Source organism: Copadichromis virginalis, linkage group LG18 (genome assembly GCF_057382275.1).
Source record: "Copadichromis virginalis isolate Kocher_CV1m ecotype Utaka linkage group LG18, C_Virginalis_male_GT1.1, whole genome shotgun sequence".
NCBI lineage: Eukaryota > Metazoa > Chordata > Actinopteri > Cichliformes > Cichlidae > Copadichromis > Copadichromis virginalis.
In genome coordinates this window covers 8,429,444-8,677,500 of record NC_140635.1, presented here as the reverse complement: position 1 = coordinate 8,677,500, position 248,057 = coordinate 8,429,444, and the positions used below count along the sequence as shown (strand labels likewise).

The following is a 248,057-nucleotide window of genomic DNA, read 5'->3' as shown; positions in this document are numbered from 1 at the left end:
TTTATCAGCGTTAACATCTAAAAAGGCAAGTTCAAAATGCAGTTTTGATCCAAATTTCCAATAAAACCAGAGGTTCATTGCCTTTTAAACCTGCAATCTTTCAGCTTAACCCCACATGCTTCTTTTAACCAGCTGACATACCGGGGGTTTTGAAGCAATATCATCTCTCACCTAGCATAAATCATTAAATCAAGCTCTGGTGGGTTTTTTCAGGCGCATAATTTATTTGAGACTTCTTGACACCACAATAAAAAAAAAAAAAAAAAGGGACAGAGTCTGTATGTGAGGACCCCATGTTATCAGTAGAGCTGACTATCATTCCTGATATGGAACTTTATTTTGATTTGCTGGTCAAAACCATATGCCGTTCAATAAACCATAAAAGCTGAATTTCATCACTGAGTGGGAAAACTGTAACAGCCACACAAAGTGGATGGACATTTGGCTTATCTTTATATTCTCTTGTGGCTTTGTCTTATAGTTTTTCTTTATGGGTTTTTATTAAAAACGTTTTCTGCACAAATGAACCACCCTGTGCAGTTTCATTTCTAATAAAGACCCCAGAAGAGTAACAGGTTTTCGAGCAGGGAACAGTGTTGGTAGTTGTTCGTGTGCGATGGCAGATGCCTGCAGAGCTCTGTCTTGCTGAATGACTTTGTTCCCGGCCATAAAAGCAACCAAGCAAGGAGAATCTGTGTCTGCCACGAGCCCCTTTGCAGCTGCACTGTGTCTAGCTTTTTCCCAGCTTGCTTTCTCTCCAATTGAATCTCTCTGTGCTGCAGACACCACCTCTACTTTTAACTGTAGGTGTCTAATCGATGCCCACGCACTAAGCAACACACTCAGGTGGGACGGTACAATAGAAGATCTTAAATCTTGAAAGCAACAAGCAGACAACGGTGCATGGAGAGCAAACAACAAATAGAAAAATATTATTCTCCATTCTGCAAGAACACAGGGTCAGAGGAAGACTTTGTGGTTTCTGTCTACAGTACAAACAAAATGTACTTCTCAGCAAGATTATAAGCATAAAAAATGTAGAGACTTACAATAAATGTTCCATAAGATTCATGAAAGTTTGTGACCACAGGTACTTCAGGTTGATTAAAAATAGCTGAGGAAGACTGGATTCATTCAAAACTGTACCACAAATCTGAAGTACAAGTACTCACAGAGCTGATATGGGAGACTAGGATCAGTAATCTTCACGGGCGAATGGTTCTAGAAATTGTTGTTGTTGTTGTTTTTTAACAATATCAATGTTTACAATTTGTGGGGAAAAACATGAGAAATATCAAAACTTATTTTGGTTTTTATAAAGTTTAATAATTAAAATGATTGAATTTCAATTCCATATCAATTGAAGACCTTATCACGAGGAATGACTCTGCATGGTGTTGTCAAGGGCTGTAGCTGATAATATCACAGGGTAAAATTGTCCCCAAATTAATGCTATGAGTGCCAGAGATGAAGAAATGCAACACAGGCAGGTCATTTCAGGTATTATTCCATATGAGACTCCAAAACATTGCACAGAGCTTTGGAAAATATGAAATTCTAATGTTCTTCTGTTCAAATATGTCGCTCATGAAAATAATCTGACAGGGTGTACCCCACCTCTCGCCCTATGACAGCTGGGATAGGCTCCAGCGCCCCCTGCAACCCTAAGGATAAGCAGAAGCAAATGGATGGAGAGATATATGTATGTATGTATATAGAAATATATCCTTTCTCTGAGCATCACAGCTCTTCAGGCATTTCTTTTACACTCTATATGGATCATAGACAGATTCGTCTACTTTAAATGTGTTTATTCCAGCCAGCTCTCTGAATAATCTCAGCTTCAGACGTGGATATCGGCTTTTCTTTGGTACATTTTTAAATGAATAAGATTAGATGTTAAAGTCAGTCTACTGAGGTATAAGGAAACCATAAATTTGCAACTAGATTGCATTTTGCCTCTTTTAGTTCACCATGTTGGTTTCGCATCATATTCTTTAATGGTCTGCTCTGTATTTAGTGTCTCCTCTGTCCCCATGTTTCTTTTTAGTATCTTTGTTCTAGCTAATGTCTTGTGTTTGTTGTAGTCACACTTGTTTTAATTGGTAATCATTTTTCCTTATATGCAGTTTGTGTCATTGTATTTTGTCTTTGGGCATTTTTGAATTATCCCTTTTTCCAGGGACTCATTAATCCACTGTATAGTGTTTGTTACTGTGCCAAGACATAATTTGTGAACAGTCCCTTCATAATTTGTCTGTGTGTAGAACACAATAAATATTACATTATGGTTCAAACATGAAAGCCTTTCTTGAAATGTGAGGGTCTGGCAACAGATGTTAATTGATTGAGGATTAAAACAACCATGAGCTAATACTACAAATGAATGCTAATTGAAAGATGCACTGTCAAGAATTTAATGTTCTGCATGAAATTCTAGGTCACAAAAAAAAGTTAAGTCAGGAATCTGTCCATATGTAGTTGAAACAGGAAAGAACGATGAGGGGACGAACAGACTTGGCAGATATTTACTGTGACTTTGAGTGTCATCCTGTGTGTGATCCTTTGAAAGCAAATCGCTGCTTTTAGCACCAAGAGGAAAGTGAGCCACCAAAAGTCCAGTATCTGATAACGGCACACTTGTCAGCGATCAGAATAGGATTATTGATCCCGTAACATTTGACAACTTTACTTCTGTCAGAGAGAGACAGAAATACATGCTGATAAAGACTCAGCGGCTTCAACTAAGATACATTTAGCCAAATAAAAGGCAGGAGAATGAGACAGATATCCACATACACCTGAAAGTCAGCTGGATGACCTCCTCAACCTTTTATTTAATGTGCATTATGCACACAGAGTACAACCAAGAACAGAAAAATATAACCACTAAGAGAGACAAGTGTAGAAATCCAATTAAAGACTGTATTTTTCACATAGGCTTTTGTCCAGCTGAAACAGGACTGGGGCAGTTTAACATCTCAGGTCATTACACACAGTTACAGCATGTCCTCGGGGAAGAAGGTGCACACCGCCCTATTTCAGCTTCCTCTCATTCCACGATGGACATAGAACTCAGAGTTTACATTAAATTAAGACAAGCCGAGAACAGGTAATAAACATTGCTTTACGTCTAAAGTATACACAAATTTAAGTGTATAAAGACTATTAAAAAACATCCTGCACATAGGGATTCTATTCAGGTACAAAAACCAATTGCAATAAAGCATCTTGTCCTGTCCCTGTTGCTAATTAGCATAGGCTAATCATGGTTCATTTCCAAAAATAGTTTTTTAAAATAGTTGTCTTACTGCATTGTGTTTTATTAGCGCTCTCAACACTTAATCAGACACTTCTGAAATTTTATTTTTAATATGCAGTATATGCATGTTCATGTTCAAAGCAAAGTAATACCTCTATCATCAGTTATGACACTGTGCAGCCCCATGCAGCTCCACAGCCAATAACAATATGCAGAGTGTGAGGGCAGGGCTCCATGAAAACCTATCTGCCAGACTGCTTTATTGTCTTCATCTCTTTTCTCTGCTCTGTGTCATGAATGTATGAACAGCTGCAGATTTCTCTTCCTCAAACAAACACACACAGTAAACAATATCTCCATTTGCACAAAATCCAGTGATGTGGCAACAATCTTTAAGATTCTGGAGGTGAGAGTCTGGGCATGTTTGTAATTTCTGCAAGTAACTGCGTTGAAACAGTCAGAAACAGTGTTTTGCATCTTTATTTTTTTGAATTTGTTCATGCTGAAGCTGATCCTTGTGAACATTAACTGCCTGGTTCATTCAAACATTACTGCTCTGGGGAAAAGGGGAAAAAAAAAAAAAAAAGGAGGTCCAGTTTTGTGTTTAGTAACCCCAGTAATTAAAGAGATTTTAATTTTAATTGCTAATGAAAACTGTTTTTAAAAAAAAAAAAAAAAAAAAATCTATTCACCAACCACTTCCCTAGGTTTATATTTTCAGTTGCTCAGATATCTAATGAGCCGACCACATGGCAGCAAATGCTGAAGTTCAAACGGAGCGTCAGAATGAGGAATAAAGGTGATTTGAGTGATTTTGAACATTGCATGGTTGCTGGTGCCAGGCTGGTCTGAGTATTTCAGAAATTGCTGATCAACTTGGGCCCACACAACCATTTCCGGTTTACAGAGAATGGTCCAAAAAAGAGAAAGTATCCAGTGAAAATGCTTTGTTGATGCCAGAGGCCATAGGAGAATGACCAAAATGCTTCAAGCTGATATGAGGCAACGGTAACTGAGGCTAAAATTCATATAATTGGGCAATAAAATGTTGGAAAAGCCTTGCCTGCTCTGATGAGTCTGCTGTGACATTTAGATGGTCGGGTCAGAATTTGGTGTAAACAACACGAAAACGTGTATCCATCTCACCTTTTGTCATAGTCCTGGACGGGTCAGGTTTTTACTGTTTAGTTCTTTTCTACTGACCTGTTGATTCCTGAAGTGATGGGTAGGTCCTGTTGGGCCCCACACATTAGTCCATTCATCTGTTACTCAATTGCATGTCAGCCTGACAGTGTTTCAGGAGCAGCTCGAGCCATTTCTCTACACTAGATTGTCATCACTGGTTGCAGAGCCAGTCTAGGTTATCTGAAGCTGTTGGTCCCTCCCTGTGGCAAATTTCCTTGTTGTCTCCAAGCTGGTCTGCATTTCTTCTGTTAAATTTACTTTCTTGTCAACTGTGATGGAATCAGCCACACATGAGTAAAATCAGTCTATTCATTCACTTCATTAGTTTGGTTTGCAGTTATTTCAGTAATGTAATTCATTAACGACTTTACTTAAACCTAACAGTGATGTTATGAATCTCACACACATAGTAGCATTGTGTGGTTTTCAAAAAAATGTTTTCTGTTATACTATTTATGTTTCTCTTTCTTTGAGTTACCTGGTTTTGGGAGGTGGATGTTTCCTGTCTGGGCAAAAGACGTGCCCAAGAGCTGAGGACTTTGCAAACACAGCAGGACCAACCAAGTGTGTTTTATGTTTACTTATGTTATGTTGTGCTTAGTTAGTATTGGTGTTTGTTTTTGTTCCCTCCTTTTGTGTGTAAATGGTTTGGCCAAACCACTATAAAGGTTACCCTCCTATGTCTTTGTTTTTAGGTCAGTTTGTGAGTTAATTTGTGTCTGCTTTGTTTGGTTAAGTTTCTGGAAGTTACTGTTTGAGTAGAGTTATATTTAGTTGACCTCTTTTATGGGCCCGCTATCTAGAACAATTAAAATATATTTTTAACTTTGTCCTTTTGAACTTTTTAGGGGATTAAAATAAAAAAAAATAAAAAAGCTAATTTTTGAAGACATTTTTCCTGTGTCCTCTATGCCTTTGCTGCTTGGTCCCTCACATTCACCCCCCAGTTCAGTTTTATGTATATAGTGCCAGATCACACCAACAGTTCCCTCAAGGCACTTTATATTGTAAGGTACAACCTGATTGGTCTCCCTCCCATTCTACTTTTAAATATGGGAAGCACAAGTATGCCTGCAGTGTGACAGTAAAATGCTTTGTTGGATATGATACAATGAGGTCTTCAAGATAACATGGGTCCTTATTATGCAACACCTTTTGAGGAGAAGAATTTTTAATGTGATTCTGAATTTAAAAGGGTGCCACTAAAGAGAAGCCAGTACAGGAGAAATATGCTCTCTTTTTAGTCCCTGTCAGTATTCTTGTGGCAGGATTTTGGATCAATTGAAGGCTTTTCACTGAGTTTTTAGGACATCCTGATAATAATGAATTACAAAAGTCCAACCTAGCAGTATTAAATACATGAACTAATTTTTGCAGCATCACTCTGACACATGATGTTTCTCATTTTAAATATATTGCACGAATACAAGAAAGAAATATTTTATTATTATGTGCACTCAAGGCCTTAAATGACTCCAAGATTCCTCACAGTGTTATTGCAGTCCAAGGTGGTGCCATGCAGACTAAGCATCTGGTTAAATACCATATTTCTAAGATTTTGGGGGCCAAGCACAATAACCTCAGTTTTATCTAAATTTAGAGCTCTCTGCCCAAGGAGCCTTATTGGATCTCAACTGTCTGTCTCAAAGTGGTTTCTTGAACATGACAGTGAGTTCACTGTTCTCAAATGGCCTGCACAGTCATCAGATCTCAGTCCAGTAGAGCACCTTTGGAACGTGGTGGAATGTGGGATTGCCATCATGGATGTGCAGATGACAAATCTGCAGAAGCTGTGTGAGACTATCATACGAATAAGGAACAAAATCTCTGAGGAATCTTTGAATCTATGCCACAAATAAAGTTCAACCTTGTACTAGCAAGTTTTATCTAAAAGTGTCCAGTGAGTGTATATATCAGAGCTAAACAGCACTTTGCAGTTCTTTCAAACAATCATTAATATGTGTGTGAGTCATTAATGGAAACCTTTTTGGAAGTTGTAGTCTTTAAAACATTTTAGTCTTTAAGTCATTAGAGTAGAATGTACAGGTCTTTTCCTGCTGACGCACCACCTCATTAGTCCTCACTTTTCTCCTTCAGTTCTTTCCTTTAATATTTTCATTTGACCACCAACTCTTTGCTTTAACCTGCATCCTCTGATCTCTTGTTTACTTCTTGTTGACTTAATGTCCAGTGTTATCTCCAAATTTTCTTCCACATCTGTAGTCGTCAGGTAGTCATAGTGGAAAGCAACTGGGCATCACAGTATAATCTCTGCTGACAGTGCTCGCTGTCACAGTTCATCTGATACTCAGAGGGAAAGTCCAGTCCTTGGAGGAAGGTGGAGTTAAGTGTTTTGTGTCTCAATCTGTCCTGTAAATGGAGTTAAGGTCAGGACAGGAAGTAATAAATTTCAGTTGTGAAAGTTGACAGAAATGCTGTCACTCGGGAAAAGTTTGAAATTAAACTGAAATCAATCCATAAACTAGTAATGGAGTGAAATGCATTTAAGTGAATAAATGCTTATGTCTGAAAGTCATTAAATAAATTTAACCTTGTGTGATAATTGTTTTTGAGCAGTTTTATCCATTTTTTAAGCACAGATTTGGTTTAGATTTTTCTCCTAAACAGAATTACAAACTGTATTAATAAGTATACTTAATGTTTCCAGCACCCTTTGCACAGTGAGCAACTTATGGATTGGATAAAAAACAAAAAAAAAAAAAAACGGATAAGAGAAGCAGAAAAGTATGACTGAAATTTACAAAATAGATTCATCTTTTACTTTTTTTTTTTTCCCCTGTAGGACCCAGAACGAGTGAATGACAACATAAAATCACGAAAGCCTTCTTCCTGTAGACTTTTACAAAACCTTTTTGCAGCCACAGCGATTGTCATCATACAACCTTCTGATAGAATGCAGGTTTAACCTTTTAAAACCTGAACCATGAAATAACTGGCAGAAATCTTTAATATTTTGATAATTCAGTGTTTGTTGAACCTTTAGACAAAATATTTAAAAATATATCAAATTTTAATCTGCATATATGAGTTTGAGTCATTAAAAATGTGTCATGCAATTTATATCATTTTTTGAAGGGTAAAACAGTCCCACTGATGATGTAGAAGTCTCAAAAACTCACCAAATACATGTACGAAATACGATACGCTTATTTTTAAAGGGTTAAAGCACCTTCGCATTATTTCATTTTTCCAACCAAGAGAAGCTACGTCCATCTTTTATACCGATTTATTAATCTCACTGAAACACTACAGTCTTCAGAGGAGTGGACCACAGCACTAATTTCCCATTCAGTCTACTACCAATACCTTGACTGTGGGTTTGTGCTGATAATGCTGATACCAGCTTTAAATTAATAAGCTTTAATCCTCACTAAGAAGAAAATTTTCATTATTTTCTGTGCAAGAAAACATCAGGCTCACTTTAAACAGCTTTTAGATCCACGATAAATCCAATAAAAATCTCAGTCATTTATGTAATTTATTTGCACTAGTCTCATTTTGGTTAAAAGTAATAAACAGTTACTTTAGTTTTATTGCTTTACAATTTTTCTTCCTCACACACTTAAATGTTTGGAGGTGTTTGTAATTATGTTACTAAAAGTATAATAAAATCTTCCCAACATTCCTCTAACTTCTGCCTTATGTAACACCTCTGAGTGAGGGAGAAGGCGTCTTTTCACTTCTGTCAGTTCACTCTGTCCTTAGTTAAGTTAAAAAAAATGTGAAAAAAAAACTTTTGCAAAACTCTGCACAGAAGCTGATGTTGTAACAGACATGAAATATCTCTAAACTATCGCTGCTTTGCTTAGGCTAGCTTCCTTCGTGCTATCTAGGTCTGCTGTTGGCTGCTGCTGTCGCATGGCAAAGTAAACACAGCACAACAGAACTGAATGTATCGGACCGAGGTTCGATTCATATTCCTCGAGGTCCAGCGAACCTCTTTGGGTTCATATCAGGGCGTTATCGAATCCAAACATCGATCTCTAATCCACAGACATCTGCATTTACACACACACACACACACACACACACACACACACACACACACACACACACACACACACACACACACACACACACACACACACACACACACGATGAAAATAAAGCTTCTTTGTCGCAGCTGCTAATAAGCCACTTCTGATGTAAAGTAATGGGGCTTGTGTGTCTGACTCCCTCTGTACATGTTATCAGCATGTCTGAATCCACCATGCTGCCTTTCTGAGATGCATAAACCCTTAAACCAGTGAGAAGAAATGAGCGAAGCCGCTGAAGCATGAAGTGCCCGCAGAGCTGACAGCACTGCAGACTCCTCTACATTTTAAACAGGAAGATGACAAAGTCCTTACGCAGGCTAAACATGCTGGAAAAGGTAAAGTTCTCATACCAGCTGAAAGTCATTCTAATATCTTATTGAGAGTCCCATCAAGTGGAGAGTGTTTCTTAAGGCTCTATCAAACAGCTCTCAACCTTGGGCTATATTTGTCTTCTGACCTTTCTGCCCAGCTCCAGGCTAGATTCTGTGTCCAGTCCCTCTTCACTGAATGTCATCATCCCAACTTCAGAGAGCAGCTCTCAGTGGGACAGAAAAAATCTAGTGGAAAATGACCTTGAAGTTTTAGGATATTCAAAATATCTCAAATTATGAACATGACGTGGCCGTCTCTTTTCAGAGACTTCTCTTCTTTCTCTAAGAGCTCTTGTGTGTGATTTATGAGAGCCTGTGACAGAGACAATATTTTCTTTGCAATATAGGCATGAAAAATGGGAGACTGAGGTTTGTTGCTGCTTTAGGCTGCACATATATCTGTTCCCAAGCTGCACAGCTGCACTGGGTCAATACACACACACACACACACACACACACACACACACACACACCAAGCAAACTAGCTGCGGTTTTGTCACAGTGTGATGTTTTGCTCACACATCTTTCTTTAGTCGGGACTTTTTTAAAAAGTGATTTTTTTTTTTCCCATTCATCCCCAGTAGTACTTGCTCAGCTGGAGTCTTTAGTCTTTAGTCATGTGTTGACAATAATGAGTAATATATTAGTATTCAACTTAAATATATGCCAAGACACATTGATTCATTTGTTTAGCTACGGGAAGATCTAAAGACGGAGTGGGTCAGTCAGTTTATGACTGACCCACGGAGGGGAGACGAGGGGGTAAAAGTCACAAGGCCTAAATAAAGATGCTGGGCCAACATGGCCCAGGATCATGACAACAAGAGAACGAACAAAAAAAAGAAAAAAAAGTGGCCAGATGAAAAAGATAGCAGAACAAAAAGATAAATGCAGACACAAACTTCTGAAGAAATCCTTGGGTATAAAACAAAAGTTCACCAATTGAAGAAAAATTAAAGAAGAGACATAGCTGGAGAGAAGAGGGGAAAAAAAAAAAAAGATTATTTCACCTTGAGTGCCTTTCAAAGGCTTTCTCAGCACATAATGCTTTCTTCTCCTCATCCAGAAATTTTTCACCCATGTTTTCACTTTACTTTTGTCACTGTAGAAGGGCCATTAAATGGATGAGATTGCTTCTTGATTTATTGTCTCCATTGCTTACAAAATGACAGCGTTTCAAATTCTTCACTGTAACACTGCCATTTGGAGCACACTTTTGACAAAGCATATTTATTAAACAACAGTAAATTAATATATTGCCTATGCTTTTCAGGGTTAAAATAAATACTCATTGATCTCATGCATTTATTCACACCATCTTTGTCAGGCTAATTACTTTTATTGTAAAAACATAATGGCTTTATAAATGTCAAGGTTTGGCACAAGCAGGACACAAATGCAGTACTTTATGGACAAGACCGTGCATTTATTTACAGCAAGAATAACAACAAAGATGACAATAACCCATAGTTCCCTCTTTGGTGTCTATGTACATTTCTGCCCAGCTCTCTCCACATGTTTCCACAATACTCCTGGAAACAAGAGACACTACAGTAAGTACATTCCTAAGACAATCGGCCGACAGAAACCCTTTCACTTCAGGAGCAGGGGAACCGAGTGTGTTCATCATACAATGTTCTCACACCAACAACCGCTCAGCTACTCTCTTAAGTAGTGCTTGTTTGATGAGGCTCACTTGATGAGGCTGATCAGCATCAGGTGACTGTGATTACTCCAGGTGTGGCTGGCTCCAAGGTGGGAAAATCTCCAGGCCTGGTGTAGCAGCCTCCCCGCCCACACACACACACACACCAACATGTACAACCTGTACACAGGGAAACGAGGGACCAGGAGCAGACAACACCAAACAATCAACGCCAGAAAATCCCAAGAATCTAATTGAACTGAGAATATCCTCTAAACCGAAAACACATTCTAAAACCTAAACACCCAGGGCCCTGACAATAAATTAATCTAAGGACGGTTTCCTCATTGTTCAGATATGAGGTTTCTGAGTTTGTCTGTTAATAATAAATAAATAAATATATCACATGCCTGCTTCGGAGCTCCTTTGACAACATAACATTTGCAGACTGAAATGAAGACTGAACACACGTGTGTGTAGAGAACAGAAAAGCAGACTAACACTTAAATGCAGCCAGATGAGTGATTAGAGATCTTGGTTACTGAACTTACACATAAGCTTTGTTTTAATAATAAAAAAAAGATGTAGGCTTGTTTTCCCATAAAAAACACAACTGTGTTTTAATCTGATCCATTTCTTCTTGGAGGGACTGCCTGCACTTGCCTGTTTGTAACAATCACTGCACAGCCCTGCTGAAAAATTAGTCTGCAGTAGATTAAATAAGGAGGATAAAGTATGGTATGTTTTCAGGGCAGGCCTACCTCCATCCACGGGAGCATAAGCATTTTTCATGTTTGAATATCAATTTTTAATATCTGTAATAGCTGTTATCTTTATTGTGTACGCTGCAGTCTGGACAGTGTGAAACTTTATATTGACATGTGTTTTAAATGAGTTGATATTGGGAAACCAAAACAGGGTGTAGACCCCCTCCCCTCCAGTAGGAAAGACACTTTGTCTAACGATCGTGAACCAGCCTCTTCACATACCAGTGACATAGTAGGGATTGTTTTTTTTTTAAGCACATAATGCAAAGTCATGTGGCGCGTTGTTTGATGGGAGGATATCCCAGCTTAGGGACACTGCTGCACTGTTAATTATGTTGTCTTATTTGTATGTTAACAGTAGCTGCTCTTACTTTGGCTTCATCAGGGGAGTGGGCTACAGAGCTTTATTTTCTGATGTTACCATAAAGAACCAAAGCAGGAATATTAGCGTTTACTCTTTATAGAGCATGCTTCATCTTAATTTCCAGGAAGGGAAGGAAATTTGATTTGGCTCAAGAAAAAGGGCTCAAGATGGCTGAGGTCATGTGGTTCTTTGACTGAATGACATCATATTTGTTTGTTTTTGTTTGTTTTTAAAATGTGCTATATAAATTAATTGAATTAGGATTTGCTTTATACATGCGCATATTCTTGAAAGACAACCAACAGGCCTCAGGCTACCCGTTACATATCAGAGACTACAAGACTAACAAGTGATTTGATTAGACCCTCAAAAGATTAAATTACAAAGTTGCCAAGCTTTGTTTAAATAGTTTTTTGGGGAAGTTTGATCAGAGAAATAAACACAAAGCAAACTAGTCTGTGAGCCTGATGAAATTTGCAAGTTAATGTTTTCTGAGAAATATGAAGTCAAATATTTATCCTTATCAGATTTGGATGTGGTATGCAGAGCACCTCTGAATGAGAGCAGCTTGATCACTGACAGAGTGCGTTCATAGCTGCATTTACTGCATATGGCCATCTCAAATTATTAAGCAATCTAGATTAGGGTCAGGGTAGTGTTCTATATCTAGGGGACGTTACAAATGAGTTCACCATGACAGTATAATCGTGGATCCCACTCCAGAATCAGGCCTTCCCGGACCACAAGCCCCTGTTTATCCCAGACCCATAATGCCCAGTCAGCACAACTCTGATTGTTCTGAAGATAACAGCTGGCTCATGAGGGTGCCACAGGAACACTGATGGTATGGGGAGATGCTTGGGATCCAGCAGTTCAATATTTCATGCACTTCTCTGCGGACATAAGGCTGAGATAACAACGCTACCACATGGTTGGGCCCGTATGCTGAGAAAGAGGAGAAAATTATAAAACCCAATGCCAACGTGCCCGCAGGAGCCATGCAAATGAGCAGCGTGCCAACCACATCTTGAGGCAGAGTACCGCGTGGGAGCATGGCAAGAGAATTGGGCAAAATGAAAGCCCTGAATCCCCGTCACTCAGAAATGCTGCTCTACTTTGTGAATTGGCTCAATTGCAAGACCAGGTGAAGGAGATTGACAGCAACAGAGATTTTGTTAGCCGCAAGGTTGCTGAAAACATGTCAACTAAGGGGACAAAAAGCTCAACTAAACGAGGTTCAGAGGCTCACTGCAGAGAATGTCAGGCTTAAAGTCAACGATGAGAATACAGGATTGGTTGAGAAAGTGGAAGCTGCTGCTGAGTGGCACCTGGACAAGCTGTAGTAACATGGTCTGCCTTACACCATTTTTAATTCACTTATATACTGTGTGGTTTTTACACACACGCACGCACACACACACTCTCATTTTTGATAACTATGAATAATGGAGGTCATGCTAGTGTGTGATTAAAAGGGCTAGTTTTGATGCTCATGAAATTTATGGTTGGTCTAAAATTGCATCTTGCACAGCAACTCCTTGTGAGCTTTATAGGCCATTAACTGGTGTACAGAGCTTGTTGAGCATATGTTTGTGAAAAAAAACAGCCTACAGATCAACTGAGGTTTTCACCATTTTTATCTATGGTAATTCTATTAATTAGATTTTCTATAACTAGTAAAAAAAATTGCTAAGAATATTCAAAACTACAACACAAAACTCAAAAACCTGTGATCAAGACTGACGATATTAGAAATGACATGTAATCTGTATTTAGTTTGTGGCTAAAAGCATCAAATCTCAATAAATCACTTTAAGGGGAGAGAGGAGAGCTGTTCAAACTGAAGTGATAGTGAGACCATCAATATAGAGCCTGGCAACTGATGTCACCGTGGCCTCACCATGCAATTTGGAGTGGAGGCCTCAAGCTAAAATGTCATTCTTTGCCACTTCATTTGATCGTGTGTGCTACTTGTGTCAGAATTATACTTGTAACTTTGATAATGGCCTGCACAATGATGGACTGCAGGCTGCAGCATCTATCGATATGCATTTCACACAGAAAAACACATTTACTTTAGGAGTGAAAACATTCATTTACCAGTTATCACTGCCTCCAATTTAAAGTTCATTAAGTCTCAGTGGAAGTAATTTGGGAACAAGGTTGTATCCAACGATAGATTAAGGAACATGTTTTAGACTGGTTCAGGGTTTATACCTGGGATGGACTCCTGTCCCCCTTGACCATGAAGTGAAGTGATGTTTATTTGAATACTGAGTGACAAATTATTTGAGCTCCTGGGGCCAGGCCAAGGCACGCAGACAGCTGTGGGTGGTCACTGAGTGGACACGGTAACAAGCTGTAAGTCAATGGTTTTCTGGGAAGAGGCAGCGATGACCTAACAGCTGAATGCGAAACCAATTGCTTGAACATTTAAAGTCATGATTAATAGCTGCACTAAAAACACCAGTAATCAGGAAATGGTTCTCTATTTCTTATGCTGCCTTCTTGATTCTGATGAATCAAAGACTGTTATACAATAGAAAAACAGAACTATATAAATAAGAGGTACAAAACCATGTGTTGATCCATGTTTTGATATTGGGGCTGCAGACTAATGAGAAGGTCTGGGATTTGGAACAGAAATATACCAACAAACAGCAAACTTGATGTAAGGTTCCCGGGAAATGAGCAAATTATCACCTGAAAACAAACTACTGGCAAAGGTGGAGCAGATGGGAAAAAAGAAGTGGAAAAACAGAAGTGCCAGTGGTGTTGCAGTCTAAACTACATTTGGCCATATGTTGGGTGACGCAAAAAGCACAGTGAAGAGAGCAAACTTACAAGTAACATTCAGTGGAGCATGTAAGGGTCTGGCCATACACCGTCAGCAGCACACCGGCTGATCGAGCAACAAATTGTGCATGCAGTAATATTTAAGGATAAAAAAGTGTTTTAATAGTTGTTTTAAACACAAAAATCAGCTTCCAAAGAAAATAAAGTATTGATACTCAAACATTAGCCATTAACCAAAAGCAAAAGACTGAGTCACATGTTTACTTATTCCCAGGATCCTTTAATGATAACTGTATCTGCATTTGATGTGCGTTTTTGTAATGCTGGAGACTGAGATATTTTGGTTTTTTAAATTCAGTTACTCTAACATGGCAGTTAGTGGTCACATGAAGCTAGTTAAATGTGGTTACTTGGTAAATCAGGGTTTCACCAAACCCGCAGCCAAATGAAAGAGGGGGCAATGGTAGAATCTGACCAGTCAGACATGGGTAAAGGTCAGCACTGTGTTAAATCACTGCAAACTGCAAAAAATGCTTTAAAAAGCATTGTAGCTACAATCTGTATCTGTATTAGCCATATATGGAAGGAACAAGCGGTGCCTCATTTATTGATTGCTAATTGGAACCCACACCTGTAGTTGGTGTTCTGGTCTACAAAGTGTGTCATTTATGTGCCTTTCCAAAGTTAGTTGAAGCTTTAGTGCGGGTTGGCAAACTCATGTAATGAGTAGGTTGTGACAAATCACCGTGTTCAGACTGTTTAGCTGCCTGTACACAAAAAGGCTTGTGCAACAAGTTGTTTCTGTGAACGTATCAAACATTTGCTATTAAAGCACAACAGATACAGGCAGTGAACATTTTATTTTAAGTAAATAATGCAAAGAGGGGCATACAAAGTGTATGCACTGTTTTACAACTGCTGACCTCATCTAATTGTATCACATGTCTGCAGGGGTGTGCAAATCCAAATATCAGTGATAATGATGCAAAGTAATTATCAAAACCATTATGGCTAACAAAGCTTTTATTTTCCGGTAACCTAGTACTCCAATAGTCTGTCAGTCCATTGCATTGTAAATACTCTTCAAAAGCCTCCACCCTGCTGCTTATTGCTTCTGCACTTGTTTACCATGGAAACATTGCACAAAGAATCTATGCTAAAATCTTTTTCTTTTTTGGGGGGGGGGAATGCAAGACACCTGATCTGACATGTCATTCACTTAGCTCAACATTTTAATGCATGCAATACTATCCTGCAGATATGGGTGTGTTTTCTAAAAACTAATTTCAACAGTTCCCAGTGGGGAAATTAAACTGTAGCCGTCAGCTCATTCTTACCTATGCGGCTTCCTATGTGAGCACACAAATGAGCAGGGAGGGGAGCCCTCAGTTTAAATGGTTCGGTTTGCAAATACATTATTCATGTTCATCCAGCAAACACTAATATATTTTACCTGTCGCTATTTTTTTTTTTTTTTTTTTTTTTTTTTTAAATTCATTATATTGAGACTTTTTTCCCCCACTTGCCTTAAACTTGGTGAACGAATTCTGGGATATGTTGTGATATTTCTTAGAGGCAGTTGTCTCCTCACACTACAAGCCCTGAATGGCACTAATGATTCCTCAAGAAATAAAATCACCCTCACTTTAGCAGAGAATATTCCCCGAGGGGTTACCAAACAGGGGAAAATTGCAAATGTCAGTTTGTGGCAAAACTGTTTGACAGGTGAAAAGGCATTCACAGTAATGAGCAGCTTACATCACCCACAGCGCACTCCGCCCCCCCCCCATTCAATTTCTGATGGCCAGTATGGTTGCTCTTATAAAATTTTAAGATGACTGAATTTTATAATTCAAAATGTTACTTGTTCTGAAAGGATTACTGAAGTCTCCAAACTTGAAGAGCTTCTTAACGATGTCTTGGCTGCCAACAAATTGGTGCTGTAACACTCATGAACTGGCATGTGAATTCTATCACTTCAACCAAATAGGTGAGGTGTCAAGATCAGTATCCAGCTTATTGGAAGTGATTAAGAACAACTAAAAATTTGTAAATGGGATGCTGCCAGAAAGCGTAAATTGCTGATGGAAAAGCAGAGGGAATGGGAGGGAGCCTGCTAAGCTGTGAATGGCCTTCTCATAGTGAGGTAACAACAAATTAGGATGTCAGGATGTAGGTGTAAACATCCAACACCTTCTGACATTGGTCCCAACACTTTGTGTCTAAAAAAAAAAAAAGTGTTTTTAAACACTCTTAAAACAGTCTTCATTGTGTATTCTAAGTTGTTGGAGCATCAGATGTTGTTGTGTTTTCGTTTGGTTTTTTTTTTGGGGGGTCGTCTTGTCTCCAAGTAAGAGAAAGTGATTCACAGTGGATCATTTAAAGGGAGACAAATGTCACTAATGCAAATGATGTGACTCAGCGGGCAAAAAAAAAAAAAAAAAGAATAGTAAAAGCAACAAGCCCTTATTTTAATGTTTGAAACGTAGATTACGAACAAGGTATTTTACAGGTGTGATGGGGTTAAAAATTATGGCCCATGGGAACTGGGAGAGCTGGCTCCATGGCTGATCATTAAGTGGGAAGCTAGGGTGAACGCTAATACTGTTAATTCTCTACAGCCTGTCAGCACACATATTTACTTTAAACTATAAATAGCCTCTTTGATACTATTGAAAGTTTGAGACTGGGGGATCCATGACAGGGATGGACAAATATCTCTCACACGTTGAAAGGGATTGTTCAATGAAAATTTGTCCAAAGCTTAAATACATGAGCAACATGTTTTTAAAAAAAGAAAAAGGAAAAAAAATCAAATCAGTAATAACACTAGCTATTTGGCCAGATGGTCACATGCTAGCTTTGTTTTGCTCTTGCGATGAAATTTTTAACAGACAAGTGCAAATACATTCAGAGCACTGAGTTAGTATAGATGATTAACTAGCTAGCTAATTGACAAACAGGAAGAAAAAAAGCTTTGCTTTCAAAACATCCCTCAAAGTTCAAAGTGAGCTTTCTGCCAATTAGGAAAGTAACAGAAAGACGCCTGAAATCATAAAATACTCATTCTATCAGGGTTTCTAACAATTGGGACACAGACTTGAGGCCACGCCCTCCCTGCTGATATCCGGGGAGGGCGTGGCCAGAGAATGCTTCAAATAAATGGCGCCCATTTCTATGAATCACTCTCAATCCTTCCTGTTTGACCCACTCCTGCCGCTTGCCAGAATTTTATTTCTTTTTTTTTTTTGGGTAGGTACTAGTATCAAATTATGTCTTACACCTCACTTTGTAAACTGTCATTCTTTTATTATAATAAACATGCTACCTATGGCTTACCATTGGACCTCTAATGGTTGTGTGAAGTGAATGTAAAATTTCCAGGGGTGAAATGTAACAAATAATCTGGGGATCTGGGTACCACAGAATACAACAATCAGCCTTCTGAGCCTGCCTGGAACTAACAACTGATATGTCCACTCAGTAGAATATAAACATTGAAACTGGGTATCCCAAAGCTGCTTTTTTCGACTAGGACCCAGGAAATAAAGTACTCATTTAAATGCACATACACTAAATTGTCTAAATGATATAGAGCTATTCACACGAGGGTCCAAATTTTACAGATGCTAACAAGGAGGTGTTTGAATGAAATAAAGTTTCCCTTATTTGTTGGGTATGAGAAATCAGAGTGATGCTGCTTCATGCTCTGGGTGGGCTGATAATGAGAAGGACAAACTCTGCCATCTAATTGCTCACCTGATTGAATTCAAACTCCAGAGTGAGGAACTTTCACACAGAGTCTCAGATTATAAACTGTAGGTGGGCTGGATAATTAACTGTAGAGAGGAGCTCCTTTTCCTCCAGCAGAGCATTATGACAAAACACTAGGGGCTCTACTACTTCTGACTACTGTTTAATGAGACAGCCTCCTCTAAGGTAATGGTCCTGAAGTTTCTAGGGGGAAACATTTAACCAAATAACTAACTAGAGCTCCGCATACTATCTTTTTATGGAGTTTAAGTGGCTCTTACAGCTTTCATGCGTGGCTATAGTTTGCTCTGAGAAGACTCTGTAAAAATCAGCTAAGTGGATCATCATTGGATCCTCTTTCTTTCTGTCTGAACACAAAGAACTAAACTGTCCCAGGCCATCAAAAGGACTAAGTGTGCAAAGAAACTCCACAGACTGAAACCTAAAGCACATGTGGCAAGAAATGCAATGTATTACAGAGTACAAACCAGTACTCCAAGACTGCAGCAGTGATGCCTCATTAGAAGATGTGCTAACCAGCTTCTGCAACTGACAGCGGTGATATTAAGAACATTTTGAAGTTAGCTTAAGAAAACAGCTAGACCAGACAACATGCCTGGCCAGGTGCTCAGATGTTAACTGGCACATGTTTTGACATTTTCAAAACATCCCTGAGCACAATGGCTCGTGTTTGCCTCAGGATCATCCCAGTGTCCAAGAAACCAACTATGTCCTGTCTCAACAACATTGCCACCTGCCCAGGGCTGTGTGCTTGACCCATTGTTCACATCCTTAAGGCGATGAAAATGATTAACTTCAGGAAGAACTCTGCCACCCTACTTTACTCCATATCAACTGTTCTGCCGTCGAGATCGTCAGCAGTGCAAAATTTCTCGGAGTACACCTGATAGTGACACAGGGGGACATTACATTACATTACAATACATATGTGCACATAAAATTGAGGCCGTAAAGGGGTGTATGAGGCCACTTCACCAACCCCTACCCTCCAACCTCTGGATAACCCACATGCCCCATGGCCCTATGTGTATAGTGATGTATCATGAGCCATTAGGATTGTAGTGATAATAAAAAGGAAGGGTGGGTCACTGCACAGCAAGCAACAACCCTACCCACTGTTGCCTATGTGACCACCTGCTTGGCATACAGAGAGTCGAGAATACAGCCGACCACCTCCACTAAATAATTGAATTGATCACTGGGGAGCAGTGATACACTGATTGTACTAAGATAAATCTGAGTGCCTGTAATATCAATCATAATGGAGCTGCTAACTAAAAAGTAGTCTAATGTGAGTGGTGTACTGTTGAATAGGTGTGATCCCTGAGAGTAGAGTGATATGAACACCAATTATCACTGAGACAAACAATACAGCAGTACTTTTGAAGAATGTCTAGACTCACTGCTCACTGAGCCTGTCAATTTCTGGATTAAATAACAGGTTAAAGTCACCTGTTAGTGTTAGAGTGATCCCAAAATGAGGTAGTGAAAGCATGAAAGGAGGGAGGGTCATTTATATATACAAGCAATATATAATTTATCTATTCAAAATATGAATTTAAGTATCATAAATCTTCTGTATCTGTTACATTGTTGCTACAGTGAAGTTTCTATTTCTGTGAATGTGGCTGCACCTGCTTTGTTTTGAGTTGTAGCAGGCTGAGTAAGAGGGACGTGTGGGGAGTTGAGTGTGCGTGCAAATGTTTTGGACAAACTAAGTTTCCTGTAGAAAGAAAATGTGCCTGTAAGTCATTTAACCCACTAACAAGTGTTAGCCTATTTTCTTGGAAAATGCCCCTCGTACATTCCGTGTGGCAAACCTCAATGCGTTCACTTTTCCTAAATTAACTTGAGTGTGAATGTTCACTAAAGGTGTGTGTGTGTGTGTGTGTGTGTGTGTGTGTGTGTGTGTGTGTGTGTGTGTGTGTGTGTGTGTCTTGTATAGCTGCGTATGTGTCTGTAAATCACAGCACTGAAGGCAAAGCAAACATAACGCTGAGTGCTGAAAGGTGAAAAGAGATGACAAGTGAAATGAAACCTAGGAACCATTCCAGAGTGACCTAAAATAAAACAAGAAGAGGAAAAAAAACAACAAACTATACTATTTAAACGGGACTAATTCATCCATGAGAAAATCAGGAAAAAAGGTACTAGTGTGGATACAGATCACCTGACTTGGGACAGCCATATTGTGTTGATGTAAAGCTTACTGATCGGGGTTACAGCTCAGGAGGCTCCTTGTGGGACAGTTTTGCAGATCAGGAACAGGATCTAGCATCTCTAAGGTTTCATTGGGAAACTGGTAGTTGGCATTAAAGTCTGTTTCTCTCAGCTTTTTTTTTTTTTTTTTTTTTTTTTTTTTTACCAGGTTTTTGTGGCCAAATTTTTAAACAATCGGTCTGGATCTGTCTTTGCCAGGTCAGTTTCCTACCAGACCATGGAAGGTGATGGTTTTTATAAACTGTCTCACTGTTGTTTCCAGGTCTTATGCATTTTCAGCAGTTCCTGAAAACACTCATGTTGCACCCCTCATTCCATTGTCTTAGCAGCTCCTCACACCTGGAATCTCTCCTGCTAGACAGCAGCAAAATGCAAAGAGTGCAGATGGAAAGAAATATGAAAAATAATGGTAATATCTGAGTCCTTAATCTTGCAGGGTTTAGATTTCCATTTGTACTATATTGTTGTCAGAATATGGATCATTTTACAATAAATAATACTTAGACAACAATTTTCAGTTCATATTCAGACTAAGAGGGTTTGGGGTTGTTTTTTTTTTTTTTAATAAAATGTTTAAGCTGTAGCCAGATGTTCCGTCTAGTCATGACTGACAATTTAAATTCATCTTATGGAAAGGGGAAAAATGTAACTGTAAGACTTGCAAGACATTTGATAGTTAAAACAATATTACGAAGAGTTATCTGGCCTGCTGTCTCAACTCCCCTTTCAACCTAGCAAGGAGGTTCTGTTCCTCAGCTTGCATTTCTGGGCCATTATCACAGGTGTGGATTTCAGCATGTGAAACTTGTCACAATCATCTAAATCCACCTCAGCCTTACAGTTGCCTTCTAGCGTTTGAATACATTTATGTGAAGTATAAAAAGATTATTTTCAGTTTCCTTGTGGCAGACTCCTGCTCCTAAACAAACCCTGCTCCGGGCCATGTTCAGTTATAGTCTAGTAAATGTCTTTACTATTCAATTCATCAGACATCTTTTTGGTGTCTGGTTTAGGTTCATTTCCCCCCGTTTCCACCATTGGTAACTCCCCAGCTACTTGTCAACTCAGCTCACTTGCCAACCACCAATAATACTTACAAGAAGAAAAGGAGAAGAAGAACTCAGCCCACTGGATCCTAGTCTTGCACGGTGATTTAGAGGCTTGTATATTAGCTGGCGCTTGTAGAAAGTTATCTGACTTTTGTTTAAGATCCTTGTGTTTGCAACATTCCTGGTTTCTTGTGTTCTGCATCTGTATCTTGTTCAGTTGTGATTTTAGGTTTAGCTTTCCTTAAAGGTACAACTCAACCTGTGTCAAAATGTGGCCATTATATATACTGCACCACTAAAGATGAGAGAATATTTATCATTTAAATTCCAATTAGGTTTTTTTTATATACCTGTTGAATTTTATTTTCCTTCACTATATCTTTGATGTCAAAACTAGTGCTAAATATTTCAGTTATTAGCTTCACATCTGGTCTCTTATTACAACCACTGATGGTAGATAGAGATTACTGATCTGAGGCAGCAGAATCATCATGTAACTCCAGATGTCTGAGACCTTTAAACAGGCAGAAAGAAGATATGGCTCCTCACAGAGAATCACTTTGGCATGCTCTGCTCCTCGATGCTTCACAGCTTTACATATTTCCCTAAACTCTGGGCTCTAAAATTGCTCATGTTAACAGGAATCAGCCATCAGAGGGATTCTCAAACTACTGAAAGCTAGCCAATGGTTAAAGATTAAGTGCAGTTTAAATGTATTCAGTGCTAAAGAATAAAATAATCTCTGGAAACCGTCAAGGACTGTTTTTACAATGTAATTTTTAATTAACCTTATTAAATATATGTTAAATAAATTCTAATATCACACTCCTGCAATACTACATAAAATAAGATTTTGTTTTCAGGACTTACTTTGTATTTACCGTATTCCATATATTGCCTAATATAATTTTGGGAAATGCATGCAAAATAAATTTGTAATTCTAATTTACATGCTACATCCTAGGAAAACTAGTGAAAATAATTTTTTTGCATTCTCATTGTAGCCTCTTCACCCTCTGTAAACTGCCTAAGTGCTTGGAGGGCACTGCAGGACCCATATTATCTGCAAAAAGCAGAGATGTGATCCTGAGGCCACACTCCAGTACGCCACAATTTACCATGAACTACAGCACATAAATGTATTTCCTTGTTACACCGAATTCAATAAATCTTAAATTAACATTGTAACACCTTGTGCAACTTTAGGTATAATTAATGATAATAGTAATCATACCTATTGTCCAGAATAGTGCAAGAAAAAACAGTTTAAACTCAGAGGAAGTGTTAACCATACGATATTTTTTTGGCCAATATTTTGTTTTCGTTGAACCAAAGTCCTTCTTTTGTTCTGTGAATTTTTCTTTTAGACTTTGAAAAATTAAAAAATGTAATTCTCATAATATTAAATTTTCCTTTCTGTGTGCAGTTTGCATGTTCTGCCCGTTCTTCGTAGGTTATCTGCGGAAACTCCATCTTCCTCCCAGAGTTTAAAGACATGCAATTGGTGCAGTTAGGTTAATTGATGTTTCTAAATTGCCCATAGGTGTGAATGTGAGCGTGAATTGTTGTATGTCTCCCAGTGTTGGCTCTGCAACAGATTGGCAACCTTTCCAAAGTGATATTGATACATCTCCTGTGTAACCCTGATAAAATTTACAGCACTCAGAAAGACACGTTTCTTTGAATGCATTGTAGTTTCTCGTCTAATTTCCAGGCTTGGCCTGGAGGCATCACCTGCAGCTCGGTGCGCGTGAAGGTGTGGCGCAGAGGAAAATGACGGCAAGGAAAAACTCCATGCTGCCTGGAAGCACGGTTTTCCAGTTAAAAGGGGAAAAAGAATTCCATTAACATTTGTGAGAGAGCACATGTGTGTCGAGTGAGGAACTGGTATCGTGGATCTAAGACGCTGTCGCTGCTGTGGAGGCCTTCTGTGTGTCAGGAGGACGCAGGCCTCAGTGCAGGCCTGTGGTCTCCACTCCCTATAGTTTTTCGAACTGGAGGTAAACACAATGGTGTCTTTGATGCGTTCCATCAACCCAAAGTGTTCGGTTTTTGCTGTGTGTTTACTTGTGTAAACATTTGGTTTACTTTTATCAGCTTACACACCAGTTGATTGGAAATGGTCATTTAAGCTGCATCTGCATTAAAATGAAGCTTAGGAGTCACACATCTGTCTGCCTTCCAGGTGTTGGGGATAATCTAAGCTTGACATCACTTCCACTTTCCCACGCTGTCAAGCTTATTGTGACATCACTGGTGTAGTCCAATTATCTTCTGCCGGCCCTCCTCTGGCCAACCAGCCTTCGCTCCTCTGACTTTAGATCTTACTGCATATCTGTCATTCTTTCTCCACCGTCAGCGTCTAGACTCAAGGATTTGTGCAGGACACCCCAATCACTGCTGGGATGGGCTATCGGAGTCTAACCACTTTACTAGGCTTTGTTGGCCTGAACACATCTCACTTGTACTCCTAAGTGTTAAAAGTGAGTGCAGCAGAAATGATCTGCAGCATGGGGACCACTTATCGACTCCAGCATAAAGTTCATAGTGAGAAGACTGCAATACAGGAGAACGCAGTGTCTGTCATTAGTGTTGACAAAAGTACATTTTAAGACAAAATACACAAGGAGAGTGAGTTTAAAGTTTGAGCAACTTCTCTCATTAAAATCTCATCTGAGGTTTTGGATCTCACAGAGACTGTGGTGTGTATTTGGGAAGCAGCTGCTGTTGAGCTTCCCTCTGTTTCTCATCCTTCTATCAGCAGTCCTCTTTCCACATGAGCTGGATTAACACATGGAAGGATTGGCTTCATTTTCAAGTGTTAATATCAGAAATTGTTTTCATTATAGCCATGAATGCTTGGCAGTGTCTCCCAGATTATCTTTGTCTGATTCTTTTCATCTCCCTCTGCTTTATATCGAATCACAATCCACCTGTCAGCTCAAAGCAGATTAGCATTTCCAAAACACATTAACTGCCTCTGCGTGTACGGAGCGAGGTGACAGACAGACACACTGTTAGAGAGTCGGTGTCGCTGTCGGTGTTAAAAGCTTCACTGTTCAAAGACATTAAGGGAGCTGAGTGAGGAAGCTCCCAGCAGGCAGTATGCAGCAGGGAGGAGAAAACTTTTAAGTGGAGGCAGCAAAGTGAGGAGGATGCAAAGACTTTTTAAGTAAACTGCACATGTGATAGGAGTCTAGCAATGATCAAGGTTTTTATTTGTGTTTCCTCTTAGTGCTGTCTTTTTATGATTAAAGGGGCCCTATTATACAAATTTGCAGCTCCTTTTTTAAAATTCTTGGACCTACTAAAGCTTTGCATGATTAACAGTTTGAAATAATTTACCTTTATAAAGACATCCTGTCTGAAATGAGGTGTTTTAACTATTTTAAACCGACTTTCTTTTGATTTCCTCAATCCATCTTATACTACTCCTCCAATTCAAGATCCCAGAGCCTATTTCAGCTGCCATAGTGACCTCACCTCATGACTGTGGGAGGAAGCCAGAGTACCTGAAAAGAATATAAAAGCCTCACACAGAAAAGCCCCAGTCGGGACTCAAACCCAGAGCTTGTGAGGACACAGTGCTAACCACTACACCACCATGCTGCCCACATTTTTGGATTCCTGTTGCTCATAAACAAAAAATTTGATGAGCAGGGCATCTATGCTCATCACTACTGTATGTGATGACCATATAAGGGATTCCCCCCATCTTTGTTGTCACACAGAGCCCAGAGTAGGAAACTGACTCAAAGCGACTCTTTGCAGAAGTCTTAACTGTGAGTTTTTGTCTCTCAGAGACAGAGGTTTCAATCTTTGGCAGCCGTGTTTAATATGAGAATCCATCAAAATAACACCATGTATATGATCATATATGTGAAAATAACTATAAGCCTAAAAATGTTCTTTAAAGAATAAGCTGAAAGTCTAATTGTGGCTTACATCTGTCACACCTTTACTATAACAGATACAAACATATATAAAGGTTTGTATAAATCAATCCAGAAAATTTACAGGGATGAAGTCATAGTATCATGAAGTATCCAGTGAAGTTAGTAAGGCTTCTATTAATGATTTTTCTTTTTTTCATGAGGAATTTCTTGAGCTACACTGAACAAAAGAACTGATTTCCATCCCGTCGTAGAAGGTTAGCTGACTCAGCACATCCGTTTTAAAATTTCTGAATTAAAGTGTCAGACTGAAATTATATAAAAAAAATCATCTGACTTTGATAACTGTTCACATGACATGAACTTACATATCAATTAGAGAATGTATTTTTAGGGTCATAATATTAAGACTTGAAAAAAAAACAACACATTTTGGATACCATTGTGCACAGCCTTTCCCAGAGAAAAATGTACTACTGTACTTTAGCTACTGTATTGAGAGTTCGTCATTCCAGCTCTGGTTATATAACCAACCACATCCCAGGACTGCAGCCCTGACACACGGCTGCTCCCCTATCTGTCTCTCTCTTTCGGTGAACAGCCTTATAAATAAACAAACGAGACAGCCAATAGATGACAGCCATACAAACCATGACTGTTTTGCTGAACAAAAGATTTAAAAAATATAATAAAATAAAAAGAGTGGCTGTGTTTTGGACCTTCATATTTCTCAGAATTAATTAGAACCATATTCTGTACCAAGATGTGAATACTGGAGTGGAAAAAATCAAAGCTACTGATCGTACAGTTGGAAAAACTCAGCAAACTACTCAGACACACTGCCATGTATAACATAGCAAATAGTCAGTGTCACAATGTAATTAAAGAAATCTTTAGACTAGCAAACTAGTCAATTTTTATCTCTTGCTTAAATGATAATTGCAAATTGGTGACCAGGCACGTCTGTAGTACACATCCTGTACCGACGGTGTAACAAGTTGGGAAATCTTTTTAGTTCTGGTTTGGTCTGATAAAAAGATATCTGGCTCTTTTGCTGCTCAATGCTCCATTACATTACACACGGAGCCTGATGTTTGAGCCGGTGTCCTGGCAAAACACCCTACCTATCAAGCTGTCCTACTTGTTGTTACTGCGCATGCGCACAACTCAAAACGGCCATATTTTAGGTGTTAATACTACACGCCTATTCTTTGATCCTACCCTTTCGTGCATGCGAAAAAAGGTTATTATTATATATTTTACTTCTTTATTACAGTGGATACTTGTTTTCCTTAAGCTGTTGTCAGTTTGTTAACTTTTCAAGCTAACATGCGTTTTGTTTCTTTGTGCAAAAATACTCCAATTTGGAGTCTCAATTAAAGTCATATTTCAAGTCTTGATTCAGTACTTCTAAACTTCTGTAAACTGGCGTACAGCTTAAACCTTGTCCTGCCTAAATAAATAACAGCAGTGTGATTTGGCCATCAGAACGTCCTACCGTCCTATGTACGATGGAGGTATAAACCACGTAAGATAGCATATTCTGATAAGGTAGCACAGACTGATAGACATGACTATAATTTACGTTACAGTAGGATGTCTTGACAAAGTAGGACGTTTTGTCAGAACACCGGTACCACAGTGGGCCTTTTTTGTGAATACAGCTGTCTACTGACACCAAAGATGATGCTTTGAGTGGTGAGCTTGAACACAAAGCTTTGGGCCTAATGGCTGAACAGCGAGTGAAAAAACCTACAACGGACCATCACCTGAATCACTAAGACAATAACAACCTTTGTGGTAACATTGCTTTCTTATTGTCAGGATACACATTTTCCGTCAACAGTGATCAAACTCATAACTTTGGAATGTGTTTGTGTGATGAGGAATAATTTCTACGGATGTAATTCGCATATACTGTATATTTAGACCACTGACCTCACAAACGTTAATGAAAACTCGAGAAGGGGTTAAAAACAGCCAGTTACTGGGAAGAATAGCTGGAAACATGAAAAAGGTAAATATAAAATATCCATGGATGGCTTTTGTTGGATCATTTGAAATGCAGGCAAATGTCTCGCAGGCAGTTTGGAGTTTATCCCCATCTTTCTCCAGGTGAAATCCAAACAGAAGACAGCTTCACACTCTCCCTGCCCATGCACAATAAAAATACTGTTACCTCCATTATTTCCAACATTTCAACATTAGCCAGATTGTTACAAAGACATTATTCAGTGTTTCACATTGCTGAATATTTACAGTTGCTTGAACAAGTATATCAACACCCTTAAAGTCCAACGCTGTTGCATCAGTGTATTCACATTTTACATTAAGCAACAGAAAGACAACACTGTGAAAATTGTTCTTCTTTGTTTTTCACATGCTGCAGAGCCACTTCTGTCATAGAAGTGTCTGAGTGGCTCTCGAGTGCACTGCAAAGTCCCAAGGCGTGTCAAGATGCGTCTGTCTGCAGCTTCGGGTCCAAAAGCCCAGCAGTGCATCAGGTCATCGGGCCTCCAGTTAAATGAAATACTCCTTTGGGTTTTCAGTGGAGAGATTCTGGGAGTCAGCCTGGTTGTTAAAAGGAAAGTCTTGGCTGTCCTCCTGGTTGACTCCCTTCACTTCCTTGTTACGATATGTATCCTTCCTCCGGTAGAGGAATCTGGCCGTTATCGCCAGTGCAGTCACAATCACAAAGATGACTACTGCAATGACACCTGTAAGGTAAAAGGATTTTGTAGCATATCAGATATCACCTTTCAGAGTTCAATGTGGTTGAATGTTCTGACGTTATTGTAGCTGATGTATGGATTGGAAGAAAACTCTTCCCCTCGTAGTACCATCTCTAAATGTTTTGATTATCTTGCTAATCGCACTTTAGAGAACATTAAACACCAGTTTAAATCTTTTGAAGCCATCACGCTCTTCTGCTCTGTTGAGCACATTTGGGAATACGAGAGCAGGTTCCATTTAATTGGCATTCCAGAATCCATCTGAAATCAATTTCATACTACGTTACATTATAAAGTGACCAGAGGTTTTAAGATAAGAGCAGAAAAAGTTTTCCCATCAGCAAATCATCCCTACATTGGTTTAATTAGATGGGCTGCCCTTTGTGTACTGGATGGTTTAATGGACAGTTTTAAATGACTTTTCTCTGAGTCTCACCTTTTCTATCTGCACAATTATAGATTGAACCTTTTCAGTCTTCACTTTGAATCAATCCGTGCTGGCAGAGCAGCAAAGTTTTAAATGAGTTTTAAATGGACTCCTGCCTGGTAGACCACTTTACTCTTTCTTGGAGTTCAACCTCTCTCCACAACCTGATTCGCTTGAACTCATCACTTTTTTAAATAAAAAGGTACCAGAAAAGCACATGAAATTTCATTATTTTTAGTCAAGGGCAATACGATTGACATGATAAAACAACTATTTTCCACTGAAGCAGTGCTGGTGTCCAATTTTCCACCACAAATAACACTGACACCGATGTCAGGAGTTCTATCTTTAAGCCAAGCAATTTTGTTGTTGCTTAAAAAAAATCGCCAACAAATCACAGATGCAGGCCAGTTTCTGTTTGCTGTCATTCTCCTCACACAAAAATAACCAAACCTCTGCTGAAAATGTTGCACAAATCTCTTGAAATGTAGGTAACGAGGTGTAACTGCCTGCACACCAGCACTGCACGGGTGGAAAATGGCTATAAGTAAAGTCCAGTGAAGAAGATACAAAGGTAAAGCAGTTTAGTACCTCCAATTAGGGCCGAGTCAATCCTGATGGAATTGACTAAGGGTACACCTGAACCCACTGAACCAGACTGGTCTACAGGAGAGAGAGAGGGAAAGAAAAAGGTGGAGAAAGCTAAGGACAAGAATGTGAAAAACCAAAGGACTCCAAGAATAAAAACAAGGAAGAACAGCCAAAATCATTCACACCAGAAGAAAGAAGCACAACAAGAGGCAAAATTAGAATAAAGAAAGAAATGAGATCAAATCAGAGTCAGAAAATGAAAAGCAGAGACTCAAAAAGAAAAAAAAAAAGCCCAACCCATCAGATCAGGGAAGATTACTTGAGCTCTACAAGTGACTGCTGTAAAGCATTGCAAACTGGATTAGAAAGAACCCAAAGGATGGAAATCCCAAACGAATCTCCTGTGTCTCAAACTCATTAAATCATCAGTCATACTGTCGTTAGACTCCCAAAACAAGGAGCATACTTCACGTAATTAACAAGCCGTTTCTGAGCTGCAGCTTTCATTCAGTTTCAGTGCAAAAATGAAAGACAGCAGGAGATATATGCCACCCTAATCACAGAATCAACTCCAAACCCCATTGGCCAGATTGTTTTTTGCATTACGTGGCATCATAGTTTTTGTAATAAATTTGCCTGTGTACTGTTGTAGTGCAATCAATTACACTGGCCTTCAACATTTGTCCTGAGAAATAAATATTTTGATATTATGATGATGAAATGCATTGTTGACGTAGCTCCTGTGGAGTTGAAGTGCTAGTATAAGCAAAAAAGATGGTAAGTTTTCATTTAAAGGCTTTATATTTGTACATGTAGATGTTCAGCCAAAACTTTTAATAAATGTTACATATTTATATTTTCAAAGATTATAACATAATAACAAGTCAGATGTCTCCTCCTTTTCTCACCTGACAGGTGGTGTGTGTTCTCAGCTGAATAGGAATTGGCAGAAGCTGCGGAGCCGCAGTTGGACTGAGCTAAAGGTCCAGTGATGATGACGGGGCTGGAGTTGGGGCGGAGCAGAGCTTCTTTCAGAGGGCTGATGGTGTTAAAGTGGACAACTGACAGGCAGCCTGTATAACCGAGGGAAGCCAACCTGGATAGGTCTGCATCCAGGTCATCAGACTCTGGAGAGAGAAAATGAGCAAGATAGAAAATGTGTAGTGAGCAGTGAGGATCCAAAGGCAGGGCACAGGAGTTGGCCTCAAAGAGCAAATAACAAAATGGATAAAGTTAAAAAAAGTAAGTAAATAACCCCCTATTTGTGAAGGAAGAAACACTGTCAATATACACAGTGACTGAACAGAGGTTTGTAGATGGGTATGAAAACAGACTAATGACTTGCATGGGAGAAACAGGATGTAAATAAAACATAAACATAATAAATTACTGACAAGACACAAGAGGAGAAAAAAGGGAGGGGTAAAGAGTTCAGATGTAAAACAAAAGAAGAAAAACCGGAAGAAACTGAGACACAATAAAAATGAAGAGAAGGAAATAAGGAAGAAACAATACAACTTATCGAAGGCAAACAAAACATTATGTACAACAAAACACTGCATATATCAAAACGAACACCAACATTCATGCAAAAACTACAGTAGCTGAGTGGGCCATTAGTAATAATTATATTTATAAAGAAAAAGTAACATTCAGGATGCAGATTTTATAATGAAGTACATTATTTGCTGTATAATCTTCCAATTAAATATTATGAATGCATATACCATTGTTCATTAGTAATAGCGAAGCCAGTTTTCTGAGGGTTAACAGGGACACATTTATTAGTTAAATCCGTGTCTATGGAAACTGCCACACGCTGAATAATTTCAGCATGCAGAAGTGCAGATGCAATGTGATCTGATTATACGTCCAGGCTTGGCTTTTCCAGTCTGGGCAATCACGAGGTGACAGGCGGTGTACAACCTGGACAGGTTGCTAGTGTGTTGCTACGATCATCTGATTATCATCCACACACCATTTTAAAAGGTACAGAAATCTTCTATTTATATACTGGCAGCATGCAGACAGAAGGGCAGATTGCACTTTTCTCCCTGGTTCATTTTAGCAATATGTTAACTTGAACTCTGTTAAGCGAATCAGTTTTGTTGATTGCATTACTGATTATCTGTTGGTGAATTGTATGCTCACTTGGGTGATGGCACCAGCAAGACACAAATTGCTGCTCAATCCTGAAAGTCCCAATTTCCAGGGCTCAACATAAAGTTCCATTCATGTTATAGTGACCGCCTTGTAAAAATGCTCATATTTACATTAACATCTATTTAAAAGGCATGTCTACAACAACAATTTTGGTTGTTACAGCTAGTTGCTCCCTTAGTCAAACCATAGGATGGATCTTTTTGTTGCACTTTTGACAGGTGGATAAGTGGTTGCCTCCTGCATCACTTCCACTAATTAGGGTCACAAAACTGGACTTTTAAAAAACAAAACAAAAACCTTTTAGAGCATTTTTAATGCAAGTATCTGATGAATAATATGCTTTGCAATGTGGTTAGCTTAGCTATGGCCTATTTGCAAGTTCAACCTCTCCCAGTCTGTTGTGGCTCTGACAAAGATGGGGATAGTGTGACATGATCCATTGGATTGATCATGTTTTTAGGTCGGAATTCTTACTTTCCGTTATTCAGGTTTTTATGGTTTAGATTTTTGTATTAGTGTCTTCTTCTTGTGTTCCCTTTTGTATCAAGTTTCTAGTGAGTTTCCTTGTCGGTGTTAATTTGTGTTCTTTTGTCATTTCCTGTCTTATTTGGATAATTTTCTTGCATCTTGTTTTGTGTTTCACTATCTCCTCTGACTCGCTGTCTTGACTGTCTTCACCTGTTGCTCGTTACCCTCCTGTATCAAATCCTTAGAATTAATCACAGGAAACTGACTATCTTTGTCGTTGTATTTATTGTGCCATTCTGCTTAGTGTAACTTTCTCTGTTAAAGTCCTGTCTAATCATTATGGCTTAATGGTTTGCTATCCCTTCCATCTTGCCCTGTTTGATTGGATATTTATTGTGGACCTGATCATCAGTATTAAAAGCCTGCTTTTTTTTGTTGTGTACGATGTACACAAACTGCAGTTTATGATGCTGTGAATCTGAAGTTAAAGCACCAAAACTGATTGCGACAAATCAATGGGTGGCATGTCCATCTTTCATATACAATCATATGATCATCAGCATACACCCAGTCACCTCTGTTATAGCAGTCAGTTATTCTGCTTTCAGTCTGCAACCATCACATTATGAGAGACTCTCCAGCATTATCTCTTGATTTTATTGACTTAGATCCCTCCATCATTCACCTCTGCTCCTTCACAGCAGTGTAAACAGCAGCTGTGGAAGCCCACATTAATGCTGGAAGCAGCTGCACCACTATCTGTTCAGATGACTGAGAGGTGACTGTGGTTTTTACCAGCATACATCTGCATGTTGATGAGAGCAGCAGGAGACACTGCCGCAGCCTGTAAGCTCCTCTCAGCTGATACACCCCCCCCCCTCTACTTCCAGGTCCATTAGTTAGGCTGATGGATGACAGGGTTGAAGGCGAGTGACAGAGAATCTACTTTCCTGATGTTTTCCTGATCTGACTTTCTGCCTCCTCTAGTTCGACTGCAGGGTAACATTCTGACATGACAGTTTGAAAACTTGGTGTGCTGTACTAAGGTCTATTGCAATATACAGTAGTGGTGCTTTACCTCTTGTTCTTAAATGTAGTTGCTGTAATTGACCGAGATTTTCCTATACACCAACATTAGCTAGATAAATGAAGAAATGAAGTTCACACTCACTACTTACATCCTACTAAAGTGGTTCCTTTGAAAACCAGTTTATTTATATTTTTAAAATTCCTTTTCTTTCATGACATATCTTAAGAGTACTTATGGAAATCTCTGATACATGGAAGGAAAATGTGTATTTTTCTATTTTTGTTCCACTGTTAGTTGTTCTTTTTATGAAAGAGCTGTGACTGCAGCCTGTGGTCTCCCAGACTCTTATTCACAGTTCATATCTTAGTCCATCTTTCATGGAGGCACCGAGGGAAAAAATTACTGGCTTTTTAAAAATTGTAAAAACTGTAATCACACCAACACTGTTTCAAGTCTCTGCCCATGACTGGAGTGGAAGTGGAAAAAGCAACACACTACAGAAATAGTTGATTCCCATTTAAAAGTTTAAAACTTATGTGGAAGAAGCACATTCAAGTAGTCAGAATGAGACCTCCAGGGATGAGCAGTGCTGGAGCAGTCCAAAGGTACACAAGATCTGCACTAGATAGAGATGATATAATTATTATAGTATATAATAATAACTATTATTTTTCTTTTTTTAGTTTATCTAGAAAAAACAGCTGGCTCATTTGGGAGGGACTCAGAGTAGAGCTGCTACTCCTCCACATTGAAAGAGGCCAGCTGTGGTGGTTCAGACATTTGATTAGGAGTCCTCTTGGGGGTGAGGTGTTCCGCTTATGTCCTACAGGAAGGAGGACATGCCAGAGGGATAACTTCTCTCAGCCTGGGAACACTTACGTAGGTCATTTTTATGCTCACTGCATCGCTTGTGTCGCGTGATGCGTATATGTAAGAGACATAAAGACACACAGAGGAAGATGTTGCATCTGTTTGAAAATGTGAGTTTGTGTAAAGAAATTTGCAAAAAAAATGCTGATGCCCCGGCAACATAGCCCCAGATACACAGCAGAAAACGGATGGATGGATGGATGGATTTATCAACACTAGGAACTTAAATCTTAAATTAAGGCAGAAATGTGCCGGTTCCATTTATGATACAGTTCAGATCAATCCAGCTCGATTAAATCCAGTCCTAATCACAGGAAGCTAAAAGCAAAAACTTGCAATTATTTCTTTGTTTCTGCTCTATACATCTGGAAAGACTGTTCCTCTTAGATGATAGCACAGTTTTAAGGAAAATGCATTTATGGGTTGAGCAGCTGAGTTGAGTACATGGTGATGGCACGATAAACTTGCCTTTACTGTTGTGAACAGCAAAGAAAGATTTTCATTGCACAGGCAAACGTCTCTTGCAGGGAAACATGTACTGTGTATAATACAACTTTGAAACTTGAAATGTATTGTGCCAAGCTTGTTTTTTTGTATATACAGCAGTATATTTGCAGATAAGTTTCTTTCTTCCTGTTAAAAATGAACTTTAAGGGTTCTACAGGTGGGGTGTCAAACGTATTTCATATTTTTCGATTATTAATGGCTCGTCAGTATGTGGGAGCCGAATCCTCAACCTGGCTGAGAATCCACACAGGCAGGGGTGGGGCTTTATTTTGATGGGCACACCATGCAGCCACTAACACGCAAAGATAGACTGGAACCATAGCATGGGGGGAAAGGAAGGGGGGCAGACGTTCCAAAGACAGCCAGTGTACAGGTCGGATTTAAACACGAGCATGTTGGGAAAAGTGAAGAAATGAGCGGAAACTTAAAATAAGAAGCATCTGGCTGCATTTCAATGATATTGAGTATCTGAGTGTCTAAATGAGTGTCACAGGCCTGAATGGGTGCTTGAAGCCATTTATAATTCTTGTATAATTCTAATTCTAGAAACACAACAAAAAAGAAATTTTGGACGTTTAACTGTATTTTCAGTTTTAAATTTTTTCAGTTTTTCCCAGTGATAAAAAACTCCCTTTTTCATACTACATAAAGTAATTAAGCAATAAACAATTAACTTGTTGAAACCCAATGCTCACGGTATTGGGGGACAAGAGGGAGAACATCTGGTTTAATGGGATGTACTGCCAGATCTGTTATTTAAATATAGACATGTGTGGGATCCACAGAAACATCAGAATCTCAGCTAAAAGCTCATGTATAGGAATTTCTTTTATTTATGTATTAATCACATTATTTTATTGTATAATGCCTTGGTGACACTGGATTTTAACAAGTCTCACACTCATACATTAAGACAAATGGTGGGGGTGTAGTAAGGAAGTTGGGGGAAGCAGACAGCTCCACAGGAAGAATCTTTTGTCTCTTCGAGGACTCTGGGAGGTAGCAAGGGAGTGTGAACCTTAAGGTGTGAAACAGCTGTGTACTGCCTTTTGTTCCTGGAGAAGGTATTTAACTGAGAGCCATGCTAGGCTCAGAGAGACTTTGCTGACCGTCTGCCCCGCAGTCATGCAGGCTCTCCACAAGCTTGGTTTTCTGTTCTTTGTGTGTTTGGATTAAAGAATGTTAGCTACCGCTCGTCTGCAGGCTTTATTTAAATGGAAAAACTTCCACAACATTCACAAAATGATTTGAGCGACCACCAAACAGCTAAAATAGCAAATGATTAAAAAGCAGGTAAACAGATTCCCCCCCAGCAAGCAAGCAAACAAACAAACAAACACAAACAAAAAAAACCTGGACAATCCGGGCAATGAGTTACCAGAACATTTTCTGCCATTTTACACTTTTCTTTTTCAATTTAAGTCCAAAGAGTCATGCTAACAAGTTTCTTTCTTTGTCACAGCAGCGTTTTCTTTATCATGCACACTTCAGACGCAGACTACACCTTTCTTGGCTGCTGCCTCCAAGCACATTGTGCGCTGTCTATCTTGCGTGCTGCACAATAGCGTTTAATATTTAGTATCTACTGTTATCTACTGCTAGCTAGTTTATTGTGATGGTGCTGTATTTATTATGTTGCTTTTTTTTTTGTTTGCTTTCTCTTCTGTTTTTTTTCTCCATACAGGTGATTCAGGTGTTTTGTTTGTTTTTCTTTCTTTCTTCCCCCTTTCTCACCATCTCTTCTCCCCTCTGTTTTTCTTTCTCTCCCTGTCTTTCTTTCATTCTTTCTCCCTGTCCTATCTCCCAGTCATGTCTGTCCCGTTTGCAACCGAAAATAAAATAAATACATAATTATAATAAAGGTCAATCAAATGGACCAATATGGCAAGGCCATGATGCCGCTTGGCATCTTTCTTGGCCTTAAGACAACAATTCTGATGGCTAAAGATCCAAACGAGACAAAAAAAAAAAAAAAGAAAGGGGAGCTTCACTGGCCTGCTTAAGATCAAAGTGGGCTATATGTGGCCTGTGGTGTAAAATGAGTTTGACACCCCTGCTCTACAGTAATCGGCAACTCCGTCCGAATATCAGAAAAAAGTTGTTGCTGCGGTCCAAGATTGTAGAGTGCATCCCCAAAACCCAGAAACTACTTAAAATATCTTTTGTTTACTTCTTGACTCAACATTTCTGAGCACTCAGTACTAAGATGAAAATATCCCTTTGTCCAGCTAACAGCTCTGGCTCCATGTATTACAGTCAGTTTTTCTAAGAAAGCTCACGCTGAGAGTCAGGCACCAAACTTCTCAGAGCTGTTATCAAATAAATGTGAGTCTGAGTGCTCCCTAACTAAAAAGACATTCTGTCTTCTTTTACTGTGTCCTCACTCACCGTGCACTCTGCCCAACACCAGCGACTTGATTCCATTAAATTCCCCGTCAGATGTCAGGTTGAAGTCTTCTCTGGCATTTTGGTCAATCTGAAATAAATAAATAAATAAATTGGCTTTTGTTCAACCTTTAATTTTTAAAGTAGAATCCAATACAGGATAATTTAAGACAAATAAAAGCACAGAAAATTAAAAGATCTGAATACAAATTAATGATTAAAAAAACAAAAGGAAAGTTTTTGAAATATTAGAACAATTAAGAAAAATGAAAACTGAAAGTTGAAAGTGCATCAACTAGGACATGAACAGCTGGAAGTGGAATAATATCAAATTAAAATTTTAAAATGCCCTAGGTATAAAAACGAGCAAAGTATTACATTGTTCTGTGAGCTATTCTAGTTATTAGATGCAGTGAGTATTACTTTCGTGCCAGTCATTACTTTTCAGTCAGCGGTGACGTGAATCTGGCGCTCCATCCTTTTTAAATTTGATTTTATTTTTTTTTTAATGTTCAGCTTTCCCTTTATCTCAACAGCTCAAAGGGAGGAATGAGCAACAGAGTCCAAACTTGCAGTTAAAAACATTCAGTCATCCAGAATGAAATTCACCACTGGAGATTATTTTAATTAGAGCAGCTCCACAGAGAGTATCTCACCATGTGGCCGTGAAGAAGAAAACCTAGTCAAAATCATAACTCAAGTTTCCATCAAAGGGGGAAAAAAAAGAAAAACTTTTGTAAGTCATTATAAATGCTGATTACTTCAACAAGACATCTACTGTTTGAAGTAACATTTACTTGAGGTCATAGCTACACTTCTTTATCGTAAAGCTGCAGAATGGTGTATTTACAAGACCTATTAGGAGAAATGGAAAAAGCATTCATAATGATCTTTGGTTCAGGCCCAGAACAGCTTCATGAGTGAGGGGAGGATTAACAGATGGCTGTTATTATGGTGAGGAGAGGTGAACGTGAAGCAAATCTGTAAGATTTACCGGTTGATCTACGTTGCTACCCAGACCACGGCCACAAGTTGTCACCAAAAGAATGAGGTCATGGATACAAGTGGTGGAAATGAGCTTTTTCTCATGGGTGACAAGGTTCTTCCTTAGAATGAGCTAAAGAGCTCAGTTATTGAGAAAGGGCTTAGATTAGAGCTGCTACTCCTGCACATCGACAAAGGAGCCAGCTGAGGTGGACCAGGGATTTCTTACTGGGAGGAGGCTCGAGGACAGACCCAAGACACCTACCCAGATGTTCCCACAGAGAATGGGACGACAGGGCATCTTTGCTTAAACTGCAGACGACCCAGATGCAGACGTGGATAAGCGACTGAAAATAGAGCGCTGAACAGACCAAAAACAAATAAAATACTAGCTCTGACCTTTCACATTTTTATATTGAACTTAGGGCACATACAAGGCTAAAGAAGAGGGGTGATTTATTGCAATGAATCACATATCTTATGCATTTACACCATTCTGCTTGCTTCTTTCTGCTGCTCTCTTATCTGTAAGAGGTCACCACAGCAGGATATTATTTATTTATTTACTTTTACACTCAATGCCCTTCCTAATGCAACCCTCCAAGGGATTTGTGTTTTTTAAAGGTGTGTGAAAATATGATGAGCTGTAGGTGAAACTGTAATTGGGTACTTATGTTAAAGTGTACATAGAAGTTTTTGCCAATCCATTACACACATTGTATAAAAAAAACAAGTTGGTGTGAATGAAAGTGAGTGTACTAGGAATCCAAAATTGCCATTAAAAGATTAACTAGAAAAATAAGAACTGCATTTAACCTTGATATGAGGATAATTTACAAGGTCTAAAATACAACAGATGTGCAGTTCCCTCAAACCACATTTTTAATTCAGTAGATAGACATTCACACAGAATAAAGAAACATACTACGTCCCTGTAGTCGAACTTTAGTGAAAAATAGACACAAATAAACTTTACACTGACTCAAACACTGTCTCTCCAACCCAACCTGAAAATTGCTTGCAATAATTGCTTACATTAAATTGTGGAGGCAAGTGAAAAAAATGGCTGAAGTTGCTATTAAACATGCTTAGAATTAAATAATGAAAACTCAAAGACAAGCAGGAAGTCAGAGTTTGTCCACTTTAACTACCTGCTTTGGATACCTATGCAGGGAGAGGCTGATAAAACAATTACTGGTTAAGAAAGGTCCCCCAATTGGGTTTGCAGTTTGCAGTTCTACTGATATGAAATAAGCTCTAGATACATTTTTATAGCCTTAAGCTGATATGATATCACTGAAATTACAGTAGGTTTCCACATATTATAACCTAGATTGGTTCTATTGAACAGGAAGTACCTTTTGCAGTTAGGTCCCTTGTGTTTACACACGGCACCCAAGTCCAGAACTTTATCTTGCTGTCTCTGACAAACTTTGATGTACTATTTTAAGGATCTAATGGAGTGTGTCAGTAAACCTAAAGGAAACGAAACACTGGGCCATCTGATAAGAGTGCAGAAAGAGAGGGCATGATGTATTAGCAGCCCAGGGTGATTTAGTTTTTCATTTTTCATTCGCTCAGGGGGAGAGGATATGACGGTGTCCAATTGTGAGACCACTTTAGAGAGTCTATGCTGCTGGCCATCAAGATGCAGCTGGGTGACAATCGATGAAGGTCACCTGATGTTCCCGAAGCATGTTGTAACAATATAATGACTCAAGGTGATGGAAACCGGTAAGATGAGATGCAACTCATATTTCACTGGAGTCTTGACAAACTGCATCAAGACGAGGTCACCTTATATTTCATCTCAGGGTGTTGATAATTATAGAGACGTCCAGGCTGCTGGCTCCCAGTGAGATTAAGTTTACCTCATATATCATCTGAGGCTGTTGTTAACAAGATGTTAACGCTGTTCATGAGATTTAGATATTTTGAAGTTGATCCATATTTCACCCAGAGCTGTTTTAATGTGTAGTTTATCCCTGCTATCCTTCCATAGCTCTGCAGTAATAACTGGAGCTTCCTCGAACTAAATTAACACAGGGATTATTGAGCCTTCCTGAAGCGACATGATGCGACTGGATCAAATGGAAAATAATTTCGGTTAAAAAGTAAAAAACTTTTTAACAAATGGCAACTCGTTTCAGACAAATCATTTTTAAACTGCCAAATCTGCCACATGTTTGTGGGAAACACCTGTGCTATACATTTTATGTCAGTGGTTTCAGGATTATTTTCCATGTTATGACTGATGGTGAAGGAAGTAAAGAAGGAGCCTATGCACAGCTGTGACGTTATCGTATCTGTGACAAATAGAATCTGTGTGCGTGGCATGTTTGAACAATAACATACAGATAGAAAATATTAAATACAGAAGATGACATTTACGTATTTATATTTTTTTATTTTGGGGTCTTTATCTTGAAACTGAACGGAAATGACTTAATTACAGGGGCTGGAAAAGGGAGCACATTAACTTTTCTGTGGAAGTCTATGGACCATAAACGAAACAACATCCAATGCTCTTTAGTGTATAAGTGTCGGGGTTAATAGACTCAGGTTAATAAAAGCAAAAATAAGTCAGGGTTGCCCGATACTGACGGGTAAGTTGTAATAGGACCTATTCACACTGGGCTAATGGAGTTTGTTTTAAAACAGTGAGAGCACAGTGGCATATCTGGGAATAAATGCTCAAGCAGGAACTGCAAAACATTCAATCATTCTTTAAAATAATTTGATTGATCAGAGCATAGTGCTTTTTGTCCCCATCTGGTGGTGAAAAAAACATTGTAACCTTTTATTTTAAAGTGGAAGTCAGTTGAAACGGCAGAAATTACACTCTTCTGTCACTTCAAAGCTGTTAAAATTGAACAGTGTTGTTATTTTGTGTGTAAGGTGAGATGCTCCTCCCTATTTTCTACTCACTCGTGCAGTCCCTGCTTTTGTAGTCTCTTGAAGATTTAAGGAAGCACATATCACCTTGTCGTATACTGTATGCATGTATAGTATAGTGTATATTGCACACAACCTAAGTAAAACCATAAATGTAGTTATACAGTATTTGTGTTCTTTTCCTCACCTGTACAGACACAGAGTCTGTCAGCCTCCTGATGGAGACGGTGTGCAGCTGTCCGTTGGCGAGGCTCCTCACTTTGCTCCTCAGCACTTCGGTGTCTCTGCTGCTGTCCAGCTTGTATCTCACCTCCAGCTTATCTTAATCACACAAACACAAAGTTTTTCCACGTTAAACTTCTTTCTTTCTCTTGACGAAAACATCCGTGTGTTCTATAACCTTTACGAAAAAAACATCCTTAAGAAAAATAACCTTAGATTCGCATCTTTCGGATTCATCACTGAGTTAATAAAGCTTTCCATTTTAAGAGGATTAAGAGGTAATTCCCTATCAATAACAAAACTCTAAATCTAATTAATTTTCCTAATATACAGAGCATTAGGAGCGGATTAATATAAAGCAACGTTATTTCTTTGGGGCTTTTAAGATTAAAATCAAGGATATGAAATTATACATTGTCCTTCAAACGCATCCATGTTATCAGGATAATATTTTTCAATTATAAATAATCCCATAAGAAACACTTCATAATCATGATTCACTGTGTTCATCTTTTAATTAGGTGTATTTACCAAAAGGGAATAATTACTTGATGTATTAAAGCTCATTCCCGTAGCTGCCATCTCTGATAACGTGGTTTATGCATAAGTTCTTGAAAGCAAGACTTAAGTGATTAACAATGAATATCTCTCATTTTGGCTGAAGAATGTTCAAGTGCAGCAAAGGAAATAAGCAGAACAAGAGAGAGCTCTTAAGGATTTCACTGGATACGTTTAAGCACATTTACCTGTCAACTCCCCGGTCAGCATGAGGCCTTAATAACTCAGAGAAAGCCGACAGACAACAGGGCATTAACAGCAGAAAAAAAACAAACATTTATAGCTAACCAAGCAGCATAGTGCCAATTTTATTGCTGGATGCTGAAAATGCCATTCATCATCCAAACTCTTATTCCTGCAGCACTTTTTCAAAGACAAAACAGCTGGACGTGTTAAAAGGCAGGAGAGTAGACAGTAGTAGAGTAGACAGGGATCCAGAGAGAGGATAGATCTGACAGATTCTTATAGATCTTCTGAAGCTGCTAAGTAGAAGAGGAGGAGAAGACTGAGAGAAGCAGGAGAGGGCAGAGCCTGATATGTGGAAAAGATGACGGGAAAGGGGAAAGACTGAGAGGTGAGGAGAACTTTGATAAAAAAACACCCAGCACGCCCCTGCGGGCGGTTTATCCTTCAAGCTCGGGTCCTCTACCAGAGGCCTGGGAGCTTGAGGGTCCTGCGCAGTATCTTAGCTGTTCCCAGGACTGCGCTCTTCTGGACAGAGATCTCCGATGTTATTCCCGGGATCTGCTGGAGCCACTCGCCTAGCTTGGGAGTCACCGCACCTAGTGCTCCGATTACCACGGGGACCACCTTTACCTTCACCCTCCACATCCTCTCGAGCTCTTCTCTGAGCCCTTGGTATTTCTCCAGCTTCTCGTGTTCCTTCTTCCTGATATTGCTGTCATTCGGAAGCGCTACATCGATCACTACGGCCGTCTTCTTCTGTTTGTCTACCACCACTATGTCCGGTTGGTTAGCCACCACCATTTTGTCCGTCTGTATCTGGAAGTCCCACAGGATCTTAGCTCGGTCATTCTCCACCACCCTTGGGGGCATCTCCCATTTTGACCTCGGAACTTCCAGGTTATACTCGGCACAGATGTTCCTGTACACTATGCCGGCCACTTGGTTATGGCGTTCCATGTATGCCTTGCCTGCTAGCATCTTGCACCCTGCTGTTATGTGCTGGATTGTCTCTGGGGCATCTTTACACAGCCTGCACCTGGGGTCTTGCCTGGTGTGATAGACCCCAGCCTCTATGGATCTTGTACTCAGAGCTTGTTCTTGTGCTGCCATGATTAGTGCCTCTGTGCTGTCTTTCAGTCCAGCTTTGTCCAGCCACTGGTAGGATTTCTGGATATCAGCCACCTCCTCTATCTGCCGGTGGTACATACCGTGCAGGGGCCTGTCCTTCCATGATGGTTCCTCGTCTCCCTCCTCTTTCTTGGGTTTCTGCTGCCTGAGGTATTCACTGAGCACTCGGTCAGTTGGGGCCATCTTCCCAATGTATTCTTGGATGTTTGTTGTCTCATCCTGGACTGTGGTGCTGACACTCACCAGTCCCCGGCCCCCTTCCTTCCGCTTAGCGTACAGCCTCAGGGTGCTGGACTTGGGGTGAAACCCTCCATGCATGGTAAGGAGCTTTCTTGTCTTTATGTCAGTGGCTTCTATCTCCTCCTTTGGCCAGCCTATTACCCCAGCAGGGTACCTGATCACGGGCAGGGCGTACGTGTTGATGGCCCGGATCTTGTTCTTACCATTCAGCTGACTCCTCAGGACTTGCCTGACCCTCTGCAGGTACTTGGTGGTTGCAGCCTTTCTAGCGGCCTCTTCATGGTTCCCATTTGCCTGCGGGATCCCCAGGTACTTGTAACTGTCCTCTATGTCTGCAATGTTGCCTTCTGGTAGTTCAATCCCCTCAGTTCTGACTACCTTCCCTCTCTTTGATACCATCCGACTACACTTCTCCAGTCCGAACGACATTCCAATGTCATTGCTGTATAGCCTGGTAGTGTGGATCAGTGAATCGATGTCTCGTTCACTCTTGGCATACAGCTTGATGTCATCCATGTACAGGAGGTGGCTGACAACTGCTCCGTTCCGTAGTCGGTATCCGTAGCCAGTCTTGTTAATGATCTCACTGAGGGGGTTCAGGCCTATGCAGAACAGCAGTGGGGACAGAGCATCTCCTTGGTAGATCCCGCACTTGATGGTGACTTGTGCTATGGGCTTGGAGTTGGCCTCTAGTGTTGTACGCCACATCCCCATTGAGTTCCTGATGAAGGCTCTTAGGGTCCCATTGATCTTGTACAATTCTAGGCATTCCAGTATCCAGCTGTGGGGCATTGAGTCATAGGCCTTCTTGTAATCGATCCAGGCAGTGCACAGGTTGGTCAGTCTGGTCTTGCAGTCTCGGCTGATTGTTCTGTCTACCAGTAGCTGGTGTTTTGCGCCTCTGGTATTCTTGCCAATTCCTTTCTGTGTCCCGCTCATGTATTGACCCATGTGCCTGTTCATCTTAACCGATATGATGCCTGACAGGAGCTTCCATGTAGTACTGAGGCAGGTTATTGGTTGGTAGTTGGAGGGGACCGGTCCCTTCTTGGGGTCCTTGGGGATCAGGACCGTCCGACCTTCGGTTAGCCATTCCGGGTGTCTCTCGTTAACTAGCAGCTGGTTCATTTGTGCTGCCAGACGCTCGTGGAGTGCAGTCAGCTTCTTCAGCCAGTAGGCGTGAACCATGTCGGGCCCTGGTGCTGTCCAACTCTTCATACTGGAGACCCTTTCTTGGATATCTGCCACTGTGATGGTTACTGGACCCTGTTCAGGGAGGTCGCTGTGGTCTGCCCTCAGATCCTCTAGCCACTGAGCATTGCCGTTATGGGTTGCGTCCTTCTCCCATATGCTCTTCCAGTATTGCTCCGTCTCCAGCCTTGGTGGTGCTGTTCTCTTATTGTTCCCTTGCCACTGAGAGTACACCTTTGCTGGTTCTGTGGAGAACAGCTGGTTTATTCTCCTGCCTTCTATCTCTCTGGTGTACCTCCTCAAGCGGCTGGCCAAGGCTGTGAGTCTTTGCTTGGCAGTTTCCAAGGCCTCAGGTATGGACAGCTTGCTGTATTTCTTAGGCACCTTATTTGTCGCACCTTGCTGCAACTCCGTTATATATATATATATATATATATATATATATGTATATGTATGTATGTATATATATATATATATATATATATATATATATATATATGTGTATATATAATGTCCGATACCGATATCATAAATTTGGATATCTGCCGATGCCGATATGAATCCGATATAGTGTTTTTTAATCAACAAAACTGTTTTTTAAATATCTTGCTGCATTTTGTATAAGTTCATACTCAAGTTTAAAACAACAACTACACTAAAGCTATTCTGTTATACCTATATGCAAAAAAAAATATTTCATAGTTCAGCAATACTGATCAATCTAATAAACTTAAACCTACACCATCCTCACTATTCTGGTATTTTAAAGAGTACTTAGCGTAAATATTAAGCAACCTAACTAATAGGGTTCCAACTCCCAGCAACAACAAAAATAAATAAATAAAAAATAGGGAACCACCCCTCACGCTCCACCTCATGATGCTTAATCGACGTAATCAACCTTAATTTGATGCAGTGTGAAAAAAAAATGCACAGAAATCAATTATTTTTCAAGAAATATTAAATAGATTCAACATCTTTCTTCAACAAAATTGCAGACTGCACAGATGGTACCTTCCCAAAGGAAAAAGTACTATAGCTTACTAGGGTATATATATTAGACTTAATAGTCACTATATACAGTAATTGACTTCTATTCATTTTACATCAGATTAAAACTTTGGGTGTAAGATTCGGATAATTATTTATTAAAAGCTAGACATTTTAAATGAGAATAAGAAAGAAAAGTATGTCTTTGTGCCCCCTTTTCCTTGTTAATGCCCTATCGGCCCCCCTGGCTAAACTTTGCTAGATCCGCCCCTGCACAGTTACCAGCGTCAGCTACGTAGAAAAAGATCCTGGTGTAGAAAGTAATAATAAATAAATTCTAACAACAGCTGATCAAGCTTAAACGTGCTGCTGTTGTTCAGCCGATGGTTTCCTCTTTCTGGTGCAAAGTGGGCCAAAAACAAACCAGAGAGACGGACTCGCGACAGAAAAGCCGATCAGCTGATCGTTAAGCAGTTTCATGATTGAAGTAGCAGCAAGAAGAGGCAGTCGCTCCATATATCGTTTGGTAAGCTTAACGCAGGAATGCTTTACAAACATTCAGAGATGGACTTACACACTTGCTTTACTTCTCTCGGGGATAACTTTGTCGGAGATGAAATGCCGGGTTGCTAGCGAAGCTCCACATGCTATCCAGACCACCGACAGGTCCCGCATGCCACAGCCGCTCTATCACGTGATGCATACTGCTCCGACGTGCTAACGTTTTGAGGTGAGTTACGGCGTGTTGCAAGTTTTGTGAGGTGCTTTCGTGATATTTAATGGATCGGATTACATTTTTTATTTTTCTCCGATATCCGATCCAGTAATTTAGGTCAGTATCGGACCGATACCGATACGTAATATCGGATCGGTCCATCTCTAATCCATACTGAAGGAAAAGATGGATCATTAACAGGAAAGAATTACAGAAAGATATTTAGAGGGTGAAACAGTTGGTTCATAAATAACAGAAGACATTCAACCTCAAGTCTGAAGGACGAAGAGGAGAGAGACCAAACTGAACATGGAGAAGAAGAAATGCAAACAGAAGCCCTCTTAAATTTGTCATCAGGTATAAAAACTTTTGAAAAATTAAAAGTTTTGTCTTACTGTAAGACAGGTGTTCTCCTCACCATGTTTATTGATGAGCACAGCCAGGTATTCTCTGTAGTAGGAGCTGACGTAGAGCAGCAGAGCTGGACTCTGGTTCGTCCTGAAGCTCAGGGAGACGTTTTCTCCTCTGAGCGTCATGTCAGAGTAGATGGAGGATGGCAGAGCGCTGCTGTTCCTGCTCATCTCGTAGGGCTCCTTGAAGGTGTAGCTGACAGATGTTCCTGACTTGAAGCTGGCTGACACCTCTGGAAGAAAGCGGCCACAGAAAGGTTATAGCACCTACCTACCTCTATTATTATTATTGTTATTATCTTTTTTTTAGCCATGTTATCGCTGACATTTTTCATAGATTCAACTAAAAAAGTGGGAACAAATTATACAAGATACAATTTAAAATAGGTTCTCTGCTAAGCTGCTATGTTTAGACACAGCACTGATTAAGCTCTTGAGCTAGCTGCCTTTTATTTATGCCTGTATGATTCGTAGGTTAGTGTGAAGTACCAAAAGAAACAAACAAACAAAAAATTATATATATAAGGACTGGACTAAAAAAAAGTTAAAAAGCAGCCAATGTCCAAAGAAGAACTTTGAAAGATTTTTAGAAAGTCTGGAGAACCTCTGATCATGAACACTTAAAAAAAAACTACAAAAATGTCTGGCTCATTGCAAGCGAGAAGTGAGGGATGGCTCAAGACGTTTGCACACATTTGCATGTACATGAGCAGATCATTGGATTAAATAGATCCTGTGTTGTTTTTCCTCTGATAGAAATGACAAAATGTACAATTCACATATCTAAGGTTGCCTCTCAGTTTCAATATTCAGTTGCTACTGGTTATTCAAAAACTCTTTAAGTTAACAATTTCACATAGCCTAAATAGTTTTTAACACCACAAGAATGTTCTGAAAAAATACTGGAGCAGGAAGAAAAACAAATACTAATCACCTAAAGTTTGGCTTCAACTTTAAATACAGTTGTATCTGTTCTCTATTCAACTAATGAATCAAAGCAATTAAACACACTTGTGGGACATCAGCAGGCTGAAGAGAGTAGGTGCCAGCAGCGGGAATGAAAGAGGGGTGGAGAGTCCTCTTAACCAGCTGAACTCAGTGAAATGTTTGTGCCCAGACATAGAGTTCAATGTGAAGATGCATCATTAATGCAATGAATTTACATCAAACCAAAATACTTTGAGTACTTTTTAACGAGTGTCAACTGCAGAAAAACGATTCTGTGAAACAATATAGATGAATACCTTAACCTTAACATCCACTCTGAATATTCGTATTTATTTTTATTACCATATCCATTTATTTTGAGTTTCATTATTATGATAATTCGTCCTATTATAGTTCACTTTACAAAAATAGAAAACTTTGAATGTCAGTATGTTCTACCTGACTTCACAGGGATGTAAACACAGAGTTGATTCTCGGGCTCGAGGACTCCTCCAGCAGCAACCACAAGCTGACACATAACCACAGCTTTAACCTTGGCTTGTAGGATATAAGAGCTTATGAAATTAAATGTAAAGCCGAGGAAAGATGTCAGACACATTAAGTGGCTCTGTGCAGCATGTGTTTATAACAGGTCTCCTATAGCGACGTCAAGACAGGTGGAACCATTAATGTTGCTTAGTTCAGAAGAAAACACGACCTTTTAATGGCTTCAGCTTTTGAGAATTTTGTCAACAGAATGTAAACGCTTCCTGTCACTTCCTGTTGTCTGACTTGTTGATGTTACTTTTATTTATTTATTTATTTTGAAAACTTCCCTGTTGATGAACTTTTTAACAGAACTTCTGTAAAAAATTCCAAGATGTGCCAGTTTTCTAGTTTACACCATGTAACTCAGCAACCAATCGTTGGCAGATCTCCCTACAGTACTGCTTCTTTTGTATTTTTGCATCATCTGTGAGACATACTCGCTCTCTTCCACTCCACTACACTAAGAACTTCAAGGATTTCTACCACGTACTTCTTTATAGGTATTTGACAACGTTGCAAGTGAAATAATTTGAGGATATTTGTTGGCGCCTGTGACAATGAGCTCCTTCAGCTAAACGACATCTTTACAGCATCCAGACATTTTTAAAGTATGACTCTCGCTACACTGTGTGTGTACCTGTTTGGCAGAAGACTCCGGTGTACGCTGACAGGTTACAGTCACAGTGGAAGCCATTAGCTCTCTCCACACAGCGGCCATGGTTCTGGCAGAGCGAGCCGTAGCTGCTGCAGTGACCCGGGCAGCCGGGTTGAACGCCTGGTGTTATCTTCGCCCTCTCCTCCAGGTCCAGAGTGACGCCGTTCAGCTGCAGAGAGCGGATACAGCCGCGGAAGCCCTTCTGCCTGGATGCTGTGCCTCCTGAAATCACAAAAGTTAAGCGCCATTATCTTTACTTTCCACCCTTCTGTGTAGAGATCTTCCCGAGGGGTTGAAATGGTTATATTGCTGATATCACAAGCAATCAAGGCCAAAGCGTGCTCCCCAAGAACAATGATGCAACATCGATTTCTGTTTTCTTTCAGGCTCAGGCTTTGTTTTATTCTAAGTGTGCTGACAAGCCTGTATGTTTTTTATTTCTCCTCCTCCTGTCATCTGTAGCAGATCCACATGTCGCCTCTGCTTCCCCAGAGGCTTCAAACTGTCAACACTATTTCTATGAAATGACACAATGATGAAAACACAATGAGGCAACAAGCTGTAGGTGGAAGGCTGATTTAAAGGTATAACTTTCATCAGTCTGTCTCTATAACATCCTTCCAGCTGCTGACTGTGTGTTTGGCAGCCTTGATGAATTACTGTCTGAACCAGTGTCTGGTTGTATGTCTGAATTTGTAGGGGGGGAGCAGGAAGGCAGATTTTCTTCCCTATACTAGACTTTGCGTTGCTCATTCTTTCCACACTTACCTTACTTGCACACAAACAGTGGAGAAAAATCAAAAATGCATGTCCACTTTTGCAAACACGCATCCCATCCTTTCAAATATGATGGCACAGCCAGAGTTCAAACCCGACAACCTCCCACTTCTGCAAAGATCGGGGCTCAATCGTTATTGTCCTCAGAGCACAGACGAGGCAAAGCTTTGCTCTGCGTGTTCAAAGCTGACAGCTTCCTATTGTTTAGCAGCAGGAGCTTTTCACACCAATAAATCAGAGCTCTGCTAGACTCCTCTCTCTCCTCTGATGTAAGCCAACAAACTGTATATGGTTGAAACAGGCAGTTTAGCCAAAGCAACACGAGTGCAGAGGTAAATATTCCCTGAAAGCTTTTCAAAATGACAGTTACTCTAAATGATTTACTAAAATACTTAATCTCTGTGTTGACAGTGATACATTATACTGATACTAGTATAAAGGGCTGAATATATTTCCTGGCGAACATCAGAGATAAAGCAATGATTTGGAGAGAAAATTTTACAGAATGAGAAACATATTTTTTTAATGAGAAATGTAAGAGCATGTAATTAAAATTATGAATGTTGTTTCAAGCATGTTTTGGGTAATTCAAAGGTAACAAGAAACTACACATGATAATGAAAACACGTGTCTGAAAAGCAAAACCATCAGAATTTGGACCCTAACAGAAACTGAAGGCGATGCTTGGTGAGATCATTCCTCAATGAATGATTAGTGAATGACTTGTGGAGCTAAAAAAGACAGATGGAGATAAACGCAAGCATCATCAGTAAGAATATAAAATAACGATTGTGCTCTTTTCACAAGATCATAGTGGCGAGTACATGCTGCAGCTGAAGCAAACAGTATGTGACCACTGGGGAGTAAGTGGGAAAGAATTAGTGGGATCAAAGCAATCATCAAAGGTTGTGTAGGTGGCTCAAACTACAAAGATCCCTCAAGCTGCTGGCTCAGGAATTGTAGTGAGGATGAATTCAAACGCTGTAGCACAGTAAGCTTTATGTGAATGATGTCAGGCTTATAAAATAAATACACTGATGCAATACAGACAAGGCCAGAGACACGCCATACATTTGCAAGGCTCTAAATATTTATTACAGTGCATTTTTTTTTTACTTAATCATTGGACTTTGGCTTCATATCACATTAGCAGTGATGCTAAATGAATGTCAGTCTTCTACGCAGTTCAAACCCTTAACAAAGCTTTCATTTCTGCATCATATCAACTGGATCCATATAGAATGCATGACTTTTTTTGATTAATGTAATAACTGGATCTTTATTCCAACCCATATCAGCTGATACGATCCTTCATATTGTACTGGCAAATCTCATACTGTATGAAGCATCTTATTGAAGCTGCTTCAACTTGTATACACGTGTTGCTTTTCCACTGTTTTTGCTTCTGCACAAATTTGTGTTTAAGGGCAGGAAGGTCCCAAATTCATACTGTCAGGTTAACAAATATAAAGACGATTTAATTGTGGGGTAATATTTCAGCAAATCAAACTGAGATACACTAAATTTTCTATTAAGCAAAACAGATATACAGATCCTGGTCACGGCACCACTCGCAGCAAGCAAAACACAAATTTACGGACACAGCGCACCAATAAACTATAGCTTATCTATTCAAAGCAGGCAATACAACAAGTGATGTGAAATGTTCCTTGGAATGAATGGAAAAATCTTTCACTTGAAACTGCTGTGCGCAACTATTTTACACCAACAAACGGCAATAAAGAAAAATGGAAAAGCAATCCTATGGCTGACAGGAGGCAATAACATGGGCTATTAATCGAAACAATGTAATTTGCTGCCTTATAAAGCAGTGCAAGGAATAATTAAGGCTCATAAATACACTGTTCATGGAATTATGGGTATGAATTTAAAGAAGACAACTCTGTGTCTTATTAAATCATAGCTAAGTAGATGGGCTAATACATCTGTGCGGTGCACCTGATGAGACTTGATTTATTCAAAAGGCACAAAAGCATTATAAATCCAAACTATAGGGACCTGGCAGGATTATGATTTATTAAAAAGCTGTACACAGGAGTGAGTACAGCATCGTTGTGGCTAATGCTTACACAATTTCTGAGCTGATACGAATAGTTATTATACAGTCGTTTACAGATTTTGAAGAATATGGGTGGAAATTCTTCATGCCTGTTCATCAAATATAAAAAATAAATAAATAAAATCACCTTGTGAAATGACACCAACACGTTTTCATTCAAACACTCCTTCATACTTAGTGCAGTGTACTTTCCTGATAATTTGGAGGTAAACATACACGGCTTTAGGCTGCCGGTGGCGACCCGCTGGCTATTCAGAGTGGATTATCGGCTAAGCACACTGAGCAAATCAATATTCACCTCAATCTCCCTGCTGCTGCAGCTGCTGCCTTCATCCAATCTCATCAGTGTTTGGTAGTTTGTTTTCCTTCCAGTGCGCGTTTACTGATATGAAGTGACATGCATAATATTTACACAATGATAAAACCCGATAATACACAATGGATTTTCAGTTTTTTGTTGGATTTTTTGTCCCTGCAGAGCTACAAACAGACTCTGAGGTCAAACAAATAATTTCAATGGAATGAAGCGATGAAGTTGAGATAACGAGGGCTGAAGTATTGATAAAGTTTGAAGTTAAAGAATTTTAGTGAGCTGGTTGTTGATTTGCACAAACTTCTCACAAATAACTTCAGATTCATTTGTTTATTAAGAATTTGTGCACCACACTCTTTATTATGCCACTGCTCCCTGATGAATGCATATTCAGTGGTCAAAACCATCGCCTCAGCAGACTGATACTCGATAGAGCTGGCATTTAGTCAATAACAGTTTAGCACTTACATAGCTATAGAATATTTCTCTTCCTTTTCCAGCACGTTTCAGGAGACAGGACCTCCTAATTGTATTGTCTTTTAGATGTCACTAGTTTATGCTGTAGCACTGTGAGTGACGATGTAGTAGAAGACCCAAAGAATAAATGTGCAGATGCTGCACCTTTTATATCCAATACAGCTGAACAAACACAGGGTTCAGCAGCAACAGCAGCAGATTAAGTTACTGCTGCACAATGTTTGACATCCTACATAAAACCACTTTAAGAAAACTGCTTTATACCATCTATAACATCTACACACAAATCAGACTCATGCATTGTGTCTGCAGATGCTGAAAATAAGCACCTGGATTGATTGCTGAGAAAATATTGTTTTGTTTATTTTTTATTCTGAGACGATACAGCAGTATGACTCCAATCTTTCCAGCAAGATTATCAGTGTCAAATCTAACACTACTCATGTTTCCCGACTTCTGTTAAGACACATGACTTCTCTTTCATAGTCAGATTTTTGTTGGTGTTGCTGAACAACTTCCTTCCCACATTTATGGGTTTCTAGACAAATAATATTTAAAGCATACTGTCCGGCATATTGATTTTGTTTAATATTGGTTGCTCTGCTCCTTTTTTTTTGTTTACCCTTCTCCCAGTTTCTGATCACTAGCAATATGAAGCTTTTTTTTAAGGATGGATCCAGCCCAAGCATTATGCGTCTTTAATAAAGACTTTTGCAGTAATGTGCTATGGCAGTGAAGTATAAAACTGCAAGGAAACAATGTTGACTTCAAGTTTTCACAAAAATGTAACACTTTTTGTAATTTCATTCAACATATTCAGGGTTTTCTGTGCATTTGAGTGAGAAATCACTGCAAACGTAGCAGTTTTCACCTTTTAATTAAGGTGCTCTTTAATTAATTTTCTTTTTCTTTTCTTTGACTCATCTGTGATACGTGGTAAATAAACATGACCTGAGACATCTGATAGCAGTCTACTCCCAAATGACTGAATCCAGATGGCTCCTGAATTTATTAACTGTTCAGTTCCAAAAGCCTCAATAAACAAGCACTGAACTTGTCAATGTTTCATAGAATCCTGTCTAATGGGAACCTTTTTCTTTAACCCCTGAAAGGCACAAAAAAGACTAATTTGACTAAAATTTCTATAATTATAAAGCTGACAGTTACAGAGAACACTGAGATCCTGGAAGAAATGGCCTTGAATCATCCAGAACTAAGACTAATGAGGTGAAAATTTACACAAAGAAAGAGTCATGTTTATACTTCAGACATAAATCTACAAGTTACATGAAATATTCTTACTTCTTGAGGATCTGAATATTGGATCGCTACTCACCTATGAACAGCTGGCTGTTGAGCTGCAGGTGGAAGTGTCCGTCAGCTGGCGCCTCCTGTGTGGCGACAGGAAGTTCATCCAGTCGAAGCGACGCTTCCTTGACGTTCCGCTCGGCTCGGACTCGATGCCACCGGTTGTCATTCAGTGGGAAGCTCGACTCGACACGAACCTCCAACGGGCCGTTACCAACATCAAAGGAGAAAACCACCTGAGTGGAGGCTTGACAAAGGAGAATGGATAGCATGTGGAGGAAATGGTTTAATTAGACAACATATTAAGTTATTCTGCTCTCTGGCTAAGCACTGTCAATAAATTGATAATAATCATGACCAAAGTAATCATTAAGATCATGCAGTTTCTTAGCTGTAGCAGTGAAGCAATTTCTTATGCTTAAAATAACCCATTTCTAGTTTATAATCTTAAAAAAAAAAAAAAAAAGTCTGAAAATAATGAGTTCAACTTTTGTTTCAGGCAATGTCTCTTCACTGCTGTTGAAACCTCTATTTATTTTGACAACACAGGTGTTCCCTTGCCAAGTGCAGCTATAATCAATCCTTACACGTAGCTGCATGTTTCCACAGAGCTCCAACAGTCAGTCTAAAACCTGCCAATGGCAAGAGTGGGAATAGAGATGGGAGTTTTAACAAGCAGGTTTGACTCGAGTGTCTGAAGACAAAACAAGAAGACATCAGGGAAGCAGAGCTCTACGGAATGAAGTTTAATTACTCCCCCACAACAAAAACAACAAACACCAAAGCCAACAAAGCTCCTAAAGAAGCAAACTGGGAACAGTTCTCACAGGATAACAAACAAGAGAAAGCTAATTCAGGTTGTGTACTGAATACCTGGAAGAAATAGATCACCATCTGATTGTTGAGAGCACCATGAAAAGAAAACAGAGTTAAACAACAGGATTGTTAGGGCAAGTCAGGCTCTTTCAGATTTCCTGCTGTGCTTCTTAGACTTAAGTTCAGCCAGTGATACTTTTAAATAATGATCTGAACAGGTGTCAAATACCAGGACATGGTGTCCCAGCAGGATGTCGTATTAATCACGCTGATCAGAAGTAATTCACTTCACCTGTCAATGGTTTGTGGCTGATTATGCAAGTAAGCTTTAAAACGTCTTTTATGTATTACGATTTATAGTCCTGCTGTATTTTCCACATCAGGCTCCTCATTATGTGTTACTGCTTTTTTTTGTTTTGTTTTAGGACTGACCAGAGGTGGGTGTCTTGCTGCAGCACACTCTGGAGTGCTTGTTACGGCAAAAGCACTGAAGCAAAGGACATTTTGGGGGGCAGAAACCTGAGGCATGCTGCAAGAAACTTGAGCTGTATAGCAAGACAACAACAATATTCACTTTGGGATTTAGGAGCTGCCATGAATAATGAATGAAGCCGTTTAAGGTGTTAAGACCTCCGTGATTATTGCAAATTACCAAAGTAAAAAAAAAAAAAAATCCTTCTATAAAATAAGTCCAGTAAATCAGTAAATCAGATTCATTGCATTCTACTGTGAATTACAAAATCCCAAACATAACACAGCACTTACAGCATGCAGAGAGATATTGTTCATTTTATACCAGAATTAAATGTAGAAAAATGAAACCTTCAAGTGCAAACGTTGTAGCATTTTGCAGGTGTTTTTTGTGATACTGCTGCTTTTAAGGAGGATCTGAGTTTTCCTCAGGGATCCGGAGTCATGACTCAGGACCAGAGCCAGCACCAGCACCAGCACCATGAGGTGCAGCCCTTCTTCAGCACCACAGACAGCGACTCTGTGCTCAACTGGCTGAATACAATTCTGCAGATACTCTGCTCTGTTCTTTTTGTCCTCTCTAACAAAGGGTAATGATTTAGGAGACCACAGATGAAGCAAGCTACCATTCTTCATGTTTTACTGGTGGAAGGTGAGGATGTATCACTATGGGAGCACAAGAGCAAGATGAAGCAGTGTCCCAGCATCCTGCAGTAACCTCATTTAGAAATTGTTCTCTATCTCCAGCTACAGTGTAACCAGGCGATCTGAGGCAGCTGGAAACAGAGCAGCAGTATTCAGAGCTGGAACAACCATGCTGACTATGATTTCCCCGAGGAGAGATGCTGTTGGTTAGCTACCCCGTATTAGATTTCTACGTGTGTCTCTTAAATCCCATTTCTTATACAACTTCCTTTAAAATGCATACACAACATGAGGTCGGCAACAAGCTCTACACGTGAGGTTAAAGAAACCCCAAAAGTACCTACAGATTAGTCTAACAGCTGATTCAAGCCTGTCCAAATGACACACGCATTGAAAGCCATAATCGTATAAAGAAAAGGAGACCTTGTTGAGTAATACAGCTATTCTAAACTGCACAATCTGTGGTAGGCAGTAAGCATACATCCAACACTAAGGAACAATTCCATGGCACCCATAAACTAAATCATACTGTGCTGGTTATTACTGTCATAATATAAATGGCCAACAGTGGTGACCATAAATGTGTGCATTGCATAAGAGACAAGAATTAATGGAGGGTGAGGGTGAAAATGCCCCCGAGAGTTCATAAAACAACTGTAAAATTAAAAGCAATGGTGCACAAAAAAAACAAAAAAGAATTGCAGGGGTAATTATGAGTTCCCTTTTACGGGTTTAGTCTTATTCACATTTATGTTGTGTGGTGAATGCAGTGCCGTGGGTTGGCATTTATCATCGGTGTAGGTGTACGACTGTGAAATGCATTCAACTGCGGCCTGTGGGGGAAGAAAATTTGATCATAAAATAACAAATAATGCAGCTTAAAGCATAATAAAATACTGGAAACACAAAAGCAGCACCGAAAGAAAATGCTAAAGAAATCAGTCTTTTGATGAAAAAACTAAACGAGAATGAAGAGTTCAATGTTGTCACCCTCTTCTGTAGGACCCACAGACTATTTCAAACACTTTGCTCCTAACACAGAAAAATAACGAGGACACGAGCATTTGGTAAGATCCACAAATAGAAATAAAAGATTTAGAACTATGGCACGCAAATATTTTGATACATAAAAATAAAAACTTGTGCTTTCATACTGTAAAAAAAAAAAGAAAACTCCACTCCTTTTATCTGTTGATTTGGACTCTGTGTTTAGCCTCCAGCTCTTACTCACAGCTCAGTTCAATCCGGATGAAGTCTTTGATGCCCAAGTTTTCCAGAAATACACCGGAGGAGGCCATGGTTTTAAACAGGAAGGAGATATCTGCGCTCAGCTCTCCGTGGAAAGTAGGAAAGTGGAGGTACGATGTCTCCTTGTCGAAAAACGCAGCATTCCAAAAATTCCCTAAAACAATATATAAATAAACAAAAGTCACCTTCAGCATTCAGAAGTCACATCAAAAGAAACAAACCAACCTGTTAAACTATCTTAAGCTAATTGTAAATCTCACATTTGAACTGGAACATGTAATTTAAGAACACCAGAGAACATTTTAATAGTGCAAAGAGAGAATGATGTTCAATTTCACTGCACTGTTATTGAAACAATACTTAAACTGAGTTTGACATCATATAAAGGTAAAAGAATGTGAGTTAACACAGTTATCACTAAGCTTTTCTGTAACATGCTCCAGCTTAATCCTAAACCATGGACAGTATCTCCCATCTAGACTAGCTTTGCATGATCCATGATTAAAAATAAGCTCTGTAGAATGCAGCCCCTCAGTACATCCTCCTTATTTACCCGAAACAACCTGATTAGCTCCCTACCTTTAAGCCATCTTTCTTCAGACTGGCTGGCCCTCATAAAAAGACCTTATCTTTTGAAATGTTGGCCATGTTTAATTTAGTATCCGCCAAGTAAGCGGTGCTTAACAAATTTATCAGATCACCTGATAAGGTTTATGGCACAGCTGCCCTAAATTAAACAATCTCTTCAATCGAAATGATTGATGATAAAATGAGAGAATAAAGACAAAGTAATATAAGTTTTCATAAATTAAATGTAGGTAAATGGGTAACCAAAACCCATAGGGGGTCTTACGATCGCCGTGACACTGCAGTGGTCCCACCCTGTACACAGCCTCTGATCCTGGCCTCTGTATGTCACCCAACACCAGAGACCTGACAGGTAGGCTCTCCTTATGGGTGAGCAGGCCTGAGTCTTCAGTCCTGGAGAAAAAAAATGCATATGAACAAAACATGAGGGGCAAAGTAGAAAAATCAGGATTAATGTAATAGAAAAGGTGTGAAGACAATAAACAAATACAGGATGACAAACCGTAATCTACATTCACTTAGTATTTATTTATAGATTTATTGGTTTGTGTGTTTTAATGTTACATCTCTCTTGCAATAAGATTACATGATGTGACGGTCTGACGCAAACATTGCAGAGTGTAGGTGCAATCTCTTGGGGACCTATTTATTTCAAAACCAATTTATAGCCCTCCTGCCAGTCAAAACTTTATCCTTGGCAGTTATCCTAACAGCTAGCCCCAAATGAAGAAATCCCCTGTCCATTTATGCTCACATCTTGCTTCCTGCACTTTGGATAATCTGCTGGTTATCCTGCTTCCTCTAGAAATTTGAGTAAAGAAATACATCTGGGACTCAGAGTGGAAAAGCAAAGACAGCACTTTGGGAATCTGATGAAATATTGAGGGGCAGAAGTAACAGCTCCGGTCGGTAAAAATAGAGTTAGATTTGCACAAACAGCTTGGACTGGGAAATGATGGAAGGAAGTGAAGCATGGCAGGATTGGTTACAACAGGAGGAAAGGTTAGAGCCGTTTTTGTTTCTTCCTCTGCTCCATTTATCCCAGCTGATTTAGTGTTTGCTAAACCACCAAAGTTACAAGTCAGGCGGGGCAAGTCAATCATGTTTCATATCCTGAATAAGAGGTTAAAGTTGGAGACATGCACTGTGTGTATTTCCTGTAATTACTTACTTCAGCCAAGCTGTCTTTGACTTTTTTCATTTTCACCACTCATCTTGCAGACAGAATGCTTTATGGCTGCTTTTCAGTTGTCAATGGACCTTTTTTTCCTCCACTAATTTTTAACCACATATATTCACCAGGAGCAGAAACAGATGTTTCTTTTTGGCGAATAAAGAGTTGTTACTTTTTTAAATCAGTTTTCTATTTTCTAATAAAATAATTTCTGTAAAATTTTTACTGTCATTTAAAATAAATGAACAATTTTTGTTGCATTTGACAGATCTAAGCACACTCAACTGCTTTGTCCATTAAAAAGGAAGTAGACTGATATGAGCTATTGTCTGACGTAGAAGGGCACTCTAAGAGAAGAGGGTGGCCTCTGTATTTTTTGTAAACAAATGCATATACAGTATCATGGTCTTTTGTTATTCTCTTGGATTTATTTGTGTTTTTCATTTTTCCTGTGTAATTATTACACAGTGCTTACTGGACCGTGGAATAAGGCCTGGCATCACTGATATTCACTTCTTCTTTTTTCTTTTTTTTTTTGATGATATTCACTTCACATTAGCTAAAAATGACGGCTCATAGTAGATGCATATGTAGAGAAAAATGTGTGTATTCATTAAGGTCAGTACCACTCCATGCGGTCAGCATCACAGTTGCAGTAGTGTTGTAGATCGACACAGTCGCCCTGCAGACCGCAGGCACACTGCTGGCTGCCCGGTTGAGCTCCACCCCAATAAGTCTGAACTCGACCTGCACCCGGTCCACCGAACCACCAGCTGAGTGGAGAGCCCTCTGAAACACAAATGTACACCAAAACCAACGTGAACAACTTCTGATAAGTCATCTTCATAAATCCGAGTTTTATCTTGAGGGGATATTGTGCTATGAAAAGCTGAAGCTGCAAATATTTAAATTTCCTAAATGTGTGCAACCTAAATTACAGTCAGACATGCAGTAACCTATACATTAGTAGTAGAAACCTGCCAAGTAAAGTCTAAAATGAGAAAAAAATACAGCAAAAGTGAAATCACCTAATCTAAATTGTGTGTTTTCTGTGTGCTTGAGGTCATTAAACTTGTCTAATATGCGTGTAATACAAAAAAACTGTATTCATTTCTTTTTAAAAAAATACATCTTATTAAGACTTCTCTCCACTATACCGTGTACATAAATACTACCTAGATAAGCTTGCTCACTGTCGCTCTCACATCACGTACTGCTCTTATCTTGCGATGCTGATGTAGAGAGTGACCTTTTTATTGTAAGTCACTTACAACAAAACTTTTAACTAAATGCCAGAGGGACATAACACAACACCACCACTCACTTAATTCTTGCAGTTCTCTTTCCTCATTTCATGCCCCGTTTTCCCTGAACAGTGTTTTCTAACTAGATGTCTTCCCTGCCCCCAGACAGGCGATGGACAGAGGATTATAAATGCATAATGAGTACCAAAGGAGCTAATACTAAGCACGCAGGATTAAAGATAAATGTTGGCTGACAAACATGAATGGTTTCCAGTTAGATATAAAGGGTGTTCTTTGTAGTTTAGCTCAGTCTAAATGGCTGTGTTTGGGTCAATTAAAGAGTTGCAGGACCGTGAAAAAACATCGAAAAGAAAAACGCAGACAAAATAATTGGGCTTAATTCTCGAATCTAAAAGAAGGAGACATGTAAACACAATCCATTAGTCTGACTCACTGGTAAACAGGAAGAAAATCCTGATGCTGATTAAGTTTGCAGCAATGAGCATAGCAATCATTTTGTTTTCTCTAGTGGAGCGGGGAAGACGTGTGGAGCCGCGGGTGTTTGATTGCTTTCTTGAGAGCTTTGTTTTTGTACAAAATGATATATGCCTCTTATAACTTAAAAAAATTTATTCAGTGAGTCACTGCTTGAATATTTTACTATCCTAAAGATGATTATTTGCTTTGCTGTCATTTTCTGTGAGTAAATCATTTTTTGCTCTTGGTGGTAAACAAATCTAAAAAGGCAAAGTCAGCACACGTTCACATTTTTGTACTTCTTCTCGTTTCATCAGCTGAGCAGTTGCATTGCTTTTGGGTTTGTTTTCTTTTAAACAGGGGTCTCACCTGGGGTGTTGAGGAGACGGGACATTTTGCAGTGATAAGACAGTTCCTGTTCACAGTGCTCCGACTGCTTAATAACGGCCAACAGCTGCTCTTCCTCAGACGAGTAGTCAAAGTGGATTGAATACTGGTTTACGCCTGTAAATGGTCGGAGTCTGGTCAGTTCTGTGTTGTTGTGCTGGATCACCATCCATGTGTTCTCCTCTGCAGACAGAGATATGCAGGCATGATTGATGCCAATTACACCACAAGGTGAAAGAGAATTAAAATAAAGGAAACTTTTTCCTCCATTTCTTCTCCTCTTTTAGGTTCAAAGAGTGGCTTTTTTAAAACAAGCTTTATTTAACCAAGGTAATCCAAAAGACATAAACAACAGGGACACAGTATGAATCAAAAAAGAACAAGCTGAGGTCGGGCACAGTAGAAACACCAGGTTAACAAGGCGTAGCTTAAAATAATTAAGTTGATAACAAATAAGAAAAAATAAGGAAGTAACTAAATGGAGAATCACAGAGACGAGATGAAAAAAGGCACTAGACTAAAGCACAAATAAACTTTCTCACAAAGAAAGTAACAAAAGTCTAGAAACAGTACAAAAACCAAAACCATCCTTCATCCGCTTTATCCGGGGCCGGGTCGCGGGGGCAGCAGCCTAAGCAGAGAAGCCCAGACCTCCCTCTCCCCAGCCACCTCCTCCAGCTTATCCGGGGGAACACCAAGGCGTTCCCAGGCCAGCCGAGAGATATAATCTCTCCAGCGTGTCCTGGGTCTGCCCCGGGGCCTCCTCCCAGTGGGACATGCCCGGAACACCTCACCCAATAGGTGCCCAGGAGGCATCCTTGTCAGATGCCCGAACCACCTCAGCTGGCTCCTTCTGATGTGGAGGAGCAGCGGCTCTACTCTGAGCCCCTCCCGGATGGCTAAACTTCTCACCCTATCTCTAAGGGAGAGGCCAGTCACCCTTCGGAGGAAGCTCATTTCCGCCGCTTGTATCCGCAATCTCGCTCTTTCAGTCACTACCCACAGCTCGTGGCCATAGGTGAGGGTAGGGACGTAGATCGACCGGTAAATTAAGAGCTTTGCTTTTACACTCAGCTCCCTCTTCACCATATATCTACAGGGAGTGCAGAATTATTAGGCAAATGAGTATTTTGTCCACATCATCCTCTTCATGCATGTTGTCTTACTCCAAGCTGTATAGGCTCGAAAGCCTACTACCAATTAAGCATATTAGGTGATGTGCATCTCTGTAATGAGAAGGGCTGTGGTCTAATGACATCAACACCCTATATCAGGTGTGCATAATTATTAGGCAACGTCCTTTCCTTTGGCAAAATGGGTCAAAAGAAGGACTTGACAGGCTCAGAAAAGTCAAAAATAGTGAGATATCTTGCAGAGGGATGCAGCAGTCTCAAAATTGCAAAGCTTCTGAAGCGTGATCATCGAACAATCAAGCGTTTCATTCAAAATAGTCAACAGGGTCGCAAGAAGCGTGTGGAAAAACCAAGGCGCAAAATAACTGCCCATGAACTGAGAAAAGTCAAGCGTGCAGCTGCCAAGATGCCACTTGCCACCAGTTTGGCCATATTTCAGAGCTGCAACATCACTGGAGTGCCCAAAAGCACAAGGTGTGCAATACTCAGAGACATGGCCAAGGTAAGAAAGGCTGAAAGACGACCACCACTGAACAAGACACACAAGCTGAAATGTCAAGACTGGGCCAAGAAATATCTCAAGACTGATTTTTCTAAGGTTTTATGGACTGATGAAATGAGAGGGAGTCTTGATGGGCCAGATGGATGGGCCCGTGGCTGGATTGGTAAAGGGCAGAGAGCTCCAGTCCGACTCAGACGCCAGCAAGGTGGAGGTGGAGTACTGGTTTGGGCTGGTATCATCAAAGATGAGCTTGTGGGGCCTTTTCGGGTTGAGGATGGAGTCAAGCTCAACTCCCAGTCCTACTGCCAGTTTCTGGAAGACACCTTCTTCAAGCAGTGGTACAGGAAGAAGTCTGCATCCTTCAAGAAAAACATGATTTTCATGCAGGACAATGCTCCATCACACGCGTCCACAGCGTGGCTGGCAAGAAAGGGTATAAAAGAAGAAAAACTAATGACATGGCCACCTTGTTCACCTGATCTGAACCCCATTGAGAACCTGTGGTCCATCATCAAATGTGAGATTTACAAGGAGGGAAAACAGTACACCTCTCTGAACAGTGTCTGGGAGGCTGTGGTTGCTGCTGCACGCAATGTTGATGGTGAACAGATCAAAACACTGACAGAATCCATGGATGGCAGGCTTTTGAGTGTCCTTGCAAAGAAAGGTGGCTATATTGGTCGCTGATTTGTTTTTGTTTTGTTTTTGAATGTCAGAGATGTATATTTGTGAATGTGGAGATGTTATATTGGTTTCACTGGTAAAAATAAATAATTGAAATGGGTATATATTTGTTTTTTGTTAACCTCTGGGGGGTCCTAGAAAAATGCATACACTATTGGGCTTAGAGCCACAAATCGACCACGCCATGAAAAGTGCCATAAAATATCTATATATTAATATTTTTTTCCACTTTAAATTAGCCAATCTTTTAGACCTACTTCTCCTTGAAATATTCATATCAAGTTTTAATTACATTTCGCGGATTTTAACCCTTTATATCCCGGTTTCGTCACATGGCCGCACTGTTTTTTTAGCCCCAAAAAACAAAGAAATCAAATATTTCCCAAAAGATACAATTCCAAGGCCCGGACTCCCGAGTACCACCAACATTCGGAAGATGGCCCATTATTTGGTTGTAATGACCGTGGAATGGGAAATAGCGTTTATAATGGGTTTCAATGGGGCACAAATCGACCACTAGGACCAATAGTGTAAGTTTATCTGTAGCTCAGCCACTGAAGCTAATTTAAGGGAGTCAGACTGGAATTTTGAAATATATGTAACCAGACTTTTTTTTGGAAAAGTTGGCTATATTCCGTTCAACACAGTGCAAATGGCGTGTATACGAACAATGAAAAATGGCACAAATCGACCCAAGACCACCCAGAGGTTAAGTTGCCTAATAATTATGCACAGTAATAGTCACCTGCACACACAGATATCCCCCTAAAATAGCTAAAACTAAAAACAAACTAAAAACTACTTCCAAACACATTCAGCTTTGATATTAATGCGTTTTTTGGGTTCATTGAGAACATGGTTGTTGTTCAATAATAAAATTATTCCTCAAAAATACAACTTGCCTAATAATTCTGCACTCCCTGGGAACTGCAGTCAGTGTCTGTTACGAGGAATCCCAGCCCCACTGAAAGCCAAAACCCCACTCACGGCACTTGAGTCTGACTTCTCAAATGCTAATATAGATGAATGTGAACATCTATTCTAGCTTGGCTGTTTGCCGTATATGTTTGTAATGTTCAGTTTCCACCTTCTTCTACACTAAAAATCACTAAATAAGTTTTTCTGTAAAATAAAAAGCATGGAATTAAATTAAAGTTATTTAAACCATATCAATAGATGGATAGAGAAGAGTCTAGGAGTCTAGACAGAAAAAGTGCTGATAGAGACTGACTGGAATATCTATATAATAATGAACAAGAAAAAGTTCTGTAGTATCATAACAGAAATAATACAAACATCAGAAAAAAGGCAAGGGGGTGCATAAGGTGCATTAAAAACAGTTGAGTGTCATTATTTATGTGCAATTATGTAAATGTTAATACAAGCAAATGTTGACTGTTGATGGTAGTAAGTGTGGTTGTGTCACCTGTCATGTTGCAGTAGACCAGCTGCGGTTTGATTGGTCCGCTGCCGTCCACGTCGATATAAAAATGTCCCGATGTGTTGCCATTGTGTTTGTATGCCTCACAGGACTGTTCATACACAGCTGGAAGGAAAATAATGAGATCAACAACGTCAACATGCTGGCCCATGGGAGCTGCCAGGGGATGGAGATCAAAACTATGGAGGATTTGTTCTGGGGTTCTGCTTCATACGTACGTATTGCCACTGAATCAATGTCATATGATCAGAGTGAAGAAAATAATCAGAGGTTCTCATGAACTAAAGTTATATCCAGCCGGAGACGATGGTAATGACTAGTGGGAATACACAGTGAATAAATAAACTTCTGCTCCGTCTCCTTCTTTTTATGCTTGAGCCCATAAAGCAACACCCATATCTAAACACTTCACCTGTTTATCTCTTTTCCTCAACTCAAAGAAAATACTTTTATTTATCAGGATTAAAAAAGGCTTTCACAAAAATCTCTTTACAAGTCTTGAGGCTCTAACTTGAGATAACTGACACAGAACTAGAAGCAGGGACCACCTTATGTACATAAATGTATGTATTGATTCAGTATTTGGCAGTGTAGCATCATCGCCCTCTTTCCTTTTAATCATGCACCATCAAAAAGTGAGAAGTTTCCTGGACAGGCATCCCAGGAAGCTCTTAAATCTAAAACGCCGCTTAGTTGTCCAAAGAAAAACTCTTTGTTCTGTCACAAGTACCAATTTGCATCACCACCACCAACAAAGGGAAAAATCCATGTCACTGTAATTGTAGCACCCTCAGAATCACGAGTTTTGTAAACACTGGAGCTGGAGCTACCAGCTCGACAGGTCATTCGATGCTGCTTTAAAACCCCTCACGTGAACGATGGGGAGCAAGATGAGACTATTATGTAGATGAAAGCAGCACAACACACTATTAAGGGTGATCTGTCTTTCAATAAATAATACTGTCATAAAACAATAAAAAGGGAAGAAAAATGAACTGCCTGCAAGTTTTCAGTTATTATACTGTAAGTCATCCCGTTACATTATGTACAAGGTAATTAATTATCGGAATTAAAGTTCTTTTTCTCTTACAATTTTTCTTCCAGCTTAATTTAATTAAAGCAAAGTTTCATCTGTCAAAACTATCGCACTGTCTTTTCATTAATATGAAAAATGCTTTTGGTTTTGACGAAATGGGAGTTTAATTATGCCACGTCAAGGCGGCGTTAACGGGGTTGTCACATTTGTGATTTGTGACAACTTGATTTTTTTTACTTTGTCTTCTGTTTGTTGTTTTTTTGTTTTATTTCAAACATGTAAATATATAATAATAAATCACCTGCCATATTTTACACAATCAAAGAGTCCAAAACATTAGGACATTTTGCTTAATAACTAGTTTAACACTAGCCTAAAAGGATGTGCTTCACGTCTCAGACTGAAAGTTTGGACCTTGTTTTTCACCTTTGGCCAAGACTCCCACAAATTGTATTACATGATAAGGTATAGGTAATGCAACAAGATGAAAGGAAACTAAAACAGTGTCGGATTAGGAACAGGTAAAAAAAAAAAGTGGTTATGATGGATAAAAGCATTAATCACATTTGTTCAGTCTCAAGGATGCACACACTCACGTCTTCTGATGAGTAACATGTATTTTTGAATAACTTTATTTAGAAAAGCAAAAGACTCATTTTAGAAGGTGAAAACTATGCATCAAGTCAGAAGTTCACAGTGCGATTAAAAACTAAAAGGATATGTACAGTAGTGAAGCATAAATATGATGACTAAATCCTGAAGCCATGTTTACTTTTAATAGGTTTATTGGTTTCTTATGGTTATTATCTGTTGAGGTGAATTAAACACAAAGAAAGCAGGGAAGCTAGTTAAATTCCTCAGCAGGGGAGTACTGGATGGCACCGGGTAGAGTGGTTACTATTGCCAAAGGTCCCACGTGTCCTTTTTCTTGTGTGTCCATGTTCTCCTTGTGCCTGTGAGTTCTCTGATTGTATTCCTTCCACAGCATACAAAACATGCTCATTAGGTTAACTGGTGATTCTAAGTTGACTGCAGGCATGAATGTATGCATTTTTATGTATTTTATTCATGCAACAGACTAGCAGCCTGTTGCTGGGACAGGATCCTGGATAGGTTTTCCCTATCCATCTATACATGGATGGCATACTGGAGTATGGTTTTCAGGACAAGCTATAAGTGAGACCTTTGTCTCATACATAGATTTACCCGAGATACAGTTTTGAATCAAAAATGAATGCTGTAAAATAAAGATTTATACAGCTATTCTTTTAAATTTTACAAATTCTATTTGTGGCTGTTATGACTTAAATCTGCTTGAAAGGTGACTCACAGCTGTGGCAGGTCGCTCCACTGTAGCCACTGTCAGAGCAGTTGCAGTGAAAGACAGTCCAGGACTGACTGCAGGGACCGCCGTGTTCACAAGGACTGGGAGAACACCTGAAACACACCGAGGGAGAGAAAAGTCGAGAAGATTATGAAATGGCACCCTGCTGGATGTTTGTGTGGGAGACAGTTGAACGTCTCTAAGGTCACAAAGCAAAAAAAAAAAAAATGTATACATTGTTATATATACATACATACTGTGACAGCAGATTTGAAAACATCCATTTGTTTTTTGGCAGCTTGAACACTAGGAACCAATTTTAACTGCTAAAAACCTTTCAAATGGGACAAAAGCAGTTGATGCCAAAACATACCTTTCATCTGTTATTGTCAAGCGCATCCAACTTTGTTTTGTTTGAAACAGCTGCTGAAGCATCTTTTATGTTTTAGCCGAGTCACTTATCGTACAATGAGCGAGCAGACTCGAGCTATTTATGAACACTTTGACGGGAAAACCGACTGCCAGGATCAACTCTTTGACCTTTTGGAATTACTTAATGGTGCAGATGATACTAGATAATTATGATTGGCCAAAATGCTTTCAAACTCTCAGTATACTCAGTGTACTCTCAAAGCACTTGAAATTATTTTCACAATGACTCTGTTATATAAAGCTCTTTTGTTAAATGGACAGAAAGCATTTCAAATGTTTACTCATACATGTCACTCACTTCATGGTCAAATGTGTGTAGGAGGGTCAGGAAAAAAATGCAGAAAATATTTCACTTCGAATATTTGCAGGAGGTTCTATTTTCAATTTGGGTAACTTATTGTGGGAGGCTGATGAAGTGGGGGAAAAATAATCCGGTGTACAACATCTTTTGTAACATTGCGAAACAATTCAGCTGAAAGCTCATTTAGTAAAAGACAAAATATAATTTCTTTGCTTTTCACATACTTTCCTTCTGAGAGAAAGCATGCGCAACTGAGTTTAATATTTCTTTCCATAGGTTACAACTGGTTTTATAGGAACTGACAGTTATATAGACCTTTTCTAGTAACATATAACATTCAAAGCACTTTACCCTTCAAGCTATATTCACCAATTAACACACCCTTGTATGCATCAGTGCAATTTGGGGTGCAGTGTTTTGACTGAGGATAGTATGCATGCAGGATGGATGAGCCAGGAGTCAACTCTCTCTCTGACCTTCCAATTAGAAGAAAACAAGCTCTATCTCTTGAGCCATAACTGCCAAAAATCCTTTAATTCAATCTGCATCCTGAATTTTGCAAAAATAAGTCAAGGCTGGGAAAACATTTCCTCCCAAAAAGTCAAAAAGCAGATACTTTTCTTTCAGACAGATTTTTGTGATTTGGTTACTAAACATGTGTTGACAAGACTATAGTAAGTCCAGCGATGCAGACACTATACTGCTATACTGTGGTAAAGAGGTAATCATTAAGGCATAGCTGGCCCATACACATTCCTTCCCTTACCTACAGTATGGCCACAACTTTGGGTGGAACAAATAAGCTCACAGTGTCAGGGGTTCATGTAGTCTGATCCTTAGGATCCGAATACATGCTGCATTACATTAAATGGAGCCAAATGAGGTGGTTTGAGCATTTAACTAGGATCCCTTTTGGATGCATCTTTGCTGAAGAGTTTCACAGCTGGCTTGAGAAACACCTTAGTGTTCTTCTGGAGGAAATGTAGGTGGTAGCTGGAGAGAGGTGAGTGCTGCCCACAGAAATGACTTTGGACAGAGGGTGATTGTACAAGTGTGTGCATACATACATGCATACACTTGCTATTTTTTTTTTTTTATAATAAAAGAAACCCCAAAATAAATATTGTAACTACATAAAATCTCAATTGTCCCAAGGGATTCAACTCCACCATCTTGAACTGCAGCTGTTAATGTGCATATGTGAGCTCAGCACCATCTGAGGCAGCTTCTGGTTGGAGGGGCCCTCCAGGTTGCAGCAGATCTACAGAGCAGAGCAAGCAAGCATACCTGTGTGAGGTGGGTGTGAGAAATGCTAACAAATTTTGTTTAAAAAAAATTTAAGCATAAAAACAACAAAATGAAAAAGAAAAAAAGTGTTCAGCCTTTAAAAGAAAGATAAATAACCAAGCCTGGTCAGGTCTTTAATGTTTTGCTTTATCGTGCTTTTGCTGTGGCTGCTCCAAAGTTGTGGAAAGATCTGCGCTTGCACGTTAGACAGGCCTCTTCTCTTTCTGAGTTTAAAACTCTTCTTAAAACATATTTATTCGCTGAAGCCTTTGTTTAAGGGGGTTGACTCAATTTTGTTTTAACATGTTTTATTTTAGTTTAGTTATTTATTTTTTATTTTATTTTTATTTTTACTTTGCTTATTCTATTTCCATATGTACAGCACTTGTGAACTCTGGTTTTATGTTAAAGTGCTTTATAAATAACGATGGTATGGTATGGTATGTGGATTTGCACAATTATAATAATTGCACAAATCACTCAAAAGGAAAAATATTCTCTCAGTTGTGTTAGTTTTTTCTTTTTTTTCTAATAAACACTCAGCTCCACTCTGACTGGGATAATATATAAAGACATCACGTACACAACTTTGAGTAGAACAAATAAGCTCTCAGGGGTCCATGTATGCAACAATATAGATAGAATGACAGAAATGTTGGAACAAGGGGCGGGTTTTTCATATAACTAAAGACATGTAGATGCAGATTTCTGCATACTGCCATTTTGTCTTGGAAATTTTTGTTAATGAAGTTTATTTTTGAAGATGTGGGATTAAACATGATGATCATGAAGGTGGTGACAGAGATGAAGACTTAGATGAAATGGAAAAAGTACAGGAAGAAAGAAAGCACAATTTAACTTCTACCCTTCCTAACTGAAATATCCCAAGCATCATTTGGCACTCTTCAAAGAACAGAAAAAGAATGCAGACACAAAACATCCTCTACTCCCCCAGTGCACACAGGCACATGCCTGCCCTGCACATATATTATGACATAACAGCCTCTGGCAAACACTTTCTACACTGAAATGCACTGTCACAGACAGATAATTGCAGATAGATGACCAACAAAGTTGTCTACAGACTGCAAACAACCTTATATAAAACACTTCCATCCTCTGCATTCATACTTAGCCCTAAGGCATTCAGGGATTGTCTTTACTCAGTAAATCAGGGTCCAGGAGCCCACTACCTCACAGAGCCTCGTGAGCCACATGACCATTTTAACATACCAAAACCAAACTCCACAGAGATTCCCATCTTTTCTCAGACTGTGTTTTTATTGGCGGTCAATAAAAACTTTAAAATGTGTTTCAACCAATTCTTGTTTTTAGTCTGGCCCAAAATATGTTTTGCCAGTACTCAGTAAAATGCCTATTTACTAAAGACAGGGATTATTTTTCACTCAATCCAAGTATTTTCACTTATAATGAGGAAAAGAAGAATTTACTGAAAACCCTTTGTCTTTTGTGGCCTCAGAATCTCATCTCTGCTTTTTGTGGATGATGTGATTCTGTTGGCTTCATCAGCTGGTGACCTCTAGTATGCACTGAAGCAGTTCACAGCTGAGTGTGAAGCGGCAGGTATAAGAGGTATCTCCAAGTATCTCTGAGTCTGAGGCCTTGGTTCTCAGCCTGAAAAGGGTGGAGTGCCCACTCTGGGACAGGGATGAGTTGCCCTCATTGAAGAAAGATATTGGGAGCAGGGCATTTACAGACAGATTGGGCTGCATATCCAGTGATGCCAATGCTGTACTGGTCTGTTGTGATGAACAGAAAGCTGAGCATAAAAGCAAAGCTGTCATTTTACCAGTCCATGTCCTTACCCTCACCTCACCTGGTCATGACGTCTGTGTAGTGACTGAAAAAATAAGACTGTGGAAACAAGAAATTAACTTTCTCTAAAGGCCTCTCCCTTAGAGATTGGGTGAGAACTTCAGTCACACATGAGGGACTTGGAGTAAAGCCACTACTCCTCCACATTCAAACGGAGCCAGCTGAGCTGATTCTGGCACCTGGCTAGAATGCCTCCTGGATGCCTCCTGGGTGAGGTGCTCCAGGCATGTCCCACCGGGAGGAGGCCCCAGGGTGGACCCAGGACACATGGCAGAGATTGCTTCTTCTGGCTGGCCTGAGAACGCTTTGGTGGAGAGGGAGGTTTGGGCTTCTCTGTTCAGGCTGCTGCCCCCATGACCATGTAAGAAAACGATTAATGTATACACAGCAAATCGCTCTAATATACAATATTTTCCACAATATTAAAAATACTTAGAGGAGAAGTTTACAGTATATTGATCATTTCATTGCAAAGCTAACACTCCCTGGTTTCACTATAACTATCATCACTATGATAATGAAACACACAAGTGCCCTGAAGAAGCACACCATATCTCCTTTCTTATGTGTTAAGCTGAAATTAGCTGGCAGCTCTGGTTTAAAAAAGGTCTTCAGTTGATGTTGAGCTCTTTATGGGCTTTCGTTCCTTTGTACTATTAATAAAGCACTTCCTCACACCTTCCTTAAAATAGTATTATTAGCCACAGCAAACAGCTTTGCTGCTGGCAGAGCTGTTTGCTTTTGACACCAAAACGCACACACATACAATAACACAAAGAGTATACAGTAATAACCTGCTCTGAAGTATGACCACCACATTAAAGCCGTGTTGCCAAGTCCATTTTCCACCTGACTTTACAGTACGATATATCCCACGAGGCCAAAATTCAATCAGCAGGATTACAGTGAGGGAACATATGGTTGATTATTTTCTCCTGTCTTTATTGGAAAACAGATTTTGTTTATAGTTTTGTTCCAGTGAGCAGTCAGATCTGTGGAAGAACTGTATTCTACTGAATAATAATGATAATAATAATAACAATAATACAGGACAGCACAACATTTAATTAAAATCATCCAAGCAGACGCTCCTTATCTGGCAAGGGTGTGTGGTTTGTACAATATTTGTGGGTAAGCTTTACATTCAGTTCACTGTATTTGCAGGAGGAGTGTTTGTGCTTCTGTGTGTGTGAGCGTGTGTGTGTTTGTTCCTGTTCCCTAGAGGCTTTTATAATTGTTGTAATTGTCTCATTAATTGTACTGCTATTTGGTGTGCCAACAAAACAATAAATGAGTGGTTCTGCTTTCCCTCCTTCCCTCCCTCATCTGAGTCTCTCCTCCTCCGAGGCCCCAACTCTGAATCTAAACTGTCACTGATGACATAAAGCACATGCTTGCACGTAATTGTATCATCTTTCCATCAATTATTGAAAATATGTATCATGAGGTGCAAAATAGCTCTCGGTTCAGTTCTTTTCAGTTTAACTCAAAGTTGCATTAGCCTCGTAATAGGTAATAAATATTCTGATTCTGGTAGTTCATCTCAGCGCTGCAGAAATTTATGGCATCTTTTAGCTCATTATTCTTCCTTAATGTTAGTTCATTCTCAGTGTTCTCATCAGCATTGTTTTAATTACAAGCAGCTTAAACTGAATGGAAATTATCTGTTTTTATTGCTCCCATTCATATTGAACTCAAAGGAAAATTTCAACATATCTTAGGAAATCAAAGGATATCTTATTGTTGTGTACCCACAATAAGATATCCTAGATAGCATGTGAAACTGGTTAACAGGTAATGTTAACATGCAAATTATTTGCTAATTTCAATTTTGGGGCCATTTTCTTGGAGTCAGTGTCAGAAGCTTTTACATCTTCCCTGAGATGATGCAAATGACATGTAGTTCATGTAACTCGACATTTTTACCCGCACTGCATTAATTGCATGGCTCAAGCAAGGATCAATAAACTAAAAGTGGGAAGAAAGCCAGAAACAACCTATTCTGGACAGAAGAACAATAATGCATTCCATAACCGATGGCGTTAACAGCATGCTAATTTCAAATGTAAAAATTCACTTATAGGTACACTACTGAATTTTAATCTCTAAACAGTTTTATATGTAATATAGTTCACTAAAAACAGCTTTAGGCGTGACCTTGATTAAAAAAGAACTTTTTCACATGAGGAGTTTCTGTAAAGTAGATATTATCGCTGGGGTGTCATAATTGACTGGTTAGATGGATCTAATAATGGATGTGTACTGGATGTGCTATCAGCAAGCTGTTGGTCATATATTGAACTTGATTGGTCCACTGCCTAAATTAGTTTAAAGCTCAAGAAAAAAAATTATATTGGCAAGGAAAAAAAATGTCACAGCACCTATTTTACATCACTGGTTTCCACCGATCATTTCCTCTTAATAACTGTGTGAGTGTGAGTGCTTGCTTGGGTTTGCTTGTATGACTTCTGAATGGAGAAATGTCTCTTTCTAAGCAATAAAAAACAATAAAAATATTAAAAATATATCTAAAAAACAGTCTTCCACACCATTGTGTTTCTTATTTGACACAACATGACTGGAAACTTTTTTTTTTTTAGCTTTCCGTCTACGTAATCTATAATTATAATATAAATATTAGGGGTGCAACGATATTCGTATCGATATTGAACCGTTCGATACAGTGCTTTCGGTTCGGTACGCATATGTATCGAACAATACAACATTTGTAATTTATTTTATCAACTTTCCTTCTGACTATGCTGTCTGTGTTGAGCGCTCAGTGAATCTGCGTTTGACTACTCCGCCTAGGGTCGACAGTGCAGCCTAGGCGGAGTAGTCGAACGCAGATTCACTGAGCGCTCAACACAGACAGCATCGTCAGAAGGAAGAGCGCAGGGCAAGCTAGCGAGACAGAAGTTAAGCTCTCCTTACAACATGGACCTCCCCCACCCTCATTCAGATCAGGCGCTTGGAATTATTTTGGTTTCCATGTGACGTATGACCCTGAAGGTAAGCAGTCATGGACTAAAGTAAAACAGTATGTTGGATGTGCCATGCAATGCTTAATTACATGGGTGGGAACTAGTGTGTTAGCGCAGTTAGCTCGTTAACGTGTTGGCCGTCTAGCCCCATGCACGGGCGATCGGCGGTAGCTCGTTAATGGAGATTTGCCGTGTTGTGGCGTTAAGGTCATTTCTTTTTTTTTTGTTATTCTCTTTTTATTAAACAACCTATATAAACACAAATAATCCAAAATAAACATATAATCAAGAACAGACGTAAATAATAAAATAAATAAAATAAATAAAAATAAGAAAAACAGACGGGTGTACCCTCTAGTGCAGGGGTGCTCAATACGTCGATCGCGATCGACCAGTCGATCGCAAAGGTAGTATTGGTAGATCGCATGGCATTAAAAAAATAGATGCCAGCCTATCATCCATCCCGTCACTTGATTGATACAGGGAAGCCAGTCAGATGACATCAGATTTTTTTCTGACGCTTAGGTCGCTGCGCATGCGCAAACAGCGGCGCGAAGTGTAGTAAAACTGACAAGCTAGTCAGCGAGTTAACTCCAATTTTTAGCTCTCGGTTTTTTCTCTTAAACCTGGCCGTCAGCAGCTACTGTCCGGACTATGCATCCCTGGCTGATTCAATTCAGTGCAAGTCATCAGAGTAAACTCAGGTAATGACAAAAAATTTACATAGTTAATTGTGTTGTGAAATATTGGATATTGCGGTTATGCATGTATATACATTGTAGATATAAAGAATCCTCAATATATTTATAAATAAGTATATGTTTTGGATTTTTGTAGTGGGTAGATCATTTTGACTTGGTCATTTTATAAGTAGCTCACATGCGGAAAAAGTGTGAGCACCCCTGCTCTAGTGTGTATGTACTCGCACACACATATTCACTCACACACCCATATTCTTAAGCATACATACACATACCTACTTACATATGTGTTCACTTGTAGTCTCATACATACTAACATATACATATAAACACATAACGATTCAGAAATGTGGCATATATAGTTACAGAGATTCAAACAAGATCGGGTCTCCTTAACCGGATGTAGTGTTTCCATTTACCCCAAATTTCACTAAATATATCAAACTGGAGTCTTTTAATGAAGGTAATTCTTTCCATTTTAAACATCCCATGTACAGTCTCATGCCAATCACCCAGTGATGGAATTTTCACACTAAGCCATTTCTTGGTAATAATTTTACGGGCAGCCAAACTCAGGATACCATACAACTGCTTAGACATTTTATCTACATTTACTGAGTATAAATATCCAAACAAAAGTTCGTCCCAATTAAAGGGAAGCTGCATACCAACTCAGAGTGGATCAATACCCAAAAAATGTTGATCCTTGGGCAAGACCAGAACAGATGAAAATGTTTTACTCCTTGGGCCCCACAATTTCTCCAGCAATTAGAGTGATTAAAATAATGTTTACTTTGTGCAGGGGTAATAAAAAACCTACAGATACTCTTCCAACCGTAACATCTCCATGTATTAGAACTAGAAATTCTCCACTGAAAAGCGCACTGCTCATACCAAATGTTATCTGATATTGCTATATTTGTTTCATTTTCCCATTTTTTTTTTTGATGTAGGTAGTATTCCACTTCTTAACCTCTTGTATACCCTTGTACAATCTTGAAATCACCTTAAGGCCTGTGTCAGCCTGATAAGCCTTGACAAATATACTCAGAACAGGTAAAGAAAAAAGATCTGTTCTCTTAGGTATAAAATTATATAGATGATGCCTAATTTGTAAGAACCTAAAAAAGTCCGTTTTACTTAACTGGTATTGATCTTTTATTGATTGGAAGTCCCTAAGAATTCCCTTATCGTAAAACATACAATATGCCGTTAAACCTTGTCCAGACCATTTTTTATATCTTACGTCTAATTCATTAGGTAAAAAATCACTGTCAAAAGCGCACCATCTTAAAATCCTAACCTCTTCAATCCAATCATTCTTATTAAGAAATTGTAACCAGAGTTTTAAAGGTAGGTTAATCCATTGGTTTCCTTGATGAATTTGTTTTTTAATAAGTGTCACATCCCCTAGAATTGCCTGAATTGGAGAATCTTTTAAGGTCACTGTTTCTAGTTCTTTCCATCTCGCTTGATAATCTACATTACACCAACACACTAATGTCCTCAATTGAGCAGAAATATAATAGTCTTTCAAACATGGGAACCCCAACCCTCCTTTGTCTTTAGCCAACTGAATAGTTTGGTACTTAATCCGTGGTTTTTTCCCCTGCCATATAAACCTAGAGATTATTTTGTCCCATTCCCGAAATTGTTTGTCAGTTATTTCTACAGGGAGTGTTTGGAGTAGGTAGAGCATCCTGGGCAAGATATTCATTTTAACTGTATCTATACGTGATTCAAAATTTAAAAATGGTAATAAATTCCATCTTTTAATATCCTCATTTATTTTATAACTTAAAGGATTAAAGTTTGCATTGTATATCTTAGACAGATCTTTAGTAATATTTACTCCAAGATACTTCATCTGCTCCGTTTCCCATTTCAAATTGGCTTTAGCCTTAATTTCATAATTGGGCTCATAGTTAAAAGTTAATATCTGAGTCTTCGATATATTTAGTTTATAACCTGATATTGAACTAAAGATCTCCAGAAGTGACAATAGCTTGGGGAAAGTAGTGTTTGGATTTGTCAAATAAATCAAAATATCGTCAGCAAACAAGGAAATCTTATGCTCTCGACCCCTAATCTTGACTCCAGTAATAGTATTGCTTTGTATTACACTTTGACTCAGGGCCTCTATGAAGAGAGCAAAGAGTGAGGGGCTTAGAGGACAACCCTGACGTGTCCCTCTCTGTAGGTTAAAAACATTTGAAAGCGCCCCGTTAACTTTGATTCTTGCCTTTGGTGATTTATATAATGCTTGTATAATCCTGATAAACGATTGATGGAATCCGAATTTATCCATGACTTTGTATAAAAATTCCCAATTAACCCGATCGAAGGCCTTTTCTGCATCTAAGCTCATAAGGACCATCTGAATTTTATTTTTCCTAACATAATCAATAACGTGTAGTGTTCGGCGAACATTATCTTGCGTTTGTCTCTGCTTAATAAAACCAGTCTGATCCAAACTAATTATCTGAACAAGAATATTTTCAATTCTTTTGGCAAGAATGTATGTAAATATCTTAAAGTCCTGGTTAAGAACACTAATGGGGCGGTAATTTCCACAGTCAAGCCTGTCCTTTCCTTCTTTAGCTATTATAGAGATAGAAGCCTCATTCCAAGATGGGGGAATTACTCCCGTCTTTAAAATATAGTTGAATGATGTTCTCATCAAAGGAATCAGTACCTCTTTCATTTCTTTATACCAGTCTGATGGGAATCCATCTGGGCCTGGGCATTTATTCGGTTTCAATTTTGTAATAGCTTTTTTAATTTCAAATTCAGATATGTCCTTGATTAGGGTTATATTCTGTTTTTCATTCAACTTTGGTAAGTCGAATGAATCTAAAAAAGATATCATACCTTTAATATCCACTCTAGGTTGTGTATATAGTTCTTTGTAGAATTTTAGGAAGGCTGACTGTATATCTTCAAGTTTATACACAATGTTATTTGTTTGAGGGTCCTTTATTTTATATATTGTATTTTCTAAGGTCATTTCAACGAGATTAACCTGAAAGCACTAGTGGGAACACAACGAATATGACTGCACATTTACGCCGACATCATCCTAGTGCAAAGACAAGTGGAAGCAGAAAAAAAACAAGCAAGCATGCTACTAACTTTAGCCGAGTCATTTAGACAGCTGTTTAATATGCTGCTGAGAATATAGCCCAGAAGAAGCGGATAGTATAGCTTTTATTTTGGAAAGAGACATTTCTCTGTAATAAACTCTCTTTTCCAAAGATGAGTGATTCCTCAATCAGATACAGGGCTTGCAATATCGCTAGCCCAACGTCCTGGAGCTAGCGATTTTTTTCAGTCGGGGTACCAAAATCTATCTCTGCCCTGCCCGTCGGGCTATTGTAGGAAGGAAAAATATATGTCAATGCTTTTGCATTCTTTCAGAAATGTAGCTGGGTAATTATGTCATTGGCATCGGTGAGCCACTGTCAATATGTGACATATTGAAATCGCGTTTGAATTTGCGCTTGTTTTTTTGCTTTCACTTTGCAATCGTGCGAACTGTGTATAGAGAGCGACAGCACTGATCTGTGAGTGATGATAATTTGTGCACCAATTCCTCTGACATCGTCTTATTAATCGTTAGCTTACTATGCAAACATGACAAGTGAAATCTCCCGCAGCTTAAACATGTGAGAGGTTGAACGCGCAGAGAATCGCTGAGCTTATGTGAGTACGTGTGTAAAAGCAGCAGGATTTATATTTGACTACGATGACCTGGATGACTGAGAACCTTCACAGACAGATATATATTTTAGTTCTGCTGAGCCAAATAAGACAGGTCAGGGTGAAGAAGTGACAGCCAAAGAAAAGCTTACCACAAAACGGAGAAGTTATGACAAATCAGACTATAAGGCAAAAAGAAAGTGCAGCTTTATGGTTTCATGGACAAAAGAATTTCTGTGGCTGCAATATGACGAGCTAAATAACCAGGGCTGCACATAAGTGGTCCGCAGGTGCGCATTCGCTGTCAAAATAAAAAACACGCACAAGGGTTAGGGTTAAATTTAAAAACTGTACTTTTGAGTTAAAATATATATTTATAATTTTAATAAATGACAAATTAAAAAGGCATGAACATTTTTTTTTTGTATCGAAAAAATATCGAACCGTGACACCAAAGTATCGAACCGAACCGAACCGTGAATTTTGTGTATCGTTGCACCCCTAATAAATATATGATTTTAGCAAGCCCCCTTTTTTTAATAAGAAATTGCTTATTATGTTTCGTGACAACAGCTGCAACCCTGCTAAATGCCATCACATTCTTATTATGCTGTATGAAGTAAATGCCTTAAATTGTTTGCCTTTTATATATTGCATTACTTGCACTAAACTATTATAACTGTTTGCGTTTTCAGCAGATGACACCTGTTGTCACTAGGATGGCCAAGTGATTTAGGTATCGCACTGTTATGAACGTTTCTTCTTGTGGCTCTCGGTCTCACGCCTGGTACAGTAAAGGCCATAAACTAAAGTTCCACTTGATAAATGGTCCTGTCACGTTACTGTAATAGAGAGTTCTGCTTGACAAAGCATGTATGAAGTTCAGTGGGGGCTTTTTTTCAATTAAATTATAAAGAGATGAAACAAGTGGTCTTACAACCTCTGGCAAAATTACAGAATCACCACATGTGGAAGATGTTCATTTAGATTTTTTACTTTGAAGGAAATAAACTAATGACATAGCTGATCATCTATGTATGCCTATATATATATATATATATATATATGCATTAAATGCTATATTGGTATAGATGCTTTTTGGGGGCAGATATAAATCAAATCAACATGCAATCAATTAGGCCTTGTTTACATAGCACTTCTCAGACAAATCAGATGCTATTGAAAGAGCTTTTCAAGTGATTAGGATGCCCTCCTACAACAGTCATGTTTCTGATTCATGTTTTAGATTACATCAGGCTTATAACTGTCCACTTTTCTTCTTAGAGAAGTGAACATATCATGCATTAACAAAACACACAATTCTTTGTGCAATCTGTCTTGGCATTTATTTAATCTCAGTGTTGCTCAGTTGCTCCTACATTCCAACCAAACACTGGCCCAGTCCCATCTCCACCTAAAGTCTAATCACTAAGGCCTAATCACTTAATCCTCACAGACTTAACTGACTCAAGAAGCAATTGACATAAGACCTTGAGGGTTCAAATCACACCTCTGGTATAAGTACAAAATCTCATGCTCATACTTATATGTGGTATAGAAAACATAATGTGTTCCTAAGATTTAAATAGGCCAGTGGTACCCATATTATAGTAATACAGATTCCAATTCTTTGAGCCTATCTCAGCTAAACAAACTGCTAAGGAAAAGGTTTGAGTCAGTCTTAGTATTTTTTCTTCTAATCATGCAAGTATGTAAGTACATAATACTTTGAAGTGGAATTTAAAAGAACAATGTGTCATGCCACATTGGTTGTAAAAAAAAAAAAAAAAAAAAGGGGAGACAGTATTATGTTTTTAAAATACATTTTTACCAAACTACTAAAACTTTCCATGGTTGGCTTTTACCTGATATTCTTGCCAGGAAAGTGGTTATGAAGGCAACACAGTTAAGATGCAATGGACAACAATCTTTGTGGGGTAAAATCAGACAGAATTATTTTGAAATAGAACATTTTGGTCCCTATTCCTACCAGAAAATGTCACTGTCAGCACTGCAATTTTGGACAGCTTGCAATTTGTACACCAAAGCTTCACGATGATTTATTCTATGAATAACTGCTGTACTTGTAACAGACTGCACTCTGACATAAATATTTCCAGATTATCATTTTTCATATCTCTGCTAAATATCAGAGGGCTGCGTCAGAGCTAAGAGAAAACACTAATGTGCCTTAACAAAAGCAGAGTTTTTGAAAACTGACCTGTCAATGATTCCACAAATGTCAATCTGCAGGTTGCTGTAGTTTCCAAGTTGCTTTTCCTGCACCTTAATCAGGTCCAGGTTTTGATTGTCCACAGTAAACAAACGCATGCAGCCCTGGAAGACACTAAACAGGTTTCTGCACTTCTGACTGCCATCTTCAACAGGACAACCTGAACAGAAGAGAATCACAGCAGATGGCAAGAGTTAATAAAATAAAAGTGCACCAAAAAACAAATACAACAGATTTGTAGAGATGAACTGAGATGTGTATTGTATGTGGAAAACCCCCCTAAAACATTGCTGTATTGTGATGCAAACTGTGACTGTAACTGACTAACTAATGCACTGTGGACAGAGAATTCTATATATTTTTTGGTTTATTACAAAGTTTCTACATTTTATGCTCACTGATGCTTGAGTGGGTATAATTGCATGGAATGACACAGCTGAACTGTGTCTTACCGCCGAAGAAGAGGTGACTTTCTACAGTGACAGGAAACGATGGGCTGGCTTGAGAGCTGTCTCTTTCCTCTTTATCCACTGTGATGGTTAGACGACCTTGTCTGGAATTCAGCTGCACTGAATGCCACTGACCGTCATTCAGAGAAGCACCTGGAAAGCAAACATCCATTAACACACCGCTGAAAATAAAATCTTTCCCGTGTGCCATGGTTGCACATCGAGCCATTAAAACCTTCGACAGATGTTGGGAACACTTTTTTCCCCCACATGGAAACCAAGCGTGGGTAGCAATGACCAAATTATATATCCTATCATACACCGTCTACTACACAAATACACCTAATTTAGATATATACCACTTTTCTTCTTGGAAACAGCTTGTAAATCATTTCTTTTTATAAAACATAATGTTATAAACTGATTGTTTCCTTGCTCATCACTTCACATGTGCCACAGAGGGGAAGGGCCGTATCTAACACATTGATTGCAGCAAGTGAGCTTCCCACTTCCTACATCCTCTGAGTGATCGACTTGTATCAAGTACAGACGGCACTGTGCCAGCCCTGTGGATCTGTATGTTATTAGGAGTTAAGGGAATAAATCAATATCTCATTATCTCCACTGTTTTCCTTACTTGCACTTCTTTGCTCAAGAAGACATCCTAATCATCCTACAATGCCATTTGCTGTTTGTAACATTGCTGAGTGACCAGAGGTTTAAAAATTAGGACAATGCAGAGCATAAATATTACATCTAAACATTTCAAAGCATGAAATGCAAAAATATTTGTCAGAAAAAGATTGGCTTATGTTTCTACATGAACTGAGATGATCTTTTTTCTCCATGTGCCATTAATAGGTCAGGCTGTTGAAGGATACTTTTGTCTGTCTTAATTGCTTTTCCAAAACCTAAATTAAAACAGCAAACATTTGTATATCAACACTGACGTCTGATCAATGCGACTCACCTTCTGTTCACATTGTTTCCTTTTTCCCTGTAACTTGTTTTGTGTGACTAGTAATGAACAAGATAAATACAGCTAAGCAGTGTCTGGAGACGTTCTGCTACAGTTGTGTCCTTGTGTTGATCACACTGCACATTTGTCACTGTAACCCTAGAAACTACATGCCAGCCATGCATCGCCCACTGATCACAATTACCTACCATTGTTACAGGATATAACAAAATAAATAAATAAATCAGTGTGAAAAACAATGATTGTTATATTTATTGTGCTAGAACTGGGTAGGGATTATTATTCTTCAAGGTATCTGGTCATTTCATGTCTTTTTACTGATATGAAGTTTAAGTCTAAATACTTGAAATTAGATGGACAGAAGTCATAGCTCACTGCTCTTCAAAGTGCAGTGAGTGTGGAAAAATAATGATTTGACATTCGTGTGATCGGTTCTAGCAACTTTACAGTTGATCTGTGGATCTGAAGGTGCTTGGGATTTGCTTTAGACTGACCTGCACTGAGCTCCAGCAGCGCCCTGCCGCTTTTATGGATCTGTAGTTGGAGTCTGGCCTCACTCAGGTACAACCAGGCCACGCCTCCTTGTTGAGGGAGTTCAAAACTAAGCAGAAGCCCCTTCTTATTCCAAGTCCTGAACTGAAAGCCTATAGATACGCCCCCTGATGAAGACATTGTAGTCCCCGGTAACTGAAGGAAGCTCTCAGGCCCAGTGAACGTCACCGCAACAGAAACTGGCTCAGCACACGAAAAGGTGACATTGCCCTGAGAGGGAAACACGCAGAGTGGAGAGAAAGAGGAGGTGTGACAGAAAAAAAGATACTATAGAGATAAAACAACATAAAACATGAATATTAATCAGCTACAGAGGGCGTGCTGATCTGACCTCATGTCTCCGTGATCTCATCAGCAAGTCTCCTTAAAGAGGACATTGGTATTACCATAATGATAACAGCAGAGCTTAGGATAAGATTAGAAAAGCAAACTCTAAAATGCCAAAGTCACCTAGTGTGGAGGTAAAAGAGATTTTAAAAAAAATGGAAATAAAATGAAGAGAGCATAGAGCATGGCCAGTACTGCAATATCTGACATCTCTGTTACAGTCCATTGTTTTGAGTAGTGGTAATGACGCGGGGTTCACCGCTAAAGCTGCGGCAGTAATTTATTATAGTCCTGACTCTCTGCTGGGAATTTCAGTCTGCTATCTTTACAATGCTCTGGAAACACAGATGACATCTAAAAGCCATTTGTGGTGCAGTTAAAGTGATGTACAATTATTCATGTTGGAGTGGGCTTTGCTGCTGCACAACACAAAGTAAAGTTACCTTAAAAACCCTCAAAAGCCTTCAGCATCGGCACACCATTCTTCCTCCATTTACACTCTTATTTTCTTCTTATTATTGTCTCCTCAAAGAGCTGTAAGAAGACCCATTTAGTGCCTGTAGCAGATTAGACCACAGCTTTGCAGTTAGTACCTTAAGAGCTGCAGGACCACTCAAATCTTCAGCCATGCGTGTAAATCTTTGAACCTGTTTACCAAGAATTCATGTTTCTTTCTGCTGTTTGGCCCTATACTGTAATGAGAGAGCACATATTACTTCATCACAAGCGCTTCACAGCTCCCAGATGAGCTTGATCCACTCATTGCAAATGCAAAAAACTCTAAAGGCCATAACTCCCACAATGACGAGGCATAAGTGAGTCTAACCACACAACACTGCTTTGTCTTGGCTTCATTAACCAGCTTAGTAGGTCCTTAAGAGCAGCACAAGCATATAGTTCAACCAGCACAGCTTACAAAGCTTGAAAATTTAAGGATAACCTAAATTTACAGTTATGGAAAAAAAAAATTCAAATTCAAATTCAAATTCAATTCAAAAAGAAAGTAAACCCTTTTTAATTTTAAAGGTTTACATATCAGGACATAATTTTAAAAATCTGCTAAACTACTAATCCTTTGTAAGTCTCAAAATCACGTGAAGACAACCTCAGATGAAGAGTGCCCCGCATATTGCAACATGACAGTATTTATTTAACAAAAATGCAAAATGCAGGAATATGTCGTTAGAAGTTCCATAACCATAGATTGCAGCCTAATCAAATTAATGAATTAATTAATCATCATCGAAGGGGACCAAAGGGGAGATGTGTGGCCATAATGCACATTTTGCAAAGACACAACAAAGCATATTAGCACAAACACCTCATACCACCTGTCAAGCATGTTGGTGGAGGTGATGATTTGGGCTTGTTGGATCATAAAGTCAACCATGAACTCTGCTTTCTGGTCATGCACCAAGAAAATGAACCTGAGAACACAATGACCTCAACCTGACTAAAATGTTGTGGTACGACCTTAAGAGAGCTGTGTATAAAGCCTTTCATCATTTTAACAGCAGAAATGAATCTGCTGAACACACTTTGAAAATAAACAGTAAAATGGTATTTGGATGGTCATAATGACATGATAGCAGACACATCGCATAACTGACACTTTTCACCTTAGTTTCAATGAAATGTGATTATATCAATGTATTAAAAAGATAATAAAACGATTCTATTTCTTTAAACATTTCAGCAGGTTTAAATTATTCATAGTTTAAAGAAAGACAAAATTAGGTCAAAGGTAGCTTTTTTTCAGGTGTGCTCTAATTCTTACTTGGCTGGCAGAAGCAACACTAGTGGGCTGAACCTGTGAAAGCCACAGCTGCTGGGAAGGGAGCTGTCATGCAGGGTCCATAGTTCTATGCATAGCTCACTGTTAAAGACTTGGACTAATGTCAGCTGGTTATGGTGCAGACTGATGCAAATGCTCTTAACACTCTAAGTCTTCAGTTTGGTTGGTAGAACTGTTGACGTAATGTCCTTACTTTTATCTTTGATATTTGTCTCTACAGTTGAATAAAGCCACTAAAATGGCCTCAAAAACAGAAACCTGGTGTTCACTACATGATGTATAAACACAAACACTGCAGTGCCTTAAAGGATCATTTAACATACATGCAAATCTTGCAGGCCCCAGTCTGCAGTGTGCCTGTATGAAATTGGTGAAAAACAAGAGCCCGAAATGTTTTTTGGGGGACAACATTTTTTACATTTCCTTTTCTTTCATTACAGTTTTTCTGCAGGTGAGCACCTTTTTTGATTTACTACACAATGCACACTCTACCATGGGCTCTTCAAATGTTTTTATTATAAAAACCTATTCCTTGCTTTTATGGGGAGAAGCCAACATGCATGTTTTCAGTTTTTTCCCCCTTTCTTAAAGTCCTTTTCTTAAAAACAAAATACAGTTTTCACTGAACCATCTGATGAAGGAGAAAAAACCCCCCAAATCATTAAAAAAGTCAGGTTGTGTTTAAATTGTGTTACACGGGTTAAAATTACTTACCGAAATAGTAACTTGTTGTTTTTTGTTTTTAGCTAGTTCTATCAGGTTGTGGCCATTATACAGCAGATTTTCCAGGCACCCGTTGAAGTTCTTCTTGGAGGTTACTGGTTTCTGAGAGACTTCACTCTGAACTGCCCCCAAACTCAGCTGTATGAAAACAATGATACACAAATAAACTGATTATTTTAAAAGAAGGAAACATAATATCTGCAACTCATCTTCTGCACTTTTGTTTGCACAAAAGGTAGAAGCTAAATTTAACCCTTTCTGTATTTGAAAATACCTGTTCAATGCTCCAGTGGCTGAATTCTGCAGGGATTTGAACCCTCTCTGTGTGTTTATCCACAGTGAGGTTTAGGTGAGAGCCACGCCGCTCCACTGCTACATGATGCCAGTGCTGATCATCCAACAGGCTGCCAAGGGAAACAAGGCGCTGGGGTTCAGTGGATGAAGTCCTGCCTGTAAAAGGGGTCAAGGAAAACAAAACAGCACTTAGGAGGACAAGGATTATTTCTGATTTGACCGTTTTACTCAGGATCCCACTGAGAGGTTCATACAAAGGTCTGTATGAACCTCTATTCTCCATGATGTCTCCTGAATATATCTGCATACTAGCGTCTAATGCCAAACTCATAATAATGCCTAATCTAAAAAACCACAGTGGAAACATGGTGAGAAATAAATTAATCATAGAAGAGCACCACCAGGTCTTAATTAGTGGATAGATTTTTTGCATCCCCCAAAGAACTGCGAGAGAAACTTTCTGCTGAGAGGAGAAACATTAGAAAGAGCTGAACACGGTCAGTCATTAAAAATGTATAAGAAACAGTTTAGAGACAGACAATTCCAACTTCAGAGAGAGAAACACAAAGTTTGGAGAAAAAAAGAAGACAAGCTCTGATGCTTTGTCTGTCCTGTTAATGCAACTATTGGAATGAGTCTTTTTATTACAGTCTGGACAAATAGAAAGAGACAGCTCAATCAATATAAGAGGAAGGATGGCACGGCTTAAAGACAAATAGGTTCTCTTTATAGGCATTGATTAATGCAGCCCTTATTATGTTGTGAGCAGCAAGAAGGAGAGGAAGAGGACCTTATGATAGAGTGTGACAGATGATTTGATTGAAGCTTGAATAACAAGAGAAAACTGGCATCACTATGAAAGACGAAAGGGCAAACAAAGAGAAAATAAAGGAATTTTAATAAATACAGTCTTGCCCTCTCTTCCATTATTTGTTACTTTTTCTTCCCTTTTCACTGTGACTCCCATCCCATCCTTATCTCCTCTCCCTTTTTTAGCAGTACAGAGCTCATGAGGGGGAACAAAATAAGATATATTTTTTCTAAAGCAGCAAAAAGAATGCACAAGTAGATGATGACTACCAATGCGTTGAATTTTTGAAGAAAGTAAGAAAAATCATGCTGCAAAATTCTATGCTATTCTTAAATGTTTTGAGCTCCATTTTTATTTAAACTGTGATGCAGGGGTCATCAGAAATCAATAGGTTACTTCCTGATGGGAGCAAGAATGCACACAGCAAATATTAACAAGGACCAGGTCACCAGATATAAAAAATTCAAAGGGTAGGGTGATGGAGGCAAAGAAGAAAGGTCATGGAGTCTTAAAAAAAAAGTAAACGTCACTATACGCATTATGTTTCATTGTGTGACATATCAACATGAAGCCCAGAAAATCAGGCTGTGGTGATGAATAAGAGCAAGGAAAATCTTTGGATAAATAACTGAAAAAAATGACTATGGCATATTTTATTAATGACTAAGAGGGTCAGACAGGATGTGTTTACCTCTTTTTCACAGCATTTGCTGAACACTTGCTGCAGACTAAGTCTATATGATGTGTTGTTGACTGTACCTTATTATGCAGGAAGATGTTTTTCTTCAGGAGCAGCTGTCAATGTATTTGACTCGAAACATATTTTGCAAACTTTGGGATACCAAATAGTTATCAGCCTGGTAAGGTATTAGGAAACTCTCATGGGGTTTAAAAGTGAGTCGAGAGGACTTGGCCAGTCATTACAGGGTGCAAATGGTCCATACATATTCTAACGTCATCTGCTGGCAGTATTTTGGAGTTTCTGTGAATCTGTCCTTCTGCGTTAAAGGGATTAACAAGTATCCAAACATGTTAAAAAGATGTCTTACAGCTCACATCATGTACTGGAGCTTGAAAAAAGAACAATCACTATGTTTGTTTTCCTAAACTGACAAAAGTAAGAGACAAAGACTGAACTGAGTTCAGTCAAAGCCACATCTTTATATGGTATTTACAGGTTTATAGTAGATAAATATAAAGCAGCAGTAATAATAAATCGTGAACAGCAGTCACAAATGTTAAAATAATCTTTCAAATGCCTGTAAACGGACTCCTAGACTGTATTTATAACTAGAGGCTGAAAACATCTCCGTATATCGGTATGGTATTTATAGATGAAAATTAAAACTGTGAAGAAGAGACAAGGGAAACACCGTTCAACCTTGTTATCAGTGTTGCAGTTGCATCGCTGGCCTGCCAGAGAGTACTTCCCATTTGGCAAATGTTTGGACTGTCACAAACACAACAACAAGCTGATCTGAGTAAAGTGGGAGAGAATCTGGGGAAATCTGTTTCTTTAGTATTTTTTAGGTAAATATGGCCTAATATCTAGAATATTAGTAGTATTTTGATTAAATGTTTTTAAGTCTGTTTAAGAGATAAAAAGTCTGTTTTTAAAAAACAGACTTTTTGATTAATTCAATTTTATCATCATATCATATCATTTTAAATCATGAAATATGCAGAAAAAATAGGATGGGGTGAAGGATCTATTGCTTTATTAAGTATTCAGGTTGTGTATCATGTTTTTAAAAAGTAACTAAGTCATAAAGTAATTACTTTTGAAAATAAGTAATCAGTAAAGTAACAGGATTACTTTCTTGGAGAAGTAATCAGTAATTAGTAACTAATTACTATTTTCAAGTAACTGACCAACACTGGTTATGACAGAAATTTCAATTCTGTTTTCCAGAACAGTGTTGCTGTTTCCTGTGTCGGCTGTTACTTAAGTATGCTGACAGCATACTTGGCTGTGATCTCAAGTAATGATGAATCTGCCTAGTGGGATGAGATCAACCACCTGCCTTTCTGGTGTAAGAAGAACAATCTTGAGCTGAACACCTGTAGGCCGAGGTGATCATTGTGAGAAATATCAGGAAACAGGAGAAACGCTTCCATCGTCATAGCAAAAATGGAGCCCAGGTGGAGGGGCTGGATAACTTTATATAGCTTGGTGTTCTCCCAGGACCTGTCATTAACACCCCAGTGAGGAAAGTCCATCACACGTCTACTTTATTACCTTAGATAATTAAAGGACTGCAAACACCCACCAGGCAGCATGGTGGTGCAGTGGTTAAAACTCTTGTCTCACAGCAAGTTTGAATCCACCTGGCTGGGGTGTTTCTCTCTGTGTTTGTGTGGTTTCTCTCTGAGTACTCTTGTTTGTTTTTAACTCATAGTCCAAAGACATGCACTTAGTAGGGTTAGGTTAACTGATGATTCTAAATTGCCAATAGGTGAGAGTGAGAATTACTGTCCTATCACAATGGATTACACTTGTGTATGCAAGAAATTTGAGTACACGGTTTTGAAATTATGCTAGTTTTTAATTTAATTGGCTGCAAGGTTATTCCTTTTGTCTGTTAAAAAAAGCGCTGACATATTTAAGGATAAGCTCATGGACACAAAGGTGTATTTAGCTGCTAATGGAAAAGGGAAAGATGTTCAGAGGTTCGTGAAATGGAGCAAGAGACAGAAGACTGATAGATGGATAACGTACTTCAGCAACCAGATGGGCTTCCCGATGAGAGATGTGCCATATGGTGATGATTCAGCATGGCAGCCAGACAAACTCTGCTTTAACCCCATTTACACACACACACACACACACACACACACACACACACACACACACACACACACACACACACACGCACAGTCCAGCCCTAACACATGCTACACTGAACGGGAGCCATCCATCATGGCTGTAACTAGACAGAGACGCAAAAGCAGAATTTGGAGCCAAGATTTAAACCAATCAGGTGCCAGTATACATGCCATCGATCTGATCCACCGAAAGCCAATCTTAGTAATTTTAGTGGTTTTTATATTGTCCTCAACCTTTAAACAGATGTTCTGCACTAACACAAACAAGTGACTTACAAATATAAAAATACTTTCTATCTTATTAAATCGTTGTTTAGACATAAGCTGTCAGATTGGAACATATTTTAAATTTAAAGAAATTTAAATGTGAAACATAACAATATAAGGCAGTAAACTTTTCATATAATAAAGGTGTTCTTGGTTTTGATACTTCCAATTCAGTTATATTTCTGTAGCTCTGGTTAACAACTTATCTCAACGTGCTTCTTATTTTAAAGACTTTACAGTATTATTTTCTATCAACTTTTCAGCTGATGAAAATAGCATTCATACTGAAATCTCAGCCATACCCAAGTATATTATTAACGGATGTAAATGTTCTTGATATCAGATAATAGATCTGTGTGTTTACCTTGTCTCAGCAGCAGTAGTAGCTTTCCTCTCTCTAACTCCAGACTGAGGCTGAGTCCTTCCTGTCCCTCTGCCTGCAGCAGTGTCCCAGAATTCCTCAGGGCTTTAAACTTCAGAGTGACAACATCTCTGGATGTCCGCTTAAGCCCAGAAGTCAACCAGTACAACAGACCGCTGCTGCCACCATCAAAGCTAACCACATCAGAGGCTGAAAATGAACGAAAACATCAGTAGAGAACTCAGGACTTTATGTTCAGAAGTCAGTGCTGTAAAGGAAGGGAGCAATCAGATCGAGACATAAGCTCAACTATAATCATGCACCTGACTTGACCAGCTCAAACTGTGATTGTTCTTTCACTGTTAAGGAATATAGCCCTCACATTTTACTAGCCAATAAGAAATGATGTGTTTTAAATGTATGCATTACACACAATCTTACGAGGGTAACACAAAAATGCAAGTGTATCACTTGCTGACATGTAAAAAAGGCTGAATGCAACTACTTTGTAACAAGATAACTTACAAGAAAATTCACCACCTTGTATTTTTTTTTTAAAAACAGATGTATAAAACAGCCTTTTCCCCAAAAGGTTTGTATACTCTACACATTTAACTGTCAGCATGACTAAAGTAGTTAAGCTGTGAAAGCAGAAGTGACATGTGGTAATTTTTGTTTTCAATGCAAACAGCGGATATATCCACTAAAGAAACTGTGAGATACTTGACGTTTATTCAGAGAAAAAATCTGTGTTTTGAAATGTGAAGCTGCAAAAGTTACACCCATGGCTGAAAACTAAGTTGTGTGATGTGGGCTTGCTATCACTTTAATTCATTCAGTTAATCTGTGAAATCTGCAAAGCGAAAAGTAGAGCCAACTAAATTGTTATCACAGTATGTTTTCTGGCTTGAGGAACGCGTGAAATGGATGATTGTCGAGGTTGATTACAGAGGTGAAAATTAAAAACATGAGCGAGGGAAACAATAGCTGGCAGGCTTTAGGCGCCATGGTGTATTTAAAAAACACACACACACAACAAAATGTTACAATATCAAGAAGGGTGATAATTGATGTGCTAACATCTTGGTTGTAAAAATAATAAAAACCAAGAACACGACGCGACATAATGAAGCGTGAAACTTAGAAAACAAGAAAAGTTGAAGTATTCAGAGGATACAGAACAACACATACTTAGAGTAATGGTGAAAAAACTTTTTGAAGCCAAATTTTTTTTATTGAAGATACATTATTAAAAATGCCACAATATTTCTTGTTGATTAGAGGCTAGAAAAAACTTTGCATTTCATTTCTTTTGAAAACCTTCTTTTCAGTCATTCCACTAATTTATCTTTGTTACTTTTACTTAAGTTTCTTTTAATAACTGTGATAAATTTATAGCCCTTGGATATGATTAAACATAGCTTTAACACACAGTGAATAAATAACTTAGAATATATCAATAATCTAATAATGCTAAGTGGCTCTGCTAGTGTTTTATAAATGATCCCTATTCTTACAATTCTAATTACATTAGTTTTATATTTCTGCTTTGTACACTTACTCATTTCACTTACTTGGTTATTTGAGTTAAAAACTTTGGACCTGTGTAGTTTTGTTATGTCGTCTTAGAAAGCTTCAATTCTTTAATACAATTAAGAGAGAAAGTATTAAAATGAATGAATAAAGTTATTTGATCTGAATCTGATTTGATCTCCTTACAAATCTGTAAAGATTTTCATTTGTCTAGTAAAGAATATACGACTTACTGTAAGGACATCCATAGGTCTCCAGCCGGAGTCCAATCCGACCGTTTGGATTCCAGTCCAGAGGAATGAGACGGATAAAGCGGGCGATCGCCGGCTGCTGCAGCTTGTAGTGGACCACACTGTCTGCGTTACTGTTACCTGGAAAAGACTAAAATCACAGACAAAAGATCATGTGCTGCACTATTCTTACATGAAAAAGCTGTAATTTACTTTTCAGCATATAGATTGATTGGTCTCTGTGGTTTCTGTTTACATCCCCTTCAGTTTGGCTTATCCTTTTTGTTCATTTTCACGGCAGATTTTTGTAGCATTAACTATTTACTTTCTGCACATATATATATATATATATATATATATATAAAACTGACCGAGTGCTCAGTGAATACCTCAGGCAGCAGAAACCCAAGAAAGAGGAGGGAGACGAGGAACCATCATGGAAGGACAGGCCCCTGCACGGTATGTACCACCGGCAGATAGAGGAGGTGGCTGATATCCAGAAATCCTACCAGTGGCTGGACAAAGCTGGACTGAAAGACAGCACAGAGGCTCAGAGACAATCCAGCACATAACAGCAGGGTGCAAGATGCTAGCAGGCAAGGCATACATGGAATACATAAACCACCCGCAGGGGCGTGCTGGGTGTTTTTTTTTTTTTTTTTATATATATATATATATATATATATATATATATATATAAAAAACACCCAGCACGCCCCTGCGGGCGGTTTATCCTTCAAGCTCGGGTCCTCTACCAGAGGCCTGGGAGCTTGAGGGTCCTGCGCAGTATCTTAGCTGTTCCCAGGACTGCGCTCTTCTGGACAGAGATCTCCGATGTTTTTCCCGGGATCTGCTGGAGCCACTCGCCTAGCTTGGGAGTCACCGCACCTAGTGCTCCGATTACCACGGGGACCACCGTTACCTTCACCCTCCACATCCTCTCGAGCTCTTCTCTGAGCCCTTGGTATTTCTCCAGCTTCTCGTGTTCCTTCTTCCTGATATTGCTGTCATTCGGAACCGCTACATCGATCACTACGGCCGTCTTCTTCTGTTTGTCTACCACCACTATGTCCGGTTGGTTAGCCACCACCATTTTGTCTGTCTGTATCTGGAAGTCCCACAGGATCTTAGCTCGGTCATTCTCCACCACCCTTGGGGGCATCTCCCATTTTGACCTCGGGACTTCCAGGTTATACTCGGCACAGATGTTCCTGTACACTATGCCGGCCACTTGGTTATGGCGTTCCATGTATGCCTTGCCTGCTAGCATCTTGCACCCTGCTGTTATGTGCTGGATTGTCTCTGGGGCATCTTTACACAGCCTGCACCTGGGGTCTTGCCTGGTGTGATAGACCCCAGCCTCTATGGATCTTGTACTCAGAGCTTGTTCTTGTGCTGCCATGATTAGTGCCTCTGTGCTGTCTTTCAGTCCAGCTTTGTCCAGCCACTGGTAGGATTTCTGGATATCAGCCACCTCCTCTATCTGCCGGTGGTACATACCGTGCAGGGGCCTGTCCTTCCATGATGGTTCCTCGTCTCCCTCCTCTTTCTTGGGTTTCTGCTGCCTGAGGTATTCACTGAGCACTCCGGCAGTTGGGGCCTTCTTCCCAATGTATTCTTGGATGTTCCTTGTCTCATCCTGGACTGTATATATATATATATATATATATATATATATATATATATATAAAAATTATACATATACATATTACTCAACTCCTAAATCTGAGTTACGTCTTTTATTGCATAGTTTTGGCTTTTGCTTTTTGGAATTCTAGACTGCATCTTTGCTGCTTGGTTCGCCACAGGGACTCTCTTCTCTCTTCCTGTGTATCAGTCTGCTGTGTAAACACTCTTACAATGGTTTGGATTTTGAATTGCTTTGTGCGATTGGGAGTCAGCTCCCACTTTTACTTTGTTATACAGACCAGCGGTCCCCAACTTTTTTTGCGCCACGGACCGGTTTATGCCCGACATTATTTTCACGGACCGGCCTTTAAGGTGTCGCGGATAAATACAACAAAATAAAACTAGTACCGGTACCGAAAAAAAGAAGATTTATTCATAACACACGTGAAAAGACCCAGGAAAACAGAGTTAACGATAAAAACGATAACAAAATAACGCTGAAAACCGATAAAAACCCTGAAAACCATACATTTCACACCTGAGCCTCAACTCTCGCGGCCCGGTACCAAACGACTCACGGACCGGTACCAGTCCGAGGCCCAGGGGTTGGGGACCGCTGATATAGACCACTAGGTGACTACTTTTACTGTTTTAAATCTGGTATGCAACATTTGCAGTGCATCTCTGGGTATATCTGCATCCATCATCACCAAAGAGCATTAGCATATAATAATACAGGTGTGCAAATACAGTGAATATCAATCATTTTAACAAGACTAAGTCAACAGCCTCCTCTGCTGACACAATTGTGACCATGAACAAAAGGCTAACATCAGCATGCTAACATGCTTACAGTGACAAATGACATAGTATCTATCATAATGACAAAACTTCTAGGTGCAACAGATGCATTGAACAAAGTAAGATTCAAACGAAGTATTTCTTTAAGATATGTTTTTGGCCTGAAGTTTTAATAGGTATAGTTAGAAATCAAGACACAAATCACCCACACAGTATGAATCCTAACCTCCAGTCCACCTGACAGCTCAGGCAAGATCACATTTGGTGGAATTTAGGGGGAAATTAAATCCAGGGTCTCTTCCCTGTACCCTGTCTCCCATTGACTTCAGAGCATTTCACCGAGTATAAAGGTTATAAAGGTGGGCTGTATGTAACTAAAAGACACACCGCATTAAGCATCAGGTATCTGATTTAAGTACAAAAATGCATAGTGTTGAAGAGATCCTTAGAACTGCAGTGAAAATATAAACTGTAAAAACTGTAGCCTGGTGCCAAGACCCAATAAATGTTTCTGGAACATCTGAGTCTGAGAACTTGCACCGTCTTTGTGCAATGATGACAATTGTCTCATCAAAATTTCCATAATAGTTCATCACTTCCATAACCACAACTGTCTGTATAAAATTTCATTTCAATCACTCAAATGATGATTGGATTTTTCACACAAAACTGAGGAAATGAACAAATAAAAAAAAAGTTAATGGTATTTTGCTCTGATGTTGCTTTGGATTAACAATAAACAGCCTGCCTTTAAAAATGTGAACAGAAAATTGTTTCCTTCTTACTCCGGGCTGGGTGACAAATGGCTTAATTTGGTTTATTTTATTTTTTTACAGCCATTCCATCTGGCAATCTATCATAATTACATGCATCCTGTGAAGTTGACACGCAGGTTAACTGGCTCCCGCACTACTGAAAAAAAAGCTTATACACCTAATTAACTCATTAACTTAGGAGAGTTGGATCTGCTTATATGGTGAAAAGAAGAATGATGTGTAACTTTAGGAGTGTATATATCTGTATGGTTGTGCCTGGATACTGCTCATGTTTTTAAAATAAAAGCTTCCTCTGTTGTTTCCGCTAAAAGGAACAAATTGGCTGCAGTGCTACACACACACACACACACACACACACACACACACACACACACACACACACACACACACACTGATACACGATTCCAGCAAGCACACCATCATATTATAGTATATAAAATTAGCAGCATATGTGAACTGACAGTACTGTTCAGTGGACCCTAGGAGCTGTGTATGCTTGGGTTATGAGGAGGCCTTATTTTTAGACCAAGCAGCTGAACGCAGTTTTTTCATCTCAGCTGATGAACCAGAAGAGCATTCAGCCCAGCAAAGCCCAGACTTCGTGGATTGAGCAGCATCTCATTTACTTTAACAGTCAGAGAAGAGAAAGCCCTGGAAGAGTCCTTGGACACAAACACTCAGTTTTCTGTCTTGCATTGTTCATTCACTTGACATGGACAGGTGCACTAAGACTGCCCCTATGTTAGGCAACTGTAAATATCTGTTAGGTGTACAATTATATATTATTATTATTATTATTATTATTATTAACTTATATGAATGGGCTTTCTATCATTTACTCAAGACAGCTTAAAACTCTTGATTCATATAATTTTATTTATACAAAAGAGCCAAGACAAGAGAGAAAGCTGCCAAAGGAAGGTGACTGTCATTGTCTCTCGAGTATCTAACACGTTCTCATCCCAACAGGTAAAATACAGAGGACTTGCCACAGTCGTCTGTATTTTACCTGTTGGGAATGAGAGCGAGTTGGAATGAATCTATAAATGTGTTTTACTTGTGAAATAGAAAATAATAAACCTAACAAAGCATTATGTACGTTAAATCTGTTCACTTTCAGATCCTGAATCAGTTTGGAAAACACTACGTGATGGCCCCAACACGAAGCTATTTTATTGTTGAATTATCAGAAATACTTTGATGCGTTTGTGTTGGAATGGACAGCTGGATCCTGTGCTCTAAGCATCTCTTACCGCCACGAGCGGGTTTATATTGGAGTCAATTGAGAACCCAGAATGTTTCAAACAGACGAGTAAGGGTACCTTTTGCATCACTATGAGATGCCTAGAGGTGTGACAATGATACGCGTTGGGAATGATAATGGGCTGTTTAGTTCTCATTTGGGTCCAAGTCTAATTTCTTCTCTTTGTCTTCTGGGTTTTTTCTGCTTTTTTCCTTGTCTCTCTTTTTGAGTACCCACTGTCTTACTTTGTAGAGTTACTTGCCGTGCTTACCCTATGTGCCTCCGGGAACAATGATACAATTTTAATATCTTCCCCTTAGTTTCCCTTTCTCATGGAAAGAAAGATACAACCCTGCCAGAAAAAGCAGCACCAAGAAGTGATGTGGTTGATCCGGCTGCTTTGTCATCAACTTTTTCTCTGACAAGCTCTCTAAGCCTGGCTGACTAACTCACAAAAGTTCAGAAACACTTTGAAATGTGACTGGGATTGTGCAGAGTTTATGTAGAGCATCAGATCAACATGTTTTTAAGCTGTGAAGAGCTGTCCTCTGCTCTCTCTCACAGAAGATCCTCAGCACCGAGATTAACTCAATTCTTTTCACAGGAGGAAATTGCCACGGCTCGACTCCTAATCGAAAGCTTCTCTCTGCAGCACTGTAACAAATGCGGCTTCACCCCGGATAAATGGTCATGCTCACAGTGGAGCAGTATACCATATTTTGCATGTGTACTAGACTACTGGATTTGACATTAAAGCCACTGGAGACATATTTACAATGGGCTCACTGTTCTTACAGGATTTTTTCCTGTGTTTTTACAGATCACAAAAACTGAAAACTACTGAGTATCCCTCTGATACTGACCCATATTTTCAAGTGCAACTGCAAGTCTGACAAGACACTTGCAAAGGGAAAACATCGAAGCAATGTGCTATGAGGGAATGCCTCACTGCTTCTTCAGTCCTAAAGAAGCAACTGACTCATTGACAGTCAAGATTTAAACTAATATAAAATGTGTGATTTATGTAGCATTACCATTCCTATAGCTGGGATTTATTTATCCCAAAGACTGCAGTATTTTATTTAATGTTCAAAGCAGTCAGGCAAGAGACGCAGCTTCTGAACCTTGTAGAAAGAAGTTAAAAAGTAAAGTATAAAACTATAGCCAGTAGCTGTGTTACTTAGCTTATAATGGAGACTGAAGGAAGCTAAAAACTGTGTGATGTTTGTAGTGTGCAAGTATCACAAACATGTAATTTCTATTCAAAAATCGAATACAGAAAACAATCCAACTATTATAACATCCTTTGAAGTTTTTAAAGTCACCCTCATGTCCATACCGTACATCAAGTGAAAGGACAGGTGAGACTGAATATGTGCATATGTAAAGACGTCCTTGAATTGAATTTAAAACAAAGTTGTAGTTTTCTTCAGTTTAGCATTCAGAAAGCCTTTAGATTAAATTGCACAGCCTCGGTCTCCTTGTCTCACTTGTGTCCGTCAACAGCAGCTTAAGTGTTTTGGCAACAGGTCAGCATAGTCAGCAGAGCCCTTTCATTGGTTCATCCATTATTAATGAGGAGTCAAAGGGCTTCTGATGACTGTGATTATCTCTGCAGGACTGACTGATTCGTGCAAATCAGCTCTACAAAACACCAAATCGTCTCTAAGTATGACTGTAGTGGTCCAGGAAAATTAGCTGCAATCAATAGGATTATTTTTTCAGTGTAATGACGCTTGTACATTTCTACTTGTGTAGTTTTAAAGGTATTTTTGCCATATAAGCTTTCGTTATACCTGTTTAAATTATTAAAATCATTAAAACACTTCTATAGTCTTCAGTTTGTTGTTTTGGGACTACTATTGCTCTGTAGACTCACCCCAATACTGTCCTCCTGTCTGTACTGCCTCCAGTTGTGCCCCGTGTCACTGAACATCAGCAGGTAAGACGTTAGCCAATCAGAGCTGCCATACCGGCCCTGTGTGGCGACAGCTGTGATCTTGGTCCGCTCACCCAAGTCAACCTCGAGCCACTGATATCGGTCTGAAATAATAGGTGACCAACCTCCAGCTCCTGCAGAGACACAAAAATGATAAAAACAAAAGATTGAAAGAACTTTATTACATTTCAACCTTTGAGGTGTAGAAAGTAATAAATTTTCTTCTGTGTGTGTGTGTGTGTGTGTGTGTGTGTGTGTGTGTGTGTGTGTGTGTGTGTGTGTATACATCTGTGTCTGTGTACATACATCTGTGTTTGTGTGTCAGTGTGTGAGAACATGACAGATTAAAGAATAGCTTGACCTTTAAGTCATGTTTAGTTGTTCCAGACGCACAAATGCATTGTAAAAAATACTGTCAGCAGTTTAAAACTAATTTCTGTGCAGTGGCTGAACACACGGTTTCTAGGTTGTTCTTAACTTATTTTACTCAAACAGATAACTTGTTATTTTCAGTGCAGAAAATGTCATTTAAATGGGTTAAGGACCTCAGACTGCTGCTCCTTTATTACAGAGAATGTTTCTTAATAGCCATTTAAACTCAATACATGTTGGAATTTCATCACAAGTCTCTTTGGTCTTTATAAATCAAAAGAAGAGTAAAAACAAAGCCTTTTTTCAGAGTTACAAACTTTCACTTTCAGACTTTAAAGTTTTTCATTTGTGTCTCTCGTTTGTCCTTGGGTGAGTTGTTTTGCAGATATCCTTACCTTCACACTTACTTTCTAACCGTACACACACACACACACACACACACACACACACACACATGCAAGTAAACCATAAATCACGACTCCCCATTTCTAATAATGTACGATAACAAATGGAGTGCAATGTGGTACTTTATTGTCATACACACAGTATAACTGTACCGGATATCAAATCTGAATAGATATAGAATGTTATCTTATAAAAAACCCATTAAATGTAATTACAATTAGGTTGCTTTATTGTCTCCCGTAGGAGGAAATTGTGATTGTGTCGTCTTGAACTGAAAAACTTGCTGCTTCAAACTAGAGATGGCACGATACCACTTTTTTATGTCCGACACCGATACCGATATCATAAATTTGGATATCTGCCGATACCGATATGAATCCGATATAGTGTTTTTTAATCAACAAAACTGGTTTTTTTTTAAATATCTTGCTGCATTTTGTATAAGTTCATACTCAAGTTTAAAACAACAACTACACTAAAGCTATTCTGTTATACCTATATGCAAAAAAAATGTTTCATAGTTCAGCAATACTGATCAATCTAATAAACTTAAACCTACACCATCCTCCCTATTCTGGTATTTTAAAGAGTACTTAGCGTAAATATTAAGCAACCTAACTAATAGGGTTCCAACTCCCAGCAACAACAAAAATAAATAAATAAAAAATAGGGAACCACCCCTCACGCTCCACCTCATGATGCTTAATCAACGTAATCAACCTTAATTTGATGCAGTGTGAAAAAAAATGCACAGAAATCAATTATTTTTCAAGAAATATTAAATAGATTCAACATCTTTCTTCAACAAAATTGCAGACTGCACAGATGGTACCTTCCCAAAGGAAAAAGTACTATAGCTTACTAGGGTATATATATTAGACTTAATAGTCACTATATACAGTAATTGACTTCTATTCATTTTACATCAGATTAAAACTTTGGGTGTAAGATTCGGATAATTATTTATTAAAAGCTCGACATTTTAAATGAGAATAAGAAAGAAAAGTATGTCTTTGTGCCCCCTTTTCCTTGTTAATGCCCTATCGGCCCCCCTGGCTAAACTTTGCTAGATCCGCCCCTGCACAGTTACCAGCCATCAGCTAGAAAGTAATAATAAATAAATTCTAACAACAGCTGATCAAGCTTAAACGTGCTGCTGTTGTTCAGCCGCTGGTTTCCTCTTTCTGGTGCAAAGTGGGCCAAAAACAAACCAGAGAGACGGACTTGTGACAGAAAAGCCGATCAGCTGATCATTAAGCAGTTTCATGATTGAAGTAGCAGCCAGAAGAGGCAGTCGCTCCATATATCGTTTGGTAAGCTTAACGCAGGAATGCTTTACAAACATTCAGAGATGTTTCATCTCCGACAAAGTTATCCCCGAGAGAAGTAAAGCAAGTGCTTTACTTCTCTCGGGGATAACTTTGTCGGAGATGAAATGCCGGGTTGCTAGCGAAGCTCCACATGCTATCCAGACCACCGACAGGTCCCGCATGCCACAGCCGCTCTATCACGTGATGCATACTGCTCCGACGTGCTAACGTTTTGAGGTGAGTTACGGCGTGTTGCAAGTTTTGTGAGGTGCTTTCGTGATATTTAATGGATCGGATTACATTTTTTATTTTTCTCCGATATCCGATCCAGTAATTTAGGTCAGTATCGGACCGATACCGATACGTAATATCGGATCGGTCCATCTCTACTTCAAACTAAACCAAAAATTTAAAAAAACAAACAAAGAAACACTTTAATGAACGCAAACCTGCAGGAGCTATGTTAGAAGCTTATATTAACCTTTGCAAATGTGAATGTAACACTAATTGTTACTTCTCATACCTTTACACATAGAAAATGACGACTAATGCAGCTGTTGTCATTGCTCCACCCTGACTTAATAAGAAAGGCATTAAGATTTGGGCAATAAACAATTCACAAAAAGCATTATGCAAATAACATAGTTTCAAATAATACTTGCAATTTAGTGCACCAGCTAAAAGGCCAGCATCCTAATCTACTTAAATAATTTAAGCTGATTACCTAATAATAACATTAGCAGGGTACTCAACAACCACCCTTAAATTTATATAAGTCATTATGCATGTAAACAAAATATGATGATAACATTTTTTTAAACTATGCCATGATTTCCAAATGAAGGTGTTTATCTTTAAATATTGTGATATTTATTTTGCTTGTTTAAATTGTCTGTCTAATCTGTCTAATGATGCTACTATTACCGTAGTTATTATCATTATTATTACAAAATTTTGTGACTGTGACGTCCCCACGAAGGAGGTCTAGGGGTGTGAGTGTGGGGACCGGTAACAAATGGGAACGGAACGGAATGAAAAGGAAACCAGACAGAGGTGTTCAGCACATAATATGGCTTTATTACAAATAATCTTAACCTAAAGAGCTGGCAAAGCCGTTTTACCAATAATGCCAAAGAAGCAAAGGAAGCAGTCGCAGCAACGAAGGAAAAAAACTACCAAACAAATAAAGGAGGCACTTCCCACTTAACTCCTCACCACGGGGAGACACTTCCGGGGCCCACAGGCCCGTCTACTCACTCAACATAAAACCACGGACAGGACAAATATGCAGTGGGACCTTTCCAACACCTAGAAAGACAGTGTAGAGCCACAAGGGAAAATCCCCCCACACACAGTTCATCCCCAGCCCATATTATCTCCGAGAGGTGATTGCTGGCTGGGTCCAGGTGCCAAACGAGGGTAATGAACAGCAGGTGTGTCGTGGAGAGAGGGCAGAGTGAAAGAGGGACAGAGGGGTGGGAGGAGAAAGAGAGGCGGAGACAGAGAGAGAACACCACACCCACACAAAGCCAATATCAAGAGGAGGCCCTGCTAGGGCTGTAACAGTGACGTTATCACTAAAGTTAATGCAGTTCATCTTGAGAGGCATGTGCATGTCTTAACAAAATCCAGCGGTAACCCATGCAGAGGTTGAGATATTTTGTCTGAATCAAATCAATCAAATCCAACAGGCTTATCAACAGCTTATCACTTCTTCAACAGGTTTGACCAGCCCACAACCCCCCCACCCTCACCCTCACCTTCACTACAGAGTCCTCTCCCCACTCTCCTGCCTCCCTCGCTTCCCCCCCTTCCTGACACCATGACACCCCCCTCCTCGAATCCCTCTCTCAGCAGCAAGACATCTCCCCCCCTCCCCTCCTCCCAAACATCTCCCAGTGTCACAGTGGATCAGGTCAGGAGGCAACTGAGGAAGCTTCGCCCCAGAAAGGCAGCAGGCCCAGACAAGGTGTGTCCTAGGATGCTTAAGGCGTGTGCTGCTGAACTTGGGGAGCCGCTACAACGAGTCTTCAACCTCAGTCTGCGACTGGGGAGAGTGCCCGCCCTATGGAAGACATCCTGCATCGTCCCGGTCCCCAAAAAGAACCGGCCCAATGAGCTGAATGACTTCCGACCGGTGGCACTGACGTCACATCTTATGAAGACTCTAGAGCGGCTCTTCCTCAACTTCCTCCGACCACAGGTACAACATGCCCAGGACCCACTACAGTTTGCATACAAGGCGGGTGTCGGAGTGGAGGATGCCATCCTGTACCTCCTACACAGAGCCCACTCACACCTGGATGGGGGAAAAGGCACGGTCAGGATCCTGTTTCTTGACTTTTCCAGTGCCTTTAATACCATCCGGCCCTGTATGCTTCAGGAAAAACTGAACAGGATGGAGGTGGACCCCTGCCTGGTGGCTTGGATCTCCGACTACCTCACCGACAGACCACAGTACGTCAGGCTGAAGGACATCACGTCTGACACAGTGGTCAGCAGCACAGGAGCACCACAGGGAACTGTGCTGTCCCCTCTTCTCTTCACCCTGTACACCTCTGACTTCTGCTACAACTCTGAATTATGCCATATTCAGAAGTTTGCAGATGACACGGCCATCATGGGGTGTATCTGGGATGATCAGGAAGAGGAGTACAGAAGTCTGGTGAGGAACTTTGTCGCATGGAGTCACACAAACCACCTGCAACTCAACACCTCAAAGACTAAGGAACTGGTTGTGGACTTCGGGAGGTCCAGAGAAGGTCCACTGCCGGTTCAGATAGAGGGGGAGGAGGTGGAGGTGGTCAACAAGTACAAGTACCTCGGGCTGTGGGTGGACAATAAACTGGACTGGTCATGCAACACAGAGCACCTGTATAAAAAAGCCCAAAGCCGACTGTACTTCCTCAGGAGGCTGAGGTCTTTTAACATCTGCAGGAAGCTCCTGAGGATGTTTTACCAGTCGGTGGTTGCTGGAGTACTTTTCTATGCTGTGGTGTGCTGGGGGAGCAGCACAGCAAAGAGGGACTCATCCAGGCTGGAGAAACTGATCAGGAGGGCTAGCTCTGTGGTCGGCATGAAGCTGGACACTCTGGTGACAGTGGCAGAGAAAAGGACATTAAAGAAACTGCTGGACATTATGAACAATGCTGGGCATCCTCTGCACACGGCCATTAACCACCAGAAGAGTCTGTTCAGTGACAGGTTGCTTCTCCCAAAGACAAGAACTAACAGACTTAAAAACTCCTTTGTCCCACACGCCATCAGACTGTTTAACTCCTCTCTGGAGGGGAGAGGGAGGGGAAACAGGAGGACAAAGGAGGGGGGAACAACTAAGCTGTAGTGCCTCTTCACCTCACTGTACAATACCTTGTGCAATACTTTTGTAAATAGTCAACAGTGCAATAGACTCAATACTTGAAATGTGCAATTCACTTGTATTTTTATTTTTTATTCCTATTTATTCTATTTATCCCCTTTGTATATTTTATTTATATTTGTCTCTGTATTTATATATATATGTGTGTGTGTGTGTGTGTATATATATATATATATATATATATAACAATTCTGTAACTGTAACTTCGGTCGTTGCTGTGCTTTTTGGAAGTCGAATTTCCCAGAGGAACCCACCCGAGGGATTAATAAAGTTCTATCTTATCTTATCTTATCTTATCTTATCCATTGCACTAGTCTTTGTGTAGCACTGTCTTTAAATGCCTTCTCGGCAGCTGCACACGCAATAGGGGGTACAATCCAAGCTTGAAAATGTCTTGCGTCTTTTTTAACCTCACTGCTACGATATTTTGCCCTTTACAAACAACCGCACATTGCTGTGAAGTCTCTATTATCATTTCTCAGAAAAAGCATCGCCAATAAGAGGATGCAGTTCTATACACTGAAGAGTTGCCAGACCATTTGTATCCTGTCCCCAAATATTGCAGTGCTAAGAAGCTGTGGTGTGAGCTATTGATTAGTTTTTAAGTTTGCCTGCAAGACTGCATCCGTTGCTATATAAAATATCATCAATAAAGGGTTGTGGTGCCAAGCATTGATTCGTTTTACAGCAGCTGTGCAGGTTCCTTTTCCGTATTACACATCACCAATAAAGAGCGGTGTGGTAGCATATTGATTAGATGTTTTCTAGATCAATAGGTTGAAAAAGGAAAAGCAAACCAAACAAAAGGCAGAGCTTTGAAAAAGTTATTTTATTCAAACATTATATACACATTTAGTTTTGTTCTTCATTTGGCTAGCAGCACTGTGTCTCACTCCAAAACACTGTCACTATAAGTGGTGGTGGTGTAAGCTATTGATTGGAAATACACCAGCTTATTGTAATTAAATGTATCTGTGTTTTCTGATGCAGTGACAACAGTTAGGAGAGAAAGAAGAAGCCAGAATCTGTGTTTGTGTGCGAGTGTGCAAAAGTGCTGTGTCAGGCCAAAGAGATGCCTCAGAGCTCAAACACCAGATGGTCAATTCTGAAAGTGGAGAGTGCTGACCCGAGCCCCACTGAGCACACACGCGCACACACTTTTCATCACTTCAGAGGTCTTTGTCATGATGCACATTTATTTCCTATGGAATTATTGTAACACTAATCACAGTTACCATAAACAGTATCTCACTTTAAATCTAATTGTTTCATTATTTACTTTTTTGATTCTGTGGACCAAATTTCTGCAGCCAAGCAGAAAAGATCCGCACAATGTGAGCAGGTAAACAGGTGTCCCACATGATGAGACGCTTTAAATGTACACAACTACTAATACTATAAAGAAAATCGAGGAGGAAATTCTGCACATTTGATGGTGTAGAGGTAGTAATCACAGTTGGATGCCATTTGTAACTCGAAACACCAGAAAGCTTTTCTCTGTCATGGACCCTGAGTTATTTTGCCCGAGTTTTGAGTTATTATATATTAATACTTGGACTTTGTTTTGTTTTTTTGCTGTTTTGACTTCTTTTTGAGTTTTGTTTTCTTTTTATGTAGCTGGTATTCCCTGGCTAGTTTCCTCATGATTACATTCTCTGTTTAGTCTTTAAATTGTAGTTTTTGTCATTAAATTTCTGTTTATGGTCAGATTTATAGTTTATATTTAATTCCTTGAGTTTCCCTGTTTCTTGTTAAATTTGCATCTCTGTGTCAGATGTTGTCCTGTTAAGTTACTTCCTGTTTTACTGGTACACAGTAGCTGTTATTTTCTGTGTCTTTTTCCTGGGTTTTTTTTTTTTTTGTCATCCATGATTAGTTTCAGTGGAGTCTAATTATCCTTCTGCATCCCATCTTCCTGATTACCTATTTTGTATTTAAGCCCTCAGTTTGCATCTATTCTTTGCTGTGTTGCATTGTGTAGTCTGCGCATTTGTTTCTCGTTTGTTCCTGTAGTGCATTCCTTGGACTCCTCTGGCTTCTAGTGACCCTTGTAATCTTCGTGTACTTTTTTTTTTGTTTCCCTTAGAATTTAATCATCCTTGATAAATATCTTTATTTGTATTCTGAACTCTGACCTTCTGCATTTGGGTGCACATTTACACCCACTTACACTTGCGTACAAAGGCAGCTGGCAGAAATCAATTAGAGAAACTGTCTTGTCCAAATAACATAAAGACCTGGATGAACTCCTTCTAAAATCAGACAAAACAGAGATTATTGTAATTGACCCTAAATATTTTTGGAAACATGTTTAACCATAGTTACTCATTACTTTGCATTACTTGAGTTCAAGAGACAGACAACTTCTTTATTTTGAAGATGATTGTGCGATTAAAAAGTTTGATTCTATTGACTGATGATAATTATGTGTAATTATGCATTTGGTACTTCAAATTGTCACGTTACTGTCACGTTACTGTACTGAGCTTGTTCCGTGTACAAGCTGTTTCCATCGAACTGCTAGGCAGAGTCAGTGAGTTGGGATTTACAGTCTGGGCTGCCCAAATTCCCATAGTACCAGCAACAAGAAGGTCATAAGCCATCTTGACAGTCTACAAAGGATAGTTAGCTTGGGTGTGCAGACTTTCATGGCCCAACAGTTTGACTGAATTGTCAAGAATTTTCCCAGAACTGAGACAGAATTTGCATTCATCAGTCAACTGAAGCCTTTCTTCCAGCATGCAGGCATTGCTAAGCTTTTCCAGGACACTGAGCAGTGTCATTTCTAAATAAATGTGCTTTATAGACTCACCATACTTCCAGATCTCCACAAGACATGTCACATGTGATTCAAGCCCATGCCATTTTCAAAAGTAAATTAAAAATATACTAAATGTAAGAAAATAAATGAATACATGATAAATGAATAGTCAAGGGGGGAAACCTACAAGTGTACAACTGTAGACATGTGGCAGTTGTAAACATTAGTGCCACCATTCATCATTTTGGTTTTAATATGTTCAATAAGAACCAAATGTGTGTGGCACCAGGCCCAGCAGAAATCTAAAAGAACTAGTATTGTGGCTGCTGGAAGCTGATCTTAAAAGAGCTAAAGGCCAAAGCTAATAAGCACTTGACTCAGACATGTCCAGTGACAGCAGAACTGTGAGGGGCAGACACTCCTGACCTTTACTCGTGTTGATAATGCTGTGGAGGCAAAGAGAAAGAGATCAGAGACAAAACTGAGACAAAGAGACGCTGCAAAGATTTACTATGTCCTGTCAGATAAAACAACCCTGTCTCCATAAAAGATGGAGCACTGTAAACTGTACAAACAGAATACAAACCATTGGTAAAACTAGCATAACAACACCAGGATATGTTTTTTAAATATGTACTTATTTTCAACTTGATTCAAACCAACAGAGATTCAAAGCACTGAAATGTTCTTCACTTCTATCTATGTAGTCATGAATTATAAATCAGTTCCAACACCTAAAGAAACAATGATACAAAGATACAGTTTGACATAAAGTGTAAAACCAGCTGAAGCACAACAGTTGCTGTCCTAGAAAATCAACACATTGAATTGAATTTTACATTTTGCACATTTATACACTTCACAACTACTTGTTAGGAATACTCATTTAATCAAATGGATACCAGAGAACTTGCACTTTGCACTTCCCCACAAAACAACAGCTCTGCCACAAGTTGATGGTCAGAAGATGCTATAAATCAGAAGACAAGAGTCTCAGTCATACACTCTAAAAAATATTCGTTGTGTTTGTCGGTAGAACTTAACAAAAAAGCATTTTTCTGCTAAAAAAAAGTAAGTTGCCTACATGTACACGTTTTAGTGAGTTGAATAATCAATGTTAGAAGTCAGTGCAACACAAAAATTAAAAAACAGCTCCTTAACTTAAATGTTTGAGTATATTGAATAAAATACTTTTGTCATCAATCAACAACAGAAAATATTAAGTTTGTGTAACATGTAAAAATGAGTTTCAACATCCTTCCTGTTTGAATTGAGACCATTCAGACAGACAAGGGCAACCCCGTAGCATATGTTCGTATCGTGCGCAACAGTTTCTGGATTCTTGTGGCTTCGTGGGAGAAGAGGTGTGTTTGCCCTCGACTGTGTTCGGTGAGTTAAGTAAGTACTGAATTCTAAATAGATGAATTACAAGTTATATTTGTACACTCTAAAATGTCATATTTAAAAAAAAACTGAAATTTGATGGTTTTAATCGTAATTTAGCAGAGTATAGTTGTTGTTGTTTTTTTAAGTTTAGCTAGCCGTTTCTTTTAGCTAGCAAACGTTCCTCACAAATAAAAGAGTACAGATACAATTAAAACATGTCACTTGTCAGGGTACATTTGGTTAGCTGATAGACTATGTCGACAGCAGAGCATGTTCAATTTGAACCCGTATATGTTCAAATTAACCGGTCAGTAGCTGCCTGCATTTTTATCATGGTGTCAGAGTAAATTCGTGTTTCCACAAGATGGTCTCGGGTGAGGTAACTAATTACTGACAGAGTAAAATGTGGTGAATTTATCCCTGACTAAAAGTATTTCTATCAATTGTGTTGATGTTCTAAGCTCGACTGGGAATTCTGCCTGAGATTAAAGTTGGTTGACCTAGCAAAAAAACCCCAAAAAACAATATTGTGTGTGTGTGTGTGTGTGTGTGTGTGTGTGTGCATACGACTTGCATTTGCTTTCTGTAATTGTAAGCATAATGTAAAGTGTGGGATTGTGGCATGTCCACAGTGGTATTTAAATAGTTTAAAAGAAATTTCTCTTGCACATTTGGATTTGACACCTTATTACAAGTTTAAACTGCAGTCTGTAGATGTCAATTTTAAAATTCAATTTTGTTCAGTCTTTATGATTAATCTTTTTCAGTGTTGCATTGTAGTGTTTTAGAGAAGGTTTTATACTTAAAATAGCTTGTTAACTCAAAAGCTTCAATAATTCTTTGCATTACAAAAGGTTGCAGTAAATTTCAAAATGCATTGGACTTGCAAAATTTGCAAGTTTGAAACATCAAGAAGGAATGAGCTCTTAAAGCATTACAGGCTTAAACATAGCCATGGGGGACTGTTTATGCCTTGCCTGTACTGGGATTGTAACTGCTCATTTGAACATATGCTTCTCATAGGAACCGAAAACACACTCCTCACTCATTGGATGACTTCAAGCCTGAGCTGATACAGCGGTGTGTCAGTCGTTTGAATGCAGGAGATGATCCTCTTGAGGAACATAATGAAAATCCATTGTGTGAAGATGTAGCAAATGAAGAGGATGAAGAAATTGGGGAATTGCCTAATTTAATTGAGAAACATTTAGCCCACCTACTACTAAAACTGGAAAGTATATATAATGTACCTCGCAGGTGTATTGATGAATTAGTTGTTACAGTTACAGTTATAGTTCATGTCATTCTCTGATTCAGGTCCTATTCATCAAAAGCACAATTGTGCTGTTGATGAAATTTAGGTTACATTTACTTTTAGTCACTTTATCCTATTGCTAGCAAAGTGGGCATTTAAAGCAGGCCAGTGTGTAACAGTTTAAATTGAAGTTACAAAGATTAAATCTTTATTTCTTTTAAAAACATATTTAAAATCAATATTTGGCACAATGCAAGTCACATAAATGTAATAGTTTTGACTTTTCACCTAATAAACTGTAAGTTTAAGTTTTGTTTTGCTTTTTTTATTCTCCAGAGTTCGGTGGAAATGAAGAGAGAGGTCGCAATCCGTTGCCTGAAGGTGTATCTGAAAGAGAAGGAAGAGGATCTCTTCAGAGAACAGCTGGTAGGTGAATCTCGCATTCTTTTGTGTTTTATTTTTAAATGGCACATAAAATGCTGACATGTTTCCATTTAAACTACCTACTTGCCAGGATGGTGAACAACAGTTCCCAGAAGAAGTGGTAAAGATTGTAGTCACCAGACGTGCAGCAGTGTCTCTCAAAGCTGTCGCTAAAATTGTGATTGAAGGAACAGCAGTCCTGGAAGACCTTGATGTGCCCAGAGTGTGTGCCTTAATGATGGGGCTTATATACACTCTCAATCTGAGCTACCCAAAACAAGTAAAGAACACTAGAGGTATTTCTGGAACTTGATGGGCTTAAACCAGTCCACGGGTAATGTCTGTTAAGTGCAAACTTCTGTCATGAAACGAATGTGAATTGGACTGTAGTATTCCGATGTGCCTCTTACGTTTTTGTATGCAGTCCCAGATGAGTGTAGTTTTGAGAAAAGTTTGTAATACATATAATCTTAGCTTTGGATTGTTCTGTTGTTGAACATTAAAATCTTTTGTCATTTCCTTGATTCTGCGACAAGTTGAACAAGTTGATACCAATTTATGTTAATGTTAACGTACATGAAGTACTTTTTTTTTTTAGTCATTTATAATTAAAGGGCTGCTGTAATGTTTCATTTATGTTGTATTGACACAGAAGTGTATTACTTTGAAAATGTTTTGTAATAAAATAATCAATTGGAATAAGTGAAATGGCTTTGTGTGATTTTTAGAAAAGCTACTATAGAAACCTAAACTAATTGGCATGGATAATTGTGAGTAGGATATATGTAAAAAAGTTCGTTGGTGTAACTCAACTAATGTAATTTCTCAACTTAATTTTACCAGAAATTTTAAATTAATATTAGGTTGAATAAACTTAATTATGCTTGTGGAGGTCAAGGTAAATCATGTTGGTTTGTTAAACAAGTTGAGTTAGCCAAACCTAAAAATTACTTGCTGAATTTACTTAATAATATGCAAAATTTGTAACTTAAAAAGCTGAGTGGAAATTGTTACCTTACTTTTTTAAGTTGAGGCAACAAAATATTTTTTAGAGTGTATGGGATTTTTATTTTTTGCTTACATTGTTCTTTTGTAACTTTTTGGTTAAGTTTAGGTGAAAAAAAAAAAACACAGTTTACTACCCATTCAAACTGAAAAATCTTACTTTTTTATTATTATTTTATTATGTTTTAATAGACAAAAGGTACAGCTATTAAGTGATGTGTCTGTGGCTATCCTGCTTAATTGCCACATGCTTTGGTCTTCAAGGTGTACACTGAGGTGTTTCCAGGCTGTCCTGGGTGCATATAGAGATTGAAAATGTGACGTCATTCAGGGGTAAAACTGCAAAGGATTCTGGGAACTCGTGGCAAGAGGTACTAGCGCACGCAGGCTTTCAATTGAAATCAGTTACACAGCGATAAAAAGCAACCCAAAAAATGGCAAGAAGCTGTTGTATTATTAACTGCAATAGCCGGTCGCATGACAGCCACGGGAAGCCGACGGGTAAAGAGATCGGTTGTTATCGGATTACGTCGTTGAAGAGAAATTGTTCGAGCCATCTTTCCGAAGTAACAAACAGGCGACGGATGGCCTGGATTGCAGCCATTCAAAGACCAAATATAACGTCCCAGAACACTCCAGCTCACATGTTAGTCTGCTCCAAGCATTCCCACGAAGGTCAGTGTTTTGTAGTAGTTAATACGTCATTTTTCATAACATAATTGGTGATATAGGTTACAAGCAAGTCTGGCGCTGAACAGAAATTGCCGCGCTATGCTCCTTTGTTTATTGTGCATAAATAGTGAATTGTCCTGACACAATATTGCGTTTTGCTTCTGTTATTACCATGGTACACTGACAAAAACATATACTTTTATTCACAGGGTAAAACAGGGTTTTTTTTGTATCACCAATTGCCCAGTGCGATTACAGCATTATTGTCACTGCTACATTTCTGTAATGCGCACCAGAAATTATTTCCACTACTAATTAATTACCGTTGAGCTTAAAGGTCCTATTATGAAGACGATTTGTGAGACTGGTAAACTTATGATAGGTACGATGGTCTTTCGTTCTACGCGGTGCATTTCAAGGTCCTGTACCCATTCGTTGGTAAACTGTACCTGGGCTTGTTGCAGTGACCTGAAGTTACTAAACTTCATGAGTGTATGCACTCACTCCAAGAACCGTATAATTATAAATATGAGCGTGGTGAAAGTTGGGCAGCACGCTAACATATTTTGTCCACTCTGTGTGCTCGTACGGGTCTAAACCTTTCACTCCTTTGATTTTTTCCTCGTATCTTTTCTTTGACTTTTCATCATGTCTGTCTTTGTACGGACCGGCATTGTTCTCATTCATTTTGTACATAACTTTTTTGGGGGACAAAGAACAAGCAAGAAGGTATTGGAACCGGAGAATGAACGTTTTGCGGTGCTGCAAATGCTTGCATTTGATGCAGTATTTGGATTGTTTTGCCACGAGTTCCTGGCATGCAATGCACGAAAGTCACGTGGTCTGTCAATCTCTATACTCAAAACTCCTCACCTAGATGATGTCCAAACCGAAACCACTCCTTTTGACATGGAAGAGTAGCCACTCTATTTTGACCTCTTCTTAAATGACTAAACTCTCCTAATAAATCTCACCACAAGCGTCTGGCACAGTCTTCCACAAGCATCCTTTAGTCACTACCCACAGGTTGTCACCATAAGTTGGGATAGGAATGCAGATCAACTGGTAAATCAACAGCTACAGCTCACCAACATTAGTGCAGGCGCTACACTAGTCCATTTGTTAATAACCCTCTCCTAGCTTCACACCTCATAAACAATACGCCTAGACATGTAAAATTCTCCACATGGGGCTGTAACTCATTCCCAATGGGCACTCCAGCCTTTCCCTATCTGAGGCCTCAGAGGCTGAGGCTTCACTCTTCTGGACAGAGATTTCTGATGCTGTGCCAAAAATGCCAATTACAGCTGGATAGTGTTGTGACAACAACACTGCCTTAGGAAGAAGACAATGAATGTTACCCAAGCCTACATTGGAACCTAAGCGAGAGATATATTGTCAGTTTCCACTCATCCACAGGATAAAATACTTGCATGAAAGGCAGATGATTAAATTGTGCAGCTGTCAAAAGTCATTTACATGCTACGAACAACACCAGCTGAATATTTTTGCCCCCATTTCAGACGGTGAGAGACTCCTATTGAATAGAGTGCATTATAGCAGTGAAAAGAAATACAAACCACCACCCACTGCAAACTCGATTATAGAATTATCAGCTTTTGGACAATGTCAAAAAAGCCAAATATACAGGCTCCATTTATAGGTAGAATTCATGGCACTGTTGTAAGGGATTGTATTATAGTGCACAGGCAATCCCAATTAAATGCTTGGTGAATTAACTCATCTTTTGTGCTTTCTGTTAGCGTAATGTATATTGACTAAAAACTTTCTGGGTTATGCTACCAGTTAATTGGGGTTCATTAAAAGCAGCTGAACTAACTGACCATTATCTTTATTCTCCCTAATTAGCTGCAAATTAAATTGAAAATTGGTTTCCAGAAAACTTTATCCTAATTTTCCCCAGAAAGTCCCCGAATAATCATACATAGTATAAGACTTTGTTTTTTTCTGGAAAATTCTTCTCAACAAAGACTTAATACAACTAATGTGAGACAGGTTTGTCCCTGATACCAACTGAATCCAGTTAACCTGTAAGGACTGACACCTGAAACCAACTCAATTTGTCCCGTTACTAGAGCATTAAGGAGTGTATGTAATAGGTGAAGAGAAAAGCTGCTCAGGCTGCACAGTTGCCCTTCTGCTTTACTGCTGAAGGGAGACCAAGCTTGACATGAAGCCACTGCGGACAGAAGCACAGCTATAAGAAGCAGATACATGGATAAGCAAAGAAAGGACCACTGAATCATTAATAATGCACCGAAATTCCACCTGACAGGTACAGAAGACAGACAGGAACATACAGAGATAGACATGAGCAAAATGAAAAGTCAAAAGTTGAAAGGAGAGACAGGCAGAGGAAGAGGCAAGCTGTTACCTTAAGAGACAGGCAGCACAGTGAACAGACAACACTACAGACAGACAGGGAGCTGAATGGGAAAGACAGACCTGGAATGAAGGTTAATCATTTACATGAGAATAGCAAGCCTGGATGGTAATTTCAGCAGCCTGATGACATGTCAGACGAACAGAAGGGCTAATGGGCTCGATGTAGCAGCAGCAGGCTGGGAAACATTGGATATCTCCTGCAGGGAAACTCCAGCCTATTTCCCCTCAAGCTTCAAGTGTAATACTGGAACTTTGAACAATGAACACACTCACACACAGAGACAGGCGTAAATCAGTACTTGATTAGTTGGCAATTCGTAAACACAACAGGTTTCCAATTAAAGTTAAATTCGCATTTTAAATCAAATTCACTGAGAAAGTGATTACAGTGGTACAATAAGTCTTAACGTCTATTCCAGCATAATTGCAGCAGCTTTACTGATAATTGTCAGCGCTGCCCCGAGAAAAGAACACGAACACTGCTATTAACATTTGGCAAGAAGATGTGGCTGACGAAATTAGTTTTTACTGATGAAAATGTGGCTGCAGACGGAGTGAAACTAATGACTACACCAGAAAACAGACTGCAAAGAAAAGGAGACAACTTCAAAGAAGCTCATTTAAAACACGGAAAGCAGATGGATGGGAAAGGGGGGTAAAAATTCTACAAGGATAAAAAAAAAGAGGCTTATGTGAGAAATGAGCGATAAACTGTAAGAACAGGAAATCAAAATGAAGGAAGATCTAAACAGAGAGGTGGGGAGCCCAGAATAGTGAGTGATTCATCCCACAGGTTTTGGTAAGACAGACATTTATCTTCAACGAGCCTCTTGCCAGAGCTTTTCAGGCTTTTCTGCACCCAGATGTAAAAATACAGTGACTGCAAAAAATATTGAGTGTGTCACCTTTCAAAAGAATCTGCCATCTATATAAAAACAAGAATGTGTATATCGCTCTGAAGCGATACACAACATATAAACACATTTATCACTGCTTAGCTGAGCTTTTTGTGTGATAAAACTATGTGGCAAACAACAACATCGTCATTTCAGACGTGGTTTTTATTTGTTCAGCAAGTCTGCCAAGCACACTTCACGTCTCAACTGAGTCCCACAAAGTGGCAAAAAATGGCTGGCTGAATCCAGTAACGCATATGCTCGTCCTGCATTTGCACATTGATTTCATCACAAACTCAAACCTGCGCAGAGAGCGAGCATGTGCAAGAAGCCAAGAGTGCTTGAACACTACGTGTTTCACAAAGGGGACGTCATTTAAATTTATATCAGCTATTTTTTCAGTTGTTTTTTTTAATGAGCAGAGACAGAAATTTTAAATGTACCTATGTGTTCCCGTGTATTTCATATATCATATATTTCTGCCTGTTTGAACACAAAGGCCTGACATTGTTTGAAAATGGAAAGTTTGTGTAATCAGAATCAGAAAGGGTTTTATTGCCAAATGTTGAGCGGGTTTACAACATTAGGAAATTGCTGCGGTGCTTCAGTGCAAACATACTGTTATAAATACTGTTATAAATTAAGCTTAAATAGACATGAAAATAAAAATGAGAGTAATAAGTTATACATTAGATCTTTATTCTCTGAAGAAACAGAAAAATGTAACAGTGCACTGAAATAGTTTCATAAACCACTGGCCACAAATAACTCTACACAGTACATTTTGGATATATGCTCAAGACTATCACCACCAGCAACAATGTCTCCAAGCTGTTTTACAATTTATGGCTAGGTTTTAAAGTTAAGCATTAGCAACCACTGTTGTCATTGCTGGAGTCAAGCAAGCCAAGCAAATCAATGATGTAGTCAAGCAGTAGAGCAAGTGTTCCTCTGACTGTGAGGTGTCCACACTTGAAAAAGACCAGACTTTGAATTTCACTCAACTTTATTTAGACCAACTAGTTTGATAGCTGGTAGGTAGCAGCAGGTAAAAAACCTTTCAACACAAAAATAAAGAACATTTCATTAACCATTCAGATAAATTACACAGAAGACAGATGAAATAACAAAATACACTTCAGTAAAGCCATTTACCATGTGGTTAACTGTGTTAATTTAACTGTGGTTCTTAAATAAATATACACAATGTGTCTTCTTTGCATTTAACACTTTTTTATAAACAATTGTATTTTAAAGTATACATTTTAGAGTTCACAAACATTTTAATAGACTTTAACTAAGGATTTTCTTTACAAAGAATTATTTTCTTCAAATCAAAACCAAACATTTATTCACTAGTTTTATGATCCACCCAAGGATTGGGGTAACTATTTTTAATATTAATTAACATAAATATGTGGGAACACTAAATGCACAAACAATTTATTCAAACTTAAACATTCATTTTTGTCAATATAATTAAACTTAAATGCAGCAACTATTTCCCTAAGCGTAAAACATTTGCACAACTGAGCTTCCATAGTCCCAGATACATCTGCAAAAGCAAAATGTGAACTCAAGAGCTTACCGATAGCCGGTCTTGTTCAAAGTCTTCCTCACAGTGGAAAAGTGCTTTGTTTGCCGTCCTCTCAGTATGTTGCACCCGGGTCAAATGACTGCTGCATGCATTTAAAGGTTTACTAGGCACGCCCACCCTTGATTGCTCTAATGTGGCTCACCTGGCAGGGCGGCGCACACCAGGCCGTGCTTAGTTGTTGATTGCACCCAAGGTCTAATCAGCGGCCATGGGTAAGCAGCAGCACCGAACAGGTAGAGGGCAGGAGGAGGAAAAGAGGAATAACAGCCACACCTACTAGGTCAGCACGACAATGTAGTCAAGCAGTAGAGCACCTGCTCTATACCTGCTGAGCTACAGCCATCTCTAATAACAAAAAGTCTTTGAAGTTAAAGCCCAAATTTAATAATACATGCATTTATATGTAAAAGGTATTTCAGGGCTTTGATAATCTCTGTTCATTTAGTGAGTAAATGAACTGAAAGGGAAGCTGCTCCTCTGAGAACAGCTACAGCAGCCAGAGTTTTTGCAGCATCAGCAGCCGCAGAAGCAGCAGTAGGAGTTGAAAATGAGACGGAGGCGTTCATTAATTCATTGATTTCCTCAGCAAACAGCCGGGATCGTGTGGGCTTTGCACCGTTAATACAGCTGGGAAGGAAATGTGACACACACGGCTCTCCTGATCTGCCACTACAACTTGATTTGAAAAATGTAGTAGTAGAATGACAGCTGAACCTGATTTATGAAGCCATCAGCAGCACAGTGGCCATTCATTACCCTCCTACTCCTAATGTCTGCGTTTTTGCAACTTGACGTGATTTTTACTGATTATTTTTTACAGTTATGATCCACGAGTATCGTGTATGACCTGACATTCATGGCACTGAATTTGTCATTAATTATCATTTTTAATTAATCAAGAATCTGGCCGCTTGAGGGAGCAATACTGATAAATTATTAGCATGTAGAGTGGCTTTTCCTTGACTAAATTCTAAGCCGTGCTCAAAACAAGTTGTTAAGTTAGTCTGTCTGCATTTTGGCACTGCACGAGTAGAACACACTCATGTCCTGAAAGTACTTTAGCTTTGAATTCAAAAGTGAAGTTTTAAACATTAAAGAGTTAGTGTAAATATTAAATATATGTCTATTATAGATTAAAATTGATGACGTGGAGTTATTGGCATAATTACCAAGGCTGTGACCCTGGAGAAGGCGCCACATTGAATTTTTTTCTTTTATTTAGTTAGTGGTAGTTTTCACATTGAAACAGCAGTGGTATAATGGTGGCATAATCAAAGATGAATGGAATAGGAAACAGATCATCCTCCCAACAGTGTCCTGTTTGCAGTCACAGGATCACAAGTTCTGGAAGTGAAAGTCAATGTCTTTGTACTGCAGAGTGTTTCAGGGTGTTAAAATCAGAGGGGGATACATTTTTATCCCCACCGGGCTTAAAAAAATCCTTTAGAAGAAGCAGGGACGTGTAGACCCGGTCAAATTACACCCTAATTTCATCCCAGAATAAACTCACAAATAGCTCCGGCCACAAAGACTGAAAAAAAGTCCTTTGATTGCTGTTTACCTCCTGCAGTCTTTATTTCACAAATCAGTCAAAAGTCAGTGACATCACTTCCACTACCACCAATAAGGACAACATAGTGGGGAAAAAAGGCCTTTTTCAGAACATGCCAATAACAGGAAAAGCACAGGCAGTTCATTAACCAAAATTATGCTCTATGTAAGGATGCCAGTAAGTCGTAGCAGTGTGACAGTGTGCCAGAAAGAACAATAGCAGACTTGGGAAACTGTAGCAAGTAAATGGTATCCATTACTAATTTAAGTTTGGTCTTTTTATGGTAATGGTAAACTGATATACTTAATCACATTGAGGAAAATAAAAAATATAAGGCGGTAGATCTTTTTTCCCCCATTCTAGATTGTCTTTCATCTTGAGAGTCACTGTTTCTAGTTCCTATTTTACTTTTTCTGCCTGTGATCTTGAACACTGCAGTGTATACCCTGGACATTTCGCCAATCCGACGCAGGGCTAATACGGAGAGATAGACCATTCACACTCACATTCACACCTATCGCCAGTTTAGATCCAACAGTTACTGAGTGGATGTCTTTGGACTGAGGGGACCTGGACAGAACCCACACAAAGACGGGGAGAACATGCAAACTCAGAACACAGAAAGGAGTGGTGGTGGTGGTGTCAAACTTAGGACCTTCTTGCTGTGAGGCAACAGTGCTAACTGTACTAATTTTTATTAGGAATTTTATTTTGAAAGTAATTCACACCTGTGATATCCTAATTGCTTCTATCCTTCCTTTATTTCTCAGTCAGCCCTACATCATCTTGTCTCCCTCCCCCTGTCTCTGTGAGCCTTGCTGTCCACCTGCTCACCCATCTTTGGTTGCCTTTATGTTTCTTCTTTTGAGTTGTGTTACCATTTGGATTTGATTTTAAACCCGTTAAGTTTTTCACTTTGTTCTCCAGTAAATTTTATTAACACTATCTCCAGCTGATTTTCCAAACTGTCGGGGTGTCTGCATTTATTACCTCATTTTAACTTCTTGTCACCTTTGCTCTATGACTTGCCAAAATCTCTACACTTTTCAAACCATCATTTATGCAATACAATGAAAAGAGAACTTGATTTGTCATTAACCTAAAGTTAAGCAACATTTCAGAGCAAAGTCGTTGACTTGTAAGACAGGAAAACAAATTGGCAACAGCCTCGGCTGTAGCACAATTTTTCCATGCTCGGATTCTTTGTTTCCCAGGTGGTGGAAATCATTCAGATCCAGATTAAACCCATCTCACCCTCCCAGCTGATTTAGAGCTTTGATGTCAGGATAAAACACTGAAGCCTGCTCCCTGCAGAACGCTCCACAACAAACCACAATCTTCATTTTGTCGAAGCTTCACATCAGCATCCAACACAAGATTCCCTGCTGGGTTTTCATGCTGGACAAACAAACACCACACAGCTATCCTTCTAGTATCAGCATCCAATACAAATGGCATCAACAGAGAATAAAGACAAAGCAACTGGTGCGTATTCTTCTGTTTTGTCTCGTCTTATAAATTATTCTGATCCTCTGTCTACCTCTAAACTAGTCACCAGTGGGCTGTCTGTTTGTCTGAGTAAATCAAGTAAGGAAAAAAATCCTGTTTGGTGTTTTGTGCTTTGAGGCCAGAGCTTCACAAAAGTATTTCTTCAGCTGATCTCCACAGCTGCAGAGCAACGCCTCTGTTTTAAAATGCTATTCCCCACTCAAGAAGCATCATACCAACAAACAGATCCACAAGATCATTTGCATCATTGCATCTACATTTAAGAAATGTTATGTTTTTAAAGCACATTTAACTCTCTGTCTGCCAAGTAAGTTTCTACTACTGTGTGTATATAAAAAATATTATTGTACACACTATATTTAAACATTGAATAAAATAAATAATAAGGATTAGAAAAACCTGGCCAGTAGGGCTGGGCCATATTATACCGTTCACGGTAATACCGGTATAATGTTAGGCAACGATAGGAAAATGAAATATCGCGATAGAATGGGAGTAAAACGCGCATGCGCAGTGCCTTTGTTTTCATACGCACATGGCCGATTGTTGAGTGAAACAGATGAACCAGAATTGGTTTGTAAAAATGGTGCAACTTCCGTGATGTGGAACTGGTTTGGTGTTTGTCCGTCAGATACACAACAAAGCACATTTTTTTGCAGAACATGCAAGCGGCCGTCGTTATTGTCATAATTGTCGGACTAAGATGCTCTTAAATCTGGGAGTAATCTGGGTCCTAAACTCCGTATGCTTCAGGTCAAACAACACTGCAGCATCACTTAGAGTTGAAAGAATTTATACAGTTTTTATCTTTAATAAAACGATCAGCATTGCTGCTTTACCAGGTGTAACTATAAAGTTTAACTTCCAGGCATCCATGAAAACAAAAGTTATTACATTTAACGGAGTTAGAAGTTAGCAGGAAGCTAGCGGAAGTTAGCTCGCTAGTTTCGCTAGTTACCTAAGCATGATATTGCATGTTCTGACTGAGAGATTTCTGAAAAAAATCAAACGTACAGCTCTGCTATCACTTCCAACATAAATGAAGACAGGAAACTAAACAGCAGTGACGTTTGTAGGGTTACTGAAGTTGGGCTAGCTGGTATATAATGATGTGCTACGTGATCGCTAGCGACACAGCTATGTTAGCATAACATAAACAGTGAAGCTGGAGGACGAACACTAACACTTTTCCACTTATAAAAGTTAACGTTAAAGTTCCTGATAGTTAGAGACAAATGCAATCGCATGGCAGGATGCTGTAAACGGACCAAACTTCAGTCAGGAGAACAACTGAGATAATCCATCCACAATACGAGGTTAGTCATTAATATACTGCAACAACATGGGAATAGAGCAGCTGCCAGAGAATTCACCATTAATGAATCAATGGTACAGAAGTGGAGGAAGCAAGAAGAATGAGTTTAATAAAGTTTGATTTATCTGACTGCTTTGTTTCGCTTAATGTGCCTTATAATCCCGTGCACCTTACGGTCCGAAAAATACGTACTGCACACTGCAGTTTAATGTTGCAAAGCACCTCTTTTTAACTTCAGTGGATATTGTACATGGTTATGCTTCAGGATGTGTCAGCCCATTTCTACTGGAAATGCCTTTTGGTTAAACTTTCAGCAAGGAATTTGCATTTGCACTGTTACATTTTTATAAAGCTTTAATGTACATAAAAACCAGCTTCTTGTTTAAGTGAAAATAAATGGAAGATTGTTTTTTTGCGCTAGTAATGTTGTGGAGTTGTATTTTGTCTCGCATCAATTATATCGTTGGTTATATCGTTATCGCAAATTTTCAAATATATATCGTGATAAATATTTTTGGCCATATCACCCTGCTCTACTGGCCAGTATTCATCTGTAGTGAGATTATCAGTAGGGCTGGGTATCATTTCTACAACTGATTCAATCCTGATTCACAAGGTCCTGATTTAATTCAATTCAATTTAATTTTGACTCAGAAATATTATAATTATGATCATTTGTCTTTGTATATGTAGTGTCAAAATAAGCCTTCACACCTTGTATATTAAAAATATTTAATTCAAACGTATTTGAATATTTCTCTGCAATTACATACTCAGTGTAAACTTGGTATAAAAACAAAGCTGACACTTGTGAGACTTCATCAGAGTTGCAAGCGTCACAGCAGATGCCTTTGTGTCAATGTGACTGAGGATAAAACACTGAAAAATATGAAGGAGATTTTCCTGGCCAGGAAATTTGCTTTCTTGTTGGAGGTCATCAAAAAAACAAAACAAAAACAGCACCCAACAACACTGTACAAACATTTGACTGGTGCACAATAAGCAAGCAAATAATGCAGAATAGGGATTTTTGATGGGAAACTGTTCTTGAAGTACACAGAGAGAGCTGTGCAGGAAGTGGGATTTTATTGTGTTGGAAGCAAAATAGCCAAAGTAACAGGAAATTCATGACAATGTTTTTCAAACGTGAAGCATAGTTTTGATCTTATGCTGCTGGTTCAGTGAATTTTGGTTGGAGAGTAACGAAACCTGCAGTTTTAGAATCTGTGAGATGTCGGCTTTCAGTATCTGCCGGCATGTAGGTGTTATCGTGTGAATCTGTTTACCTGCTCTTTAATCCTTTGCTGTTTTAACTGTTTGGTTGTTGTGGTTGAAATGAGCCCCAACAAATTCAGCATCCTGGATGAACAGGACTCCACTCACCATCGCACCATTCCAGGAAATTCAACTGAGCCAGGCTCCCAAAAGAAACCTGCATCTCCACTGGCCGGTTCCACAACCTTACAAAGAAACCAAACTTCTTGAGCTTCTCCATGGCCTCCTGCACTGCCTTGCACTACACAGCCAGGCTGTTCCACAGCCGATCCTGCCTTTCTCAGTTCAGGTATATTAACTATAGTGGGGGTGATTTAAACAGACATGTAGAAGTTGAAAAGAACAACTTCAGTGTATTTACTTTATTTATTAATAGACTCGATTAGCTTTTCTCAAAATGTAAATGAGCCCTTTCATCATTTTTCATGCATCTCCTGACTGCATAGAAGATTTAACAGATTTAATCTCTAATCTGACCACTCTCCCCCAACACAAAATCTTGAATAATCGGGCCCCATCATATCTTCAAGACAGCAAAGAAAAACATCAAGGTTCATTTACCATTTATCTATACATAAGGAAACGTTTTTTGACAAAGCATGTGAAATACAAGAATTAGGTCATGAAACACAATTATTTTGAACCTCCAGCACTTTAAACAAATCCACAGCCAAAGTCCTACTCATTAAGCACAACAGGTATCTGTGAATGACCCACTCCCCAACAACAGTAAAACCTCACCGTCTCTTCTGTTGAGTTTGGCAAAGCCAGGCGCATGGCTGGTGGACAGCTGTGAAGAGCTCCTGAAGGATGATGGAGGCAGGCTGGAGACCAGTGGTCTGTCACACACCTCTGTCACCGATAAAAAAAGAGCAGAAAAAACATGCAAGGTTAGAACTTCATACAAAATATTGTGAAAAGTTTGTTGTTCAAAATAGTCAAAAAGATTCATAAGAGGTTGTATGTTTGTGCTTTCAATATCTTCTGCACTACAGACGAAATGGAAATGAAGGAAACTATGAAGAGGTGTGCATCATGACCGATATGTGACCCATCACGTATCTTTAAATTGTATTTCTAAATCATGTATCAAATGAATGATTACTCTCAGTTCACTGCACTTTTGTTGGCATATGCGTTGTTAGTCCTAGATAAAATAAATATTAATTTAACATTAATGTTTGTATTCCTTTACATTTACATGTGTTTCCTCAAAATGATCTAATACTGTGTAGCTGTTGTAATCATCTTTGTAACACATGAGGAAAATCCACTGATTGGGTAATGCAAACAGGTCTGATTCTGGACCAACTGTAAAACGTGGAGTATCATCGGCTTTTCTAAATACACTGATGGGTGATGAAATGCTTCTCCCACTAAAAATGTTAGGTCCAGATGAACAGAATCAACTTTTTGGGACTGACACTAATGTTATGCTCTTCTTTTCAGCCTCTTGGGAGTTTTTCTGGTTTCCTATGGTTTAAATTTGCCCTGAGAGAATCTCGCATTAACTACTGATTATTTTTCTGATTTAACTTCTGATAATTGGACATCAGAATGGATTTTGACCAGTCTCTCAGAAACTCTAAATCTTTTGGGTTTCTTGGCTGCTGCTTGGCAACTTGAAGCTCCAGCTCACTCAGCAGATTTTCTATAGGATTGTGAGCTAGAGAGGTGCTAGGCCACTTCGTGAGCTTCATGTGCGTCTTCCTTAGCCACTCCTTCATTGACTTGGAAGTATTTTTTTGGATCATGATTATGCTGGAAGTCCTATTAAAGACACATCTTAAGTGATCTGGCTGCGGGAAGATTTTACAATGCAAGTTGTCCCCTCAATGCAGTGAAGTCATTCTGTACGCTTGGAAACATTATGCTTTCTGTTTTCTGGTGTGCTTGCATGTAAGAATAGCAATTTTTAGGTCATACTCAGCATTTCTCTTCCTCCAAGTACAGCGGGTTGAGTCGATGCTAAAGGGCTCAATTTTGGTTTCATCAGAGCACATCACTTTCTTACAAGACTTTCCTGAGTCATTTAGACGTTCATCTGTAGGAATCTGTAGGTCAGAATTCAGAGTCGGTTCCAGGAGATCAAATATTTATTTATGCAAGTCAATGTATAACTTTTTGCTGGATTTTTGGTTGATATTCTGTCCCTCTCGGTTAAAATTAAACTACCATAAATACTGCTGACTCTTCATTTTTCTGTAAGAGAGCAAACTCACAAACAGGGGATAAACTAATAATCATTTCCCCCATTGAATTATAAACTAACATACTATACAATAAAAAACAATGTGTGTAATGAATGTTTGTTTTGAGATTGCCTTTAGTCTGAACAGTGCATCATGCTGCCCAGACATGAGCTCCACAAATTGTGTAACTATTCGCTAAAGCAAACTTTTTTTTAATTTGTCTCATTAAGATACCACAGAGTGCTTGGAGGTGTTATCAGTTGTAAGTTTAATGTCAGAACATGCCTGTCACATTCATCTCCAGTCTCTCACTGAACCAATCAAAATCTTAAAAGAGATTGGATTACAGTCTCTAAGCTCATCTTCGGAGTCGAAGACGCGTCTGAGTGATTCATATAACAGAGATAAACAACAGAAACCATGCTGAGGAAATCACAGTATCAGATGCAATTGGAAATGGATCAGCCTACATCTCTTAGCATGTGTAAAAACCACTGAATTGTTATAAACAGCAGGAGAGGAGCTTCAAATGATCGCCTTTTCAGGATCAAAGACATGCTGTGTTGCTCTCAACTTGATCGCTGTGCATTTTGATTTATCCGGTATGGCTGAGGGGCTTTTAATGCCTTCAGACAACACTTGGAGAAGCAAACAGTCCTTAAAATTGAAAAGCTAACATCTAATGAGTGTTTCATACGACAGCTATTCATCAATCCTATCGACTCTGAGTATAACAACATGAGTGGCAGAGTGGCAGAGTGGAGTCTAATCATTGAGAAGCAGGTTTAATGTTTAATGTTCCCTGGGTTGAAACAGGTCTTTCAGCTGTAATGCCTCATATTAGATGAATGAACAGTCTAATAATGTCCAGTTGGATGAGTAAATGGTGTAATTCTGCCTCGATAGATAAATGAATGTTGCAATCATGTCGCCTTGTGGAGATGAATGGCATCCTGAGTGACTCATTACAGGCTGGATACTGATGTGGATGAATCGGTGTTGTCAAAAGAAACCTTGGTTTACAGATGATGTCCTGCAATCAAAACATCACATCACTAATGATGAAGAAGATCATTTGATTGTTTGCTTGTTTATGTATATATTATTTCATCTCATTATTTGTAGATAATGATTTTTTTACAGACTTAATTCTGACAGTTAATTGAACCTGAGGTGAGCAGAAAACAACAAAACAAACAAACAAACAAAAAAAAGCCAGAATTTGGAAAACAGACAGCTTTCCATCTCCTGCAGCTCTCCTTCTGTTCTCAGTCTCTCCCACCAGACAAGTAGGAGGCTTTGTGCTAAAATTAAGCTAGTCCCGATGTTGGTTTCACCCTGAATTTAAACCCTGCTGGCCCAAGTAAAATCTACTTAACTCTTTGCAACACCCAATACTTTCTTACTCTTTATGCTGGTCATCTCATCTGGTCTGGAGAAAACAGTGGAAACCAGTGTGTCTAAAGCCTGAAAACAGCCCAGAGCCTACCCCAGATTAAAGGCAGTAAAACTGAATATATGGAGTAACAATTTACTAACCAAGAAATCAACACACAATACAAATTAAATTTTAGTTTTACGAGATTGTCGTTGGTCTGCACGGCGTAATCGTATCTCACAGATATACACACAGATTCAGCCCCATAAATATTCATCGTTTTCCTCTCAAGCTGCAAACATAAGCTAAAGCCAAACTAACACCTCCTCCCTCTAAATCCTCTCTGTTAATGGATGTTGTTCTCCACCACTGAGACAAGAGCCAATTACTATGATTCACGCAGCAGTCCAATCTGGCCCCACAACTCTGACAACAAGGCTTTAGTTTCGATTACTCTGTCAACATCAGTGCACTTCATCTCAACAACACAAGGTCTTCATCCGCTCTCCCAATATTCACCAAGACCCAGTGCTTTTACTTGTTGATGAGAAATACCACACCATTTAAATGAGTGAGTGACACAGATTTCATAATATCCATATTCAACACACTCTATATGGACAAAAAAAATGGGTAAAGTATGCGTTTACAAATATTCGTGAAAGAATGGGCTATTTGAAAGAGCTCACCGAGTTCAAGTATGGTACTGTGATAGGATCCCATCGTTACAACTACTCAATCTGTAAAATTTCTTCCCCCCTAGATATTCCATGATTAACCGTACGAGACATTATTGCAAACTGGTGTGTTTAGGAACCACCACTAAACAGCAGAAAGTTGTGCTGTCTGCCGACTCAATAACTGAAGAGGTGCAAGCCTGCTCTGGCATTAACATCAAAACAACAAGTGTCCATACAATATATGTCAGGGTCCTGGGTCTCCTGACCCAGCATGTTTAGTTCTTTGTGATTTTTGTATTATTGTACTTGTGTGAGTTATTCTATGGTTTCTAGTTTCGATCCCTTGCCCTTCATGTTTCTCTGTGTCCCCTCTGTTCTGTGTAAGTCTGTGTCTGCATGTTTGAGTTTCCCTCTGTGTCTTTTGGTTCTTAGAGTCCTCTGCCTTATGGTTTATGTCTCTGTGTTTCTTAATTGCTGTCTCCACCGTGTCAAGTTTGCGTCTCTGTGTGATACTTCCTGTTTTACTTTGATGGGGCGTGTCTTATGTGAATGCGTCCTGCTTTGCTTGTCTCATCAGTCCTGATTTCTCCCAGCTGTGCCCTCCTTTGTCTCATTCCCCTCGTTACTTCCCAGTGTATCTAAACCCTGTGTTTCTCTGAGTCAGTGTCGCGTCGTCCCTCTTGCTGTGTGGATCTCCCTGTGAGTTTTAGTTTGTTGTTTCCCAGTTTAGTTTTTTTTGTATGCCCATTTTTCTGTGACCAGCAAATAAAGCTGTGGTTTCGAGTTCATCCCTTGAGTCTGTGAGTCCTGCACTTTGAGTCCTCATCTCGTGCCTGCCACACGGCATTTCATGACAATATATTTCACTTTGTAGGTAGCAATGTCAATTTAATAAACCAGTTAATTTTTATCATAGTTTTCATCAGCGGCCTTTTCTAAAGAAAACAAGTTGATAATTGAATGAAAACTAAAAAAGAAGGACAAAGACTATGACAAAATGTATTGAGATTTTTGTCACGAATAAAAAGGAAAATGAAATTTATTCTGCAAGTTTAAATCAGAACTAGTTATGTAGAAAGGTGGGACGAGTTTGGAAAGTAGCCAATTACAAGTAATTTCCTTGTGCAGTAAGGTTAGACACACAAATCTGATCTGCTGCAGACAAACAGGGTGGGACGGGGAGTACAGCTAACTCCCATGCTCCCTGTTTCTCAGGAAAATGTGACAGAAGGGAAATGTGTTTCATTTGATGTCAATGAAAATAAGATACCCCAAAAGTTGATTCTGTTCATCTGGATGTAGCGATTTCAGTGGGAGAAACGTTTCATCACTCATCCAAGTGACTTCTTCAGTCTCAGCTGACTGCAGGTTTCCCCAGTCTTATAAATAGTACATTTGCATAATGACTGAAACCAGCCCACTGAATTGACAATGGGCTGGGAGGTCAGTTCCTTAATCTTAATTATGCAAAGTCTCATGACCATTGATCAACAGCCACTGATCAAAACCCACTGGTCATTGGCCATGAGTACCTGTCACAGAGAGTTGGGGGATGGCTGCAATCACAGCATTGTAAGATGGTGAAAGATGTACCCTTAGGCCTCCTCCTCGATTCAGAGATGGTCTTTCCCTTTTCATGTGTTCATAAGATTGGGGGAAACCTGGACTCAGCTGAGACTGAAGAAGTCACTTGGATGAGTGACGAAACATTTCTCCCACAAAACGCTACGTCCAGATGAACAGAATCAACTTTTGGAGATTTACTTACAGTGGGGCAAAAAAGTATTTAGTCAGCCACCGATTGTGCAAGTTCCCCCACTTAAAATGATGACAGAGGTCAGTAATTTGCACCAGAGGTACACTTCAACTGTGAGAGACAGAATGTGAAAAAAAAAATCCATGAATCCACATGGTAGGATTTGTAAAGAATTTATTTGTAAATTAGGGTGGAAAATAAGTATTTGGTCACCTCAAACAAGGAAAATCTCTGGCTCTCACAGACCTGTAACGTCTTCTGTAAGAAGCTTTTCTGTCCCCCACTCGTTACCTGTATGAATGGCACCTGTTTGAACTCATCATCTGTATAAAAGACACCTGTCCACAGCCTCAAACAGTCAGACTCCAAACTCCGCCATGGCCAAGACCAAAGAGCTTTCGAAGGACACCAGGAAAAGTATTGTAGACCTGCACCAGACTGAGAAGAGTGAATCTACAATAGGCAAGCAGCTTGGTGTGAAAAAATCAACTGTGGGAGCAATCATCAGAAAATGGAAGACATACAAGACCACTGATAATCTCCCTCGATCTGGGGCTCCACGCAAGATCTCATCCCGTGGGGTCAAAATGATCATGAGAACAATGGCGTGTCCAGCGGGGTGGCCTGGGGGGGCACAGGCCACCCCCCCAACCAGACTGGCCACCCCAGGTGCCACCCCAAAGGCAAAACAATAAAATTCAATCAAATATCAAATGTACGATTATGTTTTCACGGTGAAGCTCAGATATCCGAGTGTAAGTGAATGCAGCATCGGCTTCTGCGCTATGTGCATCAGGTTAGCAAAGGTAGGAGAGCCAAGCACGAAAGACGGCACTGCAGGAAACAATTTTTCGGTGAAAGAAAATGAGGACAGAATAAATGTCCCGGTAAGTAATATTAAGTTTGTTGAGTTTAGTAAACTTCGGCGAAATTAGAATCCCAAGGAAAAAATAACACTTAAAGAATTATTGCAGCCATCGAATATTTCTGACAGTATGCTACAGAGGGGAGCTAACATAAGAGTTATGAGTTATAAGATATAATCTAAGTCGTAACATTGCTGTATGGAGCTGCAGATTTGGTTGCAGGTTAACATAGCTGGACTGGCCATCGGGCATACCGGACATATCCCCAGTGACTTATTTTTTTTTTTTTTTTTTTTGTAACGGCATGAACAATGAGAGGTGGTGGATTGGCCAGATGCAGGTCGATGTGTAAAAATAACTCAGTTGTTTGGTGGTGGCTATGGCGGGGCTTCCACAGAGGCCAGCAGCTGGATGAGGGAAGGGGAGGCAGGAGGAGAGCCCCGAGGCAGCCGCCAGTCCGAGTGTCAGGTGAACTGAACTTCAGGTAAGAAGTTATGACCTGCAGTCTATCTGGGTCAGATATAAACCAAGTTTAGGTGGAGTTTATTTTCATGTTGCTGACTTTTTACTGTCAGTTGCAATAACTCGTACTGCGTTCTAGCCAGTTTGACGGAGTTTCTATACAGCTGGGTGGGTGCTATGATGTTACTGATAGTGAACTTTATTTTATTCATAAGGTTAGTTAGTAGAGTTGCCAACGGCTCCTTAAAAAAATGGAATGGTCCCTCAATCAGAGAAAATATTACACGTTTCGTATTGAGCTGAGAAGAGACGCAGTTTGTCCCGAACTTTAGCTAGAATGGAAAAAAGACACAAAGCTGGATTTATTCTGTCTTTATGCTGCACAGCTGCCTCTTCTTCTCTCATTCTCTCCCCCTCTCTCTCCTGTTGCTACTTCAATCATGAAACTGATCAATGATCAGCTGATCGGCTTTTCTCTCTTGTTTGTTTATCGCCCACTTTGCGCCAGAAAGAGGAAACCAGCGGATGTTGCGCTAAACAACAGCAGCACGTTTAAGCTTGATCAGCTGTTGTTAGAATTTATTTAATATTAATTTCTAGGATCAGCTGATGTTTGCTGGAGCCACAGCTGTAAAGCTGCTGGTCATGATGTCGGTTTGGATATGTGGTGAGAGGGAAACATGAAGATGAAACCAGGAGATGTCCTTACTGAATCATCAGAGCTGTGATGGAGAAACAGGTTTACCTTTTAGGTGACATGAATGAGTTGAAGTTATCAACTGTTTCTGAGAGACAAATAACACCAGCATCCTTTTCTAAGCAGCTGACAGCTGGTAACTGTGCAGGGGCGGATCTAGCAAAGTGTTGCCAGGGGGCCAGGTAGGGCATTAACAGGGAAAGGTGGGCACAAAGAAATACTTTTCTTTCTTATTCTCATTTAAAATATCTAGCTTTTAATAAATAATTATCTAAATCTTACAACCAAAGTTTTTATCTGACGTAAAATGTATAGAAATCATACATATACCAACAAGACTATACATCACTGTCACAACAGCATTTGTTTTCATTCAAAGGCTTTATGGTTTTAATACCTGGTGGGCCGGTCTGTAGTCAAAATGCCCGATTTTCTGTCCCAGTCCAGCCCTGCAGGTTAATACTGGCAGTGTCACCATGCCAGCTGACTGGATTTCATCATCAGCCAGTGTTGTTCTTTATCAATATTACCAAAGTTTACCATAAGGCAGCATAGAAAGTATTTACTTGCTTTAAGGTTTTATTCAAATGTTAGTCTTTTCAGTTGTTTCCCCACTTTTTTCCTGTTTCAAAATCAAACACCAGTTTGTGAGAAGATTATCTTCTTTTTTTAACAGGCAGATAAAGTTTTGCATTGGCTAATTTGTCAATTGTTTGTTACAAATGTTCGTATTTTAATATTCAAAAATGTTTTTGCCCAAAACATATGTGCACTATATGTCAGTAAAAATACTATGCAAATATTGATGTCCTTGAATGCTGAGTAAACACTGACAAAACACTGATTGTATCTCTTGTACTTTATCAACGCAGTATCTAAAAACTTTGCACAGTAGTGGTTAAAATCTCATTCTAATAAGAGTTAAAAGCGCATTCGGTTATTAGGTTTACAGGGTTATCGAATTATGGTTAATAGAATTGTTTTTAACATTATCTGCCAATTACATCTGCCACCCTTCTCCAAATCTGTGCCCCTACCTGGCCCCCCCAACAAAAATTTTCTAGACACGCCACTGCATGAGAACGGTGAGCAAAGATCCCAGAACCACACGGGGGGACCTGGTGAATGACCTGCAGAGAGCTGGGACCAAAGTAACAAAGGTCACCATCAGTAACACACTACAACGGCAGGGAATCAAATCCCGCAGTGCCAGACGTGTTCCGCTGCTGAAGCCAGTGCATGTCCAGGCCCGTCTGAAGTTTGCCAGAGAGCACATGGATGATACAGCAGAGGATTGGGAGAATGTCATGTGGTCAGATGAAACCAAAGTAGAACTTTTTGGTATAAACTCAACTCGTCGTGTTTGGAGGAAGAAGAATACTAAGTTGCATCCCAAGAACACCATACCTACTGTGAAGCATGGGGGTGGAAACATCATGCTATGGGGCTGTTTTTCTGCCAAGGGGACAGGACGACTGATCCGTGTTAAGGACAGAATGAATGGGGCCATGTATCGTGAGATGTTGAGCCAAAACCTCCTTCCATCAGTGAGAACTTTGAAGATGAAACGAGGCTGGGTCTTCCAACATGACAATGATCCAAAACACACCGCCCGGGCAACAAAGGAGTGGCTCCGTAAGAAGCATTTGAAAGTCCTGGAGTGGCCTAGCCAGTCTCCAGACCTCAACCCCATAGAAAATCTGTGGCGGGAGTTGAAAGTCCGTGTTGCTCGGCGACAGCCCCAAAACATCACTGCTCTCGAGAAGATCTGCATGGAGGAATGGGCCAAGATACCAGCTACTGTGTGTGCAAACCTGGTAAAGACCTATAGTAAACGTTTGACCTCTGTTATTGCCAACAAAGGTTATGTTACAAAGTATTGAGTTGTATTTTTGTTATTGACCAAATACTTATTTTCCACCCTGATTTACGAATAAATTCTTTACAAATCCTACCATGTGGATTCATGGATTTTTTTTTTTCACATTCTGTCTCTCACAGTTGAAGTGTACCTCTGGTGCAAATTACTGACCTCTGTCATCATTTTAGGTGGGGGAACTTGCACAATCGGTGGCTGACTAAATACTTTTTTGCCCCACTGTACCTGGATGATTGAGCATGCATCAAGATGAAAATAAGATACCTTGTAAACCGTGTTGAACGGATAAAAACGTTATTAAAAAAAACTTCTAAACTTCTACACTTCATATATTAGTCAACTGAATCAACTTTAGATTTAGTCTTCTACAATCTTGGGATTTAGTTGACTAAAACTAGAATAAAAGCCTATGACTCAAACTAAATCAATATTTGCTGTCAAAATGAACACTGGCAGGTAGATTTAGTAAATGACATATTGTAGAAAAATTTTAAAAAGGCACATGTCTTAACTTATTGAATGGCTGTTTTGAAAGTAAGAGGTCATTACAATAAGTGGACCAAATTAATAACAAAATATAGGACTTCGGTGCTTGAAACATAATATGGCTGATAGTACTTTTAACAACACTCAATTATCTGGGGGTAGCTTTTAAAATTAATGTGTCATTTGACCCTGACTGCTCCTGTAGCTGGTGTCTGAGTGAACTGTTTTTCTCAGTGAAATTTTGGTTTGAGAAAAACTTCACAAACAAGCTCTTTTGCCAAATTAGCAGGGATCTGCTTTCATTGTAGAAACGAGTCTAAGTATGCCTGAAGCTAGTTGGACTGACATTTTCTGAATGTTTTCTGCTGCTTTCTCAGTCAGTCATGGTAACGAGTATAATAATAATTACAGTGCTGTGAAAAAACTATATTCTGCTCATTTCGAATTCTATATTTTTATCTTTGAACTATATTAGGCCAGCTTTGTAAAATGTTTTTTTTATGTTAGTCTTGGGTTCATCCACTGTTTGACAAAGATCACCTCGTTTTAAAAGCCACCTTTTCCCTTAATGGCTGCCACTCATAAACAGAAGGTCTGAGCAGCTTGTTGGGCTGCTGAGCTCACAGATGGATATCACCTGAGATGACCAGAATAAGCACATCACCTCTCTTTGTCAACATACAGATCAAAGATTTAATATAAAAAAAAAGAATAACAACTGGGTTTAACATGCAGCCTTGAGCTCATAAGACATGAATTGCAAAGTACTGACCTCAGAGTTTGCAATTTCCTGTTTTACACACAGTTATTTTCATAATTCTGTGGACAGTATCTGATTTGATTGAACATTCATACATATTTATACCACCCAGCTATTCAACAATCATTAGAAGATGTCTCTTTTGTCCTCTGAAGTTTTCCCTTTTTGTCTCACTCATCCAGATCTGGCACTGGCACACACTTGTGGGTGTTGGGAGAGCTCTCAGTATGAAAAGCAGGTGAATTACAGTAGTCTGAAGAGGTGAGATAAGAGGGACGGCTCTACAACGCGGAGTGCTGCGATCCCTGAGGAGATCATGTGTGGTGAGAGCACAGCCTCGCTGAAGTAACACTCAAGAGGGAGACTCACAAGAGGGAGTTTAAAAACACTTGGCCAGTTTTCTTCAGCGGCGCTGTGGCATTTAAGAGCCGACATCCTTGACAGTGTGACCAGTAGAGCACAAACAAAGACAGCTCAGAAGAAAATGAAGCTAAATGTTGAATACCTGCTGGCCTCTGTAGCCAACGAACCTCAACACTGACCCTGGCTGTGTTGGACAGAGAGCCTTTCTGAATATTAAACTGCTGCACCTTCCTGAAAACAAGCACACCTCCTGTCTTGGTGTTAGCCTCAACATTTAATTGAGGGTAGACTCGCATAATAACACATCTCCCCTGACATTTACATTTTAGACTTCCAGGAGTGAGGAGTTAAAGGTGTGTGAGCCATAAAACACTCAACAGCAAATAGCTGAACACATTTTTATGACATTAGATGGCCTATTATGGCGAACGACACCAGGGAAACGAGACCTGTTTTGCTTCAAGATAAGAATACGCCACCGAGAGTAGAATAGGATGTTGAAAAGAGAGTGATCCAGGTTGCAGATATTTGCCTTTTTAGCCTATAAAAATGTATAGGAATTATAGGAGAAAATATCAAGGTGGAAAATAACACAATTCACTTATCTAACACAGATGAGAAAAGCAGCTCTTTTTGCCTGAGGTGACAATAATAAAAGAAGGAAAGCTCCCACTGTAATGCAGAACTCCACTGACAAAAAAAACTATTATGTTGACACTTGAGTGATGGGACAATACGTTTCATCTCAATAAAATATCCTTCCATCATCCGAAAGTTTAATCATTTCTGGTACCTGAGTTAGATTTAGGAGTATGAGAGTTAAACTTCGCCTGTCCATTCATCCACAGTGTCAGTTTTATTATTCAGGGTGAATAAACTGTGAATCTGACAGCAGTAAAAAGTCTCAAAAGATTAAAAAATTTCTCTGGAGTGCCAAGGCCTCGGCGTTGCCAAGTACAATTAACCACCACTGACTGACAGGCACACTAATACTTGGCACTGAAGAGACAAGGAGGGAGATCACGGCTCATTCACCTGCATTGTCCACTTCTTTACTGTTTTACTGAATAGAAAGTGCCCACAGAGTGCGTGACAAAGCTGAGGACCTTGAATACCGATGAGCTCCATCCATCACCTCAGCAAACAGAAGGTGCTGCACTTCAGAGCTCTATAAGCCCCACAAACCCAAAGTTCAGTGCCTGTCAGTATGAGCGGAGCCAACTTATTTAGCCGTTCAAAGCACGTAGCAGTAAGCAGGATAATGAGGCTCCAGCGATGGTTGTTTTTGCTCCAGAGCGCTAACAATCATCCTCAAGCAGAAAACGTCAATGTTTATTTTACTAATCTGCACTACTTCTGCCTCGAGCTTGACCCAAAGAGGCTGAACCTGGGTGTAGCGGTGAAATAAAAAATGATGCGTATTCAAGTTTACCTTTTTCCTTTTGACTCAACACTACTTTATGGGAAACTAATAAAACAAGAAGAGACAATAAAATCACAGAACTGACCTGAGAAAAGAGCAAAAACACTACTAGAAGGGCCAGAGTTCCAGTTTAGCTGCACTATTCTACACAGCAGAACACATCCATGCATTTGCTTTCATTGCCCAATAAACAGTTAACATCCCAAAGACAAACCATTTACTACAATGTAACAGAAATCAGCCCCAAATTTGCTTTCTTGTGAAATCACTACCTCTGATTATGGCTTGACAAATTCATTGACTATACTACTGGCACCACCTTTGACTAATTGCTATTGTTTCTGCTATTTTACCCCTTCCCTTCTGTCTCTTGTTGTTGCTCTCCTGTTTTCCCTGCCAGCCTCACCAGCTCCATGCCATCCCTCCCTCTGTTCAGTTCACCCAGTCTGCCATAGCCTGCCAGCCTTTTCTCCAGCCTCTCCAGCTCTTCTTCCTCAATCTTTAACAAAGCCTCGCTCAACTATTTGCCTGTCTAGTTCCCAGTTCACCCTGTGGGTCCACAAAGTTGTTTCTTAACCAGTTATTTTTACAGCTAGCTTTACAGCTTTTTGCATCACTGAAATAAAATGTATATATATGCATGTCTTCCAAATAACAGAGTATTTGGAATCATCACTGAATTTATTTCATGTCTGTGCACTTGTGAGTTAGGCTGCACATGAGCTTTTATGATTTTTTTTTTCTCACCAAAACAGCTGTAGGACATTGTTTTGTTGGGGTTATACATTTCTTCACAGATCTGGACCAGAGCATCACTGAGCTCCTGGACAGTTTGAGGTGCAATCTGGAAGTTTTGAAAAACATGAGGTGTCAGGATCAGTCTGTAGTATCACTTCCTTAATCCTCCAGGATCTGCCTGCATACTCTTGCCACATGAGGCTGGGCACTGTGCTGTACCAGGAGGAACCCAGGCCCCACTGCACCAGCATAGAATCTGACAATGGGTCCAAGGACTTCATTGTGATACGTAAGGGCCGTCAGGGTGCCATTGTCTAATCTGTAGATGTCTATATGTTCCTCCATGGATATGCCTCCAAATAGCATGACTGACCTCACCACCAAAACAGTTGCTTGATGTTCCAGGCACCAAAACATTCTCCATGGCATCTCTAGAACTTTTCCTATCTGTCCCGTGGGCTCAGGGTGAACCTGCTCTCATCTGTGAAAAAGTGGTGGACCTGCCACTTCTATGGCAAATGTCACTCAGGTTCCAAGGTGCCGGGCAGTGAGCACAGGACCCAGTAGACATCGGGCCCTGAGACCACCCTCATAAAGTCTGATTCTGATTGCGTGGTCAGAGATATTCACACCAGTGGCCTGCTGGAGATCATTTTGTAGGACTTCAACATTGGTCATCCTGTCTGTCTTTGCACAAAGGACCAGACACTGGTCCTTTTGATGGGTTAAGGATCTTCTGCAACCCTGTCCAGCCCTTCGAGAGTAACCACCTGCCACTTGGAATCTCCTCCATGCTCTTGAGACTGTGCTGAGAGACTCAACAAACATTCCTCATTGTTGTCTCTCTAGTCCACCTATTGTTAATGTTAACAAATAAAAACCACAGCTCAAAAATCCAAGTAAAATGAAAGTGAATCCAAATTAAAATGAAGTAAAAACTCAAATGTCCGTTTGATAGTTTAGAATTATGTTATGTTTAGATTCAAAAGGTTTCCGATTTAAATGTATAAATTCAGGTCTCTTCACACGGTTCTCAGTCTCCTCAGTGTACACTTTATTGTTTCCCTGTCACTCGCCAGGCTGTCTTGATACTTTCCACAGTTAAGTGTTCCAGCTGTTCAAAGTTGCATTTCCCATTTCATCTTCCTAGCTAAGGTTGCTCAATTTCTTATCTCTGCCTCAGTTTCTTCTCTCGCTTGTATTCCTACTTCCTAGTCTAGTTCTTGTTGTGTATTGCATTGCTTTTTTGCACCATTTCCCTCATTTGTTTGCCTTGCTGAGTGACCTCCCAACATGATAAATAAGGGCCTTTTAATGAGCTAATAGAATGACATTTGAAGCAGGCAAATGATACTTCTCTATATTGTTGACTCTACAGCTCCTCAGTTTCTTTGAATCTCATGAATGTCCAATCTTTTTACTAAATCCACTGATGTCAGTTTACCGAAACAAACTGAATTGTGCATGTTTTCTGGGGGTAAATAAGTCTTCAAAATGTTTTCTTCTATGTTTGCTTGTAAAAAGAAAAAAAAAAACAATTTAAAAAAATTCCAAATGCAAATTTAATCATGTTAAATAGGAGCATCTCTTTTTTTTTGTTTCAATTGATTCCATATTCTTAAAATAAAGAGATAATGTTCACTTAAATAAATGAAAGGCAGACATGGCTACTGTAGCAAGTTGACTGGAAAATGGAGAAAAACAAAATAATGATCTCATTAAAAAAATCAGTGACAGCTTACATATGCCCTAAAGATGAACAGTAAACAAAAAATACACTAACAGTTCTCTTTTTTTTTTTTTTTTCATTTACACATTATGTAAGATTTATATTCCGGCCTTGATAGACAGAACAAGCTGATTAAAACTGTTGAATTATTCAACAGCAGCCAATATCTGTTTTAAAGCTGCCTGTGACCCGACTTGTTAATTGATTAATTGAAATGCAGAGCAGTGTAGTGTGCTAACTAATACCCTGAAGGTAAGGACATGGCAGGAGCGCTCCTCTCCTGGTTTAATTAGCATTGCTTTGACACATAATTAATAGCACAAGATGAGAGAAGCTGATCAGGCTTTAGAGCAGCATATGGCACCTACCGTGCCATCTACAGAACAACCGCACTGTAGCTACAAATGCCCAAAATAAGTAATTCAATGCAGTTTTACATAATTTGGGGTACTGCATTCTACCATAGCCTTCTACAAATTACAGTATTATATTTATGCTGGCAGACACACCAGGAACCAGAATTTTTTATGCAGATTATAGTAAAAAAAAAAAAAATGACAGTACAGCACAGTGGATGGGAAAGCAGACTTTGATAACCTGCCCTGCACCACAAGGGAACCAAACACAGTCTTTTTTTACTTATTCTGCAATTTGAGCAGGAAAGACAAAGAAATAACACAAAATACTGATAAGATGGAAATGGACTCTATTCTCTGCAGCAAGAATGAAGCAGAATCAGTAGAAATGCTGAACACACTCATTCACAACACAAAGCTCTCTTTCATGGTATGGTTCTCATTTTTGTCCAGCTACTTAAAATGTTCGTCCCATGATGTCCACAGTCTGAATTACAGACGTAAATGTTAAAAATAAATGACAACAAATTTTAACGATGACAGGAAGTTGGTATTTGTATCATATGACCGAAAATAAAACCTATTAGGTCAAAAACATTTCGTATAGCATTGCATAATCTAGAGGCAGTTCTTGTAAACAAGATTGCTTTTGGCTAAGAGAAGATCAATACCATCTCTGTACTGTATATGAGGCTGGCAGCGGATTAGTGGTGTACTCACAATGGCTTCTGTTGCCTTGTACTACTCCTGAGCATGAATGACCCCCTCCCCACTCCTCGTCTGGTCCACTCTCACACTGTGCTTAATGATTTGGGCCAAAGTGTGCTTCAGTTTGTCTCGGAGTTTCAGCTCCTCACTCGTGCTTCCTCTCTCTATTGTTCACCTTTTAAAAGTGCTCTTATTTGCAGAGCTGAATGAGTTTATAATATGTATTTTGTTGCTTAACTGTGGTAATTTTTGAAAATGGTGATGCACTGTATTAATTTATTAACTGACACAGTGATGGAGAGTCATGCTTAGGCACCATTACCAATCATTCGGGATGGGAATCGAGAATCGAGTAGTCCAATTCCTTGGAATCGTTAGTCTGCCTGCCTATCGATCCCGATTATCGGTTCTTGCACTCTCGCTATGATCAGCTGATTTCAGTTCATGTGTCAGAGTAGGGAAATAGTGGCGCAGTTTACAGCATGGATATGGGCATTTCTTTTATTTTTATTGCACAAAAGGATGAGGGCGGGATGGTAAAATGGAGATTGCTCCAGGACAAAAACAACTGAATCATACTGTTAACACAACTTCGGCTCTTCGCAAGCCAGCCATAAAACACAGAGTAATGTTAAGCCTGAGTGAATGCTGATCCCAGGATGAATGTCTTTATTCTGGGTGTAATTAAGTAATGTACTGCGTTACTACTAAGAAAAGTGAAAACTTTTTTACATTATAACCCCAGCACTGATCACAACAAAGACGTTAAATACCTCCAAACATTCAACCATGCAGCATGTAATTAATTTCCATGAATGTAATGTCTTTGATACGCTGCTTAGAGATGGTGGTGACTCTGAAAGTGGAGCCAATGGGAATCACTAAGGAATCGAAACGATAAGCGATATGACAGTATCGATAATGGAATCGGAATCACTTATTTCTTATCAATTCCCATCCCTAACCCATCACACTACAGTTACGGTACATAGTAAATATAGTAACATTTTATTTATGTAGCACTTTTCAAGACAAAGATCACAAAGTGCTTCACAACAAAATGCCAGATCGCAGCAGTCAAAAAAGGTAGCCTTGGGGGTCAAACGTGCTTTCGTACAGTAGAGGTTACCCAGTATAAGGATGCACTAGCTTAGCTTAGCATGAAAACTTCAAGGAAATGGCTAGGCTAGCTCTGTCCAAGAGCAACAAAATATACCTGCGAACAACTCTAGAGTGAGTTTTACAGGTGTTTTGCAGGCAGTGTTGGCCAGTTCTGGATAAAGCTGGTAGCTGATTTCAGTCAAATCATATTCCCAGATGACATACCATTCCTTTGCATAACAACATGTACACCAGTCAACAAGCCCTCCATATAAACAACCACTTCAGCCATCCCTCTGTACTATCTGAAACAGCATATGGAAGCCTTATTGAAACTTTACATATTGAATATTTTTCTTGTTTTGGATACAGTTGAAATTCCACCCTTCGGACTTCCTTAAAAGTACCAGGTAACATCACGGTGAACACTCCAGAGTCTTGTTAAAGTAGTGGTTAGATACTGAAAAGTGGCATAAGGTGATAATTTGTCTTTGAATGTATTTATTCATATGCATGCAAGGGGTGCATTCAGGCTAAAACTGCTAAGCTTCTCATTAACCAATAAACACGCTATGCTAATTTTAGATCTTTTTCCTGGTCTGATCAGCTTAAATCATAAGTATAATCAGCCCCGTAATGGCCTTCTCGTTTGGTGTCAACAGACGTGTCAACATCATAATACAGCCCACACAAACTCCATCCTAATGCACAGGCAGTCTGCATTATAACATATCACTGCCTTTCAAAGAAGAGAACAATCGTCCTCCTTTTTGAGACATGCCACAATGAATAATGACATGAGAGTCATTGTGGGATACAGGATTCAACCAAATGAAGCGGCCACAATGACAAAGCAACATTTAAAATCTATTCATCTTTAAATAGCAGGGTTTATCGTACTTGAACTACTGCACAGAAGAGTTGAAAGACACTGCTGAGAAACAGGATTTTCTCGAGGGTTCAGATCAACCGCAGCTGAAACCCAAAGCATTCACTCACTGTGAATCATAATGCCAGAATTATGCAGATTTAGAGGGAATGCTGCAGGCAAAATCACTCGTACTGATGGCTCCGGGGGGAAATGTGTATAATAAAAAATCTACTAATCCGTCAGCTGCAGTAAGTAAATGATTTGAATATATTTGACTCTTAATTGAAAACATCAACACATCTTCAGAGAAAGAAAAATTTAATTTGTCTCTAGCATTCAGTCAAAAGGATCCCAGATATTTGTATCACCGAGGCATCTTATTTTAAAAGTGAGACATTAAACTGAATGACACACTCTGGGTTTAAAAGGAAAAATGAAAAAGCAATTTTCTCATTAGAGTTAATGATGCTTAAAGAACATACTCAGCACAGGCCACTGATCTATAGTGTTGTCCATTATGCTAAAACTCTAACCACATAAGAAACAGTTAATCCACCAACTGTACTCAAGATTAAAACAACCTGATGACAGACAGGATGCAAACTCCTGGACTGTACTAGGAACTGAGGAAAAAGACCTTTAGGATTCACTTTTATACAATAGATATAATTTCCCTTTTAACCCTTACCACAAAGGGTGTAGTTTCACTTAATATTGTAAAAAGTATTTCTGCTGTATCACTCAACTTAACTCTCTAAACTGGTCAACAAGTACTGACAGTTTTCCACAAATTGCATCACCAGTGTTCCACATATCTAAGAGGAGAAAAAATCGATTTGCCAGTTTAAACTTCTCTCTCAAATTTTGAAAGTTCAGCATCTCAAGTTTCCCTCCCTGCAGGCCTACTAGGTTGTTGTTGTGGCTGTCCTCTAGGTCATTCGGTGGTCTCTTCTGTGGTTGGACACACTAACATCGTCTTGGACTGCAGCTTGGATGACATTCCTTTTCCTGCATTGGACTTCGATAGGACGGGCAGTTTAACAAAATAAGGACCAGAATGGCTGTGAAGGTTCTCAGTCATCCAGGTCATCGTAGTCAAAGGAGCTTGCAAAGAAAAGCGTCTGGACTTCTTTAAGTTGCTTGAAGACGTTTCACCTCTCATCCGAGAAGCTTCTTCAGTTCTAAGGTCAAATGGTGGAGAGTCCCAGATATAAACCTAGTGGGAGTTTCCCCCCACAGAGGGACAAAAGGACCCCCTGATGATCCTCTAATCGCCTGAGCCAAGGTGTGAAATTGGGTGTGGGACCCAATCAGGTGACAGGTTGTCAGGTTGTCAACTCTCTGCCATCTATAATCCAGTTTTGAGATCCCTTCCCAGACGCCTTAACGCCCACTCACATCCTGGGCCATCTGACCTCCGGAATTCGCATGATAAGGTGGGGCCAGGTTTCACAATGAACACACCCGAAACTCTAGCTGATTGGGTCCCACACCCAATTTCACACCTTGGCTCAGGCGATTAGAGGATCATCAGGGGGTCCTTTTGTCCCTCTGTGGGGGGTCACTCCCACTAGGTTTATATCTGGGACTCTCCACCATTTGACCTTAGAACTGAAGAAGCTTCTCGGATGAGAGGTGAAACGTCTTCAAGCAACTTAAAGAAGTCCAGACGCTTTTCTTTGCAAGCTCCTTTGACAAGGACCAGAATGGGGATTACAGTCCTCAGCTACAATCCAAGACAGTGAAGTCGTCCATCAGCACTTCAGCAGGAAACTCACTGTAGAGGCAGTTGATTACTGTATATGTTGGAAAGTACTTGGCCATGTACCGAAGCTCCTCAGCCATGGAGTCAATGCCACAAAACTTCCTGCATACAGATTTTGTTATTAGGTGGTATGCCACTTCAAGGCCGAGTTGCTATGGTTCCTAAATGCTTCCACTTTACAATAAAGCCCCTCTATGGCATGATTTTTTTAATGCTATGAGGGTACCAAAATGTCACAGTTTTCTGTATATACAGTGGTCCCTCGTTTATCGCGGTTTATTGTGGGTTTTAAAAATAACCCACAATAGGTGAAATCCGCGAAGTACCCAGATTTATAGAATGAAACCAAAGATCAAACCCTGTTTTCAGGTCCATAATATGGGAATAGAGGAGATGCAAGACAATTTAACATTAATGAATCAATGGTACTGAAGTACAGAAAGCAAGAAGAAGGAGTTCAGTAACGTTTGACTCTATCTGACTGTTTTGTTTCGCCTAATGCGTCTTATAATCCGGTGTGCCTTATGGTCCGAAAAATACGGTAACTTCTAACTTCCTTTAGCATGTCCAGAAGTCCAACTTTTTGTGTGATGGTTAGCATCTTCCTTTGCCCTTTGGGTGCTACCGCAGGTGTCTTTGAGGGTGCAAAATGTTTCGTCGACAGTGTTGTGTTTGTTGGGGAGAAAACTTACAAACATACAGTCACACTGCTAGCGATCGAAGAGTTATGTAAATTTCACAAGCTGAACGCATTCTGTACTATACAGGAGACACGGCACGAGATTGACTGACAGTGGTCTGCAGCCGATCAGGACGCAGAACAAAATGCACTGTAAAAAAATAAAAAATAAAAAAGCATACATAATTGCGCACACAAACACAAAAAAAAATCAGCAAAGCAGCGAGACCGCGAAAGGTGAACTGCATTATAGTAAGGGACCACTGTATTTATGTTTAGCACCAACACCGGTACAGTGTCTTAAAAGCACTGATATTGGGATTTGGTGCTATATAAATAAAAACTAAATTGAATTGAATAAAATTAAGCAAACATCAAGTTATTTTTCTTATAAGCACTTAATCCAATAACTTTATAACTGTGTTTGTGTGTCAATGATACACATGCATCATCATTATGTTCCTCGAACCTGTTTCTGGGTTCCACTCTTACCTACTGTCACTCACATAAAGTTCACTGTCCTCACTGAGGGGATGACCCTAACTGTACAAGAGTGCACATTCTCACACACACACACACACACAGCACTTTTCTACTCTACTGAAGCACTCAAAGCACTTTATACAACATGCGTCATTCTCCAATTCATACAATTACTTTTTTCTATTTTCTAAATCATACTCATTTTCTTATCTATTTTCTAGCATACACATTTCCTAGTTATTTGCACATGCTAGTGCTTTCTATTTAACATTCACACTCCAGTGCAATTAGTATCTTGCCCCTAGGATAAGTGGCATACAGACTGGAGCAGCCAGGACTTGAACTACCACAATTACAATTAGTAGGTGACCTGCTCTACCTCCTACACAACAGCCACCCCCAAACACAGAGGTTGTCCTGAAGATCCTGATCCCTGCTCAAATGCACCTGATTCAAAAGATCAACTGGGTAGTAAATGTCCCAGCTTCTTGATAACAAGATGATCATTTGAATAAGTGTCCTTTTGCAGGGAAGTGTTAATGTTACTTTTCCCTGTTGGGTCATGATGTTAATTTGTGTCAGCTGTTTCCCCATGTGTTTCCACTTCCCCTGATTGCCACCTGTGTGTATTTAGTCTTTGTGTTTTAGTCAGCCTTTGTCAGGTCGTCCGTTTTCCCACCCTCCACGTCACTCCAGATTTTTAAGGTTTTCATGATTCTGTTCACGGCATGGCCATGTTTTTAATTCATGTTTGTATTCTGTAGTTTCTTTCATGCTTGTGATGGACCAAGTTGAAAAACAGGAGGAGTCCCAGGAATCACTAGAAAAATATGGTTTTCATTTATTTAACCCACAAAAATTATATTTACAAAAGTAATAAATGTTGAGCTCATAAAAGAGGTCAAAGAAACAAAACTGAACTCAGGCAAAGACTGCAAACTTAACAAACCAAATGACTGCACGCACAAACATAACTGACCTCCACGAAATGACATACAAGGGTTTATATAATGGCTGATCAGACCATTGTGACACATGAGGGGTATCTAAACAAAACACAATCATAAATCACAGAACAATGCAGCACAATCTAGTTTGTTAATAAACTAAACACTAAAGAAGAAAATCAAAACCCATTAAACCCTGAACTCAAATACTTTGTTTTTAAATGAAAGAAAACACGCATTCTCCCCTTCAGTAGGAAGTGGTGGTGTGGTCCAGTTATCCCTCTTTGCATTTAATGGTTTCAAACCCTGGCTGCCATCTTTTGTCCACCAACTCCCAAGGATGATGGCAGGTAAGAAATAAAAAGACAAAGTTTAGTCAAAAATCAAAGTAATGAAGTGGTATGAATACATTGTGCACGCTTACAAATAGAACAAATGTATCCAAACCAATCAATACATTTAGTAACACACTTTAGTTTTCAATATGTTCAAATGAAGAAATGAAGAGTTACTGACTTTAGAGTGTGGCCCCAGGTTTGGCCATCACAATGCTCCTGCGCAAAATCGTGTTCATAGTCGTCATAGTTATTTCTAGTATTTCCTTGCCACTGTTAATGTTTTGTTCTGCACTCTTCTCATCAGCCCAAATAAAGGCTCGCTTTTCTCACACACACACACACACACACACACACACACACACACACACACACACACACACACACACACACACACACACACACACAGAGGACTTTACTGTTTTATAGGTCTATGTTTTTTTGTTTTATATCTGATCCTGACAAAACAGCAAGAGGAAGAATCCTCAGGTGGGGAAAAAAGTGATCTAATCAAAAATCAAACAGGGCAAAGAATGCATTCTCCAAGCTGAGAAACTTGATATTTACTACACAGCCACCCTGCCTGTCTGTGCACACTTTGCCACGAGTCAGAACAAGACTCTTATCTCTTCGTGACCAAAACTCCAGCGGCCAGTGCAACACAAAAAAGAAAAAAAAATGACCTCGGACAAACAATTTTCTACTTATTGCTAATGTCAGAGTTTTATATAAGGTGCATAACAGCTACGTTTTCTCTGCCTGTGCACAGCCTCTTCATACCTCAACTAAAACACAGAAAGAGCTGCAGTCACAGCATCTCTTCAGTTTTACTTTACAGCCATCCCCCCCGGGGAGTCATTAGAACAGCAAGTGCTCTTCAAAAAAAACTTCTTTGCAGATAATTTGATGTTCTCAAATGTCCTCTGCCTCACTCAGCTTTTTCGAGGGCTTGGGGAAAAAGAGAATAGTTTGATTTCTTTGACTAGCGAAGAGATTTGGTCCAAAGTTGTGACCAGTGTGGCAGAGCTTTCAGACTTAGCCTTTATAGGACAATGTAAGTGTGGGCAGCAGAGGATCCAAATGCAGACAGACTCAAGTTCACCACTGCTCAGAAATAATAAATAACTGAGAGACCACGGTTGCTTTTTGACTCTATAGCAAGCTGAAAAATCCAAAACTCAGAGAAGCACACACATAAAATGTTAAACCACCCATTTGACACCAAATAAGCACTCCAGTTCCTCCTCAGAAAAATGCTCATCCAGGTGATGATGATTGTAATTGCAGAGCAGAGGGCTGTAGATGACATCACTCAAGAGCAGTACTGCGCACATTTGTTCTGTGCCTGCCTTAGATTTAATCTTTCACTCCAGCTTGAAGTATTTTATCTTTGTGTTGATAATGTGTTTCACCGAAATTGAATTTTTTGTTTCCTGGTATGTCTGAATGAAATTTATCACACAGCTGCAATATGAGCGATCAAGACTTGAAAACTTCCTGCAGCTACTCTCAACTCCCTGACGACTGAGAGAAATAACAGACTCCGCTGTCAGTCCAAAAATCTGCTCGTATAAAAGTTCTAATTCTTTTCAGGAAACCATAAAATACTGCAGAAATACTGAGGCAAAAAATGTAGCTGTTATAGTGACACAATGGTTGTCCACTCTAAATAATGACGTCTAATCACTTATTGCTCACTTATGGCTTTGTCATGTTAGAGTAAAAATAAGACTGAAAACTCTTCGCAAACAGTAAAAATTGGTGGTCGCATGGTGATTGCACTGAATAGGCAACCTCCAAACAATCATGGCCTGACTTCTGTACATCTGTGTATTTTGACAGCAAAAAAATTGTGATTTCTGACAATTTACCACGGTTATTATCACAATTTAACAGCCAACTTGACCCATTTAAATGCAAAGCGTTAGCAGCTTGATCGCTGTCTTAATGCACCAATGTTACTTTGAAGACAACAGCAGACATCTTCTCCATCTGCAAAGCAAACATTTCAAAGGCAACAAGACTGCAAGTTCATTGCACATGTTTGCAGTAATTTTGTTAATGTCACAGGCTCTAACCACTGTTTTCTCTTGTGTGACTATCACATTTGTGAATGTTATGGCTATAGTCAAAAAACATCTGTCAGTGAGTCTGGCTTAATCGTAGGCAGTTTTGTAAGTCACGAGGAAGCCTAGCTGATATCTGACGTCAATGTGGCCAAGCTACTTTTAAAATTGGCTTAACATGCTGCAAGTTTGAGGCATTTCGGTATTTCAAAATGTTACAAAGCGCTTCACACTACATTCAGTCATTCACCCATTCACACACAGGCGATGGCAAGCTACATTGTAGCCACAGCTGCCCTGGGGCGCACTGACAGAGGTGAGGCTGCCGGACACTGGCGCCACCGGGCCCTCTGACCACCACCACTAGGCAAACATGGGGTTAGTATCTTGCCCAAGGATATTTGGCATGCAGTCAGGAGGCAGCCTGGGATCGAACCATCGACCTTCTGATTAGTGGCTGACCTGCTCTGCCACCTGAGCTACAGCCACCCCTGTAATAGGTTGTCTACAGACCTACTTCACAAGGCTGTGTTAATAGAAAACAACCCTCATTAACAGCCTGGTGGTCCTAGGGTTTGTAATACACTTGCAGAAACTCTGGATTCATCCATCATTCACCTCTTCTGTTGGTTATATTTAGAAATAAATTGTATTATAAATATCATATTCTATTAAAGTTATATTTATTAAGATCAGGTAAGCTGTCCAGAAGCACTTGAAGGTGGTCGCCCCAAAAGTGTTACTTGACATGTGTTGAATAGGTTGCTAACGCTAAGCTTGGGGTATTATAATACTTTGAGTAGACTAGCCCAGAATGTGAAGCTAACTAGATCCCGAAGAGGCAGTGAAGGGAGAAACCATTAACTACCTTCTACTGAAGCACAACCTGGTCTTTACTTGAAATGCAGTATTCTTTGGTGACTTAATTAGAAAGAAGATACAGAAAGAAACAGTAATATTCTCAGTCTGAAATCGGTTCAGTCTTCAGATTTCTTATATGGCTGGATCTATTTTTTTATGCCCAGGCATTAATATTTATACCAGTGCAGTCTTGGCAAACGCACACAAAGTTGCAGGGGTCTGCAAAAACAAAGAGCTGAACATGAAAACCCAGGCACACTCTACTAAAAGCCAGCAGGGGATTAAATTATAGAGCCATTTGACAATATGACTACAGAGAGACAGGAATGTACTAAGGTCTGAACAAAGCTATCCTCTCATTCTACCAATGTCTTCTTTTTCACCTCTGTGTTCTTTACTTCACCTCTCTTGACCCTCCTACTTCCCAACTGACGTTATACTTATTTTTTCCCCTTTTTCCTTGCTCTTCTCCCCTTTTCTACATATCTTGACCCTCATTCCTTAGTTTCTGTCATAACTGCTGCTATCCTCCCTGTCATTGTCCTCCTCCTCCTTCGTCTCCTGAAGTCAAGTCAGCTCATCTTATTGAAGTGAGGGGGTGCATCCAGAGAGCAGATGGTGACACATACACACATACAGCAAAATCAGTGAGGGATAAAATGGGAAAGGCAGAGGAAAATGTCACTGCAGTTGTGAGAAACACAGAGGGAATACTCCAGCCAGACAGCCTGCAGACTCTGACCCCTAAAGTTTATCCTTCCACACTTTATACAGCTCTCCCCACTTCTCATTCCTCCTCTTTCTCACTACCCATCTCTTCATTTTGTCCTCTTCTGTTTCACCTCAAAGTGCTTAGTTCTAATTTACCGCTGTCTTATTGTGTTGAAATTCAGCCTCACCCTTCTGTCTTTAATGGCCACTGACTCAGCTCTGTCCTCCTCTCTAATACAAACTGACTGGCCGTGCTTCTTCTCATCAGCAGTCGCTGCAGAATATCAGAGGAGCAGGCTGCAGAGCTGTGGTCATGCAGTACTGACTTCATAAAAAATACACAGCAGTGGCAGCATTAAGCTGTGATCAGCATCTATTTTTGTAACGAGGGCGAATTAGGAGCGTGAGGCATGAAGTTACTATATGTAATGACGCTGAACACACATTCGCTAATTAGCCTTGCAAAAGTGGAGAATAATGCAGAAGTCATAAGTACCATTTTAACAGACCAACACGCTGGAATTCAAGGTGAAACCTGTTCTGCAAAGGGAAAGACATGAAAATGTGACATTAATAATTCTCATAGCGGTCTGTGTCTCCAGAGCTCAGTGACACCACCTGTCTCCTTCTGCGACTCGATGTTGAGCCAGTTTTTCATCATTTTTCTACTGGGCTCAAGTAAGGGTAAAGGCAATGACACAACTGTCACAGAGTAGTTGTTCATTTTCCAGCTTGCTAGTAGTGGAGGGTTAACATAAATGATGACAATAACTAATCAGAAAACAATACTTTGAAATGTCTAGAGAAGCTTCTGTATATGTTGTTACTCTAGTACACGAGACAAATTTATTTTATGCATTCTTATTATTGGGCCCATAAGGACATTTATAGTTTTCAAGTTTTGTAAGTATTAATTTCTAGGAATATAACAATAATTAATTCACACTGAGTCACATTTGGCCTTAAAAGCCTTTTCACACTGTTTCCATTCCTTGGCTTTTTAATAGCAAACCTTCCACCGAGACCATTTTTATTGAGGCTTTGGCAAATAGTAGATGGATCAACTGAAGGACCACATACATCTAAGGTCCTGTGTCCAGTCTTTGCTGACACAGGACCTGAGCTGGGTTCAGCTGCTGTTCATCTGCTGCAGGTAGTTTTGTACGCCGGCTACTTCTTCTTTTGTTCTCATCTTGTCCAGTTTCCCCAAATTTTTCAAGGACACACTGAACACAGTGCTGACATATGCAAAAGCTCTTTGGGAATCACCTTTTTTGTGCAAAAATACAAATATTGTGCTCTTGCAACAAAGTTCCTAAAGATATCTAAAACTGGTTCTTTGCCAAGATGTCTGTTTTATGTATACAGTGGTTCTCTGCTTCATCCCTGGCCTTTCTGATTCTTGAATGTTTCATAGGTCAGTGTTAAGTGGCTTAACAAGAAAAACAATTCCTCTGAAAACAAAAAATAAAAATAAAAATTAGTGTAAAAGCACAAAAAAAATTCCTGGATAATGTGGGAGAAGTATTGCTTAAGGCCACTTAATAAAATGACGAGAAAGTCTGGCTCCTTGGGAGCAAAATATAAAAAAAATGAAGAGTGGCACAAGATTTTGGAAATAACTGTAGATGTAGGCTATTATTTAATAGTATGGTTGTATTGTTGTTACTCTAAGCATCACCAATGCACGTTGGTTATACTGTTGGTCATGCTTGCATTTAGGTCTGTGTTTTTACATGCATATTTACATGCTTTTTTTAAACGTATGCAAACATTTTCAAAGCTTTATGAAAAGTTACCTGACAGCGAAAACCAAAGCGAAAGAATGAAGAGAAAACGTCTGCACCGCCGTGGCAGAAGGACAGACCTCAGTAGAAGTAGCACTTCCAGAAGACTATTAAAGTGACAACAAGTTCTCTGGGATGATGATTACCTCACAAGATAAATGGTTTCATTGTTTTTGGGAGCCAGGTTTCTTCTTATGGGTGGCCTTGGAATAAAAAATAAACCCATCCACCATGTCCTAATGTCAAATGACTGCACTTTAATCCTCTGTCAGGTCCTCACTTACTGGTTCTTATGATATTAAATCCAGATTCATGGCTGGTGGTTTCTCGCTTCCTCTGTAACCTTGACTCCATCATACCCCATTCATGACTCTATATTGCACAAATTTACATAAATGACCATTAAGAATCCATGACAAGGTTTTATTCTCAGCCACTTTTTTCAATATTCCTATGTTTATGTTCTTCTCTGTGCAAATAAGCAGCTCATTGAGAAGCAGTAAATTCCCTTGAGTCAAGACTGCGACACACCTGAAATATGCTGCTGAGTCAGCACCATCCTCTGCATTTTCATTATCGTATTAATACTGAAAGCGATACGGTATACTTTTACATTTACAACTCCCTAATATTCCCCTAGAGCCTCCACAGCCTAAATGACCCCCCTTTTTTTTGAAAAACTTTAATTTAATCTACCAATCAGCATTCAATATCTGAGTACTTATCTGCATAAATTACCACACCATGCTGTCTTTAATTTGATGTAATTAGCAAAAACTACTGCCAAGATAACTAAAGCATAATAGACTCTTTTTGGTGTCTACCTCAGTTTAGCATGATCAATGCACAGAATGGCAGCAGGTGGTAAGAAGAAAAAAAAGATTCACGACCAGATTGAATATGAATGAACATTACCTCCACTTTCCCAGGAGTCTGCTTCACATGACAAAACGTCTGACTCCCAAATAGCTTTTCAAACTGACTTTGAAGCTACGACAGGAGAGGACACCTTTCCTTCTCTCAGCAGGCAGAAAGTAAACTGACAACTAATAACAGCTTCAGGTTGAAAACTTCTCTCCTTGAGGACACAGAGAAACCAGTGAGTCACCATCGCTGAAACGCCAAGGAAAAATGCAAATGAGCGCGCGCACACACACACGTAAAGTAGGAGTGTGGTGGTATTATCTGTCATTAGGCTAGGATTAAAGTCATTTAGTGTTCTTGAGATTATCTGTCATTAGGCTATGATTATAGAGCACACTCCAGTGGCTCTAAATCAGCTCTGCGGGGAGATAAATACCTCGAGAAAGACTGATGAGACTGAGAAGTAGAAGGCAAGCACAAGACTGGGAACATACCTGAAGATGATAGCTGGGAAAGTGAGAGCAATCATCAGTCTTTCATGTGTGGATGATGAGTAATATGATTAATGACTGACTAGATAAGAAAAAACTATTTCAGAGGCGGCTAAGAAAGATAGTGTCACGTTAATAAATAATAGGGTGTGTGTTATCATAGCTGACCCATCTATTGATCGAAAGCTGACTCCATATTTCTTCCCACTGTTCCCACACCACCTACATGATCCAGAGCTGAAAGTCCAGAGATGAGAAAGAGTGCAATTATGTTTACAACTCCCAGCTGTGACTACAAGCTACAATATGTTTCCATTCATAATGTTACACTGCCTAAAATGATAAGACCCACAGTCAAATGGGACCAACTTGTCCATGAGTATTTGGACAGTGACCCGACTTTCATTATTTTGCCTCTACACACCACCACAGCAAATTAATGCGTAGAATCCAACAGCCAGAATGTGACTAAATGAAGACCTTTGGATTTAATTCTAGTGTTTTAACAAAAGTATCATGTTGAATGTTTTGGAGTTACAGTTACATTTTAGTTCCCTATTTATAAAGAAATTAATTTAGCACGGAAAGGCACATACTTTGTTTAATCCAACTCATTTTTCGAAAGTTTGTACAATGTTATGTCCTCAGTCACTATTTTAAAGCCTTATTTAATAAAATGTGACCAAACGTGACACATTTACCCCACATGTCTTTTGTCCTGCCATCCTTCTCTCACCCCAACGGTCGGGGTCCCTGAGCCTGGTTCTGCCGGAGGTTTCTTCCTGTAAAAAAGGAGTTTGTCTTTCCCACTGTTGCCAAAGTGCTTGTTCATAGCGGGTCATATGATTGTTGGGATTTTCTCTGTATGTTTTATTGTGGGGTCTATCTTATAATATAAAGCGCCTTGAGGTGACTGTTGTTGTGATTTGGCGCTGTGTAAATAAAATTGAATTGAATTACAAGTGACCAATCTGCAGCAAGTCTAAGATGTAGTACCAGATAAATTATCTAACGCTCAGTAAATAAGCACATATTAAGATTTTGTTTATTATCAATAATCATGCTATTTTTTAAAAAAAAAATTTACATTAACTGAAAGATGGTAGCTATAGTGAAGAAAGAACAAAACATCAGAAACCCTCAGTAAATACGATATTGCCTTTCAATTTACTGTGATAAACAGATTCAGCCAGACCTTGCCCATGGCACTGAAACGAATGACTTGTGGAGTGAAGTCATGGACAATTATTAGATGAATGATGAACAATAGGGGGGACTCTCTAGGGAATAAAAGGCTGAAGGACAACTTGGGCTACTGGACTGAGAAAGCCATGGGCTGTTTTTTTCCCCCTCTGGTTGTGGCTCTTAGATGGCAGTCCAAATCCATTTACAGGGAATCAACTTTGACAGTAGATTTAGATAGCCTTTAAAATCATTACTTATATTTTTAGCTGTTCTCTTCCTTCTTGGAAAGCTGTTTGCTTTCTTTCATTTGTTCACCTTGCTCATTCAATCATTTTGTACGAGTTTGAGTCTGTTGTATAATATTCCAAACAGCCCAGCTCGCATCTACATATTCACCCTCTAATCCGGTTGTATAAATACATATTGAAGAATTTTAAGGTTTATTATATACTCTGCTTTCTAACTAATTCTGCACTTAAGCAGCCATTTAGCAAGCATTTAGACCGTGAATACACCGTAATCTTAAGCCTCGGCTCGAGGAAGCAAAGGCAGGGAGTGTCCTCTTATCCTAGGAGAAACATTAGTGCATTTAGCAGGAGGTCAGAAGTGTCTCCTTCACTTCAGGCAGCTACATCTTCATATTAATGTGCTTACATAAACCTTAACCTCATGTTTGCTTAAAACACCTCGGGCCAATATAATTAATTTAAACCTACCCCGAGAAGAGAAACATGCATAAATTATTATATGCACCTACTCACTGAAACACTCATCAACCAGATGGACTACACCATGGTCATCACAGGAAATAGCAGATTGAAACTGTCTTTAAAGGGCACACCAGCGACTTTACTCAAGATGTTTAGTTTGGTTGCCATTCTGTGGAAGGTAAACTTTATGTCTTCTATAGTTGTATAATTTCTGAAATGAGCCAAAGCAAGAATTAAAATCTGAATATCTTGGTTGCTTTATTTCAGTCGTAGTTTGGATGAAGAAGAATTTCCAGGAAGTGCAACGGATAAATTGATCTCTTTTTCAGAATGGAAACATGCAAAAGTGTTACAATCCCTGGGTGTTTTGAGTTTTGTTTAAACTTTGCATTTCTTAGTTTCTCTGTTTATTAATAGTCTAAAGGTTTGTTTCACACCTAGTTTACTTCTGGGCTTTAGTTTATTTTGTGTTCCTTGAATTCCTTTTGTTCCCATGTCTGGTCTAGCTCCATTTGTGTTTTTGTCTTGCAATCCCTTGTGCCGAGTTAGGTGTTATTCCTCAGTGTCTTGTTCTTGTTTTCTCTATGTTGCTTAGTTTTCTCATTTGTGTTTTTTTTTTTTTTTTATCAGTTAAGATTGTTTCGTATTCCTTCTTTGACCTGTCATTCTTCCCTTGTGTTCTCATGCCTTGTCTAATTTTCGCCTGTCTTTGATTCTGTGTTTAGTAATTTCCTGATTAATTTTGATGGTCTTGTGCTTGGTATTGAGTTTTGCCTCCCCTGTCTCATTAATCCTGATTTACTTCCTTATGTGTTCCTTTGCGTCCCCATCTTATCTTTGTCCTATTGTCTTTCCATGTTCCCCTATCTAGTCTTCCTGTTCTGCTCTATGTTAGCTCGTGTTTCCTGTTCAGTTGTGTCTTCCAGCTTTCCTGTGCTGACCAGTGCTTCCTATGACTCATGTCATTTACTTCCTCGCCTCACCTAGTGGTCCCTTTAATTTATATTATGTGTTTTTGAAGCTGCAGCATTAAAGCTATTATGTGAGTTCACACCTGGCTTCTCAAACTTTCCATTTGGGTCTGCAACCTGTTCAGCGCACAGCACTAGATGATAAAAAGGTTGTTATGAGTGTGTTTGTGTAGAAATGTCTCAGACTCTAAAATTATGCTTTTGTAACTGTTGTAGTAGACTCAAAGCAGTTTGCAAACTGATCAAAACTTTCATATAATGAGTCATGTTTATTGAACTGGGTTATAGTTCTTCCATGTGGCTGTTTGTTAGATTTAGGTAACAAGGCACTTCATTAGGTATAAGACAAAAAGTCAAGTTGTATAGATGTCTAAAGGGAAAACGCCCTTCAGCCCCCTTAGTCTTACACATCACTTTCCAGGTAAGTTAAATATCACAAATTTCATGCTTCTACATTATAGTTCTGTTACAGTGCTATGCAGTCAAACCGTGTCAGAGACACATTCACACTACAGCTAATTTAGATAGACCAATTAATCCAACACCAGCCATGTCTTTGGGGTAGATGGAAACCAGAGTACCCAGGGAGAACACCACACAGAACCACCAAGCTCCTTGTTAAGGTTAAATATCCGTGCTTGAATTGAAATATGTTTACCAGATGTTTGAAAACCAACTTTTTTTTCGATTTTTATGAGTAATGAATCCCATCAGAAAATAAACTACTTAAGTAGTTTGCCTGGGTTTGCAGAGCAACATGGACATAAACATCAGGGGGGAGTAAACACAGACAGAAGAGGGGAAATGAATTTTGAACCTGATCCTTATAATAACTGCTTTTGGTTGACAGGACATTAGACACTGAACAGTGTCCAGTGGAATTTATTCACTAATTAGAGATGGCTTGTACTGCATCTGCTGAAACCACACCCAGCTTTGAATAATACAGGCTTTTGTGTTTCATTATTAGTACACAACAGCCATGGGGAAATCAAGGCCAGCGAATCAATAACAGAGTTTAATACAGTTGTATACATTCCTCAGTTGGTTTGTCCTTTGGCAAGCTGCTAATAAATCTTTGGATATGGGTACAACACTGTTTAGTTGTGTCGTTCACAGCTGCTAACAGTAACAGACGCACCATGTAATTAAATAACCAAACCGGATATATCTCACATGTACCAAAGCTTTGCTCTGATAAAAAACTGTTATCCACAAAAAGCAATATTCCAGGAAATCTGAGGGTTTTTTCAAACACTGGCAAGTTATTATGTCCCAATAAAACATCAAAATTAATTAAACAAGCCTCTAATTAATCTAGAAATATATTCAGGGCTGTGCCATACTTCCTACATTGTGCTTAAGGACACACAAAATAAAACTGAACAAAGTGAAACATGAAAACTTTCTAAGGGTACAATTAGATCAAAGAGATAAACAGAGTGGTCCGTGCCAGAGTACCTACTCTGTTATCGATAATGTTATTCAAGGACATGTATAATTGTGGGATTGGGAATCTCTTTTTTACAGCGTTTTTCAGCCACTTTGGTCAAAATAGCTGACAGTAGTTTGCAGCAAATTCAAGGGCCACTCTAACTCCAACCTGCAGGAGGTGGAGTTCATTCATGGGCCACTACAGTATGTTGACCCAAACAAGGCTGCAAAATAGAGCAAGGGCAATTGTGCCAACTGCAGTTCAAGTTCACTCACAGAATGAGAAACTCTCTTGATAACAAACTCACATTATTGCTTGGCTCGATATTTGTTATAAATAAAATATTTGCAAGGAAAGACGAAAACTCAAACAGTGACTAATAAACAACAATTTTGCTGTTTTGTTTCAATTTCACCACTCTGATAAACCTGCTGTCTACTGCTTTGACATAAACAAGTGCCAAAAATAGCATTAATTGTCACCTGGCCATTGATGGAAACTAAACTGAAGAGAACAATTCCAAAAACATGATGACATTTTTTTAGTATTGTGAGTTTCTCAAAAGCCACTGGCACTGGAGATAACAGATGGTAAAAATTTGGGTTTAGGAAACTGGGAAGAAAAAACGACTGCCTTGCGTGGAGAATTGAAAAGTGTCTGGAGCACCGCAAAGAGGAGAGGTACACAAAAATTACACAAACAGAAAAATGCATTAATCGTACTAACACAAACACACATGCAATGAAGCTCATGAAGATCAAACAGTATTTTAAGCATGCGTTTCTGTGACCATCATCTTGTCCGGTTCACTCAGTAGGTTAAGAAGTGATACATAGACTAGTGAACTAGTATTATTTTTGGGGAAGGATGATTGAATCATAGCAGGGGTCAAACAGAATGATGCAGGAGGGTCAGATGAGTGGAGACTAATAGATTCTTGAGTTTCTTGTTTCTGATGTGTGAGGGAGGTCTTATCGTGACACACATCTGGGTACATGGGGGAAAACAAAACTCATTATCTAATAGAATATTGCTGTTGTGTGAGGTGTGACTGGTGGATGAATGTTTTGGGGATTTACTGATGCATTTTTTTTTTGGTACCACTTTGAACCTGCCAGTTTTGATCTATCATTCTAAGAGAGTATGCTTAGACAACTTCTAAAAAGAGGCCTTCATATTTTTTGATTTTTAACAGTGCACTGAGATTTTTTGTTTGGCAATTTTCTCTTTTTCAAGCAGGCCTGCAATATCGGGATCGAAAGCGCTACACAACATGTTGAACAATCGCAAGTGAGCTTCTCCAAAATTAAAATGGGCTCGGGAGAAAGCCACTTATTTGGGACAATCAAAAAAACAAGTCCCTGTCAAAAAGGATTCAGCGAGGTAATCCAGTCTAAATTCTTTTTTTTCTTTTTTGAAATGACGTCATTGCTGGCAGTAGAAACTTATTGCGTCACGAGAGGTTCTACTGTCAGCAAATAAAAAACGGGGACTGACTGGACTGACAAATGCTTGACTGACTTGACATCAGTATGCAAGATTGCACCTCCACCCCGAGTGACCAAAGGGTGGATGTATGTATGTTTCTTTTTACAGGAGCAGAAAGATGACAGCAACAGGTTGCATGAGCTTTTGGGCCGTGCTGACTTAACCTTTTAATTGCCACTTTCTGTGTCTTTGTGAATTTACCAGCAGTGTGTTATTCATGACCTTGTATTGTTTACAGTGCAGAGGTCACTGTGAGAAAGTGTGCATACAGATGTGTTGCGCTAACATCTACATCACTTTTTCCACCGCAGAGGGTTAATCGTGGGATCTAATCACATGATTTACAGCAGGACACACCGCTGGCTAATGTTTTTTTTTACGACAGGGCTTGAAGTGAAACTACTCCAGGGGAGAAGCCCTGGGAATTTTTAAGAGACAGTGCACAACTTTATTGTGCATGTCTAATTGTGATAACCTGACATAGGGCAAAAGAGGGTTTTCTGGGGAAGTTTTCATTTTTAAATTGCAGAGACCGTGACATGAGGGATATGGAAGGATTGACTGAGGTGCAAATGTAGACCATGACCAGGAGAGAAGGCTTCAAGAGGACCAGTGAGAAGCAGGGACCATCTCCAGGACAGCTGACAAACGACAGTGGGCTGCACAACTGGGCTGCACCACTGGGCTTCCAAAGGATTGTCACGAGGAGATTTTGAACAGCAAAATCTTAAAATAAAATGAAAGAGTTTCGATGTTGACGTTGAGGAAGACAACTAAGGTGTACGACGTGCTCTGCCTTAAATCGTCCGTGGCGTTGGAACAGAAATCAAGGGATGGAGAGAGCGTGCCAAGCTCCAAAAGTGAGAGCGCAGAGGGAGATCAGTGTTGGAATTATGACTCTGTAAATGGCACAGACACCAGGAGCCATGACCGTGACTGAGAATGAGAATGACCACCTAATGCAGTTTCACTTTGCCATGCAAAGTACTTTGACACTCTGGAGAAGACCTTTCCTCTGGATCATTGTTGTTTCCATTTGCATGTGAGAGCTTAGATTGTGGGGAAGATTAAAGATGAACAAAGGGTGGTGGGAGAACAGTGAAGTGAGGATACACAGTGTGAAACTCCTTTAAGTGTACAATAATGTTGATATGATATACAGAATGTCAGGAAAGAAATTCTGGTATTAATGTGATTCTTGATTTAAGAATCAAAGGGTGGGATTGTATAGGAATTTCTTTTACTTCTGTATTAATCACATTATTTTATTGTATAACGCCTTGGTGCCACTGGATTTAAACAAGTCTCATACTCATACATTAAGACAAATGGTGGGGGTGTAGTAAGGAAGTTGGGGGAAGCAGACAGCTCCACAGGAAGAGTCTTTTGTCTCTTTGAGGACTCTGGTAGGTAGCAAGGGAGTGTGAAACAGCCTTTTGTTCCTGAAGAAGGTATTTAACTGAGAGCCATGCTAGGCTCAGAGAGACTCTGCTGAACGTCTGCCCCGCAGTCATGCAGGCTCTCCACAAGCTTGGTTTTCTGTTCTTTGTGTGTTTGGATTAAAGAATGTTAGCTACCGCTCACTGCTCGTCTGCAGGCTTTATTTAAATGGAAAACTTCCACAACAATATGCAGAAGGCTGATGTGACAGAGAAAAATGTAAGGGACCGGGTGAGGTGGAGGCAGATGATCTGCTGTGGCAAGTTCTGAAGGAAGAAGGTAAAAGAAGAAAAACTGTCAAATGACAGAATAAAAGACAGCTGTAGAAACAGCTGTGGAAATTGTTTGCAGTTATTGTGTCAGTTAATCAGGGACTACAGCTCAAATTTATCTAAGTACCTCACAGACTCATCCAGATATGATTAAAAGTAATCGTGTTTCAGTTGTTTACCTTCGAGATTTGATTCAATTCAATCTAATTTTATTTATATAGCATCAAATAACAACAGTCACCTCAAGGCACTTAATATTGTAAGCTCAAGACCCTACAACAATACAGAGAACCCCCAACAATCAGACGACCCCATTTGAGCAAGCACTATGGCGATAGTGAGAAGGAAAAACTCCCTTTTAACAGGAAGAAACTTCTGACAGAACAGGGCTCAGGGAGCGGCGGCCATCTGCCGTGACCGGCTGGGGGTGAGGGGAGGGAGACAGGACAAAAGACATGCTGCGGTAGAGAGCCAGAGATGAATAATTACTCATAATTAAGTGCAGAGCGATGTATAAACACATGGTGAGTGAAAAGAGGTCAGAAAAGGAGAAATGCTCAGTGCACCATCGGAAGCCCCAAGCAGCCTAGGTCTATTGCAGCATAACTTAGGGTAGATTCAGGGTCACCTGATCCAGCCATAACTATAAGCTTTGTCGCAAAGGAAAGTTTGAAGCCTAATCTTAAAAGTAGAGAGGGTGCCTATCTTCCGAATCCAAGCTGGGAGCTGGTTTCACAAAAGAGGCCTGAAAGCTGACTTCCATGCTACTTTTAAATATCCTGGGAAGCACAAGTAACCCTGCAGTCTGAGAGCGAAGTGCTCTGTTGGGATGATATGGTAGTATGAGTTCTTTAAGATAAGATGGGGCCTGATTATTCGAGACCTTAAATGTAAGGAGCAGAATTCTCAATTCAATTCTAGATTTGACAGCAAGTGAATGAAGAGAAGCCAATATAGGGAAAATATAAAAAATATTTTTAAAAACAATTTTGGTACCAAGAATCAATTTATTGGTTTGGAATCATAAGAAATCAAAAGTAATGAAGAAGTTTCAGCGCCTGATGTTGTTATGCGAGACAGATTTTGTGATTTGAATGAAACCTTTTAGTAATACGTTTGGTCTCTGCTGAGACTGCACCGACCTGCCCTTCACTGCTCTACTTTCATAAACAAGGTTTTTCAAAATACACAGAACTCTGTCACGCTGTTGATATCAAAAGGTGATTAAATGCGCAGTGACTTTGCGGCCCTGCTGTTTCACTCACACACTCACTTTCTTGAATCTCATCACACAAAACCCAGCGCTCCACTCCTCCGGCTAACAAGTCATTGGAGCACCATCTGTGGCTGTTAAAATATGTATTTCTACTTTGTTGTCATTTAGTACCTCAGCCATAATGAACAGTGAACCATCTCCAGGGGTGGTGGAGATGTAGATATAAGGCTAAGTCTAAAACCTGCAGCTGGTGTTCTCTCTCCCCCCTCCGCCCCTGCAGTCTTAACTTATTACGCTGCTGTGGTTTATGGTCCATGCATGATGAGTGTGCTGCTGGGTCAGGCTGTGCGACACAAACAGAGAGAGACAGGCAGAGAAAGAGGGGCCAAAACAATTTAAAGCTGGACCAACAGAAAATTGATATATTTCTATCTACTGATAAGTGAAATGCTGTAAAAAGGCTTTTTTTTTTTTTACAACATGAGAGAAATGGTAGTGGGAGGAACAAAAGCACACGGAATGAGTTTTCAGAAATGACCCAAAAAAGGAGTGTGTCAGGAGAAAGAGTACAAATAGTGAGCAAAATAAAGTGATGTGGCCATGACACTGACAAAATAAGCAGGTGGGGAAATCAAAAGAGGAAGGAAGTGACACGATACAAGCAGCCGTTCTATTCAGATGCAGCTGCAGAGCAAAGACCCAGGTAATGGGGAGCACAACAAGATGGCATTATAGAGAGAAGCGGAGCGAGAAGACGAAAAAAGGAAATCTGCTGTATAGAGACGAAGCTGACAGCAAACAGAGAGACAAAGAGAGAGAGAGAACAGAAATGAGCAGAGACATGAGTGCATTTAAGCAAGAGAAGAGAGGCGCAGCGGGAGGAAAAGGAGCAGAAAGGATATGATACGGCGGAACAGCTGAGGAAATTAAGCTATTTTGGTGAAGCTGTAGTGTATAGTGGATCTGATAACTTGACATCACCTGCGCCCCCTCATCCATCCAGCTACAGAAGAAAGAAAGAATCTGTCTGCAACTCACTCTCTTTACTGTCTTTCACCTGACCATCTTTCCATCAAACTGCAGCAGAACCACAAATAATGGTGCAGATTGCTTCCTTTGTCACTTTTATGGTAATGTGCCACATTATCATAAAGATGTGTCACAAAGTGTCACAGAGAGGGCTACAAGGATGCAGACTGCAAGAATGAAATACTGAAAATGGACAAAGACGATGGTGTTGGTTCTTCAGCTAAGAAAAGTCAAGGAAGAGAATGAAGAAGAAGACATGAAAAGAATGAACAAATAGAGCATCTGGTCTCATATCAGGGAAGTGTGGAAAAGGAGAATAAAACCACGGAGAGAACTTTTACATCTGTTTCAGTTAAAAATTGCAATGGCTTATTACACATAAAGATTCACATCAATTCGTCTCCATTTTCCTCTTTTTTCGTTAACTCCAGCGAAATGTGGACGATCTCAGACCTGCCTCCACGTTTACAGATGACCTGAGCTATAAAATAACTGCTCAGTTAGATAAAGAAGTTGCGGAATCAAATTGTCTCTCCGATCTGCGTTCCACATTTTTCTCTCTCCCACACCTGACTCCTGTCAGATGTGCGTGTGTGTACGAACAGACGTGGCTCAGTTCCAGGATGATCGTCACGGTGTACTGAACACCAAATTAACTATGAAGTAACAATGTGCTTTTAGAGCATGCAAAGCAAATTAACTGCCGTCTTCAGCTTAGATTAAAATACATATGTTGATACCTCTCCAGAGCAACACCGTCCTCGTTTTCGTGGCCAAGCTCCCTAAGAGGAAATATTTTACCATGAATAAAATGTGAGGATTAAATATTTAAAAGTCGGAAAGGTGAAAATCTGCATTGTAAATAAGGTCGACTTCACTTTATGTGTGTAATTTTGATGCTGATAGAGTTTTAGTAAACAAGAGGAGATCTGATCACTCTTACTACAGCGAACCACTTCGGTACAGTGATGCGCAACAGAGGCGCGCCAATTCTCAGAGCAGCACCACATTTTCCTCATCATCACAACAAGTTCACCAAACAACAGACTCAACACATTTGCACACAGTACAGAGACAAGAAACTCTGATTTTCCAAAAAGAAATTAAACACTGCTCTGTGCGGTCTGCGCTGCCCGCACTCCCCGCATATCCTCCGGGAAAAGTAAGACGCGCACAGCCGGCTCACCTTCTCCGGTTGTCCCGTAAGAGATGGAGAGAAGCAGGGCGACGTGAGCGATAATCCAAGCGACTCTTTTAGTCCCCAGATCCATGATGAAGCGGCAGGAGGCTGCAGAGAAGCCCGGCGGCTGCTGGAGGAGAGACGGTCGACCTCTCCTCTCCAGCTACAAGAGAGATCTCCTCAAGCGCGAGGTAAGCGAGGAGGAGGAGGAGGGGGCAGAGAGAAAATAAGAGAGGGAGAGAGGTGGCTGAAGTGTGTTGTGCAGTCCCGTCCAGTTTATCAGAACTTAAATATTTCTGGATGTTTCAGTCAAAGATAATTGTTCTCAGGTTTTGTTTTGTTTTTTAGCTATATGCTAATATCACCATGCTAAAATAGTCATTGTCATTTATGTTTAGCTACCCACTGTAAGAGTGACTTTTCTTGACTATGGCTCAGGAGGTAGAGCAGATTGTTAACCAATCAGATCTTTGGTGGTCAGCTTCTCCAGTCTGCATGTTTAAGTATCCTTTATCAACACAATGAACTTCTGTATCCTGAGTCCAATTTGAATCCACACACACACACACACACAAAAAAAAACCCCCACACTCCTGTGGTTTCTGAAGACATTTAGAAAATCTGGAGAACTATTGCCCAGCACCAATTTTAAAGATTACAAGAAAATCTGTCCCCTTAAATTCAAAATATAAAGAAATGAGAGATGGCTAAACCCTTTTGAATGTTACTGTATATGAACCAGTTAGCCCAAAACAGCTAAAATAAATTATATAAAGAACATGTGTTCATACAGAGTTGTGTAGCAGTTTGGTGTCATATGAAAGTGAATAATATCCACAAGCAATAACCGATGATGCATTTAGTGCAAACTAGATACAATGGGAGCAGCAGTGACACTGAGGACTGTGTTTCGGAAGAGATAACAGAGGAAGTACATGACTGTATAACCCCAGGGTGAGTGTAACATGTACAGCATGTACAGCAGTGTGAAAGACAATAGCAGGCAGTGAGCATGACAGTGAGTGGGAGGCTGATCATACCGACTTCTCGGGAAATAACCAACCTAGAATCGAAATGAGAAGATTTGTATGGTCATATTCAGGTCGTGAGAGATTCCAGTTCTCTGATCAGAAACAGCAGAAACAAAGGAAGATGGGTTCAATATAAAACCAACTGTGCTAAATAAATCGAGCAGTTATATGTCATTCCTGAAGGGAAGGGTTGGATTTTGCTGGCAGATGAAATCAAGTGTCAATCTGTATCATTTGTCACGGCCTGATAGCGGCAACTTTATGCAGATATTATTCTCTTCTGCAAGAATCAGATTCCTTACAGATTAAGAACATAAATTAAATGAATGCCAATGAAGACTTTTGACCTTATTGTGGGTCATAATTATTCACCACTGCCTGCTGAGTAACACTGAAAGAGTGAAGTGGTTTTGCTCAATTTAAATTCAGTTGGGTTCTGTATATTTAAAGATCATCACAAAAGAACCACAGAAACCTTTCACACCACTTGATTCCAAACCACGAGGGCTGAATATGCAGACATATTAGGATCATTTATGGATCATTGCAGATTCCTTTTTCTAATGTTTTTGGACAATAAGAACTTTGGATGATTAGCATCCCCAGCCCTAGAGTTCACCTGCAATCTGAAACAAGATCATTGAACTCCTCTTCCATTAAGTTCCCTTTAAGAAAATGTTCTTTTGCCTGGCTGCACGTTGTAAACAGAAAGTTTTAACAGCAGGTGGGTGGTGCTGCTGTGCTGACAGCCAGAGCCAAGTGCCTGAGATGACAAAATTATCAATAGCTGCTCCCAGTGACATCATACACAGCCAAGATAATAAAAAAAAAAAAGATTGAAACTAAATGTTTAGAACAATCTAAAGCCTGCGCTTATGGATCACAGCCTTTGGCTCACTATTGAAAACTTAGGCTATGTTTGTGAGGACATTATTGACAATAAGCATAGAAAATGTGGATTAGATACTCTCTGCAAAGGCTGAAGTCAGCAAGTAGTCTGCAAATTACTAGCTTTATCCAGCCTGCAGGAGATGACTGTTGAATTGTTGGTAGCAACGTAGCCACAATCGTACTGCAAGCTTAAAAATAGTTGCAGCTCAAACTCCAGAATACATTGTATATAACTCTAAAGGCTTCTGTTATGAAATATAACAACTGGCTGGGGGGTAAACACTATTCTTCTTTACTCCTCTGAGCCCATTATTTTCTTCATGTCATTTTGAAAGTAATTATGTTAAAATTGTATGTATCTGGACCAACATCTCACAGAATTGCACATGTATTCCAGCAAAATAAGAGCAGCGTGTAGCAGCATTAGGAATAATGCAAATGGAGTGATAGTCCTGTGTAAAAAAAATGCACCCCAATTTTCATGCAGCTCACGGAGTTGGCCGTGAAAACCTTGAATAAAACAGCTCTGTGTTAGCTCAGATGCACACCCCTTTCAGTGGACAAGAGGGGTAACTGAGAACCTACACGGGAGAGGAGCTCTTGGTTGCATTCACCGGGATTTGTACATTAAAAGAAAGAGCCCTGAAAACAAAGACGAGAGGGGAAGGCGTGCAGAGATTGTCGGCAGGGGAATCTGATAATGAAAACCTACTGAGAGCGTAGACAGCAGGGGAGTCAGACGATAAAAAACCTGTTGAGAGAAAACAGCAAGACATCAGGGGAATCAAATAACACTGAAGTCAGTTTCTGAGGGAGGGAGAAAGAGACAGAGAGAGATGACCACACCTTGCATGTGGACAACACTCAACATGAGTGTCTGACCCCTGGTTGGCCTGTGGACACGTCTCATACGGAGAAACCATCTGGCTTTTTAATGCTCACATCAGGCGAATAAGAGATTTTTAAATGATTTGAATGTGAGCTATGCCACAAGCCATTTAATGGTTCTGTCACTTTTGTCTGAAGCTGATGTCTGTAGCGGAACAAGGCGATGTCAGTTTTTGTTTACTTCTTCTCGTCTTTAAGTGTTGAAAAATAATTTCACAATCTTTAGCTTAGAAGAAACCCCAGAATGAGCCGTTTCTGTTTTGTTAGGGAAAGATTAGTTGTTGCTGTATCTCAAAGGTTTGATAAAAATCATTTGGCGGTCCTGTGTGTGACTGAGCCACAATGGGGAATGTGGGAAAAGCAATTTGTTTCATTTCAAAGAGAAACGTCCTTTACATCGTAGCCGCCTGAGCTGTGGTTTCATGGAAATGCGTGCAAAATGACATCAGGACCAAAAGACTTTAGGATTTTTGTCACCATTAAGCCTTGGGTAATGACTTTGTTAATGGCTTCTCAGAAATTTGTCATTCGAGGAGAAGTTTATTTGTAACTCCAAAACTGTGAGGCTGTGACTCTCTGCAGAAAAAAAAGGGGTTGGATTAGTAAGTTAAGGAGTTTAATTTTCTTGCAAGCCTATTCACAAAGTAGAAGCTTGATAGATGGATCAAGAATGTCAGTCTTGTTGGTGCACTAAGGTCGATAGGGAGCAAAGCCTGATTTACAAAGTGCCAGTTAAGGTTTTGAATATACTAACAGATAAGGGCTCCACAAGATGTAAGAGCCTGGTGAAGTCAAGCATTGAGCCGGCTGCCTCACGAACACCAAACCTACTTTTTATTTTATTTTTATTTTATGTGATAAAGTTCACTTGTGCCTTGGGATTTTATGCCACACATACATCATTACTGGAATATATACAACTGCAGAAAAAATAATAAAAATAATCCTACACTTGTATGTTGTTGACGCTCAGTTAGAAAACAGAAGCAAATTGCAGAAAATTGGTTTAAAAACCTTTTATAAAAGAGATATTTGTCTTATTGCCACATGATGAGAGTTACTGCAGCATGACATGTCATAGACCCTGACCGTTATGAAAGAGGATATCTATATATCCATGTGGTGGAACCTCTGTTTTTAGTAAACCGTAACCCACAGCTAAATACAAGTATGACCCAAAACCTAAAGAACAGAAAAAAATCAGTAGAAACTATTGTGAAGAGCTGCCAATCTTCCTAGACACCATCTGTGCCTAATCTGGGAATATTTACAATTTATGACTCAGTTGCAGGGCTGGCCAAAAGATTGGCCATGACTAAATATCATAACACAACTGACGATGTATGTTAGACCTTTGGCCACATTCAGACTGTTAGCAGAATCAGTCAAAGCTGAATGAGGCCAAATGGGTCACAGAATGACAATGAAGATTGTAAGTTTCTTATTGTTGGGTATCTTATGAAGGAAGTGTGTATACTTGTGGAACTTGTAGCAAAGCAAAAAAGTTGTAGTTGCCACTCTAGGTCTAGATGATTAAAAGTGCCTTCGTCTGACAACACACTCAAAAGAGCTGACAGCCTTTCCATAGATGCTGTTTTGCACAGATATGAATGCAGGTGTGCTTTGCTCTATGGTTTGTCTTGGGAACACAATACTTGAAAACCACTGGTGGATCCTATAATAGCGGGATTTTTACTTCAGACTTCAACTGCTATGTTATGTCCAGTGTTACACTAGTAGTTAGTTACGTTGTATTCTATGTCTCTTTCCCATTTTCACATATAGTAGTCTGTCTTTGGAGCTTATGGTTCTAGTCTGACAGCCACAGGTCAGAGGCCAACATCCTCCAGTTCCTGTGGATTCCTTTCACTCAACTATCATTTACTAAAGTCAGCATGCACTTTTTGTGTAACGCTTTAAATAGACTCAAACAAGTCCAGGTAAAGATTCTTTATTTCTCTTTATTACCAGCTGGTTGTGTTTTCGTCAGAATCATCTGAATCTCTTTATCTCTCTCTCTGTCTGTCTCTGTCTTGTGCGCGTACATGCGTGCGTGTGTTTTTCACTTACTGGAACAGCAACTACCACAAAGGTGGTTTTGTGTGCTTTGGAAGAAATTTATATGTCTGAAGATGGATGTGACTCATGAGTACTTCACACAGTAAATGGGACTGAAGTCAGAGGGCCAAGAGACTATTAGCCCCATGCTTCATCCCCCTATTCTACTTTCTTTCAAACTTTTACTGCAACTCTCCATATGAAGAAGTAATCGCAGTAGCATCAATATAAATGTTATCACCATCTGAGTGCATGCACATTTATTTTTTCTGCCATCATGGCAAAATATGGTCCTGGAGACACATAATGTGATTGGAACAAGCACAAAGGCAGTTTTGAGTATTTTGGCAGGTGTTTATGTGTGTGTAGACAGATTTTGTCACATCCTTGCAACCTGCAGTTGCAAAACTTGACAGGTGTGTAGCTGACATCAAAATGAAGGCTCATCGGCTTCACAGCTGGTGTCATCCCCTCGCAAGATGGTTTCTGGCTCATTTAGTTTTAGTTTGTTATTTTTCTGTTAGCACAGCATAAAAGCCAAATTGCAGAAATGAATGCTTTGAGGACTCAAATCACTCTCGTTGGGGGCTTCTTTTTTAACTTGAAGGAGGAAATCACATTTTCATGTTGAAGCCTTGTTTGTCAGGAAACAGCTGGATAATATAAAATATTTTAGTGACAAATGTGGGCATAACATTACATTATCTTTCCTTTGCTAAAGTGATAAGCTAGTTATATCATATATACTCATATGCTTGTAATATGAATGAATTTAACAGGACATATCAACAAGAATCATTTAAGACAGTTGTTTTAAAACTGGATGAAAAATGTAAAGTGTGACTAAGGTGAATAACACAAAAGTTTACATGTTCACATGCACCACGTCAATGTGGTGCCTTATTTTCTGTTAATAAATGATTAAAAAACAACATTTAATTGAAGGAAAACATTTGTTTAACAACTATGATTTTTATCAAGTTCGCCATCTTAATTTATCTTGTCACCATGACTGAGTAATTGTGTGAATTTAATGGGTAAGTTTAGAGTTTCTGTTGGTTATATGACCTGCTCTCGATGTTCTTTTTTTCTCTCAGTCACATCAGTTCTCCCTGTCAAAATAACACCACTCTTGTCTACATATGCTTATTGATTAAAATATTACTTATTGTTCTTTATATTTATTGTAGTCTTTACTGGAACTTTCAGACCATCTATTGTCCCTCCGCCATCTCATTTGGCTCATCCTTAGTTTCCATCATTCTTCTTATTCTGCATCACCACCGCAACATCTGTGCTCCAGGGTTCCACTCTTTGTCGCTTACTTTGATTTGTAACTCAAATCTATAATGTTGCTTCATTTACGAGCTTAGCTGCTTAAAGTTCATTTCCTCACGCTTTTGCAATAACGTTTTATCACGCATAACCTGTCTGAATTAAACTAGTACAGCTGAAAATCTTTAAAGACCTAAAACCTAGTATAAGATAAATTTAAAAAAAAAATCAAGAGGATAAAAAATCCCAAACAATTAGAATGTATCCTAACATTATGTTACATGCATGTGTGTGCCAAATGTTATGGTTACATTAAGCTTCTTGGTTAACATGCTGGCCATTGTTTGTGGGAGCTGTGATGTCAACACAACCTCAAAACTATTAATGTTGACACTTAAGGCTTGCTGCAGTCTTTGTTTAAGATGAAAAAAAAAGACAGCGTTAGCATCAATGCTAGTATATGAAGAAAATGAAATAGATGAAATGGCAGTGATTCCAGAGTTTCAGAGTTTATTGTAGAACATCTCATCCTTTCATCTGTTGCAACAATCTCCCTTTCTGTCATCTGGAAATCTCTCAGTAGCTGCCTGGATATATTGGAAATGGTAGTATAGACTGACTCGAATGCTTATGTCTCCAAGCAGGACTTGTCAAATCATATATCCACTTAGGACAGTGTGTCTATTAGTCCTGACTCTACAAATTTACTCTGCGATTTAGCCAACAGTTCGAATACACCAATGAGATCCCAGTAAACGTGGTAAACTCCTAGTGAGATTTCTAAGCTTGCTAGCTGTAAAATATCATTACCTGTCTCTTTAGTTCTCATGTTTGTCAAACTACACAGCAATTCTCTTAAAAGGGGAAATTAAATTGAATTTGCAGGTGTATCTGTTAATTGCTGCCCCTGCAGTAAAACGACTTCACTCTCACTTTGCCAAATGAACCAAACTAAACGAGTAAAAGACTCCTAGATTAAATAAAGTATTCCCACCATTTATCTCATTTAACACTTAATCAGCAACTGACCCAGCAAACATGTCCATGCAGGCCCACAGCAGATAGGTGTGGGTGAACTGTGGGGCTGTATGAGGTGGGCAATCTATCCCATATATGCTCAAGTAGATGTGCCTCCACAGGGGCCACATCAGTTTTATTCTTTGGGACTCCTATATAGAAAACCCACAAAGGATGGGTATCTGTTGTAAAAAAAAAAAAAAATAGCTAAATCAAATAGGTGGTGCTACCTACTATGGTAACCCCTTGCAAGTAAGGGAGCAGCTAAAAGTACTTCTTTTTTCTTTTCCACCATGGGCTCACTGAGGGCTATCTGCTTCTACCCACTGTGTCCCCATGCAGACCCCAAGGGGCCATGTTAGCTTGGGACTTCTTAGAGCTCAAAACATGCTGAACTGAGCAGAGTGGCAAATGGAAATATGGGGAGCAACAAAGTTTGACTGAGTGATGTAATGATGGTTTTGATCTGTGTGATTTGGGAATACTTTTGATTGATAGTGAGAAAGCTGACTATTCATGAAGTGTAAATGCTTGAGAAAATCCTTACTTAGAATTTATAAGGCTATTAGAAATTCCTTGTCATTTGCTGAATTAATATTAATAACAAACAGAAGGCTTTAATTTTGCTACAGTATCCTGATTGATCTCAAACAGAGAAAAGCTATTAGTTTTAGACTCAAAAGTCACTCTGACATGAGTCAGTTTACTGCTGAATGATATAAGTTATTGCTGAACTCCTGCTTCATTGTTCTTCCCACACTTGTATTTATGTTGAGAACCAGATGGAACAAGCTGGTGATCAATGCACTCTGACTTTGCTTTATATTCACAGCAGCAGCTGCAGCCTGTTGGAGGCCTGCTGCCTGACCGGCCGGCCAGTTGGCTGGAACAACAACAACAAAAAGAGACACTCAGAGTTCCTTTCAGACTGAGGCTAAGATCGAGCTACTGTGCACTAGAAAAGAGGAGCAAGCTTCAGAGAAAATTCAAGTCTTTACTATAAACTTTTGCATTTTATGAATGGATATTTGCCTTATCTCTAAGTCTACTTAGAAGTAAGTAATGAATGGATCTCCCAGGGTGAGACTAAATGGATGATTCTGATGAAATTTCCCAAGGAGAATATTTGGTGGAAATGGCTTGTGCTGTATTTGAGTATTTTTTACACAAACAGAAAATGTATTTCTGATTTGATGGGTCACTGTTTCGACATATTGGAGGAAAGTGTAAGGGAACAAAATATTAACCATGCAAATGTTTGAGAGTGGCATAAGATGATGATCCTGAATTGTTGATCATCTTTAGAAGATCTTCATAGGCCAATCCCATCCCTGCAATCTTTTGATCACATTTTGTAAAGTAGTCAGCTGTCTCATATTCAAATATTTGATATTTTGTGTTATAGTATGCAAATCACTGCATTCTGTTTGTATTTACATTTTAACATCCCAACACTTGTATGAATAAATACGCCATGTCCCATATTGTTATAGAACACTTAAATCCACAACAACTCAAGCCACAGTTATTGTGACCAGTGTTCCTTTGTACACTGACACCCTTTAAGGCTTTTCTACTTGTGTTGGAAGCTTAGACCTGTAATTACGCAATGGCCTGCCAGAGTCGATTTCATGACAGATTTCCTAAATGCAGGAGGTACAAAGTGATGCTAACTGCAGGCTATCAAACATATAGCAGTGTCAGGGCAGCAGTGACATGTTAAACCTCCTAGGAAAACAATACAAGGCTGCCTTAAAAGTACCAGATAGATGCATGTCAGGCACTGGGAGGTGGTTTTAGCCATGACAGTGAAGTGACAAATACAGCTAAACACACTTTGAATTGTTGGCGATACAAAAGCGCAGTCAGATGTAAAACAGGTTTGGTCATTTTCCAAACAACTCAGTACATGTGCATGGGGTCATTAAAGCAAGTCCAGAAATCCCTGTCATTTGCATTTGACACAAACACAACAAAGGAGGACGTTGAGTTCTGGCGTTGTGGTATACCTGCTGTTCGGTGTGTTCGGCCACTGACTGGCCAATCGGTACCATGCAGTCTGTTCACATCACATTTTTCGATCTCTTCAGATCACTTGAACCCAGACCAAGTAGTCCCAAAAAGTTGATTCTGGTCATCTGGATGTAGCCTTACTATGTCATTACTAAGTAAACCGTAAAAACTGAGTCGAGCTGAGCCGAGCCATAAAAGGTACTAGCGGAAAGGGGCTGAAAGTTTTCCGTCACACGAAGGTCACGTCATAGAACTGCTGCCTCACCAATAATGCATATGCTACATAATGCTGGAAATTTAGTGCATATTTATGCTTCACTCTTTTGTGTTGGTTCTTTCTTTTTGTCTAGTTCCATCGAGGCAACCTATAATTTTAAGGTTTTAATTAGTCTATTTCCCACTGTCTCCTTGCAGTAAGAACATAGTTCTTTGTTTGAGCCTGCAATACACTCACAGCTATATGATTAAATATACTATATATATTCACAGAGGGTTAATAGGGATTAGACACAGCAAGGAGCAAACAAGACACAGGTGCACATAATCAACATAATCACAGAGGAGGAAGACACAGACAACAAACTGGCAGCAAAACAGGAAGTAAGTAACAATAACTTCACTGGGAAACTCACAGACAAAAGGAAACTTAACATGGGGAAAAGGCATGTTAAGTGCCTTTTCCCCATGTTAAGTTTACTCTCCAATAGTTAACTATTGGAGAGTAAACTCCAATGCAAACCATAAGTGAAACTAAGAACTAGAAAATGCTAAGGGACATGAAGATGTAAATAAACATGGAGTCAAATAAAGAATATTAAAAAAACATTTTTTTAAAATCCACAAACTCCAAATCGAGGACCATTAGAAAAAAATGTCTAAATAAAATGTATAGGACATGGAAAAAACACTTCTATATATTTTTTGGCTTTTTTTTTTTCTTTAATTTTATTTCTCTCATGTGAGATACTGTATAAAGCCGATGTTTGAACTGCTCACAACATGCAACTAAATCTGTGATTACTTTCTATAATTAGAGCCCACAAGTATAGTGGTGTGACTGTTTTGTCACTGAGCAAAAACAGAAGAATTGTGCAACAGGGAGGGTCCAGAGGAACAAAGATGACAACTCAGAGGGGTTACTCTGGGAGAGAAGTGTGTCGGTCCTCACTGAATCTAGAGATGAGGCACTTATAAAAGGTTCCAGCTCATGTTTATGAGTACTAGTGATGGTGCTTACTTGGGTAGAGGGAGGAGAAGGTGGTGCAGAGAGCCACTGGTCAAATCTCTGTGGGTTGCTGGAATCGTTGGTGGGTGGACAGGCAAGTAGGCTGGTGATGTGTGTCTTTAGCCAAGGACTTCCAGAAGATATGGACTAGCTCAGTGGGGACAGGTGAGTAGGAGTTGCAGGTAGTTTGTCCTTTGGCTGCACAATTGTACAAGAACTATGAAAGAGCCCAATTACCAGTCTGCTGTGGAGTACTGTCTCCGAGAGACTGGGTGGTGAAGCTTTTCCTTAAATATCAGCAGATGATGAGACCAATGAGACACAAGTGTGACAGCTGACAAACGGGAGACCAAGATTCCACCTGAAACAGAGCTGAAAACAACTCCAAACCATCCTAGACTTAAAAAGAGAGAAAGACATGATCTACACATGACATAAAAGTCATCTCAACGTTGATTTTGTGTGTAATTTGGTTCTAAGTGAAGCCTGATTCATCATTTTGTTCTCAACAAATTGTGTAGTTTATGTTAGTGAAGAACTTGAATATTTCATTCACAAAAGTCCAAAGTGTGATTTAAATGCCCCCCCTTTTTTTAAAAAAAAAATTATTATTATTATTTTCACAACTCATTCAGTTTCCATGCATTACAGTGCATTTGTGAATCCTCAGGCAGCCTTGTTCCAGTTTTACCAAGAGATAATTAATTTATTCATGTTACAGATTTTACTTTGGCAGAACAGTACAAAAAGTTTCCAACTGGCATTCAATAGCCCAAGAGTCACAGTGTTGGCTGCCAACACACTTTGATGTAATAATTTCTGTCTTTTTTTTTCCTGGCTAGAAATTCAGTACTATGCAAAACTTTTAGTTATTGAAAGCAAACTAAGGATTCTTTCAGAAATATATTCCATGAATGGTGAATTATATACAAAGTGCAGTAAATCAAAATAATGATTAAAATAAAAAAAGCACTTGTCTGTAAAACTGTACTTTACGCAGCAGGGGACTTTAAAGTAGATTAGTTTAACAGGTTCATAGATCAGAAACTTGACCTCCCAGTACAGGTTGCAAGCTCATTAATGTGAACTCAATAAGTTCCCACAATTTAATGAAGCAGAATTCAGGCACAGGGGGGTAAAATGTCATGTGGGTCATATATTTAAAAAAAATGGTGTGAAAGGCAACATATGGCAGGCCTTATTAACACTAACTGATTAATGATAACTTGTGATTTGTAGTGCTTCAAAGCACTTTATAACCTGTGATTAGCTTCAGTGTCATGATTGAACACTCATGTTCATTTTGCTGTTTCACACAGTGTAGGATGAACAACTGTTTCTTGCCTCTGCACACTGCTAACACAATGAACCCTCCTATAGGAAAACAAGAAAAGTAGATTCTGACAGAAAAATCCACATTTTATTGAATCTTTTGGTGTGGACAATGTTTTTTAGTGGTTGATGTAGAAATGTAATGTGGACACTACAGCAATGGCTATTTGGACACTGTTTAAGTGTGTATGCATTGTTACTTCTGCAGTGGCAGCCTAACATTTACTTTTCATACTGTGTGTTTATACAGTATAGTCTGGCATACTGGTTGATAATGCCCCAGCAAATCTGCAGCTAATCCAATCACCAAAAGATTTCACCGCACCTATGACTTTTGGGGCACCTGGCTGCCTCGAGCTTGAGTGGGAGGTTGAATGTGATGCCCAGTCACTTTAAAAAAATGAAGGTGAACCAGGAAGGAGTCTGGGGAAAATCTAATCTCTTTAGAAAGTCATATGTGAAATCTTTGCAAGCCTGCAGAGTGAACACCGTCTTTAAGGGGATGTATTACTAACCCAAACAACAAGCCAGCAATCATTATTCCAGTTTGTCTGGGGAACTTGATGCTTCATCTACAGACACAAACAAAACAATTGTGATTTTTTTATTTCTATTCTGCTCACATCTTTTTATGTGACGGTGTAGGTGTAGGTAGAGAGCACCAGGAGCACATACTGAGTTTAATACTTTATAACAAATATATTAATAATGTTTCAAATGAAAGATTTTTAATGTTTACATTTTTAACAACTTTCTAAAATGTATTATTTAATTATAATGCCAAGGAAATGTGGTTTCTGAGTTTTTTAGTGGCATATAAGGATATAAGAGGGGTATAACTGTAACTCCTGGTATTATGCACAACCCTAATCTTATGATAACAATTATTATTACAATAATTGTAAAGATGATACTTTATTTTTGCCTTTTAAGTTCTCCCAAACCTCCCACATAACAATGAAACCATTTTTCTTTTCTTGGTACCAACAATATTTTCCTATGAATAGTGCATCTAGATTTGATGGTCTTTTAACACTATATTCCAAAATACAAAGAGGCATATCAACAATGTATGATGAAAAGTGGCTCCCTGTCTCCAACCAATTTCTGAAAGAAAATATGGTGCAAAGCTCCGGTCTGCTCCAGACTTTGCTTTTAAATGTCAGATGCTTGCTGAGCATGAAATTTGAGTTTATTTACTTTGCAGAGTAAATAGCAGAGCAATAATGACAAGGATCCTGACACATGATATTACTCATTTATGCTCACCAAACAAGAAGATTAAGTTCAATACATCCAACCTAAATGTCAGCAGTGAACAGCTTTAATACGGGTTTCCAAAGAATAATCATCTTCCAGTTTGTGCCTTTCATGTCTTTTGTGAATTTTATCATAAATAAGAACCTAAAGCTTTGTTAAAGACCCAAACAGCTTTAATTACTTGCCATGGAATGATTTTATGGATGTTTTCAGGATGGCTTCTGCAAATCCAGGTGGCTGAAGAAATTCAATGCATGTAATACACAGCGAAAACACTCAGGCAAACAAACAGGATGACACAACAAATAACTAAGGAAAACTGAGCAAGAGGGGAGCTGAGTAATTAATGAGTAAGAAGGGAAGCAAAATAGACGAGGCGAGAGACTATCAAAATAAAAGAGGAAGCTTAAACACTGGGACACTACAGCACAAACCCGACAGACCAAACTGACAAAAAACGTGGGAGACCTAATGACAGGCAGACTAGGAAAAACACAACCTAAGCAAAGGTAATACTCAACTGAAAAAAAAAAACAATAAATATTTTACAAACAAAACGTTTCCTCATATATGAAACTGAAGTAGCTCTGTGATTGTTGGAGGTGAGGCTGACCATATCACTAAACATGACTGCATTATCTTCCCTGACCTTCCCTCACCTTGTACAACTGCTCCTGGCTGCTGCTATAAATATGTATATTGCTTTAACATGATATTGTTAAAAACAGCCTGAAGGTGATTTGTAAGCCCGGACTTACGAAACCAGGCCACAAAAGACAGGAGATCCAAAAGGCTTTAGAAGTGATCTTGGTATAACTTTCCTCTGTTTTATCCTCGAAACACTGATATTAGCCAGCTGCAGACGGCAGCTTCGCTAATCCTGTTGGTTTGTCTTTCCGAGCGTTTGAGGTGGATTTTGTTGTTTTCGAACAAAGCTGATGTGATTGGCAGCAACCTCCGAGAAACATCTGACAGTTGAGGTTTTGGTTGGTTCACCGCAGTTCATCTCTTCCAGGAATTAACATTGCTTACTGATGGATTACACAGCAACAGACAGCAGCTCTTACACACCACAGAGTAAAAACTTCTCACATTGTAATAAAGCCAACATGTCACAGTCTAATCCATGCATTTGTAATCCTAAACAAACAAATATCAAAATTACAAAGCAGAAAGACTGAGCAAAGCAGAATTAATTCTTTGTGATGCTGGAATTTAATAGAATAATTTGTTGATAGTTTTCTCTTAGTTAATACAATAATGTTAATCCAGTTGGTTTGTTTATTTATTGTTTCCATAAATAAATAAACAAAATGTCATCCTTTGTTTCTGACAGTGACAAAAGGGAACTAAATGACCAAAAGTATGATTTAACGTCAGAATATTGTGTGTTTTTTCTCTCTGTCTCCCACACAAACATTTTATCATTGTGTGTCTTTGCTTGTATTTCCTGCTCCTGCAGTTCTTTCTACCCCAGCTTTTCCAGCCACTTTTTGCCAGACTCTTATGTTACCCATAGTGGTTGTCTATTGCTCTCAGGCCATCTTCAGAATTTTCTATTTCTTCTGTGTATTCTAGCACCTGCCTGTGCTTTTTATTGTGTGTAGCTCATTCCCACAAGCAATTCTGAGATACATTTACGTCTTTGCTCATCCCTTTCTCCACTAAACTCTCTGGTGTGCTCACTCACCCTGTATGCATTGTCAGCTGGCTTGCTATGTTGTATATAAAAACATATATATGTACTTGAATATTACTTAAAATTAAGGTTCTTTTTACAAATATGTGTTGCCATCAACATTGAAGGAAAAATATATGGCATTTGAAGAATCCTCAACTGAAATATGAGAGCTGGTGACAGAAGTATAACTTAAGTTAGTAAAATTTAAAAAAGGTTTTGTTCAGTCATGGTCAAGGGAAAGATGAATGCAACAATATACAAAGACATCCTTGATGATAACCTGCTCCAGAGGACTCCAGAGGACCTGGAAATGGGTGAAGGTTCATTTACCAACCGGACAACAGCCCCTGAGAACACAGTCAGGATAACAAAGGAGTGGCTTTTAAGCCACCCTGTGAATTTCCTCGAGTGATCCAACCACAGCCCAGACTTGAACCCGACTAAACCTCTCTGGAGAGATTTGAACATGTCTGTGACACCAACACTCTCCGCCCAACCTGGAGTTTAAAGATTGGGAGGAACTTCTCAAAAATAAGCGTGCCAAGCTTGTAGATTGTACTCAAAAAGACTTGAATCTGCAATTACTACCAAAGGAGCTGAACACATTATTGAGCAGAGGCAGAGAATACTTATGTACATGTTATATTTTATTGCATGTTTTAATAAATTTGCAAGAATTTCAAGCAAACATGTTTGACTTTGGTGGGGTATTGTTTATATTTTTAAAGGGGGAAATGTATTTAATTTATTTTAGAATAAGCCTGTGACATGACAAAATGTGAAAGACTGAATACTTTGCGAATGCACTGTATGAACACAAAGTGACACAGTTTCTCTTCAGGAGAATTACATAAAAAATATAACTGTTATCATCTTATGATTTTTCAGGAAGCTCTGCATCATTATAAATATTGAATATTACAATTTCTCATAACCTGATATACGTACTTTTCTCCTTTCCTATAAATACCTTCACAGCAACATGCAGTTAATGTAATATATTCTAATACAGGAGATATAAATCATTAGGTTGTAGCCTACTTTGATTTCACCTGCGTCTCGCTATTTTAATTCATTAATGAGCTCATTTGAGAAAAGGAGGGAAATAGGTTTTCACTAACCCCAAAATAGCATTTCAATTTACCATCTTCATTAAAAATCTGAGAACAAATCATCCATTATTGAGAGCAACAGCTTAACATTGGTAAGGAATTACCCATGCAGACCCACCTGAATGTTGGCTGTAATCTCCCTCTCTGTGTCTCAACATTCAATGCAGAGAAAGAAGTGAGTGTGTCTAATGTTGCATACATTAAATGTGGATTAACTTTTAATTGCACGATGCTTTTTAAACTGTTGATGTTGTTCCTCGTTACAGTCACTGCTGCTACTTTACAGTTCCCCCTCACTATCAGTACAGCTATGCCATATTGCAGAGAAGAAAAAACATTTATCCAAAATAGCTCAATTACCCAGAATATTGGCTGGTTAACATGGGGAGCAGACATGCAGGAGGACTGAAAAGAAGCCAGATAGACTGAGAGCTGTATGGGTGGGCAGCCAGCAGAGCCGGGAATGGATGAAATTATTCTGGAGGAATTCAATTCATTTCTGCCACAATCTTATCATCAGTCGACATGTACAGTGGATTATTGCAAGGAAAAAAATACTGTTACCAGACAGAATAGGAGACAGAAGCACAGCAAACCAGACACACAGTATGCCAACACACGCATGCATGGGCTTAGGAATTCATGCGTGTTTGTCCCACAGTTGCTCCTACAGGAGGCTTTCTTCTTCAAGTCATGTCTCCAATATACCACACAGCTGAAACAGCGTTTGTCCATGTTTACGGGTCCAGGTGCTGTTAAGGTGAGTACTGAGCATAATTTGTACTTCTGTGCTGAATCTATGTAGAGCCTGATGTACCCATCTGAAGTAACTGAGGCCGTTACCAACATTCATATTTGTTTGTTGCTCTGAAATTTTGCTTTGTTTTTTTGTTGCACTCAATTTGAAAAATGATTGCAGAAGAAGAAGTAACCGGAAATACAGGGAAAGAAAGGTACTGAAGGGGCCACAGTCATTGTAATTTCAGTATTTCTAGGGAAGTTCACCTCAGGTTACCCAGAAAGGTAAGGCGTAGATTTCAGAAGAATTTGTGGTTAAGTTATACCTATGGTGTAAGTTTAACACAGCAGCATAAATCCCGCTTTAATCACTTTAACCTCTTAAGCCTCAACGCCCCCTGATACGGGGGCAAAAGGCAGGAGGAGATCAGTTAGGCTTGGGGCTTAAGAGGTTAAAGTCAAGTCAATCCCTGCTTTTTACAACCCCAGTGAACATAACACTGCTTCTTATGAGCCAAAGTGAACAAAATTTTAAAGATTTATTTGTGGTAGTTTGCTTAAGCTAGCCATATAGCGCTTACCTTTGCTTTAATCATGAACAATTTGTTGTTCTTCACCTCTCACACGGCAGCATTATTTACCCATCCAAATAGGAAATACATGTAGCTGTCTGTACTTTCCTTTTGGATGCAGTATAAGAAGAGAGATTCTCTACAAGACGAAAATACATAGTAACTACTTTAAGGGATTTAAATAAAGCTTTTGTGGCAGAATATAGAGCATAACTCCACAAAATTTGTCGTTTCTCTTCATGTATTTGTTTTTCCTCCACGGATAGATGATTCAAGTAGTCTCGGCTCCACAGGTGAGAAGAACAGTACTACCAAATGTCCACTACTGGCCATCATGATGGAGTGATGATTTGCCTGCCAAGGTAGTGAGTCGCTATGTGACTGAAAATTGTGCATTGCATGTAGTTATTTAATTTGTATCTCAACCCTTGAAATTGTCCTAAAGCATTAAGTTATTAGTTTTTAAGGCTTTGGCTGCTTAAAAACTACTCTACTGAATCCTTTAAGTATGTCTGTAGCTCTTTAAAATTAGCATCCCTGTTAATATCTGAATGAATTACCAATGCAGCTTGTAAACCATTCATTAGCTTATTAGCGCATTACCCAAACAGGATGTAATCCAGCTGACTCAGGGAAGGTGAAAAGGACTATTTAAGTATTTCTAATTTATTTATTTTTGCCGCTGAGATGACCTCTGTTATATCGATACTAGACGTGTTTTCCTGTTTGTCCAAAAAGTTATCATTCCTTTTGTATACTATTAAAAACTATTTTCTGAAGACTATTAGTATCTATTGAATTTATTCAAACAGTCTAAACAGGGAAATGTCTAAAATTGGCTGCAGGTCTACAAACGTATCTGATTTAATCTGAAAGGCTTCAGACATGGAAATGCTCTTTTATTTGTTAAAGCTGTGGTTCAGATCTTCAATCATATCAGATTTAATCATCCACTGTCCAGAGGTGCAAAAATATACATGAGAATGGTGTGCATTGACTTCACTTACAGTAAGAAGCAGCGTTTGGTTTATCTTGCATGACACACTAACAGCTCTTTCAAGATAAGAGACAGCAAAGCTCTCTAAGCTTTCTCAACTATATGAAGGATATACAATTACTTTTCTTGTTGTCTGAGATCAGGTAATGTGACAGAGTTTCTGGTGCTTGGCTGAAATGTCATGTTGATTCAAAGCTTATCTCACAGTGTGCAAAATACTTTCATTTCTCTTGATGTAAAGGGGACTGGCATCCTGAATTGAGGTTTAAAGGAGTCAGCATTAACATGTGTATCTGCAGCCACAACAGCGTCATCTATTTTTTCCATTTTTATTATCCATGTACTTTTATATTTAGCTGTTTGGATTAAACTCTCTTTTAAGCTGAATGCTTTTTGCCTGAGACATTCAGGGCAGAAAAAGATAAAAACAGATATGGAGTTGGTAAGGTGCTTCAGCATTTTGATGTTTTCCACAGGGAAAATAAGATGTTGCAATAGTTTTACAGAATTTCTCATGAGTGTGTTGGTGGTGGGAGAGTGAGTGGTAGAGATTTAACCGCTGATAAGCTGTTTCTAGCTAGGCAGAGAAGAGGCATGATGATCAGCATGAAATCTTCTATCAGCTACTTCCTTTATGGGCACCACAGTAGATCATATTCCTCCATCTTACCTTTCCTTTTCACTCCATCTTTGCCCAACATCTCAAGCTCTGCCAACTCCACCTCCTGTCTTTTTGTTAGTGCTATTGTCTTCAAAACCAGGTATTATTGCAGGTCTCACTACCTTCTAGCAAATTTCCCCTTTCACTCTTGCTGCTTTTCATCACAAATCACCCCTGACAACTATCTCCATCCACTCCACCCTGACTGAACGCTCTCTACTTCTTGCATCTTCACTGTGACACCTTCATCTCATTCACACACACATTTTTTTTCTTTCTTTTCTTATACTTCAGCATACCTCCACCTCTCCAGGCTCTCTCCCATCTGATCCCTACTCACACTTTCAATACACGGAGACTCCTGCCTGACCTTATCTGTCAGCCTGTCCATCAACTCTTCAAACACGGGGCTCAGAGCTGATCCCGGATTTAAGCCCACCCCCACCTTGAACCCATCTTTCACTCCTACCGCACACCTCACCACTGTCTCACTCTCCTCATACAGTACATGTCCTGCACCACCTTCACATGCTTCTCTGCCACGCTTCACTTCTTCATACAGTACCACAGCAAACTATCATATGCTTTCCATGAGCATCATGAGATAGTAAACAAAAGTACATCACTGCTCTTACAGTTTCAGTATGCGTTCTCTTTGAATAACTAAGCTGCATGAACAAGTCAGGTTAAGCTTGTTTGTGCAAGTATGCTTGAAATACTAAACACATTCTTTACCTTCTTAAGCATTCAGGAATTGATTACAAGCAGGGGCACATGGGCATATAGGTGCTTTTTTTTTTTACATGCAGATTTAGTCTGAACCTATTAGGACTAAAAATTTATTTTCATAAACAGCAAGTCCTGCAAAGACTAATTGTTGCTTGAGAAACTAACTGATCTATATTCAGCGGGCGGATGGTCTGTTATAGCTCAAGGTTGGAGGTTCGATCGCGAGTTCCTTTCATCCACTTGTCAAAGTGTCCTTGGGCAAGACACTGCACCCAATAGTCATTTAAGCATATTGAGCTGCGTGAGTGTGAGTGAATACGAAGCAAATTGTAAAGCATTTTGGATAAAAGCACTAGATAAATCCAATCATTTACCATTAACTAGGCCTGTCTATTTAAAGAGCTTGTGGGGACAATGGACGTATGGATTTCTAGTGTGGTTCCCCAGCTGCACCAAGGCCGATCAGCAAGCACTCCAGCGGGTGGTGAAAGAAGCTGGCAGAATTATTGGAACAAGTCTGCCAGAGATCAGTAATATCTTCCCCACTCGCTGTCTGAGGAGGGTGCACAGTATCCTGCGGGACCAACATCACCCTGCGCGCCACCTTTTCCATCTGCTGCCCTCAGGGAGAAGGTACAGGTCTATACAGGCCAGAACATCCAGACTGGCCAACAGCCTGTATCCACAGGCTGTGAGGCTCCTGAACTCTCTGCCCCCCTCTCACGGACAATAACCATATCCAACTTCTTAATAGCAATGAACTGGTCTGCATTGGTGCATCATATCTTTATTCTCTTCCCCCTCCTGCCCCCCCCCCCCCTTTCTTAAATAGATAACTATCATATCTGATATCATATCTCACAGTACAATAATATTGAATGGGTTGCATTGTTGTATTTTGTCATGTTTCTCAGGTCTTTGTCTGAATTTCTACGAACATTATTGCTAAGGATTGTCTTATTGCATTGGAGTCACACTGGGTTAAATATGTACACTTGGGTTTTAAGGGGTATTTATTATTTTCTTCTTTTTTTGGGGGTTGTATGGAAGCCCCAAACGCAATTTCATTGTTCTTGACAATGACAATAAATAAATAAATACTAAATACTAATACTAAATACTAAATGAGATCAGATAAATTAAAATGTCTATTAAGGACAGACAAATGTATTTCCACTTATCTTTTCTCTGGAATGAAGCCAAAGTTTTCTGAATTTATACTCTCACTAGCCATTTGGTTAGGCACAGCTTGATAGTCCTGGCTTGGACCCCATTTAGCCTTCAGAGCTGGCTTATTTATATCGCTGTTGCAGTTTCTGCAGATTTGTCAGCTGAATCTCTGATTCCTCCACACCCCGAATGTGCTCTATTGAACTCAGATCTGGTAACGGTGGATTATTTGAGCTTTGTGTCATGGCGTCCTATCCATCACAAGATTGGTAGACTGTTGTCATAAAGGATTGAACAGCAATAATTATCAGTAAAGATGTGGCATTTAAATAATGCTTGTTTGGACTAAGGGGTCCTGAGTGTGCTAAGACACCAGTACACCACCACCATTAGCCAAAACTGGTAATACAAGCAGGATGGGTCCTACTTTCATGTTTTTATGCCAAATTCGGACCAGATCATCCAAATGTTACAACAGAAATAGAGACTTAGAGCAGGCAATGGTTTCAGTCTTATCTTATTCTTATTTTTTAATGAGCCTATGTGAGTTATAGCCTCTGTTTTCCATTCTTATCTGTCCAGACTGGCATCCGTATGGTCTTTTGATGGTGTAACCCATCTGCTACAAGGCTCTACCACATTTCTTAGTTGTAATGAGAGGTTATTAGAGTTATTGTTGCCTTTCTATTAGCTCAAAGAACTCTGACCTCTGACAACAAGGCAATTTCACCCAAAGAACTGCTGCTCACTGGACATTTTCTCTTTTTTTTTGAGAAAGTTGTGGGAAAACCACCGTAGATCAGCAGTTTCTAAAAGATTCAGAGCAGCCTATTTGGTACTAACAAACATTTCACATTTAAAACAGGTCTTCTTGACCTCAAATTGTAGTTAAGATGGATTCGTGCTGAGATGGATTCATGGAGCAGTAGGTAAGAAAACAAGTGTAGTTTAGAAACTCTTTCATGTGTTGAAAGATCTCTATCTGTGAAATATATATACAATTATAAACTATCCTATATAAAGAAGTTATTTTATCTTTATCTTCTATGGAAATAAATGGTCTTTTCCCTGTGTAAATTACAGTCCATATTTTGCTTTTTGAATTGGGAAAAGCTGTTTTCAGTGCTTTAGGATGATAGTTCACCAGCTTGACTTAATATCATTGTTTTACTGACTGATGAATGAAATAACTGGCTATTTTCATGGCAGCGGGATGCTGAGAGTGTTGTGGAGCATGACATTAGCCCTGAGCTTCACTGCAGGGCTGAGTGAATGACTGAGCGGGTGACTGCCTGTTTGACTGACTGATTTTTGAGGTTTGTATCCAGCTGGGGCGCCTGTTGAGTGTTGTGAAGCGTGATATTAGACCCTGAGGTTCGCAGCAGGAGGCTTCAGAGTCCTAACAACCTCTGAGCATCTCCAGCCTGTCAGCTGTGACTGGCGGTTGCTCTCATCTGAAACAAAACTCTGCTAAAAGAGAGAAGCTGCCCAGAAAGTCTGAAAGGACAAGAAGTTGGTGAGTGGACCAAACCTGCTATTAGGAAAGTGATTGTCCACAGGTTACTGAGCACCCTGAAAAGACTGGTGGATTTGGACAAGACCAGGTTATAAACCCGCTAAGAGGACAGTGTCCACAGAACGACAGAAGTGGAAGTGGAACAGTGGTTTTTGATGTAGCAAATACTTTCAAGTCAAGTTATGGCTACAAAAAGATTTGCTCCCACAAGCTGATAAGAGAGAAAACTTCAGTTGTCACTGGATGGGGTAAGGACAAGAAACTGGCTTGTGGGACACAACTAATGTCACAGGTTTCTTCAACACAGGCCTTACTGTTTTTTTCTGAATGGTTGAAAGGGTGTGTAACTGCCTTTAAACAACAGCTGAAGCAATATTGTGACAGCATTCATCTTTTAAAGAGCAATAAAATCTGTATTTGGAGACTGAACGTCTGTTGGTGGAGTAAATCTCAAGGTTGTCTATCAGGAGGCCATGGTTAGTTTTCCATTTGGGAAATAATTTGAATTTATTATCCTTTGCTTTCCTATTTTATTCCGATATATAAACACAAGGTACATATGCACTAAGTTAGAAATATATTTATATTACTAATCTTGTGTCTTTGTTCTTGCTCCCTCCCTTTGTCTTGTTTCCTACCTTTTTAACTGTCTGCCCCACTGTAATTTTTTCCACCTGGTTCCAGTCAGCCCCCATATGTATAAATAGCTCCGGCTTTCCAATTATCTTTTCCATGTTATTGACCACCAGTTCTTTTTTGCTCTTTCGTTGGTCTCCTTGGTCGCCTTGGTAGATTTTGTTTTCCTCTTTCCTGAAACCTTCCTATAGTGCTCTTTACTGAATCTTTATTGTGTCCATGGTGTCCTACTTCTGCATCCTTTTTTTTCTTCCTTTTCTATAGTAAAAAGCACCTGAAAGTAGCTATTTTTACATTACTACTTTCATTAAGTTTAGGACACCAAAATCTACTTAGTTAGGTTTAGGAAAAACTTGCGGCTTGGGTCAAAATATGCCTTAACATCATTAATCCTGCACATGAATAAATAACGCGCGTCCTGTCTTGCTATTTATCTAAACCACCTGAAATGTCAACACTGGACCACAGTACTAAGGTTCTTTGTCTGTGCAAAGTAAATTGCTGGCTCCACTCAAATTAAGTAAGTGACATTCAAACCTCTAGTTTCTAGTAGTCAGATAGAAATTCTCCCAGCTCTGCCAAGTGAGCAAGAAAAAAATCCCCATATCACTTGGCTTATTTAGTGTAGCAATAGGTCTGTAGAGTCTCAGCCTTAGCCTCTGTTCACCAACAAAACTCATGCACTTAATATCACAGAGAGGAAGGGAATCATTTCATTCTGAAGGTATGGATTGATGATTGTTCAATGCATTCTTAGTAATAACTGCTTAAATTGCTGCTGGGCCATTAGTGACAGCAAGGGTGAGGTGAAGAGTTATAGTATTTGATTAAAATATGGTTGAACGTGTGAAGAAGACTACAGATAAACAGAATAGTGCTGGATTCATTGAAATGGTCTCACTGATGTGTTAAAAATAGCTAAAAGAGAATAAACACAAGCACGGCACACAAAGGTTTTATATCACTGACTTCTATAGAGGTCCATTGTAATAGTGTTCACCTAAGGCATGCGTGCCACCTCTGCCAAGAGGGCTATATGATTGGTTTGGTTTGTCACTTACCTAGCAGTGTTACTTAGATTATTGTGGATTCGCAGACCAGATCCCGGCACTTTCCATTCATGATGTGAAGTCACAAACTGCTCTTGGCTGCTGTTGTAGTTTAACCATGCTACAAATTATAATTAGAAAAGCTGTTTCGAATGTTAAGTGTTGGCTGGAAGAGTCCTGTAGTCAAACTGTTCAGAAGGTGTTGCATGACAGGGTGGTTGGAGTTATTTTATAAAGCTGGAGTACTGGCAGACTGGTTTCAGGCCTCAAACCCATGAAAGGGAAATTGCCCACATACACACTTTGACAGCTACTCATTCTAATAACCTGCTTCAGACTCCTTGGTATTAACATGATGTCCAGCTCTTCACTAACTCTTAATGCATTTTGCACTGCCTTAGGCTACATTATCCATTCAGATTAAATTTCTGCTTTGCATATGTAATTTCCTCTTGTGCCTCTCCTCCTGTTACACCATCTACACTGTCTCTTTACTGTCTTTCTGTCTCTCTCACATCAGCTCATTTTTCTTCTTTCCCTCACTCCTCCTTTTCCTGTCTTCCTGTCTGTCATTTTTCTCGGTCGGGCTTCTTGCTGTCACAGCAGACACTTGTCTCACCTTCACCAATCTTCTCTACTGACAGTAATAGAGATGATCTGAGCAAACCATTCCTTCTCCCGTGTAAACATCCATTACTGACCACCGAGAAAGGGAGGGGTTGGGGTGAACTGGGGGATGTACGATGTCAAAAGGTGTCCATGCACTGCTGATGTGATTTCAGGTGTACTCCACAAAACACATCTCATGAAATCTTGAAAGCTTTGACCTCAATTCCACAGCAGGTGAGAAGGTTTCTGCTTCCATTATCAAAATTCTTAGCATTAGTCATTCCCTACAGAGGCAACACACACAGCAGCAGCAAAAGAAAAGGCAAGAGATGACAAGATAACTAGAAAATACTGTATAACAACCGAAACAATAAAGTTATTAGAGCAACAGAGACACATCTGCTGGTCTGTCATTTATATTAGGATAGATTGAGTATTATGCGTGGTGTATCCTGGGGCAGGATGTTGATGTGGTGGAGTACAAGTACCTGGTTGTCTGCGTTATGCAGGACATGAAAACCAACAGCGAGGGAAGAGATGAGCAGGCTCTATTTCCTAAAGACTTCCCATCTCTGCATACAAAATGAAATCAGCTGATTCTCCTGATGGCATGAAGAAAAAGGGACACTTGATGTTTTTGTTCTTCCATCTGGCCATCATGCAGATAATTTTACATTACTACATTTAAAAACAAATAAACAAAGAAATCTGTACACTAGGGCTGCCACGATTCGTCAACTAGTCACAATTATGTTGACTATCAAAATCGTCAACAACAAATTTAATAGCGACACGTCGTTTGAAGCTTTGAAAGATCCCGAAAGCCGCAGGAATAAGCAGTAGGATTTAAGAGTGTAATAACGGACTGAAACAGAAGATGGCAGCACTGCATGTACAAGGATGCCAGCTGCCGTTAAACCCTGCAGAAGAAGCAGCAGTCTCCGGTATCGTAGCGGTTTCCAAATTAGGGGGCCGCATCCTTCAGAGGCTGCATTTGTAGGCCGATTACATCACAGCGGCGGGACGAAGGCTGTCCAAATTAGAAGACGCCTCCAAATGCGGTCGACAAATGCGTCCTTCATTTCCCCAGCGTGGCCCAACCTATCCCAGGATTCATAGCGCAGCCCAGCCAATTTCCAGTTTCCAACAATGGCGGCCGCTACTAAGTTTTAATATTATTCTTATTACTCTTTCTGGGTCACAAAATAAACTTTTAACAGATTTTCAGGCGAGAATGTAACTGTGTAAACTTCAAATATCTGCTTGGTTTATCAGGACATCACATATTTGCAAAAGCACTCCGACGTTTTTGGAGACGTCTGTTACCCACCAGCTCGATAGCTAGCCGGGGTTCAAGGCTCACTAGATCCGGCGAGAACAGCGAACTCCCGGCAAAAAGTATTTCAAACCCCCCACAATCTTTCGCTGCTCAGGTTAAACATGATATACAAGTCACTTGGATAACTTAAAAATGTTATTGTTTGGCTATTATTAATGTTTTATTTGTTCCTGAGTAAATCGGTTTGGCTGAGATTAAAGTTATAGTTTTTCACAGCTGAATAAACGTCAAATAGAAAACTGATTACAGTTTTTTCTGATGGCTTGAGCACATTTTTTGTAACTATTGGCTATTTTTGCAAAACTCTACACACAAATAAGAAAACCCTTCACCCAATCAGCAAAACATTGTAGTTTCCTTGTAAAAGCGAATAACCCTTGCTTAACTCTCCACACCTTTGTAAAAATGGTATTTTCGTATCCAACAGTTAACACAAGCCATCATATTAATAAGCACACAATGCACCAACTAAACACTGATGGTATGAATAAAAAACACATCTGGCTTTTGCTTTCTCTGTGCACAAAGTAGGCTATGGCTACGTCCACACGTACCCGGGTATTTTTGAAAACGCAGATTTTTCTATGCGTTTGCACCTTTCGTCCACACGTAAACGGCGTTTTTGGTCACTGAAAACTGAGATTTTTAAAAACTCCGGCCAGGGTGGATATTTTTGAAAACTCCGTTTTTGCATTTAGGTGTGGACGAGAAAAATGCAGAAAACGCAGCGTCAAAGGTGTGCGCATTTTTTGACGTCACACTGTGCGCCACATTATTGTTTCGGTGAAATGAATTTCTACAATATTGTTTCTGTTAATTGTACTCTCTGCAGTGTTTAAATGCTTACATATACACACAGTTACTGTCCCTCCACACATACGACTCGGTTCTGCTTCTATGCTCCAGCTTTGTTTACTTTTTCCCACCGAGGCTTCTAGACTTCTGATTGGCCAACATTTCTGCACGGTTAGGAATATATCGCCACCTGTTGCTTTGGCATGTTCCTAGCAGCGTTTTCCTTCATTTCTGCCTTTACGTGTGGACGGGATTAATTTTTAAAACGAAAACGGAAAATCTCCGTTTTCAAAAATACCCGTGGACGTAGCCTATGTCAGTTTGAGCTCATACTTTTGTCATAGGTCTGTAAACATGGAGGGATCCAAACTTCAAGTACTGGTGTTTATTTACACACATCAAAACAAACACAAGTGTTTATTTCCAAGTATAGGATTATTTGCAATCGCCATATTGACTATATGGGTTTCTTGGTCTGCAGTGAACATGCTTCCTCTGCCCCCAGCATCTGGTCGTCTAGCAATTCTGTAAAGTAACAACTTCAGTATTTTTACATTACAGTATTGTAGTGTTTCTCATTGGCATATGGGAGTGCTACAAATCTTAGTGCAAAGTGACTATACTAACCGATTCTCATTTCAAAATGTCCTTATGATGCTTGCTACAGTGTAGCGGCTCAAGTTAGGTTGAACCCGTTGGCCAGCTTCCCTCAGGGTCATTCCACGGTTGATTACATGGTCGCCTATTGTAGCTCTGATGTCATCAGCAATTCTATTTCTTACTCTTCTTACCCTTCCTCTCCCCCCTCCTCGTCCTCCTCTTGTTCCTCCTTGTCCTTGTCGTCCTCTACATCCTACTACTTCACCTCCACGTCCTCTTGCTTGGCCTCCTCTACTTCTCACTCTTCCTGCTTCCTCCATTGTACTCCACACACAGAGCTTACCTGCATTATAGTGCTTAGGCTGATTGCAAAGTGAACTAATTATCTAAAAAAGTTTTCACATGTGACAGTGTGCCAGACAGTTGGCAAAATAGCATAAATAATGGCCGTAAATGTATATAGTTTTGCTAGGAGTGCGTTGATCATTTGGGAATTGAGTGTAAAGCATTGAGTTGTGTTTACAGTTCTGCAAAAAGAGTGCTGTGCAGTGGATTGTAACTACAGGTTTGCAAAGTGTGTGTTACAAAATGGCAAACTGAGTGCAAAGCAGTGTTTGTGCTTTTAGTTTTGCAAACTCAGTGAGTGGTTTTGCTATAAGTATTAATAGTTTTAGAAATTGTGCTATAAGAATCACAGTTAAAAACTGTAAACAGAGACGTGAGATGGTAGAGATTTTACTCCAATGTCCTGTTAAATTTTAGGGAAAAAGAGCAGACGGCTGACTTTATTAAACTCTACCGAGACAATCGGCAAATTTCATTAAAAGTTTAATAAACTATCATCTTGTCTTTATTTTTAGTTAGCACGTACCTTAAACACTTCAAGCTGTAAGCTAATGATAGTTATATAAGAGCAGATGTATGCTGGTGCAATAAGCTGTACTTTTTACGTCCAATGGATGCATGATCTGATTAGTCGACTAATCGCAAAAATAATCAGTGACTAGTCGACTATCAAAATAATCATTTGTGGCAGCCCTACTGTAGACTGAACCACAGCTGGTCAGCTGTAGTGAGCACAATGCACTATGCTGTGGTATCCTGGAAGAACAGCATGGGAGCTGGTGACACCAGAAGACTGAAAAACTGAGGTAAGTTGTGTGTTTGGCTACAAACTGGATGTTTTGGAAAACTACTTAGACATTACAGTTACCCAGCGCATTTAAATATACATTTCAGGGGGACTTTTACAAGAATCACATGTAAAGAGATAGGAGTGAGAGAAACCCACTTCACCGTTGCCGTAAACGGAGAAGCACACCTTATGAGTATCTATGAGAAATCAGTGTGTATTGAACGTAATGTTATTATTTGCTGCTTTCCAGTTAAATAGTGCGATGATAAATGCTAGAAAAATCCATAGATGTGTTGTTTCACTATGAAATTAACAAGTAACACAATTGACATGGGAAACTTAACTCTTTTTGAATATCAAATATTGATTAGAGTAACTTTAAAAGTACTTTGATGCCAAACTACACATGTTTTTATAGCCAAAAGACTCAAGTTTGCTGCTAGAAATAAGATTAAGACTGTGAGAAAAATATCTGTAGCTTTACTGATGGCATCAAATTCTGAAAACTGTTGTGATTATCTGCTCCTCCTTATTCTATGCTGTCATTGCCAGTTCATCTAAAACATTTACATCTTTGTTGTACGTAGGATCTCACTAAGCCCAAGGTTTTACTCAAGCCTTGGGTAATGACACCTTGCACTGCAGTTTCTTTGAAGAAGAATGTGATGCTTTTAAAATGATAACACTGTAAAACTGTCAGGTCTCTGTCATTTTGCAGCTCAGGCCCGCCAAAGGTCAGACTCAATCTATGCTCACACTAATGTTCAGACTGACAGAGAATAAGTTAAACACCTCATTTTCCATCAGCACTTTCCTACAAAAGGTCAAACAATCATAGAGAAATTCAGCAGTTTTATGGGCAATCTGCACCATTTCTCAGCCCTCTGATCTGTCCCAGGCCACAGCATCAAAATGTCACCATTCCTCTGTTGATTCAGCATCATGATATTTTACCTGCACTGCTGTATTTGAATTGTGACTTTCCTTCCAAGCCCAACGCTCGGAAGAAGTAAATTATTTTGCTGTAATGATCCTTGGCAGTAACTGCCGACCTGCTTGTTTAGTCCACAGGTCGTATGAATTGTGGTGTGCAGCAACTGAACTAATGCTGATTTAATAGAGACACTAAGGACTATATTGAATTAGAGCGAAGCTGTTAGTGCTTCAGTAGCTACAGGTTCAGTGTTAAAGGATTGTTTCTTCTATGGATCCAGGGAGGAAAATCATGTGCTGAAGACCAAGGAAATGAGAGAGTTCACAGACAAAACCATGAGAAAGTCTTATATCTTGTCTACATCTTCTCTTTAAAATATCATCTTAAGTTTCCTCCGTCTCAGTCTCCTCTAAGGTGTTGAATAACATCTGAGATTCAGCAAGTCGTTTAATCACAGCTACACTCTGCAAAGACTAATTAGCTGCTTAATATTCACTTTTTGTCACGGTAGAATTAATTGCTGCCCTGACCCAACCGAAGAGGAAACAAATCCTTCACCACGTCATCTGTTTCTTTCGGTAATGAATAAATATTGAAATGAAAGCTGGGACCATTATGTTGACGTTGAGCAGATCAGAATCTAATTGTGATTGAATGACTGCTGTGTACAACAATTAAGAACCCATTTAAGTGATTTTGGAATGAACTCTTGCGAGCTCAAGGCTTTATGGAGCAAGCTTAAAGAAATATTAAAGGGTCAGTTCACCCAGACTACAGTCCTTAAACCCTAAAATACATGTACAATGTACAGCACTGCTAGGTGGAGCTAAGTGAAGGAAACTCAGGATCTCATCACTGCTTTTCGTGGAGGACATTGCTCTGGTGGCTTCATTGGAGTTGTTTTCTGCCAAGTACGAACCAGCAGTAACTCAGCACCTCCTAGGCTGAGGCCATATTTCTCATCCAGAAAAGGATGGAGTGCTCAATCCGGTTGAGGAAGTTGCTGCCCAAAGTGGAGGAGTTTAGGAATCTTGTTCACGAGTGAGGGGTGAGCGGAGAAGGAGACTGAGAGATTGATTGGTGCTGAATCTGCAAGTGAAGCTGTCCAATTTTCCCTCCCTCTTAGAGATGAGAAGAGGTGAGAAGTTCAGTCGTTCAGAGGGCCTCAGAGTTGAGACGCTGCTCCTTTACATCTAAAGAAGCTGTTTGAAGTTGCTCTAATCTCATTATGATGCCTCTTGGGTGAGACTAATAGACATGTCCACAAGGAAGAGGCCTGGGGTAGCCCCAAGAGATGCTGGAGGTAGGGCTGGGCCATATTATACCGTTCACGGTAATACCGGTATAATGTTAGGCAACGATAGGAAAATGAAATATCGCGATAGAATGGGAGTAAAACGCGCATGCGCAGTGCCTTTGTTTTCATACGCACATGGCCGATTGTTGAGTGAAACAGATGAACCAGAATTGGTTTGTAAAAATGGTGCAACTTCCGTGATGTGGAACTGGTTTGGTGTTTGTCCGTCAGATACACGACAAAGCACATTTTTTTTGCAGAACATGCAAGCGGCCGTTGTTATTGTCATATTTGTCGGACTAAGATGCTCTTAAATCTGGGAGTAATCTGGGTCCTAAACTCCGTATGCTTCAGGTCAAACAACACTGCAGCGTCACTTAGAGTTAAAAACTGTCTAAATTCTTTCATCTTTAATAAAACAATCAGCATTGCTGCTTTACCAGGTGTAACTATAAAGTTTAACTTCCAGACATTTAACGGAGTTAGAAGTTAGCAGGAAGCTAGCGGAAGTTAGCTCACTAGTTTCGCTAGTTACCTAAGCATGATATTGCATGTTCTGACTGAGAGATTTCTGAAAAAAATCTAACGTACAGCTCTGCTATCACTTCCAACATAAATGAAGACAGGAAACTAAACAGCAGTGACGTTTGTAGGGTTACTGAAGTTGGGCTAGCTGCTATATAATGATGTGCTACGTGATCGCTAGCGACACAGCTATGTTAGCATAACATAAACAGTGAAGCTGGAGGACGAACACTAACACTTTTCCACTTATAAAAGTTAACGTGAAGGTTCTTCATGGTTAGAGACAAATGCAATCGCATGGCAGGATGCTGTAAACGGACCAAACTTCAGTCAGGAGAACAACTGAGATAATCCATCCACAATACGAGGTTAGTCATTAATATACTGCAACAACATGGGAATAGAGCAGCTGCCAGAGAATTCAACATTAATGAAACAATGGTACAGAAGTGGAGGAAGCAAGAAGAATGAGTTTAATAAAGTTTGATTTATCTGACTGCTTTGTTTCGCTTAATGTGCCTTATAATCCCGTGCACCTTACGGTCCGAAAAATACATACTGCACACTGCAGTTTAATGTTGCAAAGCACCTCTTTTTAACTTCAGTGGATATTATACATGGTTATGCTCAGGATATGTCAGCCCATTTCTACTGGAAATGCCTTTTGGTTAAACTTTCAGCAAGGAATTTGCATTTGCACTGTTACATTTTTATAAAGCTTTAATGTACATAAAAACCAGCTTCTTGTTTAAGTGAAAATAAATGGAAGGTTGTCTTTTTGCGCTAGTAATGTTGTGGAGTTGTATTTTGTCTCGCATCAATTATATCGTCGGTTATATCATTATCGCAAATTTTCAAATATATATCGTGATAAATATTTTTGGCCATATCGCCCTGCTCTAGCTGGAGGGACCATGCTAGCCTTGAGACACCTTGTTGTTCTCCTGAATGAGCTGGAGGAGGTGGCTGGGGAAAGGTCCTTATGCTACTGCCTAGTAACACAGCTCCAGAAAATGGAAAATATTTCCCAATGTGTGTGTGTTAAAAGTGAGAAACTTTTCTATTTCAAACCCCAACCTGCTTCCTAATGTAGATTTTATTAGTGCTTTTTAAATGAAAATGTTTGAAAAGTTATTTACAGAAAAGCTTGGGCACGTACATGTTGTTGTTGTCTAGTTTAGGCAACAAAAACACTAGTACTGCCACATAGATACTTCTAGTTTTATCAGAGCTCTTTCTTCTACAGTAAATCAGCTTACTGCCTTAACCTCAGAGAATATTCAAGTTTCTCCCTGTTGCAGATGTGGCAATGACTTATGCTGCAGTGCTGCAGTGTGTTTTTGTATGCCCCACTCCAAGACTTTATCATCCCAGAACCTTGCATGATAGTACTACTTACAGATGTATGTTGAATTTAAGGGACTGCTAGCAGCTGCATGAATGATAATAATTGGAAACTGCACTGATGTTATCACTTGTAAATTGAGTGGAAAGATCATGGTATTCATGGTATGGTAATTCAAATACATTATGGAGATTTTGAAGTTTATTTAAAAGTACACAGGGGTGCCATTTATTTAACTATTTTCTTTAATTTTCTGCATCTTTTTTACCTCACCTTTTTTGGCTTTGTTGACCTGGAGTGCTGTGGATGTGGTGCGTCCAGCCTTAATTAAAAGTTTATAATGTTTAAATTAATGATACAAAACACACTATATTTGGTGGAACTAGAAAAAGGTTGTCGCATTTTTGAACATCATGCATTAAACTCCCATTTTCTATGAGTATTTCTAAAATAACATGTCTCAAATATAACTCAGCAGCTCTTTGAAGTTCAGCGGAAAGCTTTTGGCATATTTGAACTCATTACTTTGCTTTATCTACTCACAAATGTACCGTTTTGGTTTACTCTGACCTCGCTCATCAGGGTCAATTCCAGGCACCTGCGTTGAGCAAAACAGGTTCAGATAAATCCTCCACCTCATCAGTACCAAAAGGCAGACAGACAAAGTTGGAGACAAGTTAGCTGAGCATTTAACAGCCAAAGAGCAAAATGTTTTGCCCAGGAATTAATGGAGTCCACACACTTGGGTAAAAGGAAAAGAGTTTCAGTACAAGCATCATAAACAAGTACTACCAGTAGATCCCACTGCTGTGCTGGATGTGCAAATCACAGACCTTTTTCAAAATGACTAACTGTGGCATTTGCTTTGCTTACAGAAATATATTTTTCTTTGCTGCTACCAGTAGTGCAAAAATAAATTGCTGCCAGTTTATACTGAACTTTAGACCAGAAATGAGCTCATACTGTAATTAGAAGCTATTGTTTTTTCCCCACAATCAGTAGCTTTTGACTGGCTGTGTATTTTTTCATAAATGTTAAGCTACACAGAAAATATCGCAAAACATGAGTCTCAGCTTCATCTGAAATCACCCAATGGCAATCTGTTGCTGCAATGAAACATAGCTATGGTTTGCATACTGTTGGTATTCTACTACTCCTCCCATCCTTAGTGCTGGACAGGGCTCAGTCACATCACATTGGCTGTGGGACTCTCTCCGCTCTGTGCAATTATTACCCATTTGACACAGTCTGAGCATCTCGTCTGGAATGTGAATGAGGAAGATAAAAGTACAGAGATCACAGTGAACTGGAGCCTTATACCTGAAAGAATTATCAACGCCTCGACTCCCATCATTGTCCTCACTGAGCGTTCTCTAACACACAACAATTATCTCATTTGTGGCCACTTTGCTTCCGTCCATCTTCAAGCTGGTCATTTACTTCCTTTGAGAGTTGAATCCCTGCTGTAAATCCTAAATATCAGCCAGACTTGCATGTTTGGAGAGGCTGTATGGCACAAAGCCCAGACCTGCTATTGATGTGAAAAGCTTTTAGTGATGCAGCTAATAAGAGCTTAATGATTTGTGTGTGTGTTGTGACTCACGGGAATCTGTTTCCCACATATCAGAGGTCAGCTACAAGCACTTTGTCATCACATGCTGACCTTTGACAAGCCAAAGTAGAAATCACGCCTTTCAAACATCCTCTTTAGCCTTGACCTTCGTAAAATATGCTAATCCAAAACCCACAAAGACAGCCTTGTAAAAGAAATCCTTTGGTTTCAGCTTCTTCTAAATGCTCATACCAGACAAAAGAAACCAAATCGCTTTTGAAGTAGCTGAAGGGAAGCGTGTTAATTGCTGAGGCTGTTTTGGCGGTAAAGGTTGAAAGACGTATCAGAATAATGTGTACCATTGGTATTTTCAGAAAGATGAATAACCATCGCCGTCTAAAACCGTGTCCTAAATTAGTCTTTTTTATTTTTTATTTGTCAGCTCTGACTGTAGTTTTAAGAAATAATGTATTTCCAAGATCAGCTGATTCTGACAAGCATCATTAGGCCCTGCAGTGAAAAACAGCGGAAGGCCCCCGCTGCCTCGTCAAGGCCGGACTGGCAAGCTAATGGCCCTGCTGGCTAATTGGACCTCAGAAGCTTCTATTTCAGAGAATGAAAATTAGAAGGATGCCATGTCTCAAGTTCATTTGGCCGGCAATCAAAATAACACAGAAAAAAAAGCACACGCATGGTGGAAGAATCAACATGCTGCTGTGTGCTGTGGTTTGTGTGATGAAGAGCAACCACTCCTAACAAACAAAACAAAACAAAAAAACTTGTATTGGGAACCTGCTGAAAAACAAAGATTTATTTGCTTTGATTAAGCAGATGCTGAATGATAGATTCCAGTAACAAATTTCATATGCAAGTTCTCTCATTAGTTAATGACACATGCATCACTGCAAAAACTCCCAATGTAATGACTGTTATGTAACATAATAACTGCAACACTGCAAAACCCAGGACATCATTCTTCACTAGCCTCCCACCCACCAACAGGACCAGCTGCGTTATTATAATGCCAAGCTAGGCCACATGGCACTTCAGTTTTAGGTTACAGACTCATGGCTGTGGATTTGTTTTTGCTGTGGTACAAACAGTCAAAGCTGTTTCACACAAACTTTATCTATCACGCTTAGAAAGTAGTTGCTCATTCCTGACTAATGATTAGTAAGAATAGCTGAGAATTATAAAACAGGTTATTATTATAGCAGAAAATCAAAAAACTGAAATTGCTGGGAAGTACAAACTCTCAGAGATTGCAGAGGACACACACAGCTATGAGGGATAACACAACAATAAAGAATGGAAGAGTGAAACAAATAATGAACGGATGAGGAAATGAGTGGGATGGGACATAAACAATGAAAACAACCAAAGTTAGTAAAACTACCCACATCAAGAACTGAAGTGCACAAATAAAATATAGGAACTAACTAAAGATGGCAAACACAGACAAGACCAATAACAAAGCAAGGCAGCAAATCACAAGGAACCCATACAAAGCACAATATAGATAGATCTTATAAACAGAAGGGAATAAAACAACAACCACCTAAATAATAGGAAGCTAAGTACTAAACACACAAACCCGTAGAACTTAAATAATAAGCTTAAGCTAAACTGCACTAGCAGGCCAGAAAAACTGATGGGCCGACTTTTCTCAATCTGTCAGCACTTAAGAATCGTAGACAGTCTTCTATAGATTTGCATTTAAGGTTCGCAGGTCGACGACTCTCTACCCAGACAACCCAGAGCAAACTGTAAAATATAATGTTCAGTATCACAGGGCTGCCAGGAAGCCTGCCATGACTGCCCTTCACCATCAGTCCTGTTTGCACTTGAGTCAGCAATATGTGCCCTGGAATCTGAACATCTGGAGGAACATTATCAGTGATGAGTCCAAATTCTATCCTTGGCAGTTGGACTGTAGGATCAAAGTGTGCTGATTGCTTCACTAATATAGTAACAGCCTTTGGTGGAGACAGTGTGATGGTGTGGGTGGGCATCTCCCTAATTGGAAAAACAAGGCTTGTCATCATTAGCCTGGGCCCAAACTATGAGTCTACCTCCATAATTTGTGAATGGAGAGGATAAAATGGCCTGCATCCATTCCTGACCTCGACCCAAAATAACACTTGTGGGATCAGCTTGAGTGTGATTTTTGTGCCAGAGTCACCAACACAACCACAATGGCTGACTGATGACAAATGCTGTTTGAAGAATGGGATGCCATTCAATAATGGTGTGTGACCAAGCTGGCGACCAGCATGAGGACTTGGTTCCATGCATATGGTTCTTCCACATGCCACCGAGGCCCCTGTTTGTTAAATAAATAAACGGCTAAATGTCTTGTTTCTTTTTATTCCAAACATCCAATCCAATAAACAACACCGAACAAGAGTCAGTAGTAGAATAAGCGGTTTGACTTAGGTTTTATTTGAACTGTTATGATTAGGGATGGGTACCTGTATCCGGTGCCATGATGGCGCCGGTTCTGACATAAACGGTAGTAAACAGACCGAAAAGCAGCGCACATTTTGGTGCTTTATTTTGGTGCTTTTTTTTTTCCTGAGATGTCATACACTTTGGATTCTAGCCAATCATTTTTTTTTCCAAGCATAGTAGACGGGCCCAGGTACGTACGGTATTTTAGAGCAGAGCTACAGATTAAAAATGTCCAAGGCGAAGCGGTCAAAGTCTGGCTGTACTTCACAGCAAAAGATGCAAACTCAGCAGCCTGCAACAAGTGCTTTAAGGTGATACTGTGCAAAGGAGGTAACACCTCAAATCTGATGAAACACCTGGCGACGCATAGCATTTTTTTAAAAGCCGAGAAATGCGCCGTATTTGATAGCTTGCTGCGAGACCTCACACCGAGCACATCTACTGCACGTAGGTTGCCTGTTATCGGACCCGGAGTTAGCAACATCCCCCAAGAACCCGAAGAGGAGAGTCCTGGCCCCTAGCCCTGCCAGTGTAGCAGAAATGATGACGGATGATGATGGCAGCAGCAGCCGTTCTTCTCTGCGTGAGTAGCTTAATGTTGTTCGTGTGTAATTTACGTTGAGTAGGCTAACCACGTTATTACATTAATGCATGTAAGGTGAACTAGCAAACACCGTCGTAGTTACATGTGACTGTCTTCTTGTTTGATGGCAGATACTCCCTTCACCCTGGCCAAAAAAGCTAAAATGACCAAAGAAAAAGTGGAAAACAGCTTAACATGAGAGGTTTTTGGACAAAGTTTGTGTTTTCCCATTGTTTAAGCACTGCTTCCTGCCAAGAGTGATACCATATATGCCCTATAGCTGCAGAAAAGGCTAACATTGTTATCATTTTACAAAAAAACAGCTAAACATGCACTAACACACATCAAACTGTGAAACTAGCTGCTGCTATCAGCCGTCTGAGCTGCATTGGCACAGAAGGCAAGCCGGAAACATTTTAATGCTAACAAGCAGCTTGTCGCAATACTTCATACAATACTTAAAGTATCATATCTTGTTATTTTATGTTATACAGCTGTAGTATAGAACCATTCACATAATTTCTAAATTTAAAATGAGTGAGATAATTTAATTTTAGTTGTATTATTAATGCTTTCAGCACTTCAGTTATCAGTTAAATGCCTCAGGAGGGTTGAAAGTTTATTAGGTTATTCCTGTCTCTAAAATCAGATATTACTCCTGAGAAGAAAAGACATATTTCAAGTTTCATAACTAATTACTTTCATGATTCATTTTGTAACATATGAAAAAAATGCCATAGGTGGGAATTGGGGGAGCTGATAAGAAGAACCAGATGCACAGACGGGAGGTGTACTCCTTAAAACTTGCTGACACCAAAATCAATGAACAATAAATATGCATAGCTGCAGAGAACAGTCCATGAAAGCAGCCAGCAAGCCATTAACATGCTGTACATGTACTAATCAATCATGTTATAGGCATCATCGACTGCAGAGTCATGCACTGACTGAAACAGAGCCACATCAAAAGTCAAGCAACAGGCCCCAAAGCTTATGAGTGACAAAAACTACAGTTCACAGAGTGGGCGCGTGAGGTTGGCTCCAAAAGTCACTCAATCCCAATAAATTCTGTTTTAAAAACTCAACTTTACATGCTTGAAGCCTAACACAAAAAAGGAGGATGGAAAAAAGGAGCTAAAGTTACATATGTTTAAGGTGTATCCACTTTCACTGAGATAGGTGTTGTTTCACCTTGTCTAGCATTCATTTGTACTAAAAATGCTAAGGATGTGATTCATAAACTCATGGGCCTTGAAGGTACCACCAAATTTTGTTTGCAATAACGCAGAAAAAAAATCAGAGATTGTTAAATTTTGTACCTTAGCGTAAATTTGCTATCAAATATTTAAAAACAAAAGAATTAGAACTAGACTAAAGGTTTTAACCCATAGGGATACTGTTGTTATTGTCCTTAATTTTCTGACCTGTTTTTGATACTAAGCTGGTCCCACATCTATTCATTAGTTTGAAAAAATAGGACTGTCTATTATGTGGTAAATGCAAACTTGTTACTGAAGAGAAAGCCTGTTCCAACAGGTTTAAAGAGACAAGCACAACAGGTCAATATTTTACAATATATTTTCAGCGAATGAATTGATCAGTGAGGTTCTTGTTTGTTTCTTTTTTCTTCATTTTGATTCCACAGACCCAAAGGTGGGCAAATTTCCAAAATCACTACACAGATTTGTTTCCAGCAAGTGTGCTCTTCGGCAGGGAGCAAAGGTAAGTCGGGCAAGGCGGAAGGCAGAAAGGCAGACAGACTGGTGTGGCATGTAGGTTTCCTATGGCACACTAACAAGCAAAGGTAAGAAATGGTAACAAAGCGAGGTGAAGTTTACATAGCAAGTCAAGATGGTGTGAGTAACTCTACCACATTGAGCAGGATAACAATCTGGAAATGCGCGCAGAGGTGAGCCAAATTTATAAACTCCAGATGAGCACTTAATGTGACACAGGTGTTGCAGCAGGAGTCTGAGGAGGTAAGCGCATCATGCGCATATGATAACGAGAACGATGTCATGCTTAATGATGAATGAGAACCCCAAAGCAGACTCTTGAGCAATGAAGGATCAAAATAAAGATGAACCTTTATTGTAAGTGTAGCATATAATAAGTCCAAATAATAATAATAACTAGAAAAATTTGCATTTCCTGCGAAAATGCAGTGTGGATGCTTAAAGCTGAAGCTGTATGCAAAAAGTAGCTGAAAAAGCTGAAAAGTTGCAGAAATTGTAAAAACTTTGCAGAAGCAAAAGAAGTTTGCTAAAATGGAATAACTTAGCAGAACTGCAATATCTTAGAGGAAACATAATACTTGGCAGAAATACAATAGCATAGCAGAATTTAGCAGAAATATTGTAACTTACCAGAAACATGATAACTTCTCAAAAATACAAGAATTTAGGAGAAATAGTATAAGATAACAGAAAGAATATATTTAGCCAAAAATACTTAAACATTACAGAAACACTATGATTTAGAAAAATAGTACAACAGAGCAGAAATATTGTGATTTACCAGAGACACTGTGATGAACTATGAATATTGTAATTTTAAATTGAGACTATGTTTTAGCACAAATATTATAATTTGGCAGAAATACTATAATTTAGCAGAAATACTATATTAAGCACAAATCCTATAAAAAGCAGAAATGGTATGATTAAGCACAAATACTACATTTAGTAGAAATACTTTGTTTTAGCACAAATCCCATAAAAAGCAGAAATACTGTACTATGATTTAGTAGAAAAACTATAATTAATCAGAAATACTAAATTTAGCAGAAATACTATATTAAGCACAAATACTATGAAAAGCAGAAATAGTATGATTAAGCATAAATACTACATTTAGCAGAAATACTATATTAAGCACAAATCCTATAAAAGCAGAAATAGTATATTAAGCACAAATCTTATAAAATAGCAGAAATAGTGTGATTTAGCACAATAGTAATAAGTTAAACAGAAAAATTGGAAAAGCAAAATGGACAGCTGAAAAAATGCTGAACATGCTGAGGGTCCCTCAAATATACTTGTTAAATGACAAAAATCTGCAAAAAAATTTATTACAGCCACACAATCACAAATATGTACACATGAGGAAACACACATGCACAGAGAGACCCACACACAAGATCCAATTCAGTCAACCAGTCTAAATATATTGAATTTAAATCTTAGAATGAGATCATCCCATTAAAAGCCTTTCTCTCTCTCTCTCTCTCTGTCACACACACACACACACACACACACACACACACACACACACACACACACACAGGGAGAGAGAAGTAAGTTTCTAGGTCAGCCTGGGAGCTGGTGAATTTGAATCCACCAATCAGAGAGGCTGTGCACTTTTCCCCACCAAAACAGGTGCATCTGTTTACACACGCAGCAGCACAGAGAGACACAGGATTTTTGCAGTCTATTTCTCATAGTGACGACTCCCCTCAAACAAATGACCGTAATTTCCTAACCGTAGGGGCTAGAACGGTCATTCTTACACCGTTTTGTTCAGAAGAGATGGGGGAATCTTCAAGTGTTGACAATTTAATATTAAAATATGAATTTTTAGAGATATATGACATGGATGACTTGTTGACTTAGAAGCCACGAATTCCCCAATATGCAAATTTGAATGCCTGAGACCACATATGTGATTGGCTGGCTGGGAAGCCGTGCAGGCCCTGATTTGTGGATTTGAATTCCTCAGCCCTCAGATATGATTGGCTGGCTTAGAAGCCACGAAGGCCCCAATATGCAAATTTGAATGCCTCAGGACACTTATTTGATTGGCTGGGAAACTGTGCAGGCCCTGATTTGAAAATTTGAATGTCTCAGTCCTCACAGAGGATTGGCTGCCTGGGGACCTGGCAGAAATATATAGAAATACTATTATTAAGCATAAATACTACATTTAGTAGAAATACTATGTTTTAGCACAAATATTATAAAAAGAAGAAAAACTATAATTTAGCAGAAATACTATATTAAGCACAAATCCTATGAAAAGCAGAAATAGTATGATTTAGCAGAAATACTGTATTTAGCACAAGTACCGAAAAGTACCAGAAATACTATGATTTAGCAGAATAGTAATAACTTATTGAAACACAAATGCACAGAGGGACACACAAACACAGGCTCTAATCCAGTCAACCAGTCTAACTATGTTCAATTTAAATCCTACAATGACATGCTGTCAAATAAGGGCAGGGTCCTCTCTCTCCCACTAAACACACACACACACACACACACACACACACACACACACACACAGGGAGAGAGGACTAAGTTTCTAGGTCAGCCTGGGAGCTGCTGAATTTGAATCCACCAATCAGAGAGGCTGTTTACGTTTTCCCGCCAAAACAGGTGCATCTTTTTACACACGCAGCACAGAGACATAGACCTGCTTCTTTCAGTTTATTTCACATAGTGAGGATTCCCCTCAAACAAATGACCATAATTTCCTAACCATAGGGGCTAGAGCGGTCATTCTTACACCGTTTTGTTCAGAAGAGATGGGGGAATCTTCAAGTGTTGACAATTTATCATTAAAATATGAATTTTTAGAGATATATGACATGGATGACTTGTTGACTTAGAAGCCACGAATTCCCCAATATGCAAATTTGAATACCTGGAGCCCACATACATGATTGGCTGGCTGGGAAGCTGTGCAGGCCCTGATTTGTGGATTTGAATTCCTCAGCCCTCAGATATGATTGGCTGGCTTAGAAGCCATGAAGGCCCCAATATGCAAATTTGAATGCCTCAGGACACATATATGATTGGCTGGGAAGCCGTGCAGGCCCTGATTTGAAAATTTGAATTTCTCAGTCCTCACAGAGGATTGGCTGCCTGGGGACCTGGCAGAAATATATAGAAATACTATGATTAAGCATAAATACTACATTTAGTAGAAATACTATGTTTTAGCACAAATACTATAAAAAGCAGAAATACTATAATTTAGCAGAAATACTATATTAAGCACAAATCCTATAAAAAGCAGAAATAGGATGATTAAGCATAAACACTACATTTAGTAGAAATACTATGTTTGAGCAAAAATCCTATAAAAAGCAGAAATACTATATTAGGCACAAATCCCATAAAAAGCAGAAATAGTATGATTAAGCATAAATACTACATTTAGTAGAAATACTATGTTTTAGCACAAATAGTATAAAAAGCAGAAATATTGTAATTTAGCAGAAATACTATATTAGGCACAAATCTTATAAAATAGCAGAAATAGTATTATTTAGCACAATAGTAATAAGTTAAACAGAAAAATTGGAAAAGCAAAATGGACAGCTGAAAAAATGCTGAACATGCTGAGGGTCCCTCAAATATACTTGTTATATGAAAAAATCAGCAAAAAAATGCACAGGGAGAGAGAAGTAAGTTTCTAGGTCAGCCTGGGAGCTGCTGAATTTGAATCCACCAATCAGAGAGCCTGTGTACTTTTTCCCGCCAAAACATGTGCCTCTTTTTACACACGCAGCACAGAGAGGCACAGGATTATTGCAGCCTATTTCTCATAGTGAGGACTCCCCTCAAACAAATGAAAATAATTTCCTAACCGTAGGGGCTAGAGCGGTCATTCTTACACCGTTTTGTTCAGAAGAGATGGGGGAATCTTCCAGTGTTTACAATTTATCATTAAAATATGAATTATTAAAGATATTTGACTTCTAATGCACCATAACTGAGTAGAGCGAAGCAAAAACTGCCTTGACTTGCCCTCAAACAACGCTTTGTGACTTGAAATCTATTTGGAGTATCGATATCATTCTTTCACCGTAAGAGACAGCAGGCTTTGGTGAACAATCATGGAAATTTTCAGGTCTCTGTGGAAATCCAACAAAAAGTTATGACGAGAGAAAAAAGTGGTTCATTTCCACAGTTTGAAATCTGAAGAAATCTGAGCGAAGGACAAATTTCCTACCCTCAAACAAGTCCAACTCATTTCAGAACGGTAATAGGTGAGAAAATAATTCTTGAATTGTGAGCGTCACGAGTGTCTGAAGATATACCGGGACAAGCCTCATGTCTTAACTTTGCTTCGTTAAGGAGATATGACGATTCGAATATGCCTCTCATTACAGAAATGCAGCGGTGATTTTGAACAAACTCTCCATTGACTTTATATGGAGAGTTTTCTGACCTTGTGTTAGTCTGAGGAGATTTGCCAAAATTATATAAATCCCACAACAATGATGGTGACATTTTCTGAAAGCCAGCAAAAATACCTACGTTTTGATGTATAATTTGTGGAAGTTGAGTGAAAATTGAGCAAGTAGCAGGAAGTTGTTCGGACATGAAGTGAAAATTGCAAAACCTTCAGTGGCACACTGGAAGCCAAGAGCATAGCAACCATAACAACACATGTATTTTGTGAAAAATCACAATTTTGCAACTCAAAACTTTAAGAGGCATAAAAGTAAAACAGTAAAAGATTTGAAAAAGCTGAATCATACCTGAATAGCCCAATAATTTGTGAACATTTTAAAATTTGAATGGTTGTTCTAGGTGAAAGTATGAGGAAGTAGTTAAGTTTCAAAAACAAGCAAATTTTAGCAGAATTGCTGAAGTTTCCCATTCATTTCAATGGGACAAATTAAAGGAAAAAAGCTTAATATTTTAAAAAGTATAATAGCAAAAAAATAGCAAAAGTCATAGCCGGAAAGAGCAAAAATAGCAGAATAGTTTAAAATTTGAACGGTGAAAATCGGCTGAAAATTGTGGAAGTAGTTCTACGGCGAAAAGTGTACGGAAGCAACTTGAAGAATAATAATAATAACTAGAAAAATTTGCATTTCCTGCGAAAATGCAGTGTGGATGCTTAAAGCTGAAGCTGTATGCAAAAAGTAGCTGAAAAAGCTGAAAAGTTGCAGAAATTGTAAAAACTTTGCAGAAGCAAAAGAAGTTTGCTAAAATGGAATAACTTAGCAGAACTGCAATATCTTAGAGGAAACACAATACTTGGCAGAAATACAATAGCATAGCAGAATTTAGCAGAAATATTGTAACTTACCAGAAACATGATAACTTCTCAAAAATACAAGAATTTAGGAGAAACAGTATAAGATAACAGAAAGAATATATTTAGCCAAAAATACTTAAACATTACAGAAACACTATGATTTAGAAAAATAGTACAACAGAGCAGAAATATTGTGATTTACCAGAGACACTGTGATGAACTATGAATATTGTAATTTTAAATTAAGACTATGTTTTAGCACAAATATTATAATTTGGCAGAAATACTATAATTTAGCAGAAATACTATATTAAGCACAAATCCTATAAAAAGCAGAAATGGTATGATTAAGCATAAATTCTACATTTAGTAGAAATACTTTGTTTTAGCACAAATCCCATAAAAAGCAGAAATACTGTACTATGATTTAGTAGAAAAACTATAATTAATCAGAAATACTAAATTTAGCAGAAATACTATATTAAGCACAAATCCTATGAAAAGCAGAAATAGTATGATTAAGCATAAATACTACATTTAGCAGAAATACTATATTAAGCACAAATCCTATAAAAGCAGAAATAGTATATTAAGCACAAATCTTATAAAATAGCAGAAATAGTATGATTTAGCACAATAGTAATAAGTTAAACAGAAAAATTGGAAAAGCAAAATGGACAGCTGAAAAAATGCTGAACATGCTGAGGTTCCCTCAAATATACTTGTTAAATGACAAAAATCTGCAAAAAAATTTATGACAGCCACACAATTACAAATATGTACACATGAGGAAACACACATGCACAGAGAGACACACACACAAGATCCAATTCAGTCAACCAGTCTAAATATATTGAATTTGAATCTTACAATGAGATCATCCCATTAAAAGGCTTTCTCTCTCTCTCTCTCTCTCTCTCTCTCTCCCTGTCACACACACACACACACACACACACACACACACACACACACACAGGGAGAGAGAAGTAAGTTTCTAGGTCAGCCTGGGAGCTGCTGAATTTGAATCCACCAATCAGAGAGCCTGTGTACTTTTTCCCGCCAAAACAGGTGCATCTTTTTACACACGCAGCAGAGAGAGGCACAGGATTATTGCAGCCTATTTCTCATAGTGAGGACTCCCCTCAAACAAATGACCATAATTTCCAAACCGTAGGGGCTAGAACGGTCATTCTTACACCGTTTTGTTCAGAAGAGATGGGGGAATCTTCAAGTGTTGACAATTTAATATTAAAATATGAATTTTTAGAGATATATGACATGGATGACTTGTTGACTTAGAAGCCACGAATTCCCCAATATGCAAATTTGAATGCCTGAGACCACATATGTGATTGGCTGGCTGGGAAGCCGTGCAGGCCCTGATTTGTGGGTTTGAATTCCTCAGCCCTCAGATATGATTGGCTGGCTTAGAAGCCACGAAGGCCCCAATATGCAAATTTGAATGCCTCAGGACACTTATTTGATTGGCTGGGAAACTGTGCAGGCCCTGATTTGAAAATTTGAATGTCTCAGTCCTCACAGAGGATTGGCTGCCTGGGGACCTGGCAGAAATATATAGAAATACTATTATTAAGCATAAATACTACATTTAGTAGAAATACTATGTTTTAGCACAAATATTATAAAAAGAAGAAAAACTATAATTTAGCAGAAATACTATATTAAGCACAAATCCTATAAAAAGCAGAAATACTATAATTTAGAACAAATAGTATAAAAAGCAGAAATACTATAATTTAGCAGAAATACTATGTTAAGCACAAATCCTATAAAAAGCAGAAATACTATAATTTAGCAGAAATACTATGTTAGGCACAAATCCTATAAAAAGCAGAAATACTATAATTTAGCAGAAATACTATATTAGGCATAAATCCTATGAAAAGCAGAAATAGTATGATTTAGCAGAAATACTGTATTTAGCACAAGTACCGAAAAGTACCAGAAATACTATGATTTAGCAGAATAGTAATAACTTATTGAAACACAAATGCACAGAGGGACACACAAACACAGGCTCTAATCCAGTCAACCAGTCTAACTATGTTCAATTTAAATCCTACAATGACATGCTGTCAAATAAGGGCAGGGTCCTCTCTCTCCCACTAAACACACACACAAACACACACACACACACACACACACACACACACACACACACACAGGGAGAGAGGACTAAGTTTCTAGGTCAGCCTGGGAGCTGCTGAATTTGAATCCACCAATCAGAGAGGCTGTTTACGTTTTCCCGCCAAAAAAGGTGCATCTTTTTACACACGCAGCACAGAGACATAGACCTGCTTCTTTCAGTTTATTTCACATAGTGAGGATTCCCCTCAAACAAATGACCATAATTTCCTAACCATAGGGGCTAGAGCGGTCATTCTTACACCGTTTTGTTCAGAAGAGATGGGGGAATCTTCAAGTGTTGACAATTTATCATTAAAATATGAATTTTTAGAGATATATGACATGGATGACTTGTTGACTTAGAAGCCACGAATTCCCCAATATGCAAATTTGAATACCTGGAGCCCACATACATGATTGGCTGGCTGGGAAGCTGTGCAGGCCCTGATTTGTGGATTTGAATTCCTCAGCCCTCAGATATGATTGGCTGGCTTAGAAGCCATGAAGGCCCCAATATGCAAATTTGAATGCCTCAGGACACATATATGATTGGCTGGGAAGCTGTGCAGGCCCTGATTTGAAAATTTGAATTTCTCAGTCCTCACAGAGGATTGGCTGCCTGGGGACCTGGCAGATATATATAGAAATACTATGATTAAGCATAAATACTACATTTAGTAGAAATACTATGTTTTAGCACAAATACTATAAAAAGCAGAAATATTATAATTTAGCACAAATAGTATAAAAAGCAGAAATATTATAATTTAGCACAAATAGTATAAAAAGCAGAAATATTATAATTTAGCACAAATAGTATAAAAAGCAGAAATACTACATTTAGTAGAAATACTATGTTTTAGCACAAATAGTATAATAAAGCAGAAATACTATAATTTAGCAGAAATACTGTATTTAGCACAAGTACCGAAAAGTACCAGAAATACTATGATTTAGCAGAATAGCAATAACTTACAAAATTACAAATATGGAGGCATATTGAAACAGAAATGCAGAGAGGGACACACAAACACAGGCTCTAATCCAGTCAATCAGTCTAACTATATTCAATTTAAATCCTACAATGACATGCTGCCAAATAAGGGCAGGGTCCTCTCTCTCCCACTAAACACACACACACACACACACACACACACACACACACACACACACACACACACACACACACACAGACAGACACAGAGGGAGAGAGCTGCTGAATTTAAATCCACCAATCAGAGTGGCTGTTTACATTTTCCCGCCAAAAAAGGTGCATCTTTTTACACACGCAGCACAGAGAGGCACAGGATTATTGCAGTCTATTTCTCATAGTGACGACTCCCCTCAAACAAATGACCATAATTTCCTAACCGTAGGGGCTAGAGCGGTCATTCTTACACCGTTTTGTTCAGAAGAGATGGGGGAATCTTCCAGTGTTTACAATTTATCATTAAAATATGAATTATTAAAGATATTTGACTTCTAATGCACCATAACTGAGTAGAGCGAAGCAAAAACTGCCTTGACTTGCCCTCAAACAACGATTTGTAACTTGAAATCTGTTTGGAGTATCGATATCATTCTTTCACCGTAAGAGACAGCAGGCTTTGGTGAACAATCATGGAAATTTTCAGGTCTCTGTGGAAATCCAACAAAAAGTTATGACGAGAGAAAAAAGTGGTTCATTTACAGACTTTGAAATCTGAAGAAATCTGAGCGAAGGACGAATTTCCTACCCTCAAACAAGTCCAACTCATTTCAGAACGGTAATAGTTGAGAAAGAAATTCTTGAATTGTGAGCGTCAGGAGTGTCTGAAGATATGCCGGGACAAGCCTCATGTCTTAACTTTGCTTCGTTAAGGAGATATGACGATTCGAATATGCCTCTCATTCCAGAAATGCAGCGGTGATTTTGAACAAACTCTCCATTGACTTTATATGGAGAGTTTTCTGACCTTGTGTTAGTCTGAGGAGATTTGCGAAAGTTCTATGAATACCACAACAATGATAGTGACATTTTCTGAAAGCCAGCAAAAATACCTACGTTTTGATGTATAATTTGTGGAAGTTGAGTGAAAATTGAGCAAGTAGCAAACAGTTGTTCGGACATGAAGCGAAAATTGCAAAACCTTCAGTGGCACACTGGAAGCCAAGAGCATAGCAACCATAACAACACATGTATTTTGTGAAAAATCACAATTTTGCAACTCAAAACTTTAAGAGGCATAAAAGTAAAACAGTAAAAGATTTGAAAAAGCTGAATCATACCTGAATAGCCCAATAATTTGTGAACATTTTAAAATTTGAATGGTTGTTCTAGGTGAAAGTATGAGGAAGTAGTTAAGTTTCAAAAACAAGCAAATTTTAGCAGAATTGCTGAAGTTTCCCATTCATTTCAATGGGACAAATTAAAGGAAAAAAGTGGAATATTTTAAAAAGTATAATAGTTAAAAATACCAAAAGTCATAGCCGGCATTAGCAAAAATAGCTGAATAGTTTAAAATTTGAACGGTGAAAATCGGCTGAAAATTGTGGAAGTAGTTCTACGGCGAAAAGTGTACGGAAACACCCGGAATAATAATAATAAAGAACTAGAAAAATTTGCATTTCCTGCGAAAATGCAGTGTGGATGCTTAAAGCTGAAGCTGTATGCAAAAAGTAGCTGAAAAAGCTGAAAAGTTGCAGAAATTGTAAAAACTTTGCAGAAGCAAAAGAAGTTTGCTAAAATGGAATAACTTAGCAGAACTGCAATATCTTAGAGGAAACATAATACTTGGCAGAAATACAATAGCATAGCAGAATTTAGCAGAAATATTGTAACTTACCAGAAACATGATAACTTCTCAAAAATACAAGAATTTAGGAGAAATAGTATAAGATAACAGAAAGAATATATTTAGCCAAAAATACTTAAACATTACAGAAACACTATGATTTAGAAAAATAGTACAACAGAGCAGAAATATTGTGATTTACCAGAGACACTGTGATGAACTATGAATATTGTAATTTTAAATTGAGACTATGTTTTAGCACAAATATTATAATTTGGCAGAAATACTATAATTTAGCAGAAATACTATATTAAGCACAAATCCTATAAAAAGCAGAAATGGTATGATTAAGCACAAATACTACATTTAGTAGAAATACTTTGTTTTAGCACAAATCCCATAAAAAGCAGAAATACTGTACTATGATTTAGTAGAAAAACTATAATTAATCAGAAATACTAAATTTAGCAGAAATACTATATTAAGCACAAATCCTATAAAAGCAGAAATAGTATATTAAGCACAAATCTTATAAAATAGCAGAAATAGTATGATTTAGCACAATAGTAATAAGTTAAACAGAAAAATTGGAAAAGCAAAATGGACAGCTGAAAAAATGCTGAACATGCTGAGGGTCCCTCAAATATACTTGTTAAATGACAAAAATCTGCAAAAAAATTTATTACAGCCACACAATCACAAATATGTACACATGAGGAAACACACATGCACAGAGAGACCCACACACAAGATCCAATTCAGTCAACCAGTCTAAATATATTGAATTTAAATCTTAGAATGAGATCATCCCATTAAAAGCCTTTCTCTCTCTCTCTCTCTCTCTCTCTCTCTCTCTCTCTCTCTCTCTCTGTCACACACACACACACACACACACACACACACACACACACACACACACACAGGGAGAGAGAAGTAAGTTTCTAGGTCAGCCTGGGAGCAGCTGAATTTGAATCCACCAATCAGAGTGGCTGTTTATGTTTTCCCGCCAAAACAGGTGCATCTTTTTACACACGCAGCAGAGAGAGGCACAGGATTATTGCAGCCTATTTCTCATAGTGAGGACTCCCCTCAAACAAATGACCATAATTTCCAAACTGTAGGGGCTAGAACGGTCATTCTTACACCGTTTTGTTCAGAAGAGATGGGGGAATCTTCAAGTGTTGACAATTTAATATTAAAATATGAATTTTTAGAGATATATGACATGGATGACTTGTTGACTTAGAAGCCACGAATTCCCCAATATGCAAATTTGAATGCCTGAGACCACATATGTGATTGGCTGGCTGGGAAGCCGTGCAGGCCCTGATTTGTGGGTTTGAATTCCTCAGCCCTCAGATATGATTGGCTGGCTTAGAAGCCACGAAGGCCCCAATATGCAAATTTGAATGCCTCAGGACACTTATTTGATTGGCTGGGAAACTGTGCAGGCCCTGATTTGAAAATTTGAATGTCTCAGTCCTCACAGAGGATTGGCTGCCTGGGGACCTGGCAGAAATATATAGAAATACTATTATTAAGCATAAATACTACATTTAGTAGAAATACTATGTTTTAGCACAAATATTATAAAAAGAAGAAAAACTATAATTTAGCAGAAATACTATATTAAGCACAAATCCTATAAAAAGCAGAAATACTATAATTTAGAACAAATAGTATAAAAAGCAGAAATACTATAATTTAGCAGAAATACTATGTTAAGCACAAATCCTATAAAAAGCAGAAATACTATAATTTAGCAGAAATACTATGTTAGGCACAAATCCTATAAAAAGCAGAAATACTATAATTTAGCAGAAATACTATATTAGGCATAAATCCTATGAAAAGCAGAAATAGTATGATTTAGCAGAAATACTGTATTTAGCACAAGTACCGAAAAGTACCAGAAATACTATGATTTAGCAGAATAGTAATAACTTATTGAAACACAAATGCACAGAGGGACACACAAACACAGGCTCTAATCCAGTCAACCAGTCTAACTATGTTCAATTTAAATCCTACAATGACATGCTGCACTGAAAAAAAGGGACTGGCCATCTCTTGGATTTATGTAAGCATCTTGCATGTATTTAACACAATTACCTCATGTTTTAAAGATAAATGTAACTATATAGTGTAAAAACTACATGATATGCAGAAAGGGTGTATTAAATTGTTCATATCATGTTCAGGTGAAGTAAGTCAATAAGATAGCAACGTTAAATCTCGTGAAACCACGCGTGATTTCATCTTGCGGGCTTTGGATCGTGGTTCAAAAAAGGCATCCATCTCAGTTAAGTCGAGCAGCCAACTCTACGTTTTTGGTATGTCTTGATTTTTTGAATTAATATTTACCATATTTCAGCCAAATGTAGTTAAACGTCTAGAGTGTCGCCATGTAACATGCTAAAAAAGAGCCGTTAGCTTATTTGCTGTTTTATCTGTTATCAAAGAATTGGCGCTTTTTCATTTGAATTTGTCTTTGGCACAAGAGCCGTAATATCACATTAAACCTAATTATGAGGCACTCATAACATAATTTGGTTTTCTGTGTGAATAGATTTGCCAACTGACTCTTCAGTTACATTGTGTATTTACTGCACCGTGGTGTTAGTGAGATTTTGGACATTGAACAGCTTTAGCTAATATCATTAGCGGCATTATGCTAGCTTACATCCCTACCCCTCCTGCCCTCACCTGCTGTCCTTTTGTTTTTGTTTTTGTTTTTGTTGATGCACATTGAGAGACCACATCTATTCTGCATTTCACCAGGAGTCAGCTGATGGATTGTGGGTTCAAGGTGTTATGGTAAGAAAGTATATTCTATTTTCGCTTAAGGTTTCTGTAACTTAATTATAATAGGTTTTGTATAATTATTAGGTGCATGCATACACAAATAGACCACCCTATTAAAACAACTGAGAAATCCAAAATCTGCCATAGGTTTAACTTATACCTGTATGTATTGTCAGAAAGGTGATTACTGGACTCACATTAATGCACACTTGAACTGAAATGAGGTTGTAACTTGTGGGTTCTTGGGTTGCAAATCAGAAACAAACATCTTTGGATTTTTTTAATCCCATAAGATCTGGAAACACAGTTTTTATTCAACAAAACATTACTGATTATTAACCAAGCACAGTGCCTGCTGTTATTTCAAAATTTCAAAATGTTATTTCAGATAAAATGCAGCATTCCAGTGCATCCCAACCATGCCTTTACAGTCAAGGTTTCTGACGGAGCTGAGTTTCTCTCTGACAGTCTGCTGAAAGTGTTTGCAAAGTGATCGGGGGAACAGGGCACAAAGCTAAAGGATGTAGCTGCCATGATGACAGTAAGAACTTTAAAATTCTTTAACTACAAAGTGTATATGTATTGCATTAGGTCAGTAAAAGATTTTTATGCTGCATCCATTGAAACAGTCAACTATTACCTGTGAGTACTGATTCCACTGAAAGGATGCCATTCTTTTTTGTCATGCATTTACTGGCCCACTGAGAAAAAATTATCTTTTTTTAAAAATAAATGTTCTGGAAACTATATATCCATAAAGTTGATGTCAAACAGGAATTTTTGATATTGCTTTGTAGATGCTGGTGTTGCATGTTGACTGGTTTAAAAAGTCAAGTTTTGGTCTGGGATCATTTTCTTCTGTGCTACTGAAAAGTTCACAAATCTCTGTTTTCTTTGTTATAATACTTTAGGATGACATTAATGCTTGAAGTCCCTCATCAAAGTGCTCCGCATCTGTGTGAAAGACAATTGCAACATCTTGGTGCAGGAGTTCATGGTGTTTTATGAGTAGATTGTGGCTTTGCAACATTTAAAAATGCATTTAGTTATCCACTTGATCCTCATTGGACCAGTTAGGACCAGTAGTCCTCTTTAATAATTTGAAGTTCACATGAGGCCTAGTAGTGAACTCGGCCGCCGGCCCTTGAGGCCCCACCCCTGTATTAGGGGTCACATCAGTGTGAAAAAACTTTAAATTTGTCATTCTAGTGAACAAAGGAAAATCCCACCAGTATTTACATTAGCTTTTGTTTGAAAAAAAAAAAAAAGACCAACTGACCAACAGCTAACCAAATTGTGGGGCTGAAAGTCTAAATTCTAACATCTTCTGAGTGACATAACCTGGATTTCTGATGGGCCGGTGTCTTTCTAACAAAAACTAATGTAAAGCATTTGAAATTATTATGTTTTTCACTCTCTCTTAGAAACTCTGTTAGACCATGAATGGCAGCATGGCAGGCCACTCTTTGGCTATAGCTATTTACTATGGTTTAAATTACTCTAACATTAGAACTGGTAGATTCAAAAGAGATGAGTTTAAAAGGGAATCTTAAAAAAATGTTTTGTGTTTAACCAGGACTTGACTGAGGCCACTGCACAGATTGAGAAAACCACAATGAACATCTGTCTCCAGAGATGCGCCAGGCAATGACTTTTCTGATGTTGGCATCATCATCGAGGGTATAGTAGTTCTTCAAGATCTGGATAACGTGACCTTTGCAGTAGCCATGCTGTTTGGACCTTTTTTATTCCTTCAACATGAGTTACCCATCACAGCTCTGCTACACTTTTGAGGTGATTCAATGGGTGGTAATGGAGTTGGATGCAACTCAGCTCTCAAGAAAAGCTCACAACTAAGACAAAACTGCTCCTGCAAGGAAAGCTCACTGTTATGCATGCAAGGTGACCAGCTCTAGGTGAGAGGACATTTAAATCTCACACTTGTTCTGCTGCATTTTTGAAGCTCAATTCCAGGAACAGATCGCAGGGTTCATTTTTATATACTCTGCAACTGCCATGAGGACGAGCCGTTTTTGTTGTTGTTGTTTGTTTTTCCTTTTGCTCTGTACAAGTTCTCTGTTTGTCTGTTTGGCAGCATTTTTAAATTTCTCTTTGTATTTTTTCTTTCTTTTACTAGTGAAGAGATGTAGCATGAACAGTTATGCAGTCTAAATATCCCATATGGGTCGTGTGAAATGGTATTTTCAGTTTCATTCAGTTGAAGTAAAGAACGTTGAATATTTCTAAGTGTGCTGTTTTGAACCAAGATGTCACAGTATGATCAGTGCTGTATTTTTTGACAGTCACTGTATCAATGTTATTTTTGCGTCTCTTGAATAAAGGTTTTGACCTGCAAGTGCTAATTTCTTTAGTTATTGGGGTAAAATGGGTAGTGTTAATAGGAAGGTGTTTGCCAATTCAGTAACCTAATTTAATGTTAATGGAAACTAACATTTCCTCAAATTGTTTAGTTATAATTGTTGTTTAACTGAATCTTGACGTCAGAGGCCTTAAATAGAATGTTTTGTATTGTCCTGTAACATTTTTCAAAAGAAAGAGTCTAATTTCTTTGCTGTGATTGATTCCAGAGAACACGGAAGAACTGACATTATTTAACTGTTGATTTATATAGATTCAGTGGAGGAGTAATGTCAGTTTAATTCTTTACCTTCTGTCAATGCAGTGAAATTAGACATTTTGTTTTGAAAGGTTACTGGTGGATGCCAGCAACCATCTTGGAAGAGAACAATATAATCTGTTATAAGGCCTCCATTTGAAAATTGTGTATTTGATACTAGAATATAATAGCAAAATGTAATTTGAAGATAACATGTAGTATTTAAGTGACCAAGTAGTATTGGGTAAAAGTTATTGAATGGTGTTGGGATAAAGTGAAAAAATTGTGAAGGATTAAAATATTCCAAGAGCTCAAATTACTTCATCAAAACATGTTTAAGTCACATTTTATCAACACAAATTGCACAGGTTTATTGAACATGAATAAATTGTGTTAATTTAACTCAATTGTTTAAGTTGCTGCCAAAGCAAAACATCTGTGTGCAACAAATGTCCACCATTGAATTAAGTAAATCCAACAACATATTTTTTTCAGTGTGTCAAATAAGGGCAGGGTCCTCTCTCTCCCACTAAACACACACACAAACACACACACACACACACACACACACACACACACACACACACACACACACACACACACACACAGGGAGAGAGGACTAAGTTTCTAGGTCAGCCTGGGAGCTGCCGAATTTGAATCCACCAATCAGAGAGGCTGTTTACGTTTTCCCGCCAAAACAGGTGCATCTTTTTACACACGCAGCACAGAGACATAGACCTGCTTCTTTCAGTTTATTTCACATAGTGAGGATTCCCCTCAAACAAATGACCATAATTTCCTAACCATAGCGGCTAGAGCGGTCATTCTTACAACGTTTTGTTCAGAAGAGATGGGGGAATCTTCAAGTGTTGACAATTTATCATTAAAATATGAATTTTTAGAGATATATGACATGGATGACTTGTTGACTTAGAAGCCACGAATTCCCCAATATGCAAATTTGAATACCTGGAGCCCACATACATGATTGGCTGGCTGGGAAGCTGTGCAGGCCCTGATTTGTGGATTTGAATTCCTCAGCCCTCAGATATGATTGGCTGGCTTAGAAGCCATGAAGGCCCCAATATGCAAATTTGAATGCCTCAGGACACATATATGATTGGCTGGGAAGCCGTGCAGGCCCTGATTTGAAAATTTGAATTTCTCAGTCCTCACAGAGGATTGGCTGCCTGGGGACCTGGCAGAAATATATAGAAATACTATGATTAAGCATAAATACTACATTTAGTAGAAATACTATGTTTTAGCACAAATACTATAAAAAGCAGAAATACTATAATTTAGCAGAAATACTATATTAAGCACAAATCCTATAAAAAGCAGAAATAGGATGATTAAGCATAAACACTACATTTAGTAGAAATACTATGTTTGAGCAAAAATCCTATAAAAAGCAGAAATACTATATTAGGCACAAATCCCATAAAAAGCAGAAATAGTATGATTAAGCATAAATACTACATTTAGTAGAAATACTATGTTTTAGCACAAATAGTATAAAAAGCAGAAATACTGTAATTTAGCAGAAATACTATATTAGGCACAAATCTTATAAAATAGCAGAAATAGTATGATTTAGCACAATAGTAATAAGTTAAACAGAAAAATTGGAAAAGCAAAATGGACAGCTGAAAAAATGCTGAACATGCTGAGGGTCCCTCAAATATACTTGTGAAATGAAAAAATCAGCAAAAAAATGCACAGGGAGAGAGAAGTAAGTTTCTAGGTCAGCCTGGGAGCTGCTGAATTTGAATCCACCAATCAGAGAGCCTGTGTACTTTTTCCCGCCAAAACATGTGCCTCTTTTTACACACGCAGCACAGAGAGGCACAGGATTATTGCAGCCTATTTCTCATAGTGAGGACTCCCCTCAAACAAATGACCATAATTTCCAAACCGTAGGGGCTAGAGCGGTCATTCTTACACCGTTTTGTTCAGAAGAGATGGGGGAATCTTCCAGTGTTTACAATTTATCATTAAAATATGAATTATTAAAGATATTTGACTTGTAATGCACCATAACTGAGTAGAGCGAAGCAAAAACTGCCTTGACTTGCCCTCAAACAACGCTTTGTAACTCGAAATCTATTTGGAGTATCGATATCATTCTTTCACCGTAAGAGACAGCAGGCTTTGGTGAACAATCATGGAAATTTTCAGGTCTCTGTGGAAATCCAACAAAAAGTTATGACGAGAGAAAAAAGTGGTTCATTTCCACAGTTTGAAATCTGAAGAAATCTGAGCGAAGGACGAATTTCCTACCCTCAAACAAGTCCAACTCATTTCAGAACGGTAATAGGTGAGAAAGAAATTCTTGAATTGTGAGCGTCAGGGGTGTCTGAAGATATTCGGGGACAAGCCTCATGTCTTAACTTTGCTTCGTTAAGGAGATATGACGATTCGAATATGCCTCTCATTACAGAAATCCAGCGGTGATTTTGAATAAGCTCTCCATTCACTTTATATGGAGAGTTTTCTGACCTTGTGTTAGTCTGAGGAGATTTGCAAAAATTCTATAAATCCCACAACAATGATGGTGACATTTTCTGAAAGCCAGCAAAAATACCTACGTTTTGATGTATAATTTGTGGAAGTTGGGTGAAAATTGAGCAAGTAGCAGGAAGTTGTTCGGACATGAAGTGAAAATTGCAAAACCTTCAGTGGCACACTGGAAGCCAAGAGCATAGCAACCATAACAACACATGTATTTTGTGAAAAATCACAATTTTGCAACTCAAAACTTTAAGAGGCATAAAAGTAAAACAGTAGAAGATTTGAAAAAGCTGAATCATACCTGAATAGCCCAATAATTTGTGAACATTTTAAAGTTTGAATGGTTGTGATAGGTGAAAATATGAGGAAGTAGTTAAGTTTCAAAAACAAGCAAATTTTAGCAGAATTGCAGAAGTTTCCCATTCATTTCAATGGGACAAATTAAAGGAAAAAAGTGGAATATTTTAAAAAGTATAATAGTTAAAAATAGCAAAAGTCATAGCCGGCATTAGCAAAAATAGCTGAATAGTTTAAAGTTTGAACGGTGAAAATCGGCTGAAAATTGTGGAAGTAGTTCCACGGCGAAAAGTGTACGGAAGTCCTAAGAATAATAAAGAATAAAGAGAAACAGGAACTCAATAGTGTGGATGCTTAAAGCATCCACACAACTAGAAAAATTTGCATTTCCTGCGAAAATGCAGTGTGGATGCTTTAAAGCTGAAGCTGTATGCAAAAAGTAGCTGAAAAAGCTGAAAAGTTGCAGAAATTGTAAAAACTTTGCAGAAGCAAAAGAACTTTGCTAAAATGGAATAACTTAGCAGAACTGCAATATCTTAGAGGAAACATAATACTTGGCAGAAATACAATAGCATAGCAGAACTTAGCAGAAATATTGTAACTTACCAGAAACATAACTTCTCAAAAATACAAGAATTTAGGAGAAATAGTATAAGATAACAGAAAGAATATATTTAGACAAAAATACTTAAGCATTACAGAAACACTATGATTTAGAAAAATAGTACAACATAGCAGAAATACTGTGATTTACCAGAGACACTGTGATGAACTATGAATATTGTAATTTTAAATTAAGACTATGTTTTAGCACAAATATTATAATTTGGCAGAAATACTATAATTTAGCAGAAATACTATATTAAGCACAAATCCTATAAAAAGCAGAAATGGTATGATTAAGCACAAATACTACATTTAGTAGAAATACTTTGTTTTAGCACAAATCCCATAAAAAGCAGAAATACTGTACTATGATTTAGTAGAAAAACTATAATTAATCAGAAATACTAAATTTAGCAGAAATACTATATTAAGCACAAATACTATGAAAAGCAGAAATAGTATGATTAAGCATAAATACTACATTTAGCAGAAATACTATATTAAGCACAAATCCTATAAAAGCAGAAATAGTGTATTAAGCACAAATCTTATAAAATAGCAGAAATAGTATGATTTAGCACAATAGTAATAAGTTAAACAGAAAAATTGGAAAAGCAAAATGGACAGCTGAAAAAATGCTGAACATGCTGAGGGTCCCTCAAATATACTTGTTAAATGACAAAAATCTGCAAAAAAATTTATTACAGCCACACAATCACAAATATGTACACATGAGGAAACACACATGCACAGAGAGACCCACACACAAGATCCAATTCAGTCAACCAGTCTAAATATATTGAATTTAAATCTTAGAATGAGATCATCCCATTAAAAGCCTTTCTCTCTCTCTCTCTCTCTCTCTCTCTCTCTCTCTCTCTCTCTCTCTGTCACACACACACACACACACACACACACACACACACACACACACACACACAGGGAGAGAGAAGTAAGTTTCTAGGTCAGCCTGGGAGCTGGTGAATTTGAATCCACCAATCAGAGAGGCTGTGCACTTTTCCCCACCAAAACAGGTGCATCTGTTTACACACGCAGCAGCACAGAGAGACACAGGATTTTTGCAGTCTATTTCTCATAGTGACGACTCCCCTCAAACAAATGACCGTAATTTCCTAACCGTAGGGGCTAGAACGGTCATTCTTACACCGTTTTGTTCAGAAGAGATGGGGGGATCTTCAAGTGTTGACAATTTAATATTAAAATATGAATTTTTAGAGATATATGACATGGATGACTTGTTGACTTAGAAGCCACGAATTCCCCAATATGCAAATTTGAATGCCTGAGACCACATATGTGATTGGCTGGCTGGGAAGCCGTGCAGTCCCTGATTTGTGGATTTGAATTCCTCAGCCCTCAGATATGATTGGCTGGCTTAGAAGCCACGAAGGCCCCAATATGCAAATTTGAATGCCTCAGGACACTTATTTGATTGGCTGGGAAACTGTGCAGGCCCTGATTTGAAAATTTGAATGTCTCAGTCCTCACAGAGGATTGGCTGCCTGGGGACCTGGCAGAAATATATAGAAATACTATTATTAAGCATAAATACTACATTTAGTAGAAATACTATGTTTTAGCACAAATATTATAAAAAGCAGAAATACTATAATTTAGCAGAATTACTATATTAAGCACAAATCCTATAAAAAGCAGAAATACTATAATTTAGAACAAATAGTATAAAAAGCAGAAATACTATAATTTAGCAGAAATACTATGTTAGGCACAAATCCTATAAAAGCAGAAATACTATAATTTAGCAGAAATACTATGTTAGGCACAAATCCTATAAAAAGCAGAAATACTATAATTTAGCAGAAATACTATATTAGGCATAAATCCTATGAAAAGCAGAAATAGTATGATTTAGCAGAAATACTGTATTTAACACAAGTACCGAAAAGTACCAGAAATACTATAATTTAGCAGAATAGTAATAACTTATTGAAACACAAATGCACAGAGGGACACACAAACACAGGCTCTAATCCAGTCAACCAGTCTAACTATGTTCAATTTAAATCCTACAATGACATGCTGTCAAATAAGGGCAGGGTCCTCTCTCTCCCACTAAACACACACACACACACACACACACACACACACACACAGGGAGAGAGGACTAAGTTTCTAGGTCAGCCTGGGAGCTGCTGAATTTGAATCCACCAATCAGAGAGGCTGTTTACGTTTTCCCGCCAAAACAGGTGCATCTTTTTACACACGCAGCACAGAGACATAGACCTGCTTCTTTCAGTTTATTTCACATAGTGAGGATTCCCCTCAAACAAATGACCATAATTTCCTAACCATAGGGGCTAGAGCGGTCATTCTTACACTGTTTTGTTCAGAAGAGATGGGGGAATCTTCCAGTGTTAACAATTTATCATTAAAATGTGAATTTTTAGAGATATATGACATGGATGACTTGTTGACTTAGAAGCCACGAATTCCCCAATATGCAAATATGAATGCCTGAGACCACATATATGATTGGCTGGCTGGGAAGCCGTGCAGGCCCTGATTTGTGGATTTGAATTCCTCAGCCCTCAGATATGATTGGCTGGCTTAGAAGCCATGAAGGCCCCAATATGCAAATTTGAATGCCTCAGGACACATATATGATTGGCTGGGAAGCCGTGCAGGCCCTGATTTGAAAATTTGAATTTCTCAGTCCTCACAGAGGATTGGCTGCCTGGGGACCTGGCAGAAATATATAGAAATACTATGATTAAGCATAAATACTACATTTAGTAGAAATACTATGTTTTAGCACAAATACTATAAAAAGCAGAAATACTATATTAAGCACAAATTCTATAAAAAGCAGAAATACTATATTAAGCACAAATCCTATTAAAAGCAGAAATACTATATTAAGCACAAATCTTATGAAATAGCAGAAACAGTATGATTTAGCACAATAGTAATAAGTTAAACAGAAAAATTGGAAAAGCAAAATGGACAGCTGAAAAAATGCTGAACATGCTGAGGGTCCCTCAAATATACTTGTTAAATGAAAAAAATCAGCATAAAAATGCACAGGGAGAGAGAAGTAAGTTTCTAGGTCAGCCTGGGAGCTGCTGAATTTGAATCCACCAATCAGAGAGCCTGTGTACTTTTTCCCGCCAAAACAGGTGCATCTTTTTACACACGCAGCAGAGAGAGGCACAGGATTATTGCAGCCTATTTCTCATAGTGAGGACTCCCCTCAAACAAATGACCATAATTTCCTAACCGTAGGGGCTAGAGTGGTCATTCTTACACCGTTTTGTTCAGAAGAGATGGGGGAATCTTCCAGTGTTAACAATTTATCATTAAAATGTGAATTTTTAGAGATATACGACATGGATGACTTGTTGACTTAGAAGCCACGAATTCCCCCAATATGCAAATTTGAATGCCTGAGGCCACATATATGATTGGCTGCCTGGGAAGCCGTGCAGGCCCTGATTTGTGGATTTGAATTCCTCAGCCCTCAGATATGATTGGCTGGCTTAGAAGCCACGAAGGCCCCAATATGCAAATTTGAATGCCTCAGGACACTTATTTGATTGGCTGGGAAACCGTGCAGGCCCTGATTTGAAAATTTGAATGTCTAAGTCCTCACAGAGGATTGGCTGCCTGGGGACCTGGCAGAAATATATAGAAATACTATGATTAAGCATAAATACTACATTTAGTAGAAATACTATGTTTTAGCACAAATACTATAAAAAGCAGAAATACTATAATTTAGCAGAAATACTATATTAAGCACAAATCCTATAAAAAGCAGAAATACTATATTAGGCACAAATAGTATAAAAAGCAGAAATACTATATTAGGCACAAATCCTATAAAAAGCAGAAATACTATATTTAGCAGAAATACTATATTAGGCACAAATCCTATAAAAAGCAGAACTAGTATATTAAGCACAAATCCTATAAAAAGCAGAAATACTATATTAAGCACAAATAGTATAAAAAGCAGAAATACTATATTAGGCACAAATCCTATGAAAAGCAGAAATAGTATGATTTAGCAGAAATACTACATTTAGTAGAAATACTATGTTTTAGCACAAATAGTATAAAAAGCAGAAATATTATAATTTAGCACAAATAGTATAAAAAGCAGAAATACTACATTTAGTAGAAATACTATGTTTTAGCACAAATAGTATAAAAAGCAGAAATATTATAATTTAGCACAAATAGTATAAAAAGCAGAAATATTATAATTTAGCACAAATAGTATAAAAAGCAGAAATATTATAATTTAGCACAAATAGTATAAAAAGCAGAAATACTACATTTAGTAGAAATACTATGTTTTAGCACAAATAGTATAAAAAGCAGAAATATTATAATTTAGCACAAATAGTATAAAAAGCAGAAATACTACATTTAGTAGAAATACTATGTTTTAGCACAAATAGTATAAAAAGCAGAAATATTATAATTTAGCACAAATAGTATAAAAAGCAGAAATATTATAATTTAGCACAAATAGTATAAAAAGCAGAAATATTATAATTTAGCACAAATAGTATAAAAAGCAGAAATACTACATTTAGTAGAAATACTATGTTTTAGCACAAGTACCGAAAAGTACCAGAAATACTATGATTTAGCAGAATAGCAATAACTTACAAAATTACAAATATGGAGGCATATTGAAACAGAAATGCAGAGAGGGACACACAAACACAGGCTCTAATCCAGTCAATCAGTCTAACTATATTCAATTTAAATCCTACAATGACATGCTGCCAAATAAGGGTAGGGTTCTCTCTCTCCCACTAAACACACACACACACACACACACACACACACACACACACACACACACACACACACAGACACAGACAGACACAGAGGGAGAGAGCTGCCGAATTTAAATCCACCAATCAGAGTGGCTGTTTACGTTTTCCCGCCAAAAAAGGTGCATCTTTTTACACACGCAGCAGAGAGAGGCACAGGATTATTGCAGTCTATTTCTCATAGTGACGACTCCCCTCAAACAAATGACCATAATTTCCTAACCGTAGGGGCTAGAACGGTCATTCTTACACCGTTTTGTTCAGAAGACATGGGGGAATCTTCCAGTGTTTACAATTTATCATTAAAATATGAATTATTAAAGATATTTGACTTCTAATGCACCATAACTGAGTAGAGCGAAGCAAAAACTGCCTTGACTTGCCCTCAAACAACGCTTTGTAACTTGAAATCTATTTGGAGTATCGATATCATTCTTTCACCGTAAGAGACAGCAGGCTTTGGTGAACAATCATGGAAATTTTCAGGTCTCTGTGGAAATCCAACAAAAAGTTATGACGAGAGAAAAAAGTGGTTCATTTCCAGACTTTGAAATCTGAAGAAATCTGAGCGAAGGACGAATTTCCTACCCTCAAACAAGTCCAACTCATTTCAGAACGGTAATAGCTGAGAAAGAAATTCTTGAATTGTGAGCGTCAGGGGTGTCTGAAGATATTCGGGGACAAGCCTCATGTCTTAACTTTGCTTTGTTAAGGAGATATGACGATTCGAATATGCCTCTCATTACAGAAATGCAGCGATGATTTTGAACAAGCTCTCCATTGACTTTATATGGAGAGTTTTCTGACATTGTGTTGGTCTGAGGAGATTTGCAAAAATTCTATAAATCCCACAACAATGATAGTGACATTTTCTGAAAGCCAGCAAAAATACCTACGTTTTGATGTATAATTTGTGGAAGTTGAGTGAAAATTGAGCAAGTAGCAGGAAGTTGTTCGGACATGAAGTGAAAATTGCAAAACCTTCAGTGGCACACTGGAAGCCAAGAGCATAGCAACCATAACAACGCATGTATTTTGTGAAAAATCACAATTTTGCAACTCAAAACTTTAAGAGGCATAAAAGTAAAACGGTAAAATATTTGAAAAAGCTGAAACATACATGAATAGCCCAATAATTTGTGAACATTTTAAAGTTTGAATGGTTGTTCTAGGTGAAAATTTGAGGAAGTAGTTAAGTTTCAAAAACAAGCAAAATTTAGCAGAATTGCTGAAGTTTCCCATTAATTTCAATGGGACAAATTAAAGGAAAAAAGTGGAATATTTTAAAAAGTATAATAGTTAAAAATACCAAAAGATATAGCCGGAAAGAGCAAAAATAGCAGAATAGTTTAAAATTTGAATGGTGAAAATCGGCTGAAAATTGTGGAAGTAGTTCTACGGCGAAAAGTGTACGGAAGCAACTAGAATAATAAAGTATAAAGAATAAAGAGAAACAGGAACTCAATAGTGTGGATGCTTAAAGCATCCACACAATAAAGAGAAACAGGAACTCAATAGTGTGGATGCTTAAAGCATCCACACAATAAAGAATAAAGAGAAACAGGAACTCAATAGTGTGGATGCTTAAAGCATCCACACAATAACAACAAATAATAAGTCCATGGTTAATCAGAGGAAACACTAGGGAAAATACTAGAAACTCTATGAAGCTACAACAAGCAGAGGCAAACGAAGGGTACTATACATCCAGAGACACTCAGAGAAGGTGATGCAGGAAACACAAGTGTAAATAATTGGGCAAATTTGGCATGATTAGAGGAAAGTAACTGAATACTAACACCTGAGACAAAAACATAACACCTAACACAGGGAGGAGGCCAGACAAGGCACACGGGTAACTGTAACAGGGGATAAATGCAAAGGAAATACACAAATGTGGAAAAACTAAACAGTAGGCAAACTAAGAATTGAATTGCACATAATGATAAGAAGAACTTAGGAGTCCAAACAGGAGGAATGCTCCGAGGATCTCATCTGGACGACCAACTGCTCCAAGCTGGTCAAGAAGGCTCACCAGCGCCTCCTCTTCTTGAGGACTCTGAGGAAGAACCACCTGTCCTCAGACATCCTGGTGAACTTCTATCGCTGCACCATCGAGAGCATCCTGACCAACTGTATAACAGTCTGGTACGGGAACTGCTCTGCCTCAGACCGGAAGGCGTTGCAGAGGGTTGTGAAAACTGCCCAGCGCATCGCCGGAGCACCACTTCCTGCCATAAAAGACATCTACAGGAAGCGGTGTCTGAAAAGGGCTGGGAAAATCATCAGAGACCCCAGTCACCCATCACATGGACTCTTCACCCTCCTGCCCTCTGGGAGGCGCTACAGGAGCCTCCGGACTGAGACCACCAGAACAGCTTCTTCCCCACAGCTGTCAGACTCCTGCCTCCTGACATCTTAACACATGGACTGGACATACACACACAAACAACCACCTACACACACAATTGACAACTGTACCCTCATACACACAATAATAACATGGACTGAACCACCACTCACAACCACTAGCACTTTATATAGCCTCTGTAGAAATTATCCACATATCTCACTTACCTTAAGTGCACTACTGTATAGTTCTGTGTAAATAATCATTCTGTACAATACGATAGTTTTTAATTCTAAAACTGTTTATAACCTGCATAGTTCACATTTCTGTATAACTGTATATCTCATATTCTGTATAGTTTTTCATATTTATATCCTGTTCATAGCCTGTGCATAGCTTGTACTCACTACAGCCTGTACATACATATAGTTATAGAATATTCATTAACTATAAATGTACATATTACATACCATAATGGACCCATTTCTGTAATATACTCACATATCTATATTATTGCTAATATATATTGTAATATATCTATATCATGGCTAAAGCACTTCTGGATGGATGCAAACTGCATTTCGTTGCCTTGTATCTGTGACATGTGCAATGACAATAAAGTTGAATTCTATTCTATTCTAAAAGTACACAAAACGCTGGGTCAAGGATCCAGCAAAACGAGGACAGAGTGATGGCAGGCAAGCACCAGGAGGTGGAGGAATCATGACAAAACCCCCAACAAGAAACAGAATAAATGAAAACACAGAGAAGGAAACTGTTCATCCTGGATGTGATGGTAAGAGTTGTGATTTTCATTTTACTATGGTAGTCTTAAGTGCAGGAGTGGCTATGCCATTCACACAGGGACCAAAAAGGGCTTTCTAGGGGAGCTCAGGTCTATATTTCCTGTCATATAATTCAAACACTTTTGAGGCTGGAAACACAGACTTCTTGTTTCACACACAGCCCACACTGTTTATTATGTTTTAATGTTTATGGAAAATAAATGACATTCATCCCGGGCCATATTGGCAGAGCTGTTAGAGTTGCTGACACTTTGGCTGCTTATTGTTGTTTACACTGTCAGTTGTGTGGTTTCAGACTGATCTGTGCTCAGAACAGCCTCACAGAGAGGTGTTAAGTGTGCGCTGAAATAAATTCTACAGGATTCAGTATACAGTAAGCATATCCAACCGATGGACATAAATACACCCCAGTTTTGACATAAACACATTCACCTGCCTTGAACATCAGCACTGAGCTGACAAGAATAAACAAGTGATTATGCAACACTTCAGATGCTGAGGGACTAAACTTAAAGGGGAAAAAAACAAATTAATTTTAGTAAAGTCCAAAAACCTAACTGACAAATTAAATTGAATGCAAACAGATGATGTAGACACACACACTGAAGCACAATTAAAATTATAAGAAGAGATTATGCCAGGATTGAACAGACTTTAAGCCAGACAAATGTCTGTCTCTTTCCAATTAAAGCGCAGAAGAGTTTGCAGCAGTGCTGAAAAGACAGACAACTAATACTGTGTGAGGAATTAAAATAAATCCCAGACAAGCAGAATGTGGTACAGAAGCAAAACAAAATCATTACATCTTCATCTCAACCATGACCTTTATCCACCAAGCTCCAGCCTACACAGCACTGTCTCTCTGTCCAACCATCTGTCTGAAGGCAGAAGCGATTAAATCTGACACCAGAAGTTTTCCACACGTGAAGAGGGGCAGGAAACAGACCGGGCAAAGAGTGGAGAATCAAATTGAAGCCATTGTAAAGGTGGCTTTCTTTCTTTTTCTATCTCCTGTGCAGAGTTTAATAGTTGTGGATAAGTACAGGATAAGGGAATGTACATTTGATGCTGGTGCTTTTGCTGTACTTTCTTACAAAACTCAGCCCCTTCTTTGACAGCAAAACAAAGTGTTTATGATTTTTTACTTGCAAATTGAGATTTAGCTTCTTAAAGAGGACCTATTGTGCTCATTGTAGAGCCATATATTTATTTTGGAACTCTACTGGATTAGCTTTGCATCATACACTGCTTCATATTTATCTTAAGAGTATTTTCACACCTGTAGTGTTTAGTCCGTTTAAATCAAATTCTGGTTTGTTTTCCCCCTTTGTGGGCTTTTGTTGCTCCCACCAAAGACTCATCTGGCCAATAAGCGAACTGAATATTCTTTGAATTTTCTCTGTGTGAAAAGAAACCAAATGAGAGGGGAAAACAACAAGATTAAAAACTCATCATCTGATTTGGGCCAGAGTAGAAAAACTCTTATTGCAAACGCCATTACACTAGGTGTTGGTGTAGTCCCTCAGATCATCTTAAATGAGCGATTGTAGCACTTCTTCCTTTACAGCCACCCTTAAAACAACTTTCATCTGACTGGCTACCCCTCAAAACGTAAGTTTTAAAACAGAAGCCATCAAATCTGGAAGTAGTGCACAACATTTCACTACATTTTTCTGTGTAGAACGTTTGAGCATTGTCCAGCAGTTTGGGCCATAAAAAAGGAGAACAAAACACAACACTGAGCCCATGGCAAGTATCTTTTCTCAGTGACATCACACACATCTAAGAGTAGACAAACAAGCTGCAGACAGAGCATTTAGAGCAGCTTCGATTCCGAGCTTTTAGTACATAAAAAGATCTCATTGTTTGAAACACTGGGACATGCTGAATATATGTATAACAGAAACTTAGAAAAATGGAAATACATTTTAAATGACATTATTTGGTTGTTTTTGTTAAGACTGAGATGAGGAGCTTCATTTAACTCTAGAGTGAAACAGTTCTGGCATAAAAACATATGGAACTTGTTGGAAATTGCTTTGGTAAAAAAACATAATACTGCATAAACAACAATACTAGATTTATTCCCCCTAAAATACCAACATCATCTTCAAAATTGAATCATCTTACAATTGTATTATTTTATAAGCTGAAGTATGGGATGTTTGATCTTAAATGTAAATAAACAGCTATAAAATATTTACCCACAAATGCAACATCAGAGGGTCAAAACAGATGATTTGCAATTAAGAATGAATGCACGAGCAAGGCTATTAAAAAACTTAATGTTGCTTTTAAAGGAACGTAATTCATCATGTTAAGGAACTTCCTGAACAAGATTTAAACCAGAGTGAGATACTTGATAAAGATGGGACAGTCTGTCTGAGAATGACAGGGCTTTCAAACATAAGCTAAAACAGAGCTGCAGCAGTGGTTCTGCAAGAAGAGCCATATCTCCAAGATTAGAATTTAGATTTACCACTCTGAAAACATTGTGCCGTCTATGAACCTTTGGGATTTAAAAAACCTGTAAGTGCTCTTCGTTGCCACAAATACTGTCAGTGGAAACTTGGGTTTTATTGGTTGGTCATTGTGAATGACAAGCTACAAGGACAAGGTCTGCAGATAATGTCAAAGAAGAAAAACACTGGTCACAAAAGTGCAATATGAACTGGAAAACATGAAAAGAAGCCTGATGAATACTGACAGCACTATGTTTGGACAGAGGAAACAAAAATCTAGCATGAAATGGGGTTCAGTGATGGCACGGACCTGGCCGTGACCACCGCAGTGGCATCATCTTGAAGCAGGAGTGTGTGCACATGCGAGCCTGTCTGAATAAATGGGGTGTTGGTGAGATGACATTAATAAATAGGAGAGAACAGGCTTCCAGTCTGAAGACGCTTGGCATGTGAAAGACTCCAAACACACTGCAACAATCACAGAAAAGCAGTGATGCTGTTTTAAAATCTACACTTACTTCTTCATCGCATAGATCAGCGATCCCCAACCTTTTTTGCACATTTTTTCATGTCCATTTTCACGGACCAGCCATTAAGGTGTCGCGGATAAATACAACGAAATAAAATGATACGACCAAGACAAAAACTGTGGTATTTTGTAAATATAATAATAAACACGAATTCACTGTGTTATTGTGTAACTTTATTAGCAGTGTCTTCCTGAAATGCGCCAACAACATCCTCCTCTCTGGCCCTTAATGCTCTCTGGTTGCTATGGTAACCTGTGAATATTTCTTTCAAAATAAGACAAACAACTACAACACGAGTTGGAAAAGACCCAGGGAAACAGAGTTAACGATAAAATCCCTAAAACCCAGCCTCAACTCTCCCAGTCCGGTACCAAACAACTCACGGACCAGTACCGGTCCATGGCCGGGGGTTGGCAACTGCTGGCATAGATTCAACAAGGTGATGGAAATATTCCTCTTTACACAGTTGCTGCAGATTTGTCAGCTGCACATTCATCATATGAATCTCCCGCTCCACCACATCACAGAGGGGCCTTTAGATCTGCTGACTGTGAAGGCCATTTGATTTGAGGTGATTTGAGCTTTGAGCGTATTCTTCTGGAAGCAGCCATCAGAAGGTGACCACAGTGTGGTCACAAAAGGATGGAAGTGGTCAGCAACAATACTCAGTTCCAACTGAGCATCATTTAAATGCCACAACCTACCTACGGGGTCAGAAATATCCTTCACAGCATTACACCACCAGCAGCATGGACAGCTGATACAGTGAGAGGGATCAATGCTCCCTTGTTCTTTACACCAAAATGCTGAACCTGCCCTCCGAATGCAGCACAAATTGAAACTCATCAGACCAGGCAATGTTTTATTCTTTAATTTTAGTGAGCCTGTTCTTACCGGTCCAGATTGGCATTCCAAGTTCATCTTCTGTATGCCTCCATTGGAGTAAGTAGTTATTTGAGTTGTTATTGTTATCTTCCTATCAGCTTTATATAGTCTGGAAGTTATTCCTCTGATCTTTGGTATCAACAACTTATTCTCTCTCACAAAAATGCTGCTCAGTGGATATTTTCTCGTTTTTAGGACCGTTCTCTGTAAACCCTAGAGGTGGATTAGAGTTAACAGAGAAACTGCTCATCAGCAGTTATGAAATACTCAGATCAACCTTTGTGGCACCAACAATCAGGCCACTCGCAAAGTTTCTAAAATCAACTTTCTTTATCAGCCTGTTTCCCTGTTTCAGCTTCAGCAGGTTGCCTTGAGCATGTCTACATCCATGAATGCACCGAGCTGCTGCAATACGTCTGATTAGCTGCTTAGAATTTTGTGTTAACAAATAGCAAATGACAGGTGTACTTAGGTGTTTTTGTTGAGGCTGTATTTTGGAGCCGGTATTTATTTGGCATTTTATCAAACAACTTTGTTTTTTCACTGGAAAGAAGATCAACTATACCCTACACTTCTGGTCATTATATTATTCAGTCACTGCAGTGTGATATCATTTTAAATAACTTAATACTGGTGTCAAATTAAGATGTAGTACTCCATGTTGCAGTATATATGTGTCATTTTCCTTTTCATTGTTCAAGAATACAAAAGAAGTTAATTCATCATTAAAAATCAAATCAAATCTGCCGATAAGTGGCTAATTTGAGTGGGACATGTAACATTGTTGCCAAACTCTAGTGAGGTATACTTTAAGACATTTTAGCAGATTCACAAATATGTTTTTTTAACATGTGTGTCTAATGTGGGTTATAACAGCCGTGGCCCCACAACTCTATCACACTCCTACTGCTTTCAGGTATAATAATGGATTTGCAACCAGAGGAAATGATAAAGGTAGAGAAAGAAAGAGATGAAGCACAGATTTCAGGTAATAAGAGAAAGAAATAGACACCAAAAGGACAACATTCAGCCAACTTTCCTTTAATATATTACAACATGAACAGGATGAAAGAGTCACAGAAACAGAGAAGAGACAGAAGGAGAGGAATAAAGGTTGTTTTTGTGCGACACATCAGCCTTCAAGGTGCCTGTTTGGAAATAAAAGACTGAGCAGATTTCATCTGTTGGCAGGAGGTCAATGAAGTGAGACAGGACACTGGAGCTGTGTGTTCAGCTGGTGAATGGAGTTCCATGGGGAGATCACACACACATTTATTCTCTTTCTCTCTCACGTTTATCAAGGTCACATCTCAGTCATCTAATCCTCTGATGAGCTCCCCGTGAACCCAGAAGCAAGGCAGTGATTGTGTTGGAGTGAAAAGACCTGAGATCTCACCGAGTCTAGACAGTCTGCTGCTATAAACACTTTTACTGTAAACACATTACCGACTGCAGTTACATGAGATAGCCTTTCAGTGAAATCTGACTCACCATTAACACGAAAGAATCTACAAGAGCTTTAAAAAAAGAGGATCGGATGATGTGTCTGATTTATTTACATAAATGTGCAGCAATGTCCATCTTTCAGTTTTGTTAATTACTTATCCGTTTAAAGGTCCCAGTGAGGCTGGAGTCTATCTTAGCAAGAGACGGGGGATGCTCTGGACGGGTAAGCAGGCTATCTCCGAGCTAGCACGTAGAGACAGACAGTGTGTAAGAATGACAAAGGACAGTGACAACTCGCAACCAACATCGTCTGATACCTGACAACTTCTATAGTCCTATTTGTTTTAATCAAATGCCTTCTCTGGGACACATAATAGCTTCAAAATTCAAGATTGCTCCTTAATGAAATGCAAATAAATTGAATAAAATAAGCATGCTCTATTGAGATACAGAATCCAAGTAAAAGCTTGTTGGGATTAGACTCAAGGGAACCACCACAGAAGGGCTCACTCCAACAATAACAGGAATTTAGACAGGACCCCCCGGAGTCTAGATGCTGGTGATTGTGAAGATAAAGATGGAGACTTAGATGAGGCTCTGAGAGAGCAAGGTGAGGTGGAAATGGGTAGGAGGTGGGCTGAAAGGCAGAATGGTAGAAGAGCACTGAGAGTTAAAGAACACAAAAGAGAGGATGAGTAGCTCACAGAAGGCAAGCAAAAAAAAGAAGATTGGACTAGACTAATCATGTGACTACTAAGTCTGACAGTGTGGCAAACTAAAAGTCATGTAAAGAATAAACCAGCAGCCTGAACGCTCAAGAAAGCAACGAAATGAGTAAATACAGATCTTTGTTATTGAACTTGCTTCTTCATTATTATGAATAATTAATTTTACAACAAAATGTGAGAATTTCAAAAGCTCATATACAGCACAAACATCTTACTTAAAAACTGATTCTAAGGAACTGAAAAAAAACAAAATGCTAAGTCTGGGGTTTAGAGTCATACAGCAGTGTTTTTTGGCCCTGGCTGTCTGGGCCAACTGGCTCTGTGGCATAATGGATGTCGCATTGACCTTCTAGTTGACAACCTGAGATGTCACTTAAAGGTTGTGGGATCAAGCCCCACCAGTGTCTAATTTTATAGAGGAAAGCCTCTTTCAAGGGCTCTCTGTTGACTAGGAATCCTTATGATGGCTTCATTCAGGGTGAACCTGGAGAAACACGCAAATGCTTTCTACACTTTTCACTCTTCATTCACTGTGAAATGGCCAAAGCTTCCACAAAAAGCTCCCACTGGACCATTTGTGTCCATTTCCTCACTTTGGGATGTGATGACAGAGTCCTAACAGATTTTCTCCGATCTTGTTTAATGCATAAAAATATTTTCAGATGCAAAAAAAATCTTTTTCCACCTGTTCCTGACATCATTCCCTTCTTTGTCCTTGCCCCTTTGTGTTGAATGGTTGCTGGCATCCTTTTGTTTGGCAGTTTAACATTCAGTTTCTGTCCTCTGAGACAGAAGAGGCTCTGTGTCAGTTTAGAGGTTTGGCTCAATCAAAGAGCTCTGATTACATTTTAGAAAAAAAAAAAAAATCTGCAGTGTGTGCTACTGAAAAAGAAGCTGCTCTGAGTTGTGCTTGTGATTTTATTGTAGATTTAAGTATTTTTAGATTCTCTGATTGCTAAAACTTTCTTTCATCATTTTCGTCATCTCTTGTTAGATTCTTAGGACCCTCCACCGATTATAGACAAGCAGTTCGGTTAACCCGTGATTGGGATCGCCACTCAGCCTGAAAAATAACCTTGATGTTGTCATCAAGATTCTCTCAGGTTTAATTTTAAAGTCTTCAAATCTGTGCAAATTGAGTTTTAATGGCATGGGTATTCGCCATCCAGGCAAAGTTTCAGAAATGCTGATTTGCATTATTGGAAAGCAAAGATAATCAGCATAATCCTAAGCTTGATGAAAACTTTTAGTCAGTCTGGTCTTATTTCGTTCAAAGCAACACCTTTTGAGCTTTCCTTCTTTAAGGCAGAGTGTTATCATATTGCCGCGTATCAACAGTAAAATGTGTCACTTTGATATGTAGATGGTAGTAATATTGAAAGAAGGGTTTCACTGCCCTCTTGGTCTGAAGGTTTAAATTATTACACAACTAACACAATTAATTATTAATGGGAACAGGTCCACCACAGTCTTACACTTTTACAATAAATGTGCATGCAAGGCTGTGGTAATGTGGTCACTATGGTTATGGTTGAGAAAAGGGATATTGTGATGGGATCGAATATTAAACTACAAGACCAGTTCAGATAGATTTTACATTAATAAGTTATAACTAAGCCAACTTGGGTTTGATTCTTAATTAAATGTTTTTGAAAGATAAAAATAGCTTGAATCTAATATGAATTTAAATGTTCTGCAAATTGTTATTATCCAATGAAACGACCACCACAATTTTGCATGTGGTTCAAAGACAGATTTATCTGCACCATATAAAAATTTTGAATTCTAGTGTCTGTGAAGGTTCTCAGTCATCCAGGTCATTGTAGTCAAAGGAGCTTGCAAAGAAAAGCGTCTGCACTTCTTTAAGTTGCTTGAAAAGCAAGCAACTTAAAGAAGTCCAGACGCTTTGACTTTGAATTCTAGTGTTAAATTCTGACACCTGCACCAGCTTTACCACCCTGTTTGACATTAAGCCTTCCCCACACACAGATTTTACTTACTGTTACATGCAAAATACATGATATTACAGGTTATACACGGCTGTTTTGACTTCGAGCTACTGCATCACTTTACTTTATAATGAAGACATCTTGTGTCCTTAAGTTAAACTGAAAGAGAGTTTACTTGTAAAAAAGTGTAAAAATGAAATGGATTTTATTGAAAAATAAAACAATATCATACAAAAAATAAGTTCAGCCTCCTTTATTTTAATAAAACATGGCGAATCTGAGGGTAATCTGCTGGATATGACAGCTCTTTTAGTGTCTGTGAATTTCGTATACCGAGCACGATATTTGTTAAAGTCAGGGGAAAAAAAGCCTGGAAAGGATTTTTTAAAGTAAAAGCATCCTTTTTTTTTAATACTGAGTAAACTGACAGCTAGTGAGACAAGCTCACTGCAAATAATCTTCATGCTGTGGCAAGCTGACACATTCAGGGTTTTAATAAAAACAAAAAAAACTTGTACTTGCTTTTGTGTAACCTCCGTTAGATTATAGCTAAAGCCAACATGTATTTTTCTTTTTAATCTCTTTAACTCTTTGACCCTGATAGCTGCTTGTTAGGGTTACTATTTATACCCAAACTTACCTGATTATCTCTTAAACTACTGTGATGTAGCAGTCAGGGGAAAAAGAATCACATAAAAGATCAATTGCAACCACAAACAAACAATGGTGTAAAAACTGCATATGATTTACCCTCTCTATATACCCTCTATTACATAAATGTTGTTGCACAGGAATGGAAGACATAAGCAGCTGGAGATATATATATATATATATATATATATATATATATATATATATATATATATATATATATATATATATATATATATATATCCATCATTACACCAAAGCTCATAATTATCTTCCACTTTAGCATCTTACTACATCCAGTCAGATGACAGAGATTCAGGCTAAAAGTGAATCAGTGAGAGTTTGTTTATTGCCGTGTTGACAGATGTTTTCAGTTTGAGCACTGCTTACCAGCATGTTGACAGAATGTCTGCGTGGTCTGTTGAAGCATGACACTTTCTGCGTGCAGCATCTGTGAGGCAGCGAGGAGAAACACATTTCCTGCTGAAACAGCTCTCTTACAGAGCTGTAATCTGAAATGGTCCAAATACTGTTGCTCTTTACTTTCCAATTAATTATTATGCTGACAGATGAATGTTTGTGGTTTGGGGGAATATGGTTCTTTTTCAGTTAATCCCCTTAAGTTTGAATGAATCACTGACTTAACAACAAGGTGGCAAAACCTTAATCAAAGCAATTGGAAGTGGGGGTTTTTTGTAATAATTTCCATGCTTTTTTACCGAGACAAGTTTCTTTAAATCTGCAGAGTTAATGACTACATCTCAATGCTTCATAGTGCTGAACTCACAATACAAAATACAAAGGTAATAGAGCTGCATCATGTTAAGATAAATAGTCCAAAACAAATGTTTTGGATGTTTCATGGCAGATAACCCTTAGACACTGAGGCTACGTTCACACTGCAGGCGAAAGCGCATCAAATCCGATTTTTTTGACCCTATGCGACCCATATCCGATCATGGTATGACAGTGTGAACGGCACAAATCCGATATTTTCAAATCCGATATGGGTCCCTTTCGTATGTGGTACTGAATCAGATACATATCCGACGTTTTAGAAAGCGACTGCTGTTTGAACGGTCAGGTCGCATTAAATCCGTCTTTTACGTCACTGACACAAGACAGACGCCAATTATCAGTGCCGGAGAAGCGCCCGAGAAGACATCGCGAACGCTTCATGGCTATCCAGTGTAGATGTCAGTGAAACTGTTGGGAAGACAACGTTGGAGAAACGTGAACATTTTATTTGTACTGTATAATCTGCAGATTTTGACAGAAATCTGCAGCTATCCTTTGAAGCACCGCTCCTTTACCATTTGTGGGATCTAGACCAAGCACAACGCACTTTTTTTTGTTTTTGTTTTTTTAAAGCACCAACTTTCTGCTATTGACTCATTAGACACTTCCCACACAGTCCAACAAACTGTCTCCCTACCGCTGATCCAGATTCAGCACTCTGTTAGAGGTAGATTCGGTTTCCAAGTGTCTCTTTAGCTTGTGGTATCATGTTAGCCAATTTCTCTGACAGATGACCTATTTGGATTGAGGCCTGGTCTGGTTTAAGCCATAAAAGGCCAACATAAATCTACAAGGAGTCTAGTGAATCGTCTGAACGTGAAGCAGCTTTGAAGGTAAGGTCATATTTTGCCATCATAAAGGTCTGTTTGATCTCCTACTGCTTGTCAGTACAAAGAAGTGATTTATGTGTTTGTTGTCATTTAGTCAGAAACGGCTCCTTGTCATGTTTAATTCAGCTCATAGTATAAAACAATTTAATTGCATTTCCCCCTCAGAGGAGTCAAGCTTTGTGTCAATGAGCTTTGAACACCAGACCTCAACATGGAGAACTTTCTGTATGTTCACAGCTGCAGGGCCCAGCACACAGCCACAACCGTGAGCACACAAATGAGAACACATGAGTCCGTACACACAAGCACTCACACGCAGCCTGGGCTCTGAGGGAGTCGATTTGATGCAGGCTTAATTAATGATTTCATAACTGTTGAGGCGTTAAACGGTATGCGGGGAAAGGCGAGAATTCGAGATGAGGAGTGAAAGCAGAGCCAAACTCGCTGCTAATATGATGTGTTGAATATGAAGCGTTTCACTGCACCTGCTCCAACACATGCTGTTTCTCTTTTTCTTCAATTCCACATCAAGTCAGGCTTTTTTTGTGATCCCATTAAGCACTTTTAAGCTTTTCACAGCTTTCAGACTCTCAGAACACATGCTCAGCTCCAAAAATAAATGAATGAATAAATAAATGAAATAACTTAGGAGAAACAAGAAAGAGAAGAAAAATCAGAAGGAATTGAGTTTCACTACACTACAGCTTACTGATTGGCAACTAAACAAAGGACATGTCCTTTACTATAACCCAACTGTTTTTATGCTGAACAACATAAGGAAAAAAGCTGAACCACTCGACCCCCTAATGTTGGCTGTACACTAGCAGTTTTGCTTTAACTTCGATGAGATATGACTAAATAACTGTAGCAATCTGGCAATCAACATGGTGGTTCTACATCACACAGTGAGAGAGGATTAAAGTCGGTTGTTGTAATTGTCTTGCAACATGCTCAGTAAATTAAGGCTGGGTACCTCACAATGTCGCTACTGCTTTGGCACTGCTGGGAATGCAACATTAAAATGGTGTGCTCGTCAAGTCGTTTGGAGTTCTGAGGAAAAACTCTAGGTGAGGCGTGGCACCAAAAGCTTGTTTGTAGTAAATGTGTCAAGATTCGCCTGAAATACTCAAATGTAGTTTTAATACACATCTTTGATGAACAGTGGCAAGGAAAATTATCAGGTAGCACAACAACAGGGATTTGGATCAGGTAAGTATTGTTTACAGTTAGCCTTCAGTTCAGAAATTGTTGGGATCCGGACCTGATTTCACAGATACGTGGATAAGTAATTTTCCAGGTAAGGGGGTTAACTTGGATGCAGTTACAGTTTTCCTCTGTTTCCTAGGGTCTTTAGTTTGTGAGCAGATAAGTTATTCAGCAGTCAAGCAGGTATGCAGGTAACCATGAGACAGACTATCCAGAAGAAGGAGGAGTAAGTACAAGTCTCATGAAGATTCAAAGAAGCAGGTAAGTAAAGCAAAACAGGCCCTGAGGCCTGAGGGCACCCCACCCACCGGAAGGGGCCCAGCTGGGCCACAGGCGCCAGGCCCCGCCAATCGGCCACCAGGAATGAGTCGGTATATACATGAGCGCCCAGCCCCAGACACCAAGAACCACCAACACACCAACGTCTGAGGGCATCAGCCACCGGCAGGGAGTGTGGTGAGGGGAGATAGGTCTCTATACCTCGGAGAGCCTGAGATGTTCCCAGAGAGGTGGAGTCTAAGACCCAAGCTGACATATAGACACAGACAATCAGGTGCACGCAGACACAAACGTGCATTCCCACCCCCATATACACAAACAAATACTCAGCACTCACCCGACGTGGAGACAGACACAAATAGACACTGTACACACATTCACACTCCCCAAACATACTCTATATCCCAGGTCCGGGTACCCCCGCCCCCAGAGGAGCAAACCGTACCCGGACCCAGGAGATGTAACCCTTCTCTCTGGGGTGGAGGAAAGCAGACCGCCTCCTTATCTGCAGTAGCAGGGAGGCCCCGCATCCCAGACCCCAATCTAATGGCCAGCACCTCCTCCCAGCCCCGACAGTTAACAGAATAGGGGTGAGTGAAGACCCCAAACCTCCCTCCGCCCGCTCATATGTAGTGTTGCTGCGTGCTGTTCTAAAGTGCATTTAAAACACAGGAGGGCATGGTGCTTCCTGCCAGAGAGCAGCACGGCTCCACCCAAAAACCCTCAGTGTCTATATGCATTTTAAATTGAGGGTAGGGCACCAGCGCCAGAGGTGGGTTTGAATACACAGACCATCCTCTGGATGCTGTATAATGTGCCCACCCCCAAGGCCCTATATGTATATGTTATGAGAGTGTGAGTAATATGAATGTCTAGATTGCGGAATAAAATTGAGGCACAGGTGGCCAGAAGGGGACAGAGGGGGAGTGCCTCCCCTGCACCCTGGTGACACACCTGCACCCCAAGCACTGCGTGTGTGTGTGGGTGTGATGGAGCCGGAAAAGGGAGGCAGCTGAGGATGGGGAGGGAAGAGAGGGAGGGGCAAGTGACCCCTCCCTGGGGCCAGCTCCCCCGCTGACACCAGTAGGCACCCCCACACTCTGGATCCCACCAGGGCAAGGGGCCCGGGCCCATCCGGCCCGGCGCCCACAGCAGCAGCACCACCCCGCCCCACAGAGTTCGGGGCAGCCCACCCGACCCCACCGCAGAGAAAACTGCACCCACCCCATCATCCAATCATCTCCCAAACTACACAAGACATTAGACACCCAGGTTGAGTTCATTCTCCACCTCTCCTATATCTCCCCCACCTGCAGAGTGAGCTCCTGTAGAGATGTAACAGCCTCCCCACCAGTTAGCGAGCCCTCCAGTTGGGCCGATGCACCAGAGGTCCCCCGCACCGGGGCTGAGCCCCCATGCACCCACCCGCCCACAACCCCGGTGACACAGCAACCAGGACCCAAGGCCCAGCCAGAGCCCCAGCCTGGGGGCGGAGCACCCCCAAACCCCTAAGCCTCCACGCCTGTCCCATCCCACTGTTGTTTTAAGCACACACACACACAAACACAAAACCACGTATTACGCTGTATTGCTATCGATAGATAAATGACTCTAACTAGCTTAAAAACCAAAACAAATCCTGTTTTTCCTTACTTTTTCTGGAATGTACTAATTCAAACATCTTTGTTTCTAGATCGCGGGTGAATAGATTACCAATCTGGCAGGAAACTGTGGATGATGAAGTGTGCAGGCTTGAGGGTTTCTCAAGACCACGCTAACCACCAAAAGAGACTGGTTAGTTTCCAGTCACGCCCACACTCACAGACAGGAGAGAGAAACAGCAGTCAGAGGAAGGAGAAAGGAGAAAGGTAGGCGCTGCACCTGGAGGTCAGGAGGGACCATGACAATATGTCCACGAGCTGACACGAGGAAGTGGCATGAAAACAAGTGGCAAAGAAAGAACAGTTGTGCGTCTTGGTTTTCACTGGGTATTATCATCAAACAGTGTACATACATCAGATTAGATGTCCCACTCGTGGTTGTTAAATCCATGTCATAGTTTGATTTGTCATGAACTCGAAAGATGAGTGTGGTAAAATATTGTGCATTTATTATTCACACTGAAAAAAAACTGGAATGCATTTTTATTGCTTTCTCTTGTTGTCTGAATAATATAAATTATTCAGTTTGCATAATTCAAGCCTCACATATGATCAGCAAACGGTACGTTGCCTTTTGGCTGCTGCGTTTCATTTGTTTCATCTCCTTTTTCCCCCCTCTTTAAATACATATACATTTCAAAACTTTTAATGGCTTTAACTAACTTTATGTTGCAAAAAGAAACAAAACAAAACAAAACAAAGAAACCCTAATTTGCTGGCTTATATTTTGTTTATCACCTGGAAAGTTTTCTTGAATCTTGTGTCAGAAATGCCACATTTCTTTTTTTCTACAAAGAATTGCTGTAATGTGTAAAAGCTTTGGTTGAAGCAGAAGAGGATAATGGGAATAAAGGTTCATGCATTGAGGAGTGCAGCATGAAAAAGCGTGCTGAAACATCTGGATCTATTATGGCTGATTACATCAGTGCGCTAGCTAACAGCAGTTTATCAGCGAGCCGACTGAACCTTCAGTCGTGTGGCTCTTCTCTGCTGTCATTAACAACTCCACCGCAGCTCCGTTCTGCTCTCTGAGCTGCAGGCAAAGTCAGTCAATAAAGAAACAGGACAATTACACACATAATGAACGCTGCCAAGAGGAGAAATTAAAATTTAAAGTGAGGCAGGTGAACTGCTGAATGAGGGAAAGAGTCAAATGTGTTGCCAAGTTTATGAAATTAGACAGAAAGCATGACCAAGAGGTGGGACTGAATAAATAATCACACTGAAGAGAGGTGGGAATTGGCCTGACACTTTATGAATTTCAATTTCTCTTCATCAATGGCTGGTTCCAGATCAGACAGCAGAGGTGATGGAAACAAAGAGATGAGAACACAAAAGAAAATTTCTCTTTATGGTTAGTGTAGTTAAGAGCAGTTGGCTGCTTTCTAATTCAAACATTTGTACAATTGTTTTTAATTTTAAGTGTCTGGGTTTTACAAAGGCTCCAACTGATTAAACACAGTCGATAGTTTTGTAATTATGTAGCTTCAGACATTTGGAAATCTGACTGTTTGAAGATAAAAGCTTTTTTTTAAATTCAAGAGTAGAAAGCTATGCTCACTGCAGGGAAAGAACTGCCTCATAACTCTGCTTCGCTCTCTGATGACCTTATTTTCTCTAAACTATAATTCAGAGGTTTTCAGTTAAACAGCCTTTTGATCTAAATTATGTTATAAATCACCACCCGGAGCAGTGGAACCACTAATGACCTTTATAATGAGAGGGTTGGAGTCAACATGCTGCTTCTACTCTCCTCATCACCTCCCACTGTGCACTCGTCCTACTCAGTCGTTGCCGTTTTGTTCTTTCTTCTCCTATCTCTTCTTTTATTTTCAGCCTAACTCCGTCTGTCCACCCCACCTTTTTTCTTTTCTCATTTTGTTATTCATGAAACTATTCTTCTGGTGCAGGTGTACAGAGACATCTTCATAACTTAAAAATTAGCACCACCGCTCTGCTGATACCTTCATGCCAACTTGTTTCTGCCACTTTCCTGCAAACAAGCCGTTTATATTGAACAAGAAACACTGTTTGTCCATTTCTTCTAGAATGACACAATTTCAAATCTGACACTTCAATCATCAGGACATCTTGGCAGAGAAAATTAGCTTTTCATCCCGCAGTAGTATAATTTTGTTTTGTCTTTTTTGGCCAAATTTATGACTTAAGTAGGAGAAGATCACATTTTGAGATTGGAAGAACTATCCTGTTATCAAGCCACTACTACCTTTGCTATTGTAGATGGAAATAAAATCCATTCCTTTCATCGTCATAGCTTTCTTACTTCAGCTGAGGTGTTACTGTGTAGTATCCAATGCTTTTTTTGTATGAGAACAGTGTAGTGAAGCCACTTCAATGCGACCTAATGAGATTTACACCAGCTATATGCAAACCATGACATTTCCTTTCTGTGCAAAAGTCAAAAAAAAGGTTTCATATAGTTCACTTGTAAGCCTGTGTTAACCGAGTGGTGGGCACGAATTACGAAATTACACACATTGAAAAACTTTTTAATGACCTACAAAACTGAAGAGCATTAAGATGAGAAGGTGTGAAGGACATTTTTAGCGTATGTCCTGGTCATTTATGCTGCAGGATCGAGAACGAAAACTCCCTTTGATCACTGAGATGTGAGACAAATAATGACATGCTGCTGTGCGTCTGTTTCTACCATTGTTTCCAGTGTTAGGGTAGATGAAATATACTACTGGCACTACAGGTTAAAATAAAGATTTTAAATCAAATCAAATCAAATCAAATCACTTTTTTATTGTCACATCACATGTGCAGGCACACTGGCACAGCACATGCGAGTGAAATTCTTGTGTGCGAGCCCCACAAGCAACAGAGATGTGCAAACACAACAACACAAACGAGCAAAATACAAGAATGGCCAACCTGAAACTAATAAATATATGTACAATATATAATAGTGTATGCATGTGGTGAAGCGTCATCGTCCTGCTCAACAAAGGTTGTGCACATGGATGCTGAAATAAAAAGCATGAAGCCTGAATGTCACTCATATACGAGGTAAGCAGTGTATCTCAGGCCTAATGGTTATTTGCCAATGGTGGAAACAGATATGGTTGAATATATGTGCGACACAGCTTTTGTTCTGGGCATATAGTTGGGGTGGAAAACAGAGGTGACTAATGTGATATATTTGAGTCCATTCATACCCTTTTCTTGGTGAAATCTTTGTGCCTAACTAAAGAGTTACTGAATACCAAGCAGAGGTGACAAACAAAGTCAATGTAAAAGGTGGGTTACAGGTTTTCCAACAGTCTACTGATTAGTACCTGCTGGGCCATACTGTCGGTTGTTTTTGAGGTGCAGACCATCCAAGAAGTTTATGCTTTTCAGTTAATTAGCTAATTAGGCGGTGTGTTTCTCTGTGCATTGCCCCACACAGTTTATGGATGTAACTTGCTAACCGAGCTCCGTAACTTTAGCTGAGCACTCCACCACTCGTGCAGCCGAATCACTAAGGTTGGTTCAAAATCCTGAGACCAAAACCAGTGGGCGACTTCAGTGGGTGTTACATCAAGGTTTTATACACGCTATGCAGAAATCAAAAACAAATCTAAGAAATTATAAAAAATAATGGTTCCACACTTTTTGCCTCAATTACTCATCATGTGAAATCTGTTGCTCACTTTCTTTTTGCAACGAAAGAAAAAAAAAAAACTTCGGAGTCATGTAGCTCTTACATTTGGATACAAGACTGTGTTGGCGGCACACGCATTGCTGGCCACGTTCCCTCTGCTTGATCTTGTTTGCTGGCGTACATTTTGTGTTGCTGTTTTTCTTTCTTCTTTCACCTCTTACATCTCCTTTGGAATAATAATAACTCTCAAGGTGCCAAAGACATTTGTGCTCTTATCAGTCACTGTCCCCTGCATCCTGCTTTTCTGTAAGTAATTCCAGTGACAATAAAATTCTTATCCTGGAAGTGTATATACCTCTTGCTTGACCCTACATGTACAGAAAACATTTATCTACAAAGCTTCTGAAACATCTTTAACAGCAGTTTTTCCTTTTCTTTCTTTTTTTTCCAAATTTTCCTGTTTGCAATGAAAAGGTCATAGTGTTATCCATAACAGCAGCTTTGGTATTTGCAGCACCCAACACCAAGAATACTTCACCAGCATGTTTAAAACTGACTGATCAAATCTCCAAAGCCTCTCACGTGCAGCGCATAACCATTTAACATCAACTGTTTTACTACTCTAAGCAGTTGTGAGACCTGAAATAAACTGCTTTAATCACAGGCAGCGTTTCAGCTCTTTCCTGCCGGCTAAACGTGAAGCAGATGCGGGACTAAAATGTGTAAAACAAGGAAACAAGGCTTGTTTTTGTCATGTTCAACATCAGGGGAAATAAAAGACAGAAGATTGTACCACTGATTCTACCACTTGGCTGGTCAAACTTATTTTCAAATGCTAAATTACTAAGTACTGAATATGAATTTTTTGGATTGCCCGTAGTGATTTGCTGCATGCTGCACATGTGTCACCTTCCCGCTTATGTTGATGGCAGATGAAAGAGATCTGCAGCCCCAGTGGGAAAACGTGGTTAAAGAAAATGTGGGTGGAAACTCAGGCTGTAGGCTAAACTGGGGCATATCTAATTCACGTAGTATGTGGTCGCTTGTCTTGGCTTTAAACTTCAAAGCACGAGAAAAAGGATGATACAGAGGGAAGAAGTGCAATGTTCAACACAGGGATGAAATATAAACGATGATTTATTTATTACTTGATGAGATTGGCGAGCCCATGACATGATAAAAATAATCTGCCACCACAAAAGAAAGGAGGAGAAGAAGGAAAGGTCCTCTGGCCATGCTCCTGTCCATTCATGGTTCCCATGGAAACAGAGCGAGCCAATAACTGAGATTTAGCAGCGAAAATGGTAAATCAGACAAGAGTGACCCACCCAAAATCCCAGAATAACAAACATTTGATAAGATAAAACCTCACAGAATGCAGTGTGAAAAGTGAAGTTAGAAATTTCTGGGGTGAAATGTTCATACCTCCAACACATAATGATAGCATCTCCCTGTCAGGTGGAAGGTTTAGTAACACTGCCAAATATTCAGCAGGGAACTAGTGAAACAAGCAGATATGAGCCTGCTGGTACACACACTAGACGCACTGCATTCAAGTTAAGGTTCAGTTTGTAACCTGCAAAGCCGTCAGGACAAGCTAGAGGAAAACAGACATCTAGTATTCAATGAAATTTTTCAATACTGTGCAAAAGTCTTAAGCCACCTCTTTTCTCTGTTTGAAACGTGCAAACATACATGGAAATACAGTATATAAGGCAACAAACACTTTGCACAACTCTACTAAGCTTGAAATTCATTATTTAATATGACCACATTTATTCTTCAACAAACTTTCTTGAAATTACTCTACCGTTGGCTAGTAGTAGAAAGGAAGAGTTCTCCAGGCTTGCAGGACATTCAAAGCTCTTCTTTGGATGTAGGCTGCCTTTTGATCCATTTTTTGTCAAGATGACCCAACATTGCTTCAACATTGTCAGGGTCTAGACTCTAGGGATGCTTAGACTGATATGGTTAAACATTAAGACATTATAGTATGAGAAGTATTTTTTCATAGTACTGTATGCATGGATTATAATTCTGTGGGAATTATCTTGTTGGTGTAAAAATGCTATTTTATATGTGTCAACCTGTGTTAACTAATAGCTCTAGGTTAACTAAAAAAAAAATCACGTGTTTTTCAGACAGGCTGCCTAAAGATACAGTTTAAAAGTGATTTTTGCCAAGTTGTCTACTTTCTGTAGACAATACTGGTTTATCCCTTGACTCAGGCAGTTTTCATGCTTAAAAAGATTCATGTGTCAGCATTAAGTGGCTTAACAAACAAAAACCTGAAGATATTCAGGTATAAGGACTAGTTTCTGACATAAACAGTAGTAACCAGACCGAAAAGCAACGCACATTTCGGTGCTTTATTTCTGTGATTTTTTTTTTCCTGAGCTGTGATACACTTTAGATTCTAGCCAATCATTGGGCCCGGGTACGTCCGTTCTTTTAGAGCAGAGCTACAGATTAAAAACGCCCAAGACGAAGCGGCCAAAGTCTGGCTGTACTTCTCAGCAAAATATGCAATTTCAGCAGCCTGCAACAAGTGCTTTAAGCTGATACTGTCAAAGGAGGTAACACCTCGAATCTGATGAAACACCTGGAGACGCATAGCGTTTTTTTAAAAGCCGAGAAATGCGCCGTATTTGATAGCTTGCTGCGAGACCTCACACCGAGCACATCTACTGCCTGTTATCGGACCCAGAGTTAGCAACATCCCCCAAGAACCCGAAGAGGAGAGTCCTGGCCCCTAGCCCTGCCAGTGTAGCAGAAATGATAACGGATGATGATGGCAGCAGCAGCCGTTCTTCTCTGCGTGAGTAGCTTAATGTTGTTCCAGTGTAATTTACGTTGAGTAGGCTAACCACGTTATTACATTAATGCATGTAAGGTGAACTAGCAAACATCATCATAGCTACATGCGGCTGTCTTCTTGTTTGATGGCAGATGCTCCCTTCATAGCAGGAGTGCTATCACTTGGCTAAACCAGGATAAATAAACATCACCAGCAGCTCACTCAGTGAAGAATCCGTGAGTGCCTTTGTCTACCTTTTATAGTGCTCACTTACTCAGTATTTTGGGGACTTTTGTTCTTTAAGTAAATAGAATATTTACCAAATATTTAACAAATTGGCAAGCATTAAAATATGACTATGTTAGAAAATGAGCCGAGGTCTCAGATGGTCTTTGCTACACTGATGGATCAGAGACCTAATGCAGTTCGTACACTTGGAGATAAAGAGATCAACTTTGAAAGGATCATCTGACAAGTTTTATAGTCTGGCAGTGGAGAGTATTTGGTCATTCCTATTTGTTTTAGTTATTATTTATGTTACTTGTTTATTCAGATAACTTGATTATTTATTAATTTAAGTTTTCTCTCACTGTCTTCTTCTAAAGTTGGGGTTTTGGAATGTTTTTTCTTATTGACATGTTCACTCTTGTCAAATTATCCATCTTCATCCGCTTTATCCAGGGCCGGGTCGCGGGGGCAGCAGCCTAAGCAGAGAAGCCCAGACCTCCCTCTCCCCAGCCACCTCCTCCAGCTTATCCGGGGGAACACCAAGGCGTTCCCAGGCCAGCCGAGAGATATAATCTCTCCAGCGCGTCCTGGGTCTGCCCCGGGGCCTCCTCCCGGTGGGACACGCCCGGAACACCTCACCGAGGAGGCGCCAGGAGGCATCCTTGTCAGATGCCCAAACCACCTCAGCTGGCTCCTTTCGATGTGGAGGAGCAGCGGCTCTACTCTGAGCCCCTCCCGGATGGCCGAACTTCTCACCCTATCTCTAAGGGAGAGGCCAGCCACCCTTCGGAGGAAGCTCATTTCCGCCGCTTGTATCTGCAATCTCGTTCTTTCGGTCACTACCCACAGCTCGTGGCCATAGGTGAGGGTAGGGACGTAGATCGACCAGTAAATTGAGAGCTTCGCTTTTACACTCAGCTCCCTCTTCACCACGACGGACCGGTGCAGCGTCCGCATCACTGCAGCCGCCGCACCAATCCGGTTAAAAAGAGACCTTATCTATGATATAGCTTATTTGATC

At 39.1% G+C, this 248,057-nt stretch overlaps 1 protein-coding gene and 2 long non-coding RNA genes across 4 annotated transcripts; 2 read left to right on the top strand and 1 right to left on the bottom strand.

The window, feature by feature from the left end:
- Positions 1–25,395: 25,395 nt before the first annotated feature.
- Positions 25,396–161,401, bottom strand: LOC146687198 (contactin-associated protein-like 4). Its single transcript, XM_085440317.1, has 24 exons — positions 161,225–161,401; positions 121,600–121,710; positions 97,281–97,474; positions 90,956–91,103; positions 89,193–89,399; positions 84,905–85,080; positions 84,622–84,768; positions 81,728–81,995; positions 80,258–80,407; positions 79,794–79,965; positions 66,339–66,445; positions 63,958–64,077; positions 60,195–60,395; positions 58,731–58,893; positions 57,196–57,323; positions 56,326–56,496; positions 53,191–53,409; positions 48,190–48,429; positions 46,085–46,309; positions 40,624–40,757; positions 36,561–36,648; positions 30,043–30,261; positions 29,135–29,206; positions 25,396–28,101 (listed from the first exon to the last, which is right to left on the bottom strand). Exons 1-24 carry the CDS (start codon positions 161,307–161,309, stop codon positions 27,905–27,907), a joined length of 3,942 nt encoding a protein of 1,313 aa, XP_085296443.1. The 5' UTR covers positions 161,310–161,401; the 3' UTR covers positions 25,396–27,904.
- Positions 106,623–109,333, top strand: LOC146687199 (uncharacterized). Of its 2 annotated transcripts, none has more exons than XR_014916530.1 (3): positions 106,623–106,956; positions 107,977–108,634; positions 108,723–109,333. It is a non-coding gene; the product is annotated as an uncharacterized LOC146687199 (long non-coding RNA). The 2 variants fall into 2 exon arrangements; XR_014916529.1 differs by having other exon boundaries at positions 106,623–106,965.
- A 50,805-nt stretch (positions 161,402–212,206) lies between the features above and the next one.
- On the top strand, positions 212,207–215,364 carry LOC146687197 (uncharacterized). Its single transcript, XR_014916522.1, has 4 exons — positions 212,207–212,969; positions 213,346–213,498; positions 213,869–213,954; positions 214,534–215,364. It is a non-coding gene; the product is annotated as an uncharacterized LOC146687197 (long non-coding RNA).
- The last annotated feature ends 32,693 nt before the right edge of the window (positions 215,365–248,057 follow it).

Coding starts and splice junctions, on each gene's coding strand:
- LOC146687198 (XM_085440317.1), bottom strand. CDS start 161,309: ATGGATCTGGGGACTAAAAGAGTCGCTTGGATTATCGCTCACGTCGCC. Junction 91,104..97,280: donor GACAGGAGGACAGTATTGGG/GTGAGTCTACAG, acceptor CTGTGATTTTAG/TCTTTTCCAGGTAACAGTAA. Junction 56,497..57,195: donor ACTGCAGTGTCACGGCGATC/GTAAGACCCCCT, acceptor ATATTGTTTTAG/GGAATTTTTGGAATGCTGCG.